We start from the raw sequence: 288358 nt of genomic DNA on the forward strand, positions 1-288358 counted from the left end.
GTATTTACAGACCCCCCCTGCCCCCCCCCCCACCCCCACCCCCCCCCCATCCGCTGGGGGTTGGGGGGGGAACCAAGCAGCCACAGATGACTGCCTGCCACTTCATCCGTGCTGGCCCCCTGGTTAAAAAGTTTGAGGACGCCTGGCTTAGGTCATTTGGTTTGTTCAGCTTGGAGATGAGAAGGCTGAGGGATGACCTCATCACAGTCTATGACTTCCTCAAGAGGGGTAGTGGATGGGGAGATGCTGATCTCAGCTCTCTAATGACCAGCCATACAACACAAGGAAATGGAATTAAGCTGTGTCAGGAGAAGCTCAGATTGGACATTAAGAAAAAGTTCTTCACAGAGAGGGTGGCTGGTCACTGGAACAGGTTCCTCAGGGAAGTGGTCATGGCACCAAGCCTGTCAGAGTTAAAGAAGTGTCTGGACAATGCTCTTAGTCCTATGATTAAGTTTTATGTAGACTTGTGAGGAGCAGGGAGTTCGATTTGATGATCCTTACAAGTTCCTCCCAATTTGAGGTATACTATGATCCTATGATCTGGCCCAACTCCACTTCTCAAGCCACATGGATCCAGGTGCCTGGGATCATGTCCACATGGCTTTTGAATACCTCAAGGGATCCACAACCTTTCTAGGCAATCTGTGCCAGTGCTCCATCACCCTCACAGTAGTGTTTCCTGTTCAGATGGAACCTCCTGTGTTTCAGTTTGTGCCCAGTGCCTCTGCTCCTGTCACTGTGCACCACTGAAAAGAGGAAGCCTCCATCCTCTTCACACTCTCCCATCAGCTATATATATACACTGATAAGATCCCCCAAGCCTTCTCTTCTCCAGACTAAACAGTACCAGTTCTCCCAGCCTTTCCTCATAGGAAAGATGCTCCAGTCCCCTACTCATCATGGTGCCCCTTTGTTGGACTCTCTCCAGTATCTCTGTCTCTTTCATTCTGTGGTGTCCAAAACTGGATACAGTGCTCCAGATGTGGCTTCACCAGTGCTGAATAGATGGGAAGGGCCCCCTCTCTCAGCTTGCTGGCAATGCTTTGCCTAATGCAGCCAATGATATCATTCACCTTCTTTGCAGCGAGGGCATATTGCTGGCTCGTGTTCAACCTGGTGTCCACTAGTACCCCTAGGTCCTTTTCTGCCAAGCTGCTTTCCAGCTGGGTGGTCGCCAGCATATATTGGTGCATGTGTTGTTCCTCCTGTGGTGCAGGACATTGACCTTCCCCTAGCTGGACTTCATGAGCTTAAAATTTAAACATCCTTTCTCTGCATGTGAATATGTAGATTTAAATAGCAGAAAACCCAAACACTTTCAAACGCTGCCTAAAGAATGATGTCAAGAGGTGAAATATTAAGTCAGAAGGATTTATCGCTGTGTTTCAAGTGGTAAGAAGGACTGGTAGCATGAGTACTCAATGTTAATAAAATGAATAGTAGACCAGATTATCAATCCTTGTGGAGAAGCACAGTTCTGTGCTTAGAGAACACTATAACTGAAAGACAGTTACAGAAGCCAAAGAGACATGTAGAAGATTACAACTAGAAATTAGTTTAGATCTCTTTGATTGTCATTACTAGTAAAAATTACACTAATAGACAGATGTGTGGTTAAACAGCAGGGCGATATTTAGTTTAATAGGCCTAAATAAAAACCATAACCATGAATAAAATGAGGACCAGAGAGTATGTATAGTGTCTTGGCAAAATTCTGATGACTTGAGGGCAGCAAAACTTATGATGATATTAATCAAACTGACCTGCTGAAGACATTTTTGACCTTACACTTACAAATTAGCCAATTACTCTGTCATTTTGTTGGGTTTATGTGATAAGATTTTGGTAGTAGGTGGGGTGCAGGGGTGGCCTCTGTGAGAAAAGACCAGGGGCTGCCCCCATATCAGACAGAACCTGTTCCAGCTGACTTGAAAAAGTATTCACCACTGGCCAAAGCTGATCCAATCAGTGATGCTGGTGGTGCCTCTGAGATATTACATTTAAAAAAGGGTGAAAACACTGCAGAAACTGTGAGAGAGAGGAGTGAGAAAAACATGAGAAACAACCCTGCAGACACAAGGTCAGGGAAGCAGCAGAGTGGGAAAGTGTTGAGGTGCCAGAACAGGGAGTCCCTTGCAACCTGTGGAGAAGACCATGGTGAAGCAGGTTGCCTCCCTGCAGCCTGCGGAGGACCATGGTGGAGCAGATACATACACTGTATGTAGCCTGTGGACAACCCCATGCCATAACAGGTGGATATGGCCTGAAGGAAGCTGCAGCTTGTGGAAAGCCCAGGCAGCAGCAGGCCCCTGGCAGGGGCTGCAGCTCATGGGGTACCCACACTGGAGAAGTCTGGTCCTGAAGGACTATATACTGTGGAAACGACCGATGCTGGAGCAGTTCATAAAGAACTGCACCCAATGGGAAGGACTCAGAGAAGGCGATGTCGAATCTAAACATATATGCAGTTTCTAAAGCAAAAAAAATCTTATATTCTGGACCAAGTTCAAAGTAAAAACACAAACATATTTTTGGATGTATCTACAGCTATTCAATTCAATTGAAGAAAGAGATCTCAGCTCATATTCCACCAGCACTGCCAGTTACTAAGTATGTCCAAAGGATGATTATGTGGAGACAGAAGGAAAAGGAACTTCAACTAACTTCCATTTCTCCTTTCTTTTTTTTTTTTTTTTTTTAAGTTGTAGTATGAATGTAATATTTATGGTTAAATCCAGACACCACGGGATTAAAAGCAAATTTCCCACAGACTTCCACAGAACTTAATCATTCCACTTACTTTATATTATGACTAGCAAATCTACTTCAAGAATCACTGAAAAAGAATAAACAATGCTGCTTCTCCTGTGAAATACTAAAAGATCTTTTTCAAAATGTTCAGTGATTTATGAGGGAATTGATGATATCTGGCTTCTTCCAGAGAGCAATTCATTGGAAACCCCCCCCCCCAAAACTAACCCCAAATTCCACCATTATTGCTTATGTTGAGGCTACTCAAAATATCATCCTTAAAAAGAAACCAGTAAGACTATGTATCTTGCTTATGAACCTGCATTCTATAATACGACTTCAGGCAGGAAAATGTTGTAGCTGTGTTGTCAAGAAATACAAATGAATTTTCATTTAGAAATGGCATTACTGCAGACAGCCTCACAAAGTCATATTTACATCCAGAAAGCAGGACTGATGTCTTGAAAATGAGTGCCCAATAGGAGTTGCACACTACCTAAGTGTAACAACACTTATTCATATGTCATGTGAGTGACGTTGCCCCAAAAAATTTGGTCTCCTGTTTTTCTTATTCAGTCATAATGATTTCATTCAAACTCTTCAAACACTTGAGAAGGAGTTTAAGCCATCTAAACCAGAAGATGTTATTTAACATACAGTTTTTCACACCCGGCTGATTCGTGTTTCCTGTTTATTAAGAAAAATAAGAATTTATAAAGAGATAAGACTTTCCAGTGTCTGTAAGCTAATTTAAAAATATCACCATCTCTTAAAATATTTGATATACCAATGAAGTAAGCTCAAAGATAGCATATTATAACCAGACTTTTCAAAGATTTATTACTTTGTCTTTTTTCCACTCCTCAGACATGGACAGTGGAGTGTAACGGGGGGATTAAAACAGAAAGTCAATAGATCCACAGTTATTTGCTCCAAACATCACAACCATGGAAGCTCATTGATGAGAAATTAATTTGCATGTAGACACGCTTTTCAAGTACTTCTGGCACTGAAAAGCCACTTGCGCTGTTCTGATTCCAGACTACTTTCATATGATTTCTGCGGCTGGCATCACATCTGTAAAGTTTAGTTTTATCAAAGGATGTGGTTTAACAAATCTTGTTCATGTTCAGAAATATCTCATTTTCCATCTTCCCTTCTAATAAGAATATGAAAATGCCCTCCAGTATAGATATATGACAGTAGTGGATCCCTGCTCTTATTTAACACTGCACTCCTTGGGAAAGTTAAATTTCAGTTTGGTTTAATACACTTTTACTGCAGTTTTAATTCTGTTCATCTGGACTCAGATATAACCAGTGTCTCCGACAAGAGATGGATTTTTTTAAAAAAACTTAGGAGCTTTCTAAAAGATTTGTGGGGTTCAGTTTGCACAGAGCAGCAACAAAATGAAGTTATTTTTACAGTGGCTCATAGTTAAATATCAGTTAAATGACTCAGTAATTTACAAATATGTTACACAATAATTACACATACAACAATTCAGCATATTTTTACAATTTCAACTTCAAACTAATAGAAAGAAATGTTAATTACAATGCAATAGAAAATAAATGTTAGCTTAGAGACATTCACAGACTAAGTAGTCACTAAATGATGTATTTTGGAAACAACTGCATCGCTGTAAGTCATGCAAAAGGTAGTACTGAAATGAGATTTATGCACATTATTAAACATAATTCTGGCATTCACAGTAGCCTGTTAAGACTTAGATACTTTTTTTCTAGATCTAAATTCTGTGCTAAGAATCAGGAAGTGTAACTTTGGTCCTTTATTTTTGTTACCTGTCTTCAACACATCTGTAGCCTGTCAGCTAGTGATGTGCGTTGCACTGTGCTATTAGCATTAATAATATCTATAGTAGTTAATAATTAATGATTTCAGGCACATGCATTTTCTGAAGTTTTCACCTTTAAGCCCAGACTCTCCAATGTTCTGCCAAGTTTCAGGAAGTTCACAAAAAAAAATGGCCTATGAAATCCAGCTTTTACCTATTGGAGTCATGATTTATACACACCTGACAATGCGATATACTAACAGTGGTGTCCTGGTTTCGGCTGGGAAAGAGTTAATTTTCTTATTAATAGCTAGTGCAGTGTTGTGGTTTGGCTTTGGTGTGAGAACAATGGTGATAGCACACTGATGGTTTTGGTTGTTGCTAGGTAATTTTTATACCAAGTCAAGGACTTTTCAGTTTCTCAGATCTTGACAGGAGAGGGCTGGAGGGGCACAAGAAATTGGGAGGGGACACAACCAGGACAGCTGACCTGAACTAGCCAAATAGGTATTTGATACCATGGGATGTCATGCTCTGTATATAAAATTGGGGTGGGGTGGGGTGGGGTGGGGTGGGGTGGGGGGTTGGCTGGGGCAGGAAGATCTTTATCTGGGCGTTGGTCAGTGGGTGGTGAGCAGCTGTATTGTGCATCACTTGTTTTCTTTCCTCCCTTCCCTTTGGACTTAATTCCTCTCCCCTTCTCTCTCCTTTTCATTGTAACTATCATTATTATTATGATTATTACTCTTTCATTTTAGTTTTATTTCAACTATTAAATTCTTATTTATGTTCTTATCTCAGCCCTCAAGTTTTACATTCCTTTCTGATTGTCCTCCTGATCCCTCTGGGTGAGGGGGGAGTGAGCAAGTGGCTGCATGTCACTTAATTACAAGCCAGGGTTAAATCACAACTGGGTACATGCAGAATCCTTCAGAGAATTCTTAAATTAACATATAGTTTGCACAACATATTCTTGTCTATACAAATCCTGATTTTCAGATCAAAGGGAAAGGAAATTATTTTTTTTTTAAACTGCCTTTATTTTCATGCCAAAACCCTGGTCTCCAAGGCCTTGTATTAAGCTGAACTAGTCAATTTGTAATTAAATCTTATAGGATACAGCAGTGATACTCGTTACAGAAAAGACATTTTATGGTCAGCAATCTTATTTGCAACTAACAGGATGATACAAAAGCTACAGTTCACGGAAACTTTATCTCTGTTATTTTATGCTGGAATAATGCCGCACAAACCAATTAGCCAGTACAATAGAGTCACTGTCTATTTAAAGAAAAAACAGATCTGACAAAATGTCTGCCTTTCTCATATTTATTATGTCCCGTATTACTGGAACAGCAGTTTCACATTTGAAGAGTTGGTCTTGTAGGGCACTAAGCAATAAATCTCATCAAGCACTTAGCCTATATGTAATTAATATAGGATGTTATAACTTCTATTCCACAAATAAGATTTTTCTTACAGTTGCAAATATTGGCTACAGTTCCAGAAAAGCCAGAACTGAATAAAAACTATTAAAATTAAGGAAAAAACCTAACAACCAGTGCTGCATAGCAGCTTCAGTTAATGCATCCATTAAGGTGAACAGGATGAGAGACTGCAATGTTTCTGATAGACTCCTGAATTAAGTCAGCAATGCACTGACCATAACATGAAGGTTTCTCACATCCATGAGTGCTGGCAAGCATGGGATTTTTTTGTGTCTTTTTGTTTGACATAAAATTGATTCAGGAATATCACAGAAAAAGGAGAGGAAATGGAGAAGAATAAGGTTGAAGGGCTATTGAAAGATTTGAAGGGGGATAAATTTACTAGCTTAGATTAAGCACAAAGTTCTGATTTCCAGAAAACGTCTTTCATCAGATACTTGTGGATTTCCAGGTAACTAAGACCTATATAAAGTCTTACAGAGGAGTGATGAATGTTTGTAAAACAGACCTAATATTTAAGCCGGTGAGTAAGGGTTCTCTGAAAGCCACAGATTCTGGCAAGTTCTACTAAAAGTTCTACTAAAATAAAATTATAATATTCAATCGCAAGTGAATTTCACAAGATTGTGAATTTCACAAGATTATGAATTTGAAAGACCAAATATAAATATTGCAGGAAATATTTATATGGCAAATCTTTGTCCTGTGACTACATGACTGTTCTAGGAAGATGCAAAGATCTTCATATTGTTGCATCACGGTAAGTAACCTCAATATGTGGAAATATGAATGGAAAAAAATGTTTCATCACAGATCCTGACTACTAGTTCCTCTCTTTCTAGTCAGTATAGAGGACAGAATCAGTCTAAATCTGTAAATAAACCTTTTTTACATATTCAGATTACTTCTCATTTCTCTTTTCATGACAAGAGATTTACTTTATACTTCTACCAAAGTATCAACATATTTACATGACAGCTTCTAATTGGATACTACTATGATAGAGCACTGATACTTTTTTCCCTTTTCATATATTCAATACCGTTTTAATGGTCAACCATTTCAGTTTCACATTTAAGCAACACAGTACTTTATATATATTGAGAAAAGGTGGCCAGATATATTAAAAAAGTTTTGCAGCAGGATACATATGGGCTTGTTACCAGAGGCCAACAAGACAAGAGGGCTTCAGAAATGAAAAACTTAAAGCTTGTTTTTAAACATGGAATTATGGAGGAACCGTTCTACTTCATTCAGCAGGAGGAGGTTTCTACCTTGACCTCTTTCACTCCTTTAAAGAAAAAGGAAAATATCAGTCCTGAAGAAATAATAAAAAATTGGAAATATTGCTGTGGAATTACCAGACAGCCCATCTTCTTTCTGATAGCTTATGGACCACAAGAAGAAAATAGAAATCAATCAGGGAAGTGTGAATTTCTATAACTAGGACTCAAGACTCTAATATCCTAGACTGATGTTCTAAGAGCCAAGAAAATCATGCACATTTTTGTTCCTTAAGTAATAATACAGTTAAAGGTAAACCTTCTTTGTCCTGTGCCTAGTTTTCTTTTTCTTTCCATGCATTACCTAGAAATGAACACAGCTGGGATAACTAACAATATTAAAAAAATTATTGAATTAATACAGAAACATTGAAAGAACATCTATGGTACTCAGGTGACACTTCCCAGGTTAGAAATGCACATAAATATGTTAGCTAAAAATATTTTTATTTAAAGAGGAACAATATTGTATGAATTACTGGGTACAGATTTTTCAGTATTCAGTAAGCTTAACATCTTTAGCATACATCTTCAAAAATCAACTCAAGCAGATTATTTTATATTTCTAAAGGAGGAAAAATGCTGGGTTTTCACGCGATGCCATTTTCCTGTTCAGTATTTGAAACTCATGGTTCCCTTGCCATGGTGTTTAACTAGACATGTTTAGTTATGTGTTCTTGAAAAAGAAGAATAATTAATTTTAAGAATTTAAGAACTATTATGTCTCTTGTAAGTGCTTTTAAATGTATGTACTGTATTTGTCACCAAAGCTTGTTATATATACACACAAGGTTGAAGTTCATTGTTTAATTTACAGATCAGAAGGTGTGGAGGATTTTTCATTGAAATACTGTGAATTCTACATATTTGATCTAATCAGCTGTTTTTCATAAAGCCTTAGTAAGTACTGATATCATAAAAATATCATTTAGCAGTGAAAGTGGTGAGAAAGGAGAGACGAATAATTCTTAATCCATGCAGTATAAAGTTTTCCATTTGGTCTACAATAAACTGTTCTTGTAAAAAGGAAAGAAACTAATTACATTTGGTTTATGCTTCATCCAAAGTTTAGAACACTCACTGCTCAACTGAAAATAATGAATTGATTTCTGGACATATTTTACAGCCATAAAGATTGTAAATAAAAGATTTTAATATACCATAAATGTTGCTTTTATGTTATAGTTTACATGTCCTTTATTACATTAATTTAATATCACAGGTTGGGAAATGGCAACAAAATGTACTAAAATATCTTTCTAACACCCACATTAGGAGAAAGAAATTAGGTTACAACAAAAATATATTTTGAATTAATGTGCCCCTTATTTATTGTAAACATGCTGATAGACTTCTAGAGAAAAATGCATTATTTTAAAATTGCAAGATGATTTACTTTCAGGATCAGGAATTCAGGAAGATTTCAGACCAGTCTTAGACTTTAAGAAACCTCTAAAAAAATAAGCCTGAAATTTATCTCTCTTGTACAACAGCACTCTTCCCTGAACCCCAAAAAAGGATGTAGTGACAAAACAAAAAAAAATAATCTACCATTAATATATAGTTATTACAACAAAAAGCTTTAATAACAGAAATTGAAACACTCATTATGAATTTGACACAACAATCAGTGGCCATTCATTTGGTCTTACAGAAGCTACACATACACTCTTCACAGAATGATAATTATCTACATTACACTAAATAACAATCAGCTTTTCCAGAAAAAGAAAAAAAAAAAATTCTCTAATTAGCTGGAGATTTCAGCTGCAAAGATCTTGATAAAAACAGCCTGTATGAATCAAGCATGTTCCATCCAGTAGCATGGTTCTGATGACCCCTGAATGTGACCTGCTCCCAGTGGAAAGCAATTAAATGCTCTACTGCACATAGAACAGTATATATGAATACAGAAACTCCAGATAAATTACTGACAGGTACATCTGAATAGGACTGCTTCTTAGCCACTTATCTGTAGCCAGGCAATCTTGTTTCGCCTCAGTTTAAAAGATAAAGACACATAGCAGGCTGCCTCTGCAAGTTCTCATTAGGCAAACAGCCTCGATTGTCCATTAGTGGAAAAGTCTCCCTATTATTTAAGGAAATGTGACAGCAATGGAGATGAAGTGAAAACTATCTGATGACACGAAATTCATCAGCGTATTACAAAGCTTTTTACCTTCTGCAACTTTCACCAGCCTCTTTCTCTTTCCACTTTTTTATCTGACAGTTCAAATGCCCCAGGGTCGTAGCCATGACAAAGGTCAAGAATATAACAGCAGGGCTATAAAATGAGGCTGTTTCAGGGGGAGAAGCTGCCAAACACAGAGTTTACTGAGCACTAGACAATGAGATGAGAGCCCACACCTCAGCAAATTTATCTTAGTAGCTGCCACTGCTTTTGGAAAAACATTAAGAATCTTGAGAAAGATTTAGAAATTTTACATACTCTCTGAAACCTAATAAAACTAAGAGGTATTAAAATATCTGTTATAATATAAATATTAGAAACTTCTATTTATGTTGGGAACCTTTGTAAATATGAATAATTAATAAGCAGTCTGCTTTTAAAAATCAACCATGTCAACCACAAACTATTAATTACAAATATTCATAAAATAATATATCGCTTATATCAAGCTCAGTGCATATAAAAATGTATGCTTTACTAAACACTAAATCATCTCAGTACGATGCTCAACTAAAAATAAACAGAAAATGCACTGTCTTCCTGCTTCCATTAATAAAGACAGAGTTTGCAATGCTACAAGTATCAAGATGAAAGCCATGAGATTTACTTATATTAATTTAATAATGTAAATTTTATGGCTTTAATTTTTCACAATCAGTGGTAGCAATAAGGTGAAGTTGAATTACCTTTCACAGTGTCTAGTAGTACTCTTATCAGATCAAAGAACAGGTTGGGTGTCTGATTAGAAAATCCACCATGCAAATTCCTGCTAAAACAAAGAAGACAAAGACGAGATCTTAGCTTCCTATTCTGTGAAAATGTTAATCTTTAAGCATAGACATATTTGTTATATGCAAGGAATAAAATAATTTAAAAAATGTGAGGTAGCTTCTACATATGCATCCATTCAGATATGACTTGGCTACTGTTATGATGCAAACTGTATAAAAATGTATTTTAAAGCAAGTCACCCATTAAACATTGTTAGGCTCAAACACCAATGGTTTTACACAGAAATATAGTTGTATCAGCATTTTGCATTCTCCAAATTATATATTAAAATATGTGATTCAAATGATGACAGTTGGGGTGGATTCACCTTGGAAGGATAAACAGCTTTTATTTTTAAACTATTTGTATATTACTAATTTTTCTATCTAGTCCTTACATATAGAGATACCAACACAATATGTTGCTGGCTAAGATAGATAACATCACACTTAGAGACCTGGGATTTTTTTTTTCTGGTTTTCATTTTTAGGTTTCATACATGTATTTAACACTGAGTTTGATGTTTACAGTGGGAAGCTTGGATGAAAAATGATGTATGTTCTGTTTTGCACATATATATGTGTTTTTCTGTATTGTTATGACTGGTATTTAAGGACAGCATCTAAGGAAGTATAGGCCATCATTCTACCTTTATTTATTCCACATTAAGAACATAATAATAATAGCAAATGCATAATTATTTCTTTTTAAATTTTAAATATTGTCTTAGCTCTTTCAGGCAAAATAGCTATTTTTGCAGAGAGAAACTGGATTAATTTATCTCAAAATCAATTAGCATACATTAATTTGTACTGTATTATCTGCCACACTGTTTATAATTTGTTACCTTAATTTTATATGTATATACTTCAACTTCTAGAAAATCTAAATGGAAATTTTAGAAAAGTTAAAAAGGAAAAGAGATAATTTAACCAGGGCAACCATTACTGTTAAGGACTGCTGAAATAATGCTTATCAACAAATTACGTGCGTTAGACTCCACAATCACTGATAGCACTATGCAGATTGATTAGGCCTATCTAGCTGTAAAACTCTTTTTGCAAATGCACGTTCCTTTCAGTGCCTTTATCTCATTGCAATATATTAAGGGAACTTTTTTTCTTCTTTTGTTTTTATGTGGAACTGATCCTTCTCTTTTTCCTGTCATCATTAACATCGCTCTGTATGGTATACTGCTTCCTCATCTGTAGCATATGCACACGCAGCCTTTGCAAGTACTATTACATGCTTTGGAGATGTCTGATGCTAATGTCTTTGGACCTCACTATGTGCTAATATAGATTAAGCTAATATGCCCTACTTGCTCTTAAATACAACCAGTAGAGAATAAATAGCATGCAATATCACTGCCAGAGAACTTTACTTACAAAGATTTGAACATTTCCGCTTAAATCTTGGGTTACCAGAAGATAAGAAAACAGTGGATGAGACACCTTTTTGAGTAAAGTGTCAGTAAAATGGGAACAAACCCAGTGAAGAACTGAGAAGCCATCAAGGTTTGTACTTGGAAAAATAATGTGGTGGAAAGGAACAAGCAGCAGCAAGGAAAGCTGCCGTGGGATCTGGTCCCATCATCATGCTCAATGGAGCTGAGAAGGAAAAAGAAGCAAACGATCTATACAAAGAAAACAGTGAGACTGACATACTGAAAAATCTTCAGAAGAAAAAGGAAATACAGTAAAGAGCACTAGAAGATTAAGTAAAGATATTTAGAGAAACCAAAATGGTTTTAAAGTCAGTCTTGGTAAGTGTTATCTAAAGTGGTACAGGGTGAAAAAAGAGTGTTGTATAATCATCTAAGATTGCTCTAAAAACTATGTGTAGAATATCCAGATCTAACCAGATATAAATATAAAAGACAGAACATATTAAATAGAAAGGATTAATATCTCTAGAATAATTATAAACATTTGTATTAATAAAAACCAAGGAAGAAGTTCCATTTTGTGTCAAAGAAGATTTCACACACAGAATTTCTTAAAACATTTGACAGCAAGTTGAGAAATTGTAAAAATACAAAAAAATCCCACAACCCAGAAAAAAATAAAACAAAATCATACAAAATATAAACTACTCATATTGACCATATGAACCCCAATATAAAATTAGTTAAAAACATTTTAAGTGTGCTTATAAATATTTTAATCTTAACTATTTCTTTTAATTTGCAGACAACTTGACCCTTTTCAAGTTTAGTACTATTATTTAGGTTATTTGTGGCTCAACATAGATCAATTAATGTCTTTGAATAAGTGATGCACAGCTTTACCTAATACTTCATGACAAACATTTTCCTACGCTGCAGCACACAGAATAGAGATATGCAACAGTGTCTATTGGCTGAAAAATCAACTTTTCAGTTAACTGCGTCAAGAATGCGCAATTGATTTATACCAAAACTCTCCATTTCACTATAGACCTTGATAGAGAAAGATGAAATGAATGCTTAGAAACATGAACTAGAACTTTCTAATTAAATTCAGTGTGCTTATGACATATACAGTTCAGAGTGAAGAAAACCCTTATTAGAAGGAATTCTTAGCAGCAGTGTTATTGCTGCATGGTTGTTGCAGCAAACTACGTTCTCTCCATTCCAGTGTCTATGAAAGGAGGGTCCTCAGCTCCTCTCACTCTCAAGGTTATCCCCAAATAACAGTAAAAAAATAGTTATTGCTAAAGGCCATAACAAAAACATAACACACTCAACTAGCCTTTAAAAAATAATTACATGTTGATAATAGGAATGTAAGTCACTCTTACCCATTATCACTGCCTCCTGTGAGACAGTTTTTCTTGTGACCAGAAGCCACATCTATACCTGGCCCATACAGCTCCAGCTACTTGGCACAGCAGAAGTACTCAGCTGTTTCAGTGCATACCATAGCCTAACATTGAACAATTAGGCATAGTGCTTTAAGAAAGACGTCTTTAGAAGAATGGAGGTGCCAAGCCGAAGCACATTTTAGCATTTGTATGTATATCACCAGCTCAGCAAAAATACTCAGATTGTGTATTGTAGGCACTACTCAGAGAACCATGTTACAGTTACCTAAATTATATCCAATATAGTCTTGTGGTCCAATACTTACCTTATGGGTTGACCCTGGATGGCTGCCAGATGACCCACCTAGGTGCTTTCTCACTCTCCTTCCTCAGCAGGACAGGGGGAGAAAGTAGGATGGAAAAGCTCATGGGACAAAGTAAATATAGGGAGCTCATTCATCCATTACCATCACAGGCAAAACAGACTCACCTTGGGGAAAATTAATTTGATACATTGCCTATTAAAATAGAGTATCGTGGTGAGAAAGAAAGGCAAAACCTAAAATACCTTGTCCCTGCATTCCCCTTTTTCCCAGGCTCAATGTCACTCCATCATTCCCAACTGCTCTACTCACCCCATACCCCCAAGCAGTGCAGAGGGAAGGGGAATGGGGGATCAGTCCACAACAGATCCTCTCTGCCGCTCCTTGCACTTCTTCTGTGCTCTGGCATGGGGTCCACAACAGCTCCTCTCTGCTGCTCCTTGCACTTTTTCTGTGCTCTGGCATGGGGTCCTCCATGGAATGCTGCATGGATATCTGCTCCACCATGGCTCTCCCCCACAGGCTATACTGGGGAATCTCAACTCCAGTGCCTGGGCCATCTTCTCCCACTCCTTCTCTCACCTTGATATTCACAGGGCTGTTTCTCACGCCTTTTTTCATAACCCCACTCTGTGTGACACTTTGCCCTTCCTTAAGTGTGTTTCCCCAGAGCTTCCAGCCCCACAGCTGGAGCCAGCGGGAACCAGGGGCAGCCCCAGCCACACCTCAGGGTGGCCCTGCGGGTCCCTGCAGCCCCCTGACACTGCCAGGCACCTGCGCCCAGTGCAACTTACAACAAGGCCTGTCCAGTCATGTAAACCTGCCCTTAAAATATTGTCTTTTTTTGTTCAACTCATATCACCAAATACAGATCGAACACAGAAGAAAACTATTAATTGAATTGGAAATTAAGATCAGATTTAAGAAATTTGCATTGTTGTGCTGCATAAGGTAAGTGGTTTTCCATCTCTGTCTAAATAACTTTAATCTCTCAAAAAATTTGGACCCTTTGCTTGTCCCCTTGCTGCATAAATAACTTTTGTCTACTTTTATAATTTCTCTCCCACTTTATACACCAAACTTCCTGCTGTTCCTTGACATGTTTTCTGATTTCATATATTTGAGGAAATTAAATAGCAGTATGCAGGATATAAGTGGGTAATAATAAACACTAAATGACTTCAGACATCAGTAACAGGTAGCATGCCTCTGATGTGAGGCTGCCAGGAGTATCTTGTTTTCAATTAATTCCGAAGTAGGGAAACATTTTCAAACAAAAATGCTGAAGTCACTGTAAAGATAATTCTTGTTTCAGAAGCAGCTCTTCCACATTAAAGTCAAAATTTCACTGAATTTGCATGGAATTATCCCTCTGTATCATCCACAACTCCACATGCAACCCACTTTTCATATTGACAACCTGGCTTCTACCAGCTTCAGTTCATTGTTCATGGTTACCTCCAGCATAAATGGAGAACTGGATTCTTCACACCTTGAAGACAAGCTTTTTGTGGTATCTTACATTAGCGCTACAGTTAATTATCCTTTTCAATATATTCACTCAAATAAAAAGCATAACAAACAAAATGCCTGAAAACTTCATCATCAGTCCCAGTGAAGGGGAAACACACAAAAATCTGTAAAACTCTAAAGCTGAAATGTACTTCTTAATTTCCTACTTGAGCACTACACCATAGAGAAGCAATTCCAATTTGTACAGCAGTCTCATTGTAAGGAAAGAAAGTGTTTCTTTTATTTAAAAAAAAGTATAGTCAGTAGTATTTACAATATTATGCTTTTGTGATTAATACTGAGAGCATGACTAATGGTAATACGTACAAGAGAAAATGATTAATTCAAATTTAAAGTTCAGTTGGAGAACATTATTTAGATCAAAGTTAAGACCTAATGAATAAATCATTAAAGTGCCAGAAAATAAGATATAGTGAGATAATTCTTCAGGTTATAAAAAGTGATTTAAGCATGTCTAATGATAAGATAGGTCTGAGTCTTATGGACAAACATACTGGAAGCCTATGACAACAAACTAAACTTAAGCTTTATGATGATTTTTTTCAGTGTCTCAGGGACAAAATACAACCACAAAAATTTGTGCATATGTCTATGTTAAGAAACTTTACTGTGTCCTCCATCTTTAATACAAGATACCCTTATGAGTATCTTGTAAAATCTTGAAAGATCTAAAAGAGATGAGAAGAAGATGTGGCAGGTGTGAAGCAGCATAACTAGATTCCTCATTCACATGAAGTAAATTCTTTTCACATAAGTCTAAAACATCTCAATTTCAAGATTAAAAAAATAGATGAGACAATTCCAAGAAATCAGACCAAGAAGCAAAAAATTAGTTAACTACATAATCTTTACTGTCTCAGGCAATTTATACTGTTGTTAATGAGAAAGATACATTCAGATAAAGCTGTACGGTCAGCCATCGTCACATCACTTTTTTTAGTCTTCCACGTGTGAATATAAGATTGGAAGGAATGACTGAAGAATAGCATTTCTCACACAAAAAAGCAGATGAAATATAAGCCTTCCTTTCCTGATTTCATTGTTCAGATTCGAAAGACACAGAACAGAACAATGGGGCTGTTCATTTTTGCTAAAATCACGGTTCAAAGATAGATCAGCCTAATCAGTTTAAGCCTATGACAAGAAACCTGATAGTCTTAAAAAGATGAGAGAAATTACTTCTGGCTGGAAATACCAAAGTGGGCAATTAGCCTAACAATATTTAGCACAGTTCTTTCCTTAGGCTTATCTGTAAAATAAAATATCAGATTCTTTGATGTAATGCTGTAATAACTGAATAACTTTTAAAAAAATTTTTTTTTAAAATTGTCTTGCCTGTTTTTAAATAATAGACATTTATTAAAAATACCAGTCTATAGCAATTCCCAGTCTCTATTGGTGAGAGTTCCCCAAAGTTCTGTTCATTTTGGTGCCCTCACACCATATGTGTGTGCCTTATGGTGCTATAGTTAGTCTGACCATCTGGACTAAATGCAGTCAGTGCCAGAATGCCACAAGGGCTAGCAGCATCCCCCAGGCTGGGAGCTAGGAGCAGTGGAGGGACTCCATGGGGGCATCAGGGCAGGTTCTGGAAGAACAGAGGCAAACTTATTTGCCTGGTCAGGAACTTGGCAGTTGCGAGGCACTGGGGCAGCCACATCCCCAGGCACTGAGTAGGTCCATAGGAAGTGTTGGGATCTGGCCTGGTGAGGGGAACCAGTGTCTGATACAGCCCTGACATGGCTGGGCAGGGCTGTGGGGATGAAGCCAGGCTGAAGCTGGTCCATGTCATCAGCCCACAGATGGACTGATGTGAAACATTTTTTTTTTCTCATGACCACAAACAAAACCACAATGAACCTTTGACTCACAATGGACTCTGTGAGTCTACCAAAGAGAAGTTGGCAAAGAAAGAAGCAACAAGGACAAATGCAAAAAAAAAAAATAAAAAATAAAAAATAAAAGGGTTCAGTAAAAAAGATAAAACAGCCAAGGAAAAGGCAAGAAGGACAGGAAATTATGTAAGACAAGAAAAAAATCTCTGTGGAAGACAAAAGAGAAAAGAATCATCTGTAAAACCTGAGGGCTGGTGTTTGACAGCAAATGTTAAAGACAAATTAGTTTTCTTTCTGACATAGCATTTCAAACACAACCAAAGTTCTAAGTGGTTTGAGAACCTCCTTTTAGTATGAGTGCTTGGTAGGCACAACCCCAGTTACTACTTCGGGTTCTTGTATCTACACTACAAGAAAGCATGCGGTGCTCTGCTGGAGTGGATTTTCCAGTTTACTTTCATCTGAAAGTAATCTTGTTTATATACACTTTGCAGTCAAAAATAATCATAATGAATGAGTAGAATCAGGATTTTTTTTTCAGAAGTGCATTACCACTCCAAACGAAAATGCTAATGAAGAATCATCTTCTGTCAAATATAAATGTGGGGAAAACTACTAGAAACATGCTTTCATCAAGATGACTTTTCTCTGCTTTTCTCATGCAGGTCAGTCCCTAGATAAGCTATCAACTCTGTCCATCTTTTAAATTCCAAACTATGTTCAAATATTGGCAACACATAGTGGCTCAAAGTCATGCAATTTGGAAAACATAGGCAAAGTATATTCAAAAACATCAGACCTTAGAGCGATGTACTAGTTACTGTCTTATCAGATAATATAAAGCAAGATTCAGAATGAGATGAATACAAAGTGACATAAATTAACTCAGGTACATTAAAGAGGAAATAACTGATCAACCAGATAGCAAACCAGCAAAATCCACAAGCTAAATACAGTAACTTTAAAATATACTCTTAACCATATCGTAAGATATATCTCCTACTCTCTACCTTTGCTATTACTCAGTTTAATGTCAGCAGTATATTATTTATGAAGAAATATGGCATGATAAGCAATGTACATAGTTTTATTGCAAGATACTAAAGTAATTAAGATGTACTGCTATTTCCCTGGGGTTTTTTTTGTTTCAAATCCCTGTTGTCCCTCCCAAAAACTTCTATAAGGATAGTAATTTAAAAAAAAATATCAGTTGGTAAAACCAAACCTGCAAACTTCTAAACCTAGTGATGATTGAACTCCAGCCATTTTTTTTTGTAGTGATTCAGTAAGGAAAAAAACCTTCTGTGTGTTTTATATCTATTCAGAAATATGTGAAGTGAGCTGAATGTAATACAGCACTCTCTTCCTGAAAAAAATTAGGCAGTTATCTAAGAAAGTGGAGATACGTTACTCCCTCCCAGTAAATTAAAGTTTCTGACCTCAGCAAAACAAGACCACACACAGTATCTACATACTTATAAAAAATTAGAGGCAATCTCATAAATAACAATGACAGTGTGGGCTTTTTGAATGTCATTCCCATAGTTCTTTCAGAGAAATTACAGCTTGAAAAATCATACAGTGCCTATTTAAATTCTTGAGGTTACTTTACTTCAGCTCCTGTCAGCAAACCTTCTGTTATGTACCTCTGCACAACAGTTAAGCATGTTTTGCATTTTATTCCAAAGGTAGCTACATTTTAGAAGTGGATTAAACAATAATCAACATTCCACTTTATTTACAGTTGAAAAGTATTTTGCAATGACAGGTCCTTTGAAAATGTGAAATAATATACAAGCGATTGTCTAAAATGAGTTTTGGAAGATAAAAGAAATTAAAAGAATCACTAAGGTTGTTATGTATTTCCTAATCAGAAGCAGAAACCAGAACACATTTTTATCAGTCTCCATTATCCTTATTATTTCTAATGACCATCTCCTATATTAGTTGTGAAATTTAACAAAAACTTAGCCTAATTAAAAATTGTAATGTGGAGTGAAGACTGATCCAAAAGTGCTTTTTATTAGATCACTACCAATACAATAAAAAATCTATTTTTCCATGGAACACAATCTTTACAATAAGGATAAGGCTTGGTATCCTGAAGGAAACAATAGTGGTGCTTTGTGCTTTCTGCTGCATCTGTGAGTATCTTTAAAAAGCCTTATCATTGTAACAAACAAATGCTCCACAAACTTCAGTTAATTACTTCTCGCTGAACTCTGTCAAATTAAGTAATAATAATATTCCTAGTTTATATATTAGGAAAATAATTGTCCAGATCATGATAAAAAAATTATTTTAAACAAAATTTTATTTTCCAATTTTCAAATTTTTTTCTTTATTGTTTACCTGTAAAATGCAAGGAATTTTTATAATACAGATCTATATGTAGCTATATGTATTATCTATCCATGTACAGTACTACATTTTCTGTTCAGACTTCCAATGAACAAAGTAGGATGTAGTTTCATAAATACTACTGAGGAAATTTTTTTAGCTATTTGTATGAAGAATGGTGGAGTAAAACATATCAATAATTACACTTTTGTAGATAACAAGAAAGCTTGCAGATTTTGTTCAAACGTTCAGCTTCATATATATATATATATTTAGAGACACTACAAGAATTCTGATGTTATTTTACTTTGTCTATTCATAAACTAAACTTCCATCCTTTTCTTAAATTTGGAATTGCTACTTATTTTTAATTTATTTTTCATATTTAAAATGTGTCAGATTACATTTAGGTCACAGATAAATAAACCAAAATAGACACGTACAATTTTTCTGTTCTTCCCCAGAACTGTCAGCAAGCTGATATATCTGAGATATCAGCAGAACTAGTCAAAAATTCAAGAAAAACCCCTACAGAGTAGGTGCTCTGAAGTGATTTAAAAAAAGGTGTTCACTTCTTTGAGAATGACCTCTGCTTTCCAAGTAAGGAAATACCTACTTTGCAGCCTGGGGTTAACCACTTCTTTAGACAAACTCTTGTGCTTAATGTTTCTCATTAATTAACTCCAGGCAGATCCTAATGAGAACATCAGATACCTAGACTCTCCTTAATCAACAAAGAGAGATAACAGTATTTGGTCTTCAAACTGTTTCACAAAGGAGGATACTTCTCTTCACAGAAAGAGGTTATTGCCTGCCTACAATGAATGCCTGCTTGCTAACAGAGTATATAGTTCCCTGATGTCGAAATTTTGGAGCCTATAATAGAATATAGCTCCTGTTATAATCTTCACAATTGATAAAATTTTACTTTTTCATACTGAATGGGCTGTGTTTCTCCAAAACATCAAAAATCTTCACACATAAATCAGATTCATTCTGCAGAAGTAGTAGATACAGGAAAAGATTTCTGGACATCCAATCCAGTCAAATTTACTTGTAGGATTTCACAAGCTGATGAAATATACAGATTTATCTATATTATAAGCAATTGTTCAAAAACTGTCTAAACAAGATTTACAGATGCTAGGAGAGAATATGTGCAGGCAATTCAGAGATGATGACTGTATTTCTGTACATCACTGGTACATTATGAGAAACACAACTCTCTTCCTGAAAAATGTGAATGTCCTAAATTACTTAAAGACAAAATTTGTTAGCTGTAATTCTGTATAATAAACTTTTAAAATTTTGTAATTTTATTCAAGGTGGAAGAGAAGGAATTCTTAAGTCTCAAAGTACAGGACATGCAGAGAAAACAACGCATCTCACACAACCAACTATAATGGTATGTACTTATTTATGCATATACATACAGATTATTAAAGATAATTATTTACTTTGCCACTGGCTTCATCTCACATAGTTCCAACATTTTAATTGGAATTAAAACAGGTGAGAGTGTTCCTTATTGATTCATTAACAACTGCATCATGTACTGTCAAGTATAAGGTGAAAGTCTGCATATTTCCAACCTCCTGAAAGATTTATTAATAGATCACTTCTAATTAACTTATTGTAGATCATTATTAAAATATGGCATTGAATTATTGCATATAAACTATAAAAGTAATACATAACAACAACGCTGGAAAATGAAAACAGTTCTTAAGGAAGGAAGAAGCCAAATGATAGAAGAAGCTGCAGTTTAAAAAAAAAAAAAGACCTGACAAATGCTTCAGAACAGTGATCCTATTATAAAACATGCATTAAATATAATGAGATATTGAGATACAGCAAGTAAAAATATAGGTGTTTTGCAAATATGGTATTTTTTCTATAAATTAAAAAAACCCCACAACCCTTTAATTGTTCCTTCAGTACAATTTAGAGAAAAAAGCAACAAGCCTTATGGTCATATGCCATAGGGCAGATTGTCAATCCAAACATAAATAAAATTTTGCAAATATAAACTTTGGATATTAAGATGAAAGACCACATAGTAATGAGACAAAATGCCTTGAATAAGTTAACAGAGAGAGAGTGCTGTGGCCAGATTGAAAGAAAAGTTTTCCATTTATCTGCAGTTCAGCTTTCTATCATTCCTTTGGATGTGACATTTTAACAGACAAAGACCTTTCTTAAGAGATGTTATAAGAGGCCAGTGTATTCCCTCTGCACTTGGGCCACCATCTCCTGTGCACTTGGGGCTGGGGGCTCCTCATGCCTGCCTGCTGCAGCCCAGTGTGGTGCACCCTGAGGCCTGGTGGTCTCTGTCTCACATCTACAGATACAGCCATACATACACCGCCCACACCCCCACATACCCACACCCCCCCAAATGCATCCCCCACACATAAATCACACACAGACACACACACACACAAAGGCACAGACAAGACACTGCCTTCAAACAGCAGCAATGTATAACAGTACCAGGACTCACCTTAAACATAACTGTATGCAACCAGGTCCCCTTCTACTCTTCAGCTGGCAGAGGCCGAAGCTCACTAGTGAAAACATGCATGTACATACTGCTCCTTGGGTTCACAAGCACACACAAATCTGTGGATCCCCCAAGTACCAGCATGGCCATCCTGACTGTCCAACACTCCTACCTAGATCCTGAGTCATCTTATCCAGTTCGTGGTCATGAATCTTCCATTCATCGGGTAGCTCACCTTGGTTTTCACTTAGCAAGAAGATACATGCATGCACAGACTCATCTCACTGGCACCTCTCATTTGTGGGTCCCATCAAATACTAGCATGGACCTTCCAACTATCTGATACCCCAGCCTGGACCTTGGGACTATTATTCACCAGCTAGTCCTGCTTGAAGTTTGCTAGCAAATTGCACAAACATCCCATGCACATGCACAGTTTTAGAGAAAGCAAGATACTTTCCCCCACCAGCAGCCAGCACCAGGCACATGGGCTGTGATCAATAGTCCCACTCCTGCTGTCAGTGCTAAGCACCTCACTTACCCCAGTCACACCAGTCCCTTGCAGTAGCTGTTTTTTAGGGGACATATTGTTGTGCCACTGCTGTAGCTGGTGGTCAAGACCCTCACCCACTCTGGCTCCTGGCACTGAGACCCCTACTAGATCCAGTAGTTGACACCACTGGGGCGTCTACACCCTGGTCAGACTCTGGTTGCTGACACCAAATCCACTCATGCTCACCTTACCAGTAGCTGGCACCTGTTGGGGTCTGCAGCGGGTCTGCAGACAAGTTAGTTGACTTCAAAGACTTAGCCGTGTACCTTTAAGACAGCCACAAATTGTCAGGTATGTAAACAGGATGTGAAGAATCAGAACTTAGAACCGCAGTGTACGGGCACCTACAGCAACAGCAAATAGCAAGCAAGAATAAGGACACAAAAACCTATCAGGGTCTAACACCTGCACTGTCTAAGCCATATAAATAGTTCGTATAAACAATAAAGGCCATTTTGTCCGAACCCAGCCACGCAGACATAGTGCTTCTTTTAAGTCCGCCTCGACAGGCACCTGGTGTTTGCAGCACTCACATGCACAGGACATAGGATGAAATTACATGGAAAGAGAGTTAAGAAAGGATTTAACAGAAAGATAGGACAGATGATCAGATGCAGGGCTTGGTCAGACAACTATACTGAGTCGCAGTGTTTCACAGGCAATTGGCATTTTTTGTATCCCTGTTACCCTCTTTGTTCCTCCCTGATCCCTTTCCCCTAAATATTCCTTAAAAAACTTTGCAGAGTCTCACAGAACCCCTCAAAAATCCCAAATCCTCATGTTTGTCTTGTTTTCCCTTTCTAATAAATTGGAAAGTCCAAATGGCCTTCTCTAAAGCTGTGCCTGTGCTTGACAGATGCTGTCACCTTTAGCATAACTTTACAGCCTTATTTACTGAATTTCAGATTACCCATCTGTCATTTTGACTTCCACCTCTGACAATGATGCTCAACAAAGAGCTACCAAAGGATTATTTTTTTTTTTTTTCAGCTGAGGATACAATTGCACCTGTGTCTTTTTGAACAGTTAGGTAGCTTCCTCTCCTATCACATTATTGTTCCTGTTTTATAGCCTCTCCACATTTTATTATTGCTTTCTCTGTTCTCATAACATACAGTTGTACAGTCTGTTCAATCTGTAACACAAACACTGGGATTCACCATTGGCTAATGTCTTTGAAAAAACAAAAGTAGCACCGTTTTTCTCTCTTTCTACAGGAAGTTTCTTATATCCCATTAACTAGATAACACCTACTGCGTGCCAAAGGGTCAGACTTAACAATTTCATATTGAAGACCTTTGTTCTCACTAGAAAGATTTTAAACAAGCCAGTTTCTGCCTACAGTTCCTTTGTGTTTTTTCCCTTTACGCATGCCAACCACATGCTCACTTAACAAACCCTTGCTTTACATTATCTCACCTGGACTTTATACACCCTTTCTGCATCCAACACTTCTTGAAATTTTCTTAATTGCTTGTTGGCACTATTTTTTACCCAATGCTTTTTTCAAATTATCTTAGCCTTCTGGGTTTTTTCTTTTTTTTTTTTTTTTTTCTTCTTTCCAATAGAAAAGAACTTTAGAGAATACCATATTTAGCCCATGAGCTAATGCAAAAACCACACTTAGCAGAAGAGATTTTTTGATTTGGTTGACTTCTAGTAGAATCTATTAGTTCCTCATTTAATGCTGCCTTTTAAAGTGTACCCCAACCACATTTTACAGGAAAGACATTTCCCTCATTGATTTGACAAATCAGTCTTGAAACAATGCTTTTAATTACTTTGTTTGAAAGAACAACAACCAAAAAATTCTGTATCTTATAACACTGTAGAATTAACACAACGAACAGTAGCAAAAGGAAAGCAAAATCATGGAGAAATTGTTTATATAATGAGGTAACTACAGCTAGCTAGTATGACACTTCCTGTTAATAATTGTAAAAATATCCCTGAGTAAGATATTTTGAAATTAATATCTTAAGTTACTATACAATGATTTCTTTTGTTGACATGCCCCAATTTCTTACGTTTGCTTAGGAATAGAACTAGGGCTTTCTTTGCTTGATTTTGTTTTAACATCACTACAGCTGCAACAAGAATGATTGCTCGATGGAACAGCCATATTAACTCGTTACAAGGTCTGGGAGAAGGAAAAGAAATTATGCACCCTGATCCTTTTTGTTCTTTCCTAGAAGCTTGGTCCTATCCATCCCACTGGACTTTTGTTAATAGGGCACAACACCCATGTGGGGCATATATCCAAGTTGTCTCCCTGTGACATCCCACGTGTAAAAAGTAGGATACTGTGGGTACACCTTACTTACTGCAGTGAGAATGGCAGTCAGCATATGTTCACTCAGCTCATGTGAACTGAAAGTTAGAAATAATCATAAATCCTGCAGCTGAATGTAGTTTTAGATTTTTTGTTCTTAATAACTTAGATGGAAAATGGCATGATTGGTATTTTCCTCCTTAACATTATTTTTTATGACTACATAAAGCCTATAAGTCATTTATTTAGGAAGAGATTGAGGGAGTTGAACATGTATTATTTCAGATACTGTTTTAAGGACCTTTAATTATCAAAGGCATTCTTGTTAGGCTGGACATATGACATCCACAGAAGATTTTTGTTCTTCTGTAATGACTGATGGAGATCAGACAAGACAAGGCATTTAATACGCTGTTAGATATCTACATTCAGTCATGGAAATTGCACTCAGTGTCTCATGGATTAGAGGTCATATTCACAGCAGGAAGTGTAATTATAAATGTTTCTGTAGAACTGGATTTAAAAAAAATAAAATATCTTCATTTATTATTTTTTCAGGTGGAGGAATAAACCAAATAACTTTAATAGGGGAATATTCTGGTAATGTATATTATTTTATTCCATATTCTAATTATAATTGTAATGTGCACAAGTATTATTTAGTACACACAATTTAATATTCTTACAACTGAAACATTTTACTCAAGTCAATAAATATAGTATAATCAGCAGTCTTACAGTCAATAATCATATAAACTCTGATTCAAAAATAATGTGTAAGATTTTGTCAAAATTATGAACTGAAGAGACAAAAAGAAAAAATAAATATATGTGCGATATTGTTAATATGACTTTACTTTTAAAATTATGCCAGCTATTTCAAGGATATAAACTACTGTATTTTTCTTGTTTAAAGTATGTTGTTTTAAATGTTGCATGCTGCTTGATATAAATAGTATAGATTGTTTATATAACCCTCTAACTTTCTATAATCCCATTTCCAAATGAAAACTGTAAATATCTTTCTTTATTGATCCCTTTGTAACTTGAATGTGTTTTTAAATCAATCAGAAGCCTTAGCAATGAAAAACTCAGATTCAGGCTAGTGATCATACTACAAAAACTGTGTGCCTGTTCTTGACCTTTTCACAGATAAAGTGTGTCAGTATCAAGGTGCTTGTAAAGCCTATAAATTTTCATGTCAAGCAACAGTCTACTATTATTTATGACAATACTAAGTTGCAAGAACCAAAATTCCGTCTTCCTTTCACATATTTAATCAGGAATTTGAATCATAATATTCCTAGGAAAAATACTGTTATATCTGATGAACTGCTGTTATTGGGTTTTTTTAAGTCTTCAATTTAAGAATTTGGAAGAATAGTCCAATCTTTATTTACAAATAATTCATGAACAAAAGACCACAGTAATGCCAGATGCATTAAAAATCCATTAGCTAATCCTTTCACAATTCTGTCATTAATAAAAGCCATCAGCTGCATATCTAAGATAGCAACTGAGTAACAATAATAAAAAAAGTTCAGCATTTGGTAACAGTGCTTTAATATCAGACCAGCATAGTGATTCTCTCTAGCCATGAAAAAAAAAGGTCAATCACCAGAATAAAGGAAATCCATCCATTACATAGAGATGAATAGAGTTACTCTTACCATACGAGTTCATAAAATGTTACAAATACTCATCCCAAATCTGGATTGACTGTACATGGACTGACTACTGACTGGAAAACCACTGAGATCACAACACTAAGTATGTAGAAACCCACCTACTTTAAATACATTAGAAAATCAACACCAGTTTTCAAGCTGCTGAACTGTTTTTAAACAAATATATTTCTAGTACTTACAACTTGAACTACAGTTTCATATTTTCTTATTTGTATATCCCCTTTTAATGAAATACACATATATTCTCTAGGTGATATTGGTCACAGGAAAGCTAACATCCTTCTTCTGTTTATTCAGTGTAACATTAAAAGCTGAGAAGAAAAGATCACTTAAATTAAAGTCTGTATACTTTAATGTAAGAGAAATTTGGCTCAGAAATGTTTGCTTCTGAAATAATATGATTAAAAATATCTATAAACCATAAATAATTTAGCATTGCTATTGTAAGTGAAGTTGTATGGGAAAAAAAACAAGATTAAAAAGAGATAAAAATTGGGAACCCTCAAAATATTTCTTGATGTAATATTAAAACAAAATAACAAAAAGTTAGAATCAAAAACTTTTGTCCTGAAATGTACTGTTTCCAAATCTTACTGGTATTTGAGTAACTTAATTATTTAAGTTATTTGAAATTTTAAAACAAAAATAAATGTTAGAAAAAATATCCTTCTTCATATAAAATGAGGCATTTGGACAATGTATGCTAATATATAAAGGAGGTGTTCTACAGTTTTGTGGAGTTAAAGAGAAAATTTATTTATAAAGCTTGACTGAATTCTTCAATAGCGGAGAATATTTAAATGCATAAATCATGCTACCTTTAAAGAACAGTTAAGATTTCATCCTTCTAAATGCTTCTTCTAAAGTACTGTCTTCTAAAGTACTTAACGAACAAAGCAAATATTAGTATAGAAGTTCGCTAAGAAAAAAAAATATTTTATGTTCCTGTTTGTTCATTGATCAAAATAGCAACAGAGGCAGGGTGAGGAAACTGGAAAACCTTGTGTGTGAGGTGAGAAGGAACTTTTGATTATTGGAATTCTGTAATCTCTTGCAAAGATGGCTCACGGAGGAGATAAATGCTTACAGCAATGATTTTAAGCATAAGAAGTAGTCAGCGGGGGCTTTTGCTGTCCTCTTTCTAAGACTGTAGCTGAAGAAAATGCACAGCAGTGCCAAACCTGGTAAGACCTCACTTTGGACTGAGTTATTCTTGATCATGTAAGGAGGCTACTTAACAAAGACATTTTTTTTTTTCCCTGCTCTGTATTTAGGGACCTGGAACAAACTCCTATATTCCTTTCTTCCAAGTGGCCAATATGTAACAGGTCTGATAGCAAGGGAAACCTTTGTATCTGCTGCAAAACGTTAAAAATTTATGCCATGGCACAAACGTTGAAGCAGAATTTAGGTGCATAACTTTGAACTTTTAGCATTTGAAATGTATGCTGAGCTTTGCTTTATTCAGAGCATGGCAACTATAAAACCTCTATAAAGGAAGTAATTGGAATTGTTTTTCCTCCTTGAAAGATATCATAATTGTAAATAGGGTTCCTCCACACCAAAGACAAGTGAAGTCAGACACGCTAGGATTCTGTATTTATGTTTTTGCACTAGGCTATAATTACTCTGGTTATTTGCAAACATTTACAATATTTCAAGGTCTACAATGGAGTCAATACTTGAGGTACTTAGAAATTGTGATGGAAATAGTTACTTCTAGTTAACACATGCATGAGCAAGATTATGTGCAATCACATCTATATATTGCCCCATACATAGATTTTTATGCATTTTTTACTAAAATAAAAATAAAATGTAATACAGTTTCTCTATAGTATAAAAGGAAGTGTGCCAGTTTTGATGAAACATATTATCTGAGAAAAATTCTGGAGAAGAAAAATTATTGAACAGAATGTGAATTTTAAATTAAGATGTTTTAATTCTGAAAATAATTTATAGCTGCTTTAAATCAACAGTGCTATAAAACCCTGGACTAGATAAAACTGTGAAGGCAAAGCTATATAGGGCATTTTAATCTATTTTCTGTGAATATTTGACAGAAAAAGTGAGTCAACCACTACAAATATTGCTTCCTGCTTCTCTCTAACTCTCAATTTTTCTGCCCCAGACTCTTACTGAGCTGGGGCAGAAAACCGCAGTTACACTAATAGCAGCTGCAAGACTGACACACGCAACAAGGTGGAGATATTTTACCTCCTGCAGTACTGTGGAAACAGGTATATACTTCTGTGTTTTATTCATGGGCTTCTAAAAAGAAATGAAGGCATTATTGCCTTCTATTTCACTCATGGAAAGCTGAGTTAATCTGACTTTCTGAAGACTTACTGCTTTTAAAGATTCAATAAGCAAAAGTTAGCATAAGATGTATTCTTTCCACATTTTTCACATGCTCAGAATTTTTGCAAGTATTATTACAGCTTGTGTTGAATCACTTACATTGAGCCTGAAAGGACTGAATCCTATGGCTTTCCTTTGTCCGTGTCACAAACTACTCTCCATATCCAGACCTACAGCTCTATTTGTTCTGCTTCATGGGTGCAAAAATTTCCTATCTAGCCAGTCTATACTACTCCCTTTTGTAATATAAGACAAAACGGAGAGGTTATATATGCCTGTATATGCTAAGTAGTAAAAAAAATTAATCTTCTACTGTTAGGACCCATAAGACTGAAGAAGACCAAAAAGATTTGATCACTTACAATCAAGACTTTTATCTCAGCATATAACTGGCAGAATAAATGTGTAAATGATAACAGTGAGAGCAACATTACCTTGTCTCAGGAGAAATGAGTCAGGTAAATCTGTGTGGTACTCTAGCACTGTAAGATGAAGCTGTTGTTATTATTACTATTGAATAAAAGGGACTTCAAATGGGAAATATTAAAGTTTATTTGGAGAGGTACAGGTACGCATATTTTAATTTAGGAAATCAAGGTCATATCAATAGTTCATTTTTTGCCAAACTATTTTTAGACAACTGATATAATATGGTAAGAAACGCACAAAGCCAGAACTTTAATGCATAACAAAAATATCTAAAATATGAGAAAAAGCTGATAGTATTAATTTAAGATGCCAAACCTTCAATAAACATGATATAATGGGATTTTAATGAAGGATTATGACTTACCAAAATATATGATGCAATGCATCTAGACATTATGTCATAGCTTTTTACTATTGTTTAAAATATCTTCTCAGAAGGCAGGCTATAATAAGGGGCTATGTCAAAGCAGCAGAGGTTAAACTGAAATACCAAAATTCCATATCTTACAAACTTATGTAACAATGCTGCTTACATAGCCCCACATCATGAGTCCTGGTTGTGTATTTGTTGACTTGCAGGAAGAACAGTGACAATAATATTAAACATATGTTCAGGGAGACAAAGTGTAACAGGATGGATGACACTAAGGTTGGGGAGCTGACATAAAGTATGCATACATTTTATACATACTGTATAAAATCCTTTATGCGAGGATGGGAAAAGTTCAAGATACATGAACAGAAGTCATGGGACTTTTACCTGTAAGAACAGATTTAGTCTGATATAAGGAATATCTGCATAATATTTACCAGATCACAGGAAAAGTCATAGAAAAGAATAAAAATCTATGATTATATCAAAGAAGGGGAAGATGTCATGTAAATGCCTAATCCAGGAATAATGTATTTGTGAATTCTGCCCAATCCAGGAATACTGAATGTGTAAATCCTGCCCTGGAGAACTGAAAACCTAGTAGTCACCTGGCAGCTGCCATAGTGGAAGTATCCATCTTTATGTCTATCTAATTATCTATCAATCTATCTCAAGTGCTAAAATGGAATATCTTAGTAGATAGCAATACAAAAAGAAAAGTTCATATGTTCTTATGTATGACTCCGTTAAAAAACCAGACAAAGCAGCTTCATGATGTTATGTAAAGTAGTCGGTAGCATTACAAGAGGGGAAAAAAAAGAAGTCCTTATTGATTCTGAAAACTTTGCATAAGTACAAGAGTATTGGCTTTTTACAAATAAACCTCGAGTACTAGAATGAGCTGGATGATGTGAATCACACTTGTAGAAAACAGAACATCCCTGTCCAATGAATTCAGCATCTTGGGCCACTCATAGTGACCTGACAACGCTATGCATATTGCAAACTTCCGGATTCTTCTTGTAAGAAAAAGGGCCAGACCATGCCTTTGGAATGTTTTCTAGAAAGAATTGGGTAACAGTTTAAAGGGAATGTTTTAAGCAAATAAAGCTGAGAGAATTAAGGAAGCAGTTGGAAAAAAGTAACAGAGGCATGTAATTTTTCTTGTTTTCAGGAAAAAAAATATCTTACGGACTTGTTTTCTAATTTATAGCCGGTTTCCAAAAAGTAGAAGTTTATTGATATACGAATTTTAAATACAGAAGGAATAAGTTAAGAACATCCTTACGTATCTAAATCCCAGTCCAATGGACTTCTTGTAATTAATTTTAATCTGAATGAGAGCACAGGTCTGTGGAGAAGTATGGATGTTTTAAAATTTACGAATGTTTAAGAACTCTCCAAAGACTTGGTTAGCTGATGCACCAGTTATTTATACTTTTAAAAAAATCTTATGTCTTTAAATTGTATCTAGTTTCACTCTCAAAGTATTTGATCATATTGTAACCTGGTGTTTAAATTACCTTCTTATCAGCTTCCTGCATTCAAGTATGTTTCCACGCTACAGTCTAGTTACTGCCTATTCTTTTTGCTACATCAACCAGAATTACCTTCTTGATATTTACCATGAAATTCCAAGTAATTTTATAATTTACTGTTACAGTAAATTTACATCACCAATAATGTTTAATATTATTAATTAGATGCCAAGTGTCTTTTCCTGATTTATCATGAAATTACCTTTTAATTTTGTAATATGAATACATCACCATCAACCTTTTATATAAAGTCTTTAGCTTTTACACATAAATTTAACATTTCCATTGATGCATTATTGCAGACAACTCTATTTTGCCACCCTAATTATAAGCATAGTGTTTCATTTCCAGAATTATCTGAATTATCTTTGTTATTAAAATATATATGCATCCTTGGATTGGATTCAGTGTTTCAGTTCAAAACTGAGACAATTACATGCAAAAATCCGTATACAAGAAGTTTCTAAGTTCTTGTTGTTAACACATCTATTCAGTAGAACTGGTGCAACGATTCCCCTGACAAGCTGCAAGTCAATTGACTAAACATAGGCATCTAGTGATGTTTCAAAATAACAGTATTTGACACATCTGACAAAGGGACAGTAAGAGACCTGCACCCTTCAGGATTAGCTGCTGGAGACCAAGTGTAATATTAGGACATTTCAAAGAACCTTAAACATCCATACTTGGACATGAAATTTCACCCTTAGCATGTGCTACAAGATAAACTGAGCTATATTTCAGTCTGTTTACTGTATTGAACAAGTATTTAATGTCCTTTCCCAGAAACTGTAGCATTCAAAATGTCTTGTGGTGTCCTGCCTGCCTGGCCAGCAGCTGCCACTCCAGAAAGACATAGGTCTCCTATATTTCTGCTAGTCCTGTATAGATAGACTGAATAAATTAGGGCAATTAAAATGGCCCTAACATCTAGTTTTAAATAAATGAATTGAGCTATGGATTTCCACTGATTTTCATGGGGGTTTAGACATCTATCTCACATAGGATAACAGCATCAGGATCCAGGTCACGCTCTGATATGAACTCCATGCTTAGCCAAGTCAGTCTCTGACCTATCTACTTTTTTTCCTAGGTGTTAAGATGGACTTTTCTTGCACCTGAAGGAAGCTGTCCTTAAAGTCCTTAGAGCTTTCCTGCTCTCCTTTGCCATTCAGACCTGCCTCCCATGAGATCCTACCTACCAGTTCTCTGAATAAACCAAAATCTGATGAACTTTAGGGTGCTAAACCTTGCTATTTGCTTTTATTACTTCCTTGAGGATGTTGAACACCATTATTTCACATCATATGTAGACGCCTACATTAATACGTCTTAATACTGAATGGATGTGCACACACAGAATCCTAAACTATCTCTGAGTCTTTTTCTTTCTTTTCTCCTTCTTTCTAAGGTCCTAGTCTTAGTTTATTGTAATTGCTGTCCCCTTTCCAAACCAATAATTTTTTATATATTAAATTTCCATCTGCTTAAACAATTGTTAAATGTAGGATAATTTTACCATTTAGAACTACTGTTGAAGATAAGCTACTGTATGTGACCTCAGATATTCCCATTAAACACATAAGAATAGGAGACTGAGTTTAAAACATTATAATAAATATAGTTAATCTGAATATTCAATGCAAGAATCCTCTTTTATTTGGTTTCCAATAGTCCCCAGCCATGCTTTCAGTTCTAAAAGTATAGTATATATAAGTAAGATGAAGTTATTTAAAAGGACAGAACTTCCAATTTCTTTCCATCTCATCTGATGTGATACTTCACATTACACATTATAAAAGATAAAGAAAAAAACTAATTTCAGTGCATACGTTGGCAGCATTTATATGACTAGCATTGATATTTTTATACAAAGTCTCTCTTGTCAGAAGCATAGTCAACAAGGGTGAGGTTAAATAAGAATAAACCATTTTTTCCCTTCCCATTCAAGTGGCTCTAAGCCTCTTTATGTTCTTCTACATCCTTTAGTGTATGTTGTAGTTAGGAACACTGTCTCTTATGATTGTGTAGTGTGAAGCTTTTGCAAGCTAGGTATAATTACTGGCACCATAGAAAACACATTCAAATGTAGACTTTATGCAAAGATTTTTAGAAAATTATGAATATGAGAGGTGCCATTCTCTGTATCACCAGAGAAACCTTATGATCAACAGCATATCTTTTTTATTCTGAAGAGGAATAAATCATTACAATATGACTGTGACATAGTTGGCAATTTCTGTGTTGCAGCTGCAGCACAGCTTTGGGACAGAAATGTAAGGGGGGTTTACACACATACGCAGATACATACGTGCATACGTATATATTTATAGATATATGTGCATATATATACACACCTGTCTATATATAGACATGTACAGACATGTAGAGAAGTATAGGGGTTTTTTTTATGTTGTTGTTTTGGTATGGGGGTTTATTTTGTTGTTGGATTGGTTGGGGTTTTTTTTTCAAATAGAATGAAATTGTGTACATAGTGATGCATAGCTACCTTGAGTGACTTTAATCAGTTTGTCAGTTTTATTGGGTGATATACTGCAAAAAACTGTCTTCAAATTTTTAACTGAAATGCAAGAGGCATGGGTTTGCGAAGACAGCCATAGTTAGAACAATTCCACTGTTAAAAGGAAGGTTGATAATTAAGGCTTGGTCTTCACTTTGCTTTGGCAGTTTACTTCATGGATACCAATCAGAATAGGGAACAAAGAAAAGGGAGGCAACACTCCACTGTTAATGATGCCATAGTGTGAAAATATGGGACAGAGACTATGCAATTTTTATTTTGCTTGTAAGTGCATCTGGTTGAGCATGAAATATATGATTATCAGATATCTAATGTCACCAGAGACTTGACAGCCTAAATTATTTAGGTCTAATGAAGATAAATAGCATTCTAGATGTGGACACATACTACATACTGAAGAGGAATTGACACTGTTATTGTTGCCAGGCAACACATCTCCCCATGTAAAACATGCATTTCCTAATATTTTACTGCATATATATCCAAAAAAGATGGGGCCAGGGTGGGGCAGCATGTGGAGTTTGCAGACACTAATATTCTCTTTCAGTGAATTACTACTACATAATAATGTATCAGAAAAAAATCTGTATTCACCGATATAAATGTATTATGTTCTTAAATACAAGACCCTGATTCTTTTTTTAAGGATCTTACATATAAAACGAAGTATGAAAGCAGTCACTTTTTTCTGGTGGGTTTAAAAAAGTTAAGTTATACATTTTCATTAAATAATGGTGCTTCCTTTAGGGATTTATATTGGTAGTTGGACAATTTTCTTGATACAGTGCTAATCATTATCTGTAAGTCGATGAAATCACATTTTATCTTTATCAGTTCAAACAGTAAGAATGAAGGATTCAGCTCCATCACCATTTATTCTGTATGCAGCAAATTATGACAGATTTTTGTTTTCTGTTTTCATTCTTTTTGTTTTACTATGGAACGTCTGTGGTTTTTCTTTTTACATAGGGTTTTCTTTAGTACTATACAAGTACCACATAAGTGTCATAATTAAGATTTATTTCTAACAAAGCAAAATTGAATTACCTTTAAGAGAAGTGTACAGAGCTTAATGATATTCTAGTAAAGCTCAGAAACCCATCTTGTAACAATCATTTCTCTAAGAACCTGCTCTCTTACGTTTTCTTGGTTGTGCTACAACATCCCTGATTAATACACACTCCAAGAAGCATGAAGAGTTTTTACCATAAAAGCAGATGTCTTTTTGTATTTCATTCCACAGTTTGAGTCTTTGTTTTATAAACTAATGTACCCTGTTCCTGCATTCTCACATAGCTATTTGGTGGGAAGACTAAAGCTATAGAAAGGCATCAGCACACATACAATAGTGTAATAAATACAGTGAATTTAAACTTAGTTCAGCAGTGTACTTGATACAGAAATGCAAAATTTTTTTATACTGGTCCTGTCTGTCTTCTAGATGAAAATCATAATAAATATTCACCATGCTTAAGATGCCAGGGGCTTGTTTCTCAGTTTTACACAACCCAGAGGCAGTCTTTCAGTTTTCCTCACAGCTAATGCTGAGATAGATAATTGGGAAAATTCTAATACAGTAGCCTCTAGATCAAGCAATTATATCATTTGCAGCTATATTTTCAAGAATCTTAAAATGAAAATTAAGGTAAAATATTTAAAGAATTATTATTTTTTTATTAATTGTTGCATTCATTGCTTGGCATCATTTGGACTATTAAAGAAGTAATAAAATTACCATCACTTCAAAAAAAACCGAAACAAACCACTAGACAAAGGTTTATTCAGTGCTGCATCCAATATTGGATATAAGAATATGTAGAAATTCTTGTAACTGAAGTCCCAGGGTCATACATTGTGATACAGTGCTCTAAACAAACTGAGGGTAAACTTTTTCCACTTCTAAGAGAGGTGGAGGGTTCACTAAGTTTTTCTATGATTTTTTCCTTTTTTTTTTTCCTTTTACATCTGGTTTGGAACTGTGAAACCGTAACTTCCTTTGCTACATTTTACTCTAATATGATACTGGACAATGTCCTTAATAACATGCTTTAACTTTTGGTCAGCCCTGTAGCAGTCAGGCAATTGAACTAGATGATCATTTTAAGTCCCCTCCAACTGGAACTATTCTGGTCTTCCTATTCTATTCTATCTTGCATTGCACTGTTCTATAATGCATTGAAATTCCATGGAAAGTTGTTTATCCACCAAACCCTTAGAATCGGAGTCATAACTAAAGGAGAAAATTGGGGAAATTGTCTCATTTTACCACATATTTAAACAATGCCATACTATAAACACATCTATAAAGTGTTTTTAAGCTACTTGAACATAGGTCATCAGTGTGAAAGAAGATTCACAGAATGAAACTGGGTTAGAACAAAATAATCCTTGGTAATTCTGTCATTTGTTTACAAGCTTCCATAAGCCAAACAATTCTTTTAGAGAGACTGGAGGAGACAAAACCTAGAGCAGGGGTCCTCAAACTACGGCCCGCAGGCTGGATACGGCCCCCCAGGGTCCTCGATCCGGCCCCCGGTGTTTACAGACACACACACACACCCCTGCCGGAGGCTGGGGGGGAAACCAAGCAGCCGCAGATGACTGCCTGCCACTGCATCTGTGCGCCGGCCCCCTGGTTAAAAAGTTGAGGACTCCTGGCCTAGAGGGACACTTGAGTAGCTAAAATGAGAAACTAAGCTCATGTTCAAAACAAAAATAATGGTGAAGAGTCCTGGAGATGAGAAGGAAAGAAGCTGTCTTGACTAACAGAAGTCCTTCATAGGATCTGCATTTATAAATTCTGTTCTTAGATCCACAAACACAGCATTCACTGAATTCAAGGATCTGAGGAATTACTCAAACTTAATAAAATTCTAGTATGTGGAATAGTTACATTAATACTGGAGTTATCTTGAGGGATGAACTTTTTATTGATACTCATATTTGAACTAAAAGCAGATGAAATAAAAGAGAAGTAAATGACTGACTCTTATTGGGGTTGCAACTGAAAACGGTGTGTATTTTATGAAAGTTCAAGTATCCAATTTAAAATTGTTTTACTTCAGAACCTTTCTTTCACGAGCTAATTTACCGGTAAAACAGGAATTAGGAAGAGATACTTAGAAGTTAAGTGATTAGAGAGTCATTTAAATAAAGTTTTCATGCCTATTTAAATATTTCAGTGCAGTTTTGATATTAGAGACAAGATTTAGCATATGGTAAAGAGTAATATTCATGTATACTTATGCTTTGAACTAAGGAGCATCACATCACTGGTATTTAAGCACTGAACAGTGGTATGGAACAAAGACTGCAGAAAACCTGACACATGTATTTTTAAATTTAGAATTAGATTTTGTGGTTTTATACTAATTTCAGTTTTAACTTCAGATGAAAAGATTATTCTTGCTGTAATAAGAAATAGAATCAGGAATTATACAAAAGTAAGGTATTTTTAACATTTATATTGCTGAGTCAAGTACGTGACACAGGTATGTTCAGCAATACAACAGTACTGTGGAGGAAAGATTTTGTAAAAGAACTCTTTCATTTCAGTTATTAGGTACAGTAATAACCCTCTGGAGGCTACAACCACAAGGGCAACAAGAGAGATGATACATATAAATTCATAATAAAACAGATAGGTAGACAGAAATGTAACTTTAAGAAAATATTGTCCATATAAAATATTTTCTCAAAACCTGTGTTTATTTTATATGTACAGGTAGTGGAACAATGTAATTCACATTTGTATATATCTTTTTCTTGTGTTTTGTTTTTTTTCTTCTCTACCTAACATATAATCCACTAGAAGTCATATTATTCTATTATTATATATGTGTGAACTTGGTGTCTAATCTTCTATTATAGTCAATGAAGAGCCAGAATATGTGGATGGCAAAAGCAGGGCAATGATTTGCCTGTGTAGATATTATACATGGAATGTTGTTTCCTAAACAGAAATGTCAAGTACCACTTGCAGCACTGCGTAGTTTCTTGCTCACACAAAGCTGGCAGATACAACATGGAGTCTATAGAATAACCCATGACTTCTGGGATGGCAGCTGGAGACTGCATGACACATTTTAGATTGACTAAAACTATGTTTAGATAGCTGAACTGTGCCTAGGCATCAGAGCTCCTTGGGTTCCACTGGTAATGTTAGTTATCAGGGAAGCTTACACGTTGATATGTGGTTGTACATACCTAAATTTAAGTGTCAGTCTTAAATGTGACATTACAGTCACATTTCACACATAAATTCAAAATTATTCTCTTAATGTAAATGTGAAATGTCATCCAGTTTAAACTAATAAAAAATACCTGATGGTATAAATATAACAATTTTCTTTGCACAAGAGGTTTGGCTTCATAAACATGACAAACAAGCTCTCAATAATAACAGCCTATGAATAATCAACAAGAAAAGAAATCAAACAGTCTAGCTGATTGCCACACTGTTCTATACAAATGAAATAAATACATGGTTAGAATAGTGTATAACAATTACAATGATTAATTCATTTGTTTCAAAATCCTATGGATAAACAGAATCAGTACCCTCCTAGAAGGCAAATGAATTCTGTCCAGTTCTGCACAGAAAATAATCCAGGAACAATACATTATTTAGAATAAAGGTATACAAACTCATTCTTTATTCATATCTTTATCCCAACTGTACGTTCTTTCAAATGATAAGCATGAGAGAGCATCTTTCTTTTACTGTTAGAAAGGGAAAAAATAATTAATATGAAAATATTTCCTGTATTTGTTTTTCTTTTTACATGAGTTTTTTATTCTCTAAGATCTCCCTTCCTTAAGAAACCAAATTCAACATTCACTTCTCCTTACCAAAGTAAAATTCATGGCATGAAAAAAAAAAAAAAGCAACAAAGAAACATTCACATTTTTATATTGATGAAAGTCGATAGATCATACACTAAACAGACTAATTAGAATCCTGTATATATGTGCGTAAGTATACATATATGTGTATACACATACATTTGGGGTTTTTTTGTTGATCCTGATTAACTACAAGGATGTGGTTTAATTTTTATATTGGGAATTTTTAGATAAAAAGAAAGACATTGTGCATCAAACTGTAGTCATATTTTCTTCAAGACTTTTCAGATATTTACTAAGAAACCACTGTATTAGGTATAAATACAAAACTCAGTCTCATTTGTAGTGCAAACCGTATCTAAAGCATTAGAAATTATGACAATTTTAGCTCTAGATTTCTTCCATAAGATAGTTGGGAAAAAAAAAATCCAAAACAAACAAACAAGTCCATACCTGTGGAATGCACTTAAAACAAGAACAGAGGTAAAGAAATTAAAAGCAAACATTTAAACTGTGAATTAGTGTCTTTGCTGTTGTTATTGTCAGTGCAGAGAAAATGCATGTTTCAAGAAAATGTTCAATCAACAGTTACCACAATGGACAAGACCAAAGAAATTTAGTTGCTAACAGAAGCAACTTCCTTGAAAAACTTCTAGAAGTCCAATTCAATTACCATTAGAATTACAGTAGTGTCAGTAATCATAGATTCAAAGTTACTTCCCAGGGAACCGGTAGTGTTAAAAAAACCCCACCCCAATATTAACAGTGCTCTCTTGTTATTGCCAAATTAGTGCTCCTTTTGCCAGTCTAATCTTTTTCCATATAATGGGTAATTTAGCTAGTAACGCACTCCTAACACAATTCTTTGTCTTTATCAGAAAGTGCTAACTTTTAGTTACATTAATTCATCTTGTACATTGACACATATTTCTATGTATGGCTTTCAGGTACATTAACAAGTAAATCACATGTGGCCATAAAATTCCTGAGGATTCAAAGATACGGTGTTAGCTGTTAATGGAAGTTTATCTCACTATTATTCAGACTTCTGAATTTAATTCTCTTAAAGGCATTTTAACTTGAATGGTAAGACATGTGGTATTTAAAATCCAAATATTTCATATGAATATTCATAGTCCATATAAAGTACTTTGTACTTCAAAACTTTACACTACATCTATTTCAATATATGTTATATTAAATTGAAACAATATTCAAATGTAGTGACTTGTGCAGATTAATTTAAAAATAATTTTTAAAAGCCTTGGGAGAAAAATAAATCCTGTGTCTTCCTCTTCCTTATTTTGAAGATGTGCCCTGAAAAACAATAATAATCTACTTGCAGATTACTTTTCTTATACTATGCATCTTTTTCCCTTTACTCCACTGAGTAAGAAAGGTATGCATTCTGGGTTTTGACACTGTATAGAAAGATTAGTGGAGGTGTTTGCTTTCACAAATTGTATATATTAAGCTTTTGCTAAAAGGATCCACTATAAATTGTCTACTGCAACATCTCCATCCAGAACTTTGTTAGATTTTTTTGGAAAGGGAAAGTACTCTATACACTAAATTCAAGAAAAGCTTAATCACCTATCACATAATCACTAGGTACATTTCTAATTGTTTGCCAGACTGTTCTTTTCAATTCTGTAGCAATATCCAAAAAAATTATTTCTGTGAACAACTCATACTGTAAAAGACAGAGAATATGTAGAGATTTCACACTTCATTTGGAAATTGATGGACCTGTGGCATAAAAAGATGATTTAAAATACCAGAGATTGCCAAGAAAGTTTTAGTGTCTTCCTGGTATCATAAAGAGGCTTAGACTACAATGCGTATAAATAGTTTTATCATAGTTTTTATTAAAATATTTTTTGGTACAGCTGTAAAGTCTTAACAGATGTTTAGCCACTGAAACATGTAACAGTACTTGAAGTTCCTGTGGGAAATTATATTCTCTATATGGAATATAAGTATTTTTTCTTATTGAAAACTGAAATGAAAAGTTTATTTTTGATTTTTTCTCTTTCCCTTTTGTACCCTCCCCTCCTGCCCCATGCAATTAAACCACACTCTGTTTCTTCATGTCTTCCAAGAAATATCTCTGCTAGGAAAAATCAAACTGAAAAATCTCTTGGGCTGTACTCTAAAAAGGATCAATATTTCTGTCACAGTAAGAGATGCCTCCTGATAATGCCTCTATGGTCCTCTGAAAGAGGCCAAGTAGAGCAAAAATTAAAAAGCTTTGGAACACAGTTCCACAATTGCAATTGCAATTCTCTAATTATTCTCAAAAATGAAATTTTATAGACAGACACATGAACCAATTAGGGCATAAAAGCGAATAAACTATTCCATGAATTTTACCAAAAAGGGAATTGAGATCAACGAGTAAGAACATGCTTGCTATTCAATTGCAACCAAGTATATTTAGATGCTAATGGCAGTATCAACACTGCACCATAAAATGTCTCCTAAATTGTCCGACTAGACTTGAAGGAAATTATTCTTACATCTGATGGTTTTGAGGCTGGAGAGAAAGCACTGGCTGACTCTCATATCCTTGGTTCAGTTGTTGGAGATTACCTTATTTTTATTAGGATTTGTTTGCTTGCTCGTTTGTTATAATTCGAAGAGAAGGCTTAATCCTAGACTACTTACAAAACTTGAAAAAAAAAAAAACAGTCTTCCTTCTCTACAGGATATGAGAAGATTATTGGTTTACCGTTTCCTAATAGGGGATATCCTTGATACTATATGAACTGCACAGTGGAAAGATTCAAAGATGTCACTCAGAGCACAAGACCCAGTCTTCAGCAATCACTAGAGAATAAAATAACTGGAGAACCATCAGCTGGATTCTTTGTGGGAAAATCTACATTACCAAGGAAGGTGCTGGAACTTGATGACCGTAGACAAAGATCTGCAGTAAGCTAAATGTCCTTTTAATTTATTCAATGTTTCCCCTTCCTCTATTAATATTATTTGTTTTCCCCTCATCGAGGGTTATACAGCAGAGATCCTTCACTGATGCATGCTGTACAGTTATACTCTAAATGTTATATCTAGATACTTTAAAATAATGTATTTGTAATCTGCTGTTGAATCCCATCATGTCATTGCCCATATTTTCCTTTGAACTGCTGCTGGGATTAAGATTTCCTGCTCTGATGAGGGTGTGGAAATCTGTGTGTCAGACAGATTGCCAGTGAGCAGGCTCAGACACATTGGAACATTTCCACCTGCCCAGTAATCATAGATACTTGAGCACAGAATAAACCAGCAATTTTCTTTGCCTCAATTGTGGCCACTGAACATATGATGTCTTCCTGATGCAATTGGCTGGATTTGGAATGCTTTCTGCTGATGATACTCTAACTTTTTTCACTGCACTCTCATTTGTAACCATCCTAATTAAAGAATAATGAGAATTAATTCTGCTTGTCACTGAGAAATCCTAGATATACAATTAATAAACTGGCTGGTAATTAATACTGGAACTTGTCAGCCACAGAAGATATTGCAGAGTAAAGAGCAATCTGAAACATATAGTTTCACAATTAGATACAGTAATTACAATATTTCAGATGCTCACACAGAATATATTCCACCTTTATTAAACATTAAACTTTTCATGCTCTATTTTTTTAATGCTTGAATTTAAAGCACTGTTTAATAGCAGAACATTATGCAAATACTGTTGTGCAATACAGATTACAACCTTGTGTCTGTCTAAAGATGACATTGCCACATCTTTCAAAAGACATTTCATCATACTGACACTTAATAAGACATTAACAATTCAAAAACTACTCTATGGCTTACCAGCATAATGCATGCTCAACTGATGGTTTTGCAAGAGCTGCAAAGGCCTATTTTTTTGTTGTGATATTAATATGAAATAGAAAAAAAGTTGTGCCGTCAGTAACTAATTGAAACCATCTCAAAAAAAGGTCTTACATATATTGTTAAAAATGTCACCTAAGGAATGTTGTAAAATTCAGCTTGTTTTATAAGTCATGATTTTTCTATTATATTCTATGTCTGTTTATGTATAGCATTCCGAATTTCATTTCTTGGCACTACTTCTTTCTGAATTTGATTTATTAATTTTTGACTTGTATATATTAAATTGTGTTGTATTTTATAAATACAGTATAACAAAAAACCGTGTTTTTTTTAAAAAAAGATACTCTGATAATTGCACTAGAAGAAGCAAAATATTTAGGTGTCTTTAAATTTAAATTTTATGTATTTGCCTAGTACGATACCAGTTTTAGTCACATATAGATCTATTGAAAATTTTCAAATCACATGATAATGGCAATATAAAACTTTCTTGTCATTAAGTAAAATCCACCTTAAAAAAAAAAATTAGAAACAATAAAGAATTGAATAACTTCAGCCATATTTTATAACCTCTTGAATGAGAATAATGAAGAGTACAAGAAACTTCAGTGGATTAGCCTTTGCGAATCCAAGAGGACAGCTCTGAGTTTCTCTTCTTTCTCCTACAGAACTCCTGCTTTGTTTGCACAAAATATTGCTTAGTAATATTGCACTGTCATTGGTAAGATACAGTAAAGACAATACAATTCAATGTATGATTTAAGTACCTCCTCCATTTTTCATGATCTATCCTGTCCTTTTCAGTTACTTCTACATAGGGTGATCAGTTTCTAGTTGTGTCTTAAGCTTCTGCAATTAACATTCCTCTGTGTGTACTAGGGATGATTCATTCCAAATGGCTATTACGTCTCAAACAGAAAGGAAAAGGAGCTAGTCTAAAGGGGGAAAATTTTCAGAGTGATAGATTGAAGAGTATCTATATAGTCAAAACATATGAAAACCTTTGTAAACTAAGGTTAGTGGGCTATATATATATGCAATAATTTTCACAAGTAGATAAACATTCTAAATATAAGTATCCATGGAATCAAACTATTTTTAGGAAAGAAAAAACATTCTAACAAGTGTTTGCATACAAAAAGTGGAAAATAGTATGAAAGCAAAAGGCAATTTTAAGAAAAAGTAAATGAAACTCTTAAAAATGTTATAGTAATGAAGACCCACCACCATAGCAATAGCAACAGCTGGTATATATGGGAAAAAGACATTGCAGAGGTGTAGGACTGATAACCTAGAGCAGATGGATGCTAATAAAATTTGTTAGGCAACCTTCTTCTAAATTGCCACAGATGTTTCAAAAAATCACCATTTGTATTTCCATAGTTATTGTCTTCACAAAACAAGGTGGTAGTCACTACAAAATTTACAGGATGTGTGAAAGCAGAGTCAGTCACATACCTTATCTGTATTTCTTATTGTAATCTTAAGGGACTTAATAGCAGTAGAGGTGAAAAATTGTCATACAGTTACTGGGGAGAGGTGAAAAGGGTAAAAAAATTTAAGAGTGTGTCTCCTACGTATATCACACCAACATATCTAGGCCTCACTGCCACAGATGTGTTTTTTTCTTTTGAGAATTGAAGGGAGGAGCAGAAGAGCAAGAAATTATATGATGCCTGTATTTATCAAGATAGATAAATTGCCTTAACAAAACAAATCAAAACTGCATAGGGGGAGATGCTGTAGTTCTATAGCATAGCCTTCAGCGTGACAGGAGAAAACCGAAAATGAAACATTTACCACACTTGATACAAGAAATCTTGTCCCAGACCTCTTTGCACCACATTTATTATTAAGATCATTGTACAAGGCAATTTCCATCACCATGCTAGAGAAGAACCCTCTACAAGAATGGAAGGACAAGTTTCAGCACTGATGTAATATTTTGCACAGCTCTTCATGAAATAAGAAAGATCCAAGCATATTTTGCCGTGTTGCTTACCTGTCTGATCTCTGTGGCTGACACAATATTAATATAATGGACTTTCAAAACTTTCATGTAAATGTTCATTGTGGCAGCCTGTTTTAATGAAAACTAGATGTTATTAAGCCAGCTCTTTTTTTTGTTGTTGTTTTTTTTTCCAAATGTTTCAATGGCAGTTTCTCTCTGAGCTCCATCTAGTTGGTTTGCTATATAACCTCATATCTTTCATTGAAACCCTTGCTATTTACCCATCCTCAATGTCAAGGTGTTCTTTGCCTTGTAAATATCGAGCAACATATGTTGGAGGACCATGGTCAAGTTATGCATAAACAGCATTTCATATGGTTAATGTGTTCAAAAAATGTCCTTATTGACCTTTAGACCAAAAATACACTGTTTCTGGTATTTTCCTACCTGTTTTCTTCAAAGGAAAGTAAGTTATTGATAATGTGTGACTGTTAATTGTTCAAGGCAATACTGACATCTGGTAATAACCCAGGTACAGTGTCTCAGTATTTTAGGATTCCTGAACAATCTCTTATTTTAAAGCTTTTATTGCTTATGCTAACTAAAGCTCACCCTGTACTAAAGAAATTATTTGTGGACCTACCTGCTAATGAATTTAAGCAATTTCAGGATGTATATTTAAAATATTGATAATTGATAACAAGCCATTTATAAATTTGTAAAAAAAGCCTCTCCCACCAAAGTAGCAGCAGAGGTAGAAAACTCCACATGATTTGCACTTGTCTAGTGCACAAAATTAATAAAGTAACTGGACACTAAAAGCTGATTTTGTGTGTATGCCTTTCAAATGGTTTGTTTGGTGTAGATACTAAGAATTACCTTTCACAGAATCATAGAATCAGAGTTCAGCTGAATTTGAATTAAGCACTTTTTTATTTCATTATTTTGATATTTTATCACACTCAAATGTAGTATGAAATATTAGACTCAATCACAGCCATTTAAGTAGGAACTAATTACATTACTTAGAAACTTGTCCAGAAATGTTCCATTTACTTGGACAGCTGTAGCCCTACAAAGGATTCACAAAATACTTTTGGTAACTTGTTCTTGATAGCTATGAAATGTCATCCACACACCTGTGTTAGATAAAAAATCAGTTTCTTCCTTGATTAATTTAACAGAACTAACGGCTTCTTAAGTCTGATATTCTAGACCATATTAATCTCTTTTCTGCACTGTTAACACTTCTTTTCCAGATATATTTTAAACAAAGCTGAAAGTAAGCATACAGAAAAAGAAAATATGAAAAAAATATTGTACATGCCAACAATCAAAACTGGATATTTGATGTATTTTTTTTCCCTGTTACATCTATCAGTTACCAAGCCTGAAGGCAATGCATAGAGAAGATTCTGCATGAGAATATCATGGTGTCAGCAAAATCTGGAAACATCACTTCTAAGTTCCCTGGACTTTGCTGCATCTCTGGGATTTTTTTAACTTGACTGTCTCTCAAAGACTCCAAGATACCAGCTGCAAAATAAGTTCTGAAGAAAATTGAACTCTGTAACTTTGTAGCTTAGTTAACTTCAGAATTCCTAGCAACTTCAAATAATTTTCTTGAGATAGTTTTCTTAGAATCAGTTGAATTTGTTCCAAGGGGCTGCAAGAGCAACAGTTTTTGAACCAGAAGGTCAAGATCAAAATGGGAGACCAGAGAAGAGAATATATGTTTAAGATGTGAAAGACTCATATTTTCTATGGCAGAGAAGAAAACTGAAGCTAGGTTTTCTCCATGATAGATAACTAATATATAAGAAAGATGACAGAGGCACTATCAGCAGTGATTATAGCTCTAGCCATTCCTCTATTTTTCATTTCCTATGGTGTTTCATTTTGGGATTTCTACTGAACCTACAGGAAGACTGGGGAAATAGAAGAGAACAAGAAAGATTTGTGTTACTAATTTAACCTAAGTAAACTTTTCCCTTCTCTGTTTTAGGTAAACTCAGTCAGCAGACAAATGCAAAACCTCAAAAACTATAAAAGTTCAACTAAAATTAAATACTGAAACATATTTCCAATATTCTTTAAACGTTCTTACACATACTGAAAACGCAATCTTATCATCTGAGTGCATATAGATACTTTCACACTATCATGAATTCAGATTCTATAAAGAATCAAATATCTGGAGTACCATGCCTCTGTAAACTACATAGAACTGTTAACTTTGGTTTCTTGTCTTTGAAATGTCTTCACATCGGATAAGTTATTTACTAAGAACATGTGTTCTTGGGATAACAAAATCTATTGCTAGTGCACTTAAAAAACAGTATGTCCCATGTCCTATGTCTTTAATTATTAAAAAAAATCCATTATAAATTTCCTTTCCATTGTATATTATGTACTGTGACTGTGAAACATCTTTACCAGGGCTATCAACACAGGCAGATGTTTTTGTGTATATATGACAATGCAGAGTTCTACTTCAAGAAATAACTATGATTTCAAGTGAAAGTGGGTAAGAGTTACTGGTGTTTCCTGGGAACACAAAATGTATTGAGACATCAGTCAGTTTACTGTGACAAAGAAAACCCTCCATCACTCGATTTAGTATAATAACCACCATGATTTTGAAGATGCTTTCCCATATCATATTTTAGCCTCATCTTTTCAATTATAGTAGAAAAACTAGAAAATGGCACACCAAAAAACTTTGAAGAAAACTGTTTGTATATGATATATGTAGGACATAAATATGGATATCACCAGAAAACTGCCTGAAAGTGTTTGGAAAGAATTGAATCTATTGTTTAACAAGAACCACCAAAAAGTCCGTTTTTGGTTTGTTTTTTTTTAATCTTTAGTCAGTTAAATTATTTTCTATTTCCTGATTCGTAATATATTTTTCATTTTCAGAAGTTTTAAAGAATTTAGGATATAATGTATAAAAAAGATCAAATTAATATAAACTAGTACTTTTTCTGTGACAATCTTGCAGTTTTCAAACTGAAGACATGAGAATTTGATGAGGACTTCTTCATCATCAATCAAAATAAGGTGTTTCTAGGTTCTCACAACTAAAGCAATTCTGTTCTAAAATCTGTCATGCCTCTTAACCATGAAAACCCTCCATGAAAACATTCCAGTCCTCTAATACTCCAAAATGGAAAGCTAACATAAAATCTTTATTTATTTAGTATCATTGTTAATGGTTTTATAAGCCTTATGATGAAACTCCCTCTCTAGCCTTTGGAAGTTCTAATCATCAATTTGACCCTTCAAACACCAAAGATAAGACTTTCTCAATACTTTCTTCTAGATCATATTTGAATAGGATCGGAACACTTGGAGTCAAAAGAGAGAAAATAAATAATAAATGTAAAAGGATCCATATACAAACTACAAATTATGAAGTGTTACACATCATCCTAATATAGCATTGATGAACGAGATATAAAAGGCATAAAGATATAAAAAAGATATTATGGTAGAAATAACTGTAGATCTCTTCCTCATCCCAGTGAAGCATTAGTATTCAGCTTAATTTAAATCCCTGCTACTAGAAGAGTTATTTATCTTCAACTGCAGTCAGAGAAACAGGCATTTCATAGGTGATTCAACATATTGAGAAAGTGCTGGAGATGACTATCTGGAATCACTGAATGTGTAAATGTCTGTTTCTGTCTAATAACCAAAGGAAGTCAGAATGAGAAGACTAGAAAATCAGCTATTAGATGCCAGTTTTCTTTCTGAGCTGCACAGGAGAACTTGCCAGAAGAAGAATTATGATTAGATATAAAGAAAGACTTCACACTGTGAATTATTAAGTGTGGAACGGTTTGTCCAAGGATGCATTGGAATTGGATATTCAGAGCTCAGCCCAAAAAGGCGCAGGTTTTGAATTCAGCCCTACTTTGAACAGGAGGTGGCCTAGATGATCTGAATAAACAGCTATATGCATCCGCCAGCCATAGTCTTTTTGTGGTTCTAGATGTAAATTCCCAAGACAAATCCTATCTCGGTAAGTTTTTTTCCAAATTTAAAATGAATGTCTGTTGCAGAAAACTTGATAATAATTAAATAACAGCTAACCTAAAAAAACCCCCACCCTTAACCTCATGTAGTTGTCAGACAGACTGGCAAGATTATTAACCTAACTGTTACAATGATTTAGGAATGGTGCTTAGGGGAATAGCAAAAACTGGAAGCACAAAGGTGGGATCAGAAGAACAAACAAGCACAAAGAAAATACCACATTCTCCAAAAGGAAAAAAATGCTTATTAAGATTTTATGAACTTCAAAAGAGATTTTATGAGGTTCAAAAACTTTAAACCCATGTGCACTTGACTTTGGTCATATACTAGATTCTGCCTAAATGTATTTACTTGTATCTACGTCAAATCATAGCAATGTGCTGGTGCACATTAAGCATACATTGACCTTTAGCTCACCTGCATTTGCTATGCACCGAAGTGCTTTGTAGTAGTTTACAGTTCTGGATTTTTTTTTCAAAGGTTCCAACACTGCTGCATGTACTGAAGAAAGACAGACAGACAGACATGTGGGTATAGGATGCAAAAGATATACTTTATTAAACATTTATTGTAGAGATTCTTCATTGTTCATTCATTTCTGTTCAGAACCAGACATGTTCTGAGAGATGCAAAGGGTGGTACAAAATTTAAAAAGGTCTTTCAAGTAGAAGATCTGTGTGTGTATGAGTATTTATGGCAACTCTTAAAATTAAAAAAAAACAAACTAGTGTGATGTAAGGTTTTAAATGCAGTGCTGAAATGGAGATGCTAATTTCAGCTAGTAAGTGACCTTTCACCAACATATAAAAAATTTTGATTATGCTCTTATGTCACAGTTTATTGTGCCTGAACACCTTATATAATCATAGTACTCTTGAATTTGTCAGCATTTACTCCTTACCAAAATCTAAGCAGCTCCTAAGATTCACATCTTTTTTTTTTCTTTTTTTTTTTTTCTTTTACCCCAATATTTCCACAAAAGTATTTACAAGAGTGGAAAGTTAAAAAATAACTTCAATTTCTCATATTACTTTAGTGAACAGTGAAACTAACTAAACTAGTGTGTCAGAGATTTGGACTGATCTCCTCCCATAGTTGCATCACCTTTGCCTATGACACCTCTACTTTGTGATACCTTCACTTTACCACTTTTCTCCTGAGGGAAAACCACCTTGAGAGGGGAAATTGGAGAAACTTGGGTCCTAACAGAAGCGTAGTATTTATTACAGAAATCTTTTTTAAGGTAAAATACAGCTATTGCCTTCAGGATGGTTGGCATGCACAAAATCTACATCACCACAGTTCCCTAAGCAGCATGTCCCACCAGCTCAGCACATGCTAATAGGAGTGACAGAATGTGGAGTGGAGTGGAAGCACAGCAGCCAGGCTCTGCTGTGCTCCCTGCAGGAATGGGAACTTGATGGCACCACACAGCTGATAAGCTGCATACTAGTTGCCACATGAAGGATCCATGAGATGTCCGTGCCTGAGCCAACCATTCTGGTGAAATTATTTTCCTCAGATGAAATAATCTCATTGTAATACTAACGCACACCTCCATCTCAAAGTTACTTGCTTCTAAGGTGCTACTACACCTCACTGGGCACGCAATACCAATCAGTAACAACAATATGTATGACTAGACTCACTCAAGCTCCACCTAAATATGATGGAAATGGACTAGTCCTGGACTAAAGTAAATCCAAAGAGGGAGAATTGTTGTCTAAACTCCCAGATTACCCAACTCTGATTTAGTGTTCACAAAGTTAGGTCAACCTGACTCACTCTCTAAAGTTGTTATGAAGGGACTTCTAGTCAAGGGAGTCAGCCTTGGGGAGGATGAGAAACAAAAAACAGACAGTGAAAACAACACTGTTATCTATGTTTTGCAGAAAGAAGCCTTCAAGTGAGGAAAGTCCTGGATATGAGAGGAAACAGGATGATAAGATGTTGCAATGCACTGACATCAACAGAAAATTAGTTGAAAATAAGACAAAGATAATTGTGGTAGTGGGAGATTGCGACCTCCAACTCAAATAGCGCGCATATACACACACACCCCTGAAAGAGGGCAAAACCCTGCCTGGAGAGCATGTGTAGTTAGTAGAGAACTTCTGTAGTGCTATCTGAGGATGTGTACTAATTTGCATTAGAAGCGAGAAACTTGTAACCGGTCCCATGTATGAGGAGTGAATATGCAATGCACTATGAAGTATAAAAAGTGGACAGATGAGAGGAAAAGTTAGGGAAGACTCCATTGTAACTTCTGGGATCAGTTGATGGGCTGAACCTGTCTTCTCCCCCATAGGGATGCCTGTTGGGTAAGAACTTTGTTTTATGCATGCTAAATAACTAACTCATGCTAGCTGTTATTAGTGATTATATTTTAGTTATATGTAGTCATGATTTGTCATGATTTAGTGTTAGTCCTTCGTGGGTGCTAGCAGCTGCTGGCAGGGGGCAACACATTCAAACAAAGTGGGAAGACCCGCTGAAGGGTCCCCCTGATGCTCTTGGTGTGTTTCCCTGAACAAGGCAGTGGAATTGCCCTCTGGTCCAGTGGGACTGTTCAGTGAAGGGTCCCTGTAATGGGATGCTGACGGACTGGTTGGGTGCAACTTTCCTGGGGTGCTAATAGATGGATCGAACACTTGGGTTGAGAGGATTCCCTCCCTGCGTGCGCGCACGCACACACACACACACACACACACACACACAGACACACACACAGACAGACACACACACAGACACAGACACACCCACCACCCCCCCCCACCCCACCCCCCCCACACACCCCACCACCTTTTTCACGTGACAGCTCCTCACCTACCTTATGAATACTTCTCGTTCCCTCTATGCCCTTTTCCCCACCTATCACCTGGGCAGGAGTGAACAGGAATCACTAAGGTCCCAGCCAACCCAAGTCATTCTACAGTGGGACAATTCAGAAAGAACAAATAACTCTTGAGCTCCTGATGTAGCTTTTCTTTCAATATAGTATATACTTTTATTTCTACTCACTGGTGAATTGTATAAAATCAGAACCTTTTTGAGATGTGTACTTCTGTGTCAAATTTGGCTTAAATTGCCAGCAGGTAAAGGGTTATTAGGGAAAAGTGAAGGACAGATGGAACAAGTGATTACATAAACCTTTTTTAATGAAACTGGGCTAAAAATGAGAAGATAAGATAAAAACCATAAATTTTGTGGATATTCAAAATAATATCTTTAGCATTCAAGCTTCTAGGTACTTTGTAAAATGTCTTTCTAAATCATCTTTGAATAAATAATACCACCCTTCAAACCACAAAAAGACAGTCCCAGGGGACTGAATTCAGCTTTATGAATTTGTGCTGTCTGAGAAAGTCAAGCATGGCTTGTCTGTAATTGCTTTGAGAATAGGGTCCTTTTAAATCAATCTTTCTAAAGTAAGAAAGGAGAAGAACAGGAAAAGGAATATTTGCTATAAAATATTTTTAATATACATGGAATTTGTTTTGAATTACAATGTGGTGTTTGGTGGTTAAAATCCAGTGCTTTTTGCTGCAAAGTTTTAACTTCTCAAATTGAATAAAACCCAAAATATGTAAAATTAGACAAGCTGAATTCAAACCTGATATTAAAGCTGAATTAGAGCTAGATAAAAGCTGAATTTGGATGCAAAGTAAGTAATTTTCTAATATAAAAAGTCTCAATAAAAGTTTCAAGTTGTCATAAATTTAAGTCATCGCTGGGACAGATCGTGTTCTTCTCTGGAATCAGGTAATTCTCACTTTCTATACACTCCAAGCATTGCCTTTTTCCACTGTTTGTAGAAGAAGCTAATATTTGAATTTAAATGCTTCTGTAAATTCACGAAGTTATATCAACTAACCAAGGATGGATTGTCCTAAGCTCTGAAGCTGAAGACAAAGAGAGGACCTTCAGGCAATAATTTTATGCAACAACTATTCCCATTCCAAAATGGGAATCTACTGACACTGAATTTTTGAACTGAGATATTTCTCTGACACAAGGATGTTCCACACATCTTCACCCAATACAAAGGAACTTCAGCGAATACAGATCTCCAGTTTGAGTCATAAATGTCACAGGTATACCTGGAAGCTTTTTAGCAGCTGTATAGGACTAACATGAAACTAAATGATGCCAGAGATAAAGCACAGTGTTGAATATATTAAATACCCTTCCATGAAGATAATTGCACTAATCAAAAAAAGTGCTGATCAAACAGCTTCAATAAAAAGAGATCATTGAATACCATAGTTACTTTTACTAAAATGCTGTTTAAGAAAAAGTTTTATGTTACTGTTTTAATAAATTGAGTGTGAAAATGACCTTGACAGGAGAAAAATCTTCCTTGTTAATTGATGCACCTACATTTTTGGGTCATGCTCTAGAGAATATATACATCTTCTCATTTTGTAACACTTAAGTTCTTTTCAATCACATTTAGCTGAAATACTGCCATAACTTCAAAGAGAAAGAAAATCATATGTTAATTTATTCTATCACAGATGTACTGGACAGAGGTTTCAGACTCTAGAGGCTCTCACTTGTGATGAAGCTGTCAAAAAAATTGCTAGAGTTTCTCCACCCTTAAAGGAATGATCAAGTCTCTGATAAAATCAAAACATATTTGTACTGTATAAACTTTGCTAAGGAAGCAGAAAGCCTTGGTGTTTTTTCATTTCTACCTTGTCATTCTTTGTGAAGAGGTATGCAATTATTTATTTGAAGACTTATTAGGTCCCAAAATAATTGAAAGAAAGTACAAATTGGATCTTGAAAAAAAAATTATCCAGCTTTGAAAAGTTGGAAATAGCAAAGTAGGTCTGCCAATCACTGTCTCTAAGTTCTTTAAAAATACAGTATAAAAGCCAACAGCAGTTGCTTTTCATCTAGGATATGCTTTTCAAGCAGCTAACAGACTGAATGCCTAGCCAGAGAATTAACTCAATACCAAAAATCTTACTTAGGTTTTCTTTGATTCAGAAAGTCCAACAAGCAGCATAACTCTGAGATAACACTGGCGAAAGACAAAAAAATCCAAACAAATTCAAATCAAACCAAACTAAAAAACCCACAAACCAAACCAAAACCAAACCAAATCAACAGAAACAAAACCAGAGAAAACCAACAAATTCCAGCTTTTTGTAGGAGGAAGTCGGTGAGCTCAAGTTTCACCCAGGAACACATCTGATTCACTGGTCGTTCATTGACTGTATGTTACAAGTAGTTTACATCTTGCACAGCCAGCTACTGGTTTAGTATTTGCATTCATCAACAACTACTCTCACTCTCTATAGAAAACAGAATACATCCAATATTTAAGGTAAATATCATAGGTTTACTGTTACCTTTCTCAGGCTGTAAAATCTTGTCAGTATTAGTCATATTAGGATATATACACCTACAAGTGTAAGTATGGAACAATGCAAACAATCTGTTTCTGCTCTTTTTCCCCCCCTGCTGATTCCTATTTTCTTCCTTTCATATTTTGCTGTCCCTAAACCAGTTGTTAGCATTTCCTATAACTACAAATACTGTGTCCTTCATCTTTTCCAACACACCAGAGAAAACAAAACTGTATAATCAAACATAAATATATATAGATGTGAAATATATTAAGTAAGTTTGTAAACCTTAAATAGCCTTGTTAGATACTTCTCATAATGTTAATTTAAAATGTTGAATTTAGGATTAAATGAAGTGGGCTAAAACATGAATTATGTAGATTTGTCAAAGTTACCAAAAATTAAAGAATTTAACAGGAATCACTTTGAATTAAAAATAGGATACACTTGACTTCAGCTGCTGTCCAGGGAAATAATGTTCTTGATCTGAATGCTTCTGACTGTAATTTATGGCTCTCAGAAGCAGGCTGTCTTCAGCGTACTCTGAACTGAAGTTACAGACTTATGTAATGCATGTGGAAGACTATTCAAAAACCTTAAAGCTAGTATAGATTTATATATATATAGTATATATATATAGTATATATATATATAGTATATATAGATATATATTCAATTACTGCTGTTGATCTACTGGAAATAGCAAAGATATAAAAATATAATCTTCTGTGATAACATTCAAAGTTCATCTTGTGTTTTCACTAAAAATCCATACATGTAAATCAGAAGAGTTACAAAAGCTAATAAAGTAAAATGTCAGGGTTGCACATTCTGTCAGAGACACCGTCCTTGGGAAGGATGGAAATTTCAAAGACTTCATAAAATACAGGTATTGTAAACAGATAGAATACTTAACATGTTACAAATGTTGTTGTGTTCTGGGATGATAAGGGTGTATTTCTTGACAAAAATGAATTTCCTGGATAATAGTTACTGTAAATCAGTAGCATAAACTGTAAGTCTTTGGAAATATCACTCGAAGGTATGCATGGAAATAGGAGGTGTTTTTATGTACGGGGTAGGAGTGGTAGGAAAGTGCATGCTATTTGGGTCATTCACAAGAGGTCTAATAAAGCAAAGACACAGTCTTAACTTCTAGAAAAGTATCCTCACAGTAGCAAATGAACAATTAAATGAAATATTTAAGACTGGCCAAATTAGGGACTTGCATGTAAGACAGGTTACAGACAGACACTACTTTTTTCAGATTGATAACATTTATTGTTTTATCACCCACATGTCTCCAATTACCTGGTTTGTGGAAAATGAATGATTAGTTAATAACTTGAATTAACACCTCTCTACTCAGAAAAACAGCAAATTCTGCAATATTAACTTAATTTCAGATCTGATAAAGTCATCACAGTGAACTCTCAGGAGTCTACAGTCTTAAGTGCCGTCACCAGCCCCTGGGAAAATGGTTGACTAGAAGTCTAAGACTGAAGATGGGATACTAATGATTCAGATAGAAGTAAAAAATGCAGTTAAGAGGTAATCAGCCAACCAAATAAGCAAATAAAACATACATTGATGCAACAAAATATACCACAGTTATAGTTTCAAGCTAAACTTTCATGTACTTTCATGTTAAAATGAAAACTATTAGGATGGAGAGACACTTCTGTTTCTAATCAAAAGACCAGTGAAGTGAATAAAAGCCTTTTATGATCACATCAACTTATCTTTCAATCAGTACTTTCTTTGGGTGCAAACACATTTTCTGTGACTAACTCATGTAACACGAGAGTTTTAGTTGTATTCCAAGGTGGTCTAAAATACAGCTGTATTTAAGTAATTTAAACCTTACTCCTTAAGGCTATTGGATGATTGGAATTACCCTTCCATTCAGAGTAATTATTTAGAACAGATGGTGAAAAGCCTAGATTAATCTTATTTTGGCTTTAAAATAACCTGTATTACCTGTAATTTTCAGTATAACAGCAGTTTAGTTTACTAGAAAAGGAATTTAGGATGCATTGGAATTAATTCCTAGGTATACATAATTGAGTAATATATTTCTGTATCAGAAAATACACACTCTATAGATAAGATCTTCAGTAGCTTTTTTTTTCCCTTAAGTGAAAACTATGAGAATTTTCATTATGCAAATTAACAAGAGTGATTCAGAAAAAGGTACTAATGTATTGTTGCCTGAGCCATGGCTCCACGTTATGAAGTACTTGGCCAAAGTCCCACCTTAATGAATTTTTGCTCCTCTCTCAGTCACTATTACTAGCCCCTGCACCCTCTCTGAGAAGCACTACCCTCACAGGTTTTCTCAGTCTGCTTTTTATGGAATCCAGTTGTGAACTTGCTTGAAAAAAGAAGAATCCTGACAGCTTACAGGTAATACTAGCATATTTCTCTAGGGAACAAAAAAAAAGACCCAGACCAAACAAACTAAAGCCCAAATACTCTTAATTAAGAGTCTACAATTTTTGTAACAGTATATAGTAATTTTCAGTTGACTTTCCACAAAAAGCTGCTTAGCATTCACATCTCAACAATGCTATGTAAGAAGGCTGAAAGGAATAAAAAAAGGACTTGACTATCCAAATTTATAGTATAATATGGAGAAGGGATCCAAGTAGGGGTGGAGGAGATGTAAGGTTTTGTCTCCCTTTCTAAGGGCAATCCCAAGAATATTTCTGCATTTTGTACTAGACAACCACTGGAATAAAAATAAGAACGCCCAAAAATGGTCTATAGATGAATGAATCTTGTATTACTAGTTTCAGAATGACTTACTTTAACAAAAAAATAGTTTCTGGGAGTGGTGGCTTATAATTTGTGAATAGCATGGTCCCTCCCCACTAGAACTTCAAACATAAATCTTATTTTGTATTACTACTAAGCTTAGATAAAACAGATGCTGGCACCAAGCTCTCCACCGCACCACTGAAACAAGAAGGTTTCACCAAAATAGAAAACCTGTCTGCTGAGATCTTCATAAGATAAGAGACATCAGTAGTTTCTGGGTTGCTTGTTGGGATGTTCACTTTGGAAATGCAAGATATGAATTTCAATCCCTTGGACTAAAGGACACCTATAGATTTTCAGCTCCTGGGCAATTTGTCTAACCACACAGTATTATAAAAAAGGATTGCAAACACAACATAGAGCTGTGCTTTCAAAGTTAAGAGTAATTCAGCTGTACCAACGCAAGTTGTATAGATACCTGAGCAGATGGAAATATTTTCAGTCTCTGAACATACACTAACAGTAGTCTTATGTCTGCATTGAGACACCTGAGTCCAAGAAAGGTAAAATTGTGAAATATACACTTCCTTTCAATTCAAAACTATTTCTAAAAAAAAAATAAATAAAAAAATCAGGGGAGGTAAAATCACATTAAAACAAACAAACAAAAAAGTAAGCTTCTTATTTTGAATATGAAAAGAAGACAAAAGTTATGTGATGCATTTAGTTAGAGCAAACAGCTGTTTATAGGGAAACACTAAATCAATGTATATATTTTCAAAGGTAGGATAGAAATATAACTACATCACAAGTTCCTTAGAATGAAAGATGAGAAATCTTTTCTAAACTTCATCCTGATATATTCATCACTGATATAAACAACATTTCATCATCTAGATCAGGGTCCCACATAAAACATATTTCACTGGTACCTTCCTTGTACCCTACTGGTACTTCTCTTTCACTTGGTACTTCAAGTTGGAAGGCTGTTTTTTAATTCAAGGTGTGCTGTACTGAGAACTTTGTAAAAGTGTTCCTCTTTGGGCTTAAATGAAGATCTGAAAGAGTGGTCTGATTTCTAGAAAAAAACAAGTGTAATTGATGGTTGAAAATAAAATTTTAAAAAGCCTGTTTAATTTTTAGCAAAACGTTCTTCTCTCAATGGAAGAACTGAGACCACTGAGCAACTAATTTAAGATGTTTCCATTTTACTTTTAGAGTCAATACTGAATCTCTGCTTTTGTCAATCTGTAACTGATGTTCAGCAGCCTGCAATAAGAGAAAAGCACATTCTATTTAAAATAGAAAAAGAAATATATGTTTTTGAATTCTCATACCTCAGGCAGGTCAATTTTGTAAAATGACTAACATAATTCAACATATCTTATACACAGAAGATTGCATGACCCCTGTGAAAAGAACATTTTTATTTAGAGTTGGATTACATATAAATTTGAAATAGCACAATTATTTCAAAAAGTAATATTGCAAAACTGATCACAGCTGTTCTTTACCCAGATTTCCTGGGCTCTCTTTTCACCCTGGATTTACCTCCCTTATGATTCCAACAAAATTTGCTCTTTCCTGAAACCTCCCAAATATTCTATTCCTTCCTTACACTTCCTATTTAAAGTAATAATAACATCGGTGACATGTAATATCAAACAAGGATTGTAATTCTTGCCCATATTTGTAAAGTTTCTCAACAGAATCACATAGACCCCAAAAATAAGAAACATAAATTGATCTTGGGAGTTTGGGCAAGAACTGTTTCCTCGCATGGTTCCCTGTTTTCTCAAACTGTCTCACTAATTCATTAATCAAAATACTGGGAGCAAAGAAATTTTTACTGCTTGTTGCTAGAATTATATTCAAACCCCCAGTTTATTGTCTGCAATCAGCTATCATAGATAATAAAAATAACATAACAGTACTGTATAATATCTATTGACTGCTGTCTCTAGGAGGTCATGAAAAAATAGGAGCAGATCAGCAAAAAATAGAACACAGCAAGAAAAAGCTAGAACTAACAAAAGTGTTAGGCAGTGGATACAAATATATTTTCACTTGAAAAGGGTATGATTTTAGCACCGAGATGATAATCAGAAATCACAACTTCAGAATTTTATGGTAGGTCAGTTGAAATGCAACAGGAAACTTTACAGAATAAAAGTACTAAATACATGCCTAGCAGCTGAGTAGCAAAAAACCAGTGAAAAGCTAAAATACCTGACCTCAGTGTGGCATAAAGATCAACATACTGGAACCAGTAAAAATACCTGAATCTATCTCTTAATATAACTATAAAATTTTGTCCTAAATGTGTAGCATCTTTTTAAAATGCTGTTCAACTTGATTTGAATTTAATATATGTTAATACCATGTGAAATTAATGAAGGTTACAGAATACTTCATTTTATCTTGCAGAAACTGCAGAACTAAATTCTCTCATCTTGACAGTTTTTCAGAAAGACAGTGGGTGAACAAAAGTCATTTGAATGAAAGAGAGATCTGAAATACACAAAACAAAGTGCCAATTCAATTTGAATTGGTGGGTGCTTCTGAGATCGGAAACTACAAAAAACAAATATTAACTTGTGGGAAATTTACAGGATCACTGTGAGAAGGGGAACACATTTTTCTTTCTTAATGCTGTAAATAAGATCAATATTTCTTCCCTGTTTTCATTATGCTTTTGGCTGAAGAACTCATAAAGCCTCTGCCAGCCACTAACACGTACTAGTTCACTTTAGGGCAGATTGAAATAATTAGATATATTTCTTTGGTAAGCAGAACAGGGCAGAAAGATAAAGACATTTCCCCCTTGGTTAGAAGTAATTAAGTATCCAAGTTATAGATATGCATTTATCTGGAGAGATTTAAATTGATTTCCAAGTAACATGAAAGACAAAAGTTCTCCATCTTTATACAGCAGGTGAACACCACCGTTGCTCATAGTTGCTCATGTGTGAAGGCTAGCTGTTACATAGGCAAGGACTGCTAGGGAAAATGCAAATGCATAAATTGTATCATGACGGTAAAGGTACTTCAGAGGATCATGTTCCCATGTTAAAGGGAGTCTTCTGACTACCATGGAAAATCCTATTCTTCTTAATCCTTATTACAAAGGGTGTATTCCTCTCTCTGTAACATACAGGAATGTATACATGCACCATTTGAGAATTTATTTCATTCAGGGAGTAAGAACAGGAAACAAAATCATTCTGTATTGTAATGCCTCTTGGTGGTTTGTGTTAGGCAAATGCTGAGAGACAAATGGAATTTGATATTTATAAATAAGTCTTCAATACTAATTACTATTATGGTAGACTTTCTAAGACATTCCAGGCAGAATTGGAATACACGGTGCAAAGTATTAGATAGATTTATGACAAAGAACCTTCCCTGTTGAAATTTACAATCTAATTATAAGAGAAAATAAATGGGTACACTGTCCTGGAACAAGTAAATTATGGGTACACAGCTATGGATCTTGCTTTGCTCTGCCACACGTCATAATAGGCTGTATATTTTTTCTAACTACATGACTCAAAAGAAATAAAGTTGTAATTACCCTGGCATGAAAGCTACTATTTAAGAGAAAGGGCAGACTTTTAATATCCTGTTTCTTGTTTTGTTTTGTTCTGCTTTACCATCAAATTTATTAATAAAAAGTAAAGAATTGAGAAAGGCAAAGACAATATAGGGAAAGGAAAAGTAATTCCTCTGAATTCTTTGAATGAATATTTAAATGAGTCAGAATGGAAGAGAATGATAAGAAATACAAATGCTTCACTAGCTTCTACTGGAAGACAAAAGGACACATAAAAGCATATTTTGGATCAGAACTAGATCTAATCTTTCTTTCCTTTATAGAATGATACAACTTCAACAATCTTCTTCATATGTCATTTCAGCATGGATTGTGCAACAGTCACTGTCTTAAAATGATGAACCTAAATCCAAAATAATCCCTTATTCTTAATAAAAGACCCAAAGGCTTTGTAAAAGATAATTATGGACTAGCCAAAATATTATCATCTCAGCTATTCTTGCTTACAAACTGCAGAATCAAGTGAATACATCAGATGAACTTAGGTAACATACAAATTTTGTGATGCAGGTTATCATTCATATTATACAGGGTAGAGAACTGTGAAACAAAAAGAGCAGCACCTAAATTCTTGTATCTCATTTTAAATGAATTGTTGCACAGCTTCACAAGTTACTGACCTTGGGACTAAGAAGGGCAGTGAAAGTGTAACACCAGAAAAAAAAAGGAGTAGATTATTAGGAAGTGTGTATAAAACTTTTAAAACTATTATTATTGAAGAATTTATGTAATGACTTCTTTACTTTCTTTTTCTCGAAGAATTGATCTGGAATAATAATAATTCTTTGTTGTTTAGATTTCAGTTAGACTACTGCTATATTCTTTGCTTTGTGTATAAGTTATGTTTCACTGCTCCAGGTGTGCTGCATAAGTTGTAGCAAAAAAACCCCAAATCAACCTGATAGAAGAATATGGGATACCTGGGCTGTAATTTAAATGAATAATAACATCAAAATAAAGAAGATAATTTAATAATTTCTTTGTAGTTGTACTACTATGAGAGAGTTAGTTTTCTAAAACAATGGCAGGAAAACCAGAGCTCACACTTGCTAACACTGTCACAAAATGTAAGGGACTATGACTTTCGGAAGATGAAGGCCACATTCCTGTTTACTGAAGGATGACTGGATTTATAATCACAGTCCAAACATGTTTTGTAAAACAACATTTTCTGCTTCTGTATCCTTACTGAAAGAATATAGTCAGTATAAATATGGAAACACAAATAGAACATAACACATCAAACGCCACTTCTGAACAACCTGTCCTTGGAGAAATGCAGAAAGGAAGAAAAGTACCGAATTAAAATGGAATCAGAGAACGATCAAAACATTATGCAATAATGTACATTGGTAAGTTGCAAAAAGATTCAACATATCCAAAATGGGAGTAGAAAAAAGAAAGAAATGTTTTTGTTACAAAGGAAGAATAAAAGATTTTTGATAATTGACAAAAAACCTTTTTACATATTATTCACTAAAATGTATGTAAATTATATGGATAAAAGAATAAATAAGGCGGATTTGAGTATTATATGAAATTATCATAGTAAATTTTGGTCTTACATAACTTTCTCAATTCTCAGCTGATTCCATGAAAGTAAAGAATATCTCTATTACACTGTAAACTCACCAGCCCCTCTTTTGCCTTTTCTTTCAACCCAGCTGATACACATGATTTGTTCCTTCCATGATATTTTAGTTGTCCTGTAGAAGTTTTTATCTACATACTTGGTTTGCATTCAATTTCAACAGGTGTTGAAGAGTTATTGTAATTAAAGAGTACAAATGGTCTTCTTCCCTGTATTTGCAATATATTATTAGAGGGTTTTGCTGATAAAATAACAAGTACAGAACTGTTAGTTTAAATAAGATTTTTACTTTAGATTTCAGAATTTAATAGTGTTGATCCAGTCATGATTCCCTAATGAAAGACATTGAGAGTACTGATGTTGTCATTTTGTGAAGTAATACCTTTCTCTACAAAAAGTCTAATAGAAATTCATTACTTTTTCTATCAAAACAATGATTTTAACTAAGCGGATTACCCCTTGCAGACTGCTCTATACCAACATTATTTCTACATGATAAAGTTTTCAGAATCTTTCCAATTTATTTTTCATTTTAAAAAAATATTTTATAGTGACTTCTGATTAAAAGATACTCACAAAACTCTTCTTTGTGGCACATGTAGTTATTTTAAGATATACTAATTAGACACAGTTCAGCCTGCTTTGTATAGCATTATGGGTGACATTCAGATAATGTCAGCTGGGACAGGTAAGCTTGCATATAGAAAATGAAGATATATGGGAAGGAAAGGTATTAATGAATTTTAGCAGGAAGACAAATACACAACTAAAGTACAGGCTAGTTTCTATTAAAAAAAATATGAAGGGGGCGGGGGGGGTGGTTCAACAACAACAAAATCACAAATATTTGGTGTGCTAGATAAGTTACTGAATAACCATTTTATCACAGTTATTTAACCTGCACCAGGACTGGATCCTCACCAAATGGAAGTGTAAAATTACTTATCACATGCCTTGAACAACCCTGTGACATACATTTTTATAAATGAGACCATTAGAGGGAAAGTAGTCTAAGACATGTAGAGCAATTTTATATTACCAGTGCTCTTTAAATGTTTATAAAAGTACTTTAAATTTGAAAAGACTAGCAGCCCAATAAAATACAATTTAAAATTACTTATCTCTAGATTATTAGGAGTAAGACTATTTGCAGACAAGGTACTCTGAACGTCAAAGAAAAATTTATCAAGTGAAGATGTGAAATTTGCAGTCTTCACTGTTATCAAAATTTTAAAAACCACTCTATGACTGCTTAATAAAAAAATTCCTCGTTAATGTATATGTAACAATAATTCAGTCTTCTAATGCAGAGACAATGAAAACAGCAACAGAAATAAGGGTAATCCATCTTCCAAACCACATGATTACTGAGAATGTCAAGGCTTGAAATTTAGATTTGTTAGTGACAACACTTTGTCTCTCATTCATATCTAAAGAAATGCAAAGAACATGTAACTGGGAAAACTATTAAACTAGGTATGAAAAAATTGCTTGCAGCTAGTTTACAATAGAAAGCACATAGCAGTATAGTTTTTCTACACTTAAAATCACTCAGGTTGTGTTACTCAATCATTCTCTTCAATAAATGGAAAATGAGACATGCAACATCCTGTCTTACAAATTTCATTTTTTTTCATATATTAGGTAATCCCATGTTTTATAAACTCTGGAATTCACAATCTTAGCTTTTAGTATTCAGAATTATTCAGAGATCTAGATCTATGAATCAGACCATGTTGATCCATCATCACATGGCTCCTTCTAAATGTGCATTGCCTGTCTTGTTGGCAACACTACACCATTGCCTCTCTGGCATTCCATTGAGAGCTTTCATAAGCTGCAGGGAAAATTCTCTCCCTTAATCTAAAACTGATTACAAAATAAAGATGATATAAAACCAGCTTAATGATTTTTTACAAGAATCACAGCCAGAGATTAAAAGGTTTTTAGATCTACAGCAGAAGTGCTCCTTGCGTCACAGGGATTTCTGTGCCAGGTTTCTTTATCATATCATCCTTCATCTTCCCTTTCTGACTTCCTCTGCTTTTCACTAGGCTAATGAGGACTATGTGCATTTTTAAGGTAGGAAGTTTCTCTATGATGTGCATGTCATGTACTCATTAAGTGAGATTTTTCAAAATATTAAAACTTTTTGAAAAGCTTAGAATTTGAAATGTCAATACTGTGTCTCCCTTTCCAAGTAGTATGAAAGAAAGTTGGACAAGAGATGATCACAATCTCTTTCCCTGCCATGTGGAGTGAGTCTACATTAATGTGTCAGTTCAAACCAGGAGTGGGCTTTTGAAGTGGTCATGCCCATTTACTGCATTTTGGTTCAAATTCCAGACATGGACATAAAAACTGAATGTTGGGGTTTTCTTTTATGATGCTGAATCAGGTTATATGTTCTAAAAGCACAGATAGTGACCTCCAACCTCTTATTCAGCCGTCGAGCAAATGAAATATAATATGAAGTAAAAACACCCAACATATTTGTAGTGATGACCTCATTACCAATATGTTAGGTGTTTTCACTTCATATTATGATATTTTACTTCATATTATGATGACCTCACCTCATTTTTCTTCTGAAAAGCCATTACTTTGGGCTGAAGTGGACCACCCTGCCGGTACTTTGAGGAAAATAGATCCTTTTAGACTGAATTGTCATCCAAAAACTCTCCCAGTTGAAAAGATGTTGCTGAATCATTTATAGTGGAATTAATATTTCCCTTCATTTAAAAGGGAACTTTTAAGTTATGTTTTATATGGTATATTGGAATATAAAGTAAGGTATTAATTTACACCTTAGTATTTTAAGAGCAGAGAAGAAAGTTCTCAGTTCATCTATTGGATAGTTTCAATATGTAGAATAAAGTATCAAATTATATCAAACAGTGTAGATATAAATTTTAATTTCACTTTCTCTAAAATCCAGAACACTTACTCAAAAACTTTAAAACAAAGATAGGCGCATGAGCAAGAAAACCAGTTAGGGCTCTGTTTCTGCAGTAGTCTATATTTTGCACTGGCAGATAGTTAGCAAAGGTAAAGGAAGTTAATTAACAGAAATTGTTCCCAGAGATTTTCTGATATAATTAATATAGGTATACACAGACACAAGTGATGAAGAGGAATACTGATTTGTCTTATAAAAAAAATGACGGTCGAACCCTTTAGTAACAGAAGTCTTGACAGACAGTACCCTACCCCAAGAAAGAACCTGTTAACATTTTTGCACCTATATAATTTTGCACTATATAATTCTGCATTATATAAACATATAATGCTATATATATATTTTAGAAAATTATTCTGACACAGTTCAAAAAATTACACTGATTCTGAGGTGATTGTTTAGAAAAGTAGGTCGCAACTCTTTGTATCAAGCAATCTATAGGATAATTGTTTATTCTTGGATAGTTATTGAACTATGTCTGTTGTTTTTCCACACACAGGATTCTACAGTCTCTCATCATTTAAGGATTATATTACGTAAAGGGGGATGAGACATTTCAGCTGTAATCCAGAGCTTTCTTTCTCGTTAAGTCACTTCTTATTCCCTGTAAGAAATCTGAAACACTGGGTCACTCAAGGTATTTCTTCTGAGGTACCTTTCGGTGTCCCTTGTGATATATCACTCTGTTTCCAAATGTTTAATTTCTGAAGGCTGGCATACAGCCATCAGCTGCACAGAGTCTTTCCACTGGATCACAAAGTTTTACCAGTTTAAAAAATAATCTCAAAAACCTATTTGCCACATTTGGTTTTTTCACTAGTGTAACAGCTACACCAGAAATATTCCTTCTTTACTTTGAATAGCACAAAGTGTTTTAAATGAACCGTCTTAGGTAAGTGGGTTTGCTAGTCCCCCGTGAACTGAAGTATAAACAGCCCCGATTCCAGATCAACCTTTCAAACAGCAGTAGCAAAACATTAGCAGATGTGTGTATGTGAACACATTGCAGCCAAGACAGAGGAGCTCATATAATGCTAATACTCCTAAAAAGATAACAAACTGGAGTGATCCTACATTACAAAACTGACATACAGCCTCAATCATCTGAGAAGCTACTCAATCCAAAATACATGAGCCCTCTCTTGCAAAATGCAAGAAATGCTTGAAAATGCAGGGATTACATTGTTGTTGTTGCACATCATAATTGGCAGCATATTAAGCAAGTGTAATTTCAAATTCTTTTAAAATGGCAGGAACAGCAATCTAAAATACATGATACTTGCAGGCAGCTGCCCATGAAGGTTGAACTAGTGAATTTAAATAGAATGTGTCCCCAGAAAGGGACAAACTGTGATACATTTGGTAACATCATACAAAAGATCTATAGCTTGAAATATAGAGGTAAAAGAAAAGTGAGTTATATAGGAAATGAATATATAATAAATGACATGAGAACAATCTCTTCAGGAGAGGCAGGTCGTTAAGGTAACAAGAGTGACCTTGTGGAGTAACAGATGGATGAAAGACTATAGATATACATATTACAGAAGGAAGATGTGGAACTGCTGAGGCTGCAGCCTGCTCAGTTTTGGACACTATTTTTGTCCAGTTTTCCAGAGAAAACTGGAGTAAGGTATTAGGGAAGGAGGAATACAATAGTTCCTTGTCAACAGGAAACCTCAACCAAATAAAATCAGAGACGGATATGAGGAAACTATATGTGAGTGATCTTGAAAAAAATGGTAAATTTTATCCTTTTTATCCAGCTTATATAGAAGCTGGATCCATTGATTTATTTCTAAAATTATTTCATGTAGCCTGCACAAATGAGGAACTGGCAGATAAAAATTAAAACCAAGTATTTTTAATGGAGATTGTGATATTTTTAATACTGAGGAGAAAGCAATTTTAAAAGTACAAGATAAAATCTAAATACTTAATGTTAAAGATATTTTAATTGATTCCTCAATATTACAGAAAGAAAACTGAATAATTTGTTAAGTAAAGGGAAAAAAATCTGTAGGAGCTATGTAATAGGAGCAATCTGTGAAGTAGAAAATAGAGTTTTACCTTTAGTCTGTGACAAGGAACTTCATACTAATGCACCAAATTGAAAAATTTATATGTTATTGAAGTAAAGTAGTACCCAAGCCACTGAACAGTTATTCAAGATATATTGGAAGATATCAGAGAGGAAGGATTAACTTTTTCTAGGAAACTAAGGATGATTGGATCAAATAAAGAACATCTAGGCAAACTATTTATGCAGGTATGTTTCCATCAGGAGCCAAGAAAGAAAATACCTTGACTACAAGTAATGATAGTAAAAAAACCCAAGCTGTGATAAAGAGAACATTGAAGGTATAAACTGTGTTACTACCATAGCTATTGAAAAGCAGGAATCACCTTGAGCTACCTTTGCCACATATGAAATTCACCTTGTGAGTTTCCAAGCACCTTGTAGCTCATCATTCCTTTTACATTACATGAGTACTGCCCTTTGGAATATTTATTTTCTTCTAAGCACAGTAGAAGCATCCTCATGACAGGTTTGAAACAACTCTCCAGTCTCTAATGATGCGGTAAGGACCACAATAAGGAAATAAGGCAGCTGGGGCTTGTAGAGGCTCAGTTTCAGTTCTAGAAGAACTATTGCATAGGAGAGCTAATGATCAAGTTTTCATGATGACAGATATGCCATGGTCTGAGAGAGTTCTTACTGAAAAGATTTAGAAGTAAGATATTGTAGGGAAAATATCAAATAAAACCCAACAGGATCAGGGAGAACCTATGCCTTAAATTAGGTGAGTCTAGATTAATTTGAGGCAAGGAAAATACTTCTGAGAAAACCAATTTCTCAAATGTTCTACAGGCAGAACAAGGTCCTAGCTTGAAAATATAGAAAGTGGTTAACTGTGCAAGCATTGCCTTTATGGTCATGTACAATACGCAAAACCTACATAGCTACAAAATGCTCCAAAGCCAAGGTAGTTACACCCAAAGAGGAAGAGGAATCAGACCTTTGTGATGTAAATACATGTACCAAAGAGAACCATGGTATATAAGGCCATATAAACATCATCTAATAAGGTTTGATATAAAAAAATACAGACATTATATAATAAGACTTACAAACATCCCAAAACATGTGCCTTGAAGTGACACTCTATCACAAAAACAGAATAAAACTCTAAAAACCAAAGGGGAATTCAAGAATAGGTGAATGTACTTTGAGTAAGGTTAAGAGTAATATCCATCACCAAGCTTCAGGAAAAATAGAGTGGCTGTTAAAAAAGCTAACTTGGTCAAGAATACATCCTCTCAGGATTAAAGTTTAACTCATACTGTTTATTTGAGATACTGTGGTGCTCATTTTCTGTAGAATTATAACTAGTAAAATACACAGTAACAATAGAAATACTAAAAGGTGTAATAGCTTAAGGGAAAAAAACCTCATTCATATGATGGACTGATGGGAATGACAGAAACACAAATGTGTCAAACAGTTCTTTATTGGAAGTAAAAACCTTCAAATGTTGTGGTAAGATACATAAAAAACACAGTACTAAGAAGTACAAGGGACTAACTGGCAAAAAATGGATAGAAGTGGATTGAAGCTTTGAAGGTTGAGAAGATGATGGCAATAATTACACAAAACTTTCACTAGGAAACAACTGAATTCTGCGTCACTCTTAACACTTTCTCCGATACACGAAGCAGTTTTACAGTAACTATGTCTGAGTTAAAGCTTTGTTATGCAAATCTCACAATAGAATCACTTTTTTTATTCACTCTACCCAAGATTGATTCTTGTTTTCTCCAGACATTGAGATATATTGAAGATTGTTGTGTGCAATTCAAAAACCTTCCTTTAAAATGTAGTCTAAATTTTAAACAAATTTAAAGTATTCTTACTGATTATATAAACACATGTTTTACAAGGTGTGAGCTACACATTTTGAAGGTCAGTCTAAACAGGAAAAAAAAAAAAAAGACTGTAAAAGTGGCTGAGCCATCTATTCTGTGAGGTTTTCTGGGTGAGTCTTTTGCCAGATCAGAGCACAGGGATAAGAATTTCTTGAAAGCTGCAAACATGTCTTCCTAAAGTTTATTAACTCTTCAGAGGCATCTATTGGTTTGTGTTAGATGTTGCTTTGGACTTCCACAGGAATAGTATTATAGGCTGCTGTGCTATCATGTTATTTTATTTTTAGAAACTCAATCCATCAGGAATCAAGGAAGCTTCACCAGGATAAGATTACAGTGAGATCTCAGATTTTTATCGGTCACAATAATTCCAAACATATGCTTTATTTTAGTACTAAGAAGTACAAGGATATTATAATACACTTTCTATAATGTTTTTGAATGAGATAATACAGGAGGTTTTTTTTCAATGTGAATAGTCAGAAAAATTCTAATGGTAGGATACTAAAACACAGTTTTAGATAGGCTCTTGAGGAGAGAGAGGGAAACAAAAAGAGATTAAGTGGGATCAGGAATCAGTGTGTCACTGGCAGAAAACCATTTATTTGTGTAACACAAATTCAGTGAAGAGAAAAAATTTGAAAAAACAGAGGAAGAAGCACAATTTTACTGATAGAAATTGTGAAGCACTGAAGATATCAGTGAAGAAAAGGTCAGAATTAGAAAAAATGTCAGAAACTGTCTCAGAGAAGTGGATCTCCAGGAAAGGCAAGTGATCAACAATGTTAAAAGAGGCAGAAATAAAAAATAATAAGCATGAAATGAAGCTGACAGATAAAGTAGATATTTATTTTGCTTAGGGCACTTTACTTGGCCTAAAGACATTTAGCATTCTAATGTAATGTGGTGCATGACAGCAAAAATAAAATAAAATGTCATTGACCCATATCAGATGACATAATCCAGTACAGCTGTTCTGTAAGCAGTGTAACCACTATAACTCATACTACGTGAGTGTCAGGTGTATAAAATAAAAACAGGGAAGCTCAGACTACATATTACAATATTTAAAAAGTATGAATTTCCACTTTGCCTTCCTTAAGTACCCCCTCTCACAGAGAAATGACATTTCAAGATTTGATTAAAGTTGTTCGGTAACACATAAATCTCTTCAGGTCATCGCAAAGTAATGAAATAAACAGAAAAAAATGTACTAGAATATGTATGAACCATGTATAGATAGTAGATTTTTTTGTGCAGTATTTAGGAATGAACCTTTTCTGTGGATCCTTTTCAGAGGATAAAGCTAATTCAAATACGTTTATAGAAGGAGCATGTAGCTGTACTTCATTCAAAAGATGACCTCATCAAACAGTAATGTGCACTCTGCTGCCTACTGCAAGCCAGATGATGGAAAAGAACAAAAACTTCAATGGACTGTAAGAGGCTTTTGCAAAACACAGATGTGTTCTTAAGAACATGTTATGCTTATGTCTCCCCAGCAAGCTATGAAAAGATCAGATATATTTCTAAAATTTTGTAGACTATATGTTCAAAGACACTTGGTCACATATGCACCTATGTCAGTATTCTGCTCATGGATTTCTGTATTTTTTTAAGTTATATTCTATTTTTAATCCTATTTTATCATATTCTAGGGCTATTTTAGTGTGAATGTTTCTCAAAACAAAATATACTCACATTAGAAGAAACAAGATGGGAAGAAAAACCCAAAGAAATTATTTTGCCTTTTTTGAACCATGGCACAAGAAGAGTAGTAGGCAATCCTGTCATACACACCAAAGATAGTCAAAATTAAGACTGCAAATTAAACTCATGTTCTTGGCCACCCAGTGAAGGGCTTTGGTATCTCTTAAAGCTTAATGAAAATTTCTAAAATTTAAAACTTTTCTTTCCTACTATACAAAAAGGAAATCAATACAGAATTCACAGTTACAGTGTCCTTCCTTCAAGATGATTTCTGTTCTTCAGACAAAACCAAAAACAACCCAGAAAAAAATTACCTCATTAATAAAACATATGCCTTTGCAATATCACTTTATTAGCCTTCCAGTAACAGTGCCACAAGCTGAAGTTACAGGGATTTTCTTACTTGCAAATTTTTCATATTTAATTACAAATTCAATCAGTAAAAAGAAGTCATAAGAACAGCAAATTCTTTCTTTTCAAATATCCTTTACTACAAGACATTAGTGTAACAGAGATTAATTTAGTGCATTTAAATTATTCACATTAGTTTCACTGAATAGACTGGATCCAATCTAAGACAAAAGAAAACTTTCAATAAGAGAGTGAAATAAAAGAAGTAGAATGTGTGTTGGAAGTACAGTGTTAAAATTGAAGATTGCTAATAGTTATACCTGGTAGGGGGTAGTCATGATGAATTTTCTGAGATACTGAACAACTTCCTTTTAGGTCAATCAAAGCAAGATACTGATGCTCAAAGCTTTGAAATATCATAGCTAAGACCCCAGGTGAAGCCCAAAAATTATGTTCCTTCTTGAAAAAAAAAATGGTTAACTACAGCTGTGCATTGCTTTCTGTTCCATTTACTATCTGTTAACAGTAAATCTTTCCTCATTTGTTTAAATGGCTGAAATAAAAATATAACTGTGTCAGTGGTGTACACCAAACATCTTTGGTGTTAAACTGAGAAGGACATCTAAATCTACATTTACATTTACACCTACATACAAATAGAATAGCCATCTACTTTATATTCTTTAGCTGAACCTTCCACAACAGCTTTCATATACCAGCACAGAGCAGGATTCCATCAAGGAAAGATACCTGCCTTGGGGTATATCTCAGTGCAAGTTTTGCTTTCTTGTTGTTATTATAGAAACAGAATAAGATAACCGCAAGATTGCCAAGATCCTCATAATTTATACTTGGAAATGTCAGGTGAAGGGTAATTTGGTATTTCTTCAAGTCTTTCTTACCTGTTTCAAGAAAATACTTTGCCTTACTAGCTTCAGGTAGTCATTTAGCTAACACTAGCTCTAAATAATTGCATTTCAGATATTTTCAAGTAGCATAGATAGTGAAGTGATAAAAAGATTTTCACAGCTCCTTCAACTGATCTGTCATATCACTAGCTATTTATATTTTAAAAGTATATGCACTTTAATAAAAGAAAGTATATACACTTTAATGTTGTCTTCTGATCTCAAGAGTTACCATTAAAAATGTCTGAAATAGCAAGAAAAATTCACAAGACTAAATACTGGAAATTATGTCATTAACCACAACCATCCATTAAGACTAATCATAGTACTACTGTTTAGGGCTCTTTATGTGTATTTCCTTGTGAATGTTTTAAAATTGCTTAGTTTTGTAATAAATCCTTTATTTCATTAAGATAACAATGTTTCTACTAAAAATGTATTCTATTCTACGAAAAGCATATAATATGAAAAACTGTGTGGTAACTCCTTATGCACAAACTTACAAACAAGCATTTAAAATACAGTCTTATTTCAATACAACTTTTTTCTTTAGAAGAACCAAATAAAAATATACCTTATTACACAATCATGATAATTTGCAGGAGAATTGGTAAAAAGAATGGAATATTTTTTGATCATTTCTACACTCATTAAGAGGCAACATGCACATATGGTCAAGCACATTTTGCAAAAAACAATCTTCTTTTGATGAGCTGCATTGCAGGAGAACAGAGGTTTTTGGCCTGTTCGCAGACATCCTACTTACGCGGGCAGATTGGCTGAATGTGAAGTGCTGTTGCATACACTGCGTAGAATTGCCCAGAAAAGAGCAAAAGTTAACCCCTTGCTTTACCTTCTAACAGACACTAAACAATCTCTCTAAATAACCTGTTCTGTAATACTCTTTATCAAGCATATGTTAACTGTAAAAATAAACCTATACTACCATATGAGAACAGTTATATCATGTTACATAGATATTTTAGCCCACCAATGTAGATGACTTTTAGTCATTTGTAGTGATCTAGCTATCACTGTAACCCCACTAATAATCATTTTATTGCCTTAAAGAGGAATGCTTAAACAACTTGATTCCAAATTTGCTTCTTTCTCTTACATAAAGACAAACCCAAACTTTGTAAACAGCTTATGAAAAAAAAAATCCACAAATAAATAAGACATCCATAAGGAATATGACTTTTTAATTTAAACTGTTACTTAGGGGGAGAAATTTGCTTAAGTTTTGGGGAAATATTACTATGTTTATTTTGTTATTATTTTAAAATGTCTTTCATGCAAAGATTTTACTATATATATGCCAAATGCAGATTTTGGCAAGACTGGCAAATGTATTCATATGGCAAGTTATATCAACATTTTGTAAAACATCAGTAGTACTTCAATAGCTTCAGATTTCTTGAGCTTGAAATTTCTGTTCTGTTTGGTTTTGTGAAGATTTTTTTCTCTCTTAAAGAATCACTTCAGGGTCAGAATTTGGAAACTAAATGCTGTAGGGCTTGAACTGTTCAAGAATGGTACCATAAAGTTCCATGATCATCTTCTTTTAATAATAATTGAGTTGAATAATTCAATTAAGAAATAAAAATATTCTGTTGCCCAGCTATCAGCGGGAAAAATAATCCTAATTGAGATTTAAACTAATTTATTTCTTTACCACCCTTCCACACTGTGGTAAAGACTCAGTTACAACAGTTTTCAAAATATACACTCTTTAATGCCAAAGGGAAGCTTAACCCCAAAGGAAAGCCATTCAGTGGGTTTCTACATCGTTTGGACATTTCTTAAGCCTCATTGTTGTATGAAGTGCAAGACTGCTGTCAGAAACACAGTAAATTACCCTATTTATGTCTCCACAGAGGCTATGAGTTTGTAGATGGTGTAAAGAGTATCAAAAAAATAACATAGTCATTGAAGAGAGAGGAAAGAATTCTGGTTAATACCAGGAACATTAAGTAGGAAGCAGACGTTTCTAAAATGTATTTTTTTTTTTTCATGGTCCAGCATCTTAATAACAGTTTTTTGAACTCCCCAGTCTTTTAATGCAATGGTATAAAAGAACCATTGAAAGATACAGAAGAAGCCAGATACATTTTCTGATTTCTGCAGTAGGTGTTATCGTCCCAGTAGAGGATGGCAAAAGTGTTTGTTCTAGTCACTTTCTTCTTTACAAAGCACTTCCAAGCATTAGTCTCAACACAAGTAGTTCTGGAGTCACTGGAGCTCAGACTGGTTTGTGTAGCAACTGCCATAAGTGTTTTTTAGAGATGATCAAACAATAATTTCTCTCAGAAGACAACAGACATGTCACCTCTCATAGAACCTTATTAGAATGGCCACAGTAAGGCTGAGGGGACTAAATTATAAGAGAGAAAAAAAATTTTAAAAGTATTTGCCATTGCCTTGCAAAATCTTTTTATTTTCTGAGGAAACCCTTGCAAAGCTTTTTCTTTGTCAGCTTGAACTGTGTTCATGCTGCTGTCCAGGTGTTGTTTCTGAAGAGAAAAACAGATGAGTTCACAGAACACTGAGGGTGCACACGAGGAGTGGTGCTTGCTCAAGCCTGCCTGACCTCCACCCAGGAGCTTTACTGTTATGCAGCTACCTAAGAAAGAGGTTATTGCTGCCTGTAGTAACATCTTCTGTATTTCAGGACAAATGAGAACAGCATATGAGAATAAATCAGAGAATTTTGGTATGTGAGTTTCTGAAAGAAGACTGAAAATTTAAACAGCTTTTGGAATTAAAGAACATGCAGAGATTTAAACAAAATGATGCCTTCAGTTCTCAGATTTGCCAAATTACCCTTCACTCTTTCACGAAGATATCTATAAGAAGAATGCTTGAAGATTTATCTTAGAAGCACAATGATATTTTATTTACATATTTATTAAATATGTAATTTCCAAAAGATATTTCTGTCTAAATTTCTGATGAAACAGTCAGCTTATCTTGTCATTTTTTCCCCAACACACAAAGATGACAAGGTTATTTATGTTTGCATGTAAAAAAATTTGGATGTAACATTCTGTGTGTAGTGTTGCCACTATTTGTAATGAATTATTTCAAATATTACCTACAAAATATCAGAGGCAGAAAAATGAAAGGTTACCCAAAGGTTAGAGGATACAGTATACAATGCGGCTGGGTTGTCAGTGAGCTTAGTATACAGAAGCCATCTCACCTGCACTATGCTGTTTGGAATAAGATTATTCCTGCTAAGAATGCACTGCAATGTTATACAAAAGGAGTAGCAGCATTTTGTCGATCTATATGACCTAATCATTTTTGGCTGTGATAATTCACTTAAAGCTGTGTTATATCCAGGCTAGTCTTTGGCATTCTAAGATCCTCAGTGATACAATACTGGTGTCAAACAGGTGTGATGCTCTCACAGAAATTCTAAATATGATATCCTCCACAGAAGTCTGAAAGACCTAGTTAAATAATATCTATTACATTTTGTCCAGTCACTAATGGTAGAACAATTTTACAATAACACCTGAACTCATTGTCATTACAGAAAATAGAAATTTCAAAATATAAAAATAGAAAGTCAGATGATTCTTTCATATTTGGGTGATTTAGGTTCATTATTAGGAAAAATTTCTTCACTGAAAGGGTGGTCAATCATTGCAACAGGCTGCCTCCAGAGGTGGTGGAGTCACCATCCCTGGAAGTGTTTAAAAAATGCATAGATGTGTGGCTTAGGGATGTAGTTTAGGGGTGAAATTGGCAGTCCTGGGTTAATGGTTGAACTTGATGATCTCAAAGGTCTTTTCCAACCTAAATGATCCTATGATTCTGTATGTTTGAAGAGAAAGATCTTTACAGGAAATGTCACTGCTGACCTAAAAATAAAGAGAAGTTCCGTTTTTCAGCAGAAACTAATATGTGTACTAAGAAGTCTAGGGAAATGCATGTCTAAAGTCCATTTTTGATACTTACACCTTTAAAATCTAAAAGAGTAATGGATTTTTTATTTTGAAGTGGTGGTTTTTAAAAGGTTTAATTCTGAATGTAAAAGTTTAGAAGAATCAGTTTTCTCACATTTTGGCTAGGTATGTATTTTGACATACTAACACATCCAAAGTGTAAGGTTACTACATTTTTAGATTCTGTTTGTGTGTCTCTGATTTTGTAAAAGTCAGATATAAACAGACAACAGTCATACCATGAAAAGAATGCAAGGAAAAACTATTACCTTAGACTTTGACAATGACTAGATGTCTTTTCAAAGCACCTATTTAAAATTTTTTTCCAGGAACTTAGCGAGTTTTCTACTTCAGTGCTTCTTAAATACAGAGATACTATATATGGCTCAGGATAGCCAAATGCCCAAGTGTTGATTTTATTATGTAGTCTGCATAAATAGCCTACCTATATCAAAACCATTTAGAAGTTTATTAAAAATGCACTTAATGTACAGATACATATAAAATACAGTAATGTAGATACTTTACACTGACAGGTACAGCATGAGTTGTTTATAAAGAGCCCCCTGATTAGTGAAAAAAAAGTTAAACTCAAATCAAGACCAGAAGCTGAAATCTCTTCTGACAAATAAACATTTTTATATATATATATACCTAAAAGCATGAAACAAGACTTAATTGTGTCTTGACACAGTTTTTTCTCCCAAAAGATTTAGAAGCAAATGTGTTTGGGGGAGAAAATAAATACACTAGGATAGCTGTAAGGTGTAAAATTATATCTCCAACTTCCTTTTAGAGGACACTAAGAAGAAGGTAAGATGTGAATAATTACTTCCTCCTGTAGGAGAAAAGTGTATCTGGTATCATCTGAGACAGGGGATACATAGAAAGACTGGATCCCTGATAAGATGTGTGTCAGAAAAACATTTATCATAAATTAGTTGGCTTCAAGAGAGTAAGAGACCTTACAGATTTAAATCAAGTGTAAATAGATGGAGTGTTTTTCCTCCAACTTTTCATGTCTTTTATAAATATCTCACCTTATCACATATTTTGATGTCATAAGTACTCTTATATACCTGTTATCTTAATTTAGCTTGAGTTAAATGTGAATTACAGCCAATAAATAAGTTTCCCACTCTTGGAGATGTGCATATCTGTAACTCAGACACTTAAATGTTAACAGATTTCACAAAGATTTGTCAGTGCGGAGAAGGTGAAATACTCCATACCTATAGAAAATGCCTAAAGTGATTCAGAGGAAGAAAATTGTCTGCCAGGGACATGCTATAATCAGGAGATGGTCTACAGTGTACATCATTACAAAGGGAAAAGGGAGATTGGAAGATGTTATGTTTTAGATGCCTGTAAAGTAGCAAAATAAGGGATTACATTAATATCACTGAAACATGCTTTGAAGAAGAAGCTTAATCTTTCAGTACACATTTTTCATGCCAAAACCTTCAAGCAACCATTTTGTAACAACAAGATACAGCCAAAATATAAGTGCATCCAGATTAAAGCATGTTTGAAACTGTTGTTTCATTCTAGACAAAAAATCTGAATCAGTTATGAAACAACTGAATTGAATCAGCTGTGAAACTAAACAAGAAAATTCTTTATCAAGTCAGAACCATGAAGATGGCATGCAATATTTACTGCTATTATTAATTTGGGTGTGAAGTACAAGTCAGAAGCCTAAAACAAAGTTATCAATATAAAAGCCCAGTGAGGTAGAAATGTTAACGTTTAAGGAGCTTTGTAAGTTTTAAAGTGTTAATAGTTTTATTAAATGAAACAGTTAAAAAAATTACATTAGTAAACAAAAAATCTGAATAGAAGGAATGTAGTTAGTGCTTTCATGATCTCAGTCTTCTAGCTATCATAGAGATATCTTAGAAGAAACAAGAGAAATCCTGTGGACAAATTTATAAGAATTTAGGTGACAGTTTATAGAAAAGGTTATCTATAGTAGCATTATCAGAAATAATTGCAGGACATATGGGACATTAAAGGCAGACAGTGGGTCAGAGGATAGTTCAAATACTGTACGAATAAAGAATTTAGATGTGTTAGGAATATGAAACATGAATATGGGATAGATGGTCTCCATCTAAACAGAATGGAGCAGCAATAGAAATTGCTGGTTATAATAAAAACAAAACATATGTTCCCAAATTTCAGATAAAACCAATAAAAAGTAGTCTCCATAAAGTCCCATTTAAATGGGATGTATGACAATAAATATAAAAAAAATGCTCAAACATATATTTATTTAAACACAATGGTGGAAGTTTGCTGGGGGGAAAACCAAAAAAAGTAAACCTGAAAATCTGGTTCTGAGACAATTGGCTAGTGAGTTTATAATGTTAGATTAGCTATGTCATTACAAGAACAATCCTGTGTATTAAGAAAAGATTATACCTAAATATTGACTGCTTCCCAGGCGATTTGGTCAGACAGTTGAAAAGGCAACACACAGCTCATGACTTAGGCCTGTCTTGTGTGCAGGACAGGGTTCAGAATGTTACAGGATCTCAAGTCCAGCAGCTTCCAGCAACAGATAGATATATATATAAAAGTTACTGCAGTAGCTTTGTAATAGCGCTCTCTCTCCCTGCTACCTCCTGCAGTAGTGTTTAATCTCACAAATGAAACAATGTGAATAATTAGAAAGATAATTATTTTTAAGGTGTAAAATAATTTCAGTCTAGGCTTATACAAGGATATTAAGGTTATTAAATTGTTATTCTGGAGAAAACATATTCCATCTAGAAAAAAACATGAACAAACAACAGCAAAAAGGAGGTCTGGTCTGCTGAAATAACACACAAAATAAATCTCAACAACATAGCTGAAATCTAATCCAACTCTTGAAAACAAACAAAAGATACGACTACAAGTTTTAGGAGGTGTTCCCAGAATGATTAAGGAAACACTAGGGTAGAATTCTGCTATATACAGAAGACAAATACAAAAAACTGTAATGGGGAAAGGGGAGGGGGAGGGGGGTGGGAGAAAAACAAACCACAGATCAGAAAAAAATCTTAAAAAAGGAAGAAAAAAGAAAAGCTAATACAGCTTTGGCAGGCAAAAGTCATTCTCCACAAACCTAAAAAAGTTCTGTTTTGCAGACATTCAGCATGGGTTATTTGCTCAAAATCTAGCTAGATTTCAACATGGCTTTGTACATGATTCTCAGGGTCTTAAAGAAATCAAGATACGATGAAATAGAGGGGAAGGTCCTTCCCTGGGCTAGTGAGGGGTTACTGCTTTGGAAACAAAAGCAAGGAATAAATGTTGAGGGTTCCTCACAGTGAGAGGTGAATGGTGACCTGTTCTGTGCCCTGAACTGGTGAACTGGAAAAGGAGGTGAATGAGCCAAACTTACTAGGGTGTGGTGACAAAAATGTGGTGGATGGCAACAGTAGCCACCCGTAAAGAGATGCAGAAGGACTCTGCAGCAGTGACTGGTCTGGGGAAAGAGCAGTGACTGTCAGCTCCAGTATAATAATATATACATGCCACCAGCCTCAGTTGTGAGGTGCCAGGCTTAGGAATGGTTTTTTTTCCACTCCAAAATAGACATCTTGGAGTTACAGCTTCTTTTCCAACATAAACATGAGCAGCGCTCAACAGGTTGCAGCAACACGTGGAAGGTGATATGTATTGTATTTTCTGACCAGCCTCCACTCAAAAGCATAACACATGTCTGGAAACCGCAAAAAGGAGGACAATCAGGGTGATAAGGGAGGGAAAAGGACTCTGTAGGCACATCAGCTCAGCAACTGGAGCTTTTGGGTTGGAAAAGAGGAAAGTGTGGAGGGGTACAGATGTGCCGCTCTAGCCGGCTGGGAAAGAGGAGTGATGTTACGTGGCTGTTACACAATGTGGTGGCAGGCACTGAGGTGATGGGAGGGGGAACTTTATCACAGACCATATTAGTAAGCTGGAGAAGTTCCTGTGCTCTGAGTGTCCTAAATTCAGAGGGGCTGAGAAATCAAATAGACAAACAAATGGGAAAGAAATCTGTTACAGGCTGCTTAAAAGAGAGGGGCTGCTTGTGGCTCATGGTGTTTCTAAGCCACTAATTTCTGGGAGAGGACAGACTATGTCAGGGACTTACTCAGTAAATTTGTTGCATATTTTCATCTTATATCCTGTGTATTTTTTATTATATCTTTTTAAGTAGGCAATGCAACAAGAATGACAGAGTCATGAAACAGGTTCTCTGAAAACTGAGACTAGACAAGAGTAGGAAGTCCTGGAAAAACAATGACTTATAGGGAGAAACAGAACAAGGATATATAATAACGGTGAGACTCTCTCACTGACAAAGAGGACATGACACTGATCTACCAAGTGAGAAGTAGCCAAAAAGATCTACAAAAGTTTGGTGGTTTGTTTTGGTTTGGTTTTATTAATACGTTTCCTCTTTTTTATTATGTTGTGAACATCAAGATTTTACTGATTGATATAATTTACTATGCTTTATAACATTCAGACATGTGGAGCATATGGAAGATGGGCAGGTGATTAGAAACAGCCAATATGGTTTCACCAAGGGAAAATCATGCCTGACTTCTAATCTAGTGGCTTTCTACAATAGAGTGACTGCATCAGTGGACAAGGGAAAAGTAACTGACATCATCTACCTGGACTTCTTTCTGTAAGGCTTATGGTATGGTTTTTCCACAGCATTCTTGCCTCTAAATTGGAGAGATGCATTTAATGGATGGACTGTTAGATGGATAAGAAATTGACTGGATGGCAACATCCAAACAGTTATAGCCAATGGCTTAATGTCCAAATGGAAACCAGTAGTGAGTGTTGTCCCTCAAGGGTCTATACAAGGACCAATACTGTTTAATTAACTTCATTAATGACATAGATAGCGGGATTCAGTACACCCTCAGCAAGTTTGTGGATGACACCAAGCTGAGAAGTGCAGCTGATAGGCTTGAAGGAAGAGATGTCAGCCAGAGGAACCTTGACAGGTTTGAAAAATGGGCCTATTTGAACCTTATGAAGTTCTATAAGGCCACATACAAGGTGCTGCACCTGGGTCAGGGTAATCCCCAATATCAGTACTGACAAGGGGATGAATAGATTGAGAGCAGACCTGCAGAGAAGAACTTGTGGATACTGGTGGATGATGTCCAATCAAAATTGGACACGAGCCAGCAATGTGTGATTGCAGCCCAGAAAGCCAATCATATCCTGGGCTGTATAAAAAGCAGCACAGCTAGCAGGTCAAAGGAAGTGACTGTTCCACTTCTCTGTTCTCGTGAGAGCCCATCTGATGTACTGCATCCAGTTATGAGATCCCCAGTACAAGAAAGACATGGATCTATTAGAGAAGGTCAAAGGGAGGTCTACAAAAATGGTCAGGGGGCTGGAACACCTCTCCTATGGAGAAAGGCTGAGAGAGTTGGAGCTGTTCAGACTGGAGAAAAGAAGGCTTCATGGAGACCTTATTAAAGCCATTTGGTGTATAAAGGGGGCTTAAGAAAGGTAGATCTCACTTTCTACCAAGGCCTGTAGTGGTGGGATGTAGAGGAATGAAGGCAGCGGGTTGATTAGCATTGATGGGATGCAGCTGTGGCCTTGCCTCAGAGGCAGTGGGTTAATTGACATGGATGATGTGCATCTGTAGCTCATTCCTGCTAAGTAGTTACATAGCCCTGAGGATGGTGGGAGAGAGGGTTGGGTGGAGGAGGAGCAGTGTGGTCTGATCTTTAGAGGAAGGAGACACAGCACAGACAGTAGAATCTGACCAATGGTAAAGCCTTGTTGCAGCCTACTAGTTTGTTTGTGCTGCAACAATTGGTGCCTTGTGTGGGGCTGACTGAGTTGGACTCTGACTACAACAGTGGGAAAAGGAGCAGTGGTTTTAAACTGAAAGAAGACAGGTCTACATTGGACATAAGGAAGGAAATATTTATGATGAGAGTGCTAGGACAGTGGAAGAGGTTTCCCAGAGAAATTGTGGATGCCTCATCCCTGGAGGTGTTCAAGGTCATGTTGGACAGGGCTTTGTGCAACCTGATCTAGTGGAAGATGTTCTTGCCAAGCAGGTGGGTTGGAGTATATGATCTTTGAAAGTCTTTTCCAACCCAAATCATTCTGTGGTGCTCTATATGAAGTCTGCATAAGTATCATCACATAACTAGAATGTATTATAATTTTCTCAGAATACACATATTGTAGAGAGGAGAAAATGAGATTGTTTTGACTTACTATAGCCATCCTCTTGAAATTACCATACAGTTGCTGCCTTGCTAAGCTTAGTGAGTATGCTGCCTTTAGTCATGATTTTTGAAGGATTTTTGAGAATGCTGGTTCTCTGAGGAATTTGCCTGTTTCCTTCCAAATGTGTAGCTGGTTCTTTTTCCTATGATAGTATTGCCTTTTACTTTAAATAGTTCTTGTCTCTCCTCAGAGCTTGCTTTCAGACATAAAAAGTTCCCCCTTCTCCTTTTAGCAAGAGTAGCCGTGATTCAAGTGAAGAGAGGAATTTGAAAAATTCTGATCAACCCACTCTTGGGTAAATTGAATAGATTAATCAGAAACAGACTTTTGGAAACAGTTGTGCTACCATAAAGTGTGTAGACGTGATCGGAGTGAACAGAAGTACTTACAAGACTGACAACTTGAGCTACCATCACATCGTTTACCTTATGTACTAGTTTCTGAAGGCTAGAAATAAAACCATAATAAACCAATACAGAGGAAGCTTAGTCTTCTGTTCTTTGAAAAAAAAATAACTGGCTTAAATTTTTCACTAAATTCTATTTAAATTGTAACTTTTTGTGAAAATATCAAATCATATTTTTTTCCAATTTAAAAACCTGAAAAGACAATAGTGCAACTGATGTTTCAATTTACCTTTAATTATTTTTTACTGAATTTGTTGGTCTCCACAGTAGAAAAACTCCTATTAAGAATCTTTCATTGACATAATTAGTATCTACAAAAAACACATTAAACTAAAATTTAATCTTTTTGTTATGACATCCTCAAAAGCATTTAAATGTGGTAGCAATTTTAATAAATTACAAAATGAGAAGTTTATTAAAATGGTAGGCCGATTTAATAATTAAGTTAATATTTTCACCATACATAAAAGAAACTATTAGCGTTCATATCTTGTAAGAAAAAAAAAAGTGTACTGTGTTTTGCATACTGATTTCGGGCTCTATCTTAATGTATTGTTGCTACTACTTACACTGAAATCTTGTTATAAAAATTAGTGAAAAATATACTCTGTAGAATAATCTAAATATAATAATCTACTTTTGACCAGTACAATTGCCCTCAGTGGCAGTTAAGAGTAGATTAGAATTTATGACATTGTACTATTATTATTCAAAGCAAACATTCTGTGGAATTTTCATTTCTTTAATGATTTCCTCCTCACCCTGGGCAATCTAGAAAATCTCTCCAATGACTTAATTATTTTCAGCACAAGTTTTGTGCTAAATACATTCTCCCAACAGTTTTATTCTATCTTAGATATAGCTCTGGTGGGAAGAGTTGTAAGATTTGATCTACAGTATTCTACTCCTCTATCCTCCTGTGTCTTGAGACCAACAAATTGGAAATGATTGCTAAAATCAAGCCATGTAATTAGACAGCATAACATCTAATATACTACTTTTGTCAGCTTGCCAGAAAAAGAATTTCAGTAAATGAAACATTACACCAGGAAAAATATCTTTCAGACAAGACTGTTAATGATGATAAATAAAGAACCTGTGCAAAAGCAAGCAATTAATCCTTTGGAAGCTTTCCACTGAAGTTAGTATTAAGGCATCAAGAAATGCAAATACATACATAAACAAATCCTTTGTGAATATTCCACTTTAGGTTAGTGCATTTTCTTGCAAACCCATCTATCATTAACTTCTTTCATATAATTTCTTAGTTGCTAAAATAATGTCTTTATTTTAATAAAGGAATCATCAACAGTCATTCATAGTGGCAAGAATCAGTTAAAGAAAAAATAGATCCTATTAGGTGAGAATTCTAAATTTTCATAGATACTGCATTTTATTTTCAGAGAATAGATATTGATTTATTTACTTATGAAGCCACAGTATTTTTTTGTTTCTTCTACAGGGACAGAAAAGATTGCAATATTCTGGCATTAATAATGCATTGGAAATAAAGGGGAATGGTAAGCAAAAATTTATGCTGCAGCTTGTAAAAAACGTGAAATGTCAAAAGGTTATGGAAAAACTCTCCCAGTAAACACTATTTCAAGTTACAGTCTTGTAAAGCAGTTTCTCAGTGTGCAGGCAACTAAGTAGATCAATGTCTTAATACAAGAGAGGATGGTATGCATTGGTATTTTCAGCTACCTTTTTGTTTTCCATAGGTCCCCAAAATATTCCCTTCTGTATTATGAGCTATGGCCAGAAGCATAAAAAAAAAAGTAAAAAATTGTTTAGCATTTTTTTTAACCTGTAAACACAGCAGTTCAGATCCCACCTTATTATCAAACAGATGAAAAATCTTTTGGACATTTGGTTTTAGTATAAATCACAAAAAATAACAAAAGAGATAACCAAAGCATGCATCACATTAGATTATGGATGTCTTTTGCTCTGTGTAGCACAAAATAGATATGGACTTCAAATAGTTTGGAATCAGCTTTTGCTGAATCACCCCACACTCCTTTTGGTGGATCATTCATACTCCAAAATCTGCCATAGTATAAATTGATGTACATCACACATACCACATGAAGACCAAAACTTTTCCTTTTTTTTTTCTTTACATTGCTGAACTATAAGCATTAAAAATGTTATGAAAACTAAAGAGGTAATATGGGTAATGATGGATTGGTTTAAGTTAGATCAAATGTAAACCCTTCATCAGGTGCAGATGGTATCACTAGCATATCATTGACTACTTGCAGTTTTGGGGTATCTTTTTGCCTTTTGCAAGACACCTTTTAAAGAAAGTGAAATGCCAGAGGTGGTGTATTTTCAAAGTGAATAAATGGGAAGTAAAGAACAGCAAAAAGACAATGGGCAAATTAATCAGTCCTGTTATATCACAGCAAGAGTTGTAACAAACACTACATGAAAGTATTGAGAAAAGAACATTGGTCATAAATATTATTTCCTTGTACTTGTAAAGACTGATAAAGGAGAATCTGAACATTAAGTCCTTTTTCTCTAAATCAAGTAATTCTGTAGCAGAATACTTAGTAAAAATTGCTGGAAACAGAATCACAAAATCACAGAATCACAGGCTGGTTGAGGTTGGAAGGGACTTCTGGGTGCACTGGCTCTAACACCCCTGCTCAAGCATGGCCATCTACAGCCAGTTGCCCAGGACTATGTCCTGACATTTTTTTTGACAGGAAGGATGCTCCACAACTGCTAGTGCAACCTCTGTCAGTTGCCCTCACAGTAAAAAAGTGTTTCCTGATATGCAGGATGAACCTCAAGTGTTTGTTTGTGTCCTGTCCTGTCACTCTTGTCTTCTTTACACCCTTCTCTCAGATATTCAGACACTTAGCAAGATCTTTCTTGAGCCTTCTCAAGACTAAACCGTCTCACCTTTCTAGGTCTTTCTTCATAGGAGAGATGCTCCAGTCCCTTAATCATCTTAGTGCCCCTTTGTTGGACTCTCTCTAGTATCTACATATGTCTTTTGTACTGGGGAACTTAGAACTGGCCACAGTACTCCAGATGTGGCTTCACCAGTGCTGAATAGAGGGAAGGGAACCTCTCCCTTGACGTGCTGGCAACACTCTTCCTAACAGTATTCTGCAGTCCAAGCTACTGTTAGCTTTCTTTGTGGCAAGGACATATTACTGGCTCATGGTCAAGCTGGTGACCACTAGGACCCTCAGGTCCTCTTCTGCAAACCTTTTTTCCAGCTTATTGATTCCCAGAATAGACTGGTACATGGAGTTGCTTCTCCCCAGGTGCAGGACTTTCTACATCCTCTTGTTGAAATTGCCTTTCATGAGTTTTCTGTCAGCCCATTTCTCTAGCCTGTCAAGGTGTCTCTGGATAGCAGCATGACCTTCTGGTGTATCAGTCACTGCTCCCAGTTTGGTGTTGTCTGCAACTGCTGAAAATACATTCTGCCCCATCATGCAGGTCATTAATGGAGACGTTGAACTGGATTGGACCCAGTACTGACCTGTGGGGGTCAGTTACTGGCCAGACAGGCTAGTTACTGGCTGCCAACTAGATGTTGTGTTACTGGTCACCACCCTCTGAGCACAGCCATTCAGCCAGTTTTCAATCCACCTTGCTATCTGTTCATCCTGCCCAAACTTCATCAGCTTCTCTGTTGCGATCTTATGGGAGACAGTGTCAAAAGTCATAGATGTATTGCAAAGGAGGATTTTATAGGTGAGGTTCCTCAGTGATTTCTCAGTTTGTCTACATGTCTGTAATTTAGTAATGGACAACTTCTTAATTTCTCTGTCCCTCTATAGTTTGTTAAACGGAGGCAATGGTACTTCTCTTTCTGCTGATGACATTTGTGGGGCCAAGTTCTTAGTTTTGAAGCTTCCATTAACAGTTGTGACGACTTATTATAGACTTGTATTGACATTAATAATATATATGTTTTATTTATCAAATGATTTTTTTATTGCTTTTTTATTGTTTTGGGGTTTTTTTTTGCTTTGTTTTGTTTTTAGTACCTTGTGGTGACTCAGATACTGCTGTTGGGCTGTACAGTAAGATATTGGTCACCTAAGTGCGACTGCAAAAAACAAAACCTCTGTCTACCTAGATGGGAGGCTTATCTGGGAGCTATTATTTTCTGAAAATATTATTCATTTAGTGTAGCTAAACTAGGAGAGCTAGACTGAGAGAGGGAAAGAGAATAGCTGGAGAGTATTCATAATGTAGTCTCCCAATGAAATATCTGTTAATACACATTTAATTATCCAAATGATTAATAAAATCAATATGTATTCTCTTTGTGCTTATTAAGAGACAAATCTTCCTGACACATCTCTTACAGAGAGCGATACATGCAAAAATAAATTCTTAACATGCTAATCTTGTAAATAATATTAAAACATTTTTAACCAGGGAGTAGTACTGTTGTGGTTAAATCTCTCTTCATATATCATTGGTTAATTTGCATGTAAGAATAATGGGTTAAATAGAGCCAAAGCAAAACAAAGACGTCATCAGGTTCCATACTACATAGCCAGAAGCACAAAATCTGGGTGTCTGCTGTGAAAGAAATATACCATGCTGTGTCAGTGGGAGGCTGAAAACCACGGAAACAGAAGTTTAAATTTGAAAGTGAGAAATATTTTTTCTCTGACTCTAAATTAAGTAAATCGAGATTATTGATGTGAGGAGAGTGAGGAAGATTCATAATTTTAAAAGAAAGAAAGAAAGAAAAGAGAGAGGAGGGAAAAATAGAAATGATCAATGTCTTCCTTTCCTTCCTTCCCCTCTCCTGCCCCCCCCCCCCCATTCCCCCCCCCCCCTTCCCCCCCCGGGGAAATAAGTAGTCTTTTCCATGCTTTTTTCACAAAAGAAATCCAGAAATGTGTGGATGCTTTGGGACAAGAAGACAGGATAAAATCATGTGTTAAAACAGTAAATGCAAAAAACTACTTAGTAGTCATCATGCTTATGTACAAGACTATTTTAATCATTATTTTTCTGTCAGGAGGTAATATTTTTCTTTGTAGTTTATACCAGAATTATTTGGAATATTTTCTTTCTCAGAACTCTCAGACTGTACTCTTTTCTCAGAACAGATGTCGATAGCACCCAGGTTAAATAAAAATATTCTTCCAAGACAGGTACCAGAGCTGAGAAAAGAGTACAGTCTGAAAAGTTTACCTTCAGTGGGAATTGATCTAGAAAGTCTATTTTTCAACTTTTTATTGTATCTGTGGGATAATTGGTCATCTTGAGCTGTTGTGATGAATTCTGTATTTGGGTCTCAAGAAAGAAACATGTAATCAATTGTTTTCATATATATCAGAAGTAACCTAGATGGGCTGATTAATTTTGGCAAGGATAATCTGCCGGGGATTGCAACAGAAATTCAATCTACTAGGGAGAAATAAGAGACGTGGTATACGTTCTGGGTCACAAGCCACAACATTTATCACTTTGAATAAAACAAAGGAAAAGTTTTAATGTGGGTGTTGCACATCCCCAGTCACTATTATAAACTCTGAAAGTGATCCTTTTCTTTTTCACTCTTAGTTTACCTGTAGACTATGACCACAGAACTATTTCCAAAATGTTCCCAAAGATTTCACACTTAATTGTCCTTAGAAAAAAAGGAGATTGAAGATCATGACTTCAACTGATTGATTTTTACTTCATTTTTTTCAAATAAGCAGCACTACTTGTAACTTATTTTTCAGAGGCCTTGTGATTTTGAATCAACTTATGCACTGTTCTGCACATGCTCATTTTAATGTTACACATATATACAAAAGACTACAGAATATATGTTATAATTTCATATGCAGTGGTCTGGATGGGAAAATAAATAATTAATGTAATAAGCATCTTCTTATTTTTGAGATTATTAATGCCATTCAATTATTTAAAAAAAAAAAAAAACCCAAACAAAACTCTGAGTAACTGTTGAGACAGAATATACATTCATTTATTGTATTAATAATACTGTTACTTTGTGGCCAGGTAATGACCAGGAATGAGGAGACTTGGATAAGTGAAGTATTTTTCTACTAAACTAGTTTGAAAGGAAGAGTACATATTTCAGTATCAGTGGTATTCACAGATTGGTCTGTAGCTTTGTCAAGGACATTTTTGAGACCTATATTTGACAGTGAAACCAGAAAAAATTCTTTTGTGTGTGCTTTGATGTTGTCCATAATTTATAATTCTTCCTTTTGCTTTACTGGTAGTAACTTTTAAAGTAGTACAGCTACATTGATAACACTAATTCCACAGCACAGCAACTGTACAAATTTGAATGGTGAAGAGCATGCAGAATATAAATGAAAAGGTATGAAACAGCTGACTGACTGCTAGAATGAGTGGAAGACAAAATGATGGATAGAAGCCGAGGACATGAGCAGCATTCAGCCATTCAGGAGTCGGGGAAACAGTGGATATGCTGGTACCATAAGATAAAATAAATTCCAATGGAAGTGAAATGTGTTTTCTTCCCCCAAAAGATGAAGAAAGGTATCATATCTGTTCCAAATAGATATGAAAATTTAAGTGATGTTTGGGAACATTTCAGTTTCCTCAGTTTTAATGAAATGCCTTGATGGAATTCACAGTTTTCCCTTGCTCCTATTTACTTCTATGCCAAAATAATAAAGGGGTAGTGAAATGAGAACATCTGCATTTCAAATGAAATCTCACTGAAACTTCCAGAGTTGTAGGTCATTCCAATATTTCAGGTTATGTGCATCTTAACTGAAAAAAAATATTTGAATGTTCATCTCAGTGACAGCAAACAGGTGAAATAGCTGAGCTTCACGGTAAGCTGCCAAGTAAACAAGGAAGAATATTTTAGGAAACAGTTTCTTTTTCCTTTCAGAAGTCCATTAGTTTTGTTACAGAACTCTGAAACTGTTTCATGTAGTCTAACATATGGGATATTTTCTTGCTCTTTTCTCTAGTTCTCTGACTTAGTACCTCTCATTTCTGCTACTTGAATTCCCACTGTTAGATGTAGTAAGGGTTTTGATATTTTTCAAAGTAGAAAATATTTTTAAGTTATTAGCCTGGGTTTTGTAATATGGATAATATTTTTAAATATAATCAGTCATTTATTCTTCATCACTGCCTTTTATTTAAATGTAAATCAAAAAAAATGTTTTCTAATTGATAACACTAGTGCATCTGCATGGTGTTTCTAAAAACAAGTCTGTTCTTCATTTTTAACATTGTCTCTGGATGGAGAAAAAAATACTGATCTTGTGATAAGGCCTTGGTTACTCAGCAGACTTATATTTTATGCTTATACACAGTAGTACAGTGATGAATTTTCCTCTAGATACAAGTCTACTACCCTTTTTTGCTTCCAGTTTGCTATGGTTTAAATTTGTTCTCATTTTCTGATGCATCAAAAAGAATCACATGAAAGGTGAACAGAAACTCCACACTGACATTTTCTACTTTCCACACAGAATTTAGGATTTAGTGCTTGCTTCTCTGGACCCTTGATGTAAGTTTTGCATAAGACATTCATAGGTATTAATTAATGCTTTTCATCTCTAAATTCATGTTTCCCCCAAGCAAACACTGTATATGAGTATAGATAACAGCCTACATACAATATGTATACATAAAAGTTTGGGTGAAAATGTGTATTTTACTTTAAAAGTTTTGATCACTTTTTATGTGAGAAAACTTGAGATGCTTCCAATCTCTCTGGACAAATTTTCGAAGGAGCTCTATAGTTCCTTTTCATTGTTGTTTTATTGAGCATTTCTCTGAATGCATGGCTATATTCATTCCATTTTTGCAAGCTTCAACTGGAAAAGGCATAATTTCCTTTTCATTGCAATATACAACCTTGAGAAGAATTTTACATTTTATTATACTACACTGTTCCAGAAAATCTGTCTGTCTGGTGCTGCATTATTTTTCATTTTTCTAGCTTAGTGAAGTCAATGATTACAATTTTAATGTTACTTATAAGCCAGTGAGGTGATGGCAGTGGTATCAGGAGACTTCCCTACTAATAAAATAATGAAAAACAAGGATTTTCAGAGAGAAAACTAGCAATAGACATATAATAAAATTTGTTCAGGAATTCACATAATTCTGTAAAGATAATCTAACCTAACAGAAAGCAAAAGAATAAAAACATATGAAAAACTTACATTGAAAAGCTATAATAAGGAAGATCTTGGATATCCCTCAGTTCTTCACTTCAAGGCTTCTAAGATCATTGAAGTAGATAGACAAATATGAGACTGAAAGGATATTTGAGGGTGTATTTTAAAAGAATTTTCAGTTTCATCTGGATTCCCCTGAAACCCAGTCTCTGAAAGTAAATCATACTCATTTTTCTTTTCCTTCTCCTGTAGCTGATCTACATAAAAGGTTTATTTTCTTACTTTAAATATGATCCAGAGCTTGCAGATAGCAGTACAATTTGCACAGAAGACAATGCTTTTTTTATTGATATTTGGGCAGTTCTTCACACATAGATTATTCCATGGCTATCTGGAAAGTGATGATGTGACTTTTATACCAGAAACTTGTTTTCTTTCTTCTAGTAACTTGTCTCTGAAGCTGTAAATTTTGTGTTAGCTGAAATCCATACACAAGGCAATCTCTTGCATCTTTTTTTTTTTTTTGACATTTCACTGAACACTCTTGTTTAATGCTTGATAAGAAGTTAGACTTTTTTGATGAATTGATTTTAAATCTCTCAATGCATTGATGTAAGGATTTTCATTATTAGAATGCCTTCATTGATTGTCAGTCTGTGTATAATCAGATGCATCTTTTTTTTTCATCGTGTTTTTTTCTTTTATCTTCAGGTTATTAATTTCTCCTAGTTAACTGCTTATACATTATTTTTTCAAAGCATTTTATTCCACAGCCAGAAGCACTTTTATGAGGCTGCTTTTGTGTGGAAATGCCTTCCCTGTTACATGAAGTGGCAACAAAATACACACTAACGAGCATATTGGATTACTTAGGCATTCTCAGTCTTAATGGCATGTTAATAGAAAGAAGGAAAAGAAGAAAACAAAAATGTTACAGAAACTCCAGCTAAAGTTGTGAGATAGGTTTACTTTAAGGTATCTAAACTACAGGTTCTTCAAGGCATCTGCTTACTATGTGTTAACATTTACTCTGATTATATATGTGTATATTTTCACACTTATATTTCAAAGATATAAATACACCTAATATATATTTATGGTTTATATGTATGTATATGTTAAGGGGTTTTTAACGTGCCTTAAAGTTCATATTGGAAATAATTGTTTCACAGTGTGTATACATATATATGTGTAAACTATATATATGAATGTATTTGTATATGTATAGTTTCCATTTTGTGAAATGCTTTTCAGGGTCATTAGTGAACCAGGAACATACTGGCACATTGTAGTGATCCAGCTGGACTGTAAATGTCTTCATCTATATAGACAGCCTAATTTGCCATTGGTATATAAGGGGGATGGTAGCAGGTAAAAATTCCAGTTCATGAGAAATTGCATCATTCTCCTTGGACTGGGGACGTAGTTAAAGAGTTCCTGCCAAAAGCCTGAACACTATAACTCCTCAGTACTTAGAGAAACTCATAGGCTTCTACCAGATTTCACTGAAAAAAATTCTTCACTGTCAAGAATATTTTTACTCATTAGCTACACGAGAAAGTTTATCTGGAGCAAAATAAGCAGTAATACAACTAAAGTATGGGTCCTAAATTGTGCTGTGCTTAACCTTTTTTGACAGTCCCTCTACTGCATGCAGTCTATGATAACTCAAATTCTTGTCCAATTTTATTGCTTTTGGTCAATGAAAATTAATAAAATTAAAGCCCAGTATCTAGTATTATACTTGTACATTCTGACTATTGTCTGTAAGTGTTCATGGTTTACCCCCCTCAATTACTGTATACAGGATTAAGAATTTATGCATGTCTGTCAGCAAGTCCTACTAATTATGCATTGTAGTTGTGCCTCATCTTGCAAATAAGAACTCTAAAGCCTGTGATTTTAAAACCTCTTTATGTGAGGAAAGAAATAAATATCCATATACAGTTTCCAGGTTCCAGCTGGAATGCCCTGAAGACTTTTACTGTCCTTCAGCAGCCACTCCAGAAAGGGCAGGGATTCTTGGTCTTGAAGGATAGCTACCCTCCTCAACTCATAGTGTCACCATGACTGATTGTAGGATTTAAGCTGGAAAAGCAACTGGAAGGTAGACTACCTCTATTTTAAGAAATTACACCACCAGTTACATTTTCCCTTTCAAATGCTCGTGAAGCTGGAAAAGGAAGTCACAATGGTGTCCCTTTGTGGTTGGGTGGTGCTGTATCTACATCTATATGATGCCATTATTGCCATTTTTTAAAGGGCATAAGAAGAATATCAGTGCCTCTTGACAAATCCTGAAGTTATTTGAAATTCCTCATTAAACATTTAGTCTGTATACTCTGCTATCATCTTAGCCTTCCATTTATCTACAGTGAGGTTTCATGCACAGGGAAAAATATATCTTGAATCATATTTTTATTGCTTTCATTGTTTTATTTTTACAAGTGAGTTATCTAACTAGACTATCGAAATTTAAAAATACATATTGTCTTTGTAATACTTGAACAACAAAAAAGAAATTATTAACAAGGATTATCCTCTTATTATCACTGATCTTGGGAGGGGGAAAGAAAAGAACATGAGGTATCTTCTTGAACAAATTTTCATCTAAAATATCTAAATAAGTGTCCATCTCCATCTATATCTACATCGACACCTACATCTATCCATCTATCTATCTATATCTACATATATCTACCAGACTAAAAAGTTCTTATGGTACAATTGTGAAAATACAAATTTTTCTGTTCTTTAGCAGCATCCTTTAGTGTTCCACTTTATATTCCTCTAGTGTCACATGGAAAAAAGTTGGTATTTCCATGTTACTTTTTTTTTTTTAAGTAATTCTGAAAGCAAACATAATGCTACAGTTTCTTTTCTTTAAGCCAACGCAAACAGTTTTGGGTTTGTGTTTTGATCTAAATTTGCATTTATAATTCAAGATACTCTGAAATAAAGATACAATCTCAATGTATCAAGGAAAGATTTCACACTGTAGTATTAATTCCACAGCAAATCCTTGGTACATCTGGTAATTGCATAAACACAATGTGATACTATAATAACAGGTTCTTATATCTCAGTATGTTGTGAGTGTAGGCTGAATGGCTTTTGTCTGATCTGGCAATTATATGTGATGTTGACACTCAAGACTTTTACAATACTTTCCCTTTCTGGTGCGTATGAACTCTCACACAGACTATAAAGAAATATTTTGTATGAAATGATTACATTTTTAGCAATAGCTTTGTATTTTGTATGTTTGTGCTAAGCCTATTATAAAGTAGTCCTTAGCCCCAAGCAGGTAGTTTAGACAGTAATAAATGTACTAAGTTGTGGCTAAAGTATGTGAGGAATTTTATCTGAGTTAATATGTTGTGCAATGTTTATGTGAAAACTACACATTCTGCCATGTACTATAACCCATGATGTTCATTATATAGTTAGGAATTAAATAATATAAAACAATAATTAATATATCTTGGTAAAACATCTCCTATTAAAAGCAAGCATTATCAGAATATGTAAATGATAGTGTTTTCTCTGCATATATAATTGTTATATAGTATATATTTATATATATATAATGTATATACATAAATGTAGAAATAATTATAAATGTAGAAAGCTATATACGTATATTGGAGAAGAAAGTGACATACAAGAAGGATTTATGAAATGAATGATGCTTTTATTGGGATTGTGTCAAGGAAAGAGAATCCTGGAAACATAATAAAACAGGTTTAAATCACACTGTGCCAATTTTTCATATTTCTTTTTGGTGATCAAATAGAATTTCAGGGAATTGTAGATTAACCCAAAGGCTAGAAGACAAAAAGAAATATTGATGAGTGCTTCTTTTATTTAAAATATCCAGCAACCAAAGGTAATTTATTACTTGGGAAGGGAAATTTTAATATGTATAGAAAAATATTGAAGTTGTCGTCTTTTCTTTTTTTTTTTTTTTCTTCTTTCTCTCTTCTTCTGTCTTTTTCTTCTTTAAGGGAGAAATGAAGCTTCCAGAAAATGAGGGGGTGGGGGGTTTGGCCTAGAAGATTTAATAAAGTATTTTTACACAGCCTTATAAACAGTTGAACTGGCAAAGTTCAGTTAAATCATCTTGCCTTTTAGATAATTTGATTAAGGAGTTGAGATTTTGCAAACCTCTGATATTTCAGTAGGCTGGGGTGTTATGCTAAAGAACAAATATATTGATCTGTAAATTACCTTTATCATCAATTAGATGACTTTTCTCTTACTGTCTCAATTATTTGTGATCATTCTTCAAAGACTATCCAGTTTTAATGAGCACAAATTGAGCATTTTTTGCTTATTCTCTACTTTCAGTCTTGAAAAAATTATACTTAAGTGCTATAAAGAATATTTTAGATATTTTCAAGTATGATACAAATATCAGAAATCAGATCTTTAAGGAAAGAAAAGGTGGACAAAGAAGCTTCAAAGAAATATTTATATATATTTAAGAAACTTACATTCTACATGTAAGATTTTATAGATCCTGAATTTGTACATATGATACATCCTTTTTTTCTGATTGGTGGAGTTTAATTCTATATTCTTTTACATGAATGGACTGGAGCACCTCTGCTATGAGGAAAGGTTTAGAGAGCTAAGACTGTTCAGCCTGGACAAGGCAAGGCTAAGGAGAAATCTTACTGGTATATATGAATACCTAAAGAATATGGTGTGGAGAGGACAAAACCAGGCTCTTTTCAGTGGTGCCCAGTGACAGAATCAGAGGCACTTGGCACAAACTGGAACACAAGAGATTCCATCCAAACATCAGGAAACATTTAATGTGAGGGTGACTGAGCACTGTAACAGGCTGCCCAGGAATGTTGTGAAGTCTTCCTGCTTAGAGATATTAGAAAACACATCTGGACATGTTCCTGGGCACCCACCTCGAGGTGGCCCCACTTGAGCTGGGCGGTTGGACCAGATGACCTCCAGAGGTCCCTTCCAACCTCAAGCACTCTGTGATTCTGTGAATAGTATAACATAATGAGGTAATCTAAAGCAATATAAACTTTAATGCATTAAAAATAGTCAAAATTTTACTGGATAACATAACACCATTATCATGCAAAACTTCAGGGTTTTGCTTGATAAATTTCTTATTTTGTTTAATCAGTCATGTTTCAAGATTAAAATGCAGAGAACTCTGTGCTATTTGTAGTGAGTTACGCACACTTTTCTAATTTAAATGAAATAATGATCAATATAAAGAATTTTATCTATAGAAACCTTATTCTGTGATGTGTCAAAATTTTATTGCTAGGCTTCTGAATCCAGGATGTTTCACAAAACCTAAATTGAATTTAATTTAAATACACAACATAAAATAGGAAGAAAAGCTATTAAGGGTTTTCTTATATTATTTGACAGACTACTCATGTCATGAATCAGCACATGATATTAATTCATGTGGCAGAACAAATACATATTAAAGACCTAAAACTGTATAAAGCATTAAAGCTACCTTTCATTATATTTTTTTTTAAATGTTTCATGAAACCTTTTTTCCATCTAGTACAAAGTAATAACACTTTATTAAAAACTATATTATAGTCACTTAATTACTCAATTAGAAGCAGCTTTCCTTTCCTATTGAATGTTTTTATTCATAGATCTTATAAGAATGCACATTCACAGAGTTCAAGCTGACCTTCTATGTTAAGGTGTAAGAATATGAAATAAACTTTCCCTGCCCAGGTTCTACCTTTTCACTGTATAACCCTACCATTTTGCTTTTGCTTGATTCTAATTTGCAGCTTATACAAGTTGGAAGTTTTGGTGGTTTTTTTTTTAACAATTAGTTCATTTAGAACATGACATTTATTGTGTTAAAATATTAAATTGTGTTCTATATTAAAGGTGTCTACACTTGAAACCTTAGTAAATGGTCTTCTTTCATGTGGAGAAAAAGGAAGAAGGAAAGAGTGCTTTAAATTGTAAGCTAATGAAGCATAAATTTTTCATTATCTAAATCTGTTTGAGTGATAAAAGGATAAAAGCCTAATCATCACCAGAATTCCCTATTTTTGTATTATTCTACAACTTCAGATAGACAAACCATTTACAATGTATTGTAAAAGATGACTTAAGAATGAGATTTCATTTATGCAGGTCTCAAGTATATGATAGTGCCTTTTGAAAACAAGATTGCTTTAGCATACTTGATAGCAGTATTATTCTTTCTCTAAATACACAAAACTACTGGTAAGGAGAAACAAATACTGTTTCATTTTAAAACAATGGAATAAAAACATGTCCTTTGAAAGTCAGAATAAATTTTAGAGGTAGATGTATTGTAACTGAAATATGAGTAATTCTTTACCGCTCTTATTCAGTAGCTGAAAACATTATCCTTTCTCCCTTCATCCAGTATTTGCTTGCTTTTCTTCCTAAAATCTAACCAGTTACCAAGAAAAAACCATGAGGATTTTTTGTTAGCTTTATAACCAAGAACTCAGATAATTTCAGAAGAAGCAAAAACTAATGAGGTTTCATTAACAGGGTTAACCTACCAATTTCCATGGGATGAGATTGAATTAAGGGAAGGCAACAGAATATTTAAAAACAAACAAACAAACAAAAAACAACCCACAAAACAAAAAAACCAAAACAATAAAATAAAACAAAAAGCTGCAATTTTCCTTGGCAACACTTCTGCACCACACTGTTAGTTAGCAGTAGAGAACTAGTAAATGCCATGTTTATTTATAGTCTAAATTTTAAATTTACACCAGAACATAACCATTTCTTTTTAAGACTGTAGGACTTTAGGACATCAAGCAAGATCATCATGCTCAGTCCCCCAAACAGCCACATGAACAGTGTTGCACTGGAGATTCCAGGGCTCTAATTCTGCGAGACAAATCTCCCTTACAGAAAACTCTTACTGGTGAGAAGATGGTGGAAAAACATGAGAATTAGGTTAAACACAGTGATATTCCTGGTGCTTTTGTCAGGTAGATCTTGCTGGCATGACACACATTGATAAGAACCCTCTTGAAGTGGTTGCTGTGTCAAGCAGAACTCTACAAAGGTTTGTTGTGGATCTAGCTCTGTTCAATATTTTCATATATAATTGATAATGAAAATAAGAAATTTCCCTTTCCAGACAACTGAAAAAAATTACAAGATAATAAGCATGCTCTAGGACAAAATCAGAAATCACAATTACCTTGACAAATTGCAGAACTGTTCCAGAACAACAGAACGCTTTTTATTAGAGGTGTATGCATTTACACACAAATTATGTAAGAGTACCTCTACACCTAGTGCAGAAACAATCAAATGCATAAATAGAGGCTGGCAAATGACTTGTTCGTCTTCAGTGATTTCTGAAGGTGATCTAGAGGTGTATGAAGAGGGGGAAAAAAACCAGGAAAACATGTAAAGCCAATACCTGACTCTGGCCATGACTGAAAGAACCATCCTTAGGACATTAAGACTAGTTTTGGGAACTGCTGTCTAAAAAAGTGTGAACAAAATGGAAAGAGGTTAGAGAAAAGTAACTGGAATTAGTAAAGCTTTCACCTACATATTCTGTCATGAAAACCTCAAGTAGTTTACCCTCAGTGGAAAACTGAAAGGAAATAAAAAGGTTTTTGAACACATCATAGGCCAAGGAAAAAGGAAAATTAGCCTTCTCTATAACTGAGATTAATAGAACAAGAACTAATATGCTGGATTTAAAAAGTTCAGAAAATGAAAAAAAGTGCCAAGAGCAAGGATGTTGAAGCATTCTAACAGTCAGTTCCTAAGAACAGGTTAGGAAAAACTGGGATATTCCTGACATCTAATTAGTACAACTAATACTGGCCTTAGATGGGAAACTGTTATACCAGCTCCTAAAGCATCTTTGAGAGCTGTTCTCTTTTGGTGTGGAAATGTGAGCTGGTTCTTATTTCAGAGACATTCCAAATAGCTCATCACTTTAAAACTTTAGAGAGTGGCACAGAAGCTGTCCCAGACAAAGTCTTCTTGTAATCTTAAAATGTTAGAGTGTTTGCAAAATATATGTGCTCCTTTACAGTTTGACAGTTACTAGATAGTTTGCTGTAAATACATTTGAATGAGGGCAGAAACAACTACAGTACAGTTACCATCAGAAAATGGCCACCGTTGTCTTTAAGACAACCTGTCAATCACCACTCATCAAGCTTAGCCAGTTGTTGGGCTTTGGTCAAAGTACAAGTTTTGTGGGTTCTGGAGCTCAAGTTCTTTTCACGCATTTTGTGCTGGGCCTTTTTGTCTTGTTTTAGGGTTTTTTTTGGTTGGTTGGTTGATTCATTGGAGAAGGGTGGTTTTTATTTATTTTTTTCTTCTAAATTTAGGAAGTTTTTTTCCATGCTTTGATCAAAATGAAATGTTCCAAGTTCAAATGTCAAGTCATTTGGAAGCCCCATTTCCATGTCACATTACTAAGCTTTACTGTTTTAAATATAAGGTGACATTTCTAAACTAAGAGGTTCAATTACTTCAGAAGAAAATTCTCCCATCAGGGAAAGTACACTGAAAATTTTACACATATTTCAATATAAACGTTCTTTAAAATCTAGTACTGTTTTTCTGCTATAGTTTTTCTACTGCTAAAATGCATTTCTAAAACATACTTTATTAATTAAAATTCATTAAGTAGGAATCAGTTTTATCAGCTATTGAAAATGTATGCAGATTTCAATAATCTACTTCTGCATAAAATCTTTTTGCCCTTTTCACAGCTAAGCATGAACAGATTTCAGAAACTGAAATTGCTTAGAAATTAGTAATACCTTACTAAGTAAGTGTTACTATTGAACAAGTAATTTCTGTTTAAATTAAAATAATAATGAGAAATCCCCTGCTGCCATGCCTTCAAGAACTTTGAAATCATTGTGGACAAATGATGATGATGGTGGTGCTGGTGGTGATCTTTGTTTTTAGTGAATTAGAGAAACATACAATTATAGACATCTAAACCTCTTGAATGTCTTATTTGCTCACACAGTATATTTCACAATTATCTCCTCCATAAATTCCACCAAGATATCTTGATAAAATAGAAAGGAATACCATGAACCCACCTGAAGAACTATGAAGTAAAAAATGATTATATAATAACTAGTTAATATTTTTAGACTTTGCAATAAACATTCAAGTCAACAAAACAATGGTATAATTATTGTGCAAAACAGGAATTTCAAGTAATGTAGAGTCTTAGTGAATATATTATTTGCTATTCTAAACTAATAGCATATTCCCATAGCACCTGAAGAAATGTATTAATTACTAGAAAATAAGAAACAAAGTTAATTTAAAATTTATTCTTAAAAAAAAAAAAAAAAAAGAAATCCTGACTTGAGCAACAGTCACGGTATAGAACTGCAAAAATACAGGTATTCATAGAATTCTAGAATGGCTGAAGTTTCAGGAAAGCTAAAGGCCACTTAATTAAACCTTGAAGCAAACAATGTTTTGATGGTTGGCAAGAAGAAAACTTATTTACTGTGTGTTCCAGTGTAAAAATGTTTCTTACTAACAGTTGCAAAAAATCCTCACTTCTTTCCCATTCCATTTTCCTTCTCCCTCTCCCACTCTTGCCTTGTGGTTGCCTCCTCACTTCTGGCATTAGAACGAACCCTCTGAGATGTGAGTATGCAGGAATATTTTTTTCTTCTTTTTTTTTTTTTTTTTCTTTTGCCTATTGTAAGATCTAAGCTTACTAGGCTGAATTAATTAATTAAGGGGTCAGATGAGTACATTATGGTGCAATAGAGCTAGAAGTAATATACTGCTGAGAATACAAAAGGAATTAAGGAAAAAGGACTGGTATCTCCAGTGAGCTGTTAGATTTGCTCAGCTATATCACTGCTCTGCAATCAGGTATTTTTAATTTATATATATATACACATATACATATATGTGTGTATGTGTGTGTGTATAGGTTGTTTTTACACTTCATATTAATGGAAATTTTATATTGAAATCAAGAAACAAAGAAGCATTTTAGAACACTTATTATATTGTTACTTTTAGAGGCATCTAATCTGCAACTGTTGTCAGCGATAAGGAGAAGAGAAAAAAACCAAGAAAAAATATAAAAATATTGTAGCCTTCTTATGGGGCATTTTCTTTGCTAAGAGATAATAAAACATTTTCTTATTGCATATTTTGAAACGTTTCTAATGCACTGCCAGGAAAGCTCCCATCTCCTCAGTAGGCAAGAAGCACCTTATGATTGCAAGTCACTTCTTTCCTAAGAGGAGCGATAACGTCTTCATTTCTTCCATCTTTGTGCAACTCCACACAATGAACCAGGAAACAGTTCCACAAAATTCTAGTCTGATTTACAGTACCTGAGAGTATACAACCAATAGTAACAGTCACAGAATATTAAAAATAAAAAATACATTAAAAGACAGAGCAAGGAAGCAAAATTTGAGACAGTTGTCAAGATGCAAACTGAAGAGACATTATTTCTTGTTCAGACTAGAAAGATGAACAGATTGCTATTAGCCAATTATGAGAGCAGTTATTTTAGCATATTCAGAATTTGGTAAATTTAGCTTTATTTAGGCTATAGTCTTTCTAATATATCAGAAATTATTCAGTTACAATTTATCTATTATATTTCACTCTCTCTTTGTAATTTCTATCACATAGTGTCAGCCATTAACTTAATAGTACAACCACTGCCAATTTGCATTCACAGGTAATAGTTAAAGGATAGGAAGATCAGATTATTTCCTCATAGTCCCAGAAATTAACAGCCCTACCCTATTCCCTATCTTTTTTAAGTAGAAAAAAACTTAATCATAACATACTTTCAAGATCTTTGCTTTTTCTTCTACATCAATGTTTTCCCTTGGTGTATTCTCCTCTTGGAGTGGCATTAGTTTTTAGTTATTATCTGTAATAAAAGTACCTATCATAAGTACACTTACTCACTAGGCAATATGCTCTGAAAAATCAAGTTTATATGATCTTTAATTTCTTTCACTCTTAAGAATGTTTCTCTTACTGTCTGTATCTACTTTCAGTTCTTCCACATTATAGTTATCTCTTCAGTCCAGCAGCCTAAGATACAACACTCTAGTGTTCAAGGGTGTAGTGCTCTAGCATGTAGAGTTCTTGCTCAGGACATAAGCATGACCATGTAACTCCAGGGATCATAAGAAAAAAAAAAATCTTGCAGATTTGGATTTATACAGATGCTCTATGAAAAAGAACACTTTTGGGAAATCAGTTTACAATACAACAACATTCAAGCTATCAAAAAATCAACTAAAAAGAGAGTGAATGGAATAGTCAATGACTTTTTTCAATTACAAAAGTTGTTAAAGAAAGCTCCTGTTGACAGGCAACCATTTTACAGAGTAATACTCTTCTTTGCAAGGTGACTGTTAGATATATTTTTCCTTGCTCATTGAGTACAGTTTCCTGCCACTAAATAACTGAACTTAATTTCTCAATGTCAAACCACTGCTGCTCCCTGCATTCTATACCAGATTTCAAAGCAGACTATTTGTATTGCAGAAACTGTGTGCAGTATTTTACTAAAAGGGCAGTTTTCTTATTCATCCTACCAAATAATTAAAAAATATTTTTTTAAAAAAAGTAAATGTTGGTCTGTTTAGTCAACTTTTGTTAAATAGGAAATGATCTTTTTGATAACATCTCCCTTTCTCTCTCACACTTTTAGTAATATAACTCTTCACATCCTAATCTTTTTTGGTTAGTGAACATTACTGCAAGAAATCTGTGTCCCTCTGCCAAATTATAAGTATAGGTATGCTAAAGTTCACATTTTTTTGATTGTTCTAATGAGATTAAGTCTCTACAAGCTACTTTTATATCCTTACAACAAAACAACAATGTTTAGAGAAAAAAAAGTTTGGGATCCTTTCCCTTCTGTAAATAAGTCTTGCAATGCAATTTTATAGCACAAGATCCTAGCCAGCAGTTGATAAAATCTAGAGAATATCTGCAAATCACAGAGAAATAAAAGACTCTAAGCCACTTAAAATGACTGCTGGATTATTATCTCTCTTCTTATGAATTAACTAAACCACCTAAGAACTAAAAATTACTGAATTAGCATTATCAGTATTTTAAGATTTGAAATATGAGATTAGAACCTAACCTCAGAATCATTTAGATTTTCCATTTGTTCTCATGCAGATTTTCACTAGCAATTCAATAATTTCTTATAACTAAAAATGGTTTTATTATGAAGTTGCAGGATTTTTTGAAATAGCAGAAATGTCAGAAGTACTAAAATGGTTTTCATTCACATAGGGACTTTCAGGCTGGGAGATTGCATCTTCACCCAAACTGCATTCAGTAATTGTAACAAATTCCCTCCAAGCTTTACACCTGAAGCAGATGGAAGAAGATTGCTTCAGGAGATCAACCCTTTCAAATTATAATAGTTTATGATACTCATCTGCATTTTAATCAGATATAAAGGATTTATTCCTGAAAAACATCAAGAAACAATATTTTCACCTCCTGAAATGCATCAGAGTTTATAACAAATCAAATAAAATATGTTGCACATTTTCACTATGTATATCTTTCTCTCTGGTGTATGCAATATTACATAGATAAAGGTGTTGGTGATTTTATTAGCAACTACATATAAGCTTATGAAAATAGAAACCACAAAGTGATTTCATATGCCAAATCCACTTTGTTAAGAATTTAACTCCAAAAAAAAAGATGAATTTACGATTGCATCAGATAATGTTATTTTATTCAAAATGCAGTGAAATACAATACCAGCAGATAGATAAAGCAGATCATGTACAGTGAGAGACTAGGAAAACAGCATAATTTGAATGTACAGAGAATAAAGACTTGTCATGTTTCTTGGTGTCACTAGAGAGAGTGTCACCATTTTTGTCATGCACAAAGACTGAATAGAAACATTCACCACACTTTTCAGTATGTATTGTGTTTCTGACATATAAGTACAAGACTGATATTGCCAAAATATTCCTATATTAACAATTATTTCAGGAAAATTGTGTTTTCTGTTGAATAATAATAACACTTTTTTATTCATAAACTAATAGTAAGTGAAGTGTAAGTGAAACTAAATGGCCTAGAAAAAAACTGCATGTCAGAAAATTACTAACAAAAACTTACTTAATTCAACTATTGAAGAAAAATAATTTAAATAAAACTATTAAGAATCCATTTGAAAACCATTTTATTTGAAGAATAAGTTAGTACTAATGGGCAGCAAAGGTTTTGGAAAAGAAATACAGACCAGAAATGTGTCTCCATCACCTCGTAAAAAAATTACCTATATTGGTTGCCAGAAAAGTTGAATAAATTATGATAATACCTATTAATACTAAATGAATGCTTGGTTCCTAAGTAATCCTTACCTTTTCTTCATCCAATAAATTACTTTTAAAGTTTTCACTTGTTCTAAGTATCTGAAGCATAAATGGACATAATGATATAAGAGTCTTATCAGCTTCTAGGCTCAGTTTTGACAGGAGCTATGAACATGTGCTTCAAAAAGATATAAAAGTATAGTGCAATAATTAATTGACAGTAATCTGGATGAAAAAGCCATCATTGTCATAATACGAGGTCTATGGTAGGGATTTCCTAACAGCTTGGTTCAGTAAGGGTAATATTTTTTTTAGTCCAGAGACTTCTCCACTATCAATTTCTTGACACTAATATTAATGCACAATCACTACTTTTATTATTCTAGGTTGTAGTTTTGATTATGATAATTTTTACTCTGCTTATGAGATTCAGACAGAAGCATGTTCGGTCACATTCCCTAAACTTCCAAGATAAGTATGAACTCTGTTTCTGCAAAGTATATTACAGTTTGACAGAGAACTGTGTGTTAATTTTTAATACTGATACCTCTAATAGACTAAGTGAATATGGACCTTGTGTAACAATTCACTTTGTTCCACTGAAGTATCCAGTTCCTATTTTTCTTCAGATAGAATTACAAATGAAACCACCAGTAGAAAATGTTAAAATTCTTGTTAAGGTAACATTTATTAGAAGATCCACTTAGCAACATTTTTCACACTGTGATTTCTCAGTATGGATGCATTGTATTTCTAGAGTTATTTGTTCTACAGATTTGCATGTTTCTGTAATATTGACAAGGTGTCTTATTTTAATACAATATGTAAGTATATTGGCAGGTCAGCTGAATGTCAGAAGAGGCAACACATGAATGACACAGTTTGAACTCATGACAAGACTGATACTACATTCCTGAGAAAACCAAAGTTTTCAATAATTGATTTTACTGGTGTTATGAATTGATATTGGTTTTCCATGTGAATACAGAAAACATCTATAGAAAAGATTTAAGCAGATCTGAAATTAGGATAATTCTAGAAGAAAAGTTAACAGGAAAGTAAAAAGATTAAAACAGATCTCTAGTATCACTGTGTGCTAGTGGAAAAAGACATTCAAGCCAGATTTCATTAATGGCATAGCAAAGTCAATCAGAAGAATAATAGCAGATCAACAGGTAAGTATAATGTTGATATAGCATTTCGGGAAAATACATTTGCTTCAAAACAAAGTGATAAAATATTTTGTAAACAGTAGCTTACATAGTTTAGAACAGTATTTTTAAAACTTTTTTGGTTTTATGAGTCATTGAACATTTTTTGCATAATCAAGGGAACAGTTTCTGTCAGGAGGATTTGGGAATTCTGTATAAAGATAAGGAATGTTTTTCAAGTGTTTTCAAACACACAGACACAGAACAGAATCATAGAATGAATGGTGTGGGTTGGGAGGGACCTTCAGATGTCATCTAGTCCAACCTACCTGCTATAGGCAGGGACATCTTTCACTAGATCAGGCTGCTCAAAGCCCCATCAAACCTGACCTTGAACACTTCCAGGGACAGGGCATCCACAGGTGCTCTGGAAAACCTGTTTCACTATCCCACCACACTCATCATAAAAAAAAAAAAAACACCAGAAACCACAACAATCTAAACCTACCCTCTCTCAATAAATCATTACCCCTTGTCTTATTACAGGCCTTGGTAAAAAGTCTTTCTCCACCTTTCTCACACTACAAGGCTGCAATAAGTTCCCTCTTAAAGCTTTTATTCTCCAGGCTGAACCACCCCAACTCTCTCAGCCTTTCTTCATAGGAGAGATGCTCCAGCCCTCTGATAATTTTCATGGTTCTCTTCTTGACAGTTTCTAATAAGCCCATGTCTTTCTTGTACTGGGGACCACAGTACAAGAGAAAAGTCTTATTTTAATAAACAATACTCCTTGGAATATGTTGTATATAACTAGCTCTAAAAGGTCTTTTTACGGCTCTCATCAGAAGCAAAAATGTTGATTTTTAAATTATTCATAAATTTTCTTTCTCCTTGAGGCAGTATCTGACCCACAAATATGTAAAGGATGAAAAATGGCTCTCTGAGAGAAAAGAAATACTGATTTATATAACATTCATTTAATTCCCCTTGATTTATATTAATGTGTTAAGTAAGCCTTTTACGTATTATGTTTGTTCTAAAAGACTGATTATGTAGCTATTCTTTCTCCAATCTGCCTAGCAAAATCAGGATACTTGATGTCACTGGTTTTACTGAGCCTTATTTCACAAAGGATATTTAGCATCACGTAAATGACCAAGCCCTGAAATGACAGCTCTGTCAGCCTTGTGCTTATTTAACCTCTTCCATTTCACTTGATTACTTCAATTAAGGTTGGCCAGTCTCCCTTTTCTGCTTTAGAAAAAAACACCCCAAATAAAAAAAAAATCAAAGAATTATATTTGCCTTATTTGTAAATCCACATATGAAGCAGGTTCCTTAGCATTATACAGAGCACCCCGTATTTAATTTGTCCTCCTGTCACATCTAGTAGACTTGAAAACTTGAATTCTTGTTTTAATGATGACAAGTCATAGAGAGAAGAATCTGTTTGCAATTCCACTTCTCTATTTCCTTTCTATAGGTGTGTGTGTGGTTTTTTTCTTAACTTACAACTTAGAAACTACCAGAAACAAATTAAAGCAATACAGTTTGGAACAGATTACAAAAAGCCCCTCCCTTTGCAATGTCAGATGTTTTAATACATAATATTAATAACAATGCCTCCTAAATACAGAGGTTTCTAATGTCTTAAAGCTTTAATGTTTAAAATTTCACTTACCTTTTAACCTTGCCAAATCTAGCAGTTACCTGAAGGGCTTGACAGTAAGTGTCAAGGTCACACAATGAAATCCAAGCTACAGCTGCTTCACTAAGAGGAGACTGCAGAGAAAAAAGAAATCCATGTAAATCTTTCAGACTACCTTTTTTCACACTGTCTTTTTACCCAGCGGTTCACTTTACAAAATCATTTTAGTGTGCACAAAATAGCTAAACTTGGTTAGGTTAACATTCTGCTTCCTGGTGCTAACACAGGTTGAACCATGCACTGTGAACAACTAATGCATGAGGAGAAAAAAATTTCAGAGAGGAAATGGATATTCTGTGGGCAAAACCACAGAATTTGTATTCCTTACATGTGGTGACAGTTCTGGGAGAATTCATACACGTCTCCCTCATTGTTTCAGTAAAGCAGTGACATTTCCATATGCATGGAAAGATTAAAGCTGCAAAAGTGCAAGATAAAATTTGAATAACCCTTTCTTTCAAACTAGAATAGAGCAGAACCATGGCTGTGTATTATTTTTTGTTTCTTATTTATGTGATGAAGTGTTTTAGTGGTCTAGCTGACAAACACTTGCACACAGTCCATTTAGAATAACAAGGGAATGACAGAATTATCGTTCTGAATTATGAATGCTTTGGGTTGGAAGGGACCTTTAGAGATTATCTAGTTCTTTCTCACTAACTTGCTTTTTTTAGTTTGTTTCCAAAAGTAGAAATTAAATTTGGGGTGTTGTTTGGGGAGAGAAATACTTCTGCTTTATAGCAAAGAAATACCCAGATATTTAAGAATCTGGAAAATGAGGAACTAAGCTGTTCTTAATTGCATCTTATCTATTAGTAGTTGACTTTCCACTAAAACATGGTGCCTGAAGTTATATATGTCATGTGATCACACCATACAGTCATATAGAACCTATGAAACAGCACCGTCCTTCATTTACTAGAATTTTTCTGAAGTGCAGAGTTTGAAAAATATCTTGATTGAAAAATTAGGGCATAACTCATCACGATTCAACTTTCAATGAGATGACAGGCCATTCAGACAGAAATGTGTTTTCTATCAGCTCAAATCAAGCAAAAATGTTTAGCTGAAATATAACAGCTGAGACTGCTACACCCAGTGATAGGATACATCTGATTTTAATTTTCCTTTTGGGAACTCTTTATGCTGACAAACATAAATTCTTAATAGGTAGAAAAATATACTTCCAAATGTATATGGAAATTGTTTTAAAATAAAATTTTTAGAGGAAATGTCTCTTTACATTGGACTTAGAAATAATTTTTATGAGCCAAAAATTTACTAAACAATAAAACAAAATTCAATGAGTGGAATGATATAACAAAATTTACTAAATTTTCTCATACTACAGTCTATCTATCCTGTTCTTTGTGAAAGAGTGTTCTAGATTGCCATTTAAAGTCTAGATTAAGAGTTGTATTGTGAGTAACAGGAGACACCTTGAGAAAAAAATGGCTCAAAGCTTGTAAAAAGCAATTAAGAGAACATGCATAAACTGAAAGTGCTTCAGGTACTTTGAATTTGGATTTCTCACAGGTTCTCATAGGAGACAAGAGGGAGAATTTTGGAGGAGAACTTGAAATTGTCCAAGTTCTTATCCCCTGTTAGGGCTAATAATTTATACACTGCAAGCAACAGAGAGAAGTGTTCACAGAAATCACACCATACATTTAATAAAACCACCTAAACAGGTATATTACATTTCAGTAGTTCTGTCTCTTGCTCATTCTGCATATTTGATATTCTCTCTCATAGAAGAGATACAGCAAACTCTCCTGAAACACATTACTGCAACACAGTAACAAAATGTGTGTATAATTCAGCTGTTTCTTTTCTGTTTAAACATGCATAAAATCTGTAAAACACGGTCATAGAGCTTGCTAAACTTGGGTAGGTGCCTTTAAGAGACAAAGAACTTCAGACTTTTATTTCTTCTGTGAAAAGAATCACAAAAGATGTTACTCCTGATGTGTTTAGTTAATGTGTTAGTTTAGTGTCATCTTACTATTAACATCTCACAGAACAGGTCAGATTTGTCCAGCGGTCACTCATTCGTTTGGTGCTCAGCATCACTTTTCATGTAGAGAATAGTCTTGGAACTAATAGATGTAGGCTTATGCGACAGTATCAGACAATATAAGCCTCTAGATGTTTCTTGCCAAAGTAAATAGCACAAATGAAGATCGCAAAGTAGTATGATAAACATAATTTGTCTTAGCAATCCAGATGTAGGGTGGGGTTTTTTTGGTTAAAGTACAGGAAAAGTAAAACTTGTCAAAATGAAAACAAAGTCAAAAAAAACCCAGTATGGGAGTCTCTCTCAGAAGAGCTTATACATATAGCAGAACTAATTCAAGTTTATCCATAAAAGATTTTCCTCCTTAAACAATAGGCTTTATTTAAGTTCAAGTTTTATGACTGAAATAAAACCATGATTCTTCTCTGGATGAAGTTGCATTAAAATCAGAACTCTATATGTTCTTAAAAATATTTCTCTCTCTGTATGTATGTGTGTATAACAAATAATTAACAGACCAACAGAGATAAACTGTCTATGTGACACTTTAATTTCTCAAACTCTGAGGAAAATAAACAACTCCATATACTTTGGCTTAGAGTCAAAAAGAACTTAAACTTTTGTTTGAGACACTTAGGAAAAAATATGCATTAGAAATTTACATTACACACAATATTTATTATATATATTAAAAAAGGCACACGGTAATATCTGGAAGCAACTTAAAAATTATAACTAACAGAGAAACTAAAAAAACTCTGAAAAACTACCTTACCACAATTTTTGTGGTTGGATATTGTGGGAGAAAGAGTAGTGCATATAAAATCAGAGATTATGTTGAAGAAAAGTCTTTGAAATGCTTAGACCAACTCTATCTACTGGCTCTTATTTTTAGGGGTCTCAGTGAAGTCAATATAAGTTAGAATGAAGAAAGTCATGTGCATGAAGTACAGCCTCTGATCGACTGACATTATGATTTTTTTTCTACAAAAAGAATTGGTAAGATAAAGTAGACTGTCTAGAAATAGGTGTATTCTTATTATAGAGACACATGTAAATTTAGGGAAATAAAAGATACAGTACCTAGCAGTCTGTGTACTCTTGCAAGTGAGCTACAATACCAGCAACTTAACCAGCAGTAAGGATAATGCTAATATTTATGTTCTTTGTTTAGTAACATCTGTCTTTCAATCATATATTCAAAAAATCCTAGTTATCTAACACTGAATGATCATCTAAGAATAGGATATTTGATACTCAAATGGTATTTGGAACTGAACAAGAAAGTCAAAGAAGAAAACAGGAATTGTTTATAGTAATGAGTGCATTACAAGAGATTCTTTTTGTTGCTGTCACTGAACTGCTGCTCATCTGGAGACCACTATACATGATTGCCAGCCACCTGGTTCAGAAATATACAGGCATATGGCACAATTATTAATACTGACCCAACAATATTGCAGCAAACATATTCCAAGTTTGAAAAAACATTTGATAAATATTCATTTACAAATGTGAACAAATGTGTTTATTATAAATTTTATTCTATAAACACACATGCTGTTAGTGCCAAAGCAAAAACTCCTGAATGCCAGGAGCTCACTATAGTTTTGGGAGTTAAGAATATTATATCTATGACTTTTGATGATACCAAATAAAATTAAATGGAAAGAACAGTAAAATAAAAATACAACTATGTGCTGACCAGTACTGAAATACAAAATGTGGCTAAGCTCTGAATTAGCATAACCATTTTGCAAATACATATGTAACTCTTAATGTGGTCATAAAAACCAAGCCAAAATTACTGAACATACTAGAAACAAAATGGTAGAGATCATGACAACAGTGGTTAGAAAATAAAAAGCCCAGATCTAAATGACAGTTTAAAAAAAAGAAAGAAAAAAAAGGCATTACATATTTTTAAAGGAATTAACTGTAAAAGATTTGAATACAAAAATCCCAACATATCCTTACACCATCAAACTCTTCTTATTATGGCACGCTCCTACACTAACGTGTAGCACCCCTATTACATAAACTGGCTCTTGCAGCTGTGTATCAAATATATGAACACTCAGCTGTCTCTTCTTCCATCCACAAATCTTATTCCACATTTTTCATTCAATGCATGAGTCAGTCTTTTACAAACAAGAGTTCCCCCAAACAAACAATTTTATTGGAAATGTTTGTAACCTCTGAAAAATCATTCAAGACTGCACATGAACATTATGTGGTATCTCCAAGTAAGGGAATCAAAATCACCCAAGATGAGCTCTCACAGTAGTAGAGTGCCTGTAGCATCCACAGAAAGGACAATATTTGTATGTTTGTTTCTAGTACAACTAATTCTACTTTAAGTGAAATTTAAAGAATTAACTATAAAAATAAAAGCGACTTTCAAAATCAAAATGTTAAAAATATTCAGGTGTTGTTTTGTTGTGGAAAGCCTTATAATTAGTTTTTGAATCATTAATATCATATTGCAATCAAACCTATTTTCTGTCCAGAAAAATGTTATAATTAAAAATATTCATGGTGTCTCGATCTCAAAACTTTCTTATACCTTAGAATACAATTAGACACCTTAAAAAATTTAGCTTTAAGATGTTTTAAAGTGAGTGAATTATGCCTTAGTGGAGTATATATAATTATCCAGATACATAAGCCAAATACTTTACAGCATATCTAGTGTTCTGCTCTTAATACTTATATTATTCTTTTGGTTTTGATTTCTGTACTTGAAGTAAAAAAATGCTTTGATTCTTTTAGACCTATAGACAAGAAAACTATAAAAAACCAACTTCATTTTTTAACATATTTATTCATATCAGTTCTCAAAGCAAACTATACTGTTACTGACAGATTCCAATGTATATTGTTCTAAGGGTGAGGGAAAAAAAACACTTCTGATGTGAAACACACCTGACAATAAATTTAGACAAGCAGTTCCCCTTCTTGACCTACTAAGAACCTCAGCTGCAAGGAGACATGGAACGTTGTAATGTGGAGGGTGGATGTTCTTTTGTTCTCTAATGAGTCACAGAAACTGAAAATCCTCTTGAAAAGGTTACTGTCAATGACCTCTTTAGGTAAACAAAGCTGAAGAAGAATGAACCAGGGACTAGGTGAAGAGCTGTCTCTAGGGGCCAAATAATGGAAAAGATATGTCTCTAGCCCTCCAGTAGTTAACCCTCATTTTGAACATTCTAAAGTGAAGATTTTAAGGTGAGAGCAATGGATAATCCAACAAACCTAGAAACTACTGAGATTGATTATTATATATGTAAATGCTATATGTATTTTTCCGAAGTCATTAGCTACAAGCAATTCCTGTTGCTGGAAAGGACAAGTCAGATTTTACAGATATAACATTCAGCTGTGCTTTAATATTGTAGTCACACTATTCTAAGAAAAATATAGGCAAAACTATGCATCGAGGGGGAAAAAAATGTCTAAATGTGATTGGTCTAGCCAGTGCAGATAAAACACCAGTAAAAGTTATGATTTACCTGTATGTTTTAAGATATATCTTTTTAGTTGATTGGTTTTATTCCAAATTAAATGAAGCATTATTCTCCCCTCAAACCTCCCGTAATAAAAGTATCCTAGCATTTTCCAGTTGCTCCTTCTAGATTTTCCAAAAACAACAGGTCTTCCAGGTTTAAGTTATAGCTCTGCAGCAGGAAGCACTGGAAGGATTATCATTCTGCCTACTTGTCCTGGTTTCAGCTGGGATAGAGTTAATCTTCTGCTTAGTAGTTAGTGCAATGCTGTGTTTGGGATTTAGTAGGAGAATAGTGCTGATAACAGAGTGATATTTTAGTTGTTCAAGGACTTTTCAAGTTTCGCATGCTCTGCAAGTAAGCGGGTGCACAAGAAGCTGAGAAGCAGCAGAGCCAGGGCAGCTGAGCCAAACTAGCCAAAGGGATATTCCATACCATAAAATTTCAGGTTTAGTATATAAATTGGGGGAGTTGACTGGGAGAAGCTGACTTGGAGGACTGCTTGGAGGAGCTGCTTGAGGACTGTCTAGGCATTGGCCAGTGGGGGTGAGCAGTTGTATCATGCATCACTTGTTGGGTTTTATTCCTCTCTCACTCTTCCCTTTTCATTGCAAACATCAGTAGTAGTAGATGGTTTTACTTTACTTGAATGGATTTTGCCTTTTTCCAATTCTCCTCCCCATCCCACTGGGCAGGTGGTGGGTGGGAAGTGAGTCACTGCATGGTACTTAGATGCCAGCTGAGGTTAAACCACGACACAACTGTATAGATGCGCCAGCCCAAGTTGTGAAAGAAAGCATACCAAACAGTAAGGTATGAACATGTGATGCGAGAGTGTAAATAAGAGAGAGGCAGGCTCTCCTCAGTGGCACCCAGTGCCAGGACAAGAAGCATTAGGCACAAGTTGAAATGCAGGACGTTCCATTTAAGTGTGAGAAGAGACTTTACTGTGATGGTTGTTAAGCACTGGATCAGGCTGCTGAGAGAGGTTGTGGTGTCTCCATCCTTGGAGATATTTGAAACCTGATATTTGAAGCCCTGAACAACCTGCTTTAGCGGACTCTGATATGAGTAGTGGGGTTGGCTAGATGATGCCCAGAGTTCCGTGCCAACCTCAGCCATTCTGTGATTCCATGAATCAGACATAGAAGCTCTATAACATGGCCAGGTCACTCAAATTGTGGACCTTGAATCACAGAGTCTTATGCTTCCAGGGGAGCAGTCATAGTATGCCAAGTTCAAGAATACCTTGCCTACAGCCAGGGTCCTGCTTTCTTCCAAGCCAGACCCAGACCTCAGAAGTGCTGAGACTTGCAACAAGGCATCAGGTGGTCCAGGAAGAGGCCTGTCAAAGTACTATCCTGATTTCAATTACTCCACAAAACATTTTCAGTGGAACCTTTCAAAGATGAAATCTAGCTAAATCAAACCTCATCCTAAACTGCTGCAGCTTAATTACCTTACTTTAATTTAAACTTCAGCTATCGAGGTTGATGTGCAGTTTAACAGATAGCAACAGCTGTAAAACTAATCAAATTGTCAAAATCTTCAAACAAACAAACTCTTTCCCCAATCCCCTGCACTACACAGTAAGGACTACTTTGGTGACATGTATCTTATGATACGTACCAGTGAAATAATGTATTTGGTTTATGCCGTCATGCTTGCTTTCAAAAACCAAAACAAATGTCCAATGTAAGAGTTTTTCAACCATACAAAAAGGCAAAAACTCTGTTAAAAAAAAGTGTCATAAACTTTCGTATTTACTACAAAAAAAAAAAAGAAGAAATGTTTCACGTAAGTTTATATGAATGTTGTGCTTGTGCAAGAAATACATCATCTCAGTGGAGATAATTTACTTTTCAACTAGATAACTGAAAATATCAAGGTCCTGCAATCCTAAATTATACCTGTTTTGTGGTCCAACTGCTTGTAATTGACTAGCAATGTAGAGTTCCATATTTTACTTTTGAATCTTCCCTTTTTAATCTTTTATATATTAATCTTTTAATTATTAGCATAACCACTTAACTTTACGTATTTCAGCAAAAAATAACTTAGTATAATCAGCCCATTACAGGCTCATTAATGTCAGGCCTCTAAGGAGAGATCTATATCAGTTGTCTTTCATCATTCCCCTTTCAGCAGTGTCTGTCTTTGACTCCTTGAAAACTCTTCTGGAAAGATGAGAGGCAGCATGAGCACTTTACTCATTTGCCATGTGTCCAGTGACCCCTGCCATCTTTCTTTATATACACTTTTCTTCCCAAGTCTGTTTTGGGTCAGCTTTGTCTTTCATCCTTGACTTATCTTGTGTTTCATGAAAACGTAGACAAAATATTTAACTTTCTATTTCTAATTGACCCATAACTTCCCCTTTGTGAAAGCTATGTCAGTTTTGATGCTCCAGTTTTGAGCAATATATTTTGAGCGTCAGTCTCCTAAATGCAGTTCTCTCCTTTGACCCTGAGAGGATACTGTCAGATTGCATACAAACAGAAAAAGTGGCAAAAATCCTTCTCTGATTTATTTATGAATTATTTACAGCTCTTCCTATCATATTGTGGCCCAACAAATCTGTGCATCAAAATGCCAATCTGTCTGGTTTTCATGTAGGTTATCTCAAGTATATGAAAATGTTAATGTCGTTCACAAAAATAAGGAGGTTACTTCACAGTCTCTGAAATTCTCAAAAGAAAAATTTTGTAGTAATAATACATTTGCATGCCTAAACAACTTGTGCACCCAAAGAATAAGTGGACTTGCTCCCTTTTGTGTCTAAGATAAAAGGGTTTAGAGAAGCACAGTGATGCCTTATCTCACTCTATACTGAACTTATTGTATGCAGAGACAGCTGAGTATCTTTTCAGTTCAGTACATTTCATGGAGACTTAACCCGTTCTGAGCACGATGTAGAGCTCTTATTTATTTGCTTGTGACCTCTTTATAGCATATTACCTTTATAAGCAAAAGAGTGGTCCTATAATTCAGCTTGGAGTTCAGTGTTATCTTTATTTCAATGTATTTCTACATCTTCAACTCCCTAAATGATACACAATGTAAAACTTTTCTTAATGGGTCCCAGAGAGCCAGGCTGATAAAAGGTATTCATTTATCAAAAGCTCTACTTCAGCCACCAGCATATTCATCAGAAATGACAATACTTTTTTAGTAGAGGCTCTCAGAAACCTAAGATGCTCATTAGAGATGCACTGCTGAATGACAACTGTATAAAGAAAGAAAAAGGTCACCTCATTTTTAATTGGTTGTCCATGTTGCATCAGCAATGCTAACATATCTTACACCAAACGCCAGGCAGTGACCAGGAAATATTTCTAAATTTGCACTCTTGATTAGCTATATTAGGTAAGTAAATTATGTTAAAATATCATTAAAAGAAAAGATGCAAATCAAACCAGGAAATAAAAATTATGCACATAAAAAATATGGGTTTTAGTTTGTACACATTAACTATTTTGAAAATTTTAAAATTAACCTTAAAAGAACATACAAGAATCTTTTACTGAAAACAGAGAACGATAATGATGTAATTTATTAAAGAAATAATGAAAGAGGGTTTAATATAAATAGGGGAAAAGTTTATGGTTACCTAAAGGAGTAAAAGACTGAAGATGATAATAAATAAGATTCCTACAATGCTTGATTTGTTTTGCAGCACATCCTCACCAGCATATTTTTGCGTTACGCTGAAAAAAACCCTATAATTTTGTACACAATTTTTATTTCTTCCTCAGATCTCCTTGTGGAAGTCTCAGTAAGCTTTCAGTGACAAACATAAATTTAATTTGAAATTATTTGGATGTTGAATGAGATTTAGCTAATTTAAGTATTTTCCAACTCTTCTCAGTGGTGTTCATTCACCAGTACTCTGAGTTACAGTAGCAAAAAGAATTGCAAAGGAAAATCTATTTAATGACTTAGACTCCAGAAATCCCAATAATCAATGTCTTTCAATCTATTGAAACTTACCTTAAACCAAAACCAGAAACTTCACATATGAAAATAAATAAACCATTAACTTTATAAATCTGTTTTAGGTGAGAGAAGAGATCAGTAACACAGTTTTACAGTACTTTCTATTCCTGATTCATTGGGTTTGTTGACTGTGGTTAGTAGAAGTAGTTTAATCTGTGCAAGCTCTCAGGGAGTTAATTTCCACTATTGGATGATTTGTATTACTTAGGGAGGAATTGCACATAAGATTGGTCTAAGAAAACACAGAAAGTGCAGCATGAAAGGAACGAAAAAGAAACCACAGAAGTTAAGCAGTTTTAAAATAGAGAAACACTTTCAAGGAGTGAGCCCAGTTTTGCTGTAGGCAAAACTAGCGCAACTAAAAGAAGATAGTGAAGACATTTTAGATAATATATTCAGTGGAGGGCAAGATTAAGTAAGGGTGTTCTAGACCTTCAGGGTAAAAACTGAGATCTTATATCCTAAAACTGTTAACTCTAGAATTGGGGCATAACGTTCAAAAGAGTTCTAATATGATTCTTCATTGTAATACAAAAACAAAACCAGAAACAAAGCCCTTCCTCACCATGCACTTGCTAATGAAAGACATTTCTGCAGTCTGGTAATATAGTGTAAGTTTCCTGTCTTTCAATTATTTGCACTTGATACAGTGAACATTATTAAAATTTAACTGTTATACTTTATATGGATTAAGTACATAATACAGTTAAAAATAAGTTTAATTTTCACTTTGATTCCAGTATATGTGACACAAATAGATAAATATGCCCAGACAGAAAAACTCTGTGCAACAATTATCCTCAATGTGTATGAAAACACATTTTGTCTTTTAGTTGATATTAGGCTAGTTTAAAGGGGGTAGTTGTTTATGTTCTTGCCCTGTATTCACTTAATCCTCATTCATGAGAATTTTTCTTTAAAAGTGCAGTAATCTACATATTCTTATGAAAATCCATGACCCTAACATACTAATAGACTTTGTTAATATACTTGATTAAGATCTGCCCCAGGAATATGCTGATATAACGAGTCATCACTTTGAAGCATCTTTAGCAATATGGATGTAGAGTACTCTGGCACCAGGCCCTAGAATCTGGAGTCTAGAAGACTGGAAGGTACCACCAGGGGACTATAAACAATACATCTCACAAATAGAATTGGTTTAGTCAGCCAAACCATGCTTTCTTTGTGCTCTACAACTGCTGAGGAACGGAACTTAGTAGGCCTGTAGAAAGCAATGGTTAAGATTGCATATTCAGAGAGTCAGAGTATTTTTAATAAACATTAATGGTATTTTAGCCATTTCATGATGCTATACCTACTGCAGCACAGATTTAAGCAGGGAAAACAACAATCTCCCAATCAACTCTTTGAAACTTCAGAGAAATATCCGCAACAACCTGATGCAAGTTAGAATACCTTCAAGTCCTACACCAGTACAAGACATTTTAGACCAAATTAATTTGACTAATTACTAAGTCCTGGAAGACAACTTGAGCTCAGTATTTTAAGTATTTTCTCTCTGATTCATTATCACTCAAGGTCTCACTCCTTTTTTCCAGGAGTTAAATCTTGGTTTACTATTGCCATAACTATATGAGAAAGACTTAACAACTTAAACAGCAGAACACCAACCCCCCCCCCCCCCACACACACACACCCCACACCCCCCATGTTTTAAGTCCTTAGCTTCAGCTAGCTGTTGTTAAGTACTGATGGGGGGGGGGAGGGGGAGGGAAGGAAAGAAAAGGAAAACAAAGTTCTATAAAGTAATACCTAGGCCATCAAAACTATAAATATACAGTAAAGTGGTTTTTTCCCCTCATTGAGTTACTTGAGGAGATCTATTCATATAAGGAATTCTAAACATCCTTAGAAGAAGGTCAGTCATGCATACTTGACAAGCTGCTTGTCATCCAACAACCAGTAAACAGAATACTTTATACATTAACCGGTAATGAAAATAGATTCCTGAGATAGAAATTTTTCAGCATGCTATTATCCCAGAAATCTATACCATAGTATAATGAAGCAAATAAAAAAAAGTAAGCAGTTTTCTTTGTAAACATCAATTACAGATCAGAGCCTATTTAGCAAAACAATACCTAAAAAGGTGAGAGTAAAGAATCCATGCCTTTCAGTACATCACACAGGTTGTGAAATGTGAAATTAAAGAAAAAGGGACATAACCAAAACAATCATACCAGAGCAGAACTAGATTCAGTGACATTTCTGGGAACACTAAAAAGATAATCTTCAGCAAGCATATGAAGTTATTAAAAGACAAATGATTTGCATCTTAACCCTTAAATAAGTTGCACATATTAGTTCAATACTAATTAAATTTTCATCACAGGAAATATTTGTTTACTTATGTCTTCACATCCTAAATGATACGAGAGGCAGAATTTTCTGTTTATTAAAATTCAGAACAAGTACTGAAAGTCTTTGGAAGAACTCTGAATTTCGTGCTCTGAACAAAATCACAAGTCCTCTTGTTTTTAGAGCAAGTGTATATACAAGATAAGGATAACTTCATCTGTCTGTCAAATCCTCATAGGTTATCCTAACTTTAGTAGGGTTTTATTCAAAATCAAGACCCACCCAGATTGCGTGGTTCAGATTTTCATATTGCTGGAAACATTTAACATTTTAAAACATTTAAACAGCTCGAAGTGTAAATGTGTGGGTGTGTGAGTGGGGGTGTGTAGAAAAAAAGATGTTTTTCAAAAAGTTCATGTTAATATGCATGGAGTTAAGTGAAAAAATAAAAATTTATTAAGGGTTTGACCTAAGTGCAATTATATAAAGTTTTCTTAAACATATACGTGTATAAGATTATACATATAAACAGAGAATTTCTAAATAGAGTTATGTTCAAAAAGATAGGGAAAACAAGCAAAAAAGTTTGAGTTTTCACTGAATTCTTGTTATCTATATGTGCCTTCTTCCAAACAAAAGTAGTATCAACGAAAAGTTCTTAACGTTTAGCATAATTTCAAAGCTGAAAAATTTCATAGAGCTAAACCCAAAGCTACTTCCAGGATACCTGTGGTTGATATGTCCTATGGATATTTCTCTTTTGTGTGTTGACTTTTTGGATGCTCCATGTCTCTGGTGTGTTAAATAAAGTCAGGCATGAATACACTGTATATAAAGTGAGTCAGATCTTACCTAAAGCTTAAATGAATTGACCCTGAAAGCTTGGTAAAACCCGCATCAGGTTTCAATAGTTCTCACGGGTTTTAAGTCCTGGATTTTCTGTCAAAAGTCTTAGAGCTCATACATCGAGGGGGTGCAGGTTAATCATAAAGCTACAGACAGAAACATAGACTCTGACCTAAAGTTTTGAAATTCCTTTATATCAGGGAGGAAGCTTCAGGGCCAGTAGTGAGCTGCTGGTTCAGCATCGTATATTCTTTCATCATCTTGTGGTGCAGCAGGATCAGGAGGTAAAAAATGTGCAGTGCACCCTGCAGTTTCGTAAAATGCATGCAACAACATGTATTCCAGGTTATTTTTTATTATTGCATCAAGCAAGAATTACTATTTTGGCTAGCCATACTCATAAACAGAATTAAAATAATATTTTAAAAGTCAATAATTTTTAAAATTAAAAAAAGAATAAAGAATCAAAGACTCTGAACCTCCCCCAGGTATGAGTAACTATGTGTCCCCAGATGTGGAGATATTTAGTAGCAGACAGGACTGAACTACACAGATGCATCTGACAGACAGAGAGGGCATTCTGAAAGTGTTTCAAACCATGATGCAATATTGTCCATGTGAATTCTTTTTGCAATACATTAGAAATCCAAAACTACACTTTGTAGTAACAACAATAGGGTATGGATTCAGCTCACAGTTCTGCAGACCATTTCCCAGATGAACTGTTTGGATAGGAGGTTGGACAGGACAATTCACTGGGTACTGATGACCACGCTCAATACAAAGTATAGCAATGACCTACCTTCAGGAATCAAGTATGGTGAAGACCTAGTTTAGGTTGCTGCTGAGATTATAGAAAAAAAGGCAGACAGACATCAGTCTGTGAGTCCTGAGAAAGCCACTCTGAAGTGAGAATGGCTTGGGCAATCTGCGCCAGGAGGATCCAACAGTTCTCTCAAAGACTCAAACCAAACCTATGCATGTAGAAAATGAAGGACTACTCAAAAGACTGTGTTCAGGCAATTTTTTTCAGTTGCTTTTCACAGATCTGTAGCTCCTATTCCCTTAAAATAACAGTAAAAACCCAACCTTATTTCAAAAGTGTCTTAGACCTAGTCTTAAAACTCCTAACCTGTCTTCAGTCTCTTCCGTATTGCTCTCAATGTATGAAAACACTGAAACAGTACTCCACAGGTACAAGAATCATCTAGAAAACAAGCACAGCAGTCCTGAGAAGATGATTTTGTATGTTTGTTTTCTCATTCTGTTGTCTGTGATAAAAAAAAAAAAATAGATTCAACATCCAAATTGTTTAAGTGTTTCTGAGTAATTTGGGAATAAAGCAGTGGTCAGTCACCACTCAGACTGACAGATTTTTGAGCTCTGCTACATGACTCCAGCCACAACAGTGAGTGTCACGGCACTCTCCAGACCAAGGGTCCTCAAACTTTTTTAAACAGGGGGCCAACACAGATGAAGTGACAAGCAGTCATCTGCAGCTGCTTGGTGTGTCCCGTCCCCCCCCCCCAACCCCCGGCGGGGCAGGCAGTCTGTAAATACCAGGGGGGGGATTGAGGACCCTGGGAGGCTGTATCCAGCCTGTAGACTGCAGTTTGAGGACCCCTGCTCCAGACTATCAAGCTGCAGCAAAGTCTTTTTACCATCTCATACCAACACACTCTTCATACAGCCCCACCGCTGCCTTTGCCTCATCCCATGCATGCATTCTCTCTGCTTCCTCTCTCTCACCTTGTTTCTCGGCCACTCTCTTTTCATTGGCTCTCAACCACTTAACAGAACCAGCCACAGCTGCACCTTATCTACATCAGCCAACCCGCTGCCCCTGAAGCCAACCCACAGTTGTATATTATCAATGCTAATTAACCCAGCTTCATTCCTCTACAACTGACATCCTTAAGTGAAACAAATTGGATTAATTCCTGAAAAGTAGGGGGAAAAAACAGCACCAAAACAAAACCCACTTCAAAGTGTCTTTATCATAGCTCCTAAAGCACTTTGTCATGTAGATAATATGGAACATCCATATCAAGGAAAGTTTAATGGAGAAGCTACAACAAATCCTTTGGTTTCCTTTCCTCTGTTAATTATGAAATCTGAAGGAAACAGAAATCACCTACCTTCAGATTGGCACTGTGTTACTCAGAATCACCACTGAAAAAATAATCAACAAAGAGCAGAAGTTTTTTTTATTATTATTTGCTCGACCTCTCCTCCACATTATTCAAAAAGTTTGTGCAAGAAGCTGAATAATTCTTTTGGCTCTTACTGCTGGTAAAAGTACTCGGCAAACCCACAAAAAATCAAACCCTAGGCTCTTTCACAGAGTTATCAGGAGTTATACAGGAAGATCTCCAAGATATTAAAAGAAAACAAAACACAGAGCAGCTGAAATATATTAAAAAACCAAAATATTTTTAAGTCAGTTCCACAAAATTTGCCCATCTGCTCCTCAATCATCAGACTGGAAAATTGAAAAAGGCAAGTTATGATAAGAACTGTAGCTGAGGACATAATTTTAATTGAAATATGCTTTTGAGTTTCAAACTTTAAAATATGCTTCCAGTTTTCTGCATGTTAGTATTCTGTACACAAATGTGTGTTAAGACCAAAAATCAGGTTTTTAAGATACCTTCTCAACAATGACATAAGCAACAACATCCCAAGACCAAGCACTAACATTGTAGCAAATATCAAATAACCACACTTTCTGTTTAGAAAATAAAAGAGAGAGTGACTTTTTACTAATCCCAAGCAATATGCTTCTCTATAGCAAGAAGGATATATTGGAACTGAAAAAATAGTATATTTGTAGGACTTTCATGCATCTATTTTGGCTTTTCAAGTCATTTTTTAATTGTTAACATTCTTATTTTGTCAACTCTGGAAGAAAAAACTCTACAAGTACTACTAAGAGAATATTCAAAACTACTAGACAATGTGGAATCACCCACATACAAATTGATACTTCCATGGAATGATGGCCTTGATTTTAGTCCTGACAACCTTGCAAAAGGATGAATTGCTAATACCAGACACTGCTCTAAGACTTGCCTTCTAGCTCAAATGAAATCCTTGCGAGACTTCTTTCCAAGCAAAGTTCAAATGCCAGCAAAACCTGCAGACTTCATTGACCGGGTAAAAAGACTGATTTAATACCACTATGGGCTTCTACTATGTACAATGGTACTCTCAAAATTATTTTATGTGGATTGCTAGTGTATCACTAAGGGGTATACAAGAAACACTGGCCATTTAGGGTATTTTAAGAAGGAAAAACTTTATACAATATAATTAACTGAATCAGCACTTGATGTTTTCCTAGAAGTAGGTTAGGCACATTTTCCAGCTAATCACTATTTCAGTTTAGTCTGCAATTTTATGATGACAGAAGACAAAACCCAGCATTAGAGGTCACAGTGAGTGAGAAGTAAAAAGAGTTACATTTTAAGCAAATAAATCTCTCTCATTACAATGAAATATTAAACTAACACACGAAATATATAAAGTCTAGAAAGTTAACCAGTACTAAACAATATATTACATTTCCTGAGCTGCTTGTATTTTACAAAACCTGGTCCCTTTCTAAAGGGAAATTTTACAGCATTAACTTGCCTTTGTAAGAATTTTTACATGTGTAATAAAAGTTACCACAACCCAAACCTCAAGTGATTTAAATCTACTGGAAATTTCTGAAGCTGAATTATATAAAGCCCTCTTTACTTTTGTCCTAAACAAGCTTGTTACATATTACATGGGAAAAAAAACCTGAGTAAAGGTATTGGGGTTTTAAATTTTGACTTCCACAGAAGTAGTAGTAATTACATTACTTTCCCCAAAGACATGCTTGCCTAAAGTTTATCTTCTAAATCTTTGTGTTTGGAATAAGCTATCATGATGTACAAAGCTTATATAATGTGTAAGGTGGGATGTGTTTCAGCATGTAGAGACAACCCTTCCTGTCTGCAAAGCAAATCTTTCATTTTCCTTAATCCTCTGCCTGTCAAACGAAATGTCTGATATATTTCCAAAAATCTTGACTGGAAGAAGGTGAACTTGCTGTTCTGTTTTTCATAGTCTTAATCCTGAGGTAAATTGATCTTCATTGAAACAGACACTTTTCCTTTCAGCTTACAGTGGATATTTTCCTCAATTAACAAGTATAGAGAGGTGCTGAGGTGGCTAAGATCCATTCAGACAAAGAATCAGCAGTTACAGAGCACTAGAGGAGTTGAAGAAGAAAGTGGTTTACAGGAAAAGAGTGACACCAGCTCATCTAGTTCTCCTGCACAGCCTATGCTATTCCTACTGGTGGTAAATGCTTCCTTTGGAGAGTCTAGCTATCAGAGGTCTTCACCAGGCATAACCCATTCTTCCAGAAAAAAATTATCAATTTCCATGCACAACATGATTATGCAGAAGAAGAAGAAAGAACTAGCCTGCCTGGAACTGAGACACAGGAGTGTTACTGCTACTACTTCCTACATGTACTCATTTCGGGATTGGTTTCTGTGTCTACTTGTCCTGGTTTTGGCTGGGACAGAGTTATTTTTCCTCTTAGTAGCTGGAGCAGTGCTGTGGTTTGGATTTGGTGTGAGAAAGAACAGTGCTGACAGCACACTGATGTTTTAGGTAATGTTTACACTAAGTCAAGAACTTTTCAGTTTCTCAGGCCCTGCCAGCGAGAGGGCTGGAGGGGCACGGGGAACTGGGAGGGGGCACAGCCAGGGCAGCTGACTCGAACAAGCCAATAGCATGTTCTATACCACAGTACGTCATGCTCTGTATATAAACTGAGCAAGGGTGGGCTGGGGCCTGCTGATGACTGCTCAAAGACTGGCTGGGCATCACTTGCTTTCTTTCCTACCTTCCGTTTGGATTTCATTCCTCTCCCCTTGTCCCTCTGTTTCATTATAACTGTTACTGTTATTATCGTCATAATCATCATCATTACTATTATTATTATAATAATCAACGTTGGGGTTTTTTATTATTTTATTTCAGTTATTAATTTTTTTCTTATCTCAACCTTTAAATTTTACTTTCCTTCCCAGTTCTCCTCCCCATCCATCTGGGTGAGCGGGGAGTGTGCGAGCAGCTGTATGGTACTTAGTTACCAGCTGGGGTTAAACCACAACACTTGTTTGGGATGAATTTGTAAGAAGATGAGCAACTTGCTATGTTATTTGGCATTTAATTTGCAGCATAACTTTTTGGATTACTATAGCTCCTGCTATCACTCTAAGCAGAAACATATCCAAATGTTTCAACTTTGTCCTTGGACTTTTACCACTCCCCACAAAAGATATGTGCTTGTGATACCACAGGAACATGAGAAGTCATTAATTATGACAATTCAAGGATCTTTTATATGCTTAAGCACTTTCTGGTGTATGGAACAAGTTACATTTCCAATAATATGGTTTACCTTCCTTAGAGAAAATGCCTTCTACATAAAATAACCTATTCACATTTCTTGTGAACTGTGGGCAGCACACCACCTAAGCACAGCAGAGAACAGGTGATTGCATACTCTAGGTTCTTCTGAATAGTAAGATAAGAAAAAATGTAAGATGGCATGTAGGACTTCAGGGTGAGTGACATATTTGAGGGCCAAGATGCCTCCAGTGCTAAAAAACCTCTGAAATTTAATCTGAAATAAATTCAAATATAAATCAGATATTTATTATTATTTGCTAGCCCGCAACATAATGATGTTTCTATTAAACTTCATTCTAGCAGAGAAACAGAAATTCAATTTAATTACAAAATTAAAATTAGTGATTTCTTAACTACAAGGAATCCTGTCCAGCTTCTATTAAGTTCATGAGATGTAATGAGTATTGCTTTAAATGACTATTTTAATAGAGCTAATAAATCCATCAACTAACTTCTTAGAAACTATTAAAAAGCCAGATTGATTAAAACTTATATATGTACACACATATTTCAGTAAAAATCCCCAAATTTCTAAACCCAGAAGGAAATAATTCTAATAATTAGTAATTCAAATAAGGGAAAAGAATTGTGTCTGTTAATAAATGATGTATGTTTTACATATAGTAAGCACCTTAAATATATAAGGAGAGGTATTTTGAACTAATGAAGTGTATCAGATTTGTGTGGCAAGGTTTTGGTAGCAGGAGACTACAGGGGTGGCTTCTGTGAGAAGATGCTGGAAGCTTGTCAGATAAGCTATGCTAGAAACTATGTCAGACAGAACCAACGCCAGCTGGCTCCAAGTTAGACCTGTAACTGGCCAGGGCTGAGCCCATCAGTGACTGTGCTAGTTAGTGCAACCTATTTAAGAAGGGCGAAGAAAAACCTGTGCAGCTGCAGCCAGAGAGAGGAGTGAGAGTGTGTGAGAGCAGCAGCTCTGCAGATACCCAGGTCAGTGAGGAAGGAGGGGGTGGGGGTGCTCCAGGTGCCAGAGCAGAGATGTCCCTGCAGCCTGTGGTGAAGACCATGGTGAGGCAGGCTATGCCCTGCAGCTCATAGAGGTCCACAGTGGAGCTGATACCCACCTACAGCCCATAGAGGACCCCACACTGGAGCAGGTGGATGCACCTGAAGGAGGCTGTGATCCTGTGGAGAGCCTGCGCTGGAGCTGGCTCCCGGCAGGACCTGTGACTCCTATGGAGAGAGAGGCCCCTGCTGGAGCAGGTTTGCTCCCCCATGGGGCACCCATGTTGGAACAGTCTGTTCCCAAAGGCCTGCACCCTGTGGGAGGGATCCACACTGGAGTAGGGGAAGAGTGTGAGGAGGAAGGAGGGGCAGAGACAGCCTCTAATGAACTGACTGCAGCCCCCATTGCCTGTCCCCCTGTGCTGCTGCAGGGGAGGAGGCAGAGGCCAATCAGGAGTGAAGGGAAGGAAGCCTGGGGAGAAGGGAGGGGTGGGGGGAAGTTGTTTTAATACTTAGGTTTTATTCCTCATTGTCCTGCTCTGATTTGTTTGGTAATATATTAATAATTTCCCCAAGTGGAGTCTGTTTTGCCTATGATGATCATGAGTGAGCAATGTCTCCCTGTCTTTCTCTTGCCTTTCATTGCCTCTTCCTTCCCCTGTCCAGCCAGCCAGGGTCAACCTACCACCTAAAGTCACCTTTTTTCTCCATTGGCACAGCTATTACTGTAGCAACAAGTCTGTCTGTCCAGCCTGCAAAAAACCTGCAAAATATTGAGGAGTATTTAAGCACACTAATAAGCATTTAAAGTAGAACATGTTTTTTGTTTCCTGCTCAATTTCCGTTTCAAGGAATTCAGTCAACTCAGTTTATCAAGGAGCTGTTTTATGCAAAGTCTTTAAACACCATTCTGGGAAACAGCAATTTCCCAATAGAGAGCTTCCCAATCTGGCATATAAAGTTATGATAAAGCATCAAGCTGCACTAAACTACATACACTGTAAATAAAACCAGATTTTTGAAAAAATTTTTAACAAAAGGCAATTATTCATTAGAACCATTACCTAAGGCTGAGCTAGATTTTCCATGATTGGAGTCTTTTTAAATCAAGATTTTGTTAGAAAGACTGTAGTTCAACAGTAGTATTAAACATGCAACAATAATTGGGACTTTGACTTATCTTAAAGGAAATTAGATTATATGATCAGCATGAACTTTTCTGACTCTATGAAGCCACCCAGGAAAAAAATAATAAATCCAAAAATAAAATACATTAATCCAGCATTGACAAATGCAGCCTCCATACTAATTCTGCATAATAGTCCATCTTTATCATAATCTTTACCCATTTTCTTGTTTTTGACATATATTTTTAAAGAAAATCAATTACAAAACATGTAGAGATATGTATGTTAGCATTAGCTGTTGGAGAAGACAGCCAACTTTATAATAAATTAAAACAACTATCTTCTGAGATGGATTACACTAAGTGCAACCAAAGCTATACACAAGGTACGTGTAGTATCATATACAGCATACTGGTAATCCATCAGGACTTAAATAATGTATGTATTGGTTTACCGCAAGAATAGTTGTAATGCCAGCCAATAATTAAAAACAAATAAATAAACAAACTGCAGCTATTTTTAGTGAAGATGAAAAGGAATTGAATATTACTGAATAGTTGACTTTCTATATAATTCAATTTTACATGTAGTAGGGACCATGTCACCAGAATTATAAGCCTACTGAAGAAACAGTTTGGTGTAGTTTTGAAAGATTCTCCCGCCTTTTCATTAAATGCTAGTTCCTTCTCTGTCAACACCTTTTCAGCTCAAATTAAGCCTATAGGAGAGAGCAGGGAAAAAAGAAAGGAAACAGTGTCTGCTATACCAATGGTTGGTTTTGTAACCTTAAGGTGAAAGTGGAAGAAAGGTTCCTTATTTCTCTAGAAAAACTGAATTGCTACAGCGACACTACGAATAAAAGTCTGTATTCTGTGAACACTTCTAATCACTTTACAGCCAGCTTACAGTTATGAATTTAATAGACTTTTTTTTTTTTAGCTGACCTGTTACACAGAGATACTAGCAAACAGCAACTGTCTACTCACTGAGGAGCTGCTATATAGTACTGAATTTATTAAAAATTTCTTTACATCTACAAAAATATTCTGCCAGGTCAGAATGCTTCACCGCTGATTATACTTAGATATAAACCCAACATTTAATAATAATTTAGGGGGATATTGGCCATTATTTAAAAAAAAAAAAAACAAAACAAAACAACAACCAAAACCATAAAATAGGCAACAGCAACATTTTACCCCTTTCCTTAAGCCCCACAGTAGACCTCCTCACTTTAGTTAAGGTTTTGAGACATCTATTTCCACATATCTATTTTTTTTCTGCCATTTATAGTGCTTTCCGTTGTATACAGACAGACACTCTGGGAATGTCTCCATTAGTCTGTATCTGGATTCTTAATTTCTGTCAGACTTATTGTTTTTATTTGTACTGTATGTTAGTACTTTCCTAAAGCACATTTCGTTTATCATATTCAGGTATTCCCTTAATAACATATTTTTTCTTTTAGATGACATTTTCTCTAAAAATTGGAATAACATCTTCCATAATTTTTCAATAAGAAAACCTCAAAACTCAATAGTTGAGTCCTCACAATAGATAGTCTGATCTATCCTTTCTTTTTCTTTTTTTTCAGATTAAAAGTAATATATGTGAACTGTATTCACATTCTCTGTGGGGTAAGAGTATGAAAACAGAAGCATAAGTTTCAGTTCTTTCCTGGCAAGATTCCTCTAATTTCTCATAATTTTCCTAAAAACAAAATAATAAAAAATTATCCTTTAAACATACTTAACAATATCATCCTATTGTTGGAAACTGACCATGAAAGAAGCTTCTAATGCAAGTCATAATAAATGCCAGCAACATCATACAAGCACAATATGTAACAATAGATTTATGTTCAGTTTACTGCTGTTTAAATATGAGCCAGATATAAAATAAGATGAGATATGTTTCATCTCATTTGATGTTAGAAACATGTATTTTCACTTCGTGGAAATAAAGACTGTCTTCTCCCACTATATCTCAAAGGTAGACATTAGCTAATAATTATTAGCCTTAATATAACTATATAGTTATACTGTCATTTTTATTAAGTGTAATTTTACCCACCAAGGAACCATTTAAAACATCAATTTCAAGTTTAGCTTTAAGACGCTCATCTAATTTAGTTTCAAGCATATGCTCATTACTAAAATGATCTGGAATGAAACCTTCATGCATTTCTAGTCATAAATGAATAATTAAGAGCAATGGTTAATTGCTATCTAGGATGTTTTGGAAAAAACACATTGCGCTTTTTTTTCTTTCCTTTTTTTTTCTTTTTTTTTTGAACACGCGCATTGCCTGCCAGATTGCAAATCCAACTTAAAGTTCTACAACAGTGTCTCTCTGCTACCCCTTTTTCTTGATGTTGAAGATATATATACAGAAAACAGCAAAAAACTTTTTTAAAGCAATCAGGGGACAAACAATGGCTGCGTATCTCATGCTGGCAGACCTTTGTTCAGATTAAATACTATTAATACAGTCAAATAGCTATGACTCCAGCCAAAAAGTTTAAGTCCTGAACTATAGAGAAAAGTGCGTATCATATCTCCTAGGAGTGGCCGCTTGAGAGTAAAACAGGAGAACAAAAAGCATCAACAACAAATCACACACCTGAAGGCTTGTTGAATCCTAAACTTCTATGAATCTACAATTGGACTTTTTAAGAAGTTTGGTCTTAATCAACTAATAAAGAGGATTTAGTGGTCACCCTCATTTCCAAATGGGTTTCCACATTTCCAGGAAAAGATGATGTCTGAAGGAGCTAGAAAACCTGCTGGGTAGCCATAGGAGTCACTGCTGTGATCTTTTCAAAACAAAAAAAGTCAATTACTGGATGGTTGTGCTTTGGTAACATTCAAATTCAGTACTTTGGAATGGCAATTAAAATAATTCTATAATTGCTTTTAATGACATTTTTAAACATCACTCAGATCATCTCTCATAACACTGTCCTTCCATGGACTCCAAAACTGAAATATTCTCCAGACTACATCTGTGTCTAGACTGTGTGAACACCAGCAGGTAAGAATTTTAGCAGAAATGTGGATTCCCCCCCATTTTTCAGAGATTCTAAATCAATGATTTTTTGAAAGCAGTTCTAATTACTGAATATTTTGTTCTACATTACAGATTTGCCTACACAATATTAAAAAGAAAAGACAGTCATTATTTGGTTAAGCAGCTGGAAAACTGCAAGCAATTCACATCAAGACTCAATTTGCATGAAATTTCAGGGTACTTTGGAATAGTAGCCTGACACAATCTGCTGCCAAAGCACATACTTCTGATTGCCTTTATTTTTCATTGAGAAGTGCTTGTCAGTATAAGGAAAACACAGAATGTTAGAAATCAGTTAACTGCACAAAGCAATGTTGTATCTGTCCAAGATCCCTATCAGGAAGGTCAGGTATGTTCTACCTCTTGCAAGAGTGACAGGAATAATGTATTGTTAATTGCTGTCTCCGTTTCTTTAGAATAGCTGACCACAGAACTAATATTTGCAATTTTGGAAAAGTGAGTTGTGTTAATAAGAGCAATGGATTAATAGTGATTTGCTATTGGATTTGATTAAGAAAGGCACATTTATTTTAAGCTCATAAATAAATATTTTGCTGGGGCAGAGATCTAATCTTGCCATTTTTTGCTACTTAAAGTGGATATCTATAACTAAAACCTAGAATGCTTATATTATTTAAAGAACAGTTGATTAATGTAAGGCATTTGTACTGATTAGATTAAGCCAAAATTTCTTTTGCTTTCTTCGGTTTTCACTTAGATTTTATTACAGAATATTAGGCAGGAACACAAATTATTGAAATTATTTCATCTCATAAGAAACCAGAAAGTAATGCACCCCTCTCTTTAAAAAGTTAGAGATGAAACTAGTATTACTTAAAAGACTTCTATTGAATGTAGAAGAAATTATAATAAATCTCCACCTTGACCCCTTGAACATCAAGGATACATTCTCCTTTCTTAAGTAAAATAATCCAAACTATTCAAAAGACTTTAACAAGATAAAAATCAGACTTTTCCATTCTTTTTTTTTTTCCCAGGCATTACTATGGGTACCATTTGATTAAGTCAGCCTCCTGTTATTCTAAACAAACATGGCACAATATAATATAGTGATTTCTGGCAATAAAACCATTACTAGAATAGTACATAGCTTTTTACAAATTCAAAGAAAGAAAAAAAGAAGCTCATATGTAGCTGTTCTTCATCACATGTAAATGTTAGCAGATTGTATTAATAACTGGAATATTTGCCCATGCTCACTTTGTTGAGAGAAACTAAAGAACTGTATACTCTAGGAAATGACTACTTACTGTTTAAAATCTTAAGATTGCCCAACTCATAAAAGGGTAAAACTCACAATGACATCGCTATGCCTTCCACACTTGGTAAATGTATTACAGCTCAGGCCCACAGAACTGAAATGGCTCATGTGTCCATTGATCCAACACTCCCCATGGCACCCTGGGCACAGGAATGCTGTGAAGGAGAACATCCATCTCACTGACAATCTGGCTGCTCTGCGCATGGTGTCTTTCAATTTGCAAATTTACTCCATGTAACCAAAAGGACAGAAAATTTTCTTAGAACTTTAAGATCAGAAGAATACTATTATTCATGGGCTGCCCCGTCCTCCCCTCCCCCCCCCCTTCCCCCCCCCCCCCTTCCCGCCCCCCCCCCCTCCCAGATATCATTGCATTGCTTGATTTTCCAATGCTCTCTGCAATTAGCAGTAAGCCACTGAGGTTCTGATAACCAGATATTAAGTCTGAATGATTTATACTTTTAAATTTAAATCCTATATTTGTTATTAATATGATATTAATCTTAATCTGATATTAATAAATTCCATCTTGCCACTTCTTTGGCTTGGCAGCCGAGCATTTCTATATGTATTTGTTGATTAAATAAATGCTTGACAGTGATTCTAAATGACACTGTTTACATTCTGCCTTTTCCCACTACAGAAAGAAAAGTTACAAACTTTAAATTAAAAATAAATTCATGGTAGACCAAAATGCTCCACTAAAGTTTTCCTATCTCCACCCACTTCTTTTCATGGTTTCTTAAGCAAAGATTAAGCCGGATAGTTGGTAAAGCAAAGTTGGTATTGAAAGCTCAATATTTTTTGATTAGAGGTATACAGAAAGAAGTTTCATTATTTCATCTGTAATTGAATTTAAGAAGTACAGAGTGGAATTGAGAAAAGCCAGTTCATTTAAGATGCCAATCAATAGATAAGCTTTTCCTTCACAGATAATGGTTAATTTCTTACATAAAAGACACTTCTGGAATAAATGCTCTGAGGAATCCAAAGATTTTTAAGAAAGGCTCTATAATCTGTTTAAATGTGTAACAATGGCATTTCACTTGTGTATTCACAAGGAAACCAGCATTGGTACACACAGTGATGGATGCCTGAGAAGTGAAAGATTAGAAGCAAGTGAGGAAAAAGACCACAAAACCAATAGAAAGTTTATAAAGCAAAAACTTTTGCAGAGTGAGAAAAGCTTCACTTTAAACAAATAAGCAAACAAACAAACAAAAACTTGTGTAAACAGCCTAAAGTGTTATAGAATTACATTCACGGCATGTTTTTAAAATAATAACTTAAAAGTGAGAATGCAAATACAAGGCCAGACCACTGGAAAACATTGCTTAGTAGCCTGACATCTTGTTCCCCTCAAAAAGGGAGCCCAAAAGAACAGACCAACAATAAATGGAAGAGAATATACAAGACACCCATATAAATAGAAGTCGCTCAATTTCAGAAAAAAAACCCCAACATTTACAGACAGTAAAGATCTTTTGATGATACTTGTGTATTTATAAGTATTTGTTAAGACCAGATGAGGTCTTGTTCACCAGTGATATATTCAGAATTCTATATTATTCAGAATAATATATACTCATTTATGTAGATTGTTCTTTTAAGCCAATCACATTTTAATATATTTTTATTTTGCCGCATCAAGGACAATTTCTCTTCAGTTTTAAGGAATGTCATAGCTTCTTTCTTATTCAATATCAAAGATATCAAGTGGCCCAGATTACCAACTTCTATCACCTTTGACATATTCTATATAAGCATTGTATAGAAAGTGTATATTCTCTATTGTAAACTTTTCCCTGACATTTGTTTTGGATAAGCTTTCATTCAGCATCTGTAATATTAACACTTTTTTCTTCATTTACACTTTATTATGCCATGATGCGTACAAAAAGTGTGAGGAGACTTTAGTCATCAGTGCTCTAAGATGACCACCTGCCACAACAACTAGTGCTGCTCTTCTGATTCTTGTGCTACATCTCACTGTTTGGCAGTCCTTTCAATCAGTTTTTATTCCTCACTCCTGGGTTCACAGAGTGGCAAACACAGCATTAAGCGTTTCCGTCAATAGTGTCCCTAGGATTCCTAAGAATTAAGTAATCTAAATAAATAACAAAAATAGAAATCCTGACACTGCAAGCCACTTGTTAGATTGGTTATTCAAAGTGAAATTTGGTTGGTTGGTTATTCAAAGAAAATCTCTTATAATGACTCAATATAAAAGTATATAATGAAAGTTTTCCTAATAAAATTTGATTACAAAACAGATAGGGAAATGCTGACAGAAAAAAAAAAAAAACAAAAAAAAAAGTTCATATCTTTGAAATATGGAAGTTACAGATAAAACACAATTGCCACCTGAATATCTTTGTTTTATATTCACTTGATGATCTTTCTTTAAGGAGTAGAATTTTGGAACAAATTACAAAGCAAATATAAAAAACGCATCTCTGAAAGTAGGTCTGGTTGACAAACTAAACTGGCAGTCATTTAGAAAATTACTGTGCCTCCTCTGCATTTTAGGTATCTTATGCAGAACTGTCTCACATGTGGAAAACTTCAGGTGGATTAGTTATCAGAAAGGTGCTTTTGTGAATCTCAAAATAAATTCTTAATATCACTTCAAAAGTTTGTGACATCTCTTTGTTTTGATACAATGTTCAGATCTTTGTTTTCTAGCACTGTGAGTTTCTTTGCAAACAGATCTGTCTTTTGTATAAAAAAAACCCCAAACCCTATACCAGGGGTCCTCAAACTTTTTAACCAGGGGGCCCGGCGTGTGGATGAAGTGGCAGGCAGTCATCTCCGGCTGCTTGGTTTTCCCCCACAACCTCTGGCGGGGGGGGGGGGGGGGGGGGGGGGGGGGCGTTCTGTAAATACCGGGGGCCAGATTAAGGACTCTGGGGGGCCATATCCAGCCCGTGGGCCATAGTTTGAGGACCCCTGGTCTATACCATATGCAGATGTGATTATTTTCTCAGATGCTTTAATCATTTCTTAGAGAACCAGCTGAATCGTCCAAGCAAAGTGTTATGGCCCACTTGAAAAATAATAAAATAAATATTGAAGCAGTGGGGTTCAAGAAAAACAGGTAGATCCTGTTCAGATTGAAAGATTCCAATGAATTTAAGAAACCAGGAAGAAACAAAAAAAAAAAAGAAAAGAAGCAAACAGGCAAACATACAAAAAATCCACAGTGAAAACATACAGTTGGATTTCCCTAAAAGATAAATGTATGACTTCTGATTCTATCATATTAGGATAAAAGCCTGACTTTTTACACACTTAGTCAACAAAAAGAACCATATCCTCACTCAACTGTGGATCTGACCTGAGTCTTTAGGAAAATTACAAATGCTGCAAATGGTTCAGCCAAAGAAGGGACATGAGAATAATAACAAAAGCCCAATACTGCTCATTCACTATTCCTATATTAAGTTTAATTGGAATAAATCTCCTAATTGATTCCATGTAAATAGCTTATTTAATTTGAGAACTACAGACAAGGTGTTAGTAGCGAATTTTGCAAGAAATTAAGTCATTGTTATAGCCTTACTTTCTAATGGATTTCAAAGTACAAGGAAATTAAGGACAAAACCCTTTAGACATACACAGATTCAAAAATATTATACATTGAATATGTCTATTAATTACTGAACATTAACTATTAAAAAACAGTTGTAATGTTTATGGCCACTGATTCTTTAAAATGCGTGCTATATTTTTTTAAAAATACCTGTAGTAGAGAAAAACCACGAAGCAAGTCTTCCATAATGATATAGTGGTAGTTGGATTTTTCTACTATCTGATACCCAATAATAAGAATCAGCAGCTAATATTAGTTTTATGTTGTGTGCAATACATAAAGATCAGCTCTTCTTTGAAAAGGTCATTTGCATGTAACAGGTTTGGTCATTTTTTTTCTACCTTTTCTGCTCAATTCCTCTTTCCACTTTGTGCAACCACAACCATCAAACATACAAGTCTGGAAAAAAAAAATCTTAAAACTCTGATACAGGATTGAGCAAATACATTTATACTAAATTAAATTTCAAACCAAAGATTACTCATCCAAATTAATTAAATATGTATGAGCTATAATTTTCTGCTTTTTTTTAAATTGAAGCTTTTCAATACTCAAAAGAAAGCATGCATAAGAAAAGCAGGTGAATCACTAGATAGCACTGATATGGTTATGAACCACCAATCAAATTATACAAAAACTTACAAAAGATTTGCACAATCTAGAAAAGAGTCTTGCTTGAGTAGTAGGAAGATGCACCTATTATTTCATCCCATATCTTCTGCTTATATCTAATTATTCCTCATTTATATTTGGCAATTGCAAACAAGGGAATAACTTTGCAAATTTCAGACACTAGAAAACAACATTTTGTTTGCAAAATCTTTTTGAACTCTCCCTATATACTTTTACATGGCCAAAAGTAAGCAAGTAATGAATTCAGTTCAGCGAATTTACTTCCTTCAGTTATGGGCTTCCTAAACAGCAGATTAATGTATTTCTGTGGAAACTGGATATTGTTCAGGCAGCTAAAACTACAGGAGATAATGCAGAATTTGGTCGTGGAAAGATTAATTAATTAATTTTATTTTAAAATATTATTTTTTTAGTCTAGACCAAATCCATCCACTGTAAATTACCTATCACTAGACTAACAACTTTGTCAGTCATTGTTCTATGACCAGAATCCTCTTTTTTATGTATTACTTCTAAAAGATAATAGTCCATACATAAGATTTTTTTTAAAGCTTGGCTATCATTTAATGCAGTACACTTTCTAAATCCTTATTTTTTCTGTGGCTCTTCTGAACGCTCTCTAATCTTTTAATCCTCTTTTGGAACTCTGGGTGTCAAAACTGGACAAGGGGAAACAGCACAAGTCATAAAAATACGAAGTGCAACATTTTTAGCCATTTTCTTCATTGGGAACCAAACGATATATAAGTAATGGGATTCTTTTCTAGCTTATTGCTTGTCCTCCATGGTCTAAGGTTTTTTTTTGCAGTCACTGCTTCCTAAAATGAAGGTGCCTGTGCTATGTGCATCCTTAGAATTCCTCATTTCCACACTAGTTCAGTTTACACTGGGCTGCAGTGACACACTTCCGGATGGTGTATTAATCCTGTATGCTAGGCAATTCATAACATGGCATGTTTAACTTCTTATCTTCTTTATGGACTACACCTGTCCCAATCTTCATCCCACACTCATTACTGCCACTTTACACCTGTCCCAATCTTCATCCCACACTCATTACTGCCACTTTTATGTTCCCTTTCAAGAAATAGATAAAAACTAGGTTAATGCCACAAAGCTATTAGTGATTCCTGTAGAACTAAGAAACATCCACCAGCTCCTGCACAGGAAACCATTTTAAGATGTATCACAGTCTCCAAATTATGGGTTTGATATGATTTTCTTCTTTAAATGCTTTGCAATGTCAATTCTAGTAGTTTATACCAGATTTTATAAATTTCTGTGATAAAAACTTTAACAAGTTTTTTTTATTAATAAAAAATTAAAGCTGATAAAACTATATTACTTAGATCTGTATTAATCAGGATGAAATATGTTCAACATCTGTTTATTGTGCACTCCTCTTTAATCTTGTCATTATGACTTGTTCAGATCAGGATATTGCTCAGCATAAGTGTCAGGCCTGTTATTTATCTCTTTCTTTTAAAAATTAATTTATTTTTGTTGTATTTCTGTTGTTTTTCCCTGCTATACTACAATTTACAGAAACTACAACAAGAAAACTTCAGAGTCTCAAATTCCTGGGTACTGTTTATCTGCATTCATAGACTTCTGAATGCCTAAATCCAGTGTCACTGTTAATACACAAGGGTTTTGCTGTATATAATGAAAACACACATAAAGTAGGAATATAGATGGAATTCTATCCAGTCATAGAAGTCACCTTGCCTTTTTTGCTCTATTAAAAATATTTAAAAATAAACCCCAATCCCCATCTTCTAATTTGCATACATCACCCTCTCTGTTCTTCCTTAATTAAATAAAATCCATTAATTTTAACTTTCCACCCATGCAAATTTTCCAGCAAGTTTTTGGAATACCAATTAATTTTAAATTTTATATTCACAAATGAGCAGCTTTAACTCTTATATTGTCCAAACAACCAGTATTTGTGCATATGCAAGTAAGAATTCATTCTCTTTGTATTTCTAGTTGTCTTAATTCATTGTTGTTATTTATAACCTGGCTTTGAGCTAACAGCTCAGAAACTTGACTTTCAGCTCAGTTTTATGTTAATTTCTTCCTTCTTTTTTTATCCTTGCATTTTGTGTCAATATCCATTAAATTGTTATAGCAGTCAGCATGTTAGGTCACTGTGAATAGTGGAGCAGATGGTCTATAAGAATCTACAAATTTAATACATATGTATCTATGATTCATTCATGCTTCTAGAAATTAGACATTTAGGGAGTAATACAAAGTTCCTTCAGAGATCTGTAGTTGATTCAAAACCTTTAAAATACTTGAGTTGTGTTATATCTTACTGGTTTCCTATGCAGAAACATAAAATATACATGTCAAGCAGCTAGTAGTAATTCTTCTAAATAAGCATAGTTTTATGAACTGCTCCACAATTCCATTGAAACACTGCACACCGTATCAAACTAGGAAGTATCTTTATATCTACAGCAATAATTTCACTTTAAAAAAAAATATTACTTTGTAGTATAAAGTTCTCCATTTCATTACTAACCAGATAAGCCATGCAAACTTTTCAGGAATTGATTTCATAATTGCAATGAATATGAAAATTACACTTTCTTACTCTGTGTGTGTTCTTCACAGATGTGAAGAAATCTACATTTTTAAAGTCTCTTCATGAAAACACAAGAACTTTCATTCTCCTTTCTGGGACCAAAACTGTAGCCAACTGTATACCAAAACAAGGAAAATCTCGAATAAAAATATTCAGTGAAGGAATATATAGTTGGGATACTCTGTTAACAGGACTAGATTACATCAACCAGGCTGTTTGGTAAGTCAGAGCTATCTTTCCCTCACAAAATTATATTTTCAAGGAAGTAAACACACAAGAATATTTCCTTTAAAAGATGCCTAATTAAAAAAGTAACAGACAGCTTTGATTAGACATTACCCTGCAACTGTGAAAAACAAAAAAGGCTGTTCCAAAACAAATATACAAACTGAAGTTTTAAGATAAGCTTTCTGGTTATCAGTATTATGTGATTGTGCCTAGGGAGGAGAAATTATAGAGGAGGTTATAAAGCAGTAATTGTGGATATGCAGAGTAGTCATACACTAACAACAAATTGAATTGAATCAAAACAGATTTTTAAGAAAACTTAATGTCATGTATAATGCTGTCAAAAGACAACAAAGTAAACTTCAAAATCAGTAAACATCAAACGTATTATTATAAGAACCACAATTGGCTCCCTTACTATGTATGCTTGATGACTGCTCTTTCACTACTACTTAAATGATTTATTTCTCTTTACCTCTGCCAGCATCACTTTACCAACTGAAGTACAGGACAGACAGTTTTAACAGAACATTGTTTTAGGCTTATGTTCATTCTTGAACTTACCATCGTAGTTGTTCCATATCATTAAAATGTCTCACAGAAGGTAATTAGCCTCATGAACATTTTTGTATTAACAACTGTGACAGAAACACTGCACATGTAATAAATGCATATCTAAGCAAAGGTTACAATATTTTATTATTTTTTTAACATTACTGTACATATCTCAGATTCTCCACAAATGCATGTTTTCAATATATACATAGGGAGCGGTTTGCACTCTGCAATATTGTTCTCTTGCCTCTCTTTTTTGTTCCTCCACTCCCCAGCCATGTAATTGCTCCTTCTTACACTGGATATGGAATTTACCTGACTGCAATACAGTTCAGCTGCCTAAGCTGAACAAGAATATAAGGTGATAATTTTTTTTCCCCTGATTGGTTTTCTGTTGTGACTTGAATCCCACCCCCATTATGTGATCAGATGAGCATCAAAAGTATTTGATGCAGAATTCAATGAAGAATTTTCCATGTAACAATCACCTTTAACTTTCTGTATACATACATGCATACATGCATGCATATTAAGATTTTCCTGTTCTATCTATCTATCTATATGTTTATGAATGCATGTATTACATCTGGTACATGCAATCAGTGATTATAAAATCCTTAGAATGTCACAACAGCAAAATATATCTCAAGAAATTTTTGTCTGTGTTTATAAATCAGTTTCATAGTACTCTTAATAAAAAATATAAATAAATCTTCCAGTTGAAATGGAAAGAGGTAGCAGATATCCCACAGAATTTTCTGTGCAATAAAAACACTTAATTTAACCTGAGATCTATTTAACAGTTAAATGAAAGTCTATCACTGAAGTATTTGAACACTGTAGATAAGTAATGGTGAAGCAACATTATTTTGAAGATAAAGAGAAATATTTAGTTATGCAGATATTTAAAGGCTTTCAGGCAATCTCATTATTTTCATCCTGGCTCTGTAATCTTTCTCCATGATATCAAATCATCACTTTAAAGAATTACCAACTTTCATATTCCTTTTGCTTGTGACTCCCAATTTGCAGAGACATTTAATAAGTAAATGAGACCACTGTTTATAAGAAAATAATCAATTTTAAGTCACAATTAACAGAAGTGAGTTCAACCAGGTTGGATTATAGACCTGCAAAATCTCAAGAGAAGGTTGATAACATTACGAATGATTTTACCTTTCAAATATCCAACCAATATAAATCTTCAACATTCAGAAATGTTACATCCATTAAATTGTTTGGTTTTACCAATTAGGAAGCACTGGCTCCATGATTTTTTTAAATAAACTATTATAGCATTATACATTATTTTTTAGCTAGTTTTCTTGTAACTGCAAGTTTTAATGCCTAATACAGTGGGTTATCTGTTTCAAAAAAACGCTGAGATTTAGCAAAAGTGCAAGCATATGCACAAATGAGCAAGTAATAAGAAGGGAATTATAGTCTTCATGTAACTCAACAGCCACCTGCTATGATGCCCTGTATCTTAACCTTTCCCCCTCTTTCTTCCTGTAGCTCTTCTGAATCTTGTTTTCCTTGCCTCAGTATGTGATTTACTGCAGGTTACAGACACGTTAAGGATGTGCAAGCACTGGAGGGGGAGAGGGGGGAGCAGAGGCGCTGTCCATGCTGTGTGTGGCCACATGGGAATCTTGAGGGAACCCCATGCTACACACCAGAAAAATCACACTTTGACTATTATTTAAAAGCAGCCCCAGCAGCCAAAATATCAGCACACAAAAACCAGCTCCATGAACACTCAAAGAAGTACCATAGCTGGTCAGCTGCCCTGATGGCAGATTAACATGTAGATGAGGACAGCAAATATTTTCACGTGTCTATTAACACTGGCACTGCTCTGATCTAAAGAGACAAAAGTAAAGCTAGTGACAGATTTTTTTTTTCCTCCATTTAAATTCATGTTGTTTTTCTGCATTCCCAATGTATTTGACTGCTTTATGTTAAAGTGTTATATTTGCTGTGTAAATTTGGATTCAGTTTGGTTTTGTGTGAGAGCACGGTCCATAAGCTGTTACAATAGCTGTAATGCACATTCTTATTTGTTTCCAACTTGTCAAACACAGAGATCTAGATCATTTTCAGATGAAAAATCTAGTACAAAGCATCGATTCTGAATGCAGCATATATTGTTGTATTGGGTCTGGCTGAGCCCCGTAGCAGCCCTCATAGCACTGTGTTTGTACTGGTGGCTACAAACGTGTGGATAACACACCAGCGATTTGGCTACTGCTGAGCAGCACTCACACAGCATTAAGGCTGTCTCCACCATTCCCCACCACCATCAGTAGGCTGGGGGTGGGCAAGATCTTGGGAGAGGACATAGCCAGGACAGCTGACCCAAAGTGACCAATGGAATATTCCATACCACATGACATCTTCTCAGATATGAAAGCTAAGAGAACAGATGTGGAAGGGGAGGCATTCATTATTTATGACATTTATCTTCCCAAGTAGCTACTATGCGTGCTGAACCCCGGCTTCCCAGAAATTGGCCAAACATCACTTTCTGGTGGGAAGTAGAAAAAAACAACTGTTTTCCTTTGCTTCTGTGCATGCAACTTTTACTATTGCTTCATTAAACTGCCTATATCTTATCTTGACCCACAAACTGGGGTTTTTTTCCATCTTATTTTCTCCCCTGCATGTCCTGCTGAGGAGGGGAGTGATAGAGTGGCTTGGTGGGGACCTGGCATCCAGCCAAGGTCAATCCACTAAAATTGTTAAATGTAGTTTGTTGAAGAGCTATACATTTTCAGTAACGGTTACTCAAGTCATGTCTAAAGGTGCAGTTTTGACAAAATGTGAATAAAGAGAATCTGTTACTGAAATATAACCAGCACTAAAAGATGTAACCTAAGAAAAAAAAAAAGTAGGAGAAAAAAATTTGTTCATATGCAATTGGACCGATAAATCTAAACACATTCAGTTGATAAGCTTTGAAAAGCAAGGCATTAAGATAAGTCTAAACTTTCTAGAATGTTAGGACAGAAGAAGAGAAGTCTTTCATTTTCCTCAGCTGCACTCAAAAACCATGTTTTCTGTTGAGGACACTGCACATTATTACTAGCTTGCTATATTATTAACAAAATAATCTATGAAGATATTTAAAGCCAGAAAGTTCTGTCAGCATGGTACTTACACAGATCTTAATTGTTCCAAACAACATTGTAGGTCACAGGAAAAAATATGAATTTATTATTCTGAAGACATAAAAATCCCGGGTTTTTTTATGTAAAAAAGGGCATTGACCACACTCCGGAAGTTCACAAAGTGCGCTTCCCTTAAGCACCTGTGTAACAGAACAGGGGAATAATTTTAAGTGGCACAAATTCAAAGAATCAACCAAAAGAATACATTTGCTGTTCAGTGAAGGAAGTCTTCACGGATTTCTTGTGTACTTAGATTTCATTCATTTGGGATTATTAGTTATGTACTGTCATAAGGCAAGAGTGCTGAACAGAATTTATGAAGTATAAGTGCAGTTGGTTACTACAACCACTTTAAAAGTCAGCTTGTCTCTTTTTCACGCGTAACAGAATTATTAGTACTAGCATAACTAACATACATGTATTAAGGGATACTCTACTACTTGGCTGTGTTATAAAAGGCAGCCTCTGAACAGCAGCCCCTTTAAAAGTAATTCATATTTGATAAAGTTTGACACAAAAAGAAAAATAACTAATTTATTTTTTTAGGGTTTTTTTATTATATAAACCCCTATATTTTATGAGAATTTTCATGCAGACAATGAATTACATGTGTGTCACCTCAGGCCCTCTAGGTAGAAAAAGACCATGTAATTCATCATCTACAGCAAATGTTTTACAGTACTATAAAGAAGTTTAAAAATAAGGTGCTATTCAAACATTTGTTCATTGTTTAACAAGAAATATATGTTGGGGTTTTTTCCAGTGCATAGGACCCTCCTGTTATAGTGAGGTATTAGTGACTGTCATCTAGCCTTGGCAAAATCATCAGTACCAAGAAATGGGCAACACAGTTTATTTAAAGGCATCTTACAGTGACTAGTTATGGCTTAATGGTTCCAGTTGTATAAATTGATGTTTGAAAAGATGATTACTACATTCAGTATTTTGGGTATGAATTTACTTTCAAACTACAGCTTCCTGAATACTTGATTGGGAAGAAAGGAGCTATTCCTTTGGAATATTTTCATGCAAGCTAATTGTCATGGTTTAACCCTGGCTGGTAATTAAGTACCACACAGCCACTCTTTCACTCCCCCCTCACCCGGGGGGATGGGGAGAAGAGTTGGAAAGGAATGTAAAACTCAAGGGTTGAGATAAGAATATTTTAGTAATTGAAACAGAATAAAAATGAAAGAGAATAATAACAATGATCACAGTAACAGTTATAATGAAAAGGGGGAGGGAAAGAATAAAGTCCAGAGGTAGAGGAAGAAACGTGTGGTGCACAATGCAGCTGCTCACCACCCACTGACCGATGCCCAGCCAGTCCCCCAAGCAACAGTCTGCCTGCCCTGGCCAACCCCCAGGTGTATATACCAACCATGGTGTCCCATGGTGTGGAATATCTCTGGCTAGTTTGGGTCAGCTGACCTGGCTGTGTCCCCTCCCAGTCCCTTGTGCCCCTCCAGCCTTTTTGTTAACAAGACCTAAGAAACTGAAAAGTCTCACATCAAAGCCAAACCCAGTGCTGTACTAGCTCATAAGGAAATAATTAACTCCATCCCAGCTGAAACCAAGACATTAATGTACACAGGCTATTCCAAAAACTAATGGAATAGAGATAATTTTCTGTGAAATACTGAACAGGCAATTTTTAAATTGCAAACGTTGTTGAGAAAAAAAAAGAAAAAAATGAAATCCAAAGATTTATGAATAGTGGAACTTAGAAGACTTAGCATACTTAGTATGAGTATTTGACTATTCTCTTCATACCATATATAACTCTTAGAATGGAAAAGAACCTGGCTACAGAAAAATCACAATAAGCTGAAACATTTGAACCAGTTCCAGTAAACTTAAGATTATTGTTTGTCCATTTGAGTTTTTGCTCTCTGCAAATAACTAGTGTATAAAATCCAGTAGTTCACAGGACTGAAGTCTCAAATACTACTGCAAAACAGCTAATAATTTCAGTTCTTTTTTCCAATTAATAATGCCATGTATTATATCTGCCAATGAGGAAGTCTCTGAAGGTTTAATTATCTAAATTACTCCCTGACTTGGGAGACAAACCAAGAGATGATTAAATATAAATCAATGAATTAATTACTCTAGCTTTTTCAAAGCAAAAAGGGAATCACCTACAGTCCCTTTTTGTTTGTTTACAAAGTTTTTACATCAGCCAGGGATGTGAATTAAAAGAAAATCTGAGACAAGAAAATTGTGACATTTGAGCAAAAAGGAGGAGTAAGAAGCAAGTAGTAAACAAAAGATGTACTTTGTTTTGTTTTTAAATCTTTATGAGTAGTTTTGTTACTTCATATCGTTCTGGAAATAATGGAAGGAAAGTAACATTATGTGCTATTGAAACGATGAATATCTCCTCTATTTCATATAATTTCCAAATGAAGTTTCTTAGACTTGTTAAATCAAATTTAAATGAAATCAAATTAAATAAAAAAATCTAAATATTAACCACAGCCTCTGTTTCCAAGCCCACTTGGATAGCTGGATGGATTTTCCTAAGATGGACAGATTCTTGTATGGTTTACAAATCTTCATGAAATAAAAAGAAGTTCTAGTTAAAGTGTTTTCAGAGTATGTTTAATTTAACGAATAAATGTAGAGATGCAATTCTAATGGTGGGGGGGAGACTGAGTCTTGTTGGTTGTTTTGCTATGGATCAATTTCTTTTTAAGTATTTTGATGTACTTCCTCACAAAATCATCCCAATCTTTGTCCATTCAAGTAAAGATTTTGTTTCTCTCACTCCTAACAGTGTTCTTAATGATCTTTGTAGGTAAAAGTTATGTATTTAAAAGCCATATCTGAAAGAAAAAGCAGCACAAGAAAAAAAGTCATTATTAGCAGCTATTTGAAACACCAACACTTCTATTTGTATGTGACAGTGTGTTTATGTGCAAAAGAAGTCCACTGGTTTAGGTATGAGTACTACATAAGTTCATTTCAATCACATTCAGTTTATTAATTCTGTTTTATTTTGAAGGAACAAATTCATTCTGATCATTTCATCTATGGCTGAGAAAATTGAACTCTAATAGATTGCAGTCCCAGAAGAAATTGCTTGGTGTTAGAGCTGCAAGTAATTGTTAAACTCCCACATGCCTCAGCAGAGCAAGCATGTCCTTGATTAGAAAAACAAGTGGGGGGAGGGAGGGGATGAGAGAAAACTATGCTTTTAGTTAATGGGTATTGTCGCATTGTGTATTAAATGCTCTGGACAAGTGAGTCATATTTTCTATTTTTAACTAGAATATTAATTCATATTTAAAATAAATATTAATATTTAGAGCTTATACTTTTTTTCCTACTGAAAGGTAGATACCCTTTAAATACAAAATGAACTGTTACTGAGCAGATAAACACAGAGTGCTAAGACACCTACTTCTATTCATTCTTACTCTCATGAAATTATATACTTCTGACAACTCAGCAGTGAAGACAAGTTTCGTTGTTCTCTCCTGAAGAAAACTATATTGCTGAAAATTCAACCCATGGTAACAAGAACATTTTGTTGGTCTAGAAGACTGCAAAAATGTCGATATGGAAACTTGTGTGAAGGACAATATTTTTTCATATTTCTGATTATATTCCAAGTGAGACTCATTTACACACTAACCAGCATGAATGACAGGAGAGTTGATAAGGCCTAAATTCTTTCAAGACTCAAGATTTCTATGGGATCTTTGTATGTCCTTTGTATGGGACACAAAACTGTAAATGATGTCTATATTGTGGCCATAATGATTTGTAATTAATTACTTAAAGGTATTTAGTGTTCATATCGGTAGATGGAAACAATGCAACTATACTAGATCCCTAGAAATCTTTGTTATTATTGAACAGAAGATATATAGCATAAATATTCTTAAACTTTCAGATTTTGAGAATGTAAGTGAAACTAAGCACATGAGCAGAAGAGGAAGTAAATTTAAGGGCTAGAGTTCCATCTAGCTTAGAAAGCTTCAAATAGTAACAGACCAAGCTCTTCTCAAAAATGAGGAAGACTTTTTTTTTAATTTTTTTTTCCCCTAGATCACTAAATCTTGGGAGCGTTGAGAAACTTCTGTCTGGTAGTCCTCAGAGAAACCTGAGGCTTAGGTTTAGAAAACCTAGAACATTGATTTCTAAGAATCTCTCTGTAGCAATTAAAACTTCTGACCCAGACAATTAACTATCACACTCATATAAGCAGCAGGAATATATAATGCAGATATTAACTTGCATATTTTTAGACAAGTGTTTCAGTAGGACTCACAGAATCACAGGATGGTCAGGGTTAGAAGGGACCTCTGGAGATCATCTAGTCCAGCCCCTGCTAAAGCAGGTTCACCTACAGCAGGTTGCACAGAATCATGTCCAGGCAGGTTTTGAATGTCTCCTGAGAAGGAGACCCCACAACCTCTCTGGGCAGCCTGTCCCAGTGTTCTGACACCCTCAAAGTAAAGAAGTTCTTCCTCATATTCAGAAGGAACTTCTTGTGGTGCAGTTTGTGCCCATTGTCCCTTGTCTTGTTCCTGTGCACCACTGAAAAGAGCCTGGCCCCATCCTCTTAAGACACTCGCCCTTAAGGTATTTGTAGGCATTGGTAAGATCCCCTCTCAGTCTTCTCCAGGCTGAACAGGCAGACCCAAATATTCAGTTAACTACAGTGACACTGAAGCATGTTCCACTCTGTAGCACTAAGGAATGTTGTACAATGTAGAATTGATGCATTTTAACAGGATGGACTGTAACTTTTTTTTTTTTTTTCTCCCCAGGAATATACAGTAGAGCTTTCATTTGAGAGACCCAGATGCAGATTCACATTAGCAAAAAGAAATTAAAAGGAAAACCTTCCACTTTTGAGAAGCATGTTGTTGTTGCTTAACTACTGGATATATGGGAAACAGCACATTTTTCGCTTCCATTTTTGTGAATCTTTGTTTCTTTTGCTACTTTTATCAGTCCAGGGAATTGAGGTAATCAAAACAAGAAGGCATAATATTTAATAACTTAGAGAAATTGTTTTTAACAATCTCTCTGCTAAATAATTTGTTAGCATGCCAAGCCACATTTTAAAAAGTTTTTGGTTTTGATATCCCAAAATATCTGATACTGTTTTCAGGAGAACATTTATTAGCAAGTCAAGTGCAGCATTACTAGCCTGAAATATATCCTAAAAGTATAGAGTGGGACTGTATTGATCCATTTTAGTGTAACAAAAAGGAGCAAACTAAAAAATTCTAATTATAAGCATTGCAGTAATGAAATCAATAGCATCTTCATTTGCAAATAGCTGGAAGTACTAAAATATATCTAAGAATTCATATGGTTAAGCACTGTACGCCTGTTCCCAGAATTTTTTCTAATATTAGCTCTACTCAGAGTTAAGAGAACAGAGATGAGAAGTATAATTTTTTTACTGTACTTGTTTTCATTTCACCAAATCTATTGACCATGTAAGCTAAAAGGTATTAAATAAAGTAAATCTATGAATAAATGAGCAAAACCTTCCTGTCTTTAACCTTTATGCTATTAGGAAAATTATGAAAAATATGTTACTGTCAATAATAAAAAACTTGGGTTCATTAAGACAAAAAAAAAAAGGGAAGTCACATCATGAGAACATTGAAAAACAACCTCTTCTGTTATCATTGCAAACATATCTTAAAGAATTTATACTATCTCCCCTGCCATTTTGAAGGATTCATGATAATATGAAATGGCTTCAGACCTGCCACTCACTCTCCCAGGTATATGTCCAAGCTAACATCTGTAAATTTATGTTCTTGGAAATGGCTGTGGTTTGGGTTGTTATAAGTGTATTTTGTTGCCTATAGCCTTTGAAAACCCAGTTAAAACAGCTGTATAAGCATTGACAGATTATGTCTGCATATATTTATAACTAGATGACATATACCTAAGAAAATTACAATTTCTGAATAGAAAAGTTAACACACTTAACATTCAATTCTTTGTGTATTTAATAATAACACAAGTTAAAAAAACAACAGCTCTTTGAACTACTTTATTTCTACCACAAACTTCATTAACCAGCTTTTTTTTCAGAATTGTCTTACTCTATTTTCAGTACCTGATGCTGTACACTCATGTTTCTGAAATCTAAAACTGTTGTATGATCATAGTAAAGAGGTTGGGTTTTTTTTCTAATCCTGAGTTTTGTATCTGATGATATTATTTATATTTTTTTTCAAATACTGAAGACCTACACTGTTGCTCATGAGAAACAAATGTGTTGTTCACTTTAACAGTATTTAACACATGCCAAAAATACTACTATTTTCAATAGACATCTGTGTAGAACCAAAATTTAATACAATAATCCAGGTAACATTCATGGCAGCAACATTTTAAAAGCAATTTTCACTAAATGTATATAATTTGAAATGTATAAAATAAAAGCTTTTAATAAATATTTTTATAAGCAAACTATTCCTTTTTTTTTCCTTTTTTTTTTTTTTTTTGCTTAACTGCTATGATCCCTACTTTACCTCAGTATATACCAGACAGTGTCTTGGTTTCAGCTGTCATTGTAAGGTTAGAGCTTTACTGTTATTACAAATTCAGATTGATGTAATGCAGATAATAGTATCCCAATGAGACTTTTTCTTAAATAATGACTTCAGGGTCAGACCTTCTTTCAATATAATTTGATAATATATTATCAGGAAAACAGAAAGGGAAGACAGTTCCTACTTTTCTGAAAAAAACTACATCGTTATTCCCCATCAACAGCAATTGTATCCATTTCCAATGACTCCCCTCCTTCACAAATTACTCCTTCGGATTTTTAAGTTATCCATATTCAAAGAAGTTCCAAAACAGGATGCACTGCAGTGTAGAAATTAAATGACTTCACTGAAAAAGGGGACAGAACCAGATGCTGTTCAATTTGTCTTGAATACAGAAATCCTACAGGCACATTCTCAAAGGTTTTCCAGATTAATTTTAGGCAGCAAAATTTGGCTCAACTTCTATCCAAACAAGCAATGAAAGATTTTCTTAGACTTCTGTCCTACATATCAAGACCAAATGCCTTTTCTTAGTGATGCTCTGGATCACCTTTATATTATTCTGTAGAAAATAAAGGGTTTGATGTGGAAGACCACTTGGTTGGTATTTCATTTATTTGCTCTATAATGAACCATTGGACTTCTATATTATTTACAGCAGGCACATATAGTGCAGCAGCTTTTGTTAAATACTGTGGAAAACTCAGTTTTAGTTTGATTCCCTCTTAAACAAATGTCAGTAATAGAGGGCTAATTCTTCTTTCAGCAAAACTAGAAAGGCAAATTATTTATTCATAAGGTATCGCACAAAATTCATTAGCACAGCTGTTACTGCCTGCACAAAGAATTCCAAATGAACATGATGGGTTATAAATTTAAATTAAAATTGATTAGTAATGCAAATCGTAATCACTGCAGAAACAGGACTATGTAAGGTCATGACATTGTGTACAGTATTTCTCTCCAATGAGCAATTTTAAAAATATATTTATGGGTAGTGCCAAACTGTATCTGTGGAGGTATATCAGAAATGAGCCAAAACTCACACATATCATTAGTGGCCAAAGCAGCCACTTAGTGAACCAACCTGTTAGTGTATACTCTGTGCCAGGGGAAACAGCTTTGTTTAGCACCCTTTCCAGGGCACTTTCGGAATATGTAAATTCTGTTTCTCTGGCTTCATTTTAATTAGCAGTTCAGCTAATGTGTTTAATGCTGTTAATATGTCTACTTAAATGCTTAAGATCTAAAACTGTCCATTTCCAAAAGAGGTAAATATACTGTCAGATACAGGTAATGTATTATTCCACTAAAAAATGGTTTTGGTAAAATTGACATATATTTTTCAGTCTTTATTAGAAACATATGGTTGGTTAAGTTAGTTTTATAAAAGCATAATGAAAATTCATATATCCAGCTCAATCCCACTTGGAACAATAAATCTTGTCTCTAATTACAGCATCATTTGACACTTATTAATTGCATGTTACATTTAAAACATATTCAGAAATTACAGTGAGGAGAAAAAGTACAACACCGTACGAAAGAGACTGTAGTCTGAATCCATTATTTTCTTTCCTTTCTCTTGTTACTGAGGCTATTGTATTGGCAACCATGCAGATACTCAGTTATACTTGTTGCACAGCTCAGCTGTTGCAAAACTGGTACACTCCGTTGTGCTTTATTATCTGTAAGTCTACATTTAATTTTTACCATTGGAATCTATGCCATGATTTTGACCAACGTGCTAATATTCCAGTTCAAAGCTATGGATTCAATCCATCCCAGTTATAGCTTTAAGGTCTTGTTCATGCTCAGAAAAGACTTTATTCCAACTACAAGAATTCTTAACAGACATTTATATATGATCCAGAAAAAAATACATTAAATTTTTATTATTTTTTTGAAAATCAGATAACAGAGAGGAGTGTCTTGCTCGTTTAAATTTGTAGGTTCAGCAAATTCCTCTATTCCTCTAATTAGGTAAAATTCTATGTAAAAGCGAGACAAATAAGACATTAATGAAATTATCAAACTGTTATATCTCTAAAAAAATAAGCTACTCTTGCTGCTACCATCTATCTCAAAGGGGAAATCATCCAGCTTGTCTTTTCAAAACAAATTATTAATTGAACTTTTAAATTTTAACTGGGAGGACAGATTTACGTTTAATTTTGTGTTTACTTCATAGGTATAAGTCTCAAGGAAAACATACACTGTGGGTTCAAAGGAATGAGGTATGATCTTGACCTTGCTGCTTGGTGCAGCAGGATTATTTCTCTTTTGAATACATATCTATGATGACACAGCACTTCTTTGGATGGCAGACTGGCACTACTCAAATCAGGAAAAGTATTCAGGATATAAATCTGAAACAAAAATAGAAAAGGCAAGTCCTTTTTTTACAAGATAGACAGGAATTCTGAGAAATATGGGACAAGTGGTCAGGATATGTATAAAACGTCAGATGTATAAGAAGAGTGGTGTATATGTTGAAAAATAGAGGGAGAAAATCATAAAGTTAAGAGTGTATTATTTAGATTGAATGGCAATAATAAAGTTGTGGAAAAAGATTAACATAATTTCTTATAAATAAGTAAAAGCTACATGACTCTGTAGGTATGTAAAATGCTTCTGTAGATCTAAAAAGGAAGGAAAGCATAAGCAATTTGCAGATTTTGTGGCTTGCAAATTACGAGTCACCCCAGAAAAGTATTAATGAGAACTCTATACTATACAGGGATGTAATTCTTTGTACATTAAGTTTTACTGAAAGAAAGGGTAAGATCAGATCTACTTTTAAACTAGGTTTAGACAGTTATATAAAAAATAAACCCTAGAACTGTATTTCTGGGACCTGAACGAAGGATCTAAAAAAGATAAAAAATAATTCTGAAATAAAAACACAGAAATATAAAAATTGAGCCAAGTTCAGTTATTTAAAACTCAGTTATTTAGAAAGAAAAAAAAAATGTTTACTGTTTGATATGCAACCATTGGGGGAGAAAGTTACTTAAATAAAAATGTAAATCCAAAGAGTTAGGAATCCAGTTGGTCACTGTTGAAAATCATCAGCTCAATCACTGTTCACTTCTCTATGAAATAGGTTTGTACATCATTGTTTTCTGTTCAGCTAATAATATGATGCCTATCTATGCACCATCTGTTAATCTTCTAGGGAACAACTTTGATATAACCAGTTCCATTGTGCAAGTGCTAAATAGGCTGAGCGTTGGTTCTTTCACAGTCCTTACACCTGGCATTTCAAACAGCGACTGAATAACAACAGTGAATTTCTTCCATTGGTTGAGGTTCTTTTGGTCAGCTGCCTTCTCACCTGGCAATGTGTAAAACCAGCTGCCTAGAATTTCTATGTAAAAGGTGTCTTTATTTTTATATCAGCATTTCCACACTGCTGAATAATAACAGAATTTCGAGGCCTTGCGATTCTACCACATGTGGAGAAAAAAATTCAGAAGTTGGGAAGTACAGTTAGCTACAAGTATAACATGCTATATACACATCAGATGACATACATAAAATAACAGGCAGGATTTTCATTTTTTTTCATGTATTTATTTTATTAATACCATTTGGATATTTGAGATTTGATTTCAAATGAATGCTGATACTAACCAAGAACTTAGATATGTCTTTTGTTTTTATTGCTTTTTCTCTCTCTTTTTTTTTTTTTTTAATGTCAAAAGATTGGAGAGAGCACTAGTTTTATCCAAAATTATTAATCAATTCCAAATAAATTATCTTGCAGTGCCTAATGCTTATGCTCATTGGAGTAGGATGTATTCCAAATATTCACCAATTCACCATATAAAGAACAAAAATTATGTTTAAGAACAGGATATCAACATTATAAAGAAAAATAAGACATGGTGAGGGAAAATAATGAAGTGCTTTACCATGTTAGATTATGTAGTAACTTAAAGAGTAGAACTTTGCTGACAAATGCAGACACTGTGCAGAACAAATGTTTTCTAACCAGGATCTTCAATGGAAAGAGATAAAATAGCCTGACTTAAAATAAAATTTCAAAGGAAAAATCAATTTTTCCCCATCTTTCAAGAAATACATTTTTGTTTCTCACTTTGACTGTGAACTTCTTTGAACACTTCAGCCCTTTTCTACAATGAAAAAAAAGGTCAAAGGAATTTGAGGTAAAGCTTCATGCCTTAAATTACAAGTTTAAAGATTAGATGACCTTGAAGACATTTCAGCTCTTCAACTGAAATAAATAACATAGATACTGGACCTGAGGAAAGCTGAACAGTACACAGCAAAATGTCTGAATCTTAAAATATACCACTGCTTTTAAAACCCTGTGGTACAAACATATATCAATTTGGAGTCAGGAAAAAAAAAAAAGAAATGAAAGAAAAAAATAAGAAAAAAACAAGAATTTTACTTGCTGGATAAAAGCCTCTTCTGCTTATAAAGCATGTGGAAAATTAAAAATGTGGTCATCTGTAAATCTTCAACTTTTTCTGGATGGAATTTCATAATGCCTCACTTCTAAAACACTTTCATAGTGCAAGATTTTGAGAAGTTACACTTCTTCTTCATAATAAATATTGTCAAATATACTACAGTTTGGCACCTTATGATCCCAGACCATTATGCACTTAATTATTTTTAGGATCTGTAACTGTATCTCTGAATCTGAAGGATGGTATCTTAAATTCTTAAGCATAATTTTTATGTTTTGAAGAAGGCATTAGATTAGACGTCCTAATATTCTTTGACAAAATAAACAAGAATTTGGATTAAGACTAAATTTACAAATCCACAACTTTTAAATTTGGACAACTTTCCCTGTCAGTAATAGCCCTGGGTGTATGTTTAAAATTATTCTGAAGCATTAGGCCTCACAAACCTAATGACTGAGGGAAAGCAGCATTAACAACATGGAAAAAATGCTGGAATCAAGAAACACAGAGTAAATTATAAAAAAAAAAAAAAGGAACAATATATATACATCAATTTAGCTCTGTTTCTATGAAGAGTTGTTAAAGTAACAGATTTATAATAAAATAGTATTGAAAATGAAAGTGGAAGGAAAGTGAGCAGGACATTTTGTGATTTAAGCCTTGAAGCAAAAGATAAGGAGCAGTGAAATAAAAGCCTGGCAAAATGTTAGAAAGAATCCTAACAAGGCAACAATAATGTTCAGATAAGGAAGTTCATTAATATATCCTTTATAGGTTATAAATAGTGAATTAATAGTGACAAGACTAGCAGGTAATTGATGAAAGATGAGGATTTAAAAATGAAGAAAAAAGAAACCTAAAGAAGCTTATTTCACATCAGATGGTCCACATCCTGTGCATCATTGGCTACTAAGGAAATAACTGAGTTTGTCTAGTAGCAATGTTTTAAAAACAAATAGACACATGATATTAAAAGAATATTGGAGTATTGGAAAACATACACTTTCCTTATATATCACAGAAACTGTTCTCTCCTGATAGAGAGTAAAGATAAAATAATCCCAAGGCACCGCGATATATATGGCAAACACCTAAAATAAAATCATCAAATCCAGCAATATTAACTCATTTAAAAAATCGTATTATATAAATACCTAAACCTTTAGCCTTAGCTATACCACTTTAAAGACAAAATATACTTCAACTGCAGTGACTGTATGGGAAAGCAAGGCAATATTTTTTTAATTCTATATAGTCAGGACACAAAAAAGGATTTTAGGTTGACTGATTAAATGTACCCCTTTTTTAAGGCCTTTTCTGGGGTATATTTTCCTGTATTAGATGTCTTCCTTTACTATTTTTTATCCCCTTTCCTTCAATCTTTTCAATTACATACAACTTTATGGTCTTTTATAGACCTACTCATAGACCTGGAACCACCTCCCAGAGAATGCTAATCGTTCCAGTTTGCTCCCAGCTCTGCTAGAAATTTATCTTTTCTCTGATGCATTCTACCCTTAAGATCTTGTTGCACTTGAGTGATAAATTTACATGTACAGTAAATCGATCTATACAGTTTCCAGCCTATGCCTTTAGACTGTTAATGGAAAGTCACAGTTTACCTCATATATTTTGTCATGTTCTCTTACAACATTTCAGTATCTCTATTTGTCTGGCTGATAAACAAAAATTTCCCAAAGTTTTGACATCAGTTTCTACCCACCATTAGATTGCAAATAAAGAAAGTTGACTTTTTTGTGGGAAAGGAAAAGAAAAATAACAATTCCTCTACTGATGTACTGAAGTGGCTGATTTCTCTGGTATGGATGGTAGTTCAAGACCTGTATCACCTTATTAAGATTAGAGACTTAATTAGTGCTCACCTACCTGGTGAGTTCAGGTTGTAAAGGTAGTTACTTCCTCTTGTTGATTGTATTTTCCATATGTTATCAAATAATCCAGAGGTGAGAAAAAAGCTGAAAAATCATGACTTTTTTTTTTTAACCTATTGTAGAGGAATATCATGCAGTATAAAAGAAACTGAAGTGAACTCATCTTACCAAGTGAGGGAGGTGGGGGTGGGGCAAAATAATTGTTCCTAAAACTCCTTCAGTCCAGAAACAGTCCCTTCTCATTGTTCTTTCTCAGAGTGTTTGTATACAGGTATGACAAGAAATTTAGTCTTGGACTCAGGAAAGCTGCCAAACAGCTCTATTTTCATGAAAGGATATCTTTTTAATAATTTGACATTTTCCAGTGTGTGTGTTTGTGGTTTTTTTTATAATTCTCATCCATGTGTCTTATGTAAATCATACATAAAATAACATAAAGGCAGTGAGAATATCATCTAAATTTCTATCATCAAAATAACCTTGGTTGACTAAATTCTCATCTGAAAGTTGCAGACAGAGTATCACATGTAATACAGGAAATACAGAATAAGACTTTATTAATATTTGCTCACCATCAAAATATTCATTATTCCTCTTAAGGAAAGTGTGGAAATAAGCTATAATATCCCCCAAAGCAGCAGCCTTTCAGTTGTTATGAAGAATGAATCCTTTTTCACTTTCATAAATAGAAAGCAAACTGCTACTTATACATATATTTACACATACCAAAACCAAACCAAACAAATAAAGGAATTCTATGCAACTCTTGAGCTAGGCTAATCTATAAAAAAATAAATAAGGAACCAGCAAAGTTAGTTAAATACTACTGATGCAGTAAACTGTACTTAGGATTTTTTTCATCTCTTTGAAAAGTTCTTTTTAAGATGTCATGGATTGATTTTTCTGTTCATATTTATTGATATTGTAAAAGAACATGAAATTATATAAATAACTGATTTAAAAAACATGTTCTTGTAACAACTACCAAACACAGCTGCTGTGGCAAAGCTATGCTTATCACAAAAGGCTAATGGAACAGACCAGCTAGTTAAGTAGAAGGAACTAAAACCTTTCAGCTAGTAAGTTACCTACCTCAAAGACTGAGTTGCTTCTATGACAATGTTAAAAATAAATCTTAAATAGTAAGAAATCATTAATAGCCTAGATACTTCCAAGAGTGATCCTTTCACAGAACATATAAAGGTCTCCTTTCTTTCTTTTCCCCTGACTTTTAATCATTAAACCATCATTTTGTATAATACCATGACATGATTATTTTTTATAAGATCCTAGTTGTAACCATTCCCGCTAATATTCTACCTTGTATATTCCACACTTACTGTTACATCAAACCACAGAACTTTGTCTGCTCAGATGAGTAGTCCTCTGTAACTTCACAGTCACACTTATAAGCATATGCAATAAGTCTTTCTTCTGTACTGATGAAATTGTAATTGTAATAAAATTATCTTTGAGGCATATCTGCAGCTCTCTCAGTGAGAGGTGACCATGACTTGAAAATGGGGAATCCGCAGTGTCACTGACAATTGTAATCAGAAAATAAATGTTTTTTTCTTTTATTTTCTTTTTTTCCACTTGAAAGCATGTGTAATGAATACTTAGTCATGACTGACTCATGCTTTCTCTCTGGAAGCAAATTCATTGGTAAATGAAGTATAAGTAACAGAAACAGAAGCTACAGGACCTGCAGATAAAACCAGTATTTTATTTGGAGCACATCCTAACATGCCAAATGCCTTGACTAAAAATACTTCTTTCATGGCAAATAATCTACACTGGATAATATGTGCTTTCTCCTTGCAGTGTTTTCTCTTGGCCTGCTGGAGTTGTACAGACTGAAGGGGTTATCATTGTTCTGGTTATCAGTTTTCAACTCTTGTCCTATCTTTGCTGCATCTGATGGCTTCATCATTCTGCCAGGTGACACGTTGACTACCAGCTATCTTCAAATGATCTCATGAGACAATCTAAGTATTTATTCCTTCTGTTTTTTTGAGTATTCAGTTCTTGTTAAAACCCTGCTGAGTCCCAGTATTAATAAAGAAACCTCAATTTTAATTTTCGGGGTAAAAAAAAAAAAATAAGAGACAGTGTTTGTAAGGTTGTCTAAACAATTTCAGATCCAGAAAAAAACATAAATTATTGTTAAAAAATACTTTTAACCATATGGATATTTCAGTGTTCAGTTATCTGAATTCACCATTTGTATTGTTTAATGAAATACACTGGTGGGATCACAACAAGGTCTAAGGTATATTTAAGTTGTACATGGAAAAGTACAACAATAACTAGACATATGTTGATCTAATTTAATTTTTGCCACGGTAAAAGTCATCTAATTTTGTTCATGATGATAATGCCCACTACATCTTTCAGGTGTCTTATAAGTGACTAAAAACATATCAGAAAATACATCCTAAAACCTGTGTCAAAAATTTGTAAAAATTTGAAAGAAGAAATTAAAGGTTAAAAATTATGGTTATTAATTTCTGAATGATGCATAAAATCTTTAGGTCACGAAAGGTTCTAACCATCAGATCTGGAGGAAGAGCTATGCTTCTCTTTGGACAAATGGACAGAGACTTCCCTCTGATTTTCAAGTACCCTTGTTTTTACAAGTTTGGGTTGGAAAGGACATTTAAAGGTCTTCTTGTCCAACTCCCTTGCACTGAGCAGGGACATATTCAAATAGATCAGGTTGCTCAGAGTCCCATCCAGCCTTGAATGTTACCAGGCACGGGGCATCTACCACCTCCCTGGGCAACATGTTCCAGTGTTTTACTATCTTCATTGTAAAAAATTTCTTCCTTATACCTAGTCTAAATCACCCTCTTTTAGTTTAAAACCATTACCCCTTGTTCTATCACAATAGGCCCTACTAAAAAGTCTGTCCCCATCTTATAAGCCCCCTTTAAATATTGAAAGGCTGCAATATGGTCTCCCCAGAGGCTTGTTTTCTCCAGGTTTAACAGTCCCAACTCTTTCAGCTTTTCCTTATAGGAGAGGTGTTCCATCCCTCTGATCACTTTTGTGGCCCTCGTTTGGATGAGCTGCAACACATCCATGCCTTTCCTGTGCTGAGGGCTCCAGAGATGGATGCAGTACTCCAGGTAGGGTCTCACCAGAGCAGAGGGGCAGAATCACCACCCTCCACATGCTATCCACACTTCTTCTGATGCAGCTCAGGATACAGTTGGCTTTCTGGGCTGTGAGTGCTCATGTCCAGCTTTTCATCCACTAGCCCCACAGTCCTTCTTGGCAGGGCTGCTCTCAATCTCTTCATTCCCCAGCCTGTATTGATATCGGGGGTTGCCCCAGCCCAGGGGCAGGATCTTGCAATGCATGTCAGCTACAATTTACAATTACAAATGTTAGGATTGAGAAAATAAATTGGCTGGCTAAAGAAGCTTATTCCTAACTTAGTGGATGGTACTTGAAAGTGTCTGGTCTGCTGAGCCTGAAGCAATTAAAAAAATAAGGTTAGGTAATTATAAGTGGATTTTTCTAGGATGGTGTTTTAGGAGATACAATTACATCTGACAATGCACTGCAAAATTGGATCACTACTTTACAAATTTAGGGTAAAATTTGAGTTCCTCTGGGACTGAAGTTTATTATTTAAATTCTTGCTTTATTAAATTCCCACAGTTAAAATCAGAGAGCTATAATAAAAATGTACATTTCCATCAATAGCAAAGCCAGCTAACTAAAACAAATTCATATACTTGGAAGGAATATTTTCAGTTAACATATTCGCTAGTTTAACAGCCTTTAATAAAGGTATTATTGAAATATTTTTAGTTCAGTTGCAGAGCTGATAATACCTAAGTTTTGATCCAGGTGCTCAAAGGACAAGAACTGCTATATTATTACAGACTTAAGGTTGTATTAATTTTACACTAAGTAAGAATTCTCCCTTTGAAAAAAATTTTTGTGACAGTTGAACTGATATGCTTTTTGAAAGTTCTCAAAATTGTCATGTTTGTATTGATGAATTCAGTCACTAAAGGAGGTACAATTTGTTTTGCAATTAATTATGTTGTGTTAAAATAATAGCTGTATTAAATTAATGGCATTTCTTATATAGATCATAGCATGTAAATGCCTTTTGAGCTACTACCATTGTAAAATGGAATTATATTATTGATTTTTCAATCTGACAGGTTAGTAGGACACAGTTCAAGTAAGCTCTAATTGAAGCCAAGAACAGGACAAATCTATTCAAGCATCAAGACTAAAACAAAATACTGATTTCGTATAACAGCAAATTAACAAGCTAGGGGACCTGTCTGCAGATTGCATTTCATATAAGATTAATTCCTTGTGCTTCAGAACGGATTGAAACATGCAATTACAATAATTAGTAGCAATTTTGCCCCCTACCAGGATTCAAGAGTGGGGAAGTTACTTTATGAAATGATTGCTCCCAAGAGAACCTGTGAAAATAAATCCAGAGAGGAGGAAGTAGATACAGAAGCTTCTCACTGCAGAAATTCAGGGTTCTTTGCCACTTGACTGACAGTACCTATGAATGATATCTGCCCATGCCATTTCACACTGATTATTATAAATCACTGCTGCCCTCAGAATTTGTAAAGCAGATAGAATGAATCATGTAAACGAAGGAAGACAAAATTGTCTTCCATGTTTTCATCCACATACCATTACCAATAAATTTAACGTTCAAAGTGTTATAAAGGTATAAAATATTTATAGAGATATCCCAGTTATAATGGATATAGGCAACTGGATTGTAATTCTCAAAACATAAAGGACTTAGGTAAAAACTGTGTGGAGCTGAACAAAACTCCTATTTCCATTGAAATTATTAGGAATTTCCTACTAATTTTCATAAGGCCAGTGTTTCACTTTGCTTAGCAGCCCCTACTTTAATACTTTTTTTGCACATAACAGACAAAAGAACACATTCTTGCCAAAGGTACTGTTTTGAAAAAAGATCATGCTGATTATTCGTATTAATATAATATTTATTTCTACTCTCCGTGTGTGTGTGTGTCTGTGTCGGTGTCTGTCTGTGTCTGTGTGTGTCTGTGTGTAAGGCAGGACAGGAAAGGGACTAAAAATCATAAATTTTAATCTTCCTACTAGAAGAAAATTAACTCATTGACTTGTCATACCTAACAATGTCTTGAGATCTTTGATGTGGCTTTAAGCTTCAAGTTTCCTTATATGTAAGTGCATATGAAGATAACTGTTTGAAACAACATTGGAGGGAAGAAAATCCACTTGATAACTTCAAGCTTTATGCCATCACAACAGAAAAATACAATGTAGGATGGTACGAAAATATGTGAGAAAGCTGCTGGCACCTTCTAGTGCAACTATTTTAGCAGTTCTTCAATGGATGAGTTATTTAGAAATATATTTATTAAACGGTATTAAAGTGAGATGGCACTTAATACTCAATGCAATGATTTTTGATTTTCTAATTTTACAAAATATTTTAAATTAGGAACATTTCAGTCTACATCAGCTGAACAACAGTTACATATGAACAGCATTTACAATTTGAATTTGAACTAATAGAAATATTTTGAGTATGATCTTTCTTATTGAAAACCCGTTTCAATGTAACGATCTGGAGTGCAGATGTTAATTGCAATATTGAAAAGTGCAAATGCAGAGAGAAAGGAAATGGACAAAACTCAAATCAACTTCACCATCTGATATTGAAAATGTAATGGATCCATGCTCTACAGTGTTTAGTAAGATACATTTTCCAAGTAAAAGCTTTCAAACTGAAATAACAGTGGAACTGGAGCTTCCATAGGCACACTAGGAGACAATTGAATGGTTTTTGGGGCAGGGGGAAATGGGGTTTGGATTTGGTGGTGGAGGGAGTTCATGAAATACAAATCTGAACTGTAGATACTTCAGGAATTTGCCTTTGTCTTCTCTGCCTCTTAGACAAAGCACCTGCTTTGGAACATTGAGAATTCATTAGAGTACAAGCAAAGCACAGCAAGCCATACCTTTCTCTTAAAGGGCAGAGGAGAAACACTAAATAACTGACCCTTATACTTTGTGTATTTACTAGCTTTTCTATGAAACACATCACTTAACCTCACAAAAAAAACCCAAAAAACAAAAAACAAACAACTGTTATCACATATTTTTAAATACTTTCAGAGTTGGTAAAATGTACTTTAAGTGTGTAATTAAGAAACTGAATTTCAGAAATTCAACCACAATGGAACCATTCATGCGTCAAAACATAATAGATATGGTATATTTAGTCTCTAAGAAAATAGGCTTTTTCATCTCTGGATTACCAAAAGAGTATGATGAGATAAACCTTATCTGTCCTTCACTGATAGGCTTGAAAGTCATCAATAAGGCCAAGACCCACAACTGATCTAGAATTGAAACTACCTTTCACTCAATTCAATGGCAAAACTCCTATCAAATTTAACAAAGCTGGGAAAGTCACTTAGAGATCCTAAGTAAAACATCCCATAATCACATTAGATACATTTCAGATAAGATTCTTGACAACTGCCAGAATAAAAGATTTGTCTGCTGAGCTGTGTTTCATAATTGTACAGAAATTTGGTTTACTTCCACATATTTCTGTAATATATTTTCCAATCAGTTGATGAAAGTAGAACAAAAAAGATGGTGTGTTTAAGGAGCTGTTCTTAATATATTCCTTTTCAACACTTCTATGATCCTAGATAATCTGAGACCATTACAGCAGTGCAATCATAAAGTCTTATGGGTAGACTTTGGGGTTTTTGAGATTGTACTAATTTCATATTATTTCACATGTTTTTAAAATCTTGTTAAAAATATAAGGATTCATCACCTAATTGCAACTTGATTTAGTTAAAAAATACTACATTTATACGTGCTTTCCTATTCACAAGCAATGAGGAACAAAGAATTAAGAAAAGGGTATATTATCATAACAAAGGCTGAAGCTTGGAATCAAGTCTCAGAGATGTTAAAAGTATAATAGCAAAAGAAAATAATACTTACATCTCATATCAGATATTCTAATATCAAGATGATATAAATTTATAAATTTTTTGCATTTATAGATGAGAATGTATCACGGATTATTTCAGTTAACAAGAATAATGGTGATTATCAACAGTACTCAAAACACCTGCAGTCGCCTTTTCCACTGACAGAGAACTTTTATCTCCAAAACACAGAATGTAATTACAATGCTAAATCAACAAATCATGGACTGACTCAGATCTAGCTTGCAGGCTTCTAGGTGTAGGAAGCTTTTTAAAGTCACACCAGTCTCCTGAAAACTTAATTCACACTTCATAAAAGGACATTACCTAAGGATATAATCAAAAGGAAAATACATAATAGAATGTTGTTTCGTTGTATGAAAATCTCTAGATCCTTGCATAACATGTCAGGCTGGATATTAATCTTCAGATTTTACCTATTTGTTTTGGGGGAAAAAAATTATTTGAATAAAAACTGGAGGAAATCTGTCCAGAGGATTCATAAGTGATTAAATAACTCCTGTTAATCCATACTACATACATGCCAACAACATTTATAAGTCATTTTTCTGAAATACACAAGGGCACAATTTTGGATTTTTTTTGTCCATTTCACCCAGAGGATGAAGGTAGCATGAAGGGGTTTACATTATATATGTTTTACAAGGAAAAAAAAAAAATCTGTATGACTTCCTTTGTCTCCTTGTTTGTTCATTACAGAAATAACAATCAAAAACTAATACTCTTTTTTATATATGTATAAACCTTGTAGACAGTAGGTTGTTTATACCCTCACTGTTGCACAGTATGTACCCGAGGCAACCTAATGTAAATTCAGTACTTCAAATAGTCAAATAACTGATTTTTTAATTTACATCAGAGTAATTCCTTTTTAGTGCAAAAGAGCAACGTCATTCCAGCCAAGTGCCTCATTACTGTGATTACAATGGAGTGCAATTAACAAATATTGACAAAAAAAGGATGTCTATTACTAATTTGTCACTATATATTACTGTGTAAAGACTATTGAAAGATTCTTGGATGTGAGATTTTCTTATTCTCACCTTTTCTTTAAGCAAATTTACTAACTTTTCCATTTGAATCCTTAATATCAGGTTAAGAATAAGGCAAACATTAAAGTTCATATGAAGAACTCTACTCAACTATACAGTTCATCTACGTACGTTTACGTATTTGTCTCCTGCTAGCCAGTTAGACTCCAAGCACAATACTTTAAAAATAAATTCTTCCCACATTTTGCAAAGTTAATCAGTCTTTGAAGACTCTATACTCATTTTACTTACTTCTCTTTTCTGTAACTAAGAAAAATCCCAAGGTGTTGTGTTTCAGATTTAAGTAAATTTATCAAACACTTTTAGGCAGGTGAATGCCATGTATCATGTATTTACCATCAGTATCCTTGATGCCTTCAATCCAGAGAAAGATCAGGAAATATGAGAAAATATATGGTGCTTCATAGCTTTTTTCTGTACATTGTTGTTCTGTTCCCATTTAAAACAGAATGAAAATGTACTGTTAGAATTATAATAAAGCTAGTTATTAAAAAAGAAAAATAATGGACACAGTGTTTGGCAAATACTAATTTATGTTAATTTGTATTCATATTAACCTAAAATCAAAGTAATTATAATTTCCCTAAACCTAATTACAGCAGGTACTTCAGGAAAAAATTGCCAAGGCATAGAACATACCTAATGAAGACCACATAAGTACTTTTGAAACAAATATTTAAGAAGAAGAAGAAATAGTGTTTTAATTAGAACTAACCAGTCAAGCTTACACTTGCCTCATCAGAAGAACATCAGGAAAAAGAGTATGCAAGATACACCATAAATATTTCTACGTTTTTATGTATCAGAAATCAAGAGACTTTGTACATTGTTAGTCAAGTTCTAGATGGGGTTGTTACTAATAGAATTAACCCCTTGTCTTGCAGACAAACCTTGATGTACCAGCAAAAGGTCTTAAAAAAAATAGGACTTGATTAATCCTGTGTGAAATATTTGGGAGCTCTCTGCTGAACATCTCCTCATGCCCTTAAAATAATATGTCCTTTTCAGCAAATTATTTTATTGAGCTATGCTAGTTTAAAAATAATTTTGTTGTCAAGCAAATTTCCAAAATGAAGAACATGACATATGCAAACTGACTGAAAACATACAATTCCAAGATCCAATTCAAGAAACATGAGGCTGTGAAGCTCCTAGCCCTCAAATGGTGGATACCTGAGGGATGGCAAGAGGCAAGGAAAGAACCTTCATGCTTAACTCATCATTGATATTCTGTTTGTGATTAACTGATGGTTTTTGGCAGTTATGAAAGAAAACTATTCTTACTATATACTGTGTTCATTGAAAAGTAAAATAGTGATTTCCAGCAGTATTAGGAAAGAAAAAACTCTGTAACTTTCATGAAAGACATTCAAGTATAGAGTTATTTTGATAAATACATTCATCAAAAGTGAAGGACTTTTCCTTCACAGGCTCAAAGCAAATAAACAGATGAACGCTGTGAACTGAGAGTATTCAGAGTCAAGTGTATTGACTGAAACAGTCCAGAGAACCATTATATTCTCAGCAAGCAGTAGAAGAGCCTTGGGTGAACAGTACTGGTTATTTTTGTATTTAGAATACAAAAAACTATTTAGGACTTGATGGGACAGTGTACAGAGAACCTTAAGCTAAAAGCTACAAAGCTGTTGTATTGACATGGCACTGCACAGTAGAAAACGCAGAAAATAACTAGTTCTGAAAACTGCAGAACTGTGTGTAATGCTAATAGCTGCAGTCTCAGCAGAACTAATTAGCTGATCCACTGAAATGGCCATACTGAGGACAGGATGGGACTATTTTGGAGATCTATGATGTTACAGTATTGATGTGTTATAGCAGTTTTATTTCTGCCTCTCTGAAGACAGCTTTTCTGAGTGTGCACAGCTGAAATTCTAGATTTATAGGCTGGGTCCGGAATGTCAGTAGCTCACTCATATGGTGTCATACTTGAGCAAAGACAGATTCTACTCTAGGTTCAAATCTGGCTTCTATGAGGACAGCTAAAGAACTCTTGAGCTCTCTTTCTGGTCCTGGGATTAGCTTGTGTAGCTCAGATCTAGAAACATCTAAACCTGGAAAGTAGATTTTTACTGAAATCTGATAAACAGCAACTGTGAATACTCTGAAAAAAATTTTAAAATAAGTTAAAAGAAGTGAGGAATGATGTCTTCAAATAAGAGGCTATGCATGCCTGTATAAAATTCGATTATGGTTTTAAAACAAGTTAGGGGAGATTTAGAGGCTACAATATTTTCCTCAGCACCAAATCAACTGGTGGAAGGAACTGCTCTTACTTTAGGAAGGAAGTAGATGGGATCTTTCCTTGTTTACATTTATAGAGATTATGAGAGATTATGTAATCATCTATAATCTACTTAATATTTAAACCATTTGATACATTTTCCTTAAATTAAGCAAAAGTAATGATGGCTTTTGACAGACATGGGCAATAAATAATCTCCTTGTTTTACTAAAACAGTGTATAGAAATGACTCTGTAATACAAAGAGATGAATATAAACTCTTTGGAAGCAGGGGAAGAGTTACTCTTATACATAAATCATACAGAAGACCTGAACTCTAGTTTTCATGTTCGCTTCTTACTGTCAACTGATAGATACATGTACCAAAGACATACCTAAAATCACACTTCCAGGCAGAAGACCTGGTGATGCAATTCCTAAAGTAGGGCTGATCCAATACACCAGTATTCATAGCACAGCAAAAACAGATGTATTACCTCTTGTCTGTAGCTTCTTGGCAGTGCTTGACAATTTGGATAAACCACTTTGGTTTGGTTTCTAGACTGATACTGTTTTGTACAGTGTTAAGGGTTGGGCAGTACACAGGAGTAGCAAATTCTAATACAATGCACCTTTACAGTACCTCTGTACAGAACATTCTCTGTACAGTACAGAACATTCTCTGAATGGCATTCATGTGAAGTGCCACCGTTCTGGGTTTAGCTTCCTGAGCAAAGCCAACAACCTCCTCCTGCTATGGTGAGACAGTCCCTGTCAGTGAAATTATTCTCACAAAATTAAACAACTATGACTGAGGAAGTCACCTCAGACTTCATTTATCACCACCACAGAGATATGCAGTTCATCTGACATGCTTTGGGATGGGAGGAAATATTCCCTAACTCCCTTTATCTGTGCAGCCTAGAAGTCTGATGTCTTTAAAGAGATTCTGCAGTGGTTAACTCAGAGGTAGACATCTACACCATGATGATCTAGTCAGATGAATACAAGACTGTCAGTCTCTTTTAATTGCTTAGTGTAGGTGTTCTATTTTCATCTGAAGGAAATAAATATTTTTGCAGCCTGTTTTACAGGCTATTGGTTATTTTAGGGTAAACAGTGAAAAATCATTTCCTTCTTTACAGAAATTCAAACAGTGACGAAATTGATTTCTTTCCACCTAAAAGAATATTCCTCTACAAAGCATTTCACAAAGGAAGAAAATTCTGAATTTTTCAGGAGTTCAAAGGTAAAAATAAAGGCACGATCATGGTTAAAGGAGGTAAAGACAAAAGCTATACTGAAAATAGCATGGGAATGAGAATACATAAATAATATGTCAAGAATTATGCTCAAATAAAAGTACATCTCAGCATAAGCACTACATATATCTATATCTATATATATATGCTACATGGTGGCTTCCAGATTAAAAAAAAGCTACCTGGTATATGAAAGACAAGTATATAAAAGGATTCCTAAGTTGCCATATCTGAAAGTGTTGAAATTGTACTTTTCTGTTCTTTCTTATCATCTATAATGACCAAGTAATCATTGGACATGGTTGATGCTCTGACAACGACGTCTGCTGAAGTGAATGTAATTATCCTGTTGATGATTTTCAGCACTGATGAGCTGTTTTGAGTGCCGGAGATTACTTGTTGCCTTACTTTTATGGAGATGAAATAAGAAGCATAAATGTATATTGGTGTGAGAGTTCCTTTTATTAGCAGCAGTGACTGCTATTTCTCCTAGAAGACCAGTATTTGCGACCTTAAGAGAGGAAAACAGCTAATTTTCATTTCATTGTTTTTTCACTGTATTCTTAGTAATGAACACAGTTTATGTCAGGATTTTTAAAGAATGTTTCATGAAGTATCTGTAAGATGTTCATTTGTGTGGTAGTGGTTCAAAAGACTTTTAACTCTAATGCATCTTCCAGGGCATTTGTCATCCATTTAGTTTCTCACAATTACTTTTATATCTCTGAACCTTTTAAGTACTGCAGTTGAAACTCTAGCCCAAATAAATTCCACTGTGAGTTTTGAAATTAACTTCAGTAAAGCCAAAATTATATTTACAGTATTTCAAGAAAAAGACTGATCATTGTTGCCAAATATTCTCCCATTTACAAAGCCACATACTAAGTGCACTGCTATAAAAATGAGACAAACCCAAGGTCAAGAATAATGCTTTCTTCATTATAGATTATAGATTATTCATTGAATAATCACTCTTCATTAGCGTTGAATTATCTTTTCCCTCCAGTTTCTAATAGCTCAGAAATTATTAATTTAAAAAATTGTTCTTTGGTCCCTTGTGGAACTTTAATAATAAGTTCTGGTTGGCCCAGAAATTCCCTGTGAAAGCACAGATATAAATAAACCACTATTTACTATATTTTTTTTTCCTTAAAAAAAAGTTTCCAGTTACATAGAGCAATTATTTTAGGGTTGAATTGACTTGTTTTCTGCTCTAGCTACTCAGAGTTACTGTTTTTTCTTGTACCTGCTCTTTGAACTTCTGTTAAAAGTGTGGTAGCTGTCCCTGATCTTAGTAAGGGAGGGGGGGGGAACAAACAAAAAACCCCAGAATGATGATGCTTTTCTCTTTCTGTTGCAAGTATTGCCAGAAAACATTGGACGGGGTGGTTCCAAGTCTAAGTTGTTTAAGTGAAGTTAATTAAAGATATCAATTCTACAATCAAGATACATTATTTTGCTATTGTTTGCTATTTATAACAAGCCTCTTTGGGAAAACACAATAGAGGTAAAAACAAAGCTAAAAGCCAACAACCAAATACAGATATTTTAGAAAGTAGTTAAAATCAGGTGTTCAGTTATATTTAATAACAAAATAGTCTCATTTTCAGCAATATAAATTACTTACCTACTCACACTGGCGTGAAACATTTTTTTGGTCTACAGAAGGAGACTTTCTTTCCAAAGACAGTCTGTCCCCTCTTCATCTTTGTCTTGGATTTTAAAATCCAGCATAAAAGCTTTGATACAAAATTAAAGTAATTTCACCAAAATTTTATTTGGAGACCACTCAAATTCCAGAACTGCACATATGCAGTGTTGTGTCTTTATTATTTCAAAATAGGAAGGAAAACCCCATAATCAAAACCATGACCCAGACACTGAAACTCATTGACTGACTTCTTTCCAAAAGATCCCAGAACATTGTTTGAAAGCCATAGATTGTTTTTTAGCTTAAGTCTGAAATTCTCTTAAAATACCAGCTAACAGCTGAGAATGTAAGAGGCATAGTTTTATTTAACAGTATTTAAGAGCCTATAGGAGTAAAATCAGAAGAAAACAAACAAAAACCCATTTATAACTGTTCGTAGAGATTTCCTAAAAACACAGTATAATACAGTCTTACTTGACAGAATTGATGGGCACTGTAATTCGTTCTGTCAATGAGCTTATATATATGGTCCAATAGCAGTACTCCTGCAGTGCATATGCAAGAACGATATATCAGCTCCTGGTTTTAACACAGGAAGACAAAAGAGAAAATGCACTCACAGATGGGGATCCTGACTTTATCCCCTTTTAATAATCTTTGCTGTTTATTTTGTTTCTTTGGTTTATGTGTTAGAGATAGCTTCTTAGTCTTCTGTCTTTTTTTTTTTACGCCAGGTTCCAATGTTAGTCTTTAAACTACAACAACAAATCTGTTATGATATTTTACATTAGAAAATCAGTTAACTTAGGCATTTAATAAACAAAATCACAAATTATTACCTATTAAATAGTTTAGGGAAAGAAATACACTTACAGAGGAATTTTAACATCTTTTACTGTCATTGAGCAGCAAAATTTGAAACTAAACTGCTTATCCATTATTTTAATCATTTTATTCCAAACCTCTTTGAGGTGCACCATAGTCAAGATAGTTCTGGGGTCACTAAAACCCCATTGTTCTAAAGTTCTTTGGCTGTTAAAATCAGCTAAATAGACCACAAGTGTTCCAAATGACAGATCACCTTTTAAAGGTAAATATAATCATCATAAAGTATTATGAAAAGGCATTAACTTGAAGATACCTGCCTTGCTGATTGACAAAATAAAAAAATGCTGTAAACCTTGATCTCGTAAAATTCTAAGCCTAAAATATATTAAACATATTTGAAATTTAAGAAATTAATATGCAGCTAAACTTAGAGAATTAAAATATTGTGGTATTATCTAGCAGCAGAGTTCAATGCAAGTTTCTCTCAGAAATTTCCCTTCAGAGTTTCCACTATCCTTAAAAATCGTGGAATGAAAACTGTCTCTGTGGCAAGCTGTCTATAACATTTCACTTTTTCAGTACTGTCAGAAGACCTTCAGAGAGGCTGATATTTATGTGTTAAGTACAGGTAAACACTGAAAGCATGGCAGCCTCATGCTCTCTCTCTTCTTTAACAAAAAAGGAAGAAGAGATGTTTATTGTAGCCTGGCTCTGTTGGAGCAGTGATATGAAAGAAAAGAGAAGCCCTGCTAGAGTCCTAGCTTTTGATACTGGTCCTTGTCAATTTGTGGTTTTGATCTGTGACAAACAGCTCTTCTGTGAAATGCAGACATATTAAAAGTGAGAACTCCACTGCTGGATACAGAATGTTTTGGAGAAAGTGATAGCTTATTTTTCTTTCAGGTCCCTTTCTCTCAAGTGCTTTTTTTGCATTTTCCTACAAGACAATGCAAGTCTAGCCCTCAATTTAGAAAGTAAAATTTCAGCTTCCCATGCTATTTCAGCTATCACCATATGTCTTGGATGTCAATTTTAACAGAAAATAAAACAAGTGTGTCAATATTAATTTGAGTATTCTTATAAAGAGCTGCTGTTGGTTTGTTTTGTGTTGGGTTTTTTTTATTAAAGTTAGAAAATCACTGTGTTCCTCCTAAACTGCCAATTAAACTAACCTAAAATAACCATGTATCTGTCAATATGTACATGTACATATATATCTCGAGTTTCCATTAAACAAAAAAAGAAACACTATGGAAAACCCAAACCAAAATTTCATGAGAAAATAATGCAAAAAAAAAAAACAAATCAAACCATAAGTTTGGCAGAGTTTCTACAAAATTATAACAACATAATTTACATAGACATTGGCATGCTTTTATACGGAATGAAAGAAATGGAAAGATTAATTCTGTAGAAGGAAGTTCGAAACCTCTGAAAGATTTATGCCTCTCCTTCTGGGCACTGGAGCTCAGTATGCAGCTGAACACAGTGCAGCTTAGAGGGTGGGAAAGAAAAGAGGAGAAGAAGGGACAGGCAGAAAATTGCAAGTTCACATAGATCCCAGGGGCTCTCAGAGAGGCCCAGGATGCAGAACAAATGATTGGTTGGCTGAAGTAGATGATAAGAGGTCAGAGGGACCAAAACAGCTGAGCTGGAGAGCCAGAGTGTAATTGTGGGTATAATTCTGGTACAGATAGGCAGGGACCTGCACTTTCAGAACTGAAGTAAAACTTCCTTGCCTCCCCTCTTAAGCAAAATAAGTCACCATTCCCACAGGAATGTTTTCTTGAATCCATATAGGATAAACATGCTTTCCAGCAAGGCATGAACTTTGCCTAACATCAGTGTTTTCACAAGATTATTTTAGGTGGGGGAAGGAGCTTCACTAAAGTTATTTGGGTTATCTACCCATACCAGAAAGTGTAAAGATACCCTCAAAACCTCAGCCAAATGCTAGGTCTGAAATATTTTGCCCTGTCATCACTGGGATCTGCTTTTCACTCCATTTCATCTCAGCCTGCCAAGCTGTGAAGCCATGCCATGCTGCTCCTGCACCCAGCACAAACAGAACTCAGTTTGAGATTAGCACCTTCTTGATGCAGCACCTGAACTTCCACTCAGAAGGTATGAATAGACTTCAAAAGAAACAGAATTTAGGGAAAATTCTGACTTTAAAAATATATTCTACTGTAAACCCACAGTCTGTAGTCTGCTTTAATTAAAGAATATACTATTGTCATACAGCCCACTTGCTCTAATATAATCTAGGCATTTGGTAAGTCCTGCTTGTTTTATGAAAGAAATATTTTTTTTTCTCAACTTGAAAAATTCAGCCCCAATAGTTCTATACTTCAAACAGCAATGATACATCACTCTTGTTAGAGAAGTATTTATTAATAATGAATAAATGAAAGGATAAAAAATGAGTGGGGTGTGGGAGAAAGGGTATCTTACAGACAACTGAATTAACTGAGATTTAGAGTAATACTTTTTCATCACACAAATTCTACTGCTATTTTCTATTAATTAATGTAATTGATAACAGTTATAAAGATATCTGGCATTTTAATCGCGCAGATATGTCTTTTGCCATCAGAAGAGAAAATGAAAACAGCTAGAAGCCTTTTATTTGTAGAGTTAACAGGAGAGGAAATTAAAATAGAGCTGGCAGTAAATGAGCAATACATTCAATTTAAGAGATCACAGATGTGGGTCACAGGGGTAAGAGGACACAGGGAAGGATCACGACATCCTTAAAACAGTTATGATCCAGACATACTATAAGCAAGTTGAAAATCATACTGATGGGCTTGGTAGCTCATAATACTATCATTAATACAAAGATTTATGATATGTTTGATGTTGTTACCGTTAACAAACAGTAAAAATACCAAAACAACCACTGAACAGATTACATTTTACATAGGGGTTTTTTATTTGTTTGTTTGTTTAGCTGCATATACATGGATTCCACTTTTTAAAAGGAATTTACTCTGATGGTATATAGTCAATATATCAGATACTTAAAGGAAAACACACACTTTTTTAATTAACTGGAATCTGGGCCATATAAAGAAGTCAGGTAGCTCTGATCACTAGAGGAAAGTGAAAATTTCATATGGAGAAGGAGACCTGGACTGGTTAATTGCCTCTGCCTTTTTACAGAATCAAACAATACAAAATTATTTTGCCGCTGATGCCTTTAACAACCCCTTTGTTTTGGGAGGCGTATAAGAAACATAGAAAAATTTAAAATCAATTAATCTTCTATATTCCTTGTCATTTTTGAATGAAATGAAACAGAAAAGCCTAAGATGAGGCATATTTGGGAAAGCTACCGGGACTGATGGTGCAGTCATCTGGTTCGGGTGCCAGGCTGCAGAATTTTAGGTAGATATTTCACATCAGAGGATGTTAACAATTAGAGACATCCCTAAGTAAATTTCTACTGTGCAGATAGAATTTTTGAAAGCCAAAGAGGTCATGATGTTTGAATCAATCCTAGAGGTATGTCCCTTTTCTGAAGGGATCCTGTGCTCCTCATGAGTGTTCTGGATCAAAACCACTGATATATATTACTCTGTGAGTTCAGATCAACAGAATGTTAGCCAAGACACTTGTGTAAAAGAACTCTGATAATAGTAAATGAACTGAAAAATGTAGGGTCATCAGCAAGCATCATACACTTCAGGCAACATCCAAACAGATAAGATCTCTTGAAAGTTAATAAATAATTTTTAATTTTGGTATAACTGTTTTTTATCACTGAAGCTTGAAGTAGGAAATTGAATCAGGTAACATCATGCATATCTGATATCAATAAAACAACAAAAAAAAAAAATAAACATTTTGAAGAAATTATACAGAAATAAAAGCCATTTTCAGGCTTCTACAATTTATAAAAAAAATAACATGTCCAGACACACACATACACACACACACAAAACCTCCATGGAACTTTTGATTAGAAACCAAGATAGACTACCACTGTGCTGAATCTAGTACAGATACTTACTCCTGGCAAATTAAAAAAGAAATCATGAAATGCTATAGAAACACCTTGAATGTGCTTTGTAAACTTCAGTAGTGGCTATCAACATTATCACATAAGTAAGAATCTCAATTTAAGTGAATCCTTTTTGAAATACTGCTTAGGAAGGGTATTTCAATTGAAACGATGGTGTCCGTTTGAGGCTTGGTGCTGAATCACCTTACATGTCCTTTTGAATAAATGTTCTGTCTCGTGTGTGTGCACAAATGTGTAATAGTCCTCCTTTCACTTGCATCAGTTTAGAATCCAGTAAATCAACCACAATACAAAAATTAAGAGATCTGAGCTTAAACTATATAAAATATGCATTTTTTTAGACCTAAGAATTCGTAGAAAATCAAATTAAAAGGTAAGAAATGAAGCGAGAAAACCAACAGCCAGCAGAGATATGGCCTGACTTAATTTCATGTCTCAAAACACAGAGGGAAAAGAAAGAGCGAGACAGAAAACTGCAGGAAAGGAAAGGTAAAGAGCAATTTACAGGAAAGGTATTTTCAGGAAATCTTTAGCTCTATGACCCAAAATACTAATTTTTAAGCCTTAAAGTCAACAAAGCAAATAAACTATTTCTTAAATTTATTTTCTTAACTTTTTTAAAGATTAGATTAAATAAACAGATCCCCATTTATAATGTAATTGTAGCTCCTAGTGACATGAACTACTCCTACCTTTTCATCATTATTTAAGTTTAAAATGTCCTTTTTTGATCTTCCTTTATAAACATGATCATTCATTTTTTAGAGCAAATATTGTAGAAACACATTAGAGGTAATATCTGATGGGGGAGGTTGCTGTTTATTTTAATCTATTTTTTAACTTACAGGTATTCTCAGAAAAGAAGCTTTAGCTGTTTCCCAGGCTAAGCTAAAATGAAAGGTGCTTAAAGCAGGTGTTTTCCTCTTTGAACCAGTGGTTATTCTTTGTACTCTGATTCAGGGCCCTGCAGGAAGAAAATTTCTCTGAACTTCACTTCTTTAGCAGTCCTACAAAAATTAAATCACTACCTGTCATTTGTAAATTGAGTAGTGTTATGAACATGTTATATGTACATCTTTTATCTTATTGCAGGATAAAACTGGTTCATTTAAAATATATATGTAAGGGTATATGTAAATAAATGTGTGGTTAAGGAGTCTTGATCTCTTAGATACTTTAAAAAATCTTACTAAAGAACACGTTAATAAAATGCAATTTTCTTTTTATGTTTATGTGTTTTGTGACCATTTTAAAACATGTTAAAAAAGACACATAGAATTATATTATTCAGATGCAATTAACCTTTTTATTTACAACTGTGTGGCATCAACTCATCAAAGGTAATGACCCCAGAGACCATAAAATTAACCCTAAATTAATGGAAAGAGATAGTTCAAATATGTCAAACAACAATATATAAAACCTACTTGAAGTTTATTCAAACAGTAATTTAAAGCTGAATTGTTGAATAGTATTGCTTAGATTAGATCAAATCAGAAGAGCACACATGTAGAAATCCAATAATTTTATAATGTTCCCACTTCTATGTATATATTTTAACACAATAACAAATACAATACTTCAGTAAAAGATATAATATCCAATTATGTTTTACTTCTCCACAGAGCATAGGGAAGAACTACGTATTTGACCAAAAATTGGAAAGCTGGGCACAGCATGAAAATGTTTATGCCGAATTTCCTTTTTTCCACAGATTTTTTTTTTCAAGGCTCTATTCTCAGTACCTACAAGTCACAATTGTTAACCCTTTGCTTTCTCATTTAGATTAGAATGATCTCTTTTCTTCTTCTGCATTTTTCAGTGGCAAAAAACCCACCTTAAATCATCACGTCATTACAAGTTTATGACCGTAAAATTTTACAAGACAAAAAGTTATGTGAGAATAGCATTGGCAAGCAGCTTCCCCAGCAAGATTGTTTATGATACTAGGGATGAATGAACTGTAGACCAGGTTCTGAAGAACTTTATTGCAGAAATTGCATATATGAAGGTGAATTTGAATGTTTCAGGAGAAAAGAGTGGAAAGATAATTGTCCAAATCAGTTCAATAAAACATTTTTTGACACCTTACTCTGACCATTTATAAATAAATAATAAATGGAATTTTATTAAACTATCAAAACCCAGTTTGGGATAATTTGAATAAGCACACGGATCAATCCATCATGGGAAAACAACTATAACGTGGGAAAAATGTTGTTCTTTATTTCAGGAGATTTTTTCCTTGTAATGATAGATCAGCTTGTAAGAATTCATGTACTCTGAAGAGCATATTGTCAGAGCTCTAAATGAAAGATTGTGTGGTATTTTTTACGCTTTGCAGAAGCAAAGGCATTCCTTAGGCAGATATCAAAAAACTATCATAAGTGCAAGAGAGGAAACGGTCAACATTATTTTAAAATTCAAGATCCCCAAAAAAGATTATGTAATGAATAAAGAGATAATTCCAGCAATAGTAAAATTTATCGTGAGTAATGACTTCTGTACCAGCAAACTTTCATACTACAACACTTTTTACTCTTTCTTATGGTAACTTAAGAGGCAATAACTAAAAACATCCAGATCAGAAATCTGGTGTAAGATAGACTATGCCCAAAGTAGCCTTTTCTTGCAGCAAAAATACTTCAGAGCATCAAATGCCTTTACTAGTCACTGAGTTCTTTTAATTTTCCACTGCTAGTATAAGTGATTTCTCCACATGTATATAGTACTATTTCAGCCTGCTGTGACCTAAATCAGGATTCTGAAGTGGCAAGCTAGAAGATCCCTTCCTACAGTTTCAACCACCTTTGGGGTCTCTAGGGAGATTTTCCTGAACCTCCTAGAGCAAGCTCATGTTTAAATAGAAAGTACTTCACTCTATCTTTGTTATCATGTATTAGTCTACAGCTTGTTCCTTCTTAAAAAAGGTTTACTGAACTTGATAGTAAAGCCACATTAGGTGAATTTAAGGGTACCAGACAAATTTCACATAACCCCAGTGGATGCTATAAACATCAAAAAACCCTGCTACTTTAACCAAGTTCATATTTAATTTCATAATTCACTTTGTCATTCAAAAAGTCAGGAAAACACGAACAAATTGTTAAAAAACAAATTGAACCTTCCTTCAGGCATCCTTAAATTGTTCATTAGTCTTTTGGGGGGAAATTGTTAAATATTGTTTCCTCGATTTAGAAGCTATTTCATGTATTTCTTTTTGTTATTTAAGCAGGAAATACTAGGTAGAGTTTGTGTTGGTGTAATCAGAGCCATTTAGAATTTACACAGCATTCCTAGACAAATAAAGGGTTCTTTAGACACTCCTCAAGCCAATATTAAGTAAATATGTTCTTTAATTATAAAGCACATGTCTTTCTAACTCAAAATTAGAATATGGTACAAAGTAATGTAGGAGAAAAGAAGGGGAGACACACAGACAACATATCAACGTAAGGTGAAAAAATAAGCAAGGACACACTGAACAGAAATGTATCATTCAGTAGGCAACAGAGTGGAACATTACACAGCCAGAAAAGACTTTCAGGAAGAAACGCTCTTCATAAGAGCCCGTTATTCAATTAGAAGTGACCACTCATGCAGTAACAGACACCTGCAGTGGGAAGCACTGAAATAAACTCAGCTACTATATATCAAAAATGCAGCATACATGCTCTTTAAGCTGAGATAAATTATCCTCCATCCCTGAAAGTGAAGATGAAATAGTGCATTTAATTGTTAGAAAACTTGAGGAGTTCATAATGAATGCCCATTATGTTGCTTAAGTACTACCCATACAGATGTATAAATAACAGTGCAGAATTTTACTGATCTCACGTTGTGTGAAAAGACTGAATTAATATTTTGCAGTGAGCTTTCATTTTTATAAGTATACTTAAAAAGAAGAAGAAGAAGAAGAAGAAGAAGAAGAAGAAGAAGAAGAAGAAGAAGAAGAAGAAGAAGAAGAAGAAATTAATTTCTTTAGTTTGTAAATCTGTTCTAGACATAGGGCCAGAAATTACAATATTAAAGAAGAATAAAACCCATAAGATGATCTCATTACCCCATTTAGGACTTCAGCACCAAGCACAGAAAACACATTGCATCAAAACATATGTTCAATTCCTCTGATAATTACAGATTAAATATGACACTAATGAAAAAAGACTAGTCATTCTTCCTATTTTTTTCTCTTTTTTTCTGTCCTAAACCTTGATTTATGCCAGTCCACCTTTAGTTAAATAAAGATGCTGATAACAGGATCTTTCATGCCAGAAACTTTCACATATTTTCCACTTTTTCAAGTCTGGCTGATCAGTGTCTCCTTTTTTCAAGAATTGTTCTTCCCTATCTTTTCCAAATACTCCATGGACTTAGCCTCCTGAAATAAAGGAAAAACTGCAGAGTTTTTATCCAGTTGTCCAGGAAAACAATGGGATTGCTCATATGGGTAACCTCTGGGACATAAATTTAATGCTTGCTTTTCTGGCTTTGTTGTTGTTTGTTATTTTTAAACAGAGCTATTTATACAGAGCAGGGACTGGCAGGAAATAAATCAAGCTGGTAATGGTGTGAAACCTCACTGGACATTGTTACTATATGTAAAGAAAAGCAGGAGGTATGTGTCAGGTTAAAAAAAAATAAAAAATGTCAGGACAGTAAAATTCTAGTGAAACCAGATTTTATCCGATAGAAAAAGCAGAGTGAGGAAGATATCTTCTTCTGATGTTTATTTATTTTTTTTTTAAGGCTACATACAGTCTTTTTCACCGTTTTAATATTAGTGTAAATTAAATGTATTATCTGTGTAAATAGTTTTATATTTCACTCTTTTCCACATCAAAGGGATCACAGATTCTACATATCTATAGCAATATTTTTCCACAATGTGATAATTAAAGAACAAGTGATCCTTCAAAACAAAAAATTCCAGCTACAGTCAAAGCTTAGAAGCAGTGTCTGTCTGGAAAACTTTTCAGTGTGAGGTTTTTCCTAGTCCAAACACCAAATATTCACAGTCAATCCTTATATCCATAAAAATTTATATACATATAACAAGTTTGCAAATCTAAAGCCATTACACTCTGTTATCATTTCAATTTGTTATAGTCATAAAAGGCAAGTCAAGGGGTCTATTATTCTGCCAGTATAGAGGCATTTTTCTGACAATAATTGAATGTAAGTACTCCACAAGGTATTTTATTGTAAGACAAGTGTGTGGTTCCATTCTTAATTCTATTTTATACATACTAGGTATCATTTGATTCTTTGTAAGTTTCCTTTATTCCTATACACTTCAATAGTTCCTTGCTGGATTTTTCTACTTAGCAAAAAAAAAAAAAAAAACTGTCACAGAAGCCGAAATAATTTTTTCTCTTATATTTATGCTGATGTTAGGGAAAAAAAAAAAAAAAAGACAAAAAGTTCAATATCTCTTAAATGCATTAAATATTCCGTCTGTCAGAAACTCAGCAATTTCACAAAATTCTTACAATGAAAGAATAAATGCTACTTTTAAAATACATAAATACAAATCCTAAAACAGCTCATTATTAATCAGCTTTGATATAATGTTTCTTAGGTACGGGTGAAACTAGAAAACAGAGCTAGCCCAAAATGATTCTGCAGCTGTCCTGGTTTCAGCCGGGATAGAGTTAATTATCATCTTAGTAGCTGGTGCTGTGCTGTGTTTGGGATTTTTTGTGAGAACAATGTTGATGGCACACTGATGGGTTTGTTGCTGCTGGGTATTGTTTATACCAAGTCACGGACTTCTCAGTTTCTTGGGGCTTGCTAGTGAGAGGGCTGGAGGGGCACCAGAAACTGGGAGGGGGCACAGCCAGGGCAGGTGACACGAACTAGCCAAAGGGATATTCCATACCATATGATGTCATTCTGGGTATGTAAACTAGAGGAAGAAGGAAAATGGGGACATTTGGCATTATGACATTTGTCTTCCCAAGTAACCATTACATGTGCTTGAGCCCTGCTTCCCTGGGGATGGCTGAACACCTGCCTGCTGATGGGAAGTAATGAATGAATTCCTTGTTTTGCTTTGCTTGCATGCGCAGCTTTTGCCTTACCTGTTAAACTGTCTTTATCTCAACCCACGAGTTTTCTCACGTTTACTCTTCCAGTCCTTTCCCCCACCCCACTGTGGGGGGACTGAGTGAGCAGCTGTGTGGTGTTTAGTCGCTGGTTGGGGTTAAACCACAACAGCAGCAGGGTAAGCCTAAAATGAGATTTAACTCTGAAAGTTTTCTTGCAGTTCATGCTGTGATCGTGGCTGTGTATTTCAGTCTAATTTGTGCACAACAATAAGAAACTTTCCTGGGGAAATTAATTCACTTAAAGCTCAAATTGCCTAAATGACATTTGAATAACAACCTGTGAAGGAAGGAAGAAAAGAAAATTTTTCTCCCATGTCTACACTGATAAGCAAAAACAAGATCAGGAGCTGTTCTCTGGCTTCCTGGCAAGTGGTGTGGCCTGTTTATATCCACACTATTTACCATTTGCTCTGAGAGCTCATCTGAGCTCAGTGTGATCACAGAATACAAAATCACACAACACTCTGTGTTGGAAGGGGCCTTTAGAGATCACTCAGTCCATCATTCCTGCTGTGGGCAGGGACATCTTTAACTAGATCAGGTTGCTCAAAGCTTCTTCCAAACTAAACTCGAACACTTCCAGGGATGGGGCATCCTCAGCTTCTCCGAGCAACCTGTTCCAGTGTCCACCATCCTCATTGTAAAAAGTTTCTCCCTATGTCCACTCAAAATCTACCTCTTTCAGTTTAAAACTGTTGCCTCTTATCCTGTTGTTACAGGCCTTGGTAAACAGTCTTTCTCCATCTTCCTTATAATCCCTCTTTACACACTGAAAGGCCACAATAAGGTCTGGTAAAGCCTTCTCTTTCTCAGGCTGAACAACCTCAACACTCTCAACCTTTCTTCACGAGGCAGGTGTTACAGCCCTCTGACCATTTTTATGGCCCTCCTCTGGACTCCCTCTAACAGGTTGATGTCTTTCCTGTCCTGGGGACCCCAGAGCTGGATGCAGGACTCCAGGTTAGGTCTCACACAAGCAGAGAAAAGAAGAATCACTTCCCTTGACCTGCTGTTCATGCTTCTTTTTATGCAGCCCAGGGATACAGTTGCTTCTCTAGGCTGCAAACACATTGCTGGCTCATTCTGATTTTTCATCCACCAGTATTTCCAAATCCTTCCCTGCAGGGCTGCTCCCAATCAATTCATCCCCCAGCTGGTACTGGAATTGGGCATTTCCTTGACCCAGGTGCAGGGCCTTACACTTGGCCTTGTTGAACTTCATGAGGTTTACATGGGCCCATTTCTCAAGCCTATCAAGGTTCCTCTGGATGGCATCCTATCCTTCAAATATTTCAACTGCTCTGCTTAGCTTGGTGTCATCAGCTTCATGATACACATGCTGCCCTGAGATCTCCTATGTTCATTTGTTTGTTTTCAGTTTAATGTCTCTCATGTCTTGGTTACTTGGTGTTTCCATAATGTGAGATGGAAGGTAGGTGTCGCATGTCCAGGTTTGTGACTTAATGTCATACTGGAGCCAACAAGATTGCTGAAATAAAGCTGGATTAAGGTTGAGGGAGTCAAACATGATGCTAGTGTCTTCTCCAAACAGCCTGCTAAGAGTGGTTTCTACAACATTCCTCTGAACACCTTGAGGGCAATCCTCTCAGAGAGCCCTGCCTGATATAGGTAAAACCATACAGAGGATGTCTGAACAGTTAAGCAATGGATGATCTGTGATCCAGTGTTTGAGCTTCCTCCGTTCCTCACCTCTTTTTCTCAGCAGTAAAGGCTGTGAAGAAGGTGCAATGCCTAGTGCTGCCTTTAAATACTGTGAAGGATGAATGCACATCATCTAAGTTCAGGCATCTAGATATTTTAAAGACCTTAGTAAATATATCCTTTACTCAGCAGAGAAAGCAATCACTCCCTTTATGACAATTACAAGCAGGTGCATCTTTCACATGACTAGCTGCAGAAAAAAATTAGCCTTCTGGCATCTAATTGTCTTAGATGATGGACTGTTAAAAAATTGATCTTTCACTCTACTATGAACCTTAAACAGAAGCAGTAAAAGGCAAATGTTATTTAATATTCTTATTTATTTACTTTAAAAAGTTGATTAAAAGGAAAGGTCTGCTAGAAAATAGGTGAAGGAAGAACAGAAAGCAAATCAAAGGAGAAAATGAAGAACAGTCACACAGTGAGAAGACTTACTGCTGAGGAGAATAATTTTTCATGTAAGTGGAGAAAAGCTAAAGTTTATCACATATTCTCATTTCCAGGAGCCGATGCTTATAAATGTGAAAAGTTAAAGAAGAGCTGATTAGCCTGATAGATAAATACTAAAGCAATTTAACAACTTTATACACTTTCCTATTACCATGGTTATTTAAAAGATAATCAAGAACATAACCTAAGCATAAACATATCCACAAGTCTCCATTTCATGAATGTTATTATTTAGCAAAAGTACCTCTTAAAAGTTAGCATATAGAAGAATTGCATTGTGTAATGTGAAATTAAATCCCAGGTCTGCACTGAGCTATAGACATAAAGTTGTATCTTCAAGGCCTTCTTTACTGAAGTTCCAATTAATAAAGATTTTCCTTAGGCAGTACAGGACAGTGGTTACAATGTAGCCTTCCACATAATAAAGCATGTCCATCTTTACACAGGAGCACTTGTAAATCTGCTAGCAGAATATACGGAGAGAAAATTATACTGCCTGCAGCGTGGCTGGTTGCATTCTATTATAATTATAGAGTCTTATCAAACATTCACCATGAATCATGTTTACCAAGTACAGTAAAGGACCACCTCCTCAGCAGCAACCTGGTAATAACCTGTTTAAAACAATGCATTTTGCTTATTACTTGAATGAACTAATAGTTTGAGTACTACCACATATTGCATTTTACAATTGCAAGCAGTTGCCTGATCAGGGCTGTATCAAGAACATGTTGTGATGGATCACAGCACGGAGTCCCCACCTCACTCAGGTAAGATTTGCTTTCAAAGCTGAGTATCATCTACAGGCAAAGCACAGGAAAACTCCCTTGCTGAGGAAGCAATAGTTCCCCAAAGTGTCTTTTCTACTGGCCTTGCAAGGTCTGTCCTGAAGGCATAGTTTCTTTCCCCCACCTGTTTGGAAGATCCCTGATGTGGATCAGCTGGAAGTTTTCACTGAGTCTTTTGAGACAGATAATTTAATATATGCAATTTTTTGTAGCTCTTCATTGACATTGATAATAGTCATTATTAATATAGCTTTTTACAGTTCTAATACAATGTTCATATCCCCTAGCTACTAAATGGTATAATCTCTGTTTACCATGGCTGAGATAATTACAAAGACCGCTTCTAAATTACTTTTGTCAATTTGCCAGGAACAGATTTTTACTTAAACACTTTACTGCTATATACACATTACATTGAAAAAGCTAATGAGGGTGGATTTGATATTTTCCTTCAAAAAGTTATTTATCTTGCAGCAGAGCGGGGTCTGGATTCTTTGAGGATTATAGTTATGCTCATCTCATAGTTTGGGGTTTTTTACTTTTTTAAGAGAAATACTGCCAATGTTTGAGTTTAGGCATAAAATTTTCAACTCTTGATCAATTTGAATACGATTAGCTTTCTCCCCTCTCCTTCTTCAATAATGGACTTATTTATATTTTTCTATTACCAGATTTCATGCTCATTTGGCATTCAAGAGCAGTTAAAAAAATTACCAGCCTGCCTGCTACACAGACGCACACATTTTGGTTCTTGTGAGTTTATGGGTTTAACTGTGAATCTGAGTAAGTGAAATCAGTTTTGATTTAAACAAAAATACCTTCCCATCCTTTAATACCTTACATTGAGATTTTCTACAGTGTTTCAGTATTAGTCCCTATATATCTGCCTACATGTCCATTTCTAACAAAACTGGTTTCTCTGGTCATCCTCTGTTACAGCCTTTCTTTTCTTACAGTCCCATATTGTTCTTTACTATACTGACTGTGTAGGGATTTTTAATTCATTATGAGTCAGTCCTAGGTATCTGCATTTTGAATACTATAATAAATGATTGGATCCTGAACAGTAAGTCTGAATCTATTCCTAGATAAAAAAACCCCATCATTTCCCCTCAAAAAGATATTTCATATATATATACAGGGTTACCACCCTAAAGTGTACAGGACTGTGATTGTCCTTCCATCAAAAAACTCATGAATTGCCACTGAAATTCAAATTTCAAAAGAAGTACAAAATCATAAAATAAACTGATTTCCAGCCTTCCTGCCATGTTAACTAATGTCTTCTTGAGAAAACCAATCTAGATCAATTGGAACAGAGAGACAGATGCATAGAAAGACTAAAAGTTAAGACACATTGAAGTAGAACAATTTGCAGATATCGGGAACATCAGTAATTCTCGCTGGGTCAATAAAATCACTTTTGGCCTCTTAAACAATGTTGAGTGCCTCTAGCTTATCAAAGTGAAATATAACCCTATAGAAAGTAGGGGATTTGGCAGTATTACAATGGGCAGGAGGAAATATGAGGGAGGTGAAATAGTATAGGTATGAGTTTTGGCCTGGTTTTTATAAAGGGCTTTACAGACCCACCAACCCATGCTCTGAACCTACCCACCCTGTAATTCCTTTATAAAACCCAAACAAAATATAGCAGTATATTTTGAAAATCATGATGCTTTTTTCACTTTGCTGATTAATACAGGGAAAAGTTTTTCTGTGATAAAGATGCAGTAAATAATTCCTCTTCCTTTCTCTTGTTATGCTTTGTTCGGTTCTCTATCTTATAATTATTCTGCTGCTGCTAACATGTAAGCTAGGACTACAGAAAAAAAAACCAACCCTATGAAATAAATAGAAGTGCATTTGCTTTTTCTAGACTCTAAAGTCTTAGCCTTATTAAATACTGCATCTGTGATCACAAAAGCTGCTTAAAACTTAAGGAGCTCCTTAAAAGTTTTAGTGTCCTGAATTTCAATAAATATAATGGGTATTGTCAGATAGGTTTCTCTTTCAGATGTCATCATCAAATGCAGAAAGAGTAGTTTACATCAAATACCAAAGAACAAGACACAGCAGAGATCAGAAAACACAGTCAAGGATTTAAAGCAATCACTCTGAAAAAAGTTTGTATTTAGAACATTCAGGAATTAGCCACACTGGTTGCTGAACTGAACTCTCTGGTGTGCAGCAATAGCTAAGAACTAAATTCATATTAAAACTGCATCAAAAGAGCAGAGATAAACAGCATGCCTGGTAGTAGGCTGGACGTGACTACAGGGAAATAAACCCAAGAATAACCTGGGTACATGTTCTGGTTTATGTGAGTAAGCCCCTAAACTGTTGTGGATCCTACAATCCTACAATCTACCAGAGAAGGAAAAAGCCCAGAGCATTGAAAGATGTCAAGTATTCCTATGTTAAACAGCTTGCAAGGTCATCCTACACTGACCTAAAAAGTGAAATTATGCACCGTTGTTTTTTTAAATAACTTCTTATAACCAAAAACTTAGTCTGCAAACTATCTCACTGTGTTTTTCTAATATGTAAGATTTCCTCATGGAAGATGAAAAGCAGGATTACTTTTTTCTTTGCCATGAGATGCCAAAAGTTAAATCAGAACTTTGGCAGTGTAAGATCAGATAGGATATTGTTTGGAAGTCTCAGGAGGTCAGGATTATTCTGAGGTCTTCTGATTCTCAATCCAGAGTGAGGTGCAAGGGGCCATACAGCAATCACTCAGCAGAGTGATCTATAGCGCACTTTGAATAAGGAGGGAAAAAGGAATTAATCATAGGAGATATGTGAAAACTGAAATTCTAATTTTAATTGTAGTTGGCATATCAACATTTTGACAGAAAATTTTTGGACAAAACCAGTCACTGTCAGTTGATGTTAACAGCCCTTCATTATATGATAACTTTCTATTTTGAATATAATTTTAATAATTTTTAGTTTATTTTCAAAAGATTCTAGAATTCTAGTAAAATTCCTGAGTTACTTGCTAAAAGCAGAGATTTCCTCCTATTTAATAACAACAATGTTGGCTTCTTAATTGTATTTTCTGTCTATATTACATAATTTACTCAGGATTATAACAGTCAGATCCATCATTAATTATAGTGGCATTAGTGATTTAGTACTATTAAAAAAGTAAACAAACCAAAACTAGAGGCTCAAAGATTTCTCCAAAGACTAATTCCTATTCCTCTGCTTTTGATTATCTTCTCTGAAATATCCAGTCTTTATATACCTATATTTGACACTGCCATTACTGTAGAACCAAGTTTTAACATGAATAACAGAAAACATCCCTTAAAAGTACTGTGTCTGTCCTGGTTACTTCTCCAGATCTGATTTCGTATACTTAATTATTCTAAAAGATCTCTGAGGTTTGCAACATTTTTAATTATGGTATCAATCCCAATGGCTTTGTTTTTTCATTAATGAAGTGGCAATAAATTATTCTACATAGTTTCATAATTTCAAAAACTTTGTAGAAACCTACTGCCAGAATCTCAGCTGCTTTTAACCGTTCCTTATAGAAAAATCTCTTTTCACCTCACATTTTCTTAAAACATGAAGGATCAGCTACCACCAGAGACAACGAGTAGATGTGAAATCTATACAATCATTTCCTCCACTCACTGTATTCAGGTATGAGAAAGAAGAAAACTATAGCAGAAACCCTCTACATTTCTTGCAAATACTGATATTTCTATTGATTTTCTAATGATAAATAGTAAAATCTGACGAAAATTAATATTCTGCTTCATACATTCTTTTTATACACTAATACCAGAAGACTGATAAATGATAGTTAAAATACCGCAGAAAAGGACCTAGGAAACTATTATTAACTGTATTTGTTCAGTAGTGTATATGTTCAAAGATGTATGGTTACCTTTTCTGGACTATGGAAACACTTAATGGGTCTTATATTTAGCCATATCCTTCATCCTACCCCAACTCCATGACAGGAGAAGTTACAGGTCCCTATCACTCCTCACATTTCAGTGGTAAGGAAAGCTAAGCATCAGGTCTGAAAGGATGTCCAACATTTGCCAAGGCACTGAGTGCAGACCCCAGACCCCTTGGCACCTGTGCATATATGTAGGCTAGAGACTGGATCTAAGTCCTTCTCTAGTTCAGGTAGGTGTAGTGGGAATTGGTGCAGGGGAAGAGAAAAAGTGGGACTAGGAATATGCAAGGGGACAATTCAGAACATTTAAGACATCTTAAGTGAGACCGTGTGAGTGTCACCTAAAAAAAACCCCTGTCTTTACTACTGATTTTTTATTTAAAGATTTTGTATCATAGGTACAAAAATAATCAAGCAAATTGCAAGACTGAAGATAAACCAAGTTTGTATTGTTATTTTTATTTTTTTATCTGACCTAAATAAATAAATAAATGAAGAAATAAATTAAGAAATGAAAACAAGTATGTTATATGAAATGTAATTATATATTGGATTTTTGTTAGTTGCAGAAACCAGTCAATGCAATTATTATGACTTCTTTGCTATGCTGCTATAGAAATAAAACACACCACTATCTGACAATCTTTCTCTTGAATATGAATCCATCTTGGTATTTTCTGAGAGAACAGAATATTCTTTTGTAAAGCAAATATTAAGAAGCATGATACCTAAAGAAAAAACCTATAGTGAATTCTAATTCAACATACAATAACTTCACTGATTTGCAGTTATCAATCTTCCAGATAAACTAAGGGTTCTGTGTGATCACTGTGCTAAAAAAGGAGGCTAAATTCTATTAGTATGACATGTGGAAGTAGAAAAGGATTTGGGGAAGAAAAAAGACTATTTATCCTTAAAAAAATGTAAAATCTATCATTGATATTTACTTCATCAAAAGCAACATAAAAAAAAACAAAAAAAAAGTTGCCCACACACAACAACATTTAAAAGAGAAGAAGAAACATTCTTTTCTGGTCTATTTTAAAATACCAGCACTCATTCACATTTTGCAGTAATAAATGACTGTCCATTTAAAAAAGAAGTGAGAGGAGAGGTTAAAAGAGAACCAGGCAAAAATGAGATCAGCTGCAATAATGAAATTTCAGATATCTACTAAATGCTTTGTAAATTTTAAGAATTTATAATTATTTTCTGTGTGTGCCAAAAGAAATAAATTCTTCCTTGGGACCTGTTAAATATAAACAAAAATGTACTCAAATAGATTCCAGATCTTTTTTTCCCTCTTCTTCATTTTTTTCCCCACATTTCTTGGAGTATTTGATTTATTATTTTTTTTTAATCAAGACTTTTATATAGAAGATTTTGCTTAGACATAATGCAACCTTAATGAGTACTCAGAACTCAGATAAAATTCTTTGTTAAGTTCAGTCACTGTACATTTGAAAAACAGAAATGTAGTATAAGGGAAAGGAATGGTAAGAGAGGGAAAAAGACTGGGAAAGAAAACCAGCAGATAATGAACCAACTTGACATTCTCACTGCATGCTGCTGGATGATTTGAAACATTATCATTGTACTTGGATATCTAACTCATGCCTGTCCTTTTGGCATTTGTCCTTTCATACCTTCTGTCTTTAATCTATTGTTACACAAAATATCAAGACACAAAATAATAGCAAAGAAGCTGCTAACCCAATTTATAAGACTCTTCTGAATGAAATCCAAAGAACCTGGTTTTGTTACTCTCATCTTATTTCTCAGTTTCACTTTTACCAACTGAACTGACAGATGAAGATGTAAAAGGAAATGGTTTAGAATCTGTTTTTCATTACCTCCAGGTTCATACCTTATAGCTTATTAGCTATATGGGAGGCTTTTTCATCTGTGCATATTACTCTGACAGTTCTCATACCACTCTTTTTCAAGAGTACCAAATGGATAGATTGGATGGTGTTGATTTTTTTTTTTTTTTAGATTATCATTCTTGTAATCTCTTTTCAGTTTCTGTTATTCAGTATTAATATAATGCATGTCTAGATGGGGTACAGGAAACCTACCTCCATAAGACAATTTTAAAATCTCCCCATTTTAGTTCTTTCTGTCACATTTCACTTGAATTTTAGTTGTTGCAAACCTGGGCCTTGTTTGCTTCCTACTTTTTAAAATTAAACTCACACTTCCAACTTTTCCCTGGCAAGGGGCCAATATTTAGAATAATATTTTTGATCAAAGTGTCAGGGAAACCACAAAGTCCTAGGTTGGGAGAACTGTTTTCAGCACTTTTAGTTGGAGGATTCATTTTAACATATTCTAGACACTCCAAAGCTTGAAACTTAAATATTTTCTTCAGCTATTCTTCAACTATTTTACTGCCAGGATATATTAGAAATAGATAACATTATAGAGTAATAGTACAATATCTACAATTTAATGTGAGAACAGGTCTGTTGAGAAGGGTGTAACTGTCTTGTATTGTTTCAGATGTTTCTTTCAACAGTTCTACATCATATTACATTGTATTCACTGCAGGGAATTAAACAATTGCATATTGTGAAAATGACTAAATAATATATTCCAGAATGAAAAAAATAATTTACTTGGAAAACAAGAAGTGGTATCTTTCTTAGGAAAAATAACACTGAAAAAATCTTAGAACAAATCAATGGGATATATCTGATTAAAAGAGAACTCAACATGAATGTATCTCAAAGGAATTTGTAGAATCTCTGGTTTAAACAAGTTAAAAAGATGTAGCTACTACATGTATCTAGAGTAAAGCACATCATCTCCTTGCAACAGTTTCAGGAATCTTGGGGGGGGGGGGGGGGGGGCGGCAAAAATCCTGTAAAATGAAATATTCTATTTAGCAATTATATATAGTTCAGTTTTCAAACATGTTCAACAACCATAGATACTGTTATTTCCTTGGAAATTGTAGTTGTTCACAACTTTGAAAATGCTGTGTGAAAATTAAGAGAATGGATAACGATGGACATTATTACAATGAAAGGAACATTACAGAAAGGAGATAAAATTAAAAAAAGTATCAAGCCATTTACTGAGAAAATGAATCATAACACAATAAAAAGTATTTGACATACTTTCTGTTAAAATTTAAAATTATTTCTGTTCATTTCACCAGATTTTTGTATCAAGAGAAAACCAAAAAAGACAGACTACTTTAGATTCAAGGCTTTGCTTTAATCTAGAGACAAACTACTCAATATTCAAGCAATAGATTAAAGAAACATAAATGTAACCTGCATTTCCTTGTACATGGCAAAAGCTTTCACCTAATTATCAGTGCAGTTAGTCTCAAGAGGCTGTGAAAATACACTGACTCATCATTCTTCAAATCTGTCATAATGGTATTTCTCAGGATCATCAAATCATATCAGAAGCATTTGCTAGCTCCATCCATATGAAGCACAAATTGTTTAAAAACTTTTAAACCGGTATTAGTCCTGTACTTGGATCTAATCTTAATATAAGGTAATTTCAGATAAGAAAACATACTAAAAAGCCACACTGAAGAACTGCAGCTCATTCTGGAAACACACCATATTTGTTGAGCTACACTTTTCCACTGAAATTGTTAATTTAGAAATTACCTATAAAAACTAATTCTTACCTTATCAGCAATTTTTTTGACAATATTTTGAAATAAAAGTAGTTCAGATTGAAATTTTAGATTATCTTATAAACTAGTAGTGATTATAAAGTTATATCTAACAACACAGTGCATTTGTCTTCTTGAGTCTTTTAAACAGCGAGTCTTGACTGAATCTTAACCATTGTAATTTTGGGGGGAGTTTTGCCATACTTTCCAATCTGATATTTAAGTTTCTGAAAATCTACTTCCATAATCCATGGGCTGAACCACCTTCTCTAAATTGCTACTGCATCGAGAACTTAAGCATTAACTGTAAAAGATCAAATGATTAAAAAAGAAATCAAAGACAATCATGCAAAAAGGCTATGCAAAAAGAGCTCTCTTTGACCCGTTCAGCTCCTGTGAAAGGGTAGTATATGTAACGAATAAAAACACATTTCTCCTGGTAGTTTTAGTTTGAAATAAATGAAGGAAAAATGTTCCTCTTTTGTGCACAAAAAAGTACTAGTTTGGTACCATTTTTTTCCTGAAATGCTCTCATTTTCTTTCAGTGGCAAAGGTTTTGTCACTGTATTTTGCTGAAACATATGCACAAACTTGCCACATTTTCATGTTCCCATATCCATCTATGTCATCTTTTAAACAGCACAATATCATTTTAAAGCACTCAAGTTTTGGTCCCTGTTCCTTCCATTTAATTTTTGGACCAAGACTAAACTTATAACAGACATGGGCTTTTTATTCACTTTGAACCAGAGACACTTTACTTTCAAAACCAACATTCACACTTCTGTGTGAATCCTAGTAATACTAATGGGAGGTTCCTCACTAACAAGGGTTTGAATGAAAGTCTGATTTTTTTGTATGGTTCAGATTAAAGACACATGAACTGGAAGATTTTGAAGGAGTCCTTTTACCATAACCAAGACCTTTATTTTGTTCGAGTGTAGAAGAGATCAGTTCACTTTTCAGATAGCTTTAAAGGACAGGAGAATGTTTCCTGTCCATGCGCTGTTTAAAATTCTTTTCCATGTGAATAGGCATTCACAGTTTCATCTTTCCGGAGTAGCACTCAACAAATAGTCTATAGAAGATATTTTTGCATGCATTTGTGATGGATTATGACTCAGACACAAGCTTGTGATGAGCATATTCACCCTACCACCTTTTTTCTTGATACAAGCTTGACAAAAGAGAATAAAAGGCTTGTAAACCCTGCAATTAAGTTTCATCAAACCACAGAAAAAAAACCCTGATATTGAAGAAAAAAAAATTTGTAGAGAGAAGAAACTTGGAATTCCTGGATGAAACATGAAACAAAATACCTGAGAAATAATTCTACCCTCTCCAATAGTTCAGAGGAGGAAATACCCTCCCCTTGATTCTTTCTTTCCATCCCAGCAACTTGTTTTGATTTACAGGGAAGAAAGTTTCCGTGTTTTCCCCTGGGAGTCCCTAAAGAAGAGTTTCTCCAGTCTGTGACTAGCTGTAATTCTATCCTGCTTCTTTCAGGAATCTCCCAGTTATGCCAGTTTTGCAGGCTTCCTTCTTGTTGGCTTTTTCAGATCTGTCTGCCTCACATTACACTCCAGAAGCTCTTCTGAGCTGTGTTCTGAGTTCTTAAGGAGGGATAACTTTCCCTTGTATGAATAATTTCTCCTGTTCGAAGTGCATCAGTCACAATAACATGATCAGGGAGCCTTCCTCTCCGCTGCCTGGCTATATTCTTTTAACCAAAAAGTATATATATGACAAACAGTGAATGAACAGGCTAGGCAGTTAGACCATCTGTTAACATCACAGAATAATTGATAACATGCCATTTTTGCATTTTCTAATTAAGTATTTACATTTTAGGATGTTGAATGAGCAGAAATCCTTCAAAACATAACTTAAGTGCTACTACAATTATGATTCTGCTAAGTAGGAACACAAACCTTATGTACAATTCTATGTTATAGTCTTCTCTATAAACCTAACTGAAGCATGAAAATGTAACAAATCAGTGCAATACTGGTAGAATTATTTTAGACTGTAACATTGGTATAATATTTTTTCTTGATCAGGCCTTGATTAATTTTCATGGTCAGCTCTTTCTCATACCATAGCAAGCAGTTAGTTAATGAAAATTGAATCTATGAATCATGTTAACATTTACAAGCTCTGAAAGCCTTAAAAAGTTAGCCATGACCAAAAATAATAGGCTTGCTGATATACTGTCCCTTAAAAACTCAGGAGTTGCTTAAAGTAATGGAATTCCTGTAATTGGAGCAACTAGGACAAATGCCGTGCAAATAACATCAGTTTAGACATAGTCTCAATATTGGATTCTTATTTTCTCAAAAAGCTCAGTAATGTTAATAAAAAAACCCTGACAACTATTGCAAAACCAGGAGGTCATAAGAGTTTAAATTAGGAAGGTTCTTGAGCTGTAGCTAAATTAATAGAATTCTTTCTGGGAAGGAAATATTTTGTAATGTATATAGTCATTAACAGCATAATAGTACAGTAAGACTGAAAAAAATATATTAATCTGATACATTTCTAACAAAGAGTTTAATACCTTCTCTACTATAGATATAATTTTAAATGGAAACAATTTTTTGCTTCAGAACAAGTTCAAATATTACATAAAAATAATCTTTCACATTAAGGAACTTTTTTTAAAAAAAGAAAAAACTTCAAGGGAAAAAAATCAGGTGCAGAACTCCTTTGCAGTAGTCACAACTGTGGATTATGCAAGGCTGAGACCAGAAAAATCATAATAATGCTATAAAATTTCCAAGTAAAATTAGCAGCTTAAATGAATTAACTAGGAAATCTGACATACTTTCATAGGTTGAAAAACCTGACGGAGAAACCATGGCTCAAATTCAGACAGTGAAGATACAACCCATTATTCTTATTAAAAAAAAAAAAAAATACATATATATATACATATATATATGCCTAGCGTTTTTTAAATGTGAGAATGTGCCACCGTTATCACTATGAGCAGATACATAGATACACCCATGAATTTAAACAAGCAACTTGGAAATTTGTCCTATAGTGAGGCTGTGTATGTTGGAATTTGGTTAGACTATGAAATGCCTAAGAACTAATTGCTGAACACAGGTATCCCACATGTAAAACCCCAACAGTCGGCTTTCTGAGCTGCTACCATGGAGATTGACACTCACTGACACAACCCTTCTTGTTTGAAAACTGTTGGCCCAAGTAAAACCTCACTGTACATATGCACATTTATAGCACAGAGAAGATTCTGGCTCTCCTCTGCCTCAGAATGCCCAAATAACTCAGTAAGGCTGTCTGTGCTTGAGCACCTAGCCACAAGTTAGGTGGGCACTAAAGAACACAGCACTCACAAACTCCATGATGGTTCTCTTTGCACTGGCACCCAATTTAGCACCTGCTTTCATACTTGCTATGAAATCACTGGACATTTTAGTAGGATTTCAGACAAAAGTAACTAAAAGAAAGATGGGATATTGATGCATCAGGTTAACTAAAAATTATTTTGTGCTTGGTAAGGGAAGAAGTAATAAAGACTTGTTATGACAATTTGACATATTTAACATGCACTACACAAACAGCATATATTCTATATGTAAACATAGGAGCAAGGAAACATTTGTGATAAGGGAATAAAATTATTTGTGCTTGGAATATGCTGTAGTTTTTTGTGGGTGTTTTTTCTTCTTAAATAAGTATCAAGACCCTTCTAGAAAAAGACAACTTCTCACTCCTTTAAAATTGAATAATAATATTTTCTACTGTCAGAAAATGGATTCTAGGATTGGGGATCTTGTTTACTGCTGATTCTGTTACCCACAACTTTTCTGCTATTTACCATAATCAGGTATCATGCCTAAACTTGACTAGGTAAGCCTTTATAGAAAGCTTTTTATTTAGCTAAGCAAGTCACCATTCTGCATGTCATGTCAGCTGATTATAATTTGTCATCATTTGCAAGGAAGTCAACGTCTTTTTAAATAGTCCTTTTCTCTACTTAATGCCACTGTTTCATATTACTCTAAGAATATTCTGAGTCAAAACAAACTAGCACTTTTTGGAAAAAAAATATCTTGAGAAAGCTGTCTGTTATCTAACACACAGAATGAATCTAAATCACATAGCCAGTTCATCAGCTCCTCCGAGCTCCAAAATTGTTATTATATCATGCCAAAAAAGGCAGGCAAGAAAAGGTGACAGAAGGCCTTTACAGGTGAACAAGAAGATCCTAACAAAAATTAAACATAAATAGGAAGCATACAAGAAGTGAAAGCAGGGCCCGGTCACCGGAAGGAATATGAAGGCACTGTCCAAACATGCAAGGGATAGTGTTAGGAAAGCCAAAGTGCACCTGGACTTGTGAACCCAGTGAGGCACATACAGGGCAACAGGAACGACTTCTACATATCTATCATCAGCAAAAGGAAGATGAGGGAAAATGTAAACCCATTGCTGATCAGCACAGGAGAACGGGTGACAAAGAATGTGGGAAGGACTAAGGTATCCAATGCCTTGACCACTTGGTCTTTACTGGTTAGACATGCCTTCAGTTAGCTAAAAAAATTAGGCTTCTTCATTAATGACCTGGACAATGGGATAGAGTGTACCTTCAACAAGATTGCAGATGATGCAAAACTGGGCAGAGTGCCAAGGATGCATGAGATGGGTGTACTGCCATCCAGAGGAACCTTGACAGGCTGGAGAAATGTGCAGACGGGAACCTCATGAAATTCCAAAAAAAGGGGAATGCCAAGTCCTGCACCTGGGGAGGAACATCAGGCACCAATACACACTGGTGGCCAACTGGCTAAGAATTAACTTTGCAGAGAAAGTTCTGGAGGTACTGATTAACAAGTTGACCATGAGCCAGCAATGTGCCCTTGCAGCAAAGAAGTCCAGGAGCATCCTGGGATGCATTATGCAGAGTACTGCCAGCAGACTGAGGAAGTGATCCTTCCCCTCTTCAGCCCTGATGAGACACACCTGGAATACAGCATCCAATTCTGGGTTCCCCAGTCCAAGAGACACATGGACTTACTGGAGCAAGTCCAGCAACAGTTCACAAAGATAACTAAGATCTTGAAGTCTTTCATATGAAGAGAGGCTGAGACCTGTGTCTGTTTAGCCTGGAGAAGAAAGGTCTGAGGGGTGATCTTATCCATGTTCAAGAGAGGTGTAAAGAAGGCAGAGCCAGACTCTTCTCAGTTTTATCTAGTGACTAGACAAGAGGCAATGGGCACAAGCTGAATACAGGAAATTCCTCTTAAACATAAGAAAGAACTTTTTGATGGTGATCAAACATAGAAGCAGATTTGCCACAGGTTTTATGGCACCCCATCCCTTGAGATGTTCAAAACCCAGCTGGATACAGCCCTGCATAACTTTTCTATCTGACCATGCCATGAGCATGAGGGTTGGACCAGATGATCTGCAGAAGTCCTTGTCAACCTCAGTCATTCTGTGGTTCTGAAGTATTGTTTCTTTTTGTATGCACTCTTTCAAAATTCTATGCATGCTCAGGTAATTTTATTACATAGACTCACAAGATGATAGATTAATATAGGTAGGAAGGATACCTGAAGGACGTTTGACTTAACTTCCCAAGTCAGAGCAGGGCTGTACTATGGCTAAACTAAAGCAACTGTGCCATTAGTCCTCCAAAAAGGTCTGAAAGAAAATACAGGTAACCAGGTTGCCCATTTCCTTCATGACCCCCTCATGTCATTAATTAGAAGATGCTGTTGTCAGACATCATATGACTGATTCAGTTTCATACAAAATATAAGGACAAGTACAAAGTTTCAAAATGAACAGTTTCCTAGATATAGATATTCTTAAAAATCAGAGGTGGTTCTTGTCTAGTGTGACTTCAGCTCATCCTAAATCAGTAAGACAGTCTGTGGGCTCATAAAGAAGACGATCCAAAATTTGCTTTAATCTATCTTCTTTCTTAGGTCATTGAATAATCAGAAACTAGTGAATTGAACAGATAGAAAAATAAAAATATTTCTGATGTTAAAAAAAAATATTTCTGAAATGTGTTGTTTCTTCACTCTCTCCTATAAAATGCAGTGAAATATATCAAAAGCAGTGGGTATCAAGACTCTCAGCGCTTTTTAACAATTTATTTTTTGAAATATTTATAAAGTAGTTTTTTTCAATTTTACACCTAAAACAAAGAATAAATTTTTACAACACAGCTTTAAAAACACAACCTTGCCATGTATTGATAATATTCAGTACTTTTTCATATATTACAAAATCTATTAAATAGGTAGTCCACGAGCATCCTGGGCTGCATTATGCAGAGTATTGCCAATAGATTGAGGGAAGTGATCCTTCCCCTCTCCCTGATGACACCTATCACCAGTGACCTACATAACATGTCCATGTCAGGACACAAGCACATGAGATAGCAGCAGATGATCCATGTGTGGTCCAGATTTCTCTAAGGTCCCCAGCAACACAAAAAAGCTCAATAGCCCAAACATAACTGCTGGAACAGCCTCTGCAGCATCACAGCATCTTCCCTCAGTGCCTGGTCTTTCCCCACACTGGAAACACAATTGTCCTGAAGATTCAGCATTGCGCCAGGCTTTCACAGCTGATGTTACTCCAGGGGATAAGAAGCTGCACGCAGACTCTCACCTATCCTGGCTGCTGGGGATGGTTAATGGGGAGGACAGTTTCTGGGCTTTTCTTACCAGCAGAATCAAAAAGGGGTGTTGAGGGGAAAAAAACTGTTGGGGCAGGTGCCTTGTACCCAAGGTAAAGACTAAACTTTTACAATACAGTTTTAACAACAGAACTTTGCCACGGATGGATAGCATTTAGCATGTTTTCTTTGATTGGCCATTTTGAAGGTTTGTAGAAAGGCTAGAAGATTGCTGCATTTCAAAGCTCAGCATGGATTTCAATTGTAGATTATCTCATATACCTTTAGCTTAGAAAAGTAATTTTGCCAAAGATCACTTGAAATAACATGCATGATTTTCTCCTGCTTTAATTGGAGCAATTTTTTTGTCCCATTTATACAGACAATCTAAAAAAAAAATAATTTGCTGTATGATCAATGGAATAACTATTTTTTTCTGTCATTCACTATGTTCTTTCTTTGTAGTCCCTGGGGCTTTATGCCCCAGTGAGTGACTGAGGCTGATAAGAAGGGGTTACCTTGAATAAGCAAAACAATTAAGCCCCTAATCAAGTAATGAACTTTCTGTCAATCACCGTTTTAAACTGCAGGTGACACCTGCCTGATGCTGCCAGTTCCAGCTTACATGGATTCCATGTTATACGTAAATCTCTTTACTTAATGATCAGATATGAAGCTATAAATCCACCAGCTCCTACATGTAAAAATATTCTTTCTGCTTAAGCTTGATCATTAACATATCTGTGTTAATGACTTGGCAAGTGAAGTTGATGTGTACTGTAAAGCCAGATCCTTGGTTAGTGTGCTGTATTCTGATGGCTTTTGAGGAAAATGGCATCGATTCAAGGTACACCTTTGACCCACTCTCACTGAGACTAAGTATTCATCAGCTCCAAGATTTCTTTTGCTTAAACAATTCCACTGTGATATTTAGGGAATATTTCTAGGGAAATACCCATCATGTGAAATACATTTCTATTACATTTTCTTGCAAAAATTCTTTTCACATTTACATAAATAAGCAGCATGAATTTCATCATGGACAAAGTTTTATTTGCTTTACATTTCTGACCTGATAAATTATATTATGTCAAAATATGGCAAATTACAGGGCATAGCATCATGTTACATAATTCACGTTTTAAGTCCATTCAGCTTGATACAATATGGCAAAGATGCAATATATCAGTTCTATAAGCACATTCTTTAAGTAATGAAGTAATATTTTGGCATACGAACCAGAGCACCTATTTAAGTATCTATCATCTGCTCCAACAGTGGCATGTGGAGCAATTGGATCAAGTATTTACAGGAAGAGGATATTTTTATTGTCGTCTCTGCTAATTGATTAAACAGTACCATGCTAACATTTTTTTGTACATTATACAAATTAATTTCATTAAAACACTCACTATACATGTCAACAGTCTGCAAACAGTACATATCTCTGTTGATAAATATATGTATTACTAAACATGCAACTTGGCTTTTGGGCAGCACTGGTCTTCAATAAATCCATGAGTGAACCTACTGCTTCAGTAATCAAACTCCTATTGAATAAGAAATACTTGTTCAAGACTGTGGTATGAACAGGGTTTTCAGGGCAAGAAACCTGAAGTGAATTTTGCTCAGTAAAAATATGCCAGTTGATCACAGTAGTAACCTGTATAATAAAACTGGCAAGAGTGATTAGAATACTAGTCCCTGTCTCCATACAGCAAACACAGCACTAAGCAAGCTGCAGGTCACGTTGCCTCCCACTCATGTTCTAAGCATCCACCTGGAGAGCAAAAGCCCAATAACAATGCTGTGGTATCCAGGAGGTGCCATACTAAATATATGTCTACAGTGAGATTGCAATGCAGAACACAGGTACTTGAACTAATTTTGGTAACCAGTAGCAATTTGAGCTGTGACATGGAACTCCACATAAATTTCAACAGTAATCGACTCAGCTTCTCAAGAGTGTCCACACTGACCTCCATGCTACTGAAATGAGGTTGCTCCTGGTTTCACTGTACTACATCAGAAACTGAAGTGTGGTAGGATGCCTTGTTGTTACTGCCAACTAACCCTTGCATTCAACAGAAGAAACCCTTACGAAGTTAACAGGGCTTTCAGTCAGTGCCCCTTTAAACATCAGCTATAGTGAGAAAGTGGTGAATAGAGAAGCTAATCAAGCAGTCTAAATTCTTTTTAAGCCTAAGTTTAAAAGCCAGAGCAATTATCCCATGAGCTTCTCCAATTAGATGGCTTAAATAAGAATGAAGACTATTTTAGAAAGGCACTTTCTTTGATATTTTCCAGTTTAGTTAGCCACATAGCTAGCTGTACATCCCTTTCTGCAATACCAATGGGAGGAGCAGTGTCAGGAAAGAATTTAGAAAGGAAGGAGACTGCTTAGCCCAGCATTTTTTACATGTTGGTTGTTGAGTTATGGTCCAAGGAAGAAATGGGAGGAATATGGAGGGAAAACAGGCAGGGAAGTGTCACTTGAAAGAGACCATTTAGAATTTTATTAATTTTAGACTAAAAGGTGATGATCTTTCCATATTTAGGAAATTCTTTCATCCTGTCTTTTGCCAAAGAGGGCTTCAACAGAAAAGGCAAACACTATTATCCAGAAAATTATATATGGGTCTTATTCCTGGCTCCCAATAATACACAGTAAAGCATTATCAGCACTTTTGAGAAAAATAATTATTCAGGCAGATAAGCATAATTTGTGTGTTTACAAAATAGTCTGTTTGTACTTTTTATAAACCATATTAGAGATCTCTCAGAGGTAGAAAAAATTCTCTTATAACATTCCATTATACAAACCAGTTATCTCTCAGTCTAAGAATACTGATCAGAACACTGCTAAACAGTATTTTAATTGCTAAGTAGAGCGCCTTACATTTCAGCTAGGTTCCTTAACGTTTATATGCAAAGATTATAGAAGATAGAGGTTTTTTTAATTGCATATGTAAGAGTGTTATGGATCTTCAAACTCATTTTCAAATGAAATTAAAATGTTCCATTTCAGTGCCAAACACTTCTTTTTTTTTTTTTTTTTTGTCACAGGATACTCTTTTTCATTGCCATTCATATCTATCTATATCTACTCACAAACATACATGCAAAAAAACTTGTTATCAAACACCACAAGCAAGTCTACTGTCTACTTCAGTCACCCTTATTTTTTTCTTTTTAAACAATAATGGAGTATTAGATAAAGTAAAAAGACAGAGGACATGCACTAGTAGCTTACAATATACACATATATTTTTGTTGTAGGTACTGAAAATAATAGATATTGAGAATAATACCAATTCTATATGGTAAATTTGTAATATGTGGTTTAAAAAGTGAGACAGATTGTTTTGGATGAGTAATTCAATCACTAAGAATAAAATTGCAGGTTGATAAGCTACTTCAATCTGGCATGATAAACAGTAATGTTCAGAAATTATGCTTTTCTGGTTTTTTAGCCAAACAAATTTTCACTGAAGGTGTAGTATTGTATATTGCAGCTAACTATATCAAGATTATTTTTTTAAAAGTGCTCGACTAAAAACTAAAATACTTTTTAAGACCTTCCAAAGTATTGCATTGCTCTCTATATGAGCCTTTGTAGGTGTATTACTTGGGTAAGGCAGATTTCATTTGAAGCTGAGAATTTTGACAATCAGTGTTGGCATTAAACCGCGTGTGCTTACTTGTGTACCTTGTATCTGTGGTTGGGAATGGGTGCTGCATATCACCTGTGCATTTCTGATTTTCAGTTACACCATATGACAACACTTAAAAATTTAGAGCAGGAAATGGACCTACAGGAAATCCCTATAGTAATCCCTGGCTATGGAACAAAGTTAATATAAACAAGTTCTATTGCTAGTGAATGTCTTGTAGAAAACTCTTATTATAGGTAGGAAGGATACTCACAAGAAAAGATTCATTCCCTCATTTAAAATATCCTTAAAGATGGGAAGTTTCAAGCTATTAGAAATCAATAGTTTGTCCTTATGTGTTCACACAAGTACAGGATTTGAAAAGACATCCTGCAGATTTTGTTTAGAAGAAAAGTCTGAAAATTACCTGTACGGAATTACATTTTTGAGAATTTTGGTTTTCAGAACTTTGGTGGTTTTTGTTTGCCTACTACTTTATCAATACAGAATACTTTTTCACAATTATTTCTAGGAAAGGATTAATAGACTTCATCTGCATATACTTAGAAGACCACCTTATTGAACACAAAGACCAACTATTTCCCCCAAGTGACCTGGAAGTCTGCCATTCTTCGACCATTAAATGTAATGTTTGCAGTACTTTTATTTTGAATAAATGTATCACATCCAATAAGTGATCTTTATTGTCTCAAAACATAATTGCTTGCTCTTTGTGATTCAACCCATATATCCTGGAAGTATTCTCTACCAAGGTCATTATGAAACAATGCACTATAGTGAAAGTTGTCATGTGTTCAGCGTTTCTGCTCACGTGTTTATCTGGGTTTCTACCCATCTCTTCTTTTATATTCCCTCTTTCATCTCAGACATGGAGAGGCTTTCAGTATGGAATTCAAATGATTTCTGTAAACATGGTTGTCTACCAATATTTACTCAAAATCCTTACAAGAAAATATGTCATTGTCACTTTTATGTGGCTAGGTAATTTCAAGTTCACGTAAGAATTCAGCTTTTGTTCCTGCTATTTTGTTTCTTTTAATAATAGTACACTAAAGAAAACAATCAGCAGAATGATATGGATTTGTATACGATTAAGTTCCACTTGGTATTTGCATAGAAAATTATGGTTTGCAATTGTATTTGAAAGTAGTAAATTGAAATTTGAAAGGTGGTGATGACAGAGTAACACTAATAAAATATACAAAGATGTCATAAGAACAAAATAAAATTGTATGCTATTTAAACGTCTCTGGTAGTGGCCAATACAGAGATGTCTAAAGAAGATGAAACATCTGTTTTATACTAAAGTTTCCTTCAGCTTACCTACATATGTATTATCACTCAAAAGGAAAATATGCTATTTTATGTTTGTCCTCAGGACGTTGGATCCATCTATGTAAGTAACATAAAATAGCATGTAATACCATATACTAAATGTTATGCTGGTTTTGACCACTACAGAAAAAATAGAATAGTCTCCTCAGTTCAAGTACCATTCAGTGCAGATAGGTTTCAAATATACTAGCTGCCTACAGCTGGTGCTACTATGAAGTGTGCAAGGAGTTATTATTTCTTACTTTTTCCATCATGCCTAATTCCAAAATGCCTAATTTTGATTTTTTTTAAAAAAAATTTCTAGTAGGATTTAGACAGTAGTATATTAATAATGATACATACTTTTAATATTATGAAAATAAGAGTCATATAGATACACATACATGCATACATATATATGTTTTTGTCTTCTGTAGTCTTGAAATGTCATTCACTTGGCTCAGGAAGCAAGGGATGCTTTAAATTTATTGCAAATATTCTGGCTCATATACAATTTCTCTTTCAGTACAGGCAACCTTTTAGGAATAAGCTCTGTTCCAATAACAAATCAATGTATTTTTTTCCCCTGTAAGGTACCACAGTAATTTTACTCAGGAAAAAAAATAAACAGGCAGTTTTGGGGGATGACCTATTTGCAGTCAATGGCTCCTTATTTAATGCGGTGCTTCAACTACATATATTTACTATATATCTCAGCTTTATATTTCACCCAGAAACCTGGAAAAGTAAAATATCAAATCTCTTTTGTCTGATACTGAAGACTTGTAAGCACTCAAATTAAGGATCTAAACCAATAAAATAATATGACATTTTCACACTAGTGGAGAAATATAAGAATACATTGAACTTAACACAGCAGACATACCAGTGAGTCAAGACAGCTGCATACAGCCGTACCTTCAATCTTGCTTCCTCTCCTTCAGTAAATTCCATCTGTAGCTTGTTTTTTATGTGTGGTAGAATCCAAAATTATGACAAATTTGAGACACTTCATTTCTGTTGAGATAATATGACTGCTTAGATCAGTAACTCCTCATCAGTTACTTAGTTCTCACCTCCACCTTGAAGATAACTCAGAATCTTAGGAGGCAAATTGATTGTATGTAAAACTCTTGGTATCACAATGGTGTGATTCCTTATAGGAGTCTCTCATTCCTTCACTGCTCCTGAGTGCTGAATCATTTGCCTGCACAAGAATTCAGATTACAGCCTTTCTTTGGATGACATCTCAAACATATTTTGCATAGAATTGTTCGCTATCCAAAATGTTAAATCATACTGTATTACCCTTCTTTCAGTTTTAACCAAAGATGTTACATTCAATAGCTTTCCCATTCATTTAATTATTCTTCCTTACCAATAGGTGCAATCATCAGATCATTTCTGCATTTCTTCGTCATAGAATGGAACAAAATGGAACAGAACCAGAACAGAACCGAACCAGAACAGAACCAGAACAGAACAGACTATTCCAGTTGGAAGGGACCTACAACAGTCATCTAGTCCAGCTGCCTGTCCAAATCAGGGCTGGCAAGATGTTAAAGCCTGTTAAGGGCGCTGTCCAAATGCTTCTTAAACACTAACAGGCTTGGGGCATCAAACACCTCTCTGGGAAGACTGTTCCAGTGTTTGACCTCTCTCTCACCACAGAAACACTTCCTCATGCTCAGTGTAAACCTCCTCTGACACAGATTTGAACCATCCCCACAAGTCCTATCACTAGATACCAGGGAGAAGAGAGTAGCACCTCCCGCTCCACTTCCCCTCCTCAGGAAGCTGTAGAGAGCAGTGAGGTCACCCCTCTGCCTCCTTTTCCCCAAGCTAGACAAACCCGAAGTCCTTAGCTGCTCCTCAGAGGACATTCCTTCCAGCCCTTTCCCCAGCTTTGTTGCCCTCCTCTGAACACATTCAAGGACTTTCACATTCCTCTGAAACTGTGCCCCCAGAACTGCACACGGTACTGCAGGTGAGGTCACACCAGTGCTGGGCACAGTGGGACAATCACCCCTTTTGGCCGGCTGGTCACGCTGTGTTTGATGCACCCCACGATGCGGTTTGCGCTGTGGGCTGCCAGGGCACGCTGGTGGCTCATGCTGAGTGTGCTGTCAACCAGCACCCCCAGAACCCTTTCTGCAGGGCTGCTCTCCAGCCTCTCCTCTCCCGATTTGTATTAGTGCCTGGCATTACTCTGCCCAGGTGCAGAATCTGTCATTTGGACTTGATAACTTTAATCCCGTTAATCATAGCCCAATGCTGTAATCTATGTAGATCCCTCTGCAAGGCCTTTTGTCCTTGAAGAGGGTCTATGGCACTTCCTGGTTGGGTATCATTAGCAGCAACTTTGATAATGGTGCAAGCAACTCATGCATCCAGATCATTGATAACTATATTGAAAAGAACTGGCCCTAGAATTGAACCCTGAGGAACACTGCTGGTGCCCACTAGTGAAATCATACTTCTACAGAGTAGCTAGGAGTCATTAAGATGAAATAAGACAAAAAAAGGAACAAATGGCTTGATTTTCTGATTAACATCCTGGTTCTAAACTGCAATGAAGAATTTTTTTTCAATAAAATAAAATAAAATAAAATAAAATAAATAATGATGCCTGGGATCTCCCAAAATAGTTTGAGGTAGATAGAAAGAAAGAAGATTTTATATTTTTTTTCAACAATTTATTATTCATTTCAAGAAGGAGAAGTGCAAAGTCATGTATCTGGGGTTCTGCAACCCCATGTAATGATATATGCGAGGAGCCACTCACCTGGAAACTAGCTTGGTAGAAAAGGACCAGGGGGGTCTTGGTGGACAAGTTGACCATGAACCAGTAATCTGCCTTTGCCACAAAGAAGGCTCCCAGGTTGCATTAGTCAAAGCATTGTCAAGCAGGTTGAGGAAGGTGATCCCTGCCCTCTGCTCACCACTGAAGAGGCCACATCTGGAGTACTGTGCCCAGTTCTAGGCTCCCCAGTACAAGAGAGACATGGACATACTGGAGAGAGTCCAACAAATGGTTACAAAGATGTTGAAGGGACTGGACCATCTCTCCTACCTGAAAAGCCTGAGAGAGCTGGGACTGCTCAGCCTAGAGAAGAGAAGCCTTGGGGGAGATCTTATCAATATGTATAAATACCTGAAGGGAGGATGCAAAGAAGATGGACCCAGAGTCTTTTCAGGGGTGCCCAGTGACAGAACCAGAGGCACTAACTGAAACACAGGAGGTTCCCTCTGAACATCAGGAAACACTTTACTGTGAGAGTAGTTGAGCACTGGCACAGGCTGCCCAGAGCAGTTGTGGAGTTTCGGTCCTTGGAGTTATTTAGAAACCAACAGGACGCGGAGCTGAACACCCAGCTCTAGGTGGCCCTGTTTGAGCAGGGGGGTTGGACCAGGTGACCTCCAGAGGTCACTTCCCATCTCAGTTATTCTGTGATTCTGTCATCCTATTTCACTGTATTAGGTAGGAGTTCCACTCAAGAATTATGCTTTGTCTGAATACATGGGGAGGAAAAATGGTCCTGATCATGCTGAAGATTGAAATGCAACAACACACACAGTAAAAATTTGGAAACACTTAAAGCATTGCCCATTTCAAGTTTTACCCAAATAGTAAGCACAGTCACTTTAATCTTCAGCATTGCAGTGGCAGCCAGGAACAAAGAAACAAACAAACCCCCAGACTTTGAAGGTGGGGGACACAGGACTGACAGATCCAAAACTAGAAAAAAAAAGCAAAGAAACCAAAAAGTTTTTGTAAACTACTTACATCAAGAAAAAAACCAAAGAAAATCTTAAAAATTCACTACTGACTATGGAAGCATAGTTTCCCATTTTTGTAAAACTGATCAGATTTGGGCCTTGCTTAATTAGATCTAATAAGATATACAGATGGTTCTTAGAGATCCTTATTGACTTACCATTTCGACTTGTGTTGCAGTGGGTGTTTTGATGGCAAGGGAAGCTTCAAAGCTCTAAGTGATTTCAGTTTCCCTGTTTGGCTGCCAGGCTGCTTTTCCCCAAAGAGTCAGACACCAGAGCAATAAGAACTTCTCTGAAAGTGAGCAGAGATCTCATTTTCCTTCCACTGACACTTTTTGACAGGAGGTAAGGGAGACATACAAAGAGTGCAAGGAAGTTTTAAGGTGTGGTTAAATGTTATAGCTGTTGTAACCTAAGTTTGCTGCAGAAAAAAAGGAGGAAACTCCTCCTTCCACTCCATTCCTCTGTAACAGCCTCAGTCTTCCAGGTCTTTTGCTGATGTGATTCAGGTCTCAGATTCATCAGGTCCTTAGCTGACATGATTCCAATTACTGAACTATTGGAAAACTATGTGTTTTTTCTGCTGAGTTAGCTTTCTGTCAGGCTTGTGCTTACAGTGGATCATGGAGGGGTTTGACAAGCTCCAGAGTCAAAGCCGCTGAAAAGCCTCTCCAGAGGAGGGAAGGACATAGCATGACATCCCTTCAGTCTTGGCAGGATACTAAAGTGGCTCAGCTGTTGCATCATACTCATGCACACTCTCACTTCCTACAAGGAACAATAGTAAAATATACTATGCGAAGGTTAACATAGATTACAGCGAGGATGAGAATATCAGCTTGTACAACGGAGGGAGTGGAGGAGGACTAAATCAACTGCTGAGCAAGAAAGACCAGATATGGGAATGATATTTCAGTGGTTTCAAAGTGCTAAAAATCATCCCTACATTTCAGAGACTGTGCTTCATTAATTGCAACAGATCTATTAATGTTTTTGAGAATACAAGACAGAAAACAGATCAACATATTTTTCTTAAAGTACTTAAATATTTTGGGAGGCTGACTTTTTTGTTTTAATCTGTTCATTTTGACAATGTCTGTTTTCTTCTTGACTTCACAAGCAAAGGACAGATGAAATAGCTTATTAACCCCTCTCACTCCTATCCTGTATAGAAACAAACAGCTGGAAAAAGCATACTGGTCCCTATATTTCACAAAAATAACAGCTTTATAAAGTAGAACCTCTTCAATTTTCCTTTCTTTCACTTTTGTCATACAGCACCACAAATGTTCAAGCTAACAAATGAAAGTTGAGCAAAAAGATTTGGGGCAAATTAATAAGAAGCTGTCAAGGAATTCTTTAAAATTCATTGAAACAGAATTTGTCATCTGCCTTAAATTCTGATGAAGCAGCTTTCAAAATCTGAGAAGCTATGGACAGTTGAAAAGTGTTTCTAGTCTGCAGCAGCAGCTGGAAGAGCAAAGAAGAAGCAGTTTTATGCCCAAATAAATAATCTACCTTTCAAATCCTTATTAACAGACACAGTTTAAGATAGGAATTTCACATTGATTGATGTGTAGGGGCGAACAGGGATACGTAAACATACCCAGCCTGATTCCACTCTCATTTATTCCATTGACTTCTATGTAGTGACTTCCAGCAGCGCACGAAAAAGGTAAACTGGATTTTAAATGACATTCAGAACAAGATATATTACTATAATTTCTTCAGGAATGTTATTTAACTCTCTATGTGAGATAGCAATTGTAATGAGTCCATTAAGATATAAAGGAAATATTGAAGCACCCTAAATGAACCAAATTTTTAATTGCACCTGAAATACCTACTGCAGGGAACCCTATGTATTTATTGGCAAGAAGAAGAGACCAACCCTGGATGCTTCAGAATAACTTCCATTCTCAGCAATATACAAAAGAAAGAAAAAATATAAGAAAAGATTAAGGGTATAACATTCTTATTTTTTGAGGCATATTTACTTTCTAATGCATAGAAAGGAGGAAGAAAACTAAAATCTAAACCAAAAACTTTAGTTAAAATAATCCTTAAGCTATATGCTTACAAATCTTCAAGTTTCCTTACTCTAAAATTAGGACTTTCCACAAAGGCAATAGAGGTAGTTATTGCAGGTTTTCAAATGCTGTTTCATGTCATTTGGAGGGTGTGAAGTGGGGTAGGAGGCACCAACAAAAAAGTCCAAATCTTTCAAAACTCCATATCAAAATACTTTGCTTAAAACATATCAAACTAAGGTCAGTCATAGAACAAAGGAATTCACATCCATTTTTAGAAAATTATATTATAAATATATATAATCTGAAAGATATTTCTCTGAAGCCAACATTAATTCATTTAATCATGGACTTGTTAATATTCTTGTAAGCTGTGCACCTTTCAACAAGAACATCAGCTACTTTGGACTGTAAACTTTGTCTTTTAGAAGGATATAAGTAACCAGAGTTGTGTTATTACTTGATCTGAATTCTCCTAAGAGATGGGGACAGAATAAGACAGAAGTGAATTCTGGTACTTATTTACCCTTCTTTTTTTTATTATCTTTTTTTTTTTTTTCATGAAAATGACGAAATATTTACTCACTATCTTAAATATCAGTGTCTACTAAAATTTCAGATACTCTGCATAACTGAAATAAGGGGTTGGAAATTATAACACAAAACTTACGTGAGACCTTGGACTTGTACCTGTAGCTATACAGGGTATCCCACAGTTTAGGAAGCTGGAACACAGTTTGAGAACTTGCTGAAGCATTTCAGCCAAAATAAGTCAGCTTTGTAAATGTAAACTAGCTTTGTATGTTCTTTCCACCCCTGTTTCTTGATGTGTTTTACAATATTCAGGTATGATTCTCAGTGGAAACCAACTTTTCACCCTTGCTCACTCAAAATTCAAAATTATGTGTGTGAAAACAGATTTGCTGTATGTCATTAGACCTACTTCATTCTTAAGAGAATTACTACATAATTGAAGGTGTTGTCTAGCTAATAGTCTTTGTAAACGATACCCTTGAAACAAAAGAATACACTTCATAAATGCTGTAAATAATGGCAAGTTAGTCTTGAAACCTAGAAAGACATATAAAGGGAAGAAAGAAATAAGGCCATATCACACCCTCATGTTAGAAATAACCAGTTTTTGCCTGAAAGCATTCATTCTTGTTTTGCAAATCCTAGCATTATCCAGGCCCCTAGCGTTTTCTTTTTCTGAGCACTTTTTGCAGCAGTCACCTGTCAGAGTTCAAAGAACAGATGATGTCAGTCATGAATTAATTTTTTTCTTCCTAAAAAGTCCCCTAAGAGATGTTATTTATACCCACTCAATAGCATTTAGGATAGTTAGCACAAACACATTCCCCAATATAAAACAAGTAAGGAAGAATAATATAACACAAGTAAGGAGGTGTCTGTTTTGCACCAAGTTGTGTGTAATATCTCTACCTCCTAGAAGCTCAGTCTGGGAGAAGAATAAACTCCAGTCTCAAACAGCTGTTAAAGAAGCACAAGGGAAAACCAAGAGCATTGCAGAAAAGGTCAAACCTGATCATTTGATTTTATGATTTGTCAAGCACACAGCAGAGCAAAAAGGAGTGGAACTTAAAAAGACATCAAGGAAGGACTTAAGCTGACTTACTCAAGTGGAGCACAGGATATAAGTGGTATTTGCTAAGGACTGCTAAAGAACATAAACAAGACAGGTCAGTTTTCTGTCCTGCTGTGAATTCCTGTGGAAAAATAACTTTTTTTTTTTTTTTCTTCTCTATTTGTGCTTGAGTTTTCTTTCTTCCTGGAACAGTTTCATCCATTTATGTCATACCACATTATTGTGATACAGTTATTCACACAAATGGCCTAAGAGGATTTTAGAAGGCAGCAGAAAATTCCAGATAAAAATGGTGTGATATGTGGGCACACCACAGATCTCTATCAAGAGAAGTGGGCATAGCTACTACTGCAGAGCATAGCAGATAAAAAGAAAAAATATGTGAAGGTAAAAACGTAACATAGAGATATAATCTTCATTTATTTCCCGTTATATAATACTACCCGCCCATTTAAATATTTTTTTAATGTCTTTTGTTTCATGTTATTTTGAAGAAAAGATAATCAAAGTTGTTGCTATGTTGCTATTGGTTACTCTCCAATACCATATATCAGAAACAATTATATTTAGTTAGCTAGTGTTTTAAGTAAACCAACATTTAATTGCCTTTCTGGGGTCCATAGGAAAGGAAGTACTTTAACAGAGTTCATTGGAAACAGGACAGAATCAATCTTTCTTTTTTCTTTTTTTTTCAGCTTTTCTAAGGCTCTAGAGGAAGGGAACTTTCAAGTGTTGCATACAGGAGCAACATAATGTCTTGAAAATATTATAATCCATAAACAGAGGAAGTTAAACACACTAGAAAATGTTCTTATCTCAGACTTACTGACTTTAACCCTTATGGGCTTCTGAAATCTCATTCTGCTTCTATCTTTGCCTACTGCTATCTTATTGCTTTCTTTCAACAGTACATTAAAAATATGACAAGCATCTGTCAAAAGTGACTAAATATCCAGTTCAACATATCTACTGCACTATCAAGTGCACCATACACAAGCTCATACATCATTTACTCTTGTCAGTGTGACAGCAGCCCAGCAAGTACATTGGATAAGAAGCTACAGGTAAGATTTTTATTTTTTTTTTCCGGGGCTTACCTCTTGCTTAGCCCTGCATCTGCCGTTTTTCTATTCCAGGCTCAGTGCCTGTACTCAGTCAGGGTACCAGCTCAGGGATGAAACAAGGCCAGGACTTTGACTTGAGGGTGGCAGTGCTTTTTCCATATCTGCAGCAACTCCCGCGCTTGGAATAGTTCAAAAATGACAGGCTGCTTCTGCAGTTTAGGAATCTTTCATTTTTAGGTCAGCCTGCTTCACAAGCTACAGACATGCAGTAAGCATTTCAGATTAGAAGACAGATTCTGTAACTCTTATTTAAACACAAAAGTTTAAAAGGCATGAAATCCTTTAGAGATTTTGTTTTTAAAACCCCTGTTGTGGTATATAATCCTTATGCTTTACCTAGAAGCTCCTGGACTCTGGCAGTAGAGATGCAACAACAGTCTTCTGTTACATATCTGACATCAGAGATTTTTAGAATTAGATATCCTAACTCCCTATGCTGAGGGGTGGAACATAGCTAATCAGAAATTATCTAACTCCATAATTAATTTGTAGCACTTTAAGAGGAGTTCTGCCCATACCCATGGAAAATATTTTGCAAAATAAATACCTAAACCAAATTTTAAATCAGAAGTATGATTTTGCTCTTCATTATTCATTGTTTCAGAAAAGCAACATTCTCTGGACAGTCAACATCAACTTGTGGCAATGTTATAGGCTGCAAAACTGATTTTTGCTTTTTTTGTTTAGAGGTTAGGGATTGTTTTTTGCTCGGGGAGATTGCTGACAAAGCACTGGGCAGTAGGTGAAACACATCTACAGTAAGTATATCAGAGTATTTTAACTGCAAACATGCTGCAATAAAGTGCCATCATTCAATCAATACAGATTACTTAGTTAACATTTTTCTTAATGTATCTGGATTACTAGTTCATTAGATCATTATCTGATAAATAGTGTGGGTAATGAATTGAGAGAGTAACTACATACCTTCAGGAAGAACCTGCCCGATAACAATAATCCATTAGAAAAACTGGCGGTATCCTTTGATCTATTGCCTGCAAAGCTATGACTTGATGGAGAGTTTCATTCCCTCTGCTCAGCACTCCAGAAGAAAATCAGCACAATTTAAATATTTCTCAGGATATGACAGCTCTCTAGATCCCTGGTTGCATTCTGTTCCCAGGGGTTGACAATCTGGCGTTCCAGTGTGCATAGAGCAGTGAAGATGAATTGAAAAAGCTTGAGATAAATTAGGGATGGCTAAGTTAAAATTGTCTCTGCTCCCGAGTCTCTCATCTGCAGTCTGAAAACCTATTTTGCTGTGAAAAAGCTAGATGGCAGGCTGCCTCAGTGAGTTCTTCTTAAGCGACAGGGAGCATTTTCAATGAAGAAAAATTCTCCCATTATCTAAGCTAATGTGACTGCAGCTAAATCTAGTCTTAAAAGTGTCTACTAGCATGAAATTCATTCTCAGTGTTGCTTTCTTTCAAGTCACAGGTTAAGGGCCGGGGGGGGGGGGGGGGGGGGGGGTGGGGGGGGGAGACACAAAACATGGCACCACCCTAGATTTTTCTATCTGAAAGAAATAGTCAAACTTTTAAAGCTGATAAATGGCAGCATGTTTCATGAAATAGCTGTGCCCAACAATATAAGCAGGGGAATTTTTCGCTGTTTCCCAAACTTTATCTGTTTATGCTCAAATTATTCTTCCACTACCTGATCTTTCTGTTTTTAACAGATTTCATTTCTTTGCAATTATCTTCAGTTTGAATGTTCCAGGAAATAAAGGGGCAGTATTTCCCCCTTGCTGATGAAAAATGAAGTGACAGCTAAAATTCTGAACAATTAACATGTTTAGCCTTAGTAGATAGTCATAAAAAACCCATGTGATTGATGTTTTGTTATGCTACTAAAAAGTTTTGTCAAGAAAAAAATAAATTGTAACAGTTCATTTGCCTTTATTTATGAACCAATTCTCTGATGGCACTAGTTTACAAAGAAGATAGAACTGAAGTTTTCTGAGTATCAGTGTAGTGCCAAAGCTGTTAGACAAAGTCACTAATTTCAAGTTGTTCAAGTTGTCATGTAAAAAGTTGTTGTATAGATAGCTCAAGTGCAGGACATTATCATTAACCATAATAGATGAAGTCTTATATTTTATCCTCTCAAACTTTGGATACCATTTAAAAACAACAACGATGAATATTTTCAGAGAGCAAACGTTAGTCATGTTCCCTAGTAAACAGGCATTTTTGCAGATCCTTTCTTTAGTTTCAAATGATCTATCTTTCTGAAGTCCTAGATATCTACCACAAATAACCTTCTCAGATTTGATTTCTCAGTATCATGGAAAGTCAGGCCCCCACACTATACTGTAAACAGAGATGCAGCTGAATACATATGAATATACATATACATATATATATATATATATATATAGTCCTAGAGCATTCTGAGAAAGATAAATAAGTATACCACCAAGAAATGGGTGTAGACTGTGCTTTCATCCAACAAGCATGAAGAGACTGAAAATCTTTGGCACATGAGTGATGAGGTCTGTTTTGTTCCCCATCCCACCGTACTCACATTAACAGCACTCTACCAGGTGAAGTAAAAAAGCATGATCAACACTAACTGATTTCCTTGGGGGTTATGTCACTAAACCATCAGCCCCACAGGGCTTTTGTATTCCATATTCTGTGCTGAAGGCATCACATACAGCCTAAATCTTTTACACAGAAGCTCCTTCAGCCTTTGTCCCAACAACTGCAGCTTGGAGCATATGCAAGCACTTGATGAGACCCAGTTTCTCAGTAAATGCAATACACATAAACGTCGCCCAAAATAATATATATTTCTAGAGGGATTAAAAATTTTCCCATGCTGCCTTGCTCTAGGATTAGTTCTGGTGTTATGACACTCATACTGCTTAGTTCTAAGTAGAACTGGATGTGCTGCAGTCCTAGCCATTAAAGTTTGTACATTGTCTACATAAATAGATCATGCTGTAACAATTAAAAGCAAATAAACACAACAAACAATCAAACAAAAAATATCAACAAATTGTCAACTTGGAGAGAATTTTTGATGCAATTTGCAAATCAGAGAGAAAACATGGGCAAGTATATGAATTTTGACTGGCTAAATTTAACCTTCACTAGTAACCAATTTAGTTACATTTTGTAAAACATGTACAACACAGTTTATCCTGCAAAGGTATTTTTGTAATGAGCATGCTGTTTAGAAGAGATTCATGGTAGAGTGAAAGCAAAAATGCTTAGCTTCAGTTGTGATTCTTATGACAACCTTTTTTATTCGTGTCAAAAATTTTCATTTTTTTTCATTTTAAGGTTTTGCCAGCAGGCTGGGAGGGAAGTGATCCCTCCACTCTGCTCACCACTGGAGAGGCTACACTTAGACTGCAGTGTCCAGTTCTGGGTTCCTCAGTACAAGAAAGACATGGACATACTGGAGACAGTCCAGTGAAGATGATGAAGAGTTATTTAGAAACCAACAGGACGCAGAGCTGAACACCCAGCTCTAGGTGGCCCTGTTTGAGCAGGGGGGTTGGACCAGGTGACCTCCAGAGGTCACTTCCCATCTCAACTGTTCTGTAATTTTCACTTTTGTTTATGAACCAACAAAATCCTCAGTTCATCACGGTGCCAGTGACTTTCTGTTAAAATGGTTCCTAACTTTGGTAAGATCATTAGCTTTTATTGTCCAAAATACCTTTCTGAATTGAGGTTAGATTATTAGGTTCCTCTTCTCTTCTGGTCACAGAATTACAGCATCTGCTGCTGAAACTAAAGAAATTGCCTGGAAAAAATATTGACCAAGACCTCACTGTGCAACAGCCCATCTGTAAAGTTCCCAAAGTCATCCCTCTTCACAGTAAGGTAAGGCTTGATGAAACTCTTTAAAGCTGAAAGCCACCTGCTAGCCTTAAACACATGGTTGCTTTGTGTGCTATTTATACATTTTAGAATAAACATCACTCATGTTTCCCCTCTCTCAGCAGCTACTGCTTCATGTAGCTACCAGTGACAAGCTGCTGTTCTTCTTAGAGCCTCAGTAACTTGGGTCAAATAGCTACACTGGTATCTTAGCTTCTATTCATGAAAATCTACTAGCTTGAACAAATTTTAAAAATAAAATCATTGTAATTAATTATTTTAGTGGTATCCATTACCTTACAAAATATGATTCATTCATGTTTAGTGGTTTGAATCAGTAACATGAACATGTCAGTTTCTAGGAAGTTTCTTGTTGGATTTTGAGGTGTGACATGGTTGGAAATAGAGAAGCAACTTAGCTAACAAAACCAAGTAATCCAAACAGTCTTAGTAAAATTCTCATCTTTAACCGCATATTCAACTCACTGTTCTCTTCTTCAGCTAACAGGCAGAGAAAAAAAAGAAAGAAACTTTCAGAACTAACAATTGGTTTTTTCCTAGAAAAGAGGTTAGCAATCGCTGAAGATTATTAGGAAATAGGCCCAAGTCACCCAGCAAAGCATAGTCACTTGGCTTACAGTGTTTTAGAACAAGATATAGATTCACAGGAAATTCTAAAACATTACCAAAAGAAAAAAATAAAAAGGGTGGGTTTTTTTTAACTTTCCTTACCCCCTCCCCCCCACCCCCTTCCCCTTTTCCTTTCCAAGTTATCTACTGGTACAGTTTTAATATCTTTTTATAATATCTTTTTGGAATTAAATGGACAGTCCTAGATGTTCACTTTGGAAGCTGTTGGCACAGTGCACTAGATATTTTGTAACTGAGTTATGAAAACATCTTTCAAAACACCAGAAGACAGAAGCGGCATTACAGACAGAGGCTGAAAAAGGTGACCATGAAGTGGGGCATATTGTAACTCTGTGACATGATACCTACCTGGATAACAGAGGCTATAACTGTTTTAAGAATAATTTGACCTGGATATATCTTAGAACTTTAGGAAAGTTAATTTCTAGAAGCTAAACTTAGGCACTGGGCCTATTTAGGTTTTAAACTTAAATAGTAACCTGATTCCAGAACTACCAGGCAGATATCTGAAGAATATTAAAAAAAAAAAAAATCTATATAATAGTATACACTAAAAAATATATATATATTTGGTTAAATCTTTAGAACTACAACTCTTCTCCAACTGGTAATTCTCATTGAGGAAAATAACTCAGTTTAGATAAAGTTTTATCTTTCTATTTCCCCATCATTCTTCACTGGAGACAATATAGTAGTTAATGAATTCAGAATATTTTCTCCACGTTTTACCCTGCATGTCTTGCATTAGATTTTAGTAGCAGAGAAGAACTTCTAACGGAGAAACCCAGTGGCAGTGGAGATATGAAATTCAAAGATGAAAATTTCAGTCAGAAAGTGAGGGGTTTTTTTGCTACTGTATATTATATTTTGTATACATATATACAATAACATTGAAAAAACACAATGTGCATGCATATAAATATCTAGTAAACTTTTTGAGGTCACTTTTTCATTATTGTCAGTTGAACTCTTGCATAAATTTAGCTGCTTCATACATTTCTTCACTGTTTGCTTTTGAAATACATGTTACACTGTTGTTAGTGCTTGTATGTTTTTTAGGCCATAGCTTGCTAGTTTTAATTTCTTAGTTTCATGGAGGATTAGTTCTGGATGAAAGTAAAACACTTCAATAAAATTATTTTTGCTAATCTTAAGATTCAATAGTAGAAAGCCTTAGCTTCTACTATGAATGCACCTTAATCAAATGTACAGAACCACAGTCTGCTCTTCTGCCAGTGTTTTTTGTTCATTAAGAACCTGTAATGTGGGAAACAACATTCAAGATACAGAAGAACCTAATTTTGAAGAGGAAATGTAGATGTTGGTCTGTTATTTGGGACCGACTAGACAACTTCAGTGGCAGAATTTACTTGCCAGAATTCCCCCTGGAACAGGGAGTGATTTTGGGAGTGATTTAGTGTCAGCTGAAAGGCTGTCTTCAAAGTTCAGTCTATCACTTCATTTGGTTCCTGGAAGAATGCAATCAAGACTTAGTGAGTAGAAGAAGGATGGAAATATATGCTCTGAATATGAATGAATGAATAGTGTTCATTCTCCTTTTTGATTATTGTTAAACTTCCTGCTTTCAAGTTTTCTTCACTGTGCTTTTTAGGAAAGCAACAGTTTTCAGATTGGAACATACAATATTAATCTGTGAGATTTTTTTTTCCCCTGACCCCAAAATAAGCAGGCAGGTAGATTGCCTAGTTTTCTTTCCTTACTATATTTGTACACTAGCAGAAGACAATAGAACAATTATATCCCAAAGCTCATTTCAGTATTTAGAAGGCCACAGATAAGTAAAAGATATGAGAAGAAATCAACATAAACGGAGTATTCTTAATTGAAGTTCTGCATGAGGGTGTTTCCCCTAATTCTGCCTTATACAGAATTATCATTTGTTGTCTGACAGCTGGAGATGCAATTTCTTTGCTTCTATCTTATGTGTAAATCCTGTCACATGATCCCTATTACAGGCTACATGTTCTTATTAGCCTGTGTACAGTTTAAATACTTTATGAACAAGTATATATACGGAATAACACATACAAGCACTCTTACACTTTGTATAAAAGAAGTTGACTATACCTGTTATCAACAAGTTGTGAAGAATGGAACAAGATCTGTAAAAGGTAACAGCTCACTGGGGGATCCTGACATCACACACTATGTGTTGTCCAGAGTTTCTATTTCCACGGTATCTAGATTTGTTCCATGTATTGAATATGTTTATGAAGTACATTATGTGCTCTACTAGGGTGAGTCTTTTTTTATGTTTTGGTTTGTTTCAACCAAAAGGAAACCAGATCATGCTCTCTGACACCATCCACTTCATGAAAAAACACAGAAACTGGGAACACATAGGATATTTGCTCCAAGATACTAATGTACCTGCCCCCAGGTGAACCTGACAAAGATAAAAATGAGAACCAAAAGAGCAGTTATGATCTGTTATAATTCAAATAGTTAAAAACCTACCTATGTTAAAACAAAACCAAACAACAACAACAACAACAACAACAAAAACCCCACCAAACAAATTACCAAACATGTGCTTCCCTCCTTCATTCCGCAGTTGTTTTTTCCCAGGTTTCTTGATACTTAAAGTTTTGCAGTCAATTATTAAATTTAAAAACATTTGTTTTACAGTGAAAGATCTAAAGAAAGATGTGCTCGTGGCAGCTGGGATTGGACTAGATGATCTTTAAAACTCTCTTCCAACCCAAATAATTCTGTAATTATGTGATTCCCTACTTAAATTTTCACAAACATTTCCAAGTTGTTTATGTTTTTGGGCTTTTGTGTTGTTTTGGGGGTTTTAGGTGGGGTTTTTTTGGCTTCTGTTTCTTCTGATAATTGTATTTAAATCTGTAAACATCACCGTTACTTTTTTAAAAAAAGAAGTCAATATTACATTTTAGTGGTTGATATTAAAAAAAAAAAACAAACAAAAAAAAACCCCAACAAAACCACAACTTGATTTTGTCCTGAAAGTGATTAAATACCTTTATTACAAAATAAATAGAATCTTACTGATTAAGGGATATTATTTCAGTTCACATATAAGTCGCTTAAATTATTCAACAAGAAATCTCCCAACAGTTTGCATGTGATACACAAAGTATTTCTTGTTCTGGCTTCCATTGCCCTCTCTTCTCCAATGGCTAGACTGTAAGGAAGCATAAGTGCTCCTAAAATTTAAATAATCAATGATAAAAGATCCTTCCAATTTCCTGCTTTCAGTCTTTTAGCTATATATTTGTTTCCTTCAGCTCTCTTCTGCATTATAGTGAACAAGGTCTTACTTTGAACTCATACATCACCTTTCATCTCAAAAGCTCAAGGCAAGTTTAATGTGTCTCACTTAAAACCCTTAAAACTTGTGTTATGCACCTGAAACCTCAGCAGCTGTATGTGCATTGAAAGCAACATATTAGGATACTAGAGGAAAATAAAGCAAAACAAAACCCCTATTACATAATTCCAGCCAAGTAGAGCAGAGCTTTTATACACTACTACAATACAAATAGTTAACTAAAGAAATAATGTCGTGAGAAATAAGGAAGAAGAAACATGGAATATACATATCATGTACACTCTGCGAGTACACTGCAGAATTCAGAACACATTCAAGCATGTCCAAACCTTTTAGTTTGTTCAGAAAGCTTGAGCTTAGCTCTGTGGTACCATTGAATGATTTTGCCATGATAAATTCTGATAAACCTGCCCTGCATAGCCTGGTTTAAAACAAACAAACAAACAACTAAATAAATAAATAAATAATAAAGAAGAACAGGATCATAGGTTGCTGTTTGTTCTATTGAAATGGAATAATTGTCTTTAATATTACCTGACAAATAAGATATTGTTATTTATCAATAATAACCCAGTTTATTATTGATAAATAATTATCCCCAGGGTGGGGGGAGGGGGGGATCCCCTTTTATCTTATTCTACCATTTAATATTTTATAAGGAGATTATTTAAGGAGAATGTAGGGAAAACTACAGGAGGTTTCACATCTTGTTTCTAGTTCTCCTATCAAAACAGAAGAGTGAAAAAGAGGATGATACATTACACATAAAAATAGACCCTTTCAGATTTTATTCAAAACTTCAAGCTATTATTCTTCATGTTTCACTTTATGTATAGAACATAGACAAGAATCTTAAAAACTTAAAAAAAAAAAAAAGAAAAGGCATCTTGATAAAACAGCTCTTATTGTGAATTTGTGGTAAATTTATCTAGAAAATAACAATCCTGGTACATGAAAATCTATCTCCCCCTAATGAAAATAGTGGTCAGGTGACCAGATATCCTTGGATGCTTAGATGTATCCACTGCTGAGAGCTGTCTAATAATTCTCTCACAGTCAAGAATTCAGGGGTATGAAAGCTAATTTATTCTGTAAATGTGTCTCTTATTATACATATTTTTCAACAAACTACATTATAAAAGGGGGGTGTGGATGGCTGTATTTTGAAAGAAAACTGACCAAATAAAACCATGTCTAGCATGTCTAACATTAAACACAGTTCCCCATCTTCTTTGTACCGGAATTTAATTCTGAAATGTTTCAGACATGCATTTCAAAAGGTAAAGGGCCAACCTGCTTTCATACAGAACACATCTAAATTCTGAATAGACCTATAATTTAAAACAAATCAGAACAAATGAAAAAAACCAAACAAGCCCAAAACAAACTTTATTTCAGTCTCCTTGGCTTTGTCTTCATTTGAAAAACATAGAGTAACAAAAACACAACCTTCCTATGCATTTGTCATGCATATGTCACTTGTTCCAGTAATGAATGTGAAGGTGCATTAGTGGACTTTATTTGATGCATTCATGTATTCTCATACTGGAGACCTCTATGGTTATAACCAACTGTGTTGAACAAAAGTACAGTGATGGATATACTCCTAACATGAAGAATGCATGCATCTTTGGAAAATGAAGTAACTTTCAAATGCAATCAGTTTATTTGCAGTCAGATAAAAAAAACCCCATCATATATAACTATATAGCTTAGAATATTCCTTTGGTATGCTGCACAAGAATTTCAGACCAAAGGAATAGACAAAAAAAACTCAAACAAACAAAACCACTGAAACTGACTATATTGATCTCATCGTTCATTTTTCAAAATCTGCAGGAAACAAGATTAATGGCTACAACAGGATTGGTTTAGGCTTCCAAAAAATTCAGACTGCTTATTTTATAAAATAGGGGTTTCAATCTGAAATATAATAAAGTGAGATTCCCAAAATCTTCACTGTATTGGAATAATAAACTGTTTAGTTTCAGTCTTTGACTCTTAGACTGTGCTTTTTTTACTACTGAATACATTAATTGAAAAGGGAAAAACAAACAAAACAACAGTGGTATTCCTCAAAATGAGTTTGTGTGTTCCAAGATGTTACTTGAATAAAGGAATCACAGTGGATGTGATTCAACAGCATCCACACACAGTAGTGAGCTTAAAATTTTTCTTTAGTAGAAATTTTAAATGTAATCTGATTGTTGGGGTTTTTTTAAAGAACTGTAGCACACTGACTAAAATGAGTCTCTGAAAAACTGGGCAGACATAAAATAAATCTTAGTGACACGTCTGTTACTGTCAATTCATAGCAAAGTCCTTTCTTGTGGTGACAAGACTGTATCTTAAATGGTCAAGTCCTTTGATGTATCATTAAGTACATTGGATTTCAAACTAATAATTTAGGTGGACCTCTTGTCCATATTCATGCAGGAAATCAAACTAGATTATTCTAGTTGTACTTTGTGGATTTTAGAAAATAACCAATGAATTACTCAGTGATCAGTCTCCCTCTGGGAGACTGTTTAAAACAGTTGCTAAGACTTCCTTGACTCACCCTGATAGTTAATGACAGGACTGCTGCTGCACCTATATACTTGTCATTTTGATACATAAATATGCATAAAGAGCAGGCCATTCACCATTGTGATACCATCAGAATGTCTCCTAGATGTCTAAGTCAGGTATGTTTTAATTATTTGTTGTGCTATAGCAAGCCATCATCTGAAAAGGCATCACTTCATTTTAGAAAACTCAGACTTATAAAACCTTCTGTGGACTTAACTGCAGCTTTGACATACTGTTTCTATGTCTGTGGACAAGCATACACTCTCCAGTGACTGCATTTAAAATAATTTACAATACATACGGTCTACCTCAGTACAAAGACAGTTTATTGGTGAGAAACTCCTTTCTGCTTTAGGAGGTAAAATAAAAAATAATTCCTGCCTAATCATTTATTTTAAAAATTCATTGTACTTTACACACACACACGCACACACAAAAAAAAAAAAAAAAAAAAAAAGAGAGAGAGAAGGTTTTGAAGCTGTCAGTTTGCCCTCAACAGCTAAATGTTTAGTACCAAAGTCAACTTTAATGGAATGCTTTTTAAAGAATGTGGGGGAACACGAAAGAAGGAGAACAACAAAATGCACACATACTCCAATGAAACATGCACATATACTCATTTAAATGCAGGATAGAGCAAAGCTTTTTTCACTGTCCCAGTGCTGTTGCTACTATGACATAAATTAATATGGCAGTTTCCTTCTCACTGGTGAAAATAAGATTGCTTCTTTCACAAAAACGTTGTCTGTATATTTAAAAAGGAATTAATCCGTCACACACAGATTTTGTTTGTACCTCCAGATTTTTTTTTAAAACTATTTCCTCAATGTCACTACCACGCAGGTCTTTTCTTTCATTGCCCTGGCCCCCAACCAAAAATCACAGGTTTATTGATGAGCTATTTTGATATGATGTTTTTGACACTGTTTTTAGAACTTTTTCCTTTTAAACAATCAAATTTGTTTTAAGCAAACAACTGTAAGTACTGTGACAGCAACTTCCCGTTAGCTGTGCACAGCCTTTTCCTTGGCACCTTGTTACAGATCAGTTCAGTAACCATTGGAGCAGCTGTATGGGGAAGATGAATTCACCTTCTAACCAAACAAGTGGGAGGAGGAACTTGAAGAAGTTAATCTATCTCACTTGGTCAAAAGGTCATCTCACATTTACTGTCATCTGTGTCTTGCCATGTTCTACTCGTCTAGATCAAGGAATGGTTCAGCTTGTGTCCTATATGAGTTCAGCAGAGCACCAGTGTTGCCTTCACATTAGTCAGCAAAAATTTGCCCTGGAATTCCTCCTGCCACAAAAGTTTGTCCACACACCCATTTCATAATGAACAATGAAATGATATTTTATTGACATCCTGTTCAACTGGTCATGATGGAATGCTGGAGAAAAAGAGCATCCTCACTGACCCTTCTTGAGGTATACCACCCACAGCTAATCCCATCTGCAAGTTACTTGCTGAATCTGGAAATGAAAGTGAATCTTCACACTTCTTGAGGACCATGGTCTCCCTGTACTCCGTGATACTCACAGTTAAGCAGAGACTAAAAAGTCTTATCATCAATAATATCCCATTGCTACACACCTTCAATGCCCAACAAGCTTCATGACTTCATGCTGCTTGGATAGTGAGGGCAAGAGAGAATGATTTCTGTAACCAAAATGTTCTTAGCTAATAGCTTTGCTTTTTAACTAAAGGCATGGCACCCCAACCTATACTTGCTGTTGTCTGTGGGGATATTGATGAAAACAGGGCAAAGGTCTTCCTGATATCCATATTCTCTTTCAAGGACCTTTTGCAACATCCAGTGTGTGGATCCTGAAGTACTTCCAGATTATGGTCTCATCCAAACTCTTCCACATGGCATCCTTAGACCCCAGCATGCAAAGGTCCAGCCAAGTGGCAGGCTTAATGGTATGCTCCCACTCAAAGAGTTTTTCACGTTTTCCAAAGTACATCTGCCCTGAGGTCTAACTATTACTTGGTTCTCAAAACAACAGCTTTCACCTTTCTGAACCATACACAATACTTGCATCCATCAACAGTGTAGAAAACAAAACTGAATAAAGGTTCAGTGCAAGTCATGCTTTCTCCCTTCAACACTTATCTTCTGTGTCCTACAGGCAGCTGCTTTATTAGCTGGTAGACAAATGGCAACAGCAGCACAGCTAACTCTTTCTATTCATTTTACATGTATATATTTCGTCTTCCTCCTTTTCTTTCAGGCACCTTTTTTTCCCTGTTTTACTCATTGAGTCACCATGTGGACAATTTCTATTATAATTTTGAAGGCCTGCACAGAGTGCGTGGATGAAAACCATTAACATTAAGCAACCTTATCTGAAGAAGTTTGACCATCCCCTTTCAAACCAAAAAAAGAAATTATCCTTCTTTTGCAATTCTGGAGTACCTCATTATCAGCATTAAAAAAAAAAAAAAAACAAAAACCAAAAAAAACCCCCAAAAAACCCAAACCAAACAAACAAACAAAAAACCCAAAAAAAACAACCCACAAGTGTTTAATGCTATATTTTATTCTTAAGTTAGTCTATATTAAATATTTAAGGATAAATATACTGTATTTACCATAAATTTAAAAAAGGTTACATATGTGAATACATTAATTTTATTAGCTTTCATTATTCTGAAATATTTCATATAATGCAATAAGATAGAGCAAGCAGAGTCATTTTATTCTTGATGCATTTAATAGCTGAGATTATTATTATTTTAAAGCAACTCCCCCCCTTCCCCCATTTAGTTGCAGTTAATATAGCATGCTTTGTGGGGGAGATCTTTTCTTCAAATTCTTCCACCTGAGTGCTAATGTATCTGATGTATTCATGCCATTAAAGCTGCTAATCATTTTCCAACCCACATCAGATTTCTTAACTAAATCTATTCACTTAATAACACATTCCAGGTAATATTGTGAGACTATGTCCCCAAAATAAATAGGAATGTAAAACATTTTAGAATGAACGTTTTCTTATAGGTAGATATAAGCATACATTCATGCACGTGAGTGCTTTGCAAATGATTGCTCTGGGCAGTAAAGTACTACAGTAAGTATCTGAGATTAAATAGCCTACTAATTTTGTTACTCAGGTTCAAATGCAACTAATTAGATCATATGCAATCACAGAGATAAAATATTTTACAGACACCTTCTCTACTCCACAGTCTTCCTTAAAAATAACTGCATATTCCAACTTTTTGTGGATACTAGATAATTTCTTGTGGAAAACTATATAATTTTTATTTGAAAACATCTCTTGATGCTCACACACTTTTCAGCAGAAAGAAAGCTAGGCTCACGCAGTTCACAAGGTTTCTGGCAAAGCATTGGTGATAGCTTTTTGATGCAGGTGGTGGAGAAGCCAGCGAGGCAAGGTGTGCTGTATTGGGTCTGGCTGAGCCCCGTAGCAGCCCTCATAGCACTGTGTTTGTACTGGTGGCTACAACACACCAGTGATTTGGCTACTGCTGAGCAGTGCTGGCACAGCATTAGGGCTGTCTCTCCAACATTCCCCATCACCATCAGTAGTCTGTGGGTGGGCAAGATCTCGGGAGAGGACACAGCCAGGACAGCTGACCCAAAGTGACTAATTGGATATTCCATACCACATGACATCTTCTCAGATATGAAAGCTAAGAGAAAGGATGTGAAAGGGGGGGCATTTGTTACTTATGACATTTCTCTTCCCAAGTAACTGCTATGCGTACCGAAGCCCTCCTTCCCAGAAAATGGCCAAACACCCCCTGTTGATGGGAAGTAGAGAATAACATCTTCTGTTTTCCTTTGCTTCTGCGCATGCGACTTTTGCTACTGCTTCATTAAACTGCCTATATCTTGACCCACAAGTTGTTTTCATCTTATTTTCTCCCCTCCTGTTCTGCTGAGGAGGGGAGTGACAGAGTGGCTTAGTGGGCAGCTGGCATGCAGCCAAGGTCAGTCCACCACATGTGCTCTTAGACCTTGTATTCACAAACAAAGAAGGACTGGTTGGGGGCAGCCTTGGCTGAAGTGACTGTGAGATGCTGGAGTTCAGGATCCTGTGTGGAAGTAGTAGGTCAACAAGCAAGATTGCAACCTTGGACTTCAGTAGAGCTGATTCTGGACTCTTCAAGGAGGAATCTTGGGGTTAGGGCTCTAGAAGGCAGGGGAGTCCAAGAGAGCTGGCTAATACTCAAGCCTCACTTTCTCCAAGCTCAAGATAGGTGCATCCTCATGAGTAAGAAATCAAGTAAAGCAGATAGGAGGCCTGCATGGCTGTACAAGGAGCTTCTGGCAAAACTCAGAAGAAGGAAGTTCACGGGATGTGGAAAAAGGGACAGGGTACATGGGAGGCATATAAGGATGTTGTCAGAATATGCAAGGAGTTGATGAGGAAGGCTAAGTTGTGTTTAGAATTAAATCTGGGAAGGGAAGCCAAGGACAACAAGGGCTTCTTCATGTACATCAACAGGAGAAGGATGACTAGGGGAAAAGTGGGCCTACTTCTGAATGAGGTGAGTTCCCTGATGAAGGACACAGAGAAGGCAGAGTTACTGAATGCCTTCTTTGCTTCAGTCTTCACTGCCAAGGCTGGCCCTCCAGTCTCCCAGACCCCGGAGGCAAGAGAGGAAGTCTGGCAAAAGTAAGACTGTCCCTTGATCAAGGAGGATCATGTTAGAGAGCACTTAAGAAAACCTGACACCCAGAAATCCATGGCCATCAATGGGAATCTGAATTCTGAGGAAGCTGGCAGATGTTATTGCCAAGCTATTCTCCATCATCTTTGAAATTCCATGGAGAACATGAGATGTGCCTGAAGGCTGGAGAAAAGCCAATGGCACTTCAGTCTTTAAAAAGGATGAGAAGGAGGACCCAGGAAACTACAGCTGGTCAGGCTCACCTTCATCCCTGGAAAAGTAATGGAACAACTCATCCTGGAGGTCATCTTGAAAAGTGGAGGAAAATAAAGTTATCAGGAGTAGTCAATATGGATTCACCAAGGGGAAATCATGCCTGACCAACCTGATAGGCTAATATGATGGAATGACTGGCTGGATAGATGAGGGGAGAACAGTGGATGTTCTCTACCTTGATCTCAGCAAGGCTTTAGACTCTCTCTCCCATAATATCCTCATACATAAACTCAGGGAGTGTAGGTTAGATGGCTGGGCAGTGAGGTGACTGAGAATTGGCCAAATGGCAGAGCTCAGGGTTGTGACTATCAGCACACAGTCTAGTTGAAGGCCTGTACCTAGTGCTGTTCCCTAAGGATCAGTACTGGGTCCAGCTTTACTCAACTTACTTATCAGTGACCTGGATGAAGGGACAGAGCGTGCCCTCAGCAGGCTTGGTGATACAAAACTGGGAGCAGTGTTGTACTCCACAGAGTATACACAGAAGGCTGTGCTGTCATTTAGCAAGGCCTGGACAGGCTAGAGAGTTGGGCAAAGAGGAACCTAATGAAGTTCAATGAAGGCAAGTGTAAGGTTTTGCACCTAGGGAGGAATAACCCTGTGCACCAGTACAGGCCAGGGCCTGACCTGCTGGAAGGCAGCTCTGGGGAGAAGGACCCAGGTGTTCTGGTGGACACCAAGCTGACCATGAGCCAGCAGTGTGCCCTGGTGGCCAAGAAGGCCAGTGGGATCCTGGAGTGCATTAGGAGGAGTGTGGCCAGCAGGTCAAGGGAGGTTATCCTCCCCCTCTGCTCTGCCCTGGTGAGGACATATTTGTAATACTCTGTCCAGTTTTGGGCTCCCAGTTCAAAAGAGACAGGGAACTACCGGAGACAGTCCAATGTAAGGGCTACTAAGATGATGAAGGGTCTGGAGCACCTCCCTTATGAGGAAAGGATGAGAAAGCTGGGCCCGTTTAGCCTGGAAAGGAGAAGACTGAGAGGAAATCTTATCAATGCCAACAAATATCTTAAGGGTGAGTGTCAGGAGGACAGGACCAGGCTCTTTCCAGTGGTGCCCAGTGACAGGACAAGGGGCAACAGGCACAAACTGAAGCACAGGAAGTTCCTTCTGAATACAAGGAAGAACTTCTTTACTTTGAGGGTGACAGAGCACGGGACAGGCTGCCCAGAGAGGGTGTGGACATATTCTTCTCCGGAGACATTCAACACCTACCTGGACACAATCCTGTGCAACCTGCTGTAGGTGAACCTGCTTTAGCAGGGCATTGGACTAGATGATCTCCAGAGGTACCTTCCAACCCCAAACATTATGTGATTCTGTGACATTTGCAGTGCAGTGGTACCTTAGAATTAACTTCCAAATTAAATAAAATAACTGGAAATTTAAAGTGAAAATAGAATACTCCTGTTAACCAACAGTTGTCAGGTGGTTCATTGCAACATGAAAAAGCAGACAACAGAATTTACACTGGGTTCTATCAAACACTGATAAATTGTTGCTTATTCTTGCTTTTCTTTTTACTAAAACTTTACTCCTACTTTCAGCTACTCAGCAAAAACTTCTAGGGAGAAAAATACATTGGAGCATGTATTTCTGGCTGTAACTTAATCCACAAAATGTTTTTACTTTTCAATAGTAACACATACAGGTAGGTAATTACATTTAGAAATGGATTTTGCAAAGAGAAAAAAATAAAATATATTTTCATCTGACACTGAAATTCACATAATCAATTTTTTTATGTCAGTTTGGCTACATTTTACTATGACTCAAAAGAAGATTGTACAGCATGTTTAAGCTATGATATATACTGTATTCTATTTGATCAACAGCAGTTATATATATTTACTGTAGGTTAGTTCTCATTCAGGATTTTAGGTGGAAAAAATAAAAGAAGAAAAAAAATGTTTGAATGTGAGTTGACTTCAGCATTCATGGTATGATAAAATGCAAGGGGTTTTAATAATTATAATATTATATATTTTGTGACTTAGTTTATTGTATTCATTATTCTTTACAAATAATAGTCAAAGACAATTATATAGGCAGTATAAGGTTTTCAGTACAATAATAAAAAACCACACTGTTTTTTTGAAAGTGCTTTATATATGTATGTACTATGAAGAATATTCAGAAATGTTTTGTCATTTTGAACAACTGCATTTCCCACACATTCCACATCACATAAGATCTACCAGTGCATTAACTACACTTAGTATTTGCAATGCTAGGAATACATGATTTAAAAGTAAAAAATTATTATAGAATAAGAAAATAAGCACCTGACTGATGGATGTGGCATTCTTTTACTCTTTTTATCTCATTAGCCTTGTTTTGGGGCTGTACAGCAAGGTCAAAGCATTTCTGAAAGACTGTATTCTCACCTAATGTATAATTATTGTTAAAAACATTTCTAATTAACACATTTGGAGTTACTTTAAGATTATTTTATGTTGTTCAGAATACAGCAGACCTTCATCATCTATGCAAAAGCAAAGAAGTTTACGTAAATTCTTTGCTCCACTATGTTTTTAGCTGCACCGAGGACACTTATGACAGCTCTAAGAACTGGTATTAAAAAGTTCTTTCAGGTAAGTGTCTGCCAAAAATTTACAGATTCAGAAAATAATTTCACCACTATCTGACCTTTCGGGATAGAGATCCTTCCTATGGCTAATTTATTAAATAGTTAAATAGTTCTAATTAATTATGTACTCAAGGAAAGAATGCGTGCATAGAGTGAAAAGGAACCACTTAACCCAGATACTTTTCTTTTGCTCTCAGCAAGTCCAAAACAAAGAAGTGGGAAGAAAAGTTTTACCTACCCTTTCAAGCTGCACATGATAACTGGATACACTATAACTTTAAGAATCCATGTAACTTTGGTTCCTCCAGCATTTGCTGAGATTACTGAGGCCTATACAATCCTTTTTCATAAGTAATGTTTTTTTGCTAAATTTTTGTATAATTTGAGGAAAACATAAATCAATGCTTCGCCCTCCCCCAATTTTGACATCAAACCCTCTTCTAAATACAAGAATAATGTCATTCATAATAACAGCAAAACAGTACTTCGATCTGATCCTTTACTTAAACATAAACCATTAGATGTATTTATGAAGCAGGTTTAAAAGGCACGAGAAATATAAGTTAGGGAGAATAGAGATACTTTTTAAAAATTCCTAAATTTTAACTCTTTCTAGCAGATTTTTAAGCAATAATATTTAAGTATTGTTCTATTAGTAAGGGCTTTACCTGTCTAGTCAGAATACAAATAAACAAAGTCCTTATCTTAACGATATTCTCTTTTTAATTTCTTTTATATTTAGAATATTTTACCAAATTACAAATGAAAAGGGATTTTCTTTCTGGATGGGAAACAAACACATTGTAAATAAAAACTGTTCAGACGGTTGGTCACTATTTTAGGTCTTTGTGTGTACAATGTGTTGTACAATATGTTCCTGTGAAAAGGTGCAACACAGATCAATAGCCTACCATACCCTGGATGCTCACATAGCTCAGGGGAGATTACTCGATTTGGAGATATTTCCAGAACACAAAAAGTGGCGGGGGGGGGGGGGGGGGGAAATGAGGTGTGTGTATCAAGAAGAGATCAAGGGATCCTGAGAAGAGCAGTGAATAGATACACAGCCAGACTTCACTGAAGACTGAAAAGACTTTTCTTAGATACCTAGGGATACCTGCATGAAATTTGTTGCAACCTCAAAAGTCAGTGAAGGCTGCTAGAAGAAAAGCTAGACTGGAGTATAAAAGCAGTACGAGAAGTGCATGGTGGTCAGAAGGACTTACAAACAGTAATTACTATAACTACTTTATAAGATCCCACCTGTGTAGCTTTACCTGAAGCCAGCTTTAGTGACTCAGAAGGTAACACAGGTACTTGCATATATTTTCCTGAGGATCTCACTCAAATTTCTGCTTGAAGATGTAAACAGAATATAAAGGACGGTCAATGAAAACAATAAGAAATTATTCTAGGGCTCAAACATTATATGGCAACGCACACTATGATGAATGATTTGTTCGCTTTTCCCCCTTTCTCCTGTAAACACACATGGTCCTTTGCTCTGACAAATTTTTTTAATATAAATTTCCTCTTATTATTTCTCACAGCTCCATAACATCTTCAATAACAAGAGGTCTGATGCTAACTAAAAATTGGATTTAATTAATCAGGATCTATAATCCACTAATTGTTTTAATCCTGCTCTGAGCTGAGGAAGATAATGTGATTCAGGTAGTCCTTGGCAGCCACCTAAAATCCTGTTTACACAAGCAGACTCACTACTGCTGTCAACAGGGAAATACTGCTAGTAAAGTCATTTTATTTAGAAACTTCACCCATTCCTATATACTTTCTACTTGGAAGCAAAAGAAAATGAAAGTTCAGCACAATTTTTGTTGATCTATTCAACAGTTCCCATAAAGCATGTCAGTTAAGCAAACTACTCCTTAGTTGTGCCCATTTTTGGTTTATTACTCTGGTCTGTCCTTGCAATATATGTTTAAGAGAAAACAAATTACTACTAGTGACAGAAAATAACAGTAAGTAACCACCCATTCTTCACTTCCTGTACTTCTTCACAGTACTAAACCAGGGCAGGCATATACCTGTGTATATATGACTAAGTTTATATTCGTCAAATCTCTAAATCATGCCAGGGTATGCATCCACATCTACATTGAGTCCAACTGTAAACCTAGAACTGCCAACTCCACCACGAAACCATGTCCCCAAGTGCCACATCTACACATTTCAAATACCTCCATGAACAGCAACTCAACCACTTCCCTGGGCAGTCTGTTCCAATGCTTAACACACTTTCAGTGAATTTTTTTTCATAATATCCAATCTATGCCTCCCCTGGCACAACCTGAGGCCATTTCCTCTTGTCTTATTGCTTGTTGCTTGGAAGAAGAGACTGGCACCCACCTGGCTACAGCCTCCTTTCAGGCAGCTGTAGAGAGCAACAAGGTCCTCCTGCGCCTTCTTTTCTCCAGACTAAACAATCGCAGTTCCCTCAACCACTCCTCATCAGACGTGTTCTCTAGACCCTTCACCAGCTTCATTGCCCGTCTTTGGACACGCCCCAGTATCTCAACATCTGTCTTATAGTGAAGGGCCCAAAACCAAACAGTATTTGAGGTGCAGCCTCACCAGTGCCCAATACAGAGGGACAATCACTTCCCTGGTCCTGCTGGCCACACTGTTTTGGATACAAGCCGGGATGCTGTTGCCTTTCTTCGCCACCTGGGCACACTGCTGGCTCACGTTCACCCAGCTGTCAGCCAGCACCCCCAGGTCCTTTCCCCCAGGCAGCTTTCCAGCCACTTCACCCCAAGCATGTAGTGTTGCCTGGGGTTGGTGTGACCCAAGTGCAGGACCCGGCACTTAGCCTTGTTGAACTTCATACAGTTGGCCTTGGCTCATCAATCCAGCCTGTCCAGATCCTTCTGCAGAGCTTTCCTGCACTCAAGCAGATCAACACTCCCCCCAGACTTGGTGTCATCTGAAAACTCAGTGAGGGTGCACTCGATACCCTTCTTTGATATAAAGATATCAAACAGAACTGGCCCCAGTACTGAGCCGTGGGGAACACCACTTGTGGTTGGCCACCAACTGGACGTAACTCCATTTAGCACCACTCTTTGGGCTTAGCCATACAGCCAATTTTTTACCCAGTGAACAGTACATGCATCCATTACGCTAAGCTATTAAATGCATAGCCCATTATGCTAAGCTACTAAAGGCAGCTCTGAAATGCTGGTTTTTGAAAGGTATTTCCTAATAAGCTATTCAACTGTCATGCAAATTCAAGATTTGAACAGGGAAATATTTAGGCTGGTGATTAAATTGACATATACAAGGACCTTTATGAACATCAAGAAATTATGTAAGTTTAACGTATATGTAACTATATGCAAAATTGATCCTAATTTTTTCCCTGGCTGCACAAATTATCATAGTACATATATGTTGTTTCTAAGGGATTACTTATTCACATGAAGCAGAGATAAAGTAAGAGAAAACTGAGGAGAAAGAAGTGACAAAGAACATTCTTGCCCAGTACTCATCATATCACAACTCCACAATATTACTTACACCACAGACCTTTCATGACCTATAGTAAAATCAATATCATACACTCTGTTTATTTTCACTTAAACGAGAAACCATTGATTAGAGACTGGAAGATCAGCTGTCATAACAGTAAGCTTACTTTAAAGTCTTCTATTTGTAGGTTATCACTGGAGTCAGCCAAGGTTTTCAGATACAACTTGTTCCTTAGAAGTACTTTATGCTTCTGTTTCTTCCTCCACTAACAATTACAAATTTCCAGTGGGTAAGAGGCGGGTGGGGTGGGGGAGCCGGGGAAAGGAGGCCATTTTTGTCATAGAAATGTATTTCCACATATCTTATCAGTCATGGCCTTTTCTGCAGTACTGCTGCTTTTTTCAGCTTGGCATTACAGCACTGCATTTCCCCTGTTTCCCTCCCCTGTGCGCCACAATCCCAAACTGGTACAACATGACCAGAGCAGCAGGCTCAGTGATCCATGGAATGGGAAAGCAGTGGGGGCAAACCACTTGCTCCTCGCACTCCCCTTGCTGGTGGTACTCCTACCTCTGCTTTTGGCCAAGTACAGGAGCAGATGATAGCAGCAGCAGGTACTGGGGTTAGTCAGGGAAGATAAGGGAGACTGTTCCATGTCTCAGAAAAGCAGGAGACCATCAGTGTGCTACAGAGTCACTTTTACTGCATGCTGCAGGCTCCTCTGTGTGGCAGTCTCCAGAGGAAAAGGATGTTAGTGAGAACAAGAAATCACAGTCCTCAGCCACAACCAAGCTAGCCCAGTTTTTTATCTCTTCTCCAAAAGGGTTAAAAGTTCTTTGTATTGTAATATTGTTCAATTTATGCATATGTAGTTTTACTCTTGGTTCCATGAAAGAACCACAAGTTATTGATTATTTTTAATGTATAGTAGGAATTAACCTCTTCTTCATATCAATGTCTACGTTCTTACTATAGACATCATTAAATGAGCTGCGAATGAGATATTCAGCAGCAGTCATTTAACCTAGTGAGACTAATCTAGCTGGATTCCTGATAGAGGTAGAGGGGAGTTTTTGAAGTTTATTGCAAACTAGAATTTAATTTAGGTAGTCTGTCCTTTCTTGGAGGGATTCTTTTCCCAGCTGTAGAAGAGGCCTGCTGTTCCCATATCAACATTACCTTCTGTGAATGTTAGCTTCCCCGCTTTGGGTCTCCACAAGTCAGCATCTCTAAGAAAAAACAACATCTGTAAAATCAGCCTGAAATAAGTCCATGGATGTTAATAGTTAACAATAATTTTGATCCATTATTTTCCATGGAATTTGATTGAAATGGAATAACAATAAAATCTGAATAACTCTATATTTAGACAGTATCAGTATTTGCAACTGTTGACTAGGACAGACCTATTAAGTCATATGAGAACTAGTTACGAGTGTTCAGAGGGATTCCATGCAAAAGGCATTGAGATAATGATTTAGAAGACTTAGAGATGAATGCTACTTTTATTATTATTCTAACAATCTTGACAATGATACAGTCATATAAGTGTTGAAACGATGTGAAATGATGAAGCTATGAAACAATTCATGTGCATTGAAGTTAAAGTGCCTCTGGTTCTCCCCAGGTAACGGTTATCAAAGCATTCCATCCTCTAGCTAAATCATCATCATAAATGTTGAAAAAAATGAAACCAAACAACAATCTTTGCAGTCAGTGATAAAGATTTATAACCTGTTTTTCAATTTTTGTTGCTGCCTCAAAAAGTTATGCAGAATAGATCCAGGTGAATTTTATTCAGTCAGTCACTGTGAGCAAAGGGTAAGGGGCGGGGGGTAGGGGCGGGGGGTGGGTGTGGGAGGAGCAGGGGGAAAGTAGGGAACAGCCATAACATTCAGTGGCTGACAACTCTCGTAACAATACTTTATTTTCCCTTTATTACGTAGATATTTTTTCTTTTTTCAGTTTTCCATTATTTCTCATAGTTTCTACAAGTTGTAGGACTATTTAGCAAAGGAAACAACATCAGTACATTCACTCAAGTAAGAAGAAAGGTTTTAATCCTACCTGTTTTTCTGCAAGGACAAACTGATCAGAACTCTGGGGATTTCAACAGAAGAAAAGGAACATCAGTCTTGGGGGAATACTGTTACACTGCATGATGTTTTATATAGGAAAAAAATTGAGAGAGGTATTCAAAAAAGACCACTTTGAGAATGCTAAGCTAATTAGGCTATAACATACCACTAAAAATAATTTGTTTGTACTGCTAAAACTCTGGGGAAATCTGGCTCAGCAATAAAGCCCAGCTGTTACTATTCACTGTATTTTGATTTTGGAGTTCTGCAGTTCAGATAATGTTAAAGGGATGCAGCTGTGAACTGCTCTGACTAGCAACAGTTGGCACCTGGGGTGAAGTAAAAGTGAGCTGAGCTGCTCGCTTTCCATTTATAATAACTTTTTATACTTCTACTTACATAAGCAAAAAGCTACTATGTGGTTATTAATGTTAATCCCAAGTAGGAAAAGTTGGTGTGAGAAAAGGCTCTTCCAAGTTCCCCAGTTGGCTGCACAAGATATTTACATACAGAACTTGATCTAACACATGAGATTCTACCTGTTCTACCTTTAAAAGAGCTCCACTGTGGGAGTAATTTGAAGAGTCACAGGAGAATAAGCATACAGATTTTTAGACATTTCCTTGTAAAATCTTGCATTATTTATTTCCCATGTTTTGCAGACACCAGCAACTGACAGTAAAACTTCTGTCTAGCAGCATGAGGATGTAAAGTGAAAATTTACAAGGTAGCATTTTGTGTTAATTTCAGTGTTAATATTTCTAAGTATTGCAGACTTTGCCACCTGCAAGAGCAAGGCAATAAGAGAGATAACTAATTAAGAAGTCTGTAACATTTAAATTAGTGAGTCAACAATAAAGCAGTTTTTCATCCCATTTCTCCCACCAGAAACTTCTACAATGTAGTTCTTAGCAAAATGAGAACAGTTATTAAATAACAATGCCACTCAGACATTAGACAGATTAATCAACCTTTCTCCTAATTAAAAAAGATTATGCCTTCTTCTGCCAACAGAGGTATTCTCAGATCACAGCTACAAATTTCATTATTCTGGCACTGCTTTTCACAAAAGAATGTTGTGATAAGAACCTTGTGCAGCCTAAAAAATTACATACGTTACAGCAAGTCACAGAAGTTTATTTAACTGCATTTTATTAATCAGACCTTCATCGTCATAATCAGTGTCAGACTGACAAAAAGCAGAGAGAAATACAGTTGGCGAATCTGGACTGTGGACTTTCAAAGAGAAGATAGAAAAGTAAAACAGACAAATGAAAAAAAAAGAAAAAAAAAAAAGAATTCACAGTATTAGGAGCTAATCTTCAGTAATCAGTTATTCTGTCCGCACCTGACCCCATTCCACCCCCAAATCTCAGAGACAAAACAGCCAGTTTACCCAAATGAAACAAACAGATATTCTCCATGCCACTGAAAAAAGCCTCCATAATTCAGAAAAAGAGAAGTGGTAGGATGAACTGGGTGTGGAGGACATCGCTATTCTCTGTGTTTGTTTTGCAACATGTGAGTAGTTCATTAAAATTGCTTATCTATGGAATTACTCATGTAGCTGTTTGAAGAACTGATGTCCACTTCATCAGGGAAGTTAAAACCCTACAAAAGTAGGGTATTTCTAGTGTAAAACCACTGGGCAGAAGAGTATAAAGAGTAGAGCTGTGGAAGGAGTTTGGTTTTTAGCTGTTTGGTGATACACAGTAAGTCAATCACAATTAATTCCAGTCTTTAAATAAGAACCATAGTGGAGGTTTTGTTTAGTTTGGGTTTTTTTATTTATTATTATGTATTGGCTTTTTTGTTTGTTTTTGTTTTGCTTTGGCTTTTTCCCCCTCCAGTAGTATAGCCTCTTTTTAAATTGAATTCTATAAATTAGGCAGTTTGGAAGAAAATAAAGCAAATAAAACTTTTTTTTATATTTAAGGGAAATACAAATTATTACTTAACTATTCAGTTTCATTTTAGTAGCCCAATTCCATTTACTCAAAAACTTAAAGTTAGAGCTCTTATTAAAAAAAAAACCAAAACCCAAACTGGCAAATGAAAAGATTATTCAAATCGTTCTCAGTCATGTGAGATGATTCTTTTTTTTTGTTTTATTCTGTGGCTTAGATTTTACCTGGTAGCAAGTTCTTCCCAAATCCACCCTTGAATCCTTTCCCTTCTTCAGTTCCTTTCCTCTGTAAATCAGGCAGCCAACCTGCCAGCTAATAAAGTTCCACTAATGAGGATTTTTTTAGAACCTTTTTCTTCAAGGACATATTTGTTGTTCAAACAATTTAAAATTAATCAGACTGGGTAAACTGTAAAATACCACCTGGCTCAAGCTGGAGTTTCTTTCTCCAGGACCTGCTGCTCCTGCTTCGTGTCATCTATAGCAATATGTGCTCTGCCAATTTTTTGGTTGACTGGTGTGATAATCCTTTTTTTATGTTTTGCCCACAGATATAATACAGCCAATACAGAATGGCACATTAAAGTAGGAAAAATCACAGGCAAAAAGTAAAAGCTGTGGCCCTTCTGTATACTGGGATACAAATATAAAATAAATACATGTATTTAATAAGTTAAGAACTTCCATAACAACTCAAAATAGACCTTGCCCCTTGGCTCCACATACAATACCTTATTTGATCTCTGCTGCCCCCTACCTTTGTTTAGGAGACTGACATTCTTTTCAACTACAGGGAATTAGGTTAAAATGGTGGTATCAGAATCTAATATTCTATACTATGTTGATGAATGTGTACTAGTTTAATGGTTAGGGCATTCACTGAGGAAGCAAATTCTCCCAGAAATCTGGGTTGGTTTTGTTAAATGGCTTGTTTGGGATTTTGGATTTGAGGAAGGGGTCCAAATTAGCTGTTCAGAAGTTGTGTTTACTTCTGAAACACAGATTACTTTGATTTTTTGTCATGGACTCATTAAAGGCCAATTGAGAAGGGCAAAAAAGACTGTAATTTGCATTTTTAAAGAAGAATATTTTCAAACTTTGGAGGTTTGGTACTGTGAAATTCACTGAGCTCTGAGACAGTATATTTCTCTCCTGGAAAACAAAAAGAGGATTTAAGACATGTCTTCTCTGAAGCATTCATAAATGCTCCGAAGTTTGAGGGACGACCTACTCTCTGTCTATCGCAATATCACAGAATCTTTGAGGTTGACAGGCGTCTCTGGAGGTCATCTAGTTCAACTGCTCTGCTCATTGCACAATCAGCTACAGCAGGTTGCCAAGGTCCATATGCAGTCACCCTTTGAGTATGTCCAGAGATGGAGATTCCGCAACCTCTATGGGCAACCTCATCTAGAGTTTGATTACCTTCACAGAAAAAAAAATGGTTTCTTTTGTTCAGGTGGCATTTCATGTCTTTTTAAGTTGTTCCCATTGGCTCTTATCCTGTCAGTGGACACCACTGGGAAGATTATCACTCCATCTTCTTCATTTCCCCCATCATGTATTCATACATATTGCAAAGATCCCCTTGAATTGATTGAATAGTCTCAGATCTCTTCTCATCATATAAGTCATCTTTGTCGGTTGTCACTGGACTTGCTCCAGTAAGTCCATGTCTGTCATGGACTGGGGAATGCACAACTGGACACAGCACTCCAGATGGAGCCACCCCATCTGAGTAGAGCTGAGTAGGGAAGAAGGATCACCTCCCTGAAGCTGTTGGCAACACTCCACATAATGGATCCCAGGATGCTGCTGGCCTTCTTTGCCAGGAGGGTACTATGAGGGGACACTTTTTTGTCCACCAGAACCCCAAAGTCCTTCTGTGAAGAGCTGCTTTCCATCTAGTCAGCTCCCAGGTTATATTTGTGCATAGGGTTATTCCATAACAGGTGGAAGAGTTGCATTTCCCTTTGCTGAACTTCATGAGATTCTTCACAGCACAACTTTACAGCATGTCCAGGTTCTTTTGAATGCCAGTGCCCCCATCTGGTGTATCAGTCACTCCTCTCAGTTTTGTATTGCTTGTGAACTTGCTAAGGGTGTGCTATGTCCCATCATTAATGAAGACATTGAACAGTGCTGGCCCAGTATTAACCACCAGCATACACTTGCCAGTGATTTGCCTCCAGCAGAACTTTGTGTCACTGACCACCTCTCTCTAGGCCCAGCTGTTCAGCCAGTTTTCAATCCATCTTGGTGTCCACTTATCTAACCTATACTTTGTCAGCTTGTCTATGAGGATGGAAGACAGTGTCCAGTGTCAGCTAACTCCCTCAGCCCTAGTAGGTGCCACCCATGAGTCCCCACGGACTTATGTATGTCCTGTTTGTTTAAGTGCTCTGTAACCTTGCTTCCTCCAATAAGGGTAAGTATTCCTTGCTCCAGACTTCCCCTCTGGTCCCACAGGCCTGGGATTCCTGAAGGCTGATTTTACTGTTAAAGACCAAGGCAAAGAAGGCCTTGATTACCTCTGCCTTTTCCATGTCCTTTATTACCAAGTCCCCTGCCTTTTTCAGCAGTGAGTCTATATTTTCCCTAAATTACCTTTTGCTTTTTATGTATTTTCCTTTCGTGTTAGAAACCTGTGACAAATTCAACTCCAGATTGGCCTTGGCTTTCCTAATATTGCCCCTATACAATAAAACAACTCTTCATCCTGGGTCGCCTTGCTTGATTTCCTGCTTGTTGCAATGGACCTTTCTTGAGCTTGGAGAAGATACGTATCAACCAGCTCTCCTGGAATCCTCTTGTCTGCAGAGCCATATCCCATGGGATTTTTTCAAGCAGATCTCTACTCTTTTCATATAAATTCCTTTTAGTTGTATAGGGAACCTAGCTGACTAATTCAGGACAGTGGATTTTACTTAGATAAAGTACCTAAAATTTGTATTACTTTACATTACAATATGAAATAAAAGAATAATAATAATAACAACAACTACTACAACAGTATATTGTTGTTGTTATTTTTGTTATTACTGTTATTTTGATGAGCAAGCCTGCTGTGGTTACCTTTTTAATTTCAAGCTGAATTTCATTCAAAATGGACCAGATCAATGGAATATTATTTCTGTTCTCTGCTTATCCTCTGATACAACTGTTTGTAGTACACATTTTCAATTCTATAGAGTACCGTCTTCCAGTTCTAGATCTTTCAATATCCCATTACTCAAATATACACACACACAAATGTGAAATCAAAACTAATAATACCTTTACAGGCTGCATACCACACAAAAACTCTTACTGCAAGCAGTAAACTAAAATTTTATTGTGATGGGTGTTTCAGAAGGGAGACAAGCAGGGGAGAACAGCATTTCAAAATGGAATACTGAAGCACAAGGGAGGACTGTCTATAGAGTAGCTGATAATCAGCAAGGCAGAGAACTACACTTTATCACATAATGCAGGCTGCATGGCAGCAAAAGATGGTGCTCTGGTGCCAGATAGAGGCAGCACAGGGAGCTTGGCAATGCAGGAGAGCACTTTTTCCAACAATGCAGACAAGAAAGTGGCAGCCTCCTTGCTTTCACACAGAACTGATTAAAAAGCTCTGTGCTTGAAATAAACAGTGATTTGATTTTTTTTTTTAAGTCAGCTGCAGACAGAGGTTCCATTTGACTATATGTTTTTGCAGGCTGTCATCTGGGGTTTTGTTTTGTTGTTGTGTTAATTAAAAGCTGCCAAAAAAATACAGGGCTGTAAAATAAACCAATGTATCTGTAATACATTTCTTTTTCAAAAAAATCTCAAAACTTCAGCATCTCTGTATCACCAAAATATTCACATAATTTAAATTTGGTAATTTCTCATCCTGGTCTAATATTTATTCATCTTGAGTATGACCTACTTTTTAATACGTTTTGAACTAAAATGCAAAAAAACAGCATAGAAGAGATGAAAATGACAGGTAACAAAAGAGAAGTATAGAAGCATTTCTCAGATACTTAGGGAGAAATTCAAGAACAAAGCCTAGCTGGAGCTAAACTTAACAAGGCACACTAGAGATGAGGAAAAAAAAAAAAAAAGGATTCCACAGTTAAATAATTACAAAAAGAAGTTCAGGGAAAAGGTGGATTTCCTAATGGTTGGAGGACCAACAAGTGAGAGGTGAGGTGGAGAAGGCTAAATAACTCAGAGCCTTTATGTTTTCATAGACATTGCCTGCTCTCAGACCTCCATGTGTAACAACATGGTCTGGGGAGGAATGAAACAGCAAACTGCTGGGAGCAGCAGCTCAAAATTACCCAAGGAAACTGGCTATGACTAAATCCATCAGCTTGAACAGCATCAGAATTTCATCAGCTGTTGCAGGTTGATGGTTGTCCTGGTTTTGACTGGGATAGAGTTAATTTTCTTCATAGCAGCTAGTATGGGGCTGTGTTTTGGATTTGTGCTGAAGAGTGCTGATACTTAAGATGCTTTTGTTACTGTTGATCAGTTCTTAAACAGAGTCAAGGCCTTTACTGCTTCTCACCCTACCCCACCAGCGAGCAGGCTGGGGATGCACAAGAAGTTAGGAGGGGGCACAGCTGGGACAGCTGATCTCAACTGACCAAAGGGATATTCCATACCATATGATGACATGCTTGGCATATATAAAGCTGGGGGAAGAAGAGGGGGGAGGCGTGGCGTTTGGAGTGATGGCATTTTGTCTTCCCAAGTAACACATGATGGAGCCCTGCTCTCCTGGACATGACTGAACACCTACCTGCCTGCCGATGGGAAGCAGTGAATAATTTCTTTGTTTTGCTTTGCTGCATGCAGCTTTTGCTTTACCTATTGAACTGTCTTTATCTCAACCCATGAGTTTTCTCACTTTTATTCTTCTGATCTTCTGCCCCATCTTTCTGGGAAGAAACGAGTGAGCAGTTGTGCGGGGCATAGTTCCAGCTCAGATTAAACCACAAATTCAGCACAAAGGTGCTGAAAGAGTTGGTGGGTTATGATTGCAATGCTACTGTATGTCTTCTGGAGAAAAGAGTGACAACTGAAGAAGGTATTTATACCTGGGCAAAAGCTTCATGTTACGCTCATCATTAAGACAGACAAGAAAGAACCAGGATAAATATGGGTTGCCTGTCTCTTCTCAGTCCTTGGAAGGGAACATGTCCATTTGGAATACCTTTTCAGGTGCATGAAGGACAAGAGAGTAACCAATAGTCAATACAGATTTATTAATGGCAAATCAGGCTGGATGAACTGATTGCCTTTTACAATAAAATGACTGGTCATACGGATAAAGCAGAGGGCTGGAAGTTCTATACCTTGACTTCTTTAAGCCATATGACATTGTCCCCCATGATATTCTCATTTGTAAATAAGGAAATATGGGCTGGAAGAATTGACTGTTAGGTGGGTGGACTGAGCTCAAAAGGTATTTGTCGGTACTTTAATACCTGGCTGCTGGCCCATAATAAGTGGAAGATATCACAGTTCAATACCAGGATCCTTATTTTTCAACATTCTTATAAAAAATTTAGATGATGTAGAGTGCACTACCAACAGAGTTACAGATTAAACGAATTAGGGAGGTGCCCAACACAAGAAATAGTAGCACTTCAGTCTGTAGTACACATGAGGACTTAGCTAACAGAAACCTCACAGAGTTCAACAAAGAATTAGTTTATAGTTGGAAAGAACAAAAAATAGTGAATACAGGGAGACTTCAGTAACATTTTTTTAAAAACACACTACCAGCAAATGTCTAGATAGATTCTGTTTTACACAGACTCCTCAGTGATACATTAGCAAGAACATACATAAAATGTTACATGGAAAACAATCATTTAGGAAACATAGCAATTGCAGTACACAGTTCAATGAGAATACCAATGTGATTCCCATTGCTAGTCTTTATAATATATTTACTGTTATGACACTGGGTGTCCCCAGTTGCTGGGAAGGAATATGTGGGGTTTTAGCCAACTCAAGCACATTTCTCCCTTAAAAATTCTGTTTGTTGTTTAGTTTTTATACATTGGACTGAGCTATGTGATGACTCCTCCCTCATGCTGGTCTGGCTAACTCAGGGAGTAACATTTAGACCACCAGCTGATCCGCTCAATTGACATAACTGTTTATCTGAAACAAAGGCTACACCATGGTCCCTTTTGTGTTGAAGTAAAGTCAGCTTTCTTTGCAACTCTGGTCAGTCACAACCTGCATTGCTGCCTGAGCTTCATGGATACATCACCCTTGCCCATCTCTACTGAGCTTTCTTCCATTGTAAGGGTTTATTGGTCAATCATAAACATCAAGCCTTTTTGCTGTTTTTTTCTCACTTTATGGAAGCTTAGAATTAAATGTAATGGGCATAGGGTGAAAACAGTGACTAACACTGCCAAAAAAGATCTTTGGAATATGTGTCTCAACTATTTTTTGTATTATTATTATTATTATTATTATTATTATTATTTTGCATCTCTTGCATGCTCTTGTGAGGCTCTATCATATTTTAATTTGTTCATTTTCCCTATATTTTGGTTCTGAGCTCAAAAGGTATCCTAACTCTTCGTTACAGAAGAATTAGAGATTTTTCAGAAGAGCTTAACAGTCTATTAAATAAACAGTTTCCTCAGCTTTTGGAAGAGTTGCAGTTGTCTTTGCTCCTACTACAGTAAACTCAAAATTCTTTCTCAGTGAATTCAGGTTTTCATCTAGAATGTTGTTTAGATGCCTTCTGTGCTGAGATCTACAAAATCTGGCGTTGTTTTGCTACCCGAATTGTTTCTGACTCATCAATTGATGAACTGATACTGACAAACCCAACCTCTGTCAAATATGTTCCTGTTTGAAGTTTCATTCTAAGGAAAACAGAATATAGCTTAAAAACAAAGGGAGAACATATCTTTCATCTAGACTGGGAGAGTATAACAGATGCTGCTTTTATATTGCAGCTGGTTTTTGCACTACTTCTTTCACTATTTACCCTATTCCTTTCTCCTCTGCTTGAGATTTGGATTCTGTATTGTGGACCTTAACAAACACCTCTCACTTTTCTTCAATATGGCAAAAAGTGGAAAAAATGTTAATCTTAAGGTTCTTCTAGAATCTTAGTATAAAACATACAATATTTTTTATGGAAGAACATTTTTTCTGAAAACTTGAAAAAAAAATTGAAATCTGAAATGTGCTTTCATTTTACCCACTGTTATTTTGCCAATACAATCAACATGTTAACATCCTTCTACTTGCAAACTCTAAGGTCATTACTAGCAATATATAAGGTCATATTGTATGTCTAGTAGCATCAAGTCACCCATTAATCCTGTTAATTAATTTACATATCAACTGAATAAAGAATTTGTAGCTTACTGTACAATTAATAGTCTGGAGCTGTGAAATTTTACTGCTTCTATTGAAAAGTCACATAATTAAAACTGTCAATAATGCAATATTGCATAACTTTAATTAGATTGTAATTTGAAAGTAAATGTAACTACTATTGGATTTTTATAAAGGTGTAATTTCTTATATATAGTTCCAGAATGTCATATTCATAAGAGTTCATCTGTCAGATGTAAGACCTTAAGATTTCAATATTAAGAATTCATTACAGATTAGAGAAAAAAATGAAGGATTCTGGTTAAATTTTCAGTCCATTTAAAACTCCATATCTTTAAAATGCATTATTTTTTGTAAAAGAGAAAATTAGTTATTTTCAACTATTCTGGGATCAAATATCTAAAATAAATAACAGTCTTAACCTGAGCCCACTGTCTATGCCCTTCACAACTAATTCTGTGTAGCAGGCAAAAGTGGGTAGAGGGAATTTCACTGGGTGCTGATTTGTGAGTATTTCGTGTCCATGCAGAAAGGAAGAAAAAAAGACCCCAGAGTCTAAAAGAAGAGGAGCAATGAAACAAGCCACAAACACCATCAGCTCAGGCAATGGCAACATCTGAAAGAACATGTACACTAAGTGCTCTAAAAAATGCTTTAGCACTACAATAGCCTGCTGTTTTTTCTCTGCTTCCTGTTGTGAATATAGAAATAGCATTTTATGCCATCTTTGTAAACAGGACTGCATCAAAGAAACACCATGTTTGATTTTTTTCTCTTAGTGGAAACAATCCATAATTCACAAAATGTGGTAAAGTACTGAAGACAAAAAGGAACATTGTGTTCTGTTTAGTTTTGATCTGCCTGTTAAGTGAAGGGAAAACACAGCAAAGTATCCGAGACAAAGATGAATTTTTGAATTAAAGCGGGTCATACAGCATAAAGGTGTCTCTACTCTGTAAGTAGGACATACAACTCTTGCTGAAAGGATGAGAGATCATTCCACGTAAGGAGGAAGCATCCACCAACTTAGCTGAGAGTTGTTCTTAGAAAACTTCTTGTGTTCTTGTACACAAGAAGTAGAAAAAAAGGTGACTGTTAGGCATGATCACTAGTTAGTCACAAGTTTCAGAAAAGCAGAAACAATAGCCTCAAGTTGTGCCAAGGGAGGTTTAGATTGGGTATTATGGAAAATTTCTTCACTGAAAGGGTGGTCAAACATTTGAACAGACTGCTCAGGGAAGTGGCTGAGTCACTGTTCATGGAGGTATCTGCAATACGTAGATGTGGCACTTCGGGATATGGTTTAGTGGTGGAGTTTGCAGCGTTAGGTTTATGGTTGGGCTCAATAATTTTAAGGGTCTTTTCTAACCTAAATTATCCTAAATGATTCCATGACTCTATAATTATGTTTTAAATTATCAAGACAGTGGTTTGATGTTTCATGCCTTTACTCATACAGCCATTTCATGTTCATGCAGTCTTGCTCTTGCCAGCAAGATAACCTCTCATTATTTAAAGAACTAAAAAATAAAGAGGAAGGGAAAATGAGGCCCATGTTTCCTTGTCATATGCATCAGTAGAATAAAGTTACTGTGGAAATACAGAATGAAGTTAATATCATAGCTATACAGTTACAAACATTTTTGAGGTGATGTCTGAGGTGCTAAAGGCTTTGCTGTACTATGTACACAACCAGTGTTCATAAAAGTATGGGTGCAGGTGCCCAGGTGCTGGCAGAAGGGGCTGCAGCGGCCTCTGTGAGGAGCGGCCGGGGCTGCCCTGTGCCCAACATGGCCAGCTCTAGCCAATTCCAACCAATTCCCCGCAGGGCACAGCTAAGCCCCTCAGCCAGGTTGCTAGCACCTTAGGGAAGATTCATATAAGAAGGGGTAAAATGCTGGAGAGACAGAGTGAGGAAACAAAAGTGAGAAACAGCAGAGGGAACACCGAAGTCAGAGGAGGGGGAGGGGCTCCAGGAGCCACAGCAGGAGCCCACAAAGGTCCTACACTAGAGCAGGTGGATATTTGCTGAGAGCACTGCAAGCTGTAGGGAGAGCCCACACCAGAGTAAGGTAAAGTGTGTGCGAAGGAAGGAGCAGCAGAGATAAATCATTACGGACAGACAATAAACCCTCCCATCCCTGCTGCGTTGCTCTGAAAGGGAACAGGTAGAAAAGTTGGGAGTAAAGGGGTGAAGCTGAGCCTGGGAGAGGGAGGAGGAAAGATATTTTGATGTATGTCTTTTCACTACCCAAACCTATTTTAATTGGCCATAAATCAAATTAATTTTCCCCAAGTCAAGTCTGTTTTGCCAGCAATTGTATTTGATAAGCAATCTCCCTTTCTTTATCTCAGCCCAAAAGCTTTCTCAAACAATTTTCTCCCACTGCTTACCTAAGGAGGGGCAGTGAGTGAGTTGATGATGGGGGTCTGTTTATTGCCATGGCTAAGCCAGGACAGAACAGTAAAAGAGTTTTGTTCCCTTCATTACCCGAAGTAGTTTGATTTGAGAACTGTATGGTAAAAGTGTACTTACATAACATTTAAAAAAAAAAAAAACTGAAAAAGCAACTACAAAAATCAAGTAACAGTGGGATTAAGTATTTTATGCTTGCCTGTCATTTTCAGAACAGATCACCCAGAAAAACCCTAATACTGTCTTAAATGAGATCAAAGATAAAATTACTATGAAGTAAATAGATGTTTAGTGAACTCTGGAGCTTATGGAGGTGAACTGAACTAGGATTTTGTCTACTACATTTTTAGTTGGAACCAATAGATATGACAAATCTATCAGCATTGTATACTTGTAGAGTTTCAATGTAGCACTGGCTCCACTTCACCTTCTGAGTACAACTCAAAAAGAAGAATCCAAAAAGAAAGTAAAGGAGGAACTGTAAGCTTGTAAGTAGTTACTTAGAGTAACAGTAATGACTGTTTTAATATGATGTCAAAGCAAACTCCTTGGAAGGAACAGTATTCTGTCTTTGCCAAAAATGAGAGTAGGAGTCTGACAATCTGTTCTGTATATCTTCACTAACATAGGAATCTTCAACAAATCATTTGATTTCAGATTGCTACTCAATGATAGGCAACATTGTTAAAATTGTTTCAATAAATCAGGCGCCTTATGGATAATTAATTCCACATTTAAAATTGGTGGAATGCTTTCAAATCTTTGAATAAACAAACAGTACAAGGAAACCAAGTGTAATTATTTAACGTTTTACTTTACCGTGAACAACTGCCAGCTTCAGAAACAGTGATAAGGATATCTATTCACATTATAGGAGATTAACACATGCATTGTGAAGACATTCCAGAAAAAAAAAACCAACTAATTGAGATACATTACATGCCAGTGACTTGTTTTGTCATACATTTATATTCCTAAGCCATCCCCTTCTTACCACAGAAAGCTGGCAACTTTGACTAAAAATGCCTTCTACTCCCTATGACAGCAACTATGATAACACATTTTTTCAGTAACCTAAACGGCATAGTGTGGCATTGTAACACAAAGTTGAATGGGTAGATGTTTCACCTGTGTCTATCACATGCAAGACATACAAATGTTAACCATTGCTACCTTCAAAATAATATCTACTGTATTTTTTTTATTTTCTGGATTTTATAATTTTATTACTACGGTGAATAAATATAATAAGCACATTGCAATGAATAAAAGATTTTATGAGCAACTTAGAATACATTCTTCACATATTTTTTCAGTACACAATGCCAATTCTCCAATGCATTCTCTCCATTTCACGTCTCTGAATAGCGTAGCTTTTTTTGACCTTGAACTTCCAGTGGTCCAGTTTCTCCTTCATTATTAGAGAGTATTGTTTCTATACATGAGTCCTATCAGTTTCTCTAAATGTTCTGTAATGTATAATATCAATCACAATCTTCTCAGAAATTAATTGCCACAAAATAGATTATGATCTAAGAATGCTAGTTTGAGGTCCTCAAAGGTACCACAGAAAGCACAAAGTCATTCACAAAGGTATGGACTAAGAAAGCACAATTGTTCAGAAAAACAATGTGAAATGGTAACTGTAGGATAAAATTCTCCAAGATAAGAGAATCATTATTTGCATTCTGAAAGACTGGACTGAATCCCAAAGCAAATATGAATTTTACTTAATTCACCACTCTGTAAATTTTTCTGAATGGAAACCAGAAAAGATCATCAAGGTGAAATGAGCATATAGAACTATTTTCAAATTAGACAACAAGCAAAACTACAGAGATTAAAGATTTAATTTCAACTTCCTTCGGATTGGATGGATAACAAGTAAAATAGTTTGTGTTGGCCACAGCAAGAAGTTGGACATCCACCAAAAGCATCCTGCTAAAGAAAAGTTAGACTCACCCACAGCAAATATGGGGAGCACCTGTGCATTCAAGTAATAAATTGTGAGAACTATAGTTTTCAACTATACATCTCTAATTTTTTTACATGAAGCCAAGTGTTTAATCTGAATTTACCTGAATAAATTAAATTGTTCTTTTCTCTAAGTAACAAGTCTGGTCTTAAACTCAGCGGGAACAATTGACTGAACACTTCTTTCAAAATTGTGAGCTTATCTTTAAAGACAGACCAGAAAAGTCAACTATCAGCAAGTTATAAGTGGTCTCAATAACATGAATCACCACATGTGTTTTCTGTCTAACTGCAGAAGACAATTTCCCAAATTTTCCTAATTCCAGTATGATGCTTTTGCCTTGCTGCTTCTGCTGAAATAGTTTCACCAGTTATGAAGCATTCTCCATTTGTTCATATCCACTTCTTTAAATGTTGGCCTCATTTATTTTTTTCTTTTCTCCATTGACCACCTAATTCCTGTAAAATATGTGCCTTTGACCACATCTAATTTCACGTCAAAACCTGGAAAAAAGTCACAACCTCTTCAGAATTAAATGAAAAATTATATGTAGTCTGTGCTATGATAACACTGCAGGCTGGTAATCAAGAAATTTCAGTGTGTCATAATAACCACTGAAATGTTGCAGAGTTAAAGGTCAACAAAGTCTGGTTCTTCTTGAGATGTTGGTATATATAACTTTTCTGTTACCCCAATGAATGATCACTAAAGAATGAACAGTACCAAAGCATGCTATGTTGTTGTGCTTAACAAGACCTGCTAGGATGCCTGACCTTTATCCACCACTAGAATTCAAAGTCACTGAAGAAGGGACATTGCTGTAAATTGTGTTCTCATTTAACAAATAAATCCAAAACAATTCTGTTGATTGTAAAGCATCTCTGCATTGTAAATAATGTAGTTAGGTTTAAAATCCATTAGTATGTCAGCCATCTCTCTCACTCTACTGATGAATGACCAAAGGCAAAATCAAAATGAGGCAAAATAAGATTATTTATCTTAGGGTCATAGATGTCAGGCCTGTGTCTGTAGACACACAATCTATACAGTTCTTTCTTGAAGTAGTGAAGTTGTTTTTATGAGAGGGGAAAAAAAAATCTCACATACCTGTTCTGAGAGCTGTAAGTCCCTGCTGGAAATGCAACTGGACTTCAGAGAAGGCCTTTCTTTGTTCCATATTTCTCTTCTGCACAATAACTTTGAGTCTCATACTGCAGAGTAAATTTTGAACACTTACATCTTTCTCTGCATTTTTAAAAGGATAATGTTCACTTCAAAAGCGCAACACCATAAGTACATAATTATAAAGGGTGAAAGAAGCTGCATTCAAATTACCCATGAGTCTAAATGCTTGGCTCTGTATAATTACTTTCAAATTACTTCTGTCAAACACACGTTATAGTTGAGTTAGTAATCTATATTTTAAAAAGAAAATTAAGAAAATCAAGGAAGAACTTATTCAGAATTTATAATAAGAAGAGCTTGTTCTTTAGCAAAAAGTATCAGGTTTTTAAATTACTTAGTAATTAGCCAACTAACTTCTGCGGATGTGCTGGAAAAGTGATTCATATGTTGAAGACTACAACTCTAGCATTCAGTATGGACAGTATGATGATCCAACATACAGTTTAAGATAACGGCATGTCTGCATGGGAAACTTTTGCATGTTTTGAATCAATTTTTCATTTCTATTAATTGGTAGCTTTCACTGTTTTCACATCCAGCAGTGAGTAAGAACTCTTGAAATCATAATATTGCAATGTAAAAACACATTGTGTTCTATTTAATTGTGTTGATCATTAGGTCAAAAGACAAGGGAAAATAAAAGAAACTTCTTGTATTCTTCACTGCATTTGTATTTATGATCACCAATATCAGCTGTTCTGTGAACTTCAAATCAATTTGAAAGAAAAGAGGTAACCACCCATTGGTAAAGATGCAGAGCAGAGCATCTGAAAGATCCAGGATGCATTATCTCCTTCTGATTTACCAACCCTTGAAAAAGTTACTTTGGCTTACTTTTATACCAAAAAGAAATCGTGAAATTTGTACATCAAAGAATTGAACAGAGAACAGGGTAGACAGACAGATCTAAAGACAAACAGCAAGTAGCAGATGATATGTTACTGTGTAAATGAGTTATCCCCAGACTTGTGATAGAAACTTCACCTGTTATATAAACCATAGAAACACAAATAAAAAAAATTATATCATACCACATAATTGCTTTCTACTTGTAAACCACATTATATAGGAAAAAAACCCCAACCAAACCTTCAGAATTATTGAAGTGTTAAATTTTCATTGGTTTATTTTTCATATTGTTGTTATTAACATTCTTCATCTGGTAATGCTAGATTTTCTGCAACCTAAAATACAGTCCTCATTTCTAAGTCAGTTGATTTTGGAGGACTTGATTGGGTGAACTGATGTGTTTTAACAGTTATACTGTCAGAGCACTGCAGATAGAAATGTTTACCTCTAACAAAACTTAAAACATGCACTTCATATTCTAAGGAAAGATTTCAGGTTTTTTGTTATATAAAGCTCCCTTTCCCAAACCTCACAAAATACTTTGTCTTTGTCCCTTGAAGTATCCACATACAGATACCAGAAGGTTTGCCACATGTGAGTTGTAACATTCCTTATGTCAATAGTGAGATCCTTTGGCCAAGATATTGATATTGTAAATTTGAGTTTGTTGACCATGATTTAAAGAATTTAGTCAAAATTTCTTAGTGACTAAGTATCCTTTATTGGCAGTGCTGGATGCAGGGGGGATCCTTCTGCCCAACGTGCATGTCTAAAGTAACAAACTATCTTATATTTATACAATAAAACAATGAATATTCCATTAACGCCTATACATATTCATTACCTAACCCCGCCTACTCTCACTTCTTATGTTCATTAGCTTATCAGTCCTTTGCGCTTGCACAGACTCCTCCAAGAATTGTGGGCAGGGGTCTTCGGAACATGGGCAGTGGTCTCTGGGAGGAAGGCCGTAGGTCTTCCTCATGGTGTACTTTCCACCTTTTGCTAGAAAATGCTGAGCTGGCTGAGTTGGCCAGTTTCAACCAAGTCTCGCTTTATCTGTCTTTCCCCCACTGGGGTGTTTTAGCTTAAGTTTCAACATAACAGAAGGACAACAATAACAGGATGTTAGCTTAAGTTTCAACAAAAGGTAGACAGATAACGGGATGTTGACAGACACAGAAGGTCGATGCATAACAGGATAGCATTACAAGATGTTGGCAAACACAATACACATGAGGATTTCATATATCTTATATTCATTACATTTTAACTACAAGATTTATTCTCTCCTAAAGTGAATTCATACAATATCATTCCCCCCTTTTCTAGGTACATGCAAATTCCTTTGCATCATATATATCTACTTGCATTCAAACACCAAAGCATGCATCTAAATAATATACATACAAATATTCCAAATATTATAAAAATGATTATTACAACAAAAATCTGCTTCAACCATCGAAGGTTAGGCAACCAAAAAGTCAGCTTGTTCCACATCTTTTCAAATCCCCAAGAAAGATCATCCTTTGTAATCTCGTGTAATATTCTTGTTTCCAAATTTCTTCTAAATCAGTGGAAACTCTTCCACTCTGATCTATGTATATACAACTGGTATTAATAGTTGTACATACTCCCCCTTGAGCAGCCAATAATAAATCCAAAGCCATTCTGTTTTGTAATACCACTTGTGACAAGCTAGATATTTCTATTTGCTGTGCCTTTATAGCAGCAATTGTTTTGTTTTCCAAGTTTTCTATCATTGCTGATATATTGACTATAGTCTTTTCCAGTTCACTTACCCCTAACCACGGTATAAACCATCGGGCAAAGCTATGAAAAGCACTTGGTTTTTTTATCAAAGGGTTTTTAATTTCTCACCCAATTCTCCGAATATGATTTCTCAAGTATCCTTTTGACAAAGAATCATATAATGTCATGTTGGGAACTACTGTTTCTAAAGTACATGTTCCCATCCAGTTTTTCAGTAAAACTTTTTGGGCTGTGTCATTACACAACCAATACCATCCTCTTCCTTCCGGCACTGGCCAAGCTGTGGAGCTAACAAAAGTCGAGGTACCAATGTCTAATGTGGTATTACAGGAACTTGGATTTCCCACATAAGTTACAGAATTGCAATCCAGTTTCCCTTGTCCCTTGGGTGGATTAAATCTCTGAACACACGTATAGTACGACTCTCAAACCTTAGGGCTATTTACTTCTAATTTCAGAGTTTCATCATTTCCAATATTCCAAGAGGTATTTTCCCAAAGACTTTTCCAAGACTGATTCCTAGGCAGTGGGATTCCAATCAATGATATACCCTTTTCTCCATACTCGGGCATATGTGTACACATCCAACAATCAGTTTTATTCAGAGTCTGAGAGATTCCTCGTACCAGAAATACATGTGCATTCTTATTCCATAAAATTAAGTACGAATTTGGTAGCCACCCAATTATAATTATGACCTGAAGAATAGTAGTCCTGTGGGTCCTGTCTGGGCTACGGTCCATGATTTCTCAGGAGCTTTCTTCACTCTTGAATAGTGAATCCAAGCGGCTTGTTCTTTAATCTTGATAGCTGTATGAGTTGTCAACAACACTTGGTACAGTCCATTCCATCTCTCCTCTAGGGGTTGTCCTGAAAAAGTCTTTATGTACACGTTATCCCCAGGTTTAAAGGGATTGATTGGTTGATCCAGTCCTCTAGCCCTAGTCCCTAGAATGAATGTATGTACTTTATTCAATTGTTTCTGAAGTTCAGTTATATAAGCATATAAATATTCTGACCCTGTGTTAAATCTTCCCCACTAAATAAAAACTGATACGGATTTCAAGGGGACTTAAATTCTCTTTTACTCTAGGTTTAACCCTAATTCTAAGTAACACTAAAGGAAGGGACTGAGACCAAGACAAATTAGCTTCCTGCCCAATTTTGGTTATTTGTTGCTTAATCAAATGGTTCATTTTCTCTACTTGTCCACTTGCTGTGGCCTATAAGGAGTATGCAGTTGCCAATCTATTTTCAAAATTTTACTTATCTGTTGTACCACCTGGGCACAAAAATGTGAACCTCTATCCAAAGACGTTGTTCCTGGGGTTTCAAAACGTGGTATTATCTCATTTAACAAGACTTTAACCACTTGCCTTGCTTTATTTGTTCAACAGGGAAAGGCTTCAGGCCATCCTGAAAACGTGTTGGTCAGAACTAGTAAATAACGATACCCCCCTTTTCTAGGGAGCTCTGAAAAATCAATTTGCCACTGTTGCCCTGGATAACTTCCTTTACCAATTACTCCAAGTTTTATTCTATTTTTGGTATTGGTGTTATTGTGTAAACAAATGCTATATTGTTGAGTTACTTGCTTTATCGTTGTATATTGATTTCGTCCCACTAATGTTTGACTTAGGCTCTTATATAATGTGTCAGCTCCCCAATGTGTTTTATGGTGTTCTGTAAGAACCGTGGGCCATATCAAATTAGCGGGTATTACTATACGGTTATCTTTTAAATGTATACATCCATCTGGTTTCATTTTACCTTTTAAGTCTTCAATTAATTTGAAGTCCTCTTTTGTATAATTTGGCTTTTGATTTAAGCATATAGTTTGGATCTTACAGTCTGGTATTAAAGACAATGCCTTCACTTCAGCGATTTCAGCTACCCGCTTAGCCTCTTGATCTGCCAATCGATTTCCAATTTCAATATCGGCGTTCCCTTTTTGGCGTCCCTGAAAATGCATGACAGCTATCTTTTCTGGTAGTTTTATAGCTTCTAGCAGTTTTCAAATCTCTTCAGCATGTTTTATCTGTTTTCCTTGAGCAGTCAGCAACCCGCGTTCTATCCAGATCGCTCCATGAGCATGCACCACACCGAATGCATATTTAGAATCTGTCCAAATATTTTTTTTCTTTCCTGCTGTTAGTTTCAGTGCTCACATAAGAGCAATTATCTCTGCTTTCTGGGCGGACGTCCCAGGGGGTAATGGTTTGGATTCAATTACCTGTTGAGTGGTTGTGACGGCATACACTGCCTTACATTGTCCTTGTTTCAAAAAGCTGCTCCCATCAGTGTACCAGGATTCGTCAGCATCTTCCAAAGGTTTTTCCTTAAGATCAGGCCGACTAGAATACACAGCCTCCATTGTTTCTATACAATCATGTGGTATTGGTTCGTCCAGAGTTCCACTAAGGAAAGAAGCTGGATTTACAACATTAGTGACCACAATTTCCACATCATCTTGCTCTACTAATATTGCTTGATATTTTAAAAATCTCTGTGGTGAAAGCCAATGATTTCCTTTTTGCTCCAACACTGATGAGACCGTATGGGAGACTAACACTGTCATTTTCTGTCCCATTGTAAACTTCCGAGATTCCTGTATCTTGATAACAACAGCTGCCACAGCCCGAAGGCATCTGGGCCATCCTTTACTTACTTCATTTAATTGTTTAGAGAAGTAAGCTACTGCTCGTTTATAGGGACCCTGTTTTTGTGCTAGTACCCCCAAAGCTATCCCTTGTCTCTCATGAGAGAACAACCAAAAGGGTTTTGAGAGATCCAGTAACCCCAAAGCCTGGGCGGGCATTAATTCTTGTTTAAGCTGTTTAAAAGCTTTCTGCGCTTCCCCACTCCAGACTAATTTTGACTGGCCATTCTTTATCAATTCATACAGAGGTTTTACCATCAGTCCATAATTATAAATCCAAAGGCAGCACCAACCTGTCATTCTGAGAAGAGCTCGTAGCTCCTTTACCGTTTGGGGTTCTGGAGTTCAGCAAATGATCTCCTTCCGTTCAGTTCCTAGTTCTCTTTGTCCTCCTGAAATTTCAAATCCCAAATATGTCACTCGTTGTCAAACCAGCTGGGCTTTCTGTTGGGAGACTCGATATCCATTTAAACCCAGGAAATTAAGGAGACTTATCGTCCATTGAATACAACTCTCTCTAGTCTCGACAGCTATTAAAAGATCATCTACATATTGTAGCAAAGTTCCCTCAGTGTCTGGAGGCATCCAGGTCTCAAGTTCCTTTGCTAATTGGTTTCTGAAAATGGTTGGGCTATTCTTAAAACCTTGAGGTAGTACTGTCCACGTAAGCTGTGTCTTCCTGAGTCGGGGTTTTCCCATTCAAAGGCAAATAGATTTTGACTTTCTGCGGCTACGGTTAAACAGAAGAAGGCGTCCTTTAAATCCAGCACGGTAAACCAAACCTGATTATTCTTTAATTTAGTCAGCATAGTATAAGGGTTCGCCACTACTGGATGTATATCCTCGGTGATTTTATTTATGGCCCTCAAATCCTGGACCAACCTATAGCTTTTTCCATCCGCCTTTTTAATTGGCAATATGGGTGTATTGTATTCTGACTCACATTCCACTAATAATCCATACTGTAAGAATTTGTCAATTATTTCTTTAATTCCTTTCCTGCCTTCTATCCTCAAAGGATATTGCTTAACTTTAAGAGGTTTCTCTCCTGGCTTTAATTTAATAATTATTGGGGTCACATTTTTTGCTTTTCCAGGGACTTCAGTGGCCCAAACTCCTGGATATACTTGATCTGTGATCTCAGAGGATGTTTCAGTTTTAGGATCAGTTTTTATTAATGCCAGGCTCAATACATTTATTAGTTGTTCTTCTCCTATCCTTAATTCCATTTTCCCTTTTTCAAAAATAATTTCTGCTTCTAATCGTTCCAACAAATCTTGGCCTAATAGAGAATTTGAAGATCCAGGCAGATATAAAAACCTATGTATCCCCATTTGTTTTCCCAATTTATATTTCAATGGTTTTAAGAAAAAGGCTTTTCTCTTTTCTGTGACTCCTATCACAGTCACAAAGTCCTTATCCTCTGGTATTAGTTTCTGGTTTAACACTGAATAAGAGGCTCCTGTATCTATTAAAAATTCCATCTCCTGTTCCAATTTCCCTAGCTTAATTTTAACCAGTGGATCCGCTAGGGTGGATTCCCCTGGTCTACTTCATTGTTCAGAAGAAATGTTAGCTATTACAGGTCGGGTCTCATTCAATTTCGGACACTCTCCTTTCCAATGACCTATCTCCTTACAATAGGCACACTGATCTGATCTTAAGGACTGTTGAAGCCCTCCCCACCTTCCAGCTCCCCGACTCCTAACCCTAAGGGGTTCTTCTTGTTTTCTCAATGCAGCTACAGTGGCTGCTGCAATAGTTTGTCCTCGTTTCTGTCTTTCGTCCCCTTCCCAATTTCTAAACACCCTCCAAGCCTCTTCCACCAATCTTTCCAGATCTCTTATATCTGGTTCCTTCATTTTCTGAAGTTTCCGCCTTATATCCTCGGCAGATTGTCCTAGGCATAATGAAACCAGCTGTGATTTACCCTCCTCATATGAGGGATCTAAGGTAGTGTATTTTTGCATGGCTGTTCTTAAACGGTCAAGAAATTCCATGGGTGTTTCAGATTGTCCCTGTTTTATTGTATATAATCTTGACCAATTAACCGATTTTAGTATCACATTTTCCAAAGCAATTCTTATCCATTCTTGGTATCTTTTTAACAATCGGTAATCATTGTCATCATTATAGTCCCAATTAGGATGTCGACAGACACAGAAGGTCGATGGATAAGAGTATAGCATTACAAGATGTTGGCAAACACAATACACATGAGGATATCATATCTCTTATATTCATTACATTTTAACTACAAGATTTATTCTATCCTAAAGTGAATTCATACAATATCAACCAAGCTGGAAATACTGTTTGGAAAATGGAATCTTCTTTAATGTCACTAGGGTCTGTTTTTAAGGTTAAGAAATGCTAAGAGTGTGCCAGTGCTTTCCCAGGCACCTTCCAGTGAATGTTCTAAGTCCCTATTACAGCAAAATTGGCTATAACGAATCCAGAGTTATTTAGAAATAAAGCATATGCTGCCAAACACAAATGAAAAAGTTCACAATATGTGACACCGAGGGGCTGGGCTACAGTAGTTAATGCAAACCAAGGATCTTAGGTTTCAATATCTGTTACCTCCGTTGCTGATGCATTGGAAATTATAGTTTTAGTGTGTAGCTCAGGATTGTGACAGGACTGGCAGGGGAAAATATTTTGGTCTGTGATGTCTATCAGTAACTGAGCTGTTACAATCTTTACTAATATTGATAAAATTCTTACGCACAGGAATGTTTTTCTCTAGGAAACGGCTTTAAGCTTACAAGGAAGAAAGTGGGAAGAATCAAATAAAACCAGATTTTTATAACTGGGTATATTCCAGTGAAAATGTTGCATATTCCACTGTGGTAAAAAATAATATAAAATCACAAGTGCCACACAAAAAGTTACATAATTCTATATGTTTCTCTATTACATATATCTGGTTTTATTCCACTAACAACAGCTATTTTAGAGCTGACAAGAACGTTGTTTTGATCTGTTTCCCTGGAAATTTTTTTTTTCCTGTAATTAACTAAAATTAAGAAATAAATTCCAAACCATGACATCATTAGGGACTGTTGTGGGTGCTGGAATTCACCCACTTGGTATTTTCTAAAGGAATAAAGCATGTATTAGAGTAATCATTATAGCTGATAAATAGTTCTTAAGTATAGAACAACTTTTTAATTCTGAGTTAGAAGCCATTTGATTTGAATGCATCACATGAGAATGATCATAAAGCAAAAGTGTTATAGATTCACAATTTGATCTAAATAGAATAAAAATAACTCATATTAAAAGAAAACTATTTTATTACTTATTGAAAAAATCCTAAATACCAGTCAGCCTACATTTAAATGTTCAGAATGTGTTTTCAAGAAATTGAAGTTAATATTTATTTATTAAGCTTAATTGGCACAAAATACTAAAATATATTTATCTCAACACTTCAAAACTACATGTTTTAGCAACAATTTGGTTGTTAAGTTATAGTAACATATCCTTCCTGGGGGAAAGGCAAACCAGCAGGAGATTGGACTTAGCTGCAACAGAAATTAATTTTTTCAGCTTCAGTGGAACACTGTTTTGGATGACATGACTATTTAGTGTTAACTGGTTTAACTGTGAAAGTTATAATATAAATTCTGACACATTTAAATGGAAAAGAGACAGCACTGTAATTAAGTCCCACAATAGTGGTGTGGTGAGGTGTGAAAAAAGCAGGCTTATTCAGCACCCAAAGTAAATTATTGTAAATCCATAGTAGGTGTATGTCAAAAATTAATTCAAAGTACACCATAGAAGATTTTTCATTACTTCTAAAACTCGTGACAATGCAAATTTTACTGCTGACTGCTGTGTTGAGGAATTAGGCTGCGGAAAAGGGATGCTAACTAAACTGTTCATGACATCTCTGGAATATTCAATATAGTGTGGGCACCTCAGTGCAAGTCATTGGGTTGGGTGCAACTCAGATGGATTAAGTGAGATACCTTGCAGAATCTAAACAGGCTCATGATCTGCAAATGAAAGGCAAGGGCACAAATATTGTTCTCATGAAATACTAAAAGGGTTCTGTTATAAGGACCAGTAAATTAACAACTTTGTGAACTGAGGTATTTGCTAGGAGGAGCAGTACTTTCATAAAATAGTGAAGTTATCTTAAATTTGAAAGATAATCTTATCAGCCTGGTACATACTACACCAGAACTCATAACAATGCTGTTTCTGACTTGTAAAAGGTTTCTTATAAATCTATTTAAAACCCCAATTACTAGAAAATAATTTATACTCGTAACCAGATAGGATATACAGGAACAGTGAAGTGGCTAGGTGTTTAACTTATTAAATAAAAAATATTAAATTCTAGAAAATTAGGAATTTAAGTTTTGAAACTGTAAGAATAATTTTCTTATATGACCATAGAAGAGAAATTTCTATTCTGTAGCCTACTAAAACTTCACAATTGCAGTCATCTTTATGGCCTGAACAAACAGTCACTAAGCATGTGAAATCCTCTTTAAACTAAACCTGTTTTCTTGATAGTTTTCTTTCTGTATATTTTAACAGTGTATGGGTCTGGTGAAGAAAGAATAAAGTGTGAAAGATCAAGTCAGGGAAAAAAAGAGGTTTTGGAAAACTTCTCACTGTTCAGTTTCAGAGCTGTCCTCGACTTTTGGTTGCTTAATATTCTTTAAAACAGTAAATTCTGAAGGTTTTATTGAAATAGGGTAAACCATAAATCCAAGAAATTAAAATGTTTTGTAAGAAAGAATGTGGATTTTATATTTTAAACAAATAATGCTCTGTTTCTTGTTCTCTTGTAAAATGATAGATGTGGTCTACCAAGTCCATGTAATGCTGTTGTGATAATTTTATAAAACATTCTTGATTTGAGAGAATTATCTATGGAAGATGCCTTGGGAATACATTTTGAAAGCAAATGCTAACATGCATGCATATCAGTACCAAGCTTGGGAAGATTTTTTGTTTCTTTCTTTGTTTAACCTCTAGAAAAAAAGCACACAAAAATTGGATTTAATAACTCTGCTCAGCATTAGAAAATCGCATTTAATTGTCTTTACATATAAGTTAGCTTTTACTGAATCAGAGGCTGTGAAGACTTTTTCTGTTAATTATAGAAGAAAAGCAGAAGTCAGTTGCATGAGGTTAGGACATCACTGTTAGAAAAGATTTTTTTAATAAGCAAGCCAACATAACTGTAATTATGATAATATGGTAAATGCTGATAATTTGACTTAATGGAATTTAGTAATTTAAATAACCTATAAGAACGAGACACCTAACATTTTAACAAGCTGTAAATATAGAAACGATTCCAAACGGCTAGAGGGTATAAGGATAAAAAAGGCAGGCACAAGGGGGTGGTGCACATTAACAGATGCTTCACTTTTTGTTGTCATAAAGCTGTGATAGCTTATCGTTATCTCTGGAGCTGTTAAGTGAAACAAAACTACTGGAACTAATAGATGTTTGGTTCTATCTTATCTAAATCTTATCTGACCATTGACATCAGCTCCACAGACAAATTACCTGTTCAACTATGGTGGATAGACCTTGAATCCTTTTGTCGTGTTAACAAATAGAGTGGTGGTATTCTTAATGTTTGTAAAATGTTTGACCAGAGTATCGAACAAAACCCATGTAGGTTAAATTTTCCTGAAGTTTAAAACACTGATGTGAAGGAGAAGGAACTGTAATTTTATTCATTGAGACATTAACCTCCCTTCTATCCCTGTCTCCCCTCAACCTTGACAGAGAGCCATCAACTCCATCCCCCGAGTAGGAGACAGTGAGCACACCTCTGTTTTGTACAAGATGGTCCAGCTAATCGGTACTTTTAAGACAGTTGTCTGAGACATAGTACTAATTGGGCTAGACATGCATGAATGTGCCCGGAAGCTGCGATCTGTCTGACCTTTCTGTATTGTAAATGCAGTGTCTCGTATTTTTCGTTGTACTTGATGAGTTACCGTCATATTTTTCTTTAATTTATGCTCTTCCTTTTGAAAAATCTTAAGGGAAAAAAAAAAAAAAAAAGAAGAAGTTATCTGGCAAACCTTGCACTTGTAAAATGGAAGTGCTTGGTTTCCCACACCGAATGCCCACGACATAGTTTCTGTGGTATCAAAGTACCAGGAATAAAATCCTTTCTTCTGAAAGTATACAAGACTTTTTTTTCCTAATGCTATGAATGATAATAGGATCTAAAATACTTGTTGAAATAACCTCTCATGAAAGGAATCTCTGTACAGAACCAGAAAAAGTGAAAAAAGGGAAGAGATATTTTGGAAATGAACAGAATGTACTTTTTTACAGCTCTTCTGTCATTGTTAATGTTTTTCCTGTCTTCTGGAAATAGCGAATAGTTTCCAGAAAGGATAAGGTAAATGTAAAAAGCATTTGTGATGTGTCAGTCACCTATATAAACATCAAGCTGATTACATTGATGGAGGTGGCAAGTGATTAGAAGCTTTGGACGCTGTTTAAAAGGATCTCTTTCTGTGATTCTGTTAGTTCTTAGTAGATGGATCTAAGTATATGTTGGTGTGGTAAAATGAAGAGTAATTGGTGGTCTGTTCCTATGAAAAAGTCTCTTTTTCTTAAATGAGTAGAAATACTTAAAAAAACCCCAACAAACCAAAATAATTTACCCATATTTCAATAAGTACAAAAAGAACAGTCCCATTTTAAACACAAAAAAATCATCCTATTTTAGACATTGTTTTGGCAGCTGAGTATTACAAAGTGTTTATTTTTATTTTTTTGTTTGGTTTGTTTCAAAGAACAAACTGGATAGGGAGGAAAAAACTATGCAGGTCAGGTGAAGCTGAAATAGAATATTTTTACTGTTTTTTAAATCTTTCCCCATTTGAGGAATTATCTAACCTTATGGTAGCTTTTTTTGCTTGTTTCCTCTGTCCATACAGATTATCACAGTCTTCTAAATGTAAAGGGAAGAAATCGGTAACAGGTATAGCCAGGATTTGTGAATCATGAAATATAGTATTTCAGAGATAAAACTGTTTTTTCAATTTCTTATTCAGAAAAATTCAGCATATGCTAGTGATAGTCATACATTTGCAGAACACAACTTGTGTTGAACACTAACTATACATAGGAATAGGATCATTACCAGCGTTACTGTGTAGTTTAGTCTTGTAAGAAGTGGTCCAGCAATTTGTGTCAACAGAGGGTTTAAAAGGTAAATATTGGGACCTGGATCTAGGGGACAGGAGAACAAAGGAGTTTCAAAATGACTGTTAACTATCGCACTGAACGCTACACAAGTCTCTGACATCCAGCCAAGGGATTATCAAATAAGGAAGAAAAGGAAACTGAAGGACGACTGGAGGACAAAGCCTGGGAGGAAGACTGCGAGCCTTCAGCCCAAGAAACTAATTGTAATAACCTTGCCTTTCTTAGAAGTAGCGATGAATATGTATTAGCTTAGGAACATAAGAACCAGCTGCCTAATTTAACAGGTGTGCGTGTTAGAGGAGCCCGGACTCCTCGCGCACCCAGCGCTGTTTACTTGCCTTTTATTAACCCTGTAAATAAATCATATAAAACTAAAAATTGACTCAGAATTTGTCACAGTCTGTTTTAGCTTTGTAACTATATGCCTTATATATTCTGTTTTAGCTTCACAACTATATTGTTTGTCTCAGTGTAAACACTGTGGAGAGATTGCTAACTGACCCTGCTTACATAAGAGCTGTTTAAAACCTACAATCACTGAGGAGACCATCGCATAGGTAATGAAACAAACTTGGACTCTCCTTGGGCTCTCCATATGAGGGAACTGAATAAAGGTTCAGTGATCAGTCAGCTATAACTACAGGATTGACTATTGTTTGAGATCCCTTAGAAGACTTGGAGACACCTGTAAGGAGCATGTGCAAGGCTTAACTAACGTGGTACCACCTACTGAATTGATATGTATGATTTTTCCGAGAAATGTAATGCCTAATCATAAGTGTGAACTATATAATTTTGCTTGAATGAAACATACAACGTGCACTTTAGGTGAAAGGATACCCTGTGCATCTAGCACTGCAATAAAGAATGCCTGCTTCTTACTGCTACATTGGTGTTAAGGAGTTTTCTTATTCTGAATTTCAGCGACACCAGAATGTTTAGTGAAGTTTTTCTTTCCTGCAGCTATTAAACTGTAAAAGTTTGAAAATAGTGTGCTTAAAATACATTGATCACTGGTGGAATATTTTCTGAGAAACTGGATTTCATCCATAGAAATTACAAGAATAATTTCAATGTTCCTGGTTGCATTAGGAGTACATTAAGAGTGTAAAAATGGTCAGACTCATTAACAAACTACAAACACTATTTAGGAGAACACTGGAACAAATAATGTAAATGTTCTGGAGTTCTACTTAGTTTAATGGAACTATTACAAGTTTCTTTTTAAAAGTTAATATTCAGCTTAGAAAGTATACACACAGCATTGTAAAAATCTTGATGTCTGGTACCCTTCTTTAAAAGTGAAAAGGGCCAGAGCCTCAGCTGATGCAAATGGGCACAGCTGCATCCACTTTCAGTCACTCCCGTCAGTGGTATATGAAATGTGTGTCTACATTTTGACCCTCACATTTTTATATCAATGGAATTTCAGAATCCAACAGTTTTTGCCAGCATCACAGTTTCCTTCTGTCTGATTATTGGATAGATAAGACTACCGTCTATGTAGGAAATTGGAATGTGGATCAAATTGGAAACTTAACAGTAATAATTTTTTGTAATAATACCCAATTACAAGGTCACAATCCATCAGGACAAGATGCTAATTTGGCTTATGGTTGGTCTAAAGCAGGGAATACATAGACCAAAGTAATCAAATTGAAACAGACATCCATAAGATATGGAACAAGGCTCAGATTTTGCATGGAATTACTAAAGACAATTTGTCATGGAGTTTTGAAGCTATATGGAACAAACTGACTTTGCGGTTACCTAATTTAGAATGGTTAAAGCATGCTTTTGTTATAATACTTATTATAGTAGTTTTAGGCATATCGATATGTATATTACTTCAATGTTCTATTTGGTGCTGTCGAAGAATGATCATAAAATATGATTTTCTGTATTTGTAAAAGAATTTACAATAGCTGTTAGAAAAGGGGGGAATGAATAGTGAATGCTGTACCACTTACCTAAAGGATGACGCACTTATGTTTAGTTAAAGTTGGGAGATGTCCAAGGACACTTACTGCCACATGACGGATGCACAGACTGCTAAGTCCTTGGGTTGGTTACCTTTAAAAGGGACATTTTGTCTTAGATTCCTGTTTTACATGCAATATGTGTTGAAGATGGAGACTTTAAACATGACTGCTAAGGAATAGAGTCTGCATAGCGACAACTCCTCAAGGACATTGTCCAGGCACAAGATATGTTAACGTTGTTAACTTGAAGGTATACTAGGTCCTTGAATGGAATGTGCTAATTGTCCAGGTGTGAGATATGTTAATGAGTTCCCGGAAAGTTAATGAATAGACAGGAGTGACTTGTATAAAGAGGGGGCTGAAAGGTTCCTTCGGTGTGCATGACTTTGGTGGAGCGATCCCCCATGCACCCAGCGCTGCCGAATAAAGATAACCTCCGCTCACTCGAAATTTGGTAACTGATTCTTCAAATCAGTCTTACTTAATGTAACAAAAGAGCTTCACTGTGATGCTGCTCCTGGTCAATCTCCTAGCATATAATCCAAAATCCACTAGATCAGTGCAAAGCCACTCAATGGTGTAGACAGGCTTTGAATGAAATCTTCACTACACTTGATGATGTGCATTGAAATACGTTGAGGTTAAAACATAACATCTTATTAATAAATACTTTGCTTTTTTTCTGATGAGAATATTTGTGGTTCATTTGTGATTATTACAGGTCAAGTAAGCCAAGGCCCCACAACCCCAGATAAAGACAATCACTGCTTAGGGAAGTTTATGGTAAAGACAAAACCAAACATAATTCCTGAAAAGTCCATTTTAGTGCCCTAAAAATAAGATCACTCTTTCTCTATTACCAGGCACTGTCACTTTGATGCAACCCCCTTAAGGTCTTAATGACCTTAGATCTCAAATTAGTTTTGTCAAATACCTTCTTATCATTCTAAGTGTCTGAAGACTCCATTTACAGTGTGGAGTAGGAAAGTAGGAGAGTTTTGTGGGGTTGTATTTCTTTTAATGTGCATCAACTCTTAAGTAAACTTTCTGAGTCATCCACAAAACATTCAACTGTTCTTACACTGGTATGCCTTCATTTAAGTTTAATGTAAAGCTTCATTCTTTTCTGTTGATAAACCTGTGAAATAGATGCAGATGGATTGCATTGTAGCAAAAACCATCCAGAACTGCTCTTTGCAGTATCTCCTTTACCTGGGGAGAAGTTCATATAATACCAAATAGCATGACCAAAAGTTTTTAAAATTCACACAGTACATTAAGGCATGTTAGTGTCATGCAGTTCATGTACACATACCACACTGAATGTCTTCTCTTTAATACTGAGCTTATTTTTGCTTTTGACAACTTGTTTCTATTTCAACTGATTTCCTACAATAAATTGTGGAACACCTTCTGTCTTTATTTAATTCATTGATAACTGTTGTGGTTTAACCCTGGCCAGCAACCAAGTACCACACAGCCACTCCTTTACTCCCTCCTCACCCAGAGGGGTGGGGACAGGAATCACAAAGGAATGCAAAACTCAAGGCTTGAGATAAGAACAATTTAATAGGTAAAGCAAAAGCCACACACACAAGCAAAGCAAAACAAGGAATTCATTCACCACTTCTCATGGGCTGGCAGGTATTCAGCCATTCCCAGGGAAGCAGGGCTACATCACGTGTAATGGTTACTTGGGAAGACAAACGCCATAATGCGAGATGTTCCCCTCTTCCTTCTTCCTCCCCCAGTTTATATACTCAGCATGACATCATATGGTATGGAATACCTCTTTGGCTAGTTCAGGCTAGCTGTCCTATTTGTATCCCATCCCAGTTTCTGGTGCCCCTCCAGCCCTTTTGCTGGCAGGGCCCAAGAAATTGAAAAGTCCTTGACTGAGTGTAAACATCACCCAGCAGCAACCAAACCCATCAGTGTGCCATCAGCACTGTTCTTACATCAAACCCAAAACACAGCACTGCGCCAGCTACTAAGATGAAAATTAACTCTATCCCAGATGAACCCAGGACAATAATCTGTGTTTATCATGAGCTTACTTGTTTTTTACATGATGTTAATATAACATAATCCCTACTTGTCAGGGATATAATTGCATTTTCAACAGTTCTTAGCTTTTTATTTTATGTCTTTGTGTTATGTGTTAGTAAGAAAAATACTGATTGACCAATAACGTTAAGACAAATGATACACATACTAAAAGGAATTTTCTGAAGAGCAAGCTTAAAACCTAGTTTTTTGGGGCAGTTTACAAGCAATTAAGAATTGAAGATTAGTGCACGTTATAGTTCTGAATCAACATCATTAAAACCATTTAAAAGAATGTGTATTCTATGTCATCTATGCCATGTTCTGTGTTGTTGTCACCTAATTGTCCTAAGGTTCCCAAATAACCTACTCAGATATCTTTAAAACAAGATAAGAATCTAATGTTACAATATTGGTAACCTCTGGAACCTATATTAAAATAGTAATAAAATTATTTTCAGATGAGATAAACTCACCAGCTGATTCAAGCAACCCACATATGAAATATTAGTAACCAGTTTTAATGTTTTTCTGAGGGAACCCAATTAAGTGTTGAAATATAATTAAAATAAGAAATCATGCTAGTTTGAACTTAATTAGGGAGTAATAAACAAATACATAAATAAAAGAGAAAAGAAGATAGCTATAGATAACAATATGAAGATCTAGAGAACAGCTCCAGCAGAGTTCATGGAATCTGCCATGTGTAAGCAAAGACATTCTGACTGCCTCTAATATAGGCAAAGGAGAGGAAAAAAAGAGACAAAAAATATTGAAAAAAAAAAAGTAGTTTCATGATACTGTGTCTTGAGTACATAAGAACGCGTTTTTTTAGGGTTACACTTTTAAAGTTGTATCTATTTGGTTGGGAAAAATCACAGGACAAAGCTTTGGCTTTATGGCTAAGATTTTTTTCACTTCTTTTCCTGTCTGGGAGACATAAATTATTCCCTAGTTCTAGATTCTGACTCTAAAACAAGCTCAATTGCAAAAGACCTGAAACCAAATCAAACCAAATCTTTTGGAGACCAGGAAAAATAATGGATGGTATCATGCATTTATGAGCCTTCTGGGAAAATGTTGTCTACGTTAATCAGGTGCATTTTAAACTGAGTTTTTCCACCTCATTCTGGGTCAGAATCTAAGGATTCCAGGATAATCCTGTCTCTGGATTTACAGTGTCTTAATAATTCACTTGAAGTATCTAAAGAAAATGTATTGGCCTTATAATGTATTTGTATTGTACTCTGTTATCATTGCTTTTACTGTTGCTAGTTATTACTCTACACTGAACTCCATGTTTCAGCCAAGGTCTTGTATCAACATAATTAGTAAAGTAGTAAATAAGCAATATGAACTTGCAACACTATTTGCCAAGGATTTATCCTATAATCAGGGTATCTTATCTATTTCAATTCAACATACTTTTAATTTTATTAGATTTATTTTATTTTTACAAAATCTCAATTAGATGTTTAGCAATTCCATGGTCTCTACAATTACTTTCAAAGAAGCTTCTTAACTGAAGATATATCATCTCAGAGAACTGATATTTTTCTTATTGCTACTACCATTTTATTTTCATTTGAAACAGGGATTTTCATCTGTGTTTAACTAGTCAAAATAGACACATTTCACTTATTCCACATTCATGAATACTTCATATTTTCATAATCCACATTTAGTGCCCCCACCCTTCATGGCATGGTTTTGCTGACTGTAGAAAAATATGCATTATTAACATGAGACCCATAAAGAGGTGATCAGTCCAGAGGAAATGCATGTTTTCCTGTGATGATAAACACCTGTGTCGTATTTAGCTGATCTATAGATGTTCTTCTATCTGCGATATTATTTAAGGCTGGATATGTCTGAAAGAATTAAAAACTTTGGAATAGTAATTGAGGCACATGATCGAAAATGTACACTGGCTGAGGATTTTTTTTTAATTATGTAGTGAATATTCAAATTTTGATGCTATGTTTCTCTATGAAACTAGATTTCTGTGATGCTTGTAGCTTTTGTAATCAAGTTTCTTTATTTTGCTACCTGAAAATGTGAATTATATTACGCAGAACTTCTCTTATGCATGATTCCAAGTGGGGATGAATGATACCGTAACTTTGCTAAAACTCCTATTTCTGATTAAGATAAATATTTCTTTTGTCCAGCTTTCCAGCTAATTTTTCCATTGTTATTTAATTAACCGCTCACTTAAAAAATTCTTCTTGTATTTTGTCTACCTAAAATGTTTTAATAAAAAAATGCATGTCAGTTCTTCCCCTGAAACCCATTTTTCTGCGTTGTAACACTGTACTAAACCCTTGTTAGGTTTTAGCACAGTTTTTATGACTGATAGAGAACTCTTCATCTTAGTTGATACCATTCATTTCAAAAAATACTTTTACATTATGATAGTCAGTAACATAAAAACTTTCTTAGTAGAAAACATGAGTAGAAAACTTAAGTTTAATATTATTCCTCTCTTCATGAGTCTTAAATTCCACAAAGTATTCAATTCCCCTTTGTCCAGGATTACTGTATCATTCTTCTCAGTCATTTGTGTGTAATCATACATTCTGTACTCCTCATTTTTTAACAATTCACTGTTTTCCATCCTGTAAAATAGTTTCTTATTAATCATAGCCTGGTTTAGCTTTGGAACTGGTGATAGGAGAGGGTTTAAGAGTGCCTTAGAGCACAATGTTTTCTATTCCAGTTTCTGGGCTGTTCTTTCACATACCTTAAGTTGTTTCTTGAGAGAAGTCACATATCTTGTACGACTGATTTATGACTGATTTTTGCTCTTGTTTTTTTAAAGGCTTTTAATTCTTATAATTACACAAAGTAGCCTTTACCCAGTAAAGGTGTTATCTGTATTTTATAAACCTAAGTGTAGGTGTCAGTGCATCATTAACCATTTATTTTGTTTCTGCATGGTGCTGACTTGTAATCTCCTTCAAATATGTTTGAAATTGGTATTTATGATGACCATTTGACTGAAGTAGTAAAACAAATCAACAAATAAGGTTTTTTCAGTTAATTCAGAGGAAAAATATAAACAAAAGACAGACTGTACTTGGGGAACGATCTGCACTTGAGGAACTAATTTATTTTTAAAAAAATCTTTGACACATGAAATATTGTTATGTCTCTCTTAATGGGGATAAGAAGAAATGTTAGCATATGTAAAAATGAAGAACACTAGGAAAGTCTAAGCATTAAATCCTTCTTAAATAGTTTTGGTCGAAGCTTGTCATTTTTTTCTCAGCCTAATTAAGTGAGATGAATCATTTATCATCATTGATTGTATCAACAGTGCTTTCAAAATGATGGAATACCAGGACTAGGACAGCTTGGGGAACATGTATCATCATCTCACCATTCTGAATGAACATTAAAAAGTGAATAAAAGAATAGCAGAAATAAAAGTTTAGATTCCCAAGGTCTATACACTTATACAAGGGGAAATAAAATTTCCAGTTTCTTCTAGAACGCTGCAGAACTTTCTTACGCATAGAATGTGTGTTGCTGCAAAATACCTTTATAACTTGAACCCTTTTGGAGTTTAAAAATGAGATGATGATCGAGTTAAAATGTTAATACCATTATAATATTTTAAGTACTCTAAAGAACAATGTTTAATGAGCATAACAGAAAGGATTGCATAAATAGTCTTGCATGTATTTGTACTGCCACATTCATGTGAAAACTAATGAGTACTGCTTATCTACAAGTACATCCTATCTACTCCATATCTGTTCAAATGTTGGAGAATTATTTAAAAAAACCCAATGGTCAGCTGTCTGCATGCTTTTTTATACACTTGAATGAATTACAGGTAAGATCAAACATTTTAAGACTGTGAGACATTTCTGAGTTGGTTGTGACCACTGTTTAGATCCTGCCCTTTTCCAGTGGTGTAGAGTCACTCTTGGAGTTCATTATAGACAGAAATGCAGTTCTTCCAGTACCAGGAGAGCTTGTGGTCTCATGCAGAGGATATTATTTTTCTTGGTTGTCATAGAGTTTAATAATGTGGTTTTCCCTTTGGCTGATATCATTAAGGCAATACTGTGATACCTGTCTGTAGTGACTGCACCATCTCCATTAACACAGATGAGAAAAGTCATAAAAAATATTAAAATACTTGTCAATGATCATGTGTGCACAGCAGTTTTAAAAATCACATACACCTTTCCTTATACACCATTTCACTATGAAGTTGTAAAAAAAAACATCATGTTTTTGGAAAGCAAACTTTATGCCAGTGAATATTATATAATTTGCACAAAACATTTAGTTTAGGTGATGCTTCATATTTCAGAAAACTCAAACTCAAAAATAAACATTTTATTAGAAATTTATTTTATTTTTTTTTTGTTACAAGGTAAGATTTTTCTACTTTTTAAGTAAGGCTTGTTCAGAACATAGTTTTGCCATAAAACAGACCAAGAAATTATTCCATACATTTTTGTATTATATTTGCTCTGTTTGTGTCACAGCTGCACACTGCTTTATGCCTCTGCAGGAAGCTTCATGTAGTGGTAGTGCTTGAAAGGTTAATGGCATTTACTGCATTCCTAATCTATTCTTTAAACTGCTGATTAGCATTGAAATTGATTCCCAGCTCCTTGTGGCTGAAATGACATTAATCTAGTCTCTGCTATTAAAAATGTTACACCTTTCTCATGTTAGCAGGTGATAACACATCATTAATTTGATGGCTTCCATTGTTCTGTCCTTTGTTGGAACACGTACAAATGTTAGCAGTGAGCAAAAATATAATGTATTCATTCAGAAAGAAAAATTGCAGTAGGTTATCATTAAGTGCATTTGAAATGTGAAGGATAACTATGTTTTGTAACTGTCAGGTATCCAAAATTATTGGATACAGGCATTAAGTTGTGGTCAGACATATAGAACATTATTGTAGTTATAAAAATTGTAAATGCAACCTACTGTGACAATGTTGAAAGGCTGGTGAACAGTCTCCAGTTTTCAGCCTCTACTACCCTATCTCCATATGGAATTCAAATTACAAGCAAACTGGTAATTTAGTGTTTTACCCATCAGACTAAAGCCAGATGCACAATTGTACAATGTACAGTGCAAGAAAACATGGAATGTCAAAGAACATATACTCTTCAAAGCTACTTTCCATTTCCAAACACCAAGCCCAGTCTTGCCATTATGCTGTTGGGTTAGATACCTCAAGAGTGACATCTCTTTTGGGTATGTAAAGTCCTGTGGCTTAGCTGCCTTGTCCAGGATCCTATTTTCATTATTAAATTAAACAGATTGTGAGGTTTGAGTCTATTTTAGCAGGATGATTTGTTCCTGCTAATACTAATAGGTAACAAAAGTAATAATCTTATTAAGTCATGCATGAATCTACAGCCACCTTTTAAACTGCAGAAAATGTTTTAGAAAATAATCTATCATTGATGGAAAGATAGGAGGTGATAAATGCCACACTATCTCTTCACAAATATTCACACTTGTCATGATTTTTTTGGCATAAGGTTACAATCAGGAATTCTCATAGAATGAGTAAGAAACAAAAAAAACACTATGATGAAAAAAGTTTTGGTCTGAGTTTTTTTCACTTTAGTGAGCCAGCCTAAAAAAAGGGCTGATTGTTGGTGATGTAACTGAGAATGCATTCTAAATCTTCATCTCTAATTCAAGTGCTTTTCTAAGAAAGATATGTGGTCACCTTGAAAATGAAAATAAGAAATTACTTGAATGGCAGCTTTTGTGTTGTTTTATGACATTATTTCTGACCCACTGAAGGTTAAAAAAATATTTCAGTATATAACATATTGAAAATCGAAAATAAGTAAAATTGTAAAAAACTAGTAAGTTTCCATAAGACTTGTCTGTATGTTATAAAACACTGAGGAAGTTTGCATAAAAGACTCAAAGAAAGTGAGCTGCAGGATCAAGAGAGCTCTAAAAAATCTAAGAAGCAATTGCTTTCAAAAAGAAGAGACAGATATCACAAAAGTGCTAACTATTAAAATGAAAAGGAAAACTACTAACATTTTTAAAAATACATAGAGGCAGGACTAAGCAAAGTCTGTACTTTAAAATGTGACATAAAACATATATCATCAAAGGAGAAAGAAGAAAAAGACTCTTACAAACTGCTGTTCTGGAAACGGTCTGTTCTTCTAAACAGAGGTGTACAAACGTAACTGAATACTAAAAACCCCAAAAGAAAGAAGTATCAAGTTAGTTTTAATTTTGAAGGAGGTAAAAATGCCCACTAGGGCATTAAGATTGTGGGTCACTACAAAGTGTGAGCAAATACGATACGTGTCACACTGCACTCCATAAATAGATAAATGTCCACAAGTTGTGCTGAAAATATGTATGCACAGGGTGCAGAAATACATTTAAATTCGTTGAGAGACAAACAGTGAAACATGAATCTGAGACAAATCTGTAAATATCAAGTATTACCTTTTCTATACCCTAAAAATTTTCTCCTGTAAATATTACATATGAGGGAGAGTGGGAGAAAAGTGCCAAATAATCTCTGTAAAAGACCTAACTATTTTTATTATTGAAAGTTAAAAATAAAGAACAATAACACAACATAGTTAGAGAACCAGCTTATATGTAGCATTGTAATACTCTGTTGAACAAAGGGACAAATAAAAATTTCCAAAGGAAAAAAAAATACTTTGTGAAATAGATGTTAATATAGAAAATTATCCCAGTGAAGAATGTATAATTAGTCATACTGGGCTAGATTTGTCTCCATCAAGAGTCTGTGCCAGCTGTAATATGAGACCACATGAAAAATATTCTGGAAGATGCTTGCTAAACAACTCACCTAAAGATGATTTCCATTCATTGGAATGTCACTAATATTACAGAACTAACAGAATTAATATTAATTCCAAATACATTTTTTCAAAGTTCATTATATTGGATGCTATGTATTTTAAGATACTCTGAATTATCCATGCGTATATATTACCAATTCCTTTTTTAAGTCAGATTTCAAAGATTGTTAGGCATATATTTATGAAAAATGTATGTCCTGTATGCAAGTTTTGGTGCTTAATCAACTAATTATGTATTATTCTCTTTTGCTAGCTGTAAAATTGTTCTGTTTCAGTTTAGTTTATCTTCTTTTCCTGTTTTCGACATAAAGTGAGATAAAAGTTTCCAATCTATCTCTTGATGACAGAATTACAATTTACTGTGTAACATTTCAATATCATTCCCATTATTTTCAGTGCTTTTTACAGGGTTTGTTTTATGTTGGGTTGTGGGTTTGGGTTTGTTTTGTGTTTGGTTTTTTTTCCCCAAATGTCTTTTGAGTATTTAGAGAACATTTTACTGAACTTCTTCAGTTCCTACATTTCTGAAAAGCTTTTCATGTAAAAATATACTGGGGGAAAAAAAATAAAATCCATAGCCAGATCATACTAGGTCACATTCCTCAATTGAATAGATACAAATTCTGATTCAAGTGGGAAATAAACCAAAATTAAAATTATACAGAAATCAAATTTAATAAAAGATCCACGATTAAAAAACTTTAAAACTATATGTTAAAAATTCCTCAAAAAAGATGACATAACTGCTTAGGCTACTCAAAACCTTGCCACTGTCAGAGAACAGAAAACTCAAATTCTTGAAATGGGAAAGATGAACAATGAACCATGTGTAAAGTGAAAGAATAGTATATGGTAGAAATATACTGCTTTAATAGCACATTTTAATCATGTAAAATTAATGTTAAACCCAGAGATACATTTTGAGCTATAAAATAAAGAATAAAATGTAGTATCTTAGCCATTTAGATTTCTAAATTCTGGTGAAAGATTTTTGAGGTAGCTCTGACAAACATTGTTTGGTTTTTTCTCATGTCTTTCCTTTTCCATGGAAGGCAGACAAATAGACAAGCAGACAGACAAACAGGTAAAATTTACTAGCAGATGGTGCCTGAAAAGTCTGAAGAAGCAATGACCTGTTTCTGCGTGGCTGAGGCAGAGGTGATATCTCAGGGAGATTTTGCTAGGAGAATTAAAATTAGGCAGATGGTTTCCATTCTCATTCACAGCTGAGGTGTTACAGTAGTATTATGTTATCACAAATCTACAGATGAAACAGTAACAATGTACTGCTTCTTCTGGTTTTTAATGACTTTTTTAATGAAGAGCAGAATAAAATAAATTCAGTGCTGCTGGCCATATTATTTTCTGCTCTTAATATCTAATACTAGAAGTATCAGACACTGCACCTTTCTAACATGCATATTTGTACTAAGGATTAAAATGCACCCAAATTTGTTAGATTACATAATGAAAGATATCGAATTTATGCCAAATTAAAAAAAAATATATATACAGTCAATTATTAGACTAAATCAGAATTTTAAATGAACATGATTCTGATTTTTTTCTTTTTGCAAGAAACATTTTCTACAATAATCCAGTTGTGCTCTTTTTATTGAATAGGAACTACTTACAATAAGTACTTTTATTGAAACACAGCTCAAAAGATTAGAACAAGCACATGAAAACTGTCTTTTACAGTCTTGGATGTGAATTTATCATCTCTTGATATTTTGAGGCCTAAAGGTTTATATTTGCAAAGTTCAGGATAATATGGTATGCTACACCTATAGCAATCGTACTCAATTCGTATTTGTTCTCAACACCCTTTAAGAAACTTTATATTTCTGACTTGTTAGCTAGACTCTTTAATGCTCCTAATCTAACAAATGCACATAACTTCAACATATTCTAGACTTCTGGACAACAGCAGCCCGAATATTAAAATAGTCAATTTGGAAGCAATAGGAAATTCAAACTACTCCAGCAGGGGAAAGATTACTATAAAAATCTTACAAAATCTTATGAAAGGTATTGTTCCTTGCTCTTATTTCAGATATTGGTGGTGGTGAGGGGAATTTGACTGACTAAAGTGTTTTGTGGCTGACTCCAGACCTATGCATAACTTCACTGGAGAAAAGGATTAAAAATAAATAAGGTCTTTATCCCCTACAAGCAGATTTCATAATATGGGTGTTATGGCAGCTCTGAGCCATAAATGTCAAGAATTTAATGATTTATTTAACCTCAATAATGTAACTCTAAGAAAAAGATTAATGTATCAATGTGGTAGTGATGCAACATCCTATTTTCAAATATCTTGCCCTTGGAACTTTATTCAAAACATGTATTATCTGAGTATATGAGCTATGAAATCTCTGGAATTGAGACAGCTCTGAAAAGAATCTAGAATAGCCCACACTTGGAGCAAGATGCCACAGGATATAAAATATACTATGAAGTTTCTAAAGCTAGTCAAAAGGAAATGGGACATATTTTAAACTCTAAACTCTGTGGTATTGCATGCCTTAATTATAAACACAGGGTGCTTTTGTCTACTTGGAAACATAACTCACACCCTCTTTTTGTTTGATTTTTGGTATTTTTTGTTTAACCTATACTTCTTCCTTTCTATTTTACTATCCTTCCTTCAACTAAAATACTGTAGAGATTTAAGTGCTTACAGATAATACAAGACACCTGAATACATTTCCCTTCACATCATGAGATTTGTAATTTAAAGAAAAAGCAATCTGATATTAAATAAAAAAATAATAATAACAAAAAAAAGCAAGCTGGAAATCTTTTACCGAGCTGTAAAGCAGCTGGGCAAGAGAAAGCCGGGGGTCCTGGTGAGCACCAAGTTGATTATGAGCCAGTGATGTGCCCTTGTGTCAAAGAAGGTTAACGATACTCTGGGCTGCATGAGGCAAAGTATTGCCAACAGGTTGAGGGTAAGGATTCTTCCCCTCTAATAAACACTGCTGAGGCCATACCTAGAGTGCTGTGTCCAGGTCTGGGCTCCCCAGTACAAGAGAGACACAAGACGTACTGGAGAGACTCCAACAAAGGCCTACAAAGATGACAAAGGAACTGTATCATCTCTCCTATGAGGGAAGGCTGAGAGACCTGGGACTCTTTATCATGGAGAACTCTCAGAGGGGATCTTGTCAATGGATATAAATAGCTGAAGGGAGAGTCCACAAAGGACAAAGCCAGGCTTGTCTTTTCCATGCTACCCAGTGTAAAGAGGCAATCAGCACAAACTGAAGCACAGGAGGTTCCTTCTGAACATCAGGAAACACCTTTTACTGTGAGGGTGACAGAGTACTGGCACAACTTGCACAGGGAGATGGTGGATTCTCCTTGGAGATATTAAAAATCAAATCTAGACCCAGTCCTGGGCAATTGGCTCTTGGTGGCCTTTCTTGAGGAGGTGGATTGGACCAGGTGACTTTCAGAGGTCTCTTCCAATCTCAACTATTCTGTGTTTCTGCAGTGTAGGGTGTTCAAATTTAGCACAGCTTCGTGAACACAATACCCTTGGGCAAGTTAAGCTTTGATTGCCTTCTGGCAGGAGAGAAAATTGAAGAAAGCTTCTCACGTTAGCATACTACATCAAGGGGAGAGGAGCATCCCCGCAAGTTTGGAAGATGTCTAATTGTGCAGCTACAGGGCCAGTCAATAGCACTCTGGAAAGACTGCCAAGTTCATCCCCTTAAGAACAGCTGAAGGTATTATAAGCACCCTCACATCCACAAAAATAGATTTGAAATCCTGATCTGTATCCCTTACTATTGACTAAGCTACTTGCAAGCATGTGCAGAAGCAGAATTTTCAGCACATAGGGAGGCAATGAAAGAAAGGCACAAAAAGGCATGAGGGTGGCAACTATTCTAAATTAAAACCCCCGATATAGACAGACAAGTCTCTCCTTAGACCTTGGCATAAAATGGTAAAGAAAGGAATAACCACTGAACATTCCACACCAGATACTGAGTGTTCAGCCATAAAAGGAATGGTTTTATTTCTGTCATTATTAGAACAGCATCTGGCACAAATTCTGATGTTGCATAAAATCATGGTGGATAGCATTTCCTGCTAAGCATTGATTGCCATAACAGCATAAAATGCAAGGTAATTCTTAATGTTGTATTAAATAACAGCAGTGTTAATAGAAGTACCTTTAACAATAAAACCTAAATTGTTTAACCACTTTATTGATCAACAAAATAGTATTTCTGTAATATAAGAGATGTAACTCCATCTTCTTCTCAATAAAATAAATAACTTTACTGTGTACTGGACTGGGTCAGAGATTGTCAAAGTACAGCTGCTGAGAGAGAAATAAAATAGATTTTCTACCTAAGAGCTGTTTCATTATGCCAGACAAGACTTTGTATTGATCCTTCTCTATTTATTTCTAATTTTGTTGTCCCTGATTGAGCTGAGCTCTAAATCTTGTGATGGCTTACATGCTGTTAGGATGCAGCATTGTTATGTGAAGTACAAGGTAGCAATGTTCTCATTTTAAGCTCTAATTTAGTCTGATTTGAAACAAATTAGGCTTTCTAAGGTAGAATTTTAGTACAGAGAGACCATTTGTTTCATATGTTTTCTATAATACACAGGAATTTCTGTACTGAGAAGTCAGTGAAGTTTTTCTGTTATTTTTGCAAGGGTCTTGAGAATTGTCTAATAACTTTTTTTTTTTTTAATTTGACACTTCAGATCTAAACTTTTCTTTTTTATGTCAATACAAAAAACATTTCACATAAAATCATCATTTCAACAGGTCACAGAAAATAGAAAACTGTTCTGTAGCTTTTTGTTTTTTCCTTACTTTATAATGTAAGCTGAATTATATGACATTGGTTTACCAGACTACTTTTGGTTCCTACTTTTGTAGATTACAACTCCATTGCCCTCCTTACAAGTAATGATCATCAAAACAAGAGCAGGAATGTAAAAGATGTTTCCTGGTCATTAGAGACAAACTGTTAAAAGATCTAATTGCATTATAAATCTATGGAGTGTTTTAAGGAAGTGTCCAAAAAAGAAAAGTAATTGTAAAGAAGCTATATTTTCACATTGATGTCATCAGTCTTGCACCCTTTCTTGGCAGAATACATTCCTGGTGTACTCATGTAATATATTAAGGTACATAAATGAAAGAAAATAAATTGCAAGCATTTATTAATATGCTATGAATTTTTAAAAGAAAAAAAAGAAAAGCTGAGGAGGGAAAAACGTGTGTGTAAAATATATAATCTGCAACCTGATAAACCTCATTCTTTTCATTATAAATGATACAGATGATCAGTCTGGGACTCTAAGTCCGCTAGGTAGCATTTTATGATTCTAGTTGGCTTCTTTGAACATTTCTTCCAAACTGAGAGAAATACATGTTTCTTGAAGAGGGGAACAGCAGAAAGCATCCTCAAAAATCTATGTTAACCACTTTTAACAAATTTTACAGTAATATATTTACACCCTTCCATATGTCTCTACAAAGGCTCTTTCTTGTGGGAGATGTATTAGAAAGGGAAGTGAAGTGGGTTTAGATTTTTAAATTTGGAGTTTATATTTTCATGCTTCTAACATTATTTGTCAATCATGGTCTCAATACCTTCACTCACATAAAGATAATGCTGGGAAAATTTAGTCTTTTAGTAGATAGAAGTCTAAAGAGAAAGGCTTTTCTGTCATCCCTCTCTTGGCATAGCTTTATTGTTGATAAGTTAATTGTTTTTGCAAAAGAGGTAAATCACATTATAAAAATTATGATCTGGCTTTATGTGCATCTCTGCTATCCTTACACTGGTTAGAAATGTAAAATTTTTTTGCAGTTATAACTGAACAACCAGTAAAACGCTGAAATGTAGGTCTGACATAGATTTGGCTACCTTTTTTGTATCCCAGTTAGCTATGCTTAGGAGAAAAACTCTTCTAGTACCTTGTATGAAATTTGGTAAGGGACAATCTATCTTCCTAGCTGCCCACCTTTTACTATACCTTCTGCTGAAAGTTTAGACAGGAAGATAATTCAGTTCTACACATCCATGCCTATGGGATCTGGTGTACACACAGCTCAGAAAAGATCTGTCTAAAGTGCCCTGAACCCCACTTGACCGCAGGCTGCCTGTTAACAATGACTGCCTTTGAGCAACAGTTGCCAAGGTTTCTCTGAGAAACAACATCACACAAGCTGCTAAGTATGCATCTGTGGCCTAACATGTAATAGGTATCAAAATTACCACTGTCCCTTTTTGTCTTAATTTCTGCCCTTTAGAAAGGGCAGTATTCAAAATGCATCAACTGGCAATTTTAAACAAAATGGCAAGCACGGATGTGCAGATATACTCTTTGTCTTTATTGCCATTAAGGGGGGGCTTTCAGAGTTCAATATTAGGGAGAAAAGGTGACAGTTTTCATGACAGCGTATCTTAAAAAGTCATATTAATGTGATTAACAGTACATACATGCTTACAAAGCAAAGTTTTATGTTAAAAAAATCTGGATGTCAGTTACATCTCATTTAGATTTATCCTGGAAACAGGCAACTCACAATATACGAATTGTTAGTATGATATCCCGAAATTAATTATATATACCAAAAATTATTTCAAGACAACAGATTTAGCTGTGAAAATCTAGCCATTACATGCAGGCAAAAAAATGTATAGGTCCCTCCGTATATGTTCAATTACAGTGAATGGAGGCTTTTTTACAAAATCTTTACTCTGACCTTAATTGGAACCTATCTTTGACCTGAAAACAACACTAATAAACCTAAGTTCATTTAAACAGGTAAAAATTAAAAGCAAAAAAAATTTCTAATGAAATACTTTCTTAAGGTTTGTGTTTGCCATTAAAATGTAGGCTGAAATCCACTAAAACCTTCCTTTCAAATTTCTTTTTTAAGAGAAAATTTGTCATGAAATTTTCACCGGTACACAAAGCTATCTTTGTAAACACGTAGAATTTTATCATTGAGAATAAAACTAAAGTTGTAATTGTCTTTTGTATAAATTTATTTGGCTATTTTGTCAGGAATATAGCAAGAAACATTGGTCATCCCTTCATTAAAATGGGCATAATTAAAAAATTCAGACATGAAACAAAGAATTTGGGAATATTTGCTTAAAAAAGAAACACATAATACACCAAAATTAGATTACAGAAAGTAAAATAGCTGGGTTTTCCCCCTCTTAGAATTTAAAAAAGATATTATGCAGTAAAAAGAATAGAAAACTCAGTTTGTCAAAGAAAATGCTCTTACATACAATTTGGTACTTCGCCATGGATATGATGTCTACAGGTAATTTTGATGGTCAAGTTTTTGTTGGTGGTTGGTCGGCTGTTGTTTGGTTAGGTGTTTTTTTTCAATTCTACAGACAGGTGCTTGTTTCAGAAAGGATATTTTAGCCTTCTTTAGTTCCCCCAGGTCTTGAGAAAGAAATACAGATATCATGTATTGGTTTTGATATAACAGTTAATTTTATAGATGTTGAAATATATCACCTGTTAACACAATTCAGAAAATAACATAATTTAGTTGAAATTTTGTTTGTAAAAGTTTTACCATTGTTTGTTCAATATTTCACAAACCGGTGACCCTGATGCAATGACAGGGCCTTGTTTGTTCACATGTTTTTGCTACAGTTCTGAAAAAGGAAAATAATAATAATAATAATAATAATAATAATTTTAAAAAAATTGCACAAAAAGCTGGCATCACAAAGCTGCTGATAACACAAAATATGATCATGAGTGATCATATTTCCCAGTCCTTCCCAAGGTTGTTAACTCCTTTGTTATTTATCTGGAAAACTGGATTCCTTAGAGGTATCATGCCAGAGAACTACACAGTTCAAGTGGATTGCTCTAGAGTTTATGCAGATTATTAATTCCACTCATATACTTAAAACTGATCACATGAGCTGAAAAAACCTTTACATTGAATAAATATACCACCCAGCTGAATTTTCATTGACAAAAGCGGATAGGATTTTATGTTCTTGTAACTACTTTGACCTAAGAGTAAAATTTAAATGTATCCTTAGGAAGTAGAAATCTACAACAAAAAACATGCCACCATTCCAGTACTCTGAAAATACTGATGCTGTGAAAATATAAATTGACATGCAGAATAATCACAGCTGCTATTTTTTTTGTAGATTATGTTTCTCCTTTTGATGAGTCCTTAGAAAGAATTCAAAGAAAATAACCTTTGTTAGGTTTAGAGAGCGAAGTACCTGTTTCAACTTAAGAAACAAAATCCAAAGCTAGTTAGCCTACTTTGTCGAATGCTAAGATGTGCGACATCAAGATTCTTCTTTTTCTTTTTATTGTAAATTTAAAATGCATTCAGTTGCACAGCCTTATTCAGGTATGACATATTCCGAAAAAAAATTCCAGACCACATGAAGATTCAAACAGTAGCCTAGGCATGAATCCCACTCAATGTCAGGGTTGCCACTGTGTCCGGCAATTGTCATCACATAATCACAAGCTTCTGGTAGAGGAGAATGAATAATGTGAAAGAAACTAAAAAATTATGAAAAATGTCAGCATTTCAAAATCGTGAGTGAACAGCTGCCCTTGGATCAGAAGAGATTATCCTACAATTTTGTTTTGTTTTGGCTTAAATGAGGCACTGTGTTTCATCTCTTTCCCAGAACTGGTGAGAGTAACCCAAACTCTTTGGGATATATTCTGCACTTTTTAGATTCAATTCAGCTTAAGATTTGGTACAGCAATTTCTTTCACTATAGGTTTCATCAAATAAAAGAAGAATGTGGTATCTAAGAAATGGCTATTAGATAAAGAAATAGACTGGTAAGACTATGAATTGCAGGATACCACTTAAACAATGAACAGCAATTCGGTATCAACAGACAAGAAACAGAAAATACAAAAAGATATATGCATTCTTCCTGTTCCATTTTCTACTCTTCCTATACTTCTCTTCTTTACCTTTGCCATTCTTACCTCTGTAATTTGTATACCTGTTTAATTTTCATATCCTTGCGTGACTAAGGGAAGGAAGCCTATCTTTACTTTGCCATATTTTGAAAACTAAATGCTGTTCTGGGTTGTGGAGATGAGAAGGGCTGGTGCTAGTAAAATATTTTGAAGACATCACAAAATTGTTGAGACAAGGGTGCAATTAGAGTAGTATTGATCTCTTCTTGTGGAATTCATGGCTCATGACAACTATACTGGGCTGCGAACCTGTGACTGGACATATGTTCTATAAAACAGTCTATTAACTATGAGATACTATATTGTACCACCTGTTTTCATGTTACTCTGCAGCTGTTAAGGTATTTAAGTTACCTTGGGGGAGGTGAGATATGTTAGTTGACTCCTGTATTTGAATTCTGTGAAAGAATAAATCCAATTTTACACAGATTGAAGTCCATACTCAAATGATGTTAATAGGCTTTTTGCCATAATTGTTAGTGGGCCAAGTTTCACCTTTCTGCTGGTGAAATGATCTTTCCATATTTGTTTTCTTCCCTGGTTCATAAAGTGACATCTTAAATCTTTCCATCCTAACTTCATCTTTCCATGCAATTGTATGCAATACACAAATAGATAAGGTCTATAGATCTTTCCCTCTTTTTTTCTAAAATATCTGATTTTGATGATTTCAAACAAGAATCTGATTGTTTTGCGAACAGGTAAGCCTTTTGTTCCACACACACATGATTCTACTGGAAAAAACACAAGTGTTTTAAACCTATATTTAGCCCAGCAAAGTTTTCCAAAAGCCTCAAGACAGCTTCTGTTTATTAGTGTGTAAATGACAATTAAATCAATCGTAGAACAAGGCCAGTGTAACTCTGGAACACACTACAAGTAATTAGACTCTTTTCCTGAATGGAATTGATGCATATAAATTATATTGCTTGGTCTTTAAAATTCACTTTCCTTTTTTTTAAGGAATTCATCTAAGAAAATTCAGGTACATCTAAAGATCTTAGACATTAAAGAGAAATACCACTTTCTTCTTTGTATGTATTACCTAGAATGTACTGTCTCCTAATCTTCTCTGATCAGGGTTGGAACTGGACAGAAATTATCAAAAACTTTCTTCTCAATAAAGAAGTTAAAATTTAGAAGTAATTTGTGATCTAATTTTGCATATGTAGATGTAGAAAGGAGATTTCTGAGACTATGCAGCTTTTTAATCTGGGAAAAAGAACATGGCAAAACCAATGTTTAAAATTTACACTGGAAAAATTTATTCAGGTTAATAGTAATGTGCCAAGTTTTAAAGAGAGGAAGAGATCACACAACTGGAATAATTTACCAAGGAATGCAATGAATTCTCTGTTACTTCAGGTCTTGAGAAACATTAAATATTGTTTGAAGGAATATGCTCATTTCCTGCAGGAAATATTAACTTCATTAATTTTTTCGTCAACTGGAATTCCCTGTCACATTATGCAATAGATCAAACCAAACTATCATAAAAGTTCTGGTTTATTTCTAGGTCTGGGAAAGGTATCACAAATAAAATTATTCTACTAAGAAACTCCTACACTTCTTAAGAATTTACTTTCCAATAAATTCTGTACATGTACTATAATGACACTAGTTCTGCACAAAACCCAGATACACTTTTCAGGGATATGAACAACAGCATCCCAAGAACACATTATTTGATCAAATACAGATCCATTTTGTACTTTGTATTATTTAGAAAATTATAATATTAAATAGTCACATTTTCCATGTCTTTGACCCATTTATTAGAGAAAAAAAATTCTGCTGCCCTCTGGGAGAGTGTTTCTTCATGAAAGAAAACTCATGTAATACAGGCAAACTTCACTTTTATTCAACTGTATGGGATTTTACTATTCTGATTATCTGTGAATCCTAAACTCCTTTTTCTTTGCTACGTTGCATGTAGCTTTCAGCTAAAGATTTATTGGAAAATTTGAAAGAAGCTTACATTCACTCCACTTCTCATGAGCATAAAGGGATTTTAAAAAAAAAGAAATCTATTTAAATATGCAACATTGGAAACTGCTTGTGTGTGTATGAAAAGGAAAATTCTGAAGAAAATTTCACTAATCCCTTCTGGCTCCACGTGCACCTCATTGAGAAATTCAGAAGTCAAAAACTAATTAGTCAAAAAGAACTGAAGTTACTGAATTTGATGAGTATCTGTGACCTGTATTAACATACCTTGACCATGCCATTTTTGTCCAGTGTATAAAAAGATGCATTACTCCAAGTACAAATACAAGCTGATTTAAGAATACAAGATCATTTAAAGACTGCAGACCCAAAGAAATAAGGGGGTTGCTTACTTGTTTTAGTAAATGAACATAGCCTCGCTGTCAGTGATGAGACAATATTCTTACTAGGCAAAATTCAGGTAGTCTTAAACTCAATGTCTTATTCATCATTTCTGCATTTCACTTACACATGCAAGCTGTCTTATAAATAATAATATATGACGTCTTTGGCCAATACAAATCTGCACAGCTTCAGTGGCATCCATGAAATAATATGAGGAATTGCATATGAATTTCAGCACTTAGTATATGCTTTAGTATTGACAAGAAGGTGATGCTCACTGCATGGAGAAATAATATCCATAGAGCTGGAATTTATGAAGGATTTAATTCTAAGTCCATGTGAGTTTTATAACATTAAGCTTCTTTCACAAGACTACCAACAAACTCCCAAGAGTATCAAATGTGTCATTTTTTTCAGAAATAAAATAGGAATTTTATTAAAATTAAATATCTCTTGTGAATTATTTTGTAGCCCATTTTTCTTAGTCCATTTTTGGTGTTTGTTTCATAATTTTTGCTTGGTTTTCTTCTATAAAGTTATATTCATGCCCTGTATCAGTAGCATGCTTAGTAATATGAATAGAATCTGGGTCAAACTAAAAATAAGGTGGATACTTTTACAGAATTTTGAATGACTGTAGCCAATTTAGACATGTAGGAGGTATTAGGGATTGCATAACCTTCCATGGCCAATAGGGACAAACTCCAACTTCAGTGCTAAACTTTGTATATGTGGGTTTAATTTTAGGAGTGCTTATATAATACTATTCTGTTTGTTCTATTACTTATTGAGTAAAATTGGGAAAAGTACTCTTGATAAGAATTTAGGGACTATTTATAAGAAACATTACATTTCTGAATTATATCCCAATTCCATAGTGATATAACACCTCTAAACCCCATGAATATATTCAGTGTTACCCCACAGGCTTTTTCTACTGTTAGTGTAAATTTTATAGCTTTCTCAAATATCTGTCTATGGAAACAGCTGCTAAATCATAATATTTGAGAAAAGAGCCACTTAGATATCAGTAAGCAGTCCATAATGGTTTTGTGCGGGGGATAATATATTTTGGAGTTTTCTTATGAAAGCTCCAAATTATTGCTGTCTTTACTTTTCAGCATGTGTGTATATATATATATATATATATATATATATATACTATTTGGAATCTATGTTAGAAGAACTGTATTTCACTCAGAGAATACACACATATTGAAAGTTTTCCTCCCTGTACAGACACTTCAAAGCAAAAGAGAAACATCATTCAGTTTTATCCTCAGGGAGGGACTGTTATCTATTTAAGGCTGCCTAATGTAGAAAAATTTGTGAGTAAGCATGGGAAAATACACTGGTTTAATCTCCAAGACACCTTTGAAGCTATATAAATAGATTATTGCTTTATGAGCATCTTTTAATACTGTATCAATATTGATCTTTACATGTAATTATAGAAGATTCCCCAACCCAGTTTTCCTGGGGATTGGTTGGAACTGCTTCAGAATTATTTATAAGTTGTTTAAAAATTGTTTCACTAGAAGTGAGTATGCCAGAATGAACCATGCGTTCAGATTTTTTTCAGCTCAGAGCTTTTCATGTTCTCCAAATATAGTCACAAAGAAAATCTATTCTCTATTAGTATAAAGTAAGGGCCAGGGTCAATAAAATTGCTGTCCCACATAGTCACAAACACTGGATAAAAACAGGCAAAACAGTATGAACAATTATATTTGTATTTAATCGACATTTGGCAGCCAAGCTAATTCTCTGATGGCTACTAAATGGATAATGCCTGACCTCCATTTCCAGAATGGGAAACTGGTTTAGTTGAAGGTGATTTTCTATCTTTAAGACAAATGTCTAAGGTCATGACATAGAGTTGAAATACACTCAAATCTGCATCTTCTTTCTGGTAGTCTGCCTTCCTTTCTGATCTGTCATCAAAAATCATTACCCTCCTCCTGCTGCTGGATTACGACATGCTAAAGTAGTATCCCTCACAACCATAGACAGGAACACATATCCCAGGTGAGTAAGAAAAAAATATTATATAGTACTGGTAGTGGAAAAAAAAGTGGAGGAGGAATACTAAAAGTAAAATAGTTTTTATTTTGTGATGATTCCTGTTTTCTAGGGCTTTGCTAGAAGAATAAAGAAGCTCAGAAATACCAGCTTGTCAAAGAGAAAAAAGGAGGAAACAGATGTGAAGAAAAAGCATGCCTTCAAAATCTGACTTCTTTGGGACTATACATTTCAGTGCCCCAGGACCATACAGAGTGGTTTATGGGCCTGACTAGTATTAGGTGGCATCTTTCACAGCTCTAGCTTCAGAAAGCTGTCTGTATATGTAACACACCCATAAACATAGCAAACACACAGAGCCCAGCAAGAATTTGTCAAAGATAACCATTGTATTGTGATGTCAGGTAATGTTTATCTCTAACTAAAATAATGGAATGCTTGCTAAGTAAGTATTAAACAATATTATGATAATATAGTTCTATACAAATAATTGAGATGTTCATATTACTCTTTTCAAATTGGTAAAACATTATTTTATACTGTCATGTGCTCATCTTAAGTGGAAGAAGAAGCAAAAATTAATCACACAGCTTTTTGTTTAGAAATTAAATCAGTTTATTTACTTTTTACCAGAAAAGTGAAGCTTACTTTTTTTAATTTCTTTTAAGTGCTCATGAAAAGTTGGTCAAGTTTCATGTCAAAATAAATCTTTCCATAACTTTTACAATACACTTTACACTCTTTGTTATCCTACATTAATGGAGCAGATACCAAATATACCACAATTGCAATCATGAAAATGTCAGGTTTCTCAGACTTCGATTACTGTCATAGAAAAGAAGAGTAATTTCCCCCTGCAAATACTAATTTCCATATGCTTTTCAGCAGAAGCAAATCTCACATACACTCATTTTGGCCCATTCTTTGCTTGCCTTTGACACATTCTAACAATTAGTATAATGAGTGGTGAAACGCTCCATCATTCTACTAAATTTTCGGGTATATACTCCATACTTACATGTAAGGAGATTTTTAACTCTTTAACAAATCAATGTACTGGTCCTATAATAATAAATATGTTCCTTTGGACTAATTTCAAGATTGCAGTCATTTCATTCTTCAGTGTAAATGATTAGACTTTTAAACTCACTGAGAGAAACCTTGACTCCAAAAAGGTGGTGGCATTTCAGTGAATGCCATTATTAAATACAAAAACTTATTACAGACTTTAAGACTGCTAAGTAAAAGCATTTGAGCAAAGAAATTATTAAAGCAAAGTTATTTATGCAACATAGATCTGTTGTGCATACACATTTAAAAATAAACTGTGATTACACAATCTGCTAATTACATTGACTTATTTTTTTCTTTTGGCTCTGTGTACAGTAACACTTAGGGGATTGGCTAGGAGCTAGAAGCCCATATGGTTAGTTTCACTGAAATAAACAGAAATATAAACCCAGATTTTATAGAAGTAGCTGAAATGACATAAAACCTCTTTAAAACTAGGTTTCATCCCTTAATTATAACTCTAATTTTCCATTAAGTGAAAATGTCATATGTGAAATAAACAAATGTGATAGTTACCTGAAAAATCAATAAAAATATCTAGGTTAACTGACTAAATAAGCCTCTGATAAGCTGACATTCCAGTTGCAACATTCACTGTGCATAAGTAATACTAAAGCACAGAAAGTCAGGGAGAAAATAATACAAAAAAAGGAAATTATTCATGCAGTATTAAAAAAAAATCTTAGTGTCTTCTGCAAGTGAAAACTTGTTCAAAATCAGAACATATTACATGCCATATATATTTCCTTTCTGCCTTCTTCAGATTTTTTTAAAGTATGAAAAAAACAGACCTAATGTTGGACTCAACAAGACCCATTTGTGAAAATCACCTTTCAAATGGTACCTAGATGAAGGAGGAACATGTTTTTGGACAGAACTACTCTGCAATTCTTCATCATTACTCCAAAAACAGGCAGTTTATTTGGCTAGGGAGCCTATCATGGGACATCTTCATGTGTCCTGAACAACCCTGCATAAAACAAAAGAATGGTACAAGTCAGTATATTTCATTCTCTGAGTTCCAAGTTTGAGAAGGTGAGACACTGAAGATTGTGTAGGTAAAGGTTTGTTGGAAATTTTAATTTCAGAAATTGTTGCTTTCAGTCTAATCAAAATATTATTTTTATTAGAAAAATCCATATTTATTATTCTGCCATTCTGCTTTGTTTCATTGCAAAACTGCTATAATATCCCTATATTCCTTCTCACTCTCATTTTCTGCTATTTGCTTGAAACATACGCTAGAAGTTGCATGCACGTATTTTCCCACAATATATTTTGCTTGTGATAGAGTCAAGGACCTTGAATCAAGAATCAAGAAGCTTGAGAAATTGATTCTTAGGAAAGTTATCTGTTTAGGAGCAGAGTTAAAAGTTCTTTCCAGCATATGCAAACACCCTAAAAGATGAGGGCAACTGTCAAAGGTAATCCTTTATGCAGTCTCCAAATCTCAGCCCTCTTGTATATTTATCTGCAGGTTAGGATTAATGAAAAGGAGTTTGAACAGTAGGATTTGCCTGGCATAATTCACCTAGGATTTTTTTGGTCGATGATGAAAGTGTGTGAATGTATGTATAAAAGCATACTGCCTATGAGGTACTATCTTACTGCTAAGCATTTAAAGAATACTTTTGAAATATTGATCTTCCACTTCTTTGGCTGTCAGCAAATGTCATTCCAAATTAAAGTCTCAGATTCTTTAAAATATAAAAGAGTGGATCCCTTTTTTTTTCATTTAAAAGTTTTAAAGAAAAATAACAATTGTTACATACAGGGAAACATCTAAAAACCTGGCTGCTTTAATTTTTTTCCGTATGAATTGTAGTTTACCAGTACCATACTACTCCATAGAGATAGGAACCAAGACACAGGCGTCCACTGTTAAACAACCATCTCTGAAACCTTAGGCCTTAAAAAATGTGGATTTCTCATCTAAGTAGCCCACTTAGTCTATTCTTATGGACAGTTCATATAAATAGAACTTGGACATAAAATATGGACAGACTTGAAGAAGTGCTGCCCAGATATATACATCAAGTTCACAAGCAGCAGAACTAATTAACCTTTGTTTTCTCTAGATCTATAATCACTCTACTAATTGTCTTCTACTACATGATTTTTTTGTAGAGAAGGTATCTCCATGAAAACATCATAGTATTTTGTGAGGACCAAAAAAAGATAAACAGGTATTATGAATTAGCAGGAAAGGAATAAAGAATAAAACAAATACATAAAATTATTATATCAATCTATGGTTTACCCACACCTTAAATAAGTTCTTGACCCTTATTTCAAAATGGCTAAAGTGGCACTTGAAAAGGCTCAGACAGCATAAATGAAAATGATGAAAGGTGTGAAATGGCTTCCGTATAAAGAATAAGGAAGTAAGCTAGGAGTCCTCAGATTGACAAAGACAAAACACCAGAAGTCTGCTCTATCTTAAATTGTTCTGTCATTCTAGAATATAACAAAGAGTAGATCCTAATGCTGGTAATAGCTTCAATTGCTCTTTCCCTAAGATAATGAGTTTTCCTGGAATCTGTAGAGACTTCAAAACTTTGTGGAAGTAGAAGCTTCAACTGTTCTTTCCCTAAGATAACGAGTTTTCCTGGAATCTGTAGAGACTTCACTACATCTGCTTTCCCACACCTCAGTGAAATTTTGGTTGAAATTTGCTGAAAGTGTAGTTGACACAACTCACAGATGAACAGATGCATGGGAGTGTTTAAACCTGAATTTTTAAGCGAACCAGGCCACGCTACACTGTGGAACCCTACTCCATTTGATGTTATAAATGTCTAAACTCATATCTTTACATCTCTGAATTCTTCATTTTTCTATTGACTGCTATACAAAGTTTTCACAAGATCACCAGGACAATAAAAGCATTTAAAACTTCAACTGCAATCTATTCTTGAAATTACAAAAATGCTGAAAAGCCAATGTCATTCTGGTGAGCCCAGGGAAGGAAGGGTTGTTCAGAAATTGACAAATTC

At 35.2% G+C, this 288358-nt stretch overlaps 1 long non-coding RNA gene across 1 annotated transcript; it reads right to left on the bottom strand.

The window, feature by feature from the left end:
- Positions 1-10170: 10170 nt before the first annotated feature.
- Positions 10171-210518, bottom strand: LOC114017844 (uncharacterized). Its single transcript, XR_003563127.2, has 3 exons — positions 210213-210518; positions 106113-106213; positions 10171-10240 (listed from the first exon to the last, which is right to left on the bottom strand). It is a non-coding gene; the product is annotated as an uncharacterized LOC114017844 (long non-coding RNA).
- Between the last annotated feature and the right edge of the window lie 77840 nt (positions 210519-288358).

The sequence above is a fragment of the Falco cherrug genome, chromosome 5, assembly GCF_023634085.1.
Source record: "Falco cherrug isolate bFalChe1 chromosome 5, bFalChe1.pri, whole genome shotgun sequence".
Lineage (NCBI taxonomy): Eukaryota > Metazoa > Chordata > Aves > Falconiformes > Falconidae > Falco > Falco cherrug.